Source organism: Candoia aspera, chromosome 1 (genome assembly GCF_035149785.1).
Source record: "Candoia aspera isolate rCanAsp1 chromosome 1, rCanAsp1.hap2, whole genome shotgun sequence".
NCBI classification, from domain to species: Eukaryota; Metazoa; Chordata; class Lepidosauria; order Squamata; family Boidae; genus Candoia; species Candoia aspera.
In genome coordinates, this window is record NC_086153.1 from 239,816,835 (window position 1) to 240,105,192 (window position 288,358).

Below are 288,358 nucleotides of genomic sequence, written 5' to 3' on the forward strand. Positions count from 1 at the left end.
ATGAATACCTTAAGTCTCCAGTGATCTCCTCCTTCAAGGAAGCCAAACCTAAGTAAGTGCTGTGCCTGGAACTTCTTATTGCTCAAGAAAATAGGACACTTTTCCAGCAAGAACACCTTGTGTTTGCTTGGAGATAAACTGCATGCTGGCAGCACAGAGCCAGAATATAGAAACTATCCTAACCCAAATGAATTTGATGCTTCAGCAGCTTGCAGTAAGAATGAAGGCCAAATCACAACAGCAAAGCCAAGAACAAACAGAGGCCTCAATAACTTAGTAAGAACTGTAAGATGAGCCTCAGCAATCTGGAGACGTCCCAAGTGCAGCTGATACAAATATGGGAGTCTCACTGCCAAAAGGTAAGCACTTTGCTTGTTCAACCAAGCCATGAAATCAAGCCTAGTTCAGAAGCCCTCTTTGTCTCACCCACTTGGATTAGCTAAGCAGTAGGTGACAGACATGGATGGTAATAATCTGTATTTAGCAGCAGCAGCAGAGAAATAAGATGCTTTGTCTAGCAGGAGCTGAGTAAGATACTGCACAGAAAGTCCCACAACAGGAAAAAGAATATGCAGGAACTGGAGCAGGAGAAGTACATAAGACTTCTCAGAAGGATTATACTGTATGTAGGGCAATGAATAAGCTGGTACAAATGCATGTGTGTAAATAAATTCAAACGTTACAAGACTTCTTCAGTCTCTGGTGATACATCCAAATCCAGGTAAGTGCTGCCTCTGGAACTTCTCCTTGCTTCCTCTTCACTAAAAGAGGGAAGTTGTGTGCCACCAGAGACATTTATGCAATCACAGAGCAGCAAGAAGTTCCAGGAGCAGCACTTAAGCAATTTACAATAACTTACCCCAACCTGGCAGCCTCCAGAGCAGTTTGGCTTAATGAAATTCGGAAAATATGAATACCCTGCAGGTTTCAGAGATCAGCAAATATTCACATTTCCCAGGATATTATAGTTGTGTGGATCAGCATGAAATAGGAACCTTTAAAAGATTCCTCAGCACTTCACTAAACTATCATCCTAGGATTATTTTTTGGGAGGGGAAGGGGTGTCCAGGCCACTAAAATAGTATAAAAGCAACATATATTTGCAGTATAGATAGCACCTGGATTCTCTAGACTTGGCTTAAATTCACCCCATTTGACTTTGACTGTAATTAGCAATGAGCAGCCTAATTAAACCCAAAATTGTTTAGTTTGTAAGGCTCAAGCATATTTAAACTGCACCAGAATCAGCCTACTTCAGGGCACCCAATAACTAATTGATACAACCTGACGTGTATTTACTTGGGAGTCGATTCCACTGAACAGTTAAGATTCTATAAGATTGGAATGCAAGCATTGCCCCTTGAATTAGCTTTAAGCATGATGATGATTTTGGTCATGTGCCATCAAGTCGTTTTCGACTCCTAGCAATCACATAGATAGATTTTCTCCATAGCTTTAAGCACAGAAAAATGGAAAAATAAAGAGGTCTTACTTACTTTCATTGCAGTCAGGTTTCCAGTACCAGTGTTGGTGTCTCTCCCTGCTTTAAAATTACCCATCTACACGCAGTACAAGAAACTTGATACCACAAAAGATATCCTTTATTGGAAACTCTGAAGCAGATTCCATATAAATTACATAGCCCCCACCCCAAAATAAATGTCCTGCCTACATCGTCCCCCTTCAGTTGATTGAAGATGAAATGGCAATGAAGAAAATAGCATTTCTTATTTTAAAGCAAATCATAGAAATAATCCAAGCCTTGGCCCAATTCCCAGATAGCGATTCCTGTGCCCAGTTGCTTTGCAAGTTCTAACCGCAGCTGAATGGACTGCAAAACACAAGAGAAACATTATGGATTATTAATTTTGCTGAATATACACTTAGGAATTGACTAATGCTTTTGGGGGGAAAGGTTCACAGAAACAAAAAAAATCAAATATTATAAACAGCTTTCATTTATTATCAGTACAAATCATTAAATGAGCTACAACGTCTATGAATTGCCAGTTAATAATCTGACAATTTATTCCTAGACAGAGAGAATGTAACTACTCTATTTCATTAATAAATGTACTGGCCTTGGAGCAAGAGTAAAACAGGTTCATGTTTTGAATAGAGATGCATATATCTGTCAATTTTGGCATCTCTCTGTTTCTTACTTTTCTGCTATTAAGTTTGTTCTGTTTCAGTTCCACATGAGCTGATTACACTTTTTTAAATGTTTCCATCCATACATATTTCTGTGTATATGTTTCCCTATCATATGCATTTTATGCCCGGAGAACTACATCACAAAATAGTGAGAAGTGTGAATATTCAGTTGAGAAGTGTATTGGATAAAATGTTATCAAAATGCAAACTGAATTCTCTCCAGTTCCTAGTTATGGTGCACCTCACTCCATTAAAATTAGATTAGTATACCTTCAAGGTTGGATAGAAGACTATATGCTTGTTTCCTTTGCTTCTGTGGAGGGCACAAGGAAAAAAAGAGAAAGAAAAGAAAATATCATCATATATATTGATACTCTTGTGACAAATACATCTGCTATTTTTTTCCCCTGCAGTGTATTCCCTTCCACAAAACCAGAGGGTGGAGTTGGGGTAGGAGAATAAGTATACAACTGAGAGAGGGAAAAACAACACAAGACACTGTTTGTAGTTTGAAAACATCTTATAATTAGTAAGATAATTAACAGTATCCTACAATTTGGAAAGTTAACAGTTGAATGCATAAGAAATTATTTTAATGCATGTATATGGTACTGGATCTCTTAGTTTTTCTTCACTTCGCATGGATTTCTTGGAAAATGCAGACAGATAAATTTTCCAGATGAGGTATTTCTCAAATAAAGTAGTTCACCCTTTCTGATGGGAAAAGGATTGAAGGTAGCCAAAACTTCCTCAGGCAAAATGGCAAACAAGAAAGGAACTCATTTGCTTTAAAAAACAAAAACAAGCCAACCTTTGGCTAAACCATTCAATTTGTTTAATACAGAATGGAAAATGAGAGGAAATCACAACTTGCAACCATCTGAGAAGAATGGGTATGGAATGGAAAGTTTTTCTGAAAAAGTCATTCCCCATATCCCAGAGCACTGTTCAACACTGACTTGTTGGCTCCTAGGTCTCTGATGTTATATACAGGGTCAGCCTATACTTTGTTCCCAAAATCCCACTCTGGGGCCAAACTGCAGCAGAGAAAAGAACGTGTTTCAGTAGGCAAATGGCATCAGATTTACTGTATTTATTTGGCCACCCATCTTAAACACAACTCTGGGCGGCTCACAACAATAAAGCCCTGTAACCATAAAATCATAAACAATAAAACCATAAAATCATAAAACAAAAACCAAAACCCAGTGCCTCAGTCATCCCTTTAGGACGTCCCACAACCAGCTCCAAATCTGGATCATTCTGGGTTGAGTTTTTTCCATGAAAAATACTCTAGGTATCAGTTTAGTTCTGTTTTCCCTTAAAAATAAAACCTTGAGAATAAAGGAATATAGTATATCATTTGAGCTTAAAAAGAAGTTTTAAACCTAGTTGTCAACAAAAGAGTTATTAAATGTGTTAGCATCCAGTTCTCACACACACATATGCACACATAATAATGGCTTTTGATTAATATGAACATATGCTAGTACCTTCATAAAAATAAGAACACTTATTGTTTTGTTATGTAATCAACACATAACATTATAATATTATGTAATATAGTAATAGTAAAGGTTCTGCTATTCATTCAATTACTTCAATTATACAATTTCTTTAAAATGTTTTTGTTTAATTTGAAAGTTTTAAAAGTAAACAAGATGTTTTATTTCTCTACCATGAATTTAGATAGTTTAGTAGCAGTTTTGCATTTATTGAATTTAATAAACAATAAATAATAGTAACTCACTTTTTATATTCCAAGTGGTGTTCAGCCATTTTTTCATTCCAAACTATTTTAGGCTTATGCTCTTTTAATATTTCAATATATCTAAAAAAGATTTTGTAAAAAAAAGGTATGAACATTTTGGAATTCAAAGATTTTCCTGCAAGAATTCGTATGCTGTTATTTAATACTGCATAAAATCTTCCAACACACCATATATAATGCATGCTGTTATATTGCACTAGCTCTACCACATGGCAGCACATTCCTATCAATTCAAGAATAATCTGCTCATTATGTTTTAAAGAATCTTACTCTGACTGTAAAAACAAAACAAAGCAAAACCCTGTAGCATGGGAAACATTTTGCTATTTATTTCTCCTTTCATTAGATACCCTCTATTTCTGCAAGTATTTAGTGTTTTTTCTTAAATATCCTTTTAATTTTTTTTTATAGTCCTTAGCTCTTTTATTGCTAAATGAAAAAGCATTGCAGTGTTTGAGCAATTTTCATAATCCTGTGGTTTTAGTTCAGTGCTGGGTAATATGTTTATCTAAGATCTTTACAAATTGCTATCTTATGTTCACACTCTATCCAGCTACAATAAAATCTAATGGATGACCTCATCCATGACGTTCTTCAGAGTGGATGGCCTTTATACTCTACCCTCTATAGTATTAAAAATGTCAGCAAATATTCTCTGAAGGTCAATAGCATTTGCTTATGTCAAAATTCATCATTATTAACTTTCACATTCTCCTTTGTTTGAACTGTCATAACTTTTTCCCCCTCTATCCTCCCTCTGAGAACCTCAAGCTATGCAATATTCTTGGTTCAAGAAACAATGCTTTGAGAAATTGTGGACTGTAATGCATGAATTAAAAAACTTATCCTAAGAATACATCTCTGTAAGGGGTTCTAGCAAAGCCAGGAAACTCCCAGAATTTTTGTTTTTAATCCGTTCAGTCATGTCCGATTCTCAGAGACTGCCTGGACAAGTCCTTGCAGTTTTCTTGGCAGGTTTTTCAGAAGTGATTTCCCCTTGCCTGCTTCCTAGGGCTGAGAGAGAGTGACTGGCCCAAGGTTACCCAGCTGGCTTTGTGCCTAAGGCAAGACTAGAATGCACAGTCTCCCAGTTTCTAGCCTGGTGCCTTTACCCACTACACCAAACTGGAGCTGTTAGTATCTGGGGCTACTTTAGTTGTCAGAGCATCCCTGGGAGTGAAATAAAACTCTAAGGATGATCCACTTCCTATTCTTCAAGCCCCAAAGCTGGGAGAAAAGTTAGAGCTGGTTGTCCAAAGCTCTGACACAAGCAATAACTTCTCCCTCTTGAGCTAAAGAATACTGAGGCTCATCATTCAGATGTCCACCTTCAAGGTGCTAGGAGTGTTCCAGATGTGTACAGGTAATGCAGCTTCTTTTCCAAATGGTTTTTTGCGTAGCAAACTCAACCCTTCTCTCCAGAGAAGGGCAAATTGGAGACAATCCCCCACCTAGTCTTTTTTGTTGTTGTTGTTGTTGTTAACTTTTTCTAACCTTTGAACTTCCAAGCTCAGAGTTTGTTTTCATGTACAATTTCAAGGTATCCCTACTCAAGCAAAACAAATTTCAGAGAAATGTAGTTTGTTTATTGGGGACCAAAAGTTCTGGTTATCGAGGCTGAGCAAAATCTGTGGATCTCTCCTTGTTTTACACAAGCTACTTCTTTTATTTTTCACTTCCTCTAAATCCATCTCTACAATCAACATAAGATTTAGCACAGCAGAAATTTTCTGCTGTAATTACATTCAGAGCAATCAACCGTAACTATATATTTTACTAAGAAACTTCTTTTTTACATTCTAAAGAGAGTAAACTGATTTCCATCAAACAATAATCAGCTTTGCTCATCCTGAAATTTCAATCAATACTATGAATATGTTTGCAGGAATGGAAAACTGCAGGTTATTTTCCTAAATTGCAGAAGCTTATTTTCCAAAAATGTAATTCTAAATAGAACCAAAGTTTTTATAGTGGGAGTCTGGAGGTGTATTTTATGGGCCCACAATGCTATCTACTGATACAACAAGTAAGGTCCTTTGCATGACTAACGTCAGTGTTGAAAGCAAAAGTGAAGGTGTAAAACAAGTATCAGCTCAGTAATATTGACAGTATTCTTCCCATACGACAGTGTCCTTTCCCCCCAACATGCACAAATATCCTTGTATTATCCACAAAGGAAAAGGATCAGTCATTGTTTGGAATTCATTCAAACCTGTGAACTCCGAGGAAGTGGACAGGGTTCTCTGGGAGATGAGTTCTACCTCCTGCAGGTTTGATCCCTACCCCACCTAGCTAATGTGACCTGCCGGAAAGAGGGTGGATGTATGCTGTGATGAATGTCTCTTCAGATGGTGGGTGATGATGGAGTCTCTCCACAAGAAGCCATTGTTCAGCCCAGGTATTCTTGAAAATCTTTGAGAAGGTTGTTGAGAAAGTGGTGGTGAGACTATTACAGAGAGCCCTGGAAGAAGCAGATTCCAGTGTGGTTTCAGGCCTAGGCATGGGATAGAAACTGTTCTGGTCACTCTTGCAGATAACCTGCACCAGGACCTTGATGGGGGGAAAGTAGCTCTCTTTGGCCTGCTTGATCAATCTGTGGCATTCAGTAACATTGTTTATGGTTCCAGAATAGTTCTGTATTTGGCTTTAAATAGGATGGCACTGAAAGAGCAAGTACACAATCTAGGAAGGGGGTTCTCCTGGATTTGTGGCTCTTACTGGAGCAGGTGAAAGCCATTCACAGCAGGGCTTTTACAGAGTTTCAGTTGGCACTCCAGTTCTGACCTTTTCTGGACCACAGCATTTTAGCACCAGTAACATTTAAGTTTATCACTTGCACTTGGATTACTGCAGTTAACTCTGCATGTGGCTGATCCTCAAGATGATTCAAAGCTACAATTGGGGCTAACTGGCGGAAGCTGGAAGAGCAAGGTAGCATCAATTTTGCATGAGTTTCATTGGCTAATGGTTCGCTTTTGGTGCAATTCAGGCTACTGGCTATCATGTATAGAGACTTTTGTAGTTGTGTAAGAGCTAAGAGCTTTCCAAAAGGAGATGAAAAGACTGGTGGCAATTAAAGAATTAATGAGTGAATGATCAGGAATGTTATTGCTTTAGTGGTATGTATTTATGTTCTGCTTTTATGGTAAGAATTCACTTCGTTTTAAGATGCCTAACGTTGTTTGGTGAGTCAGTAGCATATAAGCAAAGAAAACAAACAAAATGAAACAAAAAATGAGTTAATAACTGGAATTCTATAAGGGCAATATCACAGGTTTCCATAGAACACAAATGAAGCAATGTTTTGTACAACATGGTTAACTTTGCAGAATATATAACAAATTTATACGATGCTAATTGTGATAACCTTATCACAATTAGTATGCTATAAATCTTCCCTTTGTCTGCCTTCACTCCTTAATTAAAGAAATCTACCAGCACCTATTGGATTGAGATTACAGAAGGAAAGCCATCTTTTATTTTTCTCATGGAAGCTAGGCATGTTTCTGATATTATTCTTGAGACCAACTCCTTCTGCTGTTTCAAGGAAGAAACAAATTAAGAGATATATGCCTTATTGTGCCTCTGCTACCTCAGCCCATGGACAACTTCCTTAAACAGTGAAGATGAGTATCTTGTAGCATCTTCATTTTCTGCAGCTAGTAGAAGCTAGCTGCACAGATGCCTTTTTTGTTTGCTTATTTATTATTGCAATTGGTAAGCCATCTACTCCTCAAACTCCAGAGCATAGATTAACATCTTTAGGAAGGGAGGATTAATTGCACAAAAAACTGTTGCCCATCTTCACTCATATGTTAAGACACTGCCTGCAATGGAAGAGAGATAACAGCAAAGTTCACTGACAGCTTACCGTGATCTTGACAAGACTTGTCTGAATCTGGGCCAGTCATGCTAGATTTTCCAGAATCTGAATTTGAGATGACTCAGTTAACTAACACTATCTTGTCTTGCATAAGTATGTCTATTACCACTTAACTTGTAAGCTCAAAGTCCTGGGATAAAAGAGTAGTCCTGGGATAAAACCTAGACTACTTTGGGAACAGGCACTTCTCTTATTGCTATCACAGTACTGAGCCATTATTATTAGAGGACAGTCACAGAAAATTATGGCATGTGAAAGCCTTCACTGAGTATGCAGCAGCTCAGATAAGATGCATCTGCTGAGGAGAGAAGGTAGCTTTGGAGCTTCCATTACTTCTCCATAGAGACAGGAAATATGATGGGAGATGTAGGTAAAAGAAAAACAATCTAAGCAGGTAAAGAGGCTATTCCTTTTTATAGAGCTATATGATTCCCAGAGAGAATCTTATAAGCCTCTTTTAGCTCCTCAGTCTGGATCTGGTGCTATTGAACATCAAGTCATTAAAGAAACCTCTCCAGCACTATTTGATGTGTGTTTCTGAATCAGAGCTGGTTGGGGCATATGGGAATTTCCTCTTTCTATAGGAAGATTAAAGTAGAAGGTATTCTCTAATGTTTAGATAGAAATGCTTGAGAGCAGGCAGCTATATAATTTACTAGGAAGAGAAAGCTGTTTTAAATAAATTTATGCACGTGCACTTCTATGCATGCATGCTTTCTTATTATTTTACATGATTCTAATATTGCAGAGGCACTAATCTTTATAATGGACTTTAGGTGGTGGTCTTCTTCTCCTTCTCCTTCTTCTTCACAAGTGTTGTCTTGCTTTAGTTGCTTGCTTTCACATAGTTACACTGATTTATTTATATTGATTAGAGATGAAGACACAGGGTTAGCAAAAAGCGAACACTTCTCTTTAAATCTTTGACCCACAGAAAATTACTAATCCAGCCAGATCCATAAAACAGCACACACTCTAATGCATTTAGAATGAAAGACAGGGCCTATAAGATAAAAGATGTATTATTGTTGGATGGTGCTATCTATACAAGATACTTTTTTGCTGGATGTGAAAAATGCTCGAGTTCTACAACATTCCAGGAAGAAGTAATCTACAAAGTACACAGTAATTTAGTAACTATGCATGGTTTCAATTCTCAGCAATGAATTCAATGGAAAATATTTCAATATAATTTTATGGCCACCAAAGGTGAAGTATGCAGGCCTATATTTTCAGCTCTCACCAATTTTCTTCTTTTCTTCTAGCAATGTTTATATCTTCCTCCCAACTATTTTACAGCCCAGTAATGGGAAAAATAAAAATAAACATATAAAAAGGAAACTGATGGCACAGTGTTAATAAAGTGATGTCACATGGTCAGCTATGTTTTTTTCTCTCTCAAATAATCCTGGGATTGTTCTTTAACAAACATCCTTAGAATTCTCAGGGTTAATTTACACCTACTTTCAGGGCTGTCTGAAAGTGATTAAAAAAAAGTCAAGATGGTGGCCACAATGTAAAAATAGGGCGGGGCATCACACATAAAACGGGGCAGGGCTTCAACTATGTGGTCATGGCCATGATTGTGACTTTAAATCCCCCACAGATGTCCCTGCCTATTTTGTAGATCTTCAGCTGAAAAGCAACACACTCTGTTTTATTTACTTCTCAAATATCTACTTCAATACTAAAGCAGTTGACTTGTATGCTATACATCAGTGTTTCTCAACCGTGGCAACTTGTGTAGACTTCAATGCCCAGCATGCTGGCTGGGGAATTCTGTGAGATGAAGTCCACACATCTTCAGGTTGCCAAGGTTGAGAAACACTGCTATACCTACTACCCCTCACTGAGGATTAAAATGTGTTTCTTTCACTTTAGATGTATCCTTTACTGCAATGTATTCCTAAAAGCATGCAGTCTGGGAGGACAGTTGTGAAACTACTTTTTGTTAGAGATCTTCATTCATTCCTCACTGTACGGGGACACAGTGAGGTATGTTAATAAACGCTACAGTATATGGCATTTAAGTTATTGAGTGAACAGCTTGAAAATAACATCACTTGCCTTTTTAGCAAACTAACTCAATGATTCATAAGTCCTACCAAAGAACAAGAAAAGATTCAGCACCAATCTTAGAAAATTACAAATTTTATCTAAATAGTTAAGCAGCAGTAATTTTTTTAACCCAGTCAAAGACCATATAATTCTTGATTTTTATAACGAAAGATTTTAAAATATACATATAGAACTTGTGTATTATCAATATTCACACTTGAATTTCTTAGGACATTTCCACACAACCACCGTTTTCACTGACTGATCCTTGCAAAGCAGTTTGAAACCAACCTGCAGTTCTTCTCAGTGTTGCCAGTCTGGAAATGCAGGGAATGAGCCACCATGAACAACAGGTAGTCCTTGTTTAGCAACCACAATTGGGACCAGCAACTTGGTTGCTAAGTGAAACCACAACAGTGCTTATGATCTTACTTCAGCTTTCTTTTGCTTTACAGATCTGTGAGGATCAGTCATAAAGTTATTTTTTTCATCACCATAACTGCAAACGGTCATTAAATGAGGCAGTCACTAAACAAGGACTGCCTGTAATCAGTTCTCCCTCAAGCTGTACAAAAATGTTATTCAATCAGTGCCCCACCCTCTCAGCTGCTGCGGATCCCAGAGAAACAAACATTTCCTCTGTCCTACCATAAACAAAAAAGGAAACAAATGCATTACCAGCCTCCCCTTACATTTGTACTGTTAGTCTGGACAACTAGATAAGGATGGTGGTTTGAAAAGAAAAAATCCAGGCCACCTTGCCAATGTCACCATGTTGCATATAAAAACACAAAAGCTTAGCTATATCCTACCAACAGTCTGGCAGCCAAATGCTTTCCCCAGCCTCTCTAACCACAGTTATATTCAGAAGATCCAGGAATTACACTTTAAAACATAACTGGGCTTCCTCCAGGCTATTTTGTTTGTTTGCAGATTCTTGCAACTCTTCTCCCCACACATAGTAGCCCGGGCAAAGAGATGACAGAAATTCCAGAAATTCTACCTGTTTTCCCCTTTGGCAGGGGGCCAGTCGACTTACAAACAGCCAGATTTTATTTATTTATTTATTTATTTATTTATTTTATCCTGCCTTTATTATTTTTATAAATAACTCAAGGCAGCAAACATACCTAATACTCCTCCCTCCTCCTATTTTCCCCACAACAGCAACCCTGTGAGGCGAGTTGGGCTGAGAGAGAGACTGGCCCAAGGTCACCCAGTGGCTTTCATGCCTAAGGCAGGACTAGAACTCTCATAACACACCTGATTGGCTCTTGGGCTGAGAAAGAGGGACTGGCCCAAGGTCACCCAGCCGGCTTTCATGACTAAGGCGGGACTAGAACTCACAGACTCCTTCTATCCCAGCACCTTAACCGCTAGACCAAACTGGCTCTCTGATTGCTTGGGAGGTTTCAAGTGCCTGCCTTGGATCAGAACTGGCTCATCTGAGGTCAGGAGCTGGAAGCCAGGAGAGATAAAGGTTTCCACCAATAGGGGAATGGATGGCCCAAAAGCTCTAGTGTTGCATAAGAGCTCAGATTTTCTTCAGTTTGCAATAAATCAGTGCAGACCCAGAGAAAAGCTAACTCAGACCTTGAAACGCGCCAACTTCATCTACTTGGGTTCAATCTATTTTGAACTGGCAGAAATTCTTTGTGTGGAGATGATTTTGGGAGTATTATTTTTTCCTTATCCAAAATTCAGAGTTCCAGTTCCAGGGGTCTCTTCGTGATCTTCCAGGCAAATACTAACCAGATCTGACTCTGCTTAGAGTTCGAGATCAGTCGAGGTCAGCAATATGCTGCCTTCTGTTGAGACTCAAGCTTTTAAATTTACATATCTAAAGACACAGTGTGGTTTGGCATGGGAGCAGCATCAACAAAAACTGACCTTGTACCCACATGCTAATTTATACATATGTAGAGTTTCTCTTGGATGTGCTTTTGGGAAGTGATGACTTTCCAAAAACCAGAGATTCTAACTGAGCACCTGTGGTCAGGTATAAATTTAATTTAATTGTCCATATAAGCAAGGTAATATGTTGGACAACTTTTAATTTTTTAAAAGATTGTATGTATGTATGTATGTATGTTCATTATAACTTTTTATATAACATACAGAGTTTTGCCTGACATTACTAATGTGCATGGATTTTTATGCAGACACAGCCCATCTTTTTCACCCATATTCTTGCAGTCCTTCTTTTTGATGTGAATTTCTCAAATGCATGTTTTAGAAAGCTAAATTTCCGTGGGGCCAGTTGGTCTAGTGGTGAAGATGCTGGGCTAGAAACCAGGAGACTGAGAGTTCTAGTCCCAGCTTAGGCATGAAAGCCGGCTGGGTGACCTTCAGCCACTCTCTCTCAGCCCAACCCACCTCACAAGGTTGTTGTTGTGGGGAAAACAGGAGGAGGAAGGAGTATTAGGTATGTTCCTTGCCTTGAGTTATTTATAAAAATAATAAGGGCAGGATAAAAATTAAATAAATAAAATTTCCTACTGGATTGCTTTTTAATTAGCCTTCATATGTATTATACTGATCCCCCCCCCTTCATTTTGTATGTAACTGTCAGGAATAAACTATTTTTCGTAAACATTTTTATGCAAAGAGAAAGACAATGGTGGGCTCAGTTTGTGTTGCTGTGTCATAGTGCAGTTTGTTTTGACAGATACTGCATCTGACATCTATGCATTTGCTAAAGTTATATCCAGGCTTTCTTCCAAAAGCTAAGGAGGCAACACAGCGCAGCACAGCGAAGATGGACCTAATCTCCTTCCATAGTTTAAAGCAAATACAGGCAAAGCTGATGTTCTCCAAAAGCTTTGGACCAGCTATCATTCACTCCAGCCACCTTGGCTAATGGCAAGGGATTGGTGGTATCAGAGTCTAATAAAACATCTGGACAGCAGGAAGATGTCTCTTTAAGGTAAGAGTTGACAATTGTTTTAATGTGCAGTCATAATGGCATCAGAGCCAAACAATGGAAATCTAAAACTATTAGCACAACTGAAATCTTTTGATATCACTATATCTGATGAGATTTTGACAGTTTCACCCTCAAGCCCTTACCCAAGCAAAACTCACAAGATTGGGTAATATTGAAGCTTTCAGCCATTAAATATATGTGCATATATATCTAATGTTGGGATTGGGTGGGAACCATTGTAAAGTCATTGGGTTTAAATCAGAAATGTCCATGTTACCAGCCTCTAGTTTAAAGGATCCAGGGACAGGTAAATACAATAGTAGGACCAGGCCTGTTTTTATTGTAAAAAGCAATGGTCTTATGGATTCTTGCAAATCCCTTTTATCTGTTGAAAAAAACCTCCCTGCCCCCCAGATTAGCTGATTATCCAGGTCTGGAAAAGCATGTGTTCTAGATTTTTAATTTAAATTTTAATTCCTTCAGTGGTGGAAGTATAGCTCCCTCTAGTGCATAATTGCTGCAAGTAACTTTGAGAAATTTACAAACTGCTAAATTACTTCATAGATAAAAGGTTTATAGGAAAAGTTCAGTAGGAAATACACTTTTATAGTTCATCTCCTATGAAAGCAAACTTGGCCCGCTCCCATCATGTGCTGAGTGAGTGAAGGGAGAAGAGTTTCAGGGGGCAGGGGCCTGAGAGGATAAAGTTCAGTTTATAAACTGAATAAAGTTTATAAATTGTTTCCCTGCCATACAGATTATAGGAAAGTTTCAGGAGCAGCAGTACTACAGTCATGTATTAACCACACTACTCCCTTAGGCAAAGTTAGCTACAAAAAGTGGAAATCATCACATGGACCACTAATCATGTTTTATTAAGAATGCTTGTTTTGAACCTATAAATCCTTGGGTGAAGAATTTATTTCAGCAGATAGTAAAAAGAGGAATTGAGTTGTTTTGTATAACTTATATTTGCTGCAGAGGAAATCAGAAGCTTCTTCTATTTCTTTTTATCTTTTCTTTCTCCTTTCTTTATTCTGTATTAGTTTGTGTTAGTTTTTACACTGTCTTTAAAACTTTTAATAAAAATTTACAAACACACTTGTTTTGAGGATAAAAAGGAATAAAAGAGAAAATAACTAAATCCTAGTGGATAAATAGATACAAAATTCTAATTATACATCCAACCTAGAAGTAAACATCTGTTTGCAAAGTTCTCTTTTAAACAGTTTTGTGGAATCCTTAATTCACAAATGCAGACTAGTTTACAGTAAATGTTGTAGGGGTTCTTTTAATTAGAAAAGGAATCCCACAAACAGGAAGGGAAAGATGACACCACTTAACTGGATTTAGTTCCATTAAGGAGAAATATAACAGCTCTGGGCCAGTAAAGCTTTGTTTTGCCACCTCCAGATACTTCAAGGTGAATCTTATAAGCTTAGGAGTCCACCCTGCCAAAATGCCTTGCCACCATCTCTTGATACTGTGACATGCACTTGGGTGACCCCAAAAGTAAAGAAATAGCAATAGCAACAGCAGGGGTTTGAATGTTTAGCTTGCTTTTCTGTACTTGAAGAGAAGCTTCTTGCCATTATAATGTAAAGGAGTGGATGGGTTCAGCTCATAGGTCATGTTTGGTGGCATTAAAACTAATTTAGGAACAATCAGTGCTTTACTATCACAGTGCAGATAGTTGAATTTGTCCTTTTCAACACAAATTATAATTGCCTTTTACACAAACACATTAGTAACAGATTGGATTTTTAAAATATCCAAGAAAAGAAACAATATAATAATTTGAAAATGTAAGAAAGCCAGGATCCTATATCCCACAGTAATTTACCAGATAATCATGAAAAGTTAATCCATAAGCAAGGATATAGCTGAGTCTGTGAGACCCTGTTGATATTTCCATAAACTGATCAGGTTCCAGATATGGAGGCTGCAGTTAAGAGCTACCTTCCTGGTTAGCAGCTATTGAGCATTTATGAATTTGTGTTATTATTTTCCAAGCACATACTTTATCTACACATTTCTGAAATGCATCTAGCTATATCAAAAGATAAAATGGACTACAAAGGGAGCACAGGCACACACACAAGATGCCGCAGCAAGCCATTCTTGCTGTACCCTGATGTACACCAAATGCAGCTGCTTCTACTTTGCCATTTCTGCTAGAATAAAGGAAGTGCTTGTGTGTGTGTGTACATTCGTAGGTTTGAGTTTGTGTGAAAGCAGTTTTGTGTGTGGGAGAGAATGGAAGATGCAGTACAGATAGGGGATCAATTACTTTTACAAATGGGATATTTCATTTTACACGCAATTACTTCTAATTTGCAGTTATTTGTAATAATTACTAACATTATTTTTGTCCCGGTATGTGACTCCTGCTAGATATATATGCACACATATTCATGTGTGCCACAAACATATTGTGTGTGTGGGTGTGTGAAATCTCCACATTTGATTTCACTTGAAGTTGGCAATTCTAGGTTGACAAGATGGGAATCTAGGCATTATACTGGCCTTTTGCTTATGTTTATAATGTATTTCTCTTACTCCTTTTGGGGTAAATTTATCTGAAATTCAGGATTGTTTTCCTTTCTGGTAAATATAGTAAGTTCAGTTTCTCAATGTAGCTGGCTGGTTGTGGGGGTCAAGGGGAATAGGAGCTGTACCTTGATCATTATCTAAAATTACAGTGCCAAAAAATTTCATGGGTCTTTAATACTGGCTTAGTTATGGCTAGCCTTCATCACTACTGGATTATGCATGTTAATCTGCCTATCCCAGGTCCTTGGGAAGGACTCAATAGGTGGACAAAACTACCAAATCCAGTCTAAACATCTGGCTGATTATGCAATCAACCATAATAAGGCACAAGTGGTACATAAGATGGATTTATCCAAAGGCCCTTCTAACCATGGCTGTCACCTGCTCCTTGAGTGGGAGTTGTGAATCTAGGAGGATCTTTAGACTGTGTACCAGTTTGGAATGGGGCAGGGCAGCTGCTCTAGAACTAGAGATGAAAAAACTCCTGGATCTGGTGACTCCCAAGCCCACTTGGTCTTGCTAGGGCTGAGCCTGAGCCTGAGCCTGTTCCTCCTCATCCAACCACCCACAGCCTGCAGGCACTAAATTTTTCTCATTCTCATTTTTGCAGCATTGTTTTATATGCATTTTTCTTATCCACATCTTCATTGTTCCATCAAGCATCCTTTTTCATATTTCCAATTAGTATAATTCCACACATTTCTGTGGCAGTCTGTAATATAATTCTTTTCACTCTTCCAAACAGCTTCTGCATCCTCTTTTCTTACATCCTCTTCCAATTTATTCTTTGGGAAAATTGATAGACTTTCTAATGCATTGTCTTCATACTTTATCTTTCAGATGTTCTACTTTCCTTGCTTTCTTCTTTCCTTTTCTTCCATATGTATTTTTTTCCTGTGGTTTGTCCTACATTCAGAATGTCTTGCATCTTTTTATCCTTCACTGAATCTGTTGCTTTTTCATCACAAACCATTGTATCAACATTTATTTTAGATTTATATTCATTTGCCATGTGTATGAATGGCTAGATTTATGCTTAAACCACATATTCAAAAGAAACCATTTTTTTTTCTCATCAGTCACCATTCTTATTCATTCTTGATTCTTCATATGGTCCAATCGTTGTTTCTGTACTCACATCTCATTCCCACTCACCCATTCATGTCACCTAACAGAATGTTTTCCCTCTAGATTGTATTCATTCAGAACAATGCACAATTTTTCCCCAAACTGGTCTGGTTCTTCCACAATCATCATTCACTGGAGCATAACATGCAACTATCAGCAATCTATGAGTTTTCACTTTCATATGCATCAGTATCAACCTAGATGTTACCAATGCATATTGTGGCATATATTTTAACCCTTTCATTCATAATTAAACTCACACCTTTACTTTCATGCATGTATTCATCAACCCCACTCTACAAAATGAGATCTATCTAGATCTTTATTCAGAACTATTGCATCCTTCTACTTTTTCTTAATTTTCACAATAGATCTCTTTTCTTTCATTTCATTCAATAGTCCGTGCTCTTACCATTTACTCCTCTTTCATTCCAGGTTCCAATTTTACATATTCCAAAGTTGTTATTGTTGCTGTTGTTCATTAAATTTATATGCTGCCTGACTCCCAGAGATTCTGGGTGGTTGCTGGCAGAGACTTACCTCTACTATCCAATATTGACTTTGGTAAATTGAAACTTTCACAGAATGCTCCTTAGTAAGATAAGGAAGTATAGACTAGGTTATCAGGCTTAATTGCACTTGTGCAACATGCATTCCCTGCCAAGGCCAGTAGGAGCTCATTTTGTAACATTTTGGGCACTATGTCACAAGTACAATAAAAGCCCAATTTTACCCAAAGCATGTTCACACAAGATAAAATGCCTATACAAACTAGGATCTTTAAATTAGAAATCCTATGCAAGCTAGGATCTCTAATCCAGATGCTACCTTGCAAACCAACCTACTGCTTCCTGCATCCACCCCAGGAGATGTAAGTGGTTTAAGGACCAACATTCAGGCTACTTCATTTTCAGGTAACTTTGCAATTCAATGTTCTTTGTGCATTGATAAATTCAAATTCATCTATATCGCTTAAACTTATTGTGCAATGACAAAACCAGCTAGTTGCAGTTGTGCTCAATACAGCAAAGAAGTCTCAAGTGAAGTGGGTATCAAAGGCATAATCATCTTTCTGAGTCCTGAATACTTCTGGGATCCAAAGACATTCTACTCTAAGAAGATGATAGCTGCTATAGCCACTTAAATTTGATGTCTGTCCCCAGAATGCCAAACCCAAAAGTTGCAATTTTTTTTAATGTCAAGTTTGGTGTCAAGTTTGGTAAGTCCTCTAGGATCTTCTGCCTTTGGCATTTGCCCCATCATGTTGGGTGCTAAAGCCACTATAGTTTTGTCTTGAATTACACCTATTTCTTGAATCCAAATCCAATATTTACTACTTCCTTAAGCAAAAAAAAAATCTCTTTTTACTAATCTTGGCATTCTGATTAAAGAAAAAGGCTGTGCCAGGATCAAATCTGCATTTTTTCTTTTGAGATGCAACTTACAATTTTCTATTTTTTAATAGGGAGCATATTTGATAACTATGGCACAGGTTTCTTTTGATAGTCTGCTAGCAGCCAAAATATACTGCAATTATCTATCTTATTTTCAAATTAACTACCGTTAAGTACCGTACTACAAACCAATCCCTTAACACAACTGAAATTGGCTCCAGTCAGAACACTTCATGGATTCTCACATGCCACTAGAACATCATAACAGGAACGAGTTCCAAGTAATAAATATCTTGCCAGTTGTGTCTCTAATCATGGTAATTAAACACATTTTGGCAAGTAAATTTTGGAGTATGTTACCATCATCAGAAGTTCTTAACTGGGAAAGCAAGTATGGAAAAGACTTCACACATGCTAATTAATTAATCATGAGATTTTTTTTCTTTAAAAACCACACACTTCAGGCTCTATTTCTTCCATTCTATTTCTTTTTAAATGGGCTGCTTAATGCTGTAAGCTAATTCAGTCAAAAGTAGCCAAGGCCTGAAGGGAGAGGCAGTTCACAATCACCAGAGGAGATGCTCAGTTGAATTCTACCAAAGACTCTTAGGAAAAAATTCTACACTTCCTTTGCTTGATTTAAGGTGGTATCTATTGCATTGTTATTACCACTGCTTTTACTGCTTATAAACTACTGTGTAGGAGAATTGTTACCCTGAAAGGCAAGAAGAAATAATTGCTTTAAATAAATAATAAAAACAGAAGTCTTGGTTGCTAGAGGTAGCAAGAATGATCATCTCAGTGTTACCTTTAATTTGTGATTTGAGTAATTTTATGAATGTTCATAGTAACTGATTCAAAGAAGATGAAACAAGATGGAAGTAGCAAACTGAAATTCTGTACAGTAGGTATATCAACATCCAAGATACTTTAGAAGATAGTCCCTACTTACAAGAACCTCTAGTATTAGAAGATGAAGTTAGATCACTACTCTGGTGATAACCAAATTGGAGGGCTACAGGAACTGATGGAATATCTATAGAAATAAGGCAAGCAACAGATGAAGGATCAGTAAAGGTTCTAGCAAATCTCGAGAACAACACAGCAGCCAATAGATTGGAAGAGATCTGTCTACATTCCAATAACAAAAAGGAGACTTAACAATGTACAAACTGTTGCACAATATCCTTAATTTCACATGCTATTAAAGTAACGTTTGGGATCATCTAATGAAGATTAGAGCCCGATACTGAAAGGGAGATGTGAGATGTTCAAGCTGGCTTTAGAAAAGGCTGAGGACCAGAAGACATTATTGCTGATGCATGCTGGAAAATTGAGAAGAGACAGGTTGAGAACAGATCCTCCTGGAGAAAATTTATCTATGTCATTGCTAAGAGTTGACACCAATTTGATGGCATATAATCAATCAATCAATCAATCAATCAATCAATGTCTATAAACTAAAGAGGGTTTTGTTCAATAACTCACTATTCTGCTTCATCCACACATATACTATATATTGCTATGATTATGCCCACTGAAATAAATTTATTTATTTATAAATTTATTCACTGCCCATCTCCGCCTCATGGGGGACTCTGGGCAGTTTACAATAAAATGAAGTTAAGATTAAAAACCATCCCAATACAACAATACAATAAAATAAAAATATAATAAAATCTAAGTGGCAAAAGATTTTAATCAGTCTGTGAGTGTAACAGGCCCCTCAAAATCACTTAGGGCACTAGCCATCCCCAGGTATAACTATTCCTCCTCCCATTCCAAGCCTGCTGACAAAACCTGGTCTTTAATCTTTTGCGGAAGTCCAGGAGTGAGGGGGCTTGTCTCACCTCTGGGGGAAGGATGTTCCAAAGGGCGGGAGCTACAGCAGAGAAGGCTCGCTTCCGAGACCCCGCTAGATTGAATTCTTTTATAGATGGGGTCCATAACATGCCCTCCTGCATGACCGGGTGGGGTGGGTCGATGTACTAGGAATGAGACGGTACCTCAGATATCCTGGTCCCATGCCATGTAGGGCTTTAAAGGTGATAACTAACACCTTGAATTGGACCTGGAAGCAAACTGGGACCCAGTGCAGCTCACGCAACAAAGGTGTTACGTGTGCAAATCTTGGAACGTCCAAGATTGTTCGCGTGGCTGTGTTCTGGACCAGCTGAAGCTTCCGGATATTCTTCAAGGGTAGCCCCATGTAGAGCGCATTACAGTAGTCTATATGGGAGATGACCAGTGCATGAATTACCGTTCGAAGGGCCTCTCGGTCCAGGAAAGGGCGTAACTGGCGCACAACCCGAAATTGTGCAAAGGCCCTCCTGGCCACGACTGCCACTTGCTCTTCGAGCAGGAGTCATGAGTCCAAGAGGACCCCCAAGTTATGCACTGGGTCTGTCTGGGGCAGTGCAACCCCATCCAACACTAAAGATGACAAGTTGATACCTCATCCTGTGGTGACAGATGATCTTGCCCAGCCGTTTCATGTAGATGTTAAAAAGGAGAGGGGAGAGTACTGATCCCTGCGGCACCCCACAAAGGAGGGGCCAATGGGGCCAATCTCTCCACCCCTATCAACACCAATTGGGACCAGCCCTGGAGGAAGGAGGTGAACCAGCACAAAACTACGCCACCCACCCCCAACTCCCTGAACCAACCCAAAAGTCAATGGTCAATGGTATCACAAGCCGCTGAGAGGTCAAGAAGAGCCAGGATGGATGCACTCCCTCCATCCCTCTCCCGCCAGAGATCGATCATAAGTGCGACCAATGCCATTTCCGTCTCATAACCGGGCCTGAAACCTGACTGAAAGGGGTCTAGATAATCTGTTTCATCCAGGATCCTCTGGAACTGCAGCGCCACCATTTTCCCCAAAAAGGGGAGGTGGGAGACTGGGTGAAAGTTGTTCAGTATGCTAGGGTCCAGTGATGGTTTCTTGAGGAGGGGGCACACCACTGCCTCTTTGAAGGCTGCCGGGAATACCCCCTCTCTCAAGGAAGTATTTACCATTGCTTGGACCCAACCACACGTCCCCTCCCAAGCTGCCTTCACCAGCCAGGAGGGGCATGGATCTAAGTGATAGGTGGTGGCATTCACAATCTGGAGGATCCTGTCCACTTCCTCGGGCTCCACGGGCTCAAACCATTCCCAGATAATAGAGTAAGAATGTCCCCCGGGCATCTCCCAAGACACTGCCTCATGCTCAGAGTCCAACTTGGAATGGATCTGAGCGATTTTATCCTGCAGATGCCCAGAAAACTCCTCAGCTCAGCCCTGTAGATGGATCTCTGGATCCCCTTTCTCCAGAAGGGAATGGGTAATCTTAAACAGGGCCGCCGGGCAGCATTCTGTGGAAGCAATAAGAGCGGAGAAACACTGACGTTTCGCCGCTCTTACCGCCACAAGGTAGGCCTTAATAGCGGCTCTAGCTTGTGTTCGGTCAGGTTCGGTCTTTGTCTTCCTCCAGCGGCACTCTAGGCCTCTCTTAATCCACTTCAGAACCCTCAGCTCCTCCGTAAACCACGGGGAGTATTGGGTTCAATGGGATGAGAGAAGCTGCATAGGTACGATCTTGTCCAAGGCCCTAGCCGCTTCCTTATTCCAGACCGCCGCCAGGGCCTCCACTGGACCGTGCAGCAGATCCTCTGGTATAACCCCCAGCTCCCTCTGAAACCCTAACAGGTCCATTAGTTGCCAGGGGTGGACCAATCGAATAGGTTCTGCCTTCCTGCAGAGGGGAGCAGCATAAGAGAATCTCAGGCTCACCAGGGCGTGATCTGACCATGACAAAGGGGAGAGATGTACTTCTCCCCTCAGATCACATTGCCATTGCTCCAACAAGAAAACTAAGTCCGGGTGAGGCCACTGTCCCGAGTTGGGTCTCGGATAATCAATCAGGTCCATGGCTGCCATGGTGGTCATGAACTCCTGAGCTGCTTCCAAGGCCCGCCCCAGGGACGGCAGGTTGAAGTCTCCCAGAACCATAAGCCTGGGGAACTCCACCGCCAACCCTGAGATGGCCTCCAGCAGCCCAGGCAGGAAGGTTGCTACACAGCAGGGAGGCTGGTACACTAGCAATACCCCCAACTGTTCCCAAGAACCCAACTTGAAAAATGGTCTCACACCCAGTCACTTGTGGAGCATGGCCCCTGAAAGCCACAAGGGATTCCCGAATGACAACAGCCACCCCTCCTCCCCTGCCCTGAGGTCTCGGCTGATGCCATACTCGAAACCTGGTCGGGCACATCTCTGAAAGAGGAACATCTCCTTCCATGCCCAGCCAGGTTTCAGTAATGCACACCAGGTTGGCCCCCTCCTCCGTGATCAAGTCGCAGATGAGGGGAGCCTTGTTGTTAATGGACCTGGCATTGCAGAGCAGCAGCCGAAGCCCAGGCCTCCATGGGTCTGCTGACCAGGGTCTGGGTTTGAGCATGGAGGGCTGGAACATGCCACTGGTAATAAACACCGGGGGCATCTTCCCCGTAGATGTCCCGCCCTCCGGCTCCCATCATAACATCCCTGACCCGTCACTACCTCAATCCTCTAAATGGATCAAGTTGTTGTAACTAATAAGACCCACTGCTTAAAATGAAATTTGGACCAAGTTTCTGTGCATCCCTATAGGTTTATTAAGCTATGAATAAATGATGTGGCCACATGTTGCTCCCGAACCAACCCTTTGCATATTGCCTTCAAAATGGAATCAGATTTTTCTATACTGTTTGAATTAGGCAACTCTGGCTTAACGTAGGTTAAGAATCCAAGGTGCTTTGTGTTCTGATCCATCTGCACCTAACAGGTCACTCTGACAATGCAAGTCAGGATCTCCAAACAAAATTCAGCGTGGCTGGGACAGGGGAAGAGATGAGCAAAGGAAGAACATTTACCAAAACCTTTATGAACCATGGCTTATGAGGCTGTGTTCAAATATATAAACACATCCTTAAACATAGCTATCTGCAGTATTTCCATTTCTTTGAGAGCACTAACTTTCATGCTTAAGTGCCTTTTTAAAGAAAACTGAGATCACAAGAAAGCAAGACAGGCAAAGAATAGCCACATAAGAAAATGTTCTCCAATTTAAAGGGAAAAACTCATCTGATTTCAAGCTTATGGTTGTACAATTCATTTAGGGCTGAAACCAGGAAAAAAAAGGATATATTTACCAGCCCCTCATAGAGAAAACAGAGTAGCACGATATAGATTTCCATAAGAGGCAAGACATCGTTCATCAGCAGAAGCTTACTGAAAATAATTTAACTGTGGTACCTCTTGAACTTAACTAATTGGTTGCTCAAGTTGCTCTACTACCAAATACATTTTAATAAAATTATGCAATCACCATGTGTGATAAGCACTAATAACTCTTATGACTTATGCATCCCAGAGAAATTGCAGAGGCTAATGAACCTTGCTGTTGATTTATATCACATGGGCTAAGTCCAAAACTTAGTCACTAGGAATTGATTACTGCTTAATGAATGCAACACAGCACAAAGGTATTATTGGTGATGAAAATGTAGCAAATTGCATGTCACCTAGAATTTATGTTTTTTTCATTTACGCAAGATTCAGGAAAATTAAGCTTTGTACAAAACAAGCATGTAACTTATTATGAATCTATGCAGGCTTTTAATCACTTAACATCCTAAAAACCATTTCATAAACACTGTTTAATTAATGCTCTCTAAACACCCATTTTTTTGATGATAAAATAGGCCAAGGGGTTTAATTACTTGCTCAAGGTTACTAAGAGCTGCCATGCAATGGATCTCTCATAGGATTTTCATTATTTTAATCAAACAACAGGAGCGTTGTAACTGTTGTGCTTTCTGATCTTGAATTAATTCTCTTTTATAGTTTTGATTTCATAATATGAATTTAAGAACTGGGCTGACTCGAAGGTAAGAAATTATATTATTGAACACCGAGCTACCATATGCTAATTACAAATCAACTTATTTTTATATCATTAGTCGCATTTCTAGGCTGCCCAACTCCCAAAGGTTTGGGTAGTTTCACTAACTAAAAATGTAACAAAATACAAAACAAAACCCTTCTGCATAGCATAAAACACAACCGGTGAATGGAGGAAGGCCACAAAAAACACAGCATATCACAAGATCATCATAAAACGACTTACCTAAACAATCTAGCCCCAAGCCTGGGGAAACAACCAGGTTTTTAAAGATTGCCTGAAGGCAGGCAAGGTAGAAGCCAAGCAGATCTCCAGGAGGTACTGTTCTAAAGGGCGGGCTCTGTGTCCCAGGTCCCATGAGAGGGCATTGTTTGATTGAAAGGACTTGGAGCAGGCCAACCCTGTTGAAGTGGATGGGATGGGCAGATGCTATAGAATATAAGCGGTCCCTCAGATAGCTAGAACCTATCCTATATAGGCTTTATAACTGGCACCTTGAATTGCACCTGGAAGCCAATTGGCAACCAATGCATCTCACACAGCAGGGGTGTTACAAGGGATTAGTGAGGCTTGCCCATCACTGCTTATGTCGCTGCATTCTGCACCAGTTGGTTTTCAAGGTCCCCCCACGTAGACTTTATTGGAACAGTTCAACCACAAAGTGACCAAGGTATGAATGATTTATTTATTTATTTGATTTCTATGGCCGCCCATCTCAAACAAGTGACTCTGGGCAGCAGTAGAAAAATATTGTTCTGTCATGTTTGCTGTAAGGAAACTTGGGGTATAAATACGATCTGACGGATTGTATTCGATGTTAGAAGGCAACTCTCTGTGTATTTTACCTTTTAATATTTTAGCTGTTTTATGTTTTGTTGTTTGATGTTTTATATAGAATTATGGTCTAGGGTTCTAAATAAAATGTGAACATCATAGCAAAGGGGAGATGAGCTTGGCCCTTCGAGATAGGCAGAAGAGCGGTTGGCAGGGATCTTTCTTTGCCTCTCTCTGCCAGAAAGAGCTATTGCTTTCAAGTGATGATTTGCCTTGAAGCTATAGAGCTGAAGGGCATCACATTTTCATATCATCCATCAGAGATGGAACTAAAGACCTCTAGGGAACTGCAGTCCAACTCTGGAAAAATAAATGGCAACTGAAGAGACCAATCTGGCTTCATCCACTGGCCAGGGAAAGAGCTGCTGTTTTTCTCTATTCCTTTCTCCCTCTTGCACTGTAGGCCTATAAAGCCAGAAACTGCCTTAACACTAGTGGAGCAACTGAAAAAATGTTACATGTTTTTTAAGTCTTAACAAATTATATAAATTATAAACAAATTATAACCTGTTCTAGTAACCGTACTAGGAGGCAAAAAAAATGGAGATCTGAAAAAGGAGCAGAAACCAAAATAATGTACTGGACCTTAAACCATTTTTTATTTTCCACACTTTTGCAATCAAGCTGTACATCCAAAACCAATAGCAGAGATGTGTGTTAAAAAGAGAGAGAAATGCTCTGTTCTGGACAGAGGTGATGTTTGGGAAGTATCTAAAGCAGCTGGGTGAAACCTGCTTCCTCAGATATAAAGTTTATCATACTTAGCAATCTGTGTCGGCTGATGGATAGGTGATCATGTTGAGGTTATAACTGAAAAAAAAACCCACCCAAACTATATATATAATATGCTTGTACTCTGTCTCTCCTTCTATCAAATAAGATTGTTCAGTGCTTAAAATTAATATACAGTATCAAAATTTATAATCAATATCCTGAACTTTCTGTATTCCAAACTTATGTTCCAGTAGAAGTGTAATTATATTCCAGTTTCTGCTCAAGATTGGTTCCCATAATTAATCTTCCTATACAGTATCAACATTTCTTAAAATATTTGAAAGGCACAAAATACACTGAATCAAACTTTTTCCCACTTTTTCCATTATCATAATTTGTGGTTTTTATTGCATTACAATTACAAGAGAGAACTAGAACTCACCAAACTCTAGCCCAGCATTTTAGCCACTATACCAAATTGCACCCCACCCACCCCTGAGTGACTAGTCATTGTGCTATTATAGTTTCAGGGTCAACTTTGATCTTTTTTATTCTTGTTTCAAAGTATCAGTGTTTGAAGCAGTGTTTCTCAACCTTGGCTACTTTAAGATGTGTGGACTTCAACTCCCAGAATTCCTGAGCCAGCCATGCTGGGTGGGGAATTCTGAGAGTTGAAGTCCATACATCTTAAAGTTGCCAAGGTTGAGAAACACTGATATACAATATCATGAGGAGGAAAAGGAGCCAAGAATGGAATAAAAATTGACAGCAAGGGGTGCAAGGATGGGTGAGGAATAAATAGCCACTAGTTCTGCTTCCTAGTGCCTTAGAACACAGAAAATGGTACAATGGACCTTCCAGAAAGGGAGGTTCTGACTGGAGTGTCAGGAAAACCTCTGAACAATCATTAATAGGGTTACTGTTTTTCAGCCTGCTTACGGAGTGTGCAGGGCCTAGCACAGTGTGCAAAGTATATCATTACTCCTCAGCCAGAGTGCCACTCCGAATGGCTTATTATATCAGATATGGTTTCTCTGGTCACCTCCAAAGCTAACTGAGCCTGAAGCTGTATTTCAAAATAAATAATCTACCGCTTACAATCCATTGTTTGTTATGACATAGCCCATCTCTATAAATATATTAGATTGTAATGGATCTGTTAACTGACGGTACATCAACAACAACTTCCCCTAAGTACCTAGGTGATATTAAAATAAAATCTAAATTCTGAGGGCTGACAACAAATATTTCGTATTTTTTGCTCCTAAACCCAACCTCCCCAAAATGCTTTGAAATAATGAGAGCACAAGCTCATCAATTAAAGGCCTGAAGCCATTAATTAAAAATCAAATATTATTATGATTATTCTAATTGTAATTAGGATTTCCTAATCTTTCAATCTTTTCTCCTGATGTGCCTATTGGATACTTTCCTATAAACTGCATTTGCCTCAGCCATTGCTTGCCTCAAATTGTAATATACAAGAAGAATCCTTTTCAGTTACTCAACAGTTAAATTATTCCTGCCCTTTGTTCACTGGCAAAACTCACTCTATATTTACATCACGAACTAGAATAGCAAAGAACACTGCAACCTTTAACAGTTTCAAGCTACATTTAAACTACATTTAATGTTTTTTGAAATTCTTAAAATATTGAGTCCACTACTGGTAGGCTAATAAATTACTGATCATCACCACATTAACTGACTATGAATTTCTTTAGATTACTGCATATATCAGAACGTGTTGTGAAATAATACCCTTTTAGCCATCGAGCATTTGACACAAGATTACACATCATTTCATTTCAGCATCTGTCTCAAGTCAATCCACAGTAAAAGAAGTAGAAGAAACCTTTGAACATTCTTAGCTTTTCCCAATATTCTAACCATGTACTATACATACAATTTACTTGAGTGCTGAATTTCTCACACTTGCCATCAAGTCCCTCTGCGCTTTTGTTCCAGTTGGTTCTTTATTTTCAAGGACATGATGTTGTGACTCATGCACTCAATAAGGATGTGAACTGAGTTCAGGCTTTTCAACACTTCTCTAACACAGTTGTTTTTGCCTTTTAATTTCAGAGTACGTGACTGAAATATACTCATGAATGAACGTATAAGGCACAGGGGTACATCTTAGGGAATTCATACTTGAAAAATGCCTTAATCACAGTGGGCAGTTTGCCCTGCGACTGAAAGAATGACTTCATGGTCAGAAACAGCTTTGCAATGCTTGGAAATAAGGACAGCCATCAAGTCCTGTGGAGTAGATTTCTGTATCTGATAGCCACAAATTCACAACTCTCCTTCAGCTGCTCATTGTGGACAATGCAGATCTGAAAGAATGAATAAACCTTAAAAATAATGCTCTTAATATTGACATTCATTGTTTCAACTGCATGATGTTGTTCAATATGTGGATAACTCACATTGATTAATGTCCTCTTTTGAATCACTTGCTTAAATTTGCAAGCACATTAATTTTTTTCTTCATGCTAGGGTTCTCTGACACTGTACTGCATGTATACATTGCACCCATAAGATAATACAGTTATCAAACACACCCTTCTTTTCAAGAATTTCTGTACTGAGTAATCGTATCAGCAGCTCATTACATACAGTACATTCTGGACCTCAATTAATTTTGATGGCAAACCACTGTTTTTCCAGTCAAAATAGAGAATGATCACTGGAAATCATTTCACTGAACCTGATTACTTCTCTCTGTAGTCAATGATTTATTCAATTTTTGTGTCAAAAATTGGTTTTCAGCAGCATCACTAGACTATGGCACAAGTACAGAATGAACAATGGCTTCTGTCTTGGTTTGAGCACTTGAAAATGCTCAAGCAACCTAAGAATCAAAGAGAATCTTCTTTAACAAGATAGATGAGGAATCCATTAGCTGAAATTATTACTGTATGATGCTTAATCATATGAAATGCAAAAACATCCTCTGCTGTAGTAACAGTGTCTTTTGATTTATTGTCTGGTTTTATAAAATAATATAATAATGATCTTTACGAGTTCTCTCAAGTCTACATGAGACTGTAAATCAATAGCACAATTTCTGTCACACAGACATTTATTCCAGCTCTATACACCAACCATTTGGCTTCTTTTTGACACTTAAAAAATGTGGGAATTTCATCTTCAAGTCTATAGTGATTTTGCATTTCCTATTTGGCATCAAAAACAAAACTCTCTGCCACTTGGGAACCAACTTTTCTGATAGAAAATGGCAAGTTACCCGCCTCTTAAATCAGTATTCTATGAAATCCCAGTCCCTGTGAGCTAAGCTAGTATTGTGGTATGAATCTCTGTATGAGACTTCCCTATGCAAGGCTGTAGATACTGAAGCTGCAGGAGCTGTCCCTGCATTCAGAAACAGTAGAAACTTTACAGACTTCACACAGCTGCATAAGCTGCTTTTCTGCAGAAAACAAAGAAACTATATGTATGTAGATCTGCCTGGTGCTGAACACAAGAATCAGACCGTGAATATGTGTGTGTGTGTCAGTTCCAACCGTAGACCTTTCCTCCCACTTTTTCAAGTCAACAGACTTTTGGCCATTCTTTTCCTGACCCTGAGCATTGGAGATATCCATTGCATGATTACACAATGATTCTGTCTGGCCTCAGAATCACTGATTCCTGCCTCAGCAGCTCCAACTCTTATACTCTGCAACTTAAATCAGTCTTTGTGATAGAAATTACAGATATCTGCCACTTGTATTTTAAAGCAATAAAAGCAAGAGAGTCTCTGCTATTCCAACTAGTCTTTAGTCAATGTAATGCTCTTTTTCTTTGAAGTATCCAAGCCCCAGACCATGGCAAGTGATACCTCATCGCAAATAATACCCCTGTTTTATTTTTCCTGGTTACTCCCCCACTATTTTACACACTGATCAGGAGGCAGCAGGGCAGCCCTGGCACTGTTTCAGTCCCCGACATTTCAGAGTATTTTTCTTCCCAACCTGGATAAAATGAGGCTGGGATAAAAGGAGGATGTCTCTGGAAAAATTCAACACATACAATAATCCTAAAAGAAGAATATCAATAATGGAGTAATTTGCCCAGAAAGGATGTGGCTTCCGTTGCTGAACATGTTCAGGCAGAGACTAGACAGCTGTCTACCAAGACTGCTGCAATTTTGACTTCCACTTTGTGTAGCTGGTTGAATTTGGTGGTCCACATGGCCCCTTCCAACTCTGATTCTAATTATAGTCTTGCTTACTTTTTGCACACCATTTTCTGGAAATGCTCCTATGGCTTTCTGTTGTCCCTCTCAACTAGCACAGAGAAGTTTTATGATGGTTTTAATTAAAAATACACATTTTGTTCTTTGCTGAATCACAGCTGCTGGAACCCAAAGCATCACATTTGATGACAGATGTCTTTCAAAGAACCTGTTTTCTCCAGTCAAGTTTTCTCAAACATTAAAAGAATGTACTAATTCATCTAGAAAATGTTTCCTCTAGCAAGAAATGTTTACTGTCCTCCTCCTCTTTACACAGCTAACAATTTCAGTAAAATCCTTATGCTTATTGCTTATGAGCCAATCTCATATTTAAATTATTCCATCGTGTGTTCTATAATTAGCTAACGTTTATTACCTATCATAGATTATCAGTAAATACTATTTAATTGACTACTGCAGGCACTGCTGGTCTTCAGTCTTTAAATTCTTGCAGCACTCAGAAAGGATTCAATTCTTAAAAGCAAACCAGGTAATCTGCACTGTTAATACAAGTGATTTTTGCAGCAATTCCCACATATAGTACATTTCTTCCTCTGTCTGAAATTATGAATGCTGGCTAAACCTGCATCCATGATAGCTGGCCATGCCCCTATCAGGGAAACTGCTTGGTACGGCTCAAAATCACCCAACAGCTGTTCTCTCTATAGCTAAGAAACAGTCCAGTCTCTCTAGGGGTGTTCTGAATGGAAGAAACCTATCAGAGCTTGGATAACTGAGGCTGACATACGCTCTCTGTGTTGTGTATCAGAGCAAGAAACCTCTTCGGAGTCATAGCAAAAGGGAGCTTTGAACTTTTAAAAGGACATAGGAAAGTAATGGTCAGCCTCTCGGAAGGTACCATGCAGAACAGTAGCTTTGTTGCCTGCAAAAATCTTCTGCTGATTGGCCTCATTTATGCCTCTCACCAAACTCCCTGCAGTTTACAGTGAGAGAATAAGATTGTCCCAATACTCATGTACTCATGCTTTTTTTTGGCACTCATTTCTAATTTTGTGTGCCACGTAAGCTATAAACAAGGATTTGTTGAGACTTACTATATACTACCATAGGATTACAAAGCAGTCCACCCACCCACAGTTTGCATTCATCTTTCAGGTCACTCTTGGGCAGAGAAGGAATGTGCAGGCAGACATATAAGAGATGCAGCTTCCCCAATCATTTTATAGAAATGTTCTGATAAAATTGTATCTAACACATCTTCCTTCACAGCACTGAGTTCAATAAAGCAGCAGCAATGGCTGAGAAACACGCCCACTCAACCACACCCATAAAAGCCCTGCATTGCTCTTGCCAGGAGCCAAATCTAGCAAGAAAGGCAGGGAGCATGAGTGAAAAACACAGGTGGGGACTACAAGATGTTGAGGTGAGTTTGCAGATACAAACCAAATCCATCAAGCCCTGGAGATGGAGGAGAGATGGATAACGGAAATGGCCACTGGCGTGAAGCAGAGCAGCTAGACATTCTCTTGCCGTTCTGTTTTTTTATGACTGGAGGAACAGGCACCTGCTGGGGGCCCCTTTAAGAGATGGGAAGCAGCTGGCCAGGGCCCTGGTAAGGAGGCAGCAGAGTGAATCACACCAAAACCCTTGAAGGTGAGATTTACAGGAGCCATGTTGATGCTTCACTGTTTATGGGTTTATTTTTATGTTCACAAAAGAGTGTAGCTGAGAGAGTAGCTGAGATTACTCTGACATTTTTGCAAGGAAAACAAATGGATGCCAGGTTGCCTGCCAGGGGGATAGCAGAGAATTTTCAAATTGCCCTTTGTTCGCCGGCCATGAATCACTCCCTACCAAGTTTACGATGTTCTGGAGTTTACCCAGTTTTGCGTATGTATTGAGTTTCAGGGACCTGAGATGTATGATTTTTATTTTATTAGCAACTGGAAAGAAAACCATTGAGGAAAACAGTGGTGCAAAGCAAAAACTTCATTACATTATCTACAGGACCGTACTTCTGCAGCTTTCTAATGAACCAAAATGCTAGTGCCTGTCTATTTATCCATCCATCCTCTCTTCCCCTCCCTTTCTCTCTTTCTCAAACATATTCTCATAATTCTCCAGTAAAATGAAAAGCTTCCTTCAAGCCAGGCTTGACTCCTATTACATTCATGTCCATGCTTATGTACTTCCAGGATATTTTCTTAGAATATCCTATAACTCTGATATTTCTTAATCTTAGCCCATCCAAATATTTACCCAGCCAACCCTTCTTAGCTTTCAAGCCCAAACAAAGTCAGCCAGAAGCTGCCACTTGCTAATTCTTCAGTGATCGTCCTTAAATGGAAACCAAAGCTATCCAAGTACATAGCTCTGCCCACCAACCCACATATATTATGTGTGTGCATATGTATATGTATGCGTATAATAATATATTTATATTTATATTATGTTGAGAGCCAGTTTGATGTAGTGGTTAAGGCATCAGGCTAGAAACCGGGAGACCGTGAGTTCTAGTCCTGCCTTAGGCACAAAGCCAGCTGGGTGACCTTGGGCTAGTCACACTCTTTCAGCCCGAGGAAGCAGGCAATGGCAAACCACGTCTGAAATCTTGCCAAGAAAACTGCAGGGACTTGTCCAGTGAATCAGACATGATTGAATGGTTTAAAAAGAAGTGTTGTGTTGTGTTGTATTGTAGATAGCCTTCCCTCTCTGCTGTTTTGCCCCTCTGGTAATAAGGCAAGACTTAAAGAACTCAAGATTAATCTGCAATATCACATTATTAAAGTAGAGCCTCTCCATACATCATGCAGCATAAGCAGATATGGAAAAAGATAAAGAATGGTAAGAGGTAGAAAAGGGGGACTAAACCAATAGGGGAAGGGGAGGACAATAAAGGAATAAGAAAAAAAAAGTAGGAATGGAGAACAAACCTGTAATCACAATTACAGTACTTTGGCCTGCAATTATGGGCAAAGTTATCACTTATCTGTATTCATGACAATTTAGGCTTGTATATTTTCATCTAAATAGTTCCTGGTGATCAGGCTTCACAGACTGATAAACATAATTTCCATAATGAATCACAGCAAAGATAAAATCAAGCAGCACATGGTCACAAATAATTTCTTTTCCTCCTTTTCAAATGCTGAGAGGCTCCACGTTTGAGAGATTTCTCTGTAGAACACTAGAACAATTTGCACATCCAAGCACTATACATGATACAAATATGTAACTTTCCTAAATATCCAAGAAACATTTCAAAAACACTCAAGAGGTGTGATCAGAACTGACAGATTAACCAATTTAAAAATACCTTCAAGTATAATATAATAAAAGAGATAAAATTATATATGCACACAAGCTGGCTTCTTCCATGCCAATTGTATGCCAAAGTGTTTGTAACTCCATTTCTTTTAATAAATGCAGAGGCATGCAAGTGAGTGATGGAAGAAGGAAGGGGCTGCAGAAGAAGAGAAAAGAAAAATGACCTCATATGACCTGCCCAATTCTTTTCTCCTATAATTTCTGTTTAGAAGATGCACAACCATGACTGAATGACTAAATTACAGTGGAAGACAGCTTCAAATTACTTGCCTGATTTCTGAATATAAATCACAGAGAAAAGATACTGATAGACTATTGAGATTTACAGTATGATATGGCCATGACCCAATGTAGGGACAATAGAGAGAAAAGCTAAAATAGCAAAATGAACAATGTCAATAAAATCTCTAGGACAAACGTTCAAATAGTGCCTTCTGGCTATGTTGCAGAACAATCCAACCAACTCTCTGAGACCCCCATTAATCATGGCATTCCACTTTAATCTTTATATATGACATGGACTTAGAATGCAAAGTGTAAAAACAAAACAGTTCCATAATACAGGTAGTCCTCACTTACTGTCCTGTTCAGACTATGAGACGGCCAGGCAGAATTACAAAAGGAAGTTCTTTATTAACAACCAACTATTTACAACAGAAAAGAGTCCTTATTAATAGGCAATATAATTCAATCAAGTCCACCCAGGCAGTGGAGGAACACAGGGCATGGCTACCAGGTCAAGAGTAGGAGATTGTGGCAACACAGCAAGACAGAACTCAGCTAACTCTCTCAGTGAAGCAGCAAGACCAGGTGTGGCTAGGGCACGTGGCAAGGTGGTAGCTTGAAGTTTGATTGCAGAATGTGGCATGGAGGCGAGGCTAGGCTTGGTGACAGAGGCTAGGCAAGACTCTGCTGGAGTGACAAGACAGGGCTTGGGTCTGGAGACAAGGCTGAACTTGGCTAGAGTGACAAGACAAGGCTCAGAACTAGAGGCAAGGCTGGACTCAGTTGAATCAGGGTGCAAAGGAGGTAGGTCCGCGTCAGTAGAGGGAGCTGGCACTGATTCCATGTTGGCTACAGGCAAGGCTCCATTTCCTGGTGAGAATTCTCCTGTCAAAGCTGTTAGCGCAGTAAAACAGTTGTCTCTAGCAGTTTGCTCCTGGCACTGGTGGCTTTTTATGCAATCCTTTTTGCACCATTTCTCCTCTGTAGCCAATCAGGCTGCCTTTTGCTTTGCGCGCTTATCCGCTCTCCTCTCTTGTGCACTAATTGGAAGATTCGAACCTCCCTACGGATTCTGCCCAATCAGAGTCGCCGAATTCTCCTGCTCTGCTGAGTCACTGCTAGTTTCTATTTCCCCAGATCTTCCCCGATAAGTTTTGTTTTCCCCTTCTGGCTCAAGATAAGTTTTGTTTTCAGAGTCAAGGTCAGACTCAAACCTCACACTTACCAACCATTTGTTCAGTGACCATTTAAAGTTACAATGGTGCTGAAAAAATAACTTTACAGCCCATTTACAACCTTCGCAGTGTCCCTCAGTCACGTGATCACCATTACAGTCAGTACATGTTGTCCTGTACCTGACCAGTGTTTTTTTTTTAATTCTTTTCCCCTCTTGTAGAGCAGGGAGATTAGAGAGAAAGGGATTGCATGAGAGTAAGCTGTTTGCTCTTCTACACATCAAAAGCAATGTGATTGTGCTGACAGTAAGAAAGAGTCAGACAAAGGAGAGATTGCCTACAGAAATTGCTTGGTTTTTTGTCCCCCCACTTGCAGAATGGAGAAATTGGAGAGGAAGAGATTTCAAGGGAGTACTGTAAGCTGCTTATATAATGCACCCCTGGTTCCCAGCCCCAGGCTGCCAGCGCAATTGCATTGTTTTTGAGGCAAGAGCAAACAGCTTGCTCTCTTGAAATCCCTCTCCAATCTTTCTGTTCTATGTGAGGGTGGGGAGCAAGCAATTTCTGTAGGCAATCTCTTTGCCAGACCCTTTCCCGCTGCTGGCGCAATTGCATTGCGTTCAATGTGTGGAAGAGCAAATGGCTTGCTCTCTTGAAATACTTCTCCAGTCTCTCTGCTCTACGAGGGTGAGGGGAGGAAAAAAGCAAGCAATTTCTGTAGGCAATCTCTCCTTTGCCAGACCCTTCCCTTTCCCCTTGGAGAGTGGCGAGAAAGAGATTTCAAGAGAGTACGCTGTTTGAGTAGCGGGCCCATGGCTCCCAGCCCTGGGCTGTGGCGCAGCACATTGCTTTTGATGTGTAGAAGACAGTAAGCAGGCACTTAAGCATTCCAAAGGGCAGGGGAGTGGTTAGGAAGCAAACAAAAGCCAAAGGGGTGAAACTGACTAGTCTTATCACTTTCCAGCTGGAAAGCACAGTCATGGTCATGTGGTTTCCTACTCAGTGACCACTTCACTTAATGGCAGAGTTGCCAGTCCCAATTAGGGTCATTAAGCGAGGACCACCTATAGCATACTGTATATAGTATAAAATAAAGCATTTAGGTCACAAAGCTTTTGATTTTAAAGCACATAACACTGTTCAGTACAGAACAGAGAAGACATGCTTTGGGAATGTCAGACTGGCATAATAAAAAAAGAGCTAACTCCTTTTTTTATGGTTTTGTATTTCAGGGAGAATTTGCAGAGAATTTATAAAGTCAGCTGACTTGGCATCAAAGGTCACCTCCTCCGGTTAAGCCTACTTTTCCTGTCTGCTGGTATCATAATGAATAATGATTCCAAAGTAAGGTACCCTGGCACCACCACCTTCTTCTCTCCCTTCTCTTCTTCTGAAAACACCTTTTAGTTCCAAGAAGCTTTAGTCTTCTATTTCCCACCTACTCCATCCCCAGGGTTTCCTGGATTGCATCTAATATATATAGATATAATATGCTTTGCATAGTATATAATGACTTTGCACTTAATTGCAATGAATCCAGATCAACAGATTTCAAACGATATCCTAATTCCATCCTCAGACAATTAATTAACTCAGTATAATAAGCATGTAATTAAGGCCTTGGATTGGCTGTACTCTTGTCTTGGGAAACTCCTTGGTTTTCTGAGAAGCCCTGAAAGATGAAACACCAGAAGAGAAAGACGAACAGTGAATCTGATCAAGCATACGTAAGAGCAATATAAAACTGGCTATCATCAGTATATTTATGGTACTGCACCCTGAATTGCTGGATGGTCTTTCCCAGTAGCTTCATAGAAATGTTAAACAGCAAGGGGAGGAGAACTGATCCCTGTGGCATTCCACTAGGCCAACTGAATGAAATCATCCAGTGAGATAGGAACAGAACCACCATAAAACAGTGCTGCCAATCCCCAAGCCTTGCAGGTAATCTAGAAAGATATCCTGGTTGATGGCATCAAAAGCCACCAAGTGGTTTAAAAGGATACAGAGGGGTGAACTACCCCCCTCAAAGTCCTGACAAAGGTCATTCACTAGATTGACCAATGCTACCTCTGTCATATGCCCTGGCCTGAACCCTGATTGAAAAGGATCCAGATAATCTGCTTCCTATGAGGTACGAGATCCCCACCACACATTGAACAACCTTCCCCGAAAAGGGAAGGCCAGAAATTGCATAATAGTTGTGAAACACTGCTTGATCCAAGGAGACCCACTCAAAGAGGGGGTACACCATAGCTTCTGGATTGATCTGGGAATGGATCAAGCCTACAAGTGGCAGGGGTTATGCCAGTGAGTATCCTATCCACTTTCTAAGAGTCTACAAGCCCAAGGGAGTCCCAGACAACAAAATAAGGCTATGCCCCAATCATCACCTCAGACTCTGCCCAGGAGGAGACAACACTAACCCAGAGACTAGATCCAGGAACCTGAAAAGGGATCCCGCTGGGCAGTGGATGGCTGGTACATTAAGGGACAACCAGTTACAACTCCATTCATGCAGGCACCTGTCATCTCAATAGTGGTGTCCCTGGTAACAAATATATTGTCCTATAAGACCAATACCACCTCCTTCCTTGACCTTCAGCCTGAGATTCCTGGAGGACCACAAATCCAGGAGAGTATAACTCTGGGAGGGTGGTATCACTGCAATCATCCAATACACACCAGGTCCTTTGCTCAGACATAGATGCGCGTGGCCTTATTATGACTGGACAGTGCATTTACCAGCAGCAACTTAAGCCCAAGATTACTAAGATCTTGGGACAGGGGCTGCTGGGCTGGAAGTGGAGATTGTGACCAGATTGTTGATCTCTCTTCACCTATAATGGCCCTCTTGGTGCCTCCTACCATCTCTCTCTTGGCTTGTCATAACCAGGATCATGCTAACTATGCCCCCTGCTCAAATCCAAGAGAGCCAGACCTACTACTTGGAAAAGCCATTCAACCAAGTTAGTAACCACAATTAATTGGAAATAAATTTAAGAATAAATCATTTTTAAAAGGTTCATTCCAGACTTAAAGAAAAGCAAAACATATTCTTTTTTTTTAGGAGACTAATTATCTGTCCACGTCTCTACTTTGTTTCCAACTATTTCTGAGTTCACCCTCACATATTTAGGAAATGAGGTTGCTGGGGGGAGGAGGGAGGGGAGATGAAGAACACCTTTAAATTGCTAGGCCCTGCCCTTGTAACTTAGCAAAAAAATGTTGTAACAGTGGGTCAGCTTCCTTAGCTATCCTCATTACAGAAGGCTCTTTCTGCGCTTCCCAACAAGCCATTTTGTCAGGCTGAGAAAGCATTCAGTACAGTGTTTATTTGTAAAATTTATGTGTAACCTTATAGACTGGATTTTCAGGGAGAGTATGAGATATTTCAACCAGAAGCAACAATTGACAGGTTCCTGTGCTTATGCAGAAATGATTTAGGTATGCATATGAAGTTCTTGTGATCCCAGTGTTTATAATTAAGGCCAAATTTAACTTTCCCTAGACAAAATAGAAAAAAAATTCTTCAGCACTTTAAATTAGACATGCACAATTTGTGGCTCACCAACTTGAATACAACAGAACCAACCATCCACGTGGTGACTGCTAAATGCTTGAGAGCATCCTCATTTACATCTCTGGTCAGATTATAGAGCACTTGGCTTATCAAACCCTTGAGGCACTTTCATATGTGACTTGTTGGTTGCATTCAGTTTGGCAAACACACTGAACCCATTCAGAGCTTACTCCAGTTGCTGCGTGAGCTGAGAATATATTAAACACAAAACAGTCAGCCACTGTGATTGAAGGGAGCCTCCAGTTACTAATCTTGACATCTGATGGATGACACAGTGTTCCAGCTGAGAACAAACATACTTGGCAGATCAGAATGCATGGATCAGACATCTTAAAAGAAAGTGTGTCTGGGGCAGAAACATATATATTTACATTGAGTAAGAAAAAAATAATAAACTTGTTTTCATTTAAACTCTTTTTTGGCCACCTTTTAAGATCACCTCTTCCCACAATGACTTACTAAGTAAAGCAGTACCAGAAGAGGAATATATTCAAGATAAACAGTTTTTTAAAAATCAGTTCCAATAAAATATCATTTGAAAGTACACAGTAGCAGGAAGGTAATGTTCAAAATTTCCATTAAAAGTCAGGGAGAATGTTAACCCTGCACTCCTGAAAAGCTGCCAGAGATGAGGCCAACCATTTTCAAGAGGAAAGACCTTTCTTAACACCTGCCAGCTTCACTGATTTGGTGGTAGGACCACAGACAAGGACATATATTTCTTCAGGCTAAAGATAAGTTTTTCCTTAGACAATGACTTTCTCATCTAATGACAAGATCGCCACAGATCAAACTAGTCAGTGGAAATGTTTTGCTTTGGGATACAGTTAATACCCCTGGAATAGACTTTGCTGTGTAATGTGGGCCAACCCTTACTTTTATTTCCCCAATAGTCACATCTTCAGATTTGTGCATCTCATTATAATGCTGACACTGGCATTTGTGTGATTAGTGCTGAAATTACAGATTCATTCCAATTTAGCATGGTCTTTATTGCTCTTAATTAAGGAGCGAAACACGAAAACTGTGATGACATTTTAATTATCAGAATGCAATACTATTTGCATATTTTCTTTAAAAAAATTATACATCTGCTGGATTCATTCTCTGGATCCGTTACAAGCAACTGATTAATGCTGGATGCTAAGTTTCCTTGGCTTCAGCCCTGAAATCCATTACCTCTAGTTAACTATCAAATATAACAGTTAAAAGAAATGAATATTCTAGATGCAAGGTTATAGAATCTGTGAAAAATCTGGGCTATTTTTACTTTGCTATTTATAAACGATCATGATAGAAGTATATGCTTGCACAAAAGAGATAGCTTTTTCTGAAATTAATACACTTGATTTTTCAATGAGCAACTACTTTCAGGTGTTAAAATAGATTTTCTTAAGGCATGTGGACAATAGAAGTCATGGAATACATAACTACACCACCACTATTCAACAGCCTGTACTTGTGCATACAGCAAACCAATCAGACATGTCAAGACCTGTTAGAAATAGAGGCTGTACTGAACAGCCTTCCACACATACATTGTTAATAGAAAAAAAATCAGACACCTATGTATAATACTTTGTATATACCCACGCACATTGGCAGACACACATACCACATCTATTTATATATCTCAGGATCCTGGAAGAAATCAATTAGGTCAATGGAGAGAAAGGTATGCAAGAGTGTTAGAACGTTCTTTTTAAAGTGGGGGAGACAAACATATACCAATCTCCCTTAAGATTTTTAAAGCAAAAATAATCAGGGGTATGGCTCTCGAGCGTATGTTCATAAGTCACTCAGTCTAGAAAGCTAGATTTCTGAAAGCCATATTCCTGGTTCCTAAATATATTTCAAATATGTCACTGAAATTTCAAATACGTCACTGCCAAGGGATGGTCTTTTCAGAGGTACAGGCTCAGACAGGCAGACAATATGACTCTTTCTCACTCCTGGGCTTTTACCCACTTTGATTTTTCAATATCATTATATATTAGCCTAGGAGAAGGAAGCCGAATTTCTGGTGAGGATGGGAAAAAATAGGGCAAAAGCAGAAACTATATAGATTACCAAAAGAGTCAGGCCTAGACGTTGTAGGTTGAGGACCGAAGTCCTGGATGGGGAGGTAAATGACCGAACAAGTGCACAACAGAAGCTACATCTTTTTGATATGTGCACTGTCTCATTGCATACATGTACACAAGGGGTGGCATTTGTGTCACAACATTCATTTCATCATTCTGACAAAGACCATCAGATTCTGCAGAGGTTATGACTCAGTAGAATCTTTTCACTACCACAAGGAAGTTGTGGGATCTTATCTGCTGCACTGATCAGTTTTTGCCTTACCCTATTTTCCCTATTTAGCTTTTCATATATTTACCTGCAACACTTTTGGATGGGAAATATAGTAAAATCCACAAAGCTTCACAAATGTCACTAAACAGCAACGTATGTATTGTTGCATTGCCTCTTTCACTCTGATCCTTACACAGACTTCATACCTCCTTTTGTATGTAGATGTTTTCACAGGATAAAAGAGGGTTACATATTCCTCCTGCTCTCAGACCAGCACTCCAAGATCACCAAGAAGCCTGTAAGATTTTCTTCGGTCACCTCTGTGGTATATCATAAAATACTGGCAATGCTTTTGGTTGAGCAACAATAAAATGGTGCATTTATGGATAACGCTATACCCCAAGTTGCATTTCTAGTCATTTAGTGATCATTTTGCAATGTTTTAACTGTGTGGTAAGTTCTCTTCTGAAATTCTGATCACCGATAGAAAAAAATTGACTGACTCACATCTGTGCATATACTTTCAAACTGAGCCAACCAATTCAAAGTTGCTGATAGCCCTTGTAAATCTGAAACACACTCTGAATGTTGATTATGAATAGGCATGTCTAATATAGCAGCATTGATTTCAGCCTAGTGTTAAAGGACTCTAGTAGAGAATGTAGTTTGGGTACATATAAGAAATTCTATTCCATTGTCTTGAATAAATCTTTGTTTTATCGAACAGCTATTGGTTTGTCCATGATAGCCACGTATGCATTATTAAAAAGAGAAAACACTTTATCTAAATAGAAAACATGAGAAACATAGATTTGCATTTGCTTATTTAAGGATGAATGGAAATAGATGTAGAAATATTTGTCTTTGAAAGAGAAATACAAAACATCTCTCACAATAAGGGAAACTAAACAAGTTACCTGGTTGTCCAATCAGGTTGTGATTCAGATACTTAGTGTTGATGGGAATCTATAAGAATCCATGTTCTTCCTTCAAACAATTCCCTATCTTAAGAATGGACTAGAGAGGCTTTCAGATACAGTGCAACTTCAGACAGAAATTTATATTTGCAAAGTAGAATAAATGTGCAATTTATACTCTTGAAAAAGTGAGGAGTGTTAGGAACAGTTGACTTCTACATTCTCTCTCAAATTCTAGAAGCCCTTATATGATGCTAGCTCGGGGTCTAACCATAGATTACACTTGTGGAAACACACATGTGGGAAAGCTACTGCTATTCGAGTTACTGTATAATTTGTATGTAAGGGCATTCTCCAGGTCTGGGAGAGAAAAGAGAATTTTTCAAAATATGGAAGATGGGGATCAAATGGACATTTCAGCTTTATTTCTAAGGGAGGCATCAGTTCTTCTGTAGTGGAGTCTATGAGAAAGGAAGTTCAACAACTCCCATTTTAATGCATTCACCCATAAATAAGAGCTGGAGTAGACTTGTCTAGTTTACAAGATTTTGTACCCTAACCCTTTTTCCTGGCATTAAACTTGCTTAATGAGGCTCTGTATGAATCTGGCTCCTCGGTTGTGTGCTGCTGTCAGGGGCTTCACCTAGTACTTAAGCAGGAGGTCATTTAAAAAATTAACCCCCTCCCCTTGCCCTGAACCCTGTTTAACTTCTATCCACCAAGAGAAAAGAACAGTCTTTCTCGTACACACCACTATCTTCAGATGTGATCCAGAGACAGTTATCATTCTCTCAGTTCTTTATGTTTTTTTATAATTAAACAAATTGATACATAACATATAGTTTTTTTTAGGGTGTGTCTGTCCTCTTTCATGCATATTATACTGGTTTTCAATAAACATTGGAACTGCATGTTCTATCCAAGCTTTCACTTACCTGTCAGCAGGAATTTATTCAACATTTATCTAAGTGAACTATGTCATAATTTATAGCAAGAAGCATATAATGTTTCTTTAAAAAACAATTCAAAAGCCAATCAATTTTGGATAATCTTAAATGACTTTTGGTTACCTGGCTTCTTTCAGGTAAACTTGAAAGAACTCTAAAGATTCCTTCAAATTGAGCTCATCTCCTGGATGTGTAATGGACACATCCATGTAGTTTTCTTGGCAATAAGAAAGTTGTTTCCAGAAACTTTTTCTGGTACCTTCTTTCTTTCCTTCAAAATCTGTCTAGGATGGTATTTCCTGGTAGCTCCATCCAAGTACTAGGAGACTGAACCCTGTTCAGCCTTTGGAGATAGCTAAGGTAGGCTAGAAGCTGCTACCTAGTTGGGCTCCAGAACTATGATTTCTTTTAAAGCAATATCAATATGAAATGGGTTTATTTTGAAACTCAGCAGACCTACAGCAAACTTATTTGTTTACATGGCATAGACAACTCCCCACTTACTACCCTATTGTAAAAAGAACTGGCTTTATAATTAAAAACAACTGAAAAATACTGAACATAATAAAAATATAATCAGAATAGCTCTGGAAACAATAGATATGCTTTTAATCCAAACCACCAATTATTTTAACTACTGTATACATAAGTACAAATCAGCTGTCTAACCTCATCCATTTTATACTAATTTGCATGTAAGTTAAAACTTCTGCAGGAAATGAGTGAATTTGTGACACTGCTCCTTTCTCCAAAATGTATCGATTAAAGTAATCAAGAGTTAGACTTTATTGGTAGGCCAGTTAAGAGATGGGGGAAAAAAGGCATAAACTCTTCTAGAATGAATAAAGAGTACAGATGCTTTAACTTACTAGGGCATTGGCCCTGGCAAAGAGATACAACATTAATTGTTTCTCCACTTTCTATCAACCCAACACCAAATACGGGACTTAAAGGAATTTGTTATTTCCAGAACTTACAGTAATACAGTGTGTCACAAAAAAGAGTTTAATAGAGTAGTTAGGGGGAAAAGATACAAATCCTGCTTTATATATTTCACATCAGCTACACACACACAGAGAAAGAGAGTCAACATTGATTCCTAGTGACTTTGTAGACAAGTTCATGTGGTTTGCCACATGGCCTGCTATTTCCTGCTTGTCTCGTATCAAGATCTGACCTTGCTTGGCTTCCAAATTGAGACAAAGGCCAGCCAGATGCTACCAATATTTTCACTAAAACTCTCAATTTAAGATTTCACAAAACAAAGTATTTTTTTAAAAATAAAATGTGCTAAGATACCTGTAATCCAATGAGATCTCTTATGAACTAAAATGTGTTTGGCAAAAATCAAAATCAAAATGAAGATAGAGTTAACCTCGCTATCTCAGAGAAAAAGTATGACAAGAAATAACAATGATTCTCTCAACTAGACTGAAAACTCTAGTGCTAGTTCATATAGGTCCTTCATTCTCCTCATGCAATATATAGGCATCACTTGTCCTTGAAGGTATCTGAGTAGGGAAGAAAGGGATTTAACAGGCAGGCTGTCTAGATGAAAATGGCCACGGTGGGCAAGGAGAAAGCACCTGAAGTCTATGTCCAATTGCTGCATCAAGGTATTCTAAAGTCCAAAGAGGCAGAATAACTTTATTCTGTCTGTTGGAAGAGAGAGTGGCACAGAATTCCAAAACTACTGAAGAGGTAGAAGACTTGGAAGTAAGGAAGGAAGCCAGCAGCACAGATAGAACAGAAGGAAAAATTCAGCTGGCAGGTTGATGGGAGTAGTAGTATTACTGCTCTTTTTTCAGTCCAGTTCTCTCTGCATAGTACGTCCTCCTATAATTCATAGGTAATATAAGCCACATAGAGTTATTGTGATCTCTAGGCAGCAAACAAATTGGTAGATAAATGAAAGTATACAACATTTTATTTCAAGGCTTAGAATGGTATTACTAATCTAGTTTGAGTTGTGAAGTGCTGTTTCACTATCTAGAAAACTAAAAACTGGGGCACAGACTAAAAGATAAAGAGCATTTTCCCCATCACAACAGGGAACATACAAGTGTGACGATTCAAAGTCTTATTTGAATTTTGTGCTATTAATTATTTTTTAGAAAAAGTAGATCAATAAGACATGACAAAATTGTTCCTAGAAAGAAGAGAACACACTAAGGTGTAAACTGCTTTTTTTCCTTAACCTATTAGTAATATACATGCTGATTCCATCTCATATGCCAGTAATCTAGAAGTAATAAAGCACCTATATGCAGTACTCTTTAAAACATTTCATAATGGTGCTATTCATTAAGCTACACATAGAGATTTGCAAATAATGATAATCAGACGGTACCTGCATAAAGTATTGATTAATTTATTCCTCCTCCTTTTACCACATTGCCAAGTGGAGGTAAAATATAATTTCCATCAGTATTTAGTAGATTCCTAGCTTGTATTTTCATGTGATAAAAAAAAACCTAGCTACAAAAAAAAAATCAGAGTTTGAAATTAAATTTGAACAGCAACTAAGTTTATTTTAAATCACAGTTCCTGGTTAACAGACAACCAAGTTGTATAAGAAAGAAAAGCAGTATTTCATGTTACTGTCTGGTTTTCAGAAAAGTTTTTGTTTTTATAGACCCATCAAGAAAATCCAGCTTTTTAATCAGCAATAAAATAAAATAAAACACCCCTCTCAAACTTCACATGAAGTGATATACAGCCCCCCTCCATATAAACCAAGTCTCTGAAAGTCAGGAACTATTCAAGAGAACATCAGAAAACAAACAAAATAGGCAAGTGGAAAATGCCAGACATGTCAACCCAAGGTACAGTGTGCTTTATAAGTCCTATTTAATATTATGTTCATATCAGAAGGAGGAGACAAATACCATAAGATCCACAAGCGTAGCAAATTTTCAATTTGCTTTTGTTATTCCTCTACCATGAAAAAAAAAATCTGATTTCTATTGTTTTGATCATCTTGCAGCAAGTGAAATAGGTTTTGCTTTTACTGATACTACATGGCTAATTACTAGATCTATTGACTGGAAATAAAGATTGGAGAAGACACTGAATAACAAGAAAGAAAATCATTAAACCTTCATGTTCACTACATGGTATCTCTGCTGACTGTAACAAGCAATTATAAATGTTCTTCCTTGAAAATACAAAAAGATATGATATGAAAAGAAACAAGGTATTTATATATGATACCAAGATACAGAGTTACAATAAGATACCTCCTGGTTCCCCAGTGTGGCACCTGAGATAAATAATGTGGCAGCCAATGTATTCCTTGGCACCTAGGAACATCCCTGTCCTACACAATTCTATTGTTAATTTTACATTCTTTCTCTTCTGATATAGGGATGTTTTGTGATTGGCCTCCACCAACTATGACAACCATTCTGTGAGAGAACTCAACACATGCTTTTAGAATTTCAAGTATTCCCACTACTTAAAAAAGTTTAGGGAATCCTGGTCTAACCATTTCAAGCAAAACTGCAGAAATCATTTATAATCTCAAAGATTACATACTTCAGCATGATATCGACATGATTTAAAGTCAATTCCTTTAAGCACTCTTGGAAATTCCTACCCAATGGCTAGTCAGGGAGCTTATTAAAAGTAAAAGGTAAAGCTTCCTGTTTAGTCGTGTCCGACTCTAGGGGGCGGTGCTCATCTCCGTTTCATGGCCGAAGAGCCAGCGTTGTCCAAAGACACTTCCGCGGTCATGTGGCCGGCATGACTAAACAGAACGCCGTTACCTTCCCACCGAAGTGGTACCTATTTATCTACTCGCATTTGCATGCTTTCGAATTGCTAGATTGGCAAGACCTGGGACGAGTGCGGGAGCTCACTCTGTCACGCTGTGCTCAGGTCTTGAACCACTGAACTTGCAACCTTCCAGTCAACATCCCTGGCACCTTAACCACTGAGCTACCCCCCCCCCCCCGCCAAGCTTATTAGACCTCTGGAATTCAACTCTGAATTTCAAGAATTGCTGCATGATCAAAACAAAAGCTGAGACATTCAAATAAGTCATAAAGAAAATGGGCTTTAGAAGCTTATCTATTACAGTAGGTAAGGAAACAGAAATCTATTAGGATGTCAATATTGTGGATGTTTATCCCACACTCAGCCTACACATATGAGAAAATAACCTTTGTATCGCAGAAACTATACGGCTCTCAGATGATCTCCCCCAAAGGAAATTGAATCTGTAAACTTATTACCGTGTGGACGCAGCATATGTAATAGCATAGTATTAAACTGGAATTACAATTTAATGCATTCGCAGAGCTACCACCATTGCCTTCACATCCCATTAGATTTGAACGTTTCAGAGAGGCAGGATAATACCAAGTCAAATTCTATGGTTTAGAATTTTTCAGCCAAAAGTTTTGGTAAGCATATGTTAACAAGGGTGAAGGCAAGGAACATATTGAGGTATTGGTATTCTTGAATTCAGTTTTACTTTGTCCCCTCAGAAGTATAGCGCCTATCAGTGCCATACCAAGAGTTAATTTAAAAAGAACACCTATTTGGATTTGAACAAGGCTGGGTTTGTAGCAAAACAGAGAAAGGAGCTACTGTTGTCAGAAGAAATAGTCCTTTAAGCATACATGTAATATAAAGGAGTCTTGCTACTCTACAGTCACTAGATCTGAAGAGTAGCCGGATCCAAATGAATAAGCATTATACTGCCAAGACAATTAGTATTATGAATCATTCTGAATAAATTCCAATTATATCAAATTGTGAATGTGCTTAGTTATAAAGCCTCATGTATTTTTAAAATTACAATTATACCTGTTGATGTGGCAATTAAAATTGTCAGATTGAGGCACTGCTTATTATTAGAAATGATAGAAATTAAGGCACAGAAAGAAAATGGTGTAATCAAATCCAGAACAATCACACATACAAAAGCAGCAGCAGCTAAGGATATTCTGGTTGTAAACTGCCCAGAGTCCCCCCTTTGGGGGGAGATGGGCGGTGGCCAAATTTGGTAAATAAATAAATAAATGCTCTGAATTTCATGTTGAACATTTTTTTTTCTTTTAAAGGTAGGAGGAGCCTCGTGTGGCACACAGTGGTAGGCGGCAGCATTGCCACTGAAAACTCTCCCCATGACCCGAGTTCGTGTGGCAGAGCACTGGAAAGTGTTTGGCCCAAGAGATCAGAAAAAACACACAACAGGTGTTTCTATAAAAATAAATGTATTTACAGAAAGCATAAAAACATAAACAGTTTCATATCCAGATATCCTGGATAGGCTCAAAAGCTTCTTACATAAAAATATTTACAAGCTCATGCATTCACATGCGCAGAGCTATGACTGGAAGGAAGGCTGCAAAAAGGAAACTAAACAAGTCCAGGCAAGCTTCCTCTAGGCAATCAGCAGCTTTATCTTATATGGTCATTCTTTCCACACCCAAACCTGAGGATACTTAAGTTTGACCTGTTCACCCTGCCAAAGTGATTTGTTACCATAGTAACTTAGTGGCTTGCTTCTTGCAAACAACCAAATACCAACGGTTCGATCCCAGCAGAAGCTGGATTCTCGGGTAGCCAGCTCAGGTTGACTCAGCCTTCCATCCTTCTGAGGGTCCCCCCAAAGGGTCAGACATGACTCGGTGCTTGCACAGGGGACCTTTCACCTTCCACTTTTCAAAGGTGGTAGGAAAGATCACCATATGGAGGAAATAACAAAATAAAGATTTTTCAAAGGTCTTGCCTGACTAACATATATCCAGTTAGGGTAAACTTATTAACTGAACACTAAATGGCATGCAATTTGGATTCTTTAGTTTATAGTTAGTGCTCTCACATGTATATGCTGCCAAGAAACAGAAAAAAGAAAAAGGCAAAGCTATTGACAGAATTCCTTCGTGGATCTCAGTTAAAAGATAGTTTAATCTCAGAGGTAACCAAAGAATATAGCTTGTTGGCACATGCTGGGTTGCCCTTCAGAATTCTATTCAAAGCAATTTCCAGTCCTCATTGTTGCAAAGAAAAATAGGGAATCAATCACACTATTTAGCTTACATGTGGGAATAAGCGATTCTCATACATTTTTATAAATTCTACCATAACTTCAGTTTTTTTACTTATATTGCTACGGTTATATTTGGAGAAATTCAGTGATGTATGTGCAGGCATAAAGAGATTGAAAAATTACTCTACATTTTTGCTGATAGTTCTCATTGTCAAGTACAAAGTGAAGTGAAGTTACTATTGACACAAACATTGACAACCATAGGGTTTTCTTGTTTTAATTTATTTGTTTTCTAAATAAAGAGACAAGGAGGCCTAAGGGCACAATGTTTAGATATAAGCGATGGGCCTTAGGCCTCCTTGTCTCTTTATTTGTGCATGAAAAAGATGCAGAAATGCAAAACAGAAGGGCTCTAGCATGGGTCAAGTGGAAAAGCAGAAAACAGCTGCTAAGATCAGATTAGCACCTTTAGCTAGATGCTCCTCTTGCTTATCTATCTGCCTCCTTTCACTGCTAGGTGGAATACACTTTTGCTTCATGCCCCATACCTTCTTTTTCAAGAGCAAGCACTATAAATTAATGAGCCATTTTACAGAAGCAACTACTACATAACAATGAGCCTACTGATGCCTGGGTAATGGGTACTTCCTGCATCCCATTTAGGAAGTACCCATTTAAAAAAAGCAAAAAACCAAAAGCACATCCCCTCATACCTTCTAAGTGTAATTGTGTAAAACAAAACAAGCTTTACTTTATTTGACCCATTCCTTCCTGTTCAGCATGGCTTAGGCAGCAGACGGGGAGGGGGTGGATGATACAATTTCCCTGCTATTATCCACCATCTAGAGCTGTGTTTCTCAGCCTTGGCAACTTTAAGATGTGTGGACTTCAACTCCCAGAATTCCCCAGCCAGCAACACTAAGGTTGAGAAACACTGACCTAGATAGTCACTCACTGCCACTATGACTTCATCTTTTCAACTAGCTCTACCTGCTGCCTTCCTCTCACCCACAGAATGCTGGAAGAGGATGGTGGCCAACGGGATTCTGCCTCATGCTTCACTCTGAGGGGTTCTTATCAAGTCAAGTGATCTTGTGTCCATTCACACAACATTGCTGCAACAGTGGCAAATACCACTAAAATAAGTGTCAACCATGTTTGCTATATCATAGCAAAGCGACAGAGAAAGAGATCTCACACCCAATGATTTGGAATGAAGGAACTCTCAGGGCAAGGCATAGGATGGGCAGTTTCACGTTACTGAGATGGGACAAAGGAGGAGGCAAGCCTTCTCATGACAGAAGATGTAACTGCCGTGAGCCTGCTTAGCTGAAGAGCCAAGAACAATTCTATATCCGCTGATACTGCACAGAAAGTGCATAATCTTTTGATTTTTTTTCCTTTATAGTTTTCTATTTAAAGGTGGCGCTGTGAGTTTTTGTGCTACTGTGAATAAAATTCTCTACACTGCAGATTTTTTTTGCATTTCTATCCTGTTTATCAAAATTATCCTTGAATCAATGGTATCTCCCCAGAATCTCTACAACAGCAACTCGGTGGGTGCATGATTTTCTTTGTATGTCGGAAAATAAAGCAGTAATGCAAAGTAGGAGAATGCCACTCTGCTTAGTCAGCTACTCTACTAAATCACTTCTAACAACCCAATGCTATCCATATCTGTTTAAGGATCACATACACACATACACACACAGAGAGAGAGTTGAGTTTACTGCCAAAAAACCCTGAACACAGAATTACAACCCAACTCTGATGATTTCAACATAAAAAAAGCATGGTTAACAGATTATTGTAATATCTGATACATATTACATACTCTTTGAGACACATTTTGTGTTTCTGCCCAGATACTCATCATTTTTTCTTCACTGACTTACTCTTGCAAACAACCCACATTTAATAATGCTGTAAATGCATCTTGAGATGCTCTTATTGGAACAAAACAACCAGTAAATTGGCAGCTGTATTGAAGACAGCCTGTAAGATGTTTGACATTCTTTTCTTTTAGCACAGGGGCATTATTTGTACTTAGTTCAATGAAACTGAATGGGTTCACCCACACCTGTGCAAATCATTTTCAAATTCTGGTATTAGAGAAACAAAACTGAAATGAGAAGATAGCAATGCATTCCACTGAAGGCTGGATACAATCTTATTATCCAAAATATGCTAATTCCTAGTTTTAGCAGGATTCAAACTGGCACAGAATCTGTATGTGGTGACAGCACAGGGGACCACTCAAAGGATCAGATTCTTCAAAAATGGTTTCTGCTACTTGGTATCATACAAATTAAGTGCAGTTTAGATTAGTCAGCAGAAGTGGTATTTAGAAATTGCTAGTGATATTCAGAAATGGAAAAGGACCTTGCTTTGTAAAGTTTCACTGCAGAAGTCAAATGTACCTATTATTTAAGATGTCACCTTGATCTGCTTTGCAGAATTTTAATGCAAAGCCCCTTCAGTACAAAACTGAACAAAAGCATGTTCCTATCTGTGTGTTTCATGGGTACAGTAGAGAGAAGTACAATATGCAGAAACTGGGAGCAGGGAAGAAGTGTGCTAAGTTCCTCCTACCTGTATCTAACAAAAGACAGAGGATCAGGATCTATAACAAGGAAAAAAGGAAGGTTCCAAGCCCACAAGAAGTTTCAGTTCAATCCTGTCCTTCAATGAAAGACAGGACCAGATCGACTCTGAGGATCAGGCTTCCTCTTTCTTTGGTCCTGCCTTCTGTGGAAGAGGAAGTTTTCTTTTTCCAATCAGTTCCACTCTGTTACTAATTGAGATAAGAACTACTAAGGGTTCTCTGGAAGCTAAGAAACTATGGATTAATGTGCAAAAGAGAGAGGCAGATGCACAGTAATTGAAATGGGACATTGGGTGGTTAGGGGGAAATGGGGGACAGCAATTTAAACATAATCAGCAAAATTTATGGCCAAACTAAACAACATAGCAGTGGAAACCCTGTCGTTTCTACATGCCTGTTACCTTTACATAAGAAATAGAATATGTGGTCTAACCTACACAATTAAGGGAACAGAGAAGAGAAGAGAAGAGAAATGTAGTGACAGAAGAGAAATATAGCGTTGAACCCCAATGCTTGCTGAATCTAGTCTGGTGCTGGTCGATTGTTACTGTAGCCACTTTTTTCCCATTTCTGGTTCATTTCTGGTATTAGAGCCACAAAGTTAAAAATGACTACAGGACAGAAATGAAGGTGCAGGAGGAAAAGATTTATCCCTCTTTTCCTTTGCTTCAGATATCATGGTTAACTGTGCCTGGATTTCTAGAGATATATACATCCATATAAAAATAAAAATGCCACTTTGTAAGTACACATGATGTTTTCAGAAAACTCAGTCTGTAGAAACTTGCCTGTTGCCAATTATGGGGTCTCTTGCATTACTTGCATAATCCATGCCATAAAAATTCAGCCCCAGAAGAATTTTTTTTCTCCATTTGGATTCTGGGTCCAGCATCTCAACGCAAGCTTGCACCCAAGGCAGGGGGGCATTAGGGCCAGCCCTACAGAAACGGGAGAAAAACTGATGTTCAATTATAAGATTCCCAAAAGAAGCAGAACCATTTTTAACAAGACTCTGTTCTAAAACCGTATTTTCCAGAGAAAAACAGCGCTGTTTTTGAGTAGAAAAATACAGGCTCTTCTAAAACTTGTACCAAATAGCATGGCCCCATCCATCCTATTTAATTTATTTTCCACTATTTCTGTAACCGCTTTTTTGTTGTTGTTGTTAGTTTACTTTATCTTACAATATTATATACCAATCAGGGCATTTTCCCAAGAAAGGGAGGATATACAATTTAATGTAAAGAAAACTGCTCTGAAAAAAGACAGTAGTTTTATGAAAACAATCTTTAAAAATACTATCCACCATCTTCTCTCCCTCTACAATTCTAAAATATTAGATTCTCATATATGTAAATGTAGCTATAACATTCTTCTTCTGTAAAGGGTTTTTGAAATATTCATCTGTGCGTTGGATTTTTCCAGTGTAGATCCTTCAGGCATTTTGGATAAAATGCTTTCCGAAATGGCTGATGCTGCATATTTTACAATCTGCTTCTGCTGTTATATTTTCTTGTCTCCACCACTGGTCACCACTAGTGACGTCACCACTGGCTAGAGACAGCAGAAATGTTAGAAGTACATTCTATGTGATATGGAATTCTATTTGTATTTCCCTGGACCAGCTGCAGAATGATTTCTTTTATCCTGTGTGCATACTTAGCTGACAGCTGAGATAACAAGCTAAAAGTTTTAAGATACTGTTTGATAAAGTAGAAAGGAGATGTACAGTATCTATCAGAATTGCTTCAAAGCAGAGATGAAAGAAAACCTAAAAGCAGGGTTGCTTTCTTATTTGGCTTTCCACAAGCAGTATTGTATATGGACACATATTTTAGGGATCTCCTTACCAGAGGGAAAACAATAGTAAACAGTTAGATTTTTTTTAGCCAAAAGGAACTGCAGTACATTTTAGCCAAAAGGAATTGCAATACATTTATTATGCATTTTCAAATGACTGTTTGTATTGTTTTAACTGAGCTGAGGAGTTATGTGTATTTGAGTAGTTATATTTTCTATATTGTTACTGAGTATTATTATCTTTATCTTGCCTTCCTGATGCCAATCTTTGAGGCTGCTCAATCTATTAAGAAAATAAAGATGCATTCAAAGAAAAATCCAGTTATCATACTAATATACAGAACTACACAGCAATAGCAAACTTCATGAAGAAAACAACTGACAGATTAATACAATTTAAGCAGGTAAGACTGCAAACTCAGGCAAAGTTGCTGTATGTATCTGCATGGAACACAAATCTCCTCTCCTCTCCCCACCTCAACCCTAAATATGCATAATTGAGAATTCAGAAATAGAAGAAAACTCCCAAGCAAGCAAGGGGTGCAAAATGGCTGCATCAGAAGTCTGCATCATGTGGGGGCTGGAGGTGAGCCCACTGGCCTTGCCTTCCTTCTGTTGTTGCTTCACATGTAGAAGATGAACATCTGCAATGGACAGCCTCCAAGGATACAGAAGAGGGTCCTGGCATCATGACCTGGACAAACACAACTAGCTCTTTCCTTCTTTTGTTGCCTCCATGGAGGCTTTCCCTACTGATGAAGACTTTGGAAAATCAGGGACCTTAATTGGTGGAAGGTCTTCAAGGCAGACAGGTTCACCACTGAAGGTGCTTACTCACTATATATAGATGGGAACGAGAAGAAAGTGTAGCTAGCAGGTTAACTGGACTAAAGTCTTAAGTGTATTAGGAAGAAGAGCCACTGAACCAAACTGACCATAAAGCAAGCATGCTGGGGTTTATGCTTGCTTAGACCAGATTTCCACACTTGATGTGTTAATGTCTGCATTTGTATATATGTTCTTGCAACTAATCTGCAGGAAAGTAGTTTGGGAGAGAAAATGTGTATATTTACATGGAAATTAGGGGATCAAACAATTTTACAAACAAGGCAATTAATTTTAATTGTCAGTGATTAATTCAGTTCATATTGATTAAGCTTTTTGTCTCATCTCTGCCCTATTTTTGGAGGGGAGAGTTAAAAATATGTAAATATACACAATAATATATATGTACGAGCATGGTATGGTACATGCATGATACACTAGTATGAAGTGCTGTCTGTAAGAGCTTTAAAAAGTTTGATATACAAACATTTTAGGAGGATGTCATTAGATTTTCAGATTATATTCAATTAATTATGTTATTACTGTTAAAACACAGGATGAATGTGACCACCAGATGTATCTCTGCAGCTCAGTTCTAGGTGCTGTAGTATCCTGTGCATTTTGCCTTACCCCAGTTGTGCTGAATAATCATACGTCATGAGGCTGAAACTGTCCACTACTGGGGCCAGCTGATCAAATTCTTTCTTGGTAAACATTCCCAGGTGGTTGGTCCTTTCAAAGAAAAGAGGGAGGGGGAAAAAAACTGGAGGGGTTATTCATTCATAAATTAATACTTTACAAAAATCAGGTACAAGGCTCTATCCTAAAGAGCTTAAGTCTAAATACTGGTAAGTAAAAACAAGAGAGAGATGAATGGAATAAAGACAGAACTAATCAGGGGAATAACATGCAGTTACTTCAGTTGCATGGGCTTATGTGTAGGAAATGGTGCTAAAAGTGGATTTTCAGAAAGGATTTGAAGTGTTTGTTAAGCCCATTATGGCAGCTCACAGTCAAGAAACCGATTATATCACAGATTCAGAGAAGGCAGGTTTATTGCAGTGAGCAAAGGGTAAGGCTGCAGAATCTTGAATTCTGTGTATCTTGGTCCTCATTCATCAGTGACAATGTTAAGGTGGAACCTTCCGATTGTTTTTGAACTTTTCTCTTAGAAAATCATGGTTTAATCAAGAGGATGGCTATTTAATATTACAAAAATGCCAACCTGTGCTTGTACCACAATATTTTGGAAAGGTCTATTTTCAATCCCTGGGTCAGATAATTCCATTATAGGCTTTTTTTCCTTTAATTCTTCATATGGGCTTTGCGGAGCTTTAGAAGAAGAAGCCTCTTCCTGAGACTCTGACCCTAGAAAACATTTGACCTTTAATTCCTCAATTACCTGGCTTGATTAGGAAGGGCATATGAATTCTACTCAGGGGCAGGGGAGAAAAAATAGACTTCTGAATCAGTATTATATATTGCTATGTGAACTTTTCAAGGTTTCTTCTAAATAACCTAACTATGCAAACTTCTGGTAAGATAGCGATGAGGGAGGCTGTGTTTTTATTTTATTTTATTTTATTTTATTTTTATTTATTTATTTATTTATTTATCGTATGGCAGCACATCATACATATTACAAATATATTTTAAAAATTGGGAATATAAAAAGGTATATAGAAAATATACATTGGTCATAGGGCAATTATAACTAAAAACAAACACTAATCAAACATTAAGGTTACAAATATAGGGGACAACTGATAGACCACCTCCATGTGGTGTCCCCAGGGCTTCCTAAGACTTTTGGGAGTGGATAAATGGTCTATCATATGCGAGGCAGCCAGATAATCCTATGGATCTCCTGGCGAGAGCACATCCACTTTTGTTACCTTCACTATGTGCTTTTATTTTTTTATTTTTTTTATTTTTTTAACCAGTTCAATTGTGTCTGATTCTCAGAGACTGCCTGGACAACTCCCTGTAGTTTTCTTGGCAAGGTTTTTCAGAAGTGGTTTGTCACTGCCTTCTTCCTAGGGCTGAGACAGAGTGACCGGCCCAAGGTCACCCAGCCAGGTTCATGGCTAAGGTGGGACTAGAACTCACGGTCTCCTGGTTTTTAGCCTGATGGCTTAACCACTACACCAAACTGGCTCTGTGTTTTTATAGATAGATAAAATTGCCTTGCTTACTTTTGTTTTTGTTTTTCCCTAGATTTTAAGTACAGTTTGGCCTACAGCTTTGCTTTGCTTATTCTTTAGAAATATCACTCTTCTTGTTGTTTGTTTATTTATCATATTTTTATCACTGCCCATCTCCGCCACACGGGGGACCCTGGGCGGTTCACAATAAAAACAATTTAAAATTCAATAAAATTATAAACAATACCAATAATCAATAAATATAAAATACAATAAAATCCAAGTAAGGGCAGATCAAATTCAGCCCATAAAGGGGTAAGACCGGTCCCAGCAGGGCTAGGGAACTAACCAGCCCCAAGAATGGCTCTTCCTCTCCCCATTCCAAGCCAGGTTACACAACCAGGTCTTCAACTGTTTTCTGGAGTCCAGGAGAGAGGAGGCTAACCCCTTCCCCAAGAAGTGAGGTTAGCCTCCTCTTTGTTGTTGTTGTTCCTACTGATTTGCATTTTCTTTTCCGTCACAGCCACTTCAATGAGGCAAGTGGGAGTTACAGCGTAGAGAAAGTTGCCAAAAGCCAATCTGCAGTGAAGCCTTCAAAAGTAGTATCATTATGCAATCCCCACAAATGATTAATGAGGAGGGGAAGAAGTAGCAATAAGCTAGCAAAGAAGTATATGCTCCTTCTAATTCAACCCTTAAAGATAAGTAAGGATTGCCTCATTCCAACTTTGACTGCTTTTGAATGAAATATCTTCCTCTACATATAGGCCTTGCTGCTTCTGTTTGTTGCTTTTTCATTTCCAGCTTTCCATGTCTTTTCCTGAAGATCCTACAGAGTGGTCCTTACCAGAGGAGGTTGTGCTAGATTGTGTTTGGTGACAGTCCTTGAAGAAAGGATGTTCCTTTCAATTAAAATATTTGCAGGATAAATCAACTAAATATTAGACTTTTTCTCCCCACATGGCACTTCTCGAGTATCTGTTATTGAGGATAAGATTGCCTTAGAGTCAACCCCAAATGACTAATCAATAGGACTTTTTTACTCCAACACATAACGAAACAGAGAACAATCTGGCTGATGAGATTACACGAGCTGAAAAGGTAGTTATCCTGGCAGCCACTATAAATTTTCCCCCAGCTGCAAGATGAAGTAGCAAGTGGGGAACATGATGAGTCAGATGAACAAAGAGAACAAGTCTTTAGAATCTGTTACTGATCCTCATCCTGATGAACACCACAAAAAACACTTGTGCCTGTTGCTGACCTTTCATATATTATGGAGGCAACAGGCAAACATCAACAAACCTATTTCAGTATGGAATCTAGAAATCCCAGTGACAAAATCCTTTTGGGCAGAACGTAAAGGCTTGCTAACTATAACCAAAATGTCTACAAAAAGGCTCAGTTCATTGGCACATGACAGGCAAAAGTAGAGCAAGGATAGCAGCTGAAGGCAATAACCCTAACCTTACTATGAACTCCGAGAGCCAGTTTGGTGTAGTGGTTAAGGCATCAGGCTAGAAACCGGGAGACCATGACTTCTACTCCTGCCCTAGGAACAAAGGCAGCTGGGTGACCTTGGGCCAGTCCCTCTCTCTCAGCCCTAAGAAGGAGGCAAGGGTAAACCACTTCTGAAATCTTGCCAAGAAAACTGCAAGGACTGACTTGAAAGCACCAAACAAACTGCCAATTCCACCATTAAGTATAGAGCACCTGAATAGTGAGGGAGCTGACCAATCAAAAAGGACAAGGCACAGGAAAACCCACAAAGAAACTAATAGAAACATCCCAATATTAAAAAGAGCAAAAAACATTAAGAATTCACAAGTCAGAGGGGAAGAGAAGAAACTAACAAATATTCTTGACAGAGACAGTGAGCCTGAAATAAATAAGCACAATTCTCAGAATAAGGATGCCAGAAGGCCAACGATCAGTCATAAAGGTCAAGGCCTGATCCAGGGTTCCAAGATTGATTTAAGAGGTAGAGAGGTGGAATCTGTACTGCATTTGATTAACCACACCACTTTGAAAAAGCAGTCTTTAAACAGCAAGGAAAAAACAACAACTGAAAGATTCATCACAGAGCCCTGACCCGTCTCTTGCAAATTGCACTGCTTTCTGACCCTTCGGTACCCACAACTAATCATAAATAAGCTAGTGTTCTTTAATTACCCAAAACCAACCTACTATCTAATTCAACTCAACTCCAAGGCCCATTTCCTCCATCTTATCGTTTCTTCTCATTGTCTATCCACTTTAAGGACATCCTATCTAGCTTTTGAACATAATTTAAACTGAACAATAGTATTATTTTCTTCACCCAAAAATGCTAAGGAGATTTTTAGATTGAAAGCTTTATTTGCTCATTGAAATAATATCCAGTGTTTATTTTTTCCCCTCAAAACTCTGTTTACTCACACATCCTCCAAGCCTCATGTTTTGCCTAATGGAGAGTCAAAGCAAGTGAGGACACTGGACATTTTGCATAAGCAAAAGCAAGCCACACTTCTTGCAAGGTTGGGAATTTCTTTCTGTAACGGTCCTTCTGACAACCAACATCACCTTAGGTTCTGCCCATTCCATGAAAGAAACAGGATGGAATATAGATGTTTAGCCTCTCAAGAACCTGGCCTATCTCCCTCTTCCATTCATCTTACTTCTCATAGTATCTCTGTAGAAACTATTCTTGTTGCAAGTTCCCATAATGGTTGTGTGAAAGAGGGGAGGAATATTTTTTTTAGAAAATCAGATCCAAAATATCTATTAAGCAAGTGGATGTAATAAAAATCTGAAAAATTGACTCATGGAAGATGGCTGTGTAAGCTGAAGCCATTCATCTGCTTAATGGATTACTCAAATACAATTTTGCCATGTCAACTCATTGGTCTAAAAAGTATGTGCAATGATGCTGAACTATAAATATGTCTGAGTGACATTTTTCAGTGAGGTCAGTACATTCTATCCATGAAGAATAAGATGGCAACAAAAACGATTTCATTTAACATTCTTTGTTCACATGTTCTGAGAACCAGACATTTAAGCTGTAGTATTAAGAGACAGCCCAAAGTTCAACCATAAATTAAGAGCAATCTTCTGCTGAGGGATTCGCTTGCACCCATCAGTTCTCAAAATTGTTCTCTGGCATTTGTCACAATTTAAATTGCAAAAACTGTATCAGAAGAAGAGTGACTGTTATTCTACAGGCACCTAAATTCCTAGAAGTAAACCAGATTTATTTCTCCAACCTTAACAACATGTATCTGCTATAAATATATTGTTATTACTTTGGAGTGGAGGATGGAAAGAATATGCTTTCCATTAATCATGCTTTTCTGTATTATATTGTTTCACATAAATTAAAAGATGGTGGTATACTTGTAATGTTGTGATGCAACTCTCCTCAGCCAAGCAAAATATTTAGAAACTACGTAATTCTTCCTTACCTGCTCTATTATAAATTATGCTAACTAAAGTATAAACATAACTCCCACATTCTATTTTCTGTTGATTGAAGAGACAAGCTATTTTCAGCAATGCTCAACACATGAATTACAAGAATGAGCAACCTTTATGGTTGCCCTCTGGGTATGATTCAGTTTGGATCAATGTTGCCTCCAGGTGACCATTTAAACAGCAAATTGCTTCATGTGCTCTTTCTCTGACCTTAAACGTCTGGTATTCTTTTAAGTCAACAACAATAAAGAGTCTGTCTACTCAAGTTAAGGAACGTGATCTGGAAAGGGATTGACAAGGCGGTCTTTAATGTGATTTCTAAAGATTTGCTGGACACAGTACCATATATGGAGATGTATCACTACCTAAGACTATAGGGACAGCCACTGGGATGCTTGCAAGCAGGAGATGAAAACATACCCCTCTCCTGCCATTGTTTCTTGTAACTATATTGAAGGCATATTGAAGATAATATTGTGTCCCAGCAATAACACTTGATAGAACTGTCCTCCTTTTATTTATCCAAGTTTGCATTTTTATATTTATGTGTATTTATAGTTATATTGTATGGTTTTAATGATATTTTAATCTTTTATCTTTAATTGTTTGTAAACAACCAGAGTCATTGCAAGACGAGATGGGTGGTAAAGAAATATGATAAATAAAATAAATTTCCTTCTGGAGCCATTCAAGTTAGTGGCTATCAGCATGTGTTGTGGTAACAAACGGCACAGGTTATTTATGTACTCTGTGAAGAAATACTAATCTTCCAATTAGTTCATTAAACAACCTCACCACCCTGCCTCACTCCACTCCTAGAGTTTTGAGAGAATAAAATGCTTATCAATTTCCTTTATGCTGTGCACAATTTTATAGATTCCAATCGTGGCTCTCCTCATTTGCCTTTTTTCTAAGTTAGTGCTTTTTATCATCTTAGCCTAGTTCCCTAATTAATTAATCTCTGGTAACATCCTGTCTAGTCTACCATGGATTCTACAGATAGTGGTATTAGAATACTAAGTACCAGTTACACTGGATGCTTTTACAGCCCTTAATGATTTAGGACTACTTTATTTTAAGGTTCTCTTGTATCTTGCCAATGTTTTAACACTGTCTAGACCAGGGATCTCCAAACTCTTCAGCTCATCCACCCCTTCATGAAGGGGTCATGATTGTTCATTGACCCCCATATTATTTTAACTAATAGTACTATGAATTAATAATAATAATAATAATAATAATAATGACCTTAGATAGTCCCATTGACCCTTGGGGGTCAATATTGACCGTCTTGGGGGACCCTGGTCTAAATGCATGGTCTACAGGTCTACAATCAAGGTTTCTAAGATGGGGAAGGATAAGATTTATTCTAATAGTAGCCCTACATCTTAATTCTGTTAATTACAAGCTCTGACTTTAGATTTCCATCAAAAAGTTACATCGAAGTTTTATAATATTTTGCTCTACAAACTGAAGAAGCATATCCTGCATTCAAGGATACATTAACCACGTCTCTTAATCTGCTGACAAGGGCATGGGACAAGAAGCAGTCACTGGCCCTTATCTATGAACAATTCTATATCGTTGACAAAAAAATCCATATGACATGATAAGCATTTGCACAAGTAACTTTCTGATTATGATGATTATGTGCTATCAAATCATTTTTGACTCCTAGCAACCACATAGATTGTCTTCATGACAATCTGTCCCTACTTGGTCTTTCAGATCTTCCAACTGTGCACTCATTGCTGCTGTAACTGAGTCCATCCATCTTTGCTGCATCTACTACCATGGAATGGAAGATGAGCCTTAAAAGAGTCCCACTCCATGTTTGATCTATCCCAAGAACTCTTCCAACTGTAATCCAGGCTTTTATCTATCCACTTCATTTTTTTCAGCTCCCTGTTTTACCAAGATACTGATTGAACTCTGCTAAATCTGGTTGCTTTGGAATTATATGATGTTGTGGTTATATTATGATATTACGACCATGGTGAATTGTGTTGATTACTATTATTATTTAATATATGTCTTGGCACCTGGATACCTGCAGGACTGCCTTCTCCAACGTGTATCAGTCCAGCTAACTAGATCATTGAGGGAGGAACTCCTCATGATCCCACATTTGCAGGAGGTGAGAGGAACTGAAACTAAGAAGGCGCTGCTTCTCAGGAGCAGCATGTGGTGCTGTGGAATGGTCCCCCAGCAGAGATCAGGCTAGCCTCCCCTCCTGATGGCCTTCAGAAGCTTATTAAAAACTGAATGTTTCCATTAAGAGTTCAAGTACTGCTTACACCAGCTTGATCATGACCTGTGACTTACTGCTGGCTTCCCCATTGACTTTGCTTGTCAGAAGCTGGCTATGAAGGTCGCAAATGGCAATCACATGACCACCGGGACACTGTGATAGCCCTAAGTTTGAGGAGCAGTCTTAAATCTACTTTTTCAGCACCGTCATTAGTTTGAACAGTCACTGAATGTTGCAGTCATTAACTGAGGATTACCTGTACCAGATCAGACATGGGGCTGGGTAGCAGTTGGACCAGATCTATGGTCACCATGGTGGACATGAAATCCTCTATCTCTCTGGCATATTTTATAACACCAAACCGTAATTAATCAAACCAGCAAATAAATCCAGCAGTAGTTGCTAGTGAGCTTAACATCATTAAAATATGGCAGAATTTAAGACAGCTGAAGTCATGCTGCAGGCTTATCCATACTGCATAGTTCTGGCTTGAGTCTGCCAGTTTACTAACTACCTGCATGAAAAATGGAATAATTCAACTTGTTGCCACAGTAGTAGTAGTAAAGGGTTAATATTCTGATCTGAGGTGGGGCAAATGTATCTGTAATTTGCACAGCAAGAGGAACTCAATGAAATAATGGGAATAGTGGATGGCATGTAGTGGATGACAGAATTTAATGAATAATATTTGCACAATAACTTGTGAAACAAGTAAGTAGTTGGACATAAGATTTTGAGACAGGAATACGAAAGAAAAAGGGTGAGGTAAGTTTAGCAGGGGAGCCAAGCTTAAAACGTTTGAGAAAAATATATTCAGGACAGAAACAGTGGTTAACTAAATGAGAAGTAGAGGAGGGAGGGAAAAAAAACGAAAAAAACCCTACTCTGGTTTAAATTAATTGTTTTATAAAACCTTTTCAACACATGAACAAGCTGGGACAAATTTCCTTTGACCATCATATCAAAATGTTCAGATCAACTTTTGATATTTAAACCTAGAGAATAGTTTATTATTAAAGGGCGGGGTGTGCACATAGATGCTTTTTTCTCTCCAGGCTATTCACATAAATATCAAAAAACTTCTCCCATTAGATATAAAATGAAAAACCAGACAAATTCCTAGGTCAATTTTGTTTACATGTTATCTAGATGTTTGACCTTAGATGGCAAATTATATAAAATATACGTTGATAGACATTAACTTATTATCTCCATTGCAAATTTACTCTTTTGTCAAAACACTAACTTTTCTTTACATCTGACGTCAAAGCTTAAATGATGACTTGCATAGCCTCTTCCCACCTAATACTGACTGCTTGAATGAATACACTGCAAATTATTTTTAAAATGTAATTACAACCATGTTTTCTTTCATCTGAACATCATAACAGTTTAAAAAAAAATACTTTTTCCTTTTCAATAAGAGCTAGAAGATCAGTTACAATTATTTAATTTTAAAAACTGCGCAGTCATGTTTTGATAAGATGACCCAATGGATTCCCTGAACTAGACAGTGGTACAGGTAGTCTTCGCTTGACAACCATTTGTTTAGTGATGGTTCGGACTTATGACAGTGCTGGAAAAAATTACCTATGACCAGTCCTCACACTTATGACCATCACAGCATCCCCATGGTTACGTGATCACAATCTGGGCGCTTGGCAACCAGTTCGCATTTATGACTGTCACAGGGTCCCGCGGTCATGTGATTGCCATTTTTTACCTTCCTGGCCAGCTTCTGGCAAGCAAAATCAACAGGGAACCACATTATTCGCTTAACGACCACATGGTTTGCTCAACCCCATGGTGATTCACTTAATGACCACCACAAAAAGGTCATAAAATTGGGTCAGATTCACTTAATGACCATTTCACTTAGCAACTGAAATTCTGGTCTCAATTGTAGTCATTAAGTGAGGACTACCTGTAGATAGATTCTTGTTTCGGGAAAACAACTTAATGATTTGCAGCCAGCTGGCACTTAGCTGCAGTAATAAAATTAATTGCTTTATGGTGGTTCATAAGAGATGGCACGACACAACAGCTCCCTGAAACAGTGATGACCTGAAAGGGAACATTAAAAGCAGCCAACTGTTTAGTATTCATGACAGCATTGGATGTGGCTCATGGATGTATATGAGGACTCTGACATCATTCTGTTATAAAAATGAATATGAACTATTGGCATACTTCTGGGAAAAAACATGCTGTTATTCTTTACACGGTGGCCAGGTTACATTGATCTTTCATTGGTGTTCCCTGCAGCAGGAGAGTAAATTGCCAAGGACAGGTGCACATCTCAAAGCCCTTGGGGACACAAGCAGTGGTTACTACAGAAAACACTGCTGGAATACAAAAATGGGCTGATGTACAATGCCCTTGCTGTGATAGAGTGAAAAAAAAAATCCAAAATCCAAAAGCCATGTCCTTAAAATGTTATAGCATACTTCCTTTGAAGAAAAACTTCTTTTTGCATATATTTGAACAGGGAAAGCTATAGATGCTGAATATGGTAAGCCTGGGGTGTACACTTTTTCACTATGCATCATGGAGAATGAAATACTGTTTTCAACATTCCAGCAGACAGACAGACAGACAGACAGACAGACATGTAGCAAACACCCCTAGCACCAAACAGCATAAAAGGCAACAGGCAATAGAGAGGGCAACATTCCTGTTGATAGCAATATTCCTCAAAGCAGTGCAGCAGGCAATATGGGCAGCACAACACAGAGACGCACATATTAGGTACTAGGGCTGGAGCTAGTGCTCCCTGCACACCCACACAGAAACCTACAAAAGGTCCGAACCATGGTCTAAGCAGGGCAGGAGTCAATTCAGAATATCTAGCCCAAAACAAATGATAGCAAAATCCAAATCTGGGCAAGAACGGACATTCAAAGCAATCCTCCAAGATCGATTGATTGACAGATTGATTATGTGCCATCAAGCTGTTTTTGACTCCAAGCAACTGCACAGATAGATTTTCTCCATGATGATCTATCCCTCACCTCTTCTTTCAGGTCTCCCAATGGTGCACTCATTGCCACCGTAACTGAGCCCATCCACCTTGCTGGTGGTCGTCCTCTAAAACACTTTCATGCCAATCAAATGTTTTCCAACACCAATGAAAAGAACAAATCAATCCATCATAAGTGCAAATTCAGAAATGCAAAGGATATAATACCTTAAATCTCAGATTAAAAATCTTACAAAAAGCTACACAGAGGGTAAGGGGTACTGTTTTATCTATATTATACCTGTATCAGACCACAACCCAACTGATATTCAATGAATCCTGGAACAAATAGATACTAAAAGATTCTTGTTCTGCCTCCCCCCACAGTCCCAGCTAATTGAAAAATAAAAAATGGAACTCATCTTTACCCTTTTTTCAAACCTCAAGAACTAAACCTGATTCATAACTGCATGATGCAAACACTGAAGTGCAATCTTCAGAAGAAAATACCTATTCTCAATTCATGAAATATATTACTCACCTTGACTACCAAAATTAACCTGGCAACAAAAAGGAAGCTACACTCCAGAGTGGCATATATACGAAAGTCTAGACAAACAACTTGTAGGCCCTTCTCATAATGGCTATATTAAAATAACAGTATCAATAAAAAGCACTTTATGAGATTTTACATGCTAACATTTTAAAGAAGGCCATCTATGAATAATGGAGAAGTTGATACTTGATTCTTTATTAGATAAGCACCCTTAAGAGCTTGTATTAATCATGTAGTCCCTTCCTATGCTTGACTAAATCAATTAGCAACTGCTATCTTTTCGGTATACAGTATCGCTCTCTTGAGCCACTCTCCCTTTGTAATTCTCTGCATCAATTAATAGGGCTATAAGGTGCTTTGGGTTTGAAGAAAAAAAGGCATTGTGCGCACACACATAGGCACTAACTACCAGCAACAACTTAAAGCAACCACGGCTTTCTTCAGGTCACACAGCAGCTACATTATAGTTGGTCGCACAATCAGCCAGATGTTTAGACTGGATTTGGCATTTTTATCTGCCTATTGAATCCTTCCCAAGGACCTGGATAGACAGATGTTGCTGTTTAATAATACTAAAGGTATAGTCGCAGGATGTAAGCTGTTCCAAGGAAAGCTGCCTTTTGCAATTGACTGATGGTGGTTTTGTCAAACCTGGTGGTGTTCAAGTGGTGTTCCAGATGTTTTGGAATTGCACCCAAGGCGCCTATTACTACTGGTACTATCTTTGCTTCCTTTTGCCACAGTTGTTCTATTTGCAGTCTTTATCGTTTGTGATTTTCCCCTGTTCTTTCTCTTCTGCTGTCTCCAGGTGTTGCAATGTCCACTGGCCAGACTTTTTTGTCTTTCTTATCAACAACTGTTAAGTGGGGTGTTGTGTGGCAGATGCTTGTCTGTTTGAATTCTAAAGTCCCAGAGCACTTAAGCTTCTTCATTTTCTATTACTTCGCCTATTTTGTGGTCCCACCAGTTCTTGCTTGCAGGCAAGTGGTATTTCTCGCAGATACTCCAATGCACCATCCTTGCTACTTTGTCGTGCCATTGTTTGTAATCAGTCTGTGCGATCTTCTTGCAGCAGCTAACTAGCTGGTCCACTGTTTCTTCAGCTTCTTTGCAGAGACAGCATTTGCTGTCTTCTCAATTCTGGCTTTATATGCATTTGTTCTTAAGGCTTGATTTTGTGCAGCCAGAATTAGCCCTTCTGTCTTTTTCTTCAACTTTCCTGCTTGTAGCCATTGCCAGGTCTTGTTATCTGCTTTGCCTGCTATTTTTTTTTTTTTAATGTACTGGCCATGTAATACTTTGCCTTGCCATGTCTCTTTTCTATTCTTCATTTGGCCTTTCTTATAGGCCAGTACTAGCTTCAGTGTATCTTCTTCACTGTCCTTCAGATATTCTTCCAATGCCCTTTTTCCTTCTTCAACTGTCTGGTGTACTTGCAACGTTACATGCCCACCTATGCTGCTTGGTAAATAGAGTCTCAATGTCACTGTGTGGTTGAAGGGCATGATTCATTGTTATTATTTTTCTCGTCTTCCTATCCAGGGCTTCTAGTTTAGCTTGAGTCCAGTCCACTATTCCAGCTGTATATCTAATGACTGGAATTGCCCAGGTGTTAACTGCCTTGATGGGATTTCTGCCACTGAGTTTGGACTTGAAGATCTTCTTCACTCTTCTGATGTATTCACTACTAACCTTCTTCTTGACTTCAGTGTGCTTGATGTTGTCAGCCTGAAGATTGCCCAGGAATTTGTATAGATCTTCTTCATCCAGACTCTTGATGTTATTTCCTTAGGACATCTTCATTCCTTTAGTTTTCACTATTTTTTCCCTGCTGATGGTAAAGGTGGCACATTTGTCCAGTCCAAACTCCATTGCAATATCTTGGCTGTATATTCGGACAGTGTTGAGCAGTGATTCCATTTCAGATGGTGTTTTTCCATACGGCTTCAGATAGTCCATGTAAAGGAGGTAGGATAGCCTGGCAGATGTTTTCAATGTTTGATAGCCATGACCTGACTTGTTCAGTATTGTTGACAGAGGTATCAATGCAGTGACAAACAATAATGGTGATAGTGCGTCTCCTTGAAAGATTCCTCTCTTGATGTTAACCTCTCCCAGTCTCTCACCATTGACCAGCAACTGTGTCTTCCATTGATCTTTGCACAAAGCTTCTGAAGTTTCTATCGACTCCTGTTATTTCTAGGCACTTGATTATCCAATCATGTGGCAGGGAGTTGAATGCCTTCTTGTAATCAATCTAAGCTACATTCAAGTTGGTCTTCCTTCTCTTACAGTTTTCCAAAATCATCTTGTCAATTAGAAGCTGATATTTTGTCCCTCTCCTGCTTGGGCAGTTTCCTTTCTGCTCAGACGGAAGGAGCTTGTTTTCAACTAGATGCTGTTGGACTGCATCAGCTACCACACCAGTTAGCAATTTGAAAGTTGTTGGTAAGCAGGTAATTGGCCTGTAGTTGCCTATTGCTGCCCCTTTTGTTGGATCTTTCATTATCAGGTGGGTTTTGCCAGATGTTAACCAATCTTCAATTTCACCTCCTTGCAGTATGTTGTTAAACTGCTTGGCAATGAGTGGGAGCCAGCCAGTCAGATGTTTCAACCAAAAATCATGCAGTTCATTTTCACCTTGTGCTGACCAATTCTTGATCTTCCTTGCCCTTTTCTCCACCATTTCTGCTGTTATTACAACTTCTTTCATTTCAGCTTCTTCTTTTTTTCTTTCTCCACCTTCTTTATCCAAACTGCATTCTTGTTGTATTTCTTTGGGTTGTCCAATAGCTATGCCCAGAACTGCACTGTTTCTTCTTTGTCAGGTGTTGGCTGGTTCATGGCAGTCTCTCCACTGATGAATTGGTAGATATGTTTCTGATTCAGTTGAAATTGGAGATTTTGCCTGTAGGGTGCAATTTGATGATGATCCTCCTCCTCCTCCTCCTCCTCCTCTCTACAATTAGATTCACAAAGACTGGCAAAAACTTAATAATTCAAGTCCTAACCAAGACCTAAGAATTATTAAGGTAGAGTCTGAGGATATAAGCAGATCTAAGCAGGGTTGTTGTTTTTTTGTAAAATTAGGATGTTCAGGTCTGATAAATTCAAAATTTCAAAATATTGAGGGAAATTTTGGTATTGCTCCAAGAGCTCCAATCATGATTGCTATAACAGTGGATTTCTTTTTCCATAATAATACCATATTATTATTAATATTATTATTATTTCTCAAATTTATATGCTGTCTGACTCCCAGCAACTCTGGGCGGTTAACAATTGTTAAAAAATCTGTAAAAATAAAGAACAATACAAAAACAACAAAAACAGCACAAGACAAAAGAACAACAACGGCAAAGAAAACAAACCCGGAGGGGAACAAAAAGGAAGAAAGAGGCATCAGTTGTCTTCCCAAAAGTCCTGGGCAAAGAGCCATGTGTTTGGGGCCCTTCAAAACACCAGTAGGGTGGAAGCTGTTCAAATTTTGGAGGGGACCTCATTCCAGGGGGCAGGCACTGCTACAGAGAAGGCTTGCTTCCAGGGTCCAGACAGATGGCTTTGTTTAATCAATGGAAGTCAGAGATTGAACTGGCTGGGCAGAAGCTGGGCAAAAGCCTTCCTGGCCACAGCTGCCAACTGCTCATCACACAGGAGCTGTGAGTCCCCCCAAATTGTGCACCATCCTTGAATGGGGAGATGCAACCGCATCTAAGGTCAAAGTTGGAATATCCCCAGATCTGGGCAGTCCAAACATCCACAGCCACTTGGTCCTGGTAGGCCTGAGTCAGAGAAAATTCCTTCCCATCCAAACCTGCACAGTCTCCAGGCACAGAGACAGAACCTTGACAGCTTTACTTGGCTGGCCTGGAGTTGAAATATATAATTGGGTATCATCAGTGTACTGATGTACTGAAACCCAGTGGTTTCATGTAGATGTTGAAAAGGAGGGGGGAGAGTATAGAACCCTGAGGCACCCCATGAACAAAGAGCCTAGGAGATGATCTCTCTCTGCCAACCACCACCAACTGAAACTGGCTCCAGAGAAAGGAAAAGAACCACCGTAACAGAAACACAATCCCAGAAAAATATGTGGCTGTTTTAAGAAAGTGCTGATCAGTGCTGCATAAGCAGCCACATACACTCTGAAGCACCCTTGTCTTTTCAAGTGTTAAGCATTGCACAGCTCTGCCAGAAAGCATTTCCTAAACAAACAAAAAAATTACAAATAGACTCCTACTGACAGAAGGTGTTTAAGACTGCAAACCTACATATGCTTTCATATGAGTAAATTTCTCTTGATATATTTCAAGGAAACTTTTTGTGTAGGGATTTGGTATAAATGCAGTTTCAAAATAGCTTGTTCCATGTTTTATGACAGCAGGATCCTCATTCGGGAGAAAAGGAACAACACAAAAGAGTGACTATAGCCAAATGATATTGCACAATTATACATGAAGGGAAAATTCTTAAAATATTCAAAATAGGAGGTGAAAACATTACCATTTACTGACATAGCATGAAACAAGAAATATGCATTGCCTTATGATGCCTTAAAAACTACAGTCCAGTCTGATTCCCCAACTATGTATCGTGGTTCAATAGTGTGCTGCAAGAAGAAATAAGGAGCACCTTGAAATATTAAGCTATTAGTCCAGATATACCCACCTTGTGTAGTTACTGCAGGAAAAGAGACCTGAAACCAGTGCTACCTCCCTCCGCCACCACCCCAGTAATATTCAGGTAGCATCAGCTTCCTGAAGTTCTCCCAGTGATTTTGGAGACCAAGAGCACATTAGAATTGTCTCCTAACCCTCAGCTTTTATTTCTAATTTGTTACTGAAAATGGCCAGTCCCCAACATATAGGCATATTGAGTCCCTAGCATAAAAGCATTGGCCCTTAAAGGTCATTTCAAACCATTCTGAAATTCTCCTGATTGGGTCACCTAACTTCCTTCATTGTACAATTACAAATGGGAATCCCCCTTTACGAAATATAACTCTAATGACCATTACAGATAATCTTGACAAACAAGGTTTGAGTTTTCTTTTCAAATTTGTTTATTTTAAGCTATTCAAGTGATTCGTATGAACCTGTTCTGATAAAGATCTCTTCAGGAGCTGCCGGACATCAGAAACTGTGGCTCAGTTGTTGCCTAGCTAGAGAGTACTTACTGTACCTCAGAAGTAGGCCACCTTTTTGGGCCAGTAAGCACAGTTGAAATACTGAGAGCACATTGAGGGCACTTGCACAAAATGGGTATCATGGGAAGGCTTGCTTATTTAAGTAGTAACTGTCATGGCAAGTGCAACCGATAACAAAACACCCATTTACTAGAAAGCAAGGTAGATATGCTTGCAAAGAAAGTTGTGGGCTGCAGACACACACCGTTTTAATTTTAAATACAAAAATGACTAGGAGACCTAGGTTGCAGTATGCCAGCTGAATAATGGCACTAGTCAGCTGTGACTGTACTGGGCTAGCTGGGCCAATGATTTAACTGAAAGAGAATAGGGAGGAGGGAAGCACAGTTCACAACTGAAGGGAAGGATTTTCGTTTATCTGACTTCCAAAGCCAACCACAGACAAGAGTGCAGCATCTCATTAAGCTAACAAATCAGAACAATCTGATAAGGATTATTTGCTGAAACTGCAGAGTTTTAAAGTGCTTTCTTCAAAGTTGAGGTGTATAAACAGATAGCAGATAGTTGTCCCCTAAATTGTAACAGCACTTATCCTAGATGTAATTATATATATATATTTTCTTATCATGTGTCTTTCACATCTTTGGCTTATTACACCTTACTCCATTTCTGCGCTTTGCATAATATTGCTTACCCTAAAAGAGAACAACAAGGTAGATGGGCATGTACTGTATGTCTCACTTATCTTTTTATTTTAAAGAAAAACAAAAGAAAAGAAAAAGTGGACAGTTCTTCTCAATCAATAATCCCTCTAAAATGCTTTTCTATATTAAGGGTAAATTGTGAAGTTTGGCACACAAGTACACTTTCATGATTTCATGCTGACTCAATAACAGCCTTTGAAATGGAACAGTTTCTAAGCAATCTACAATGACAGCAACAAAACTGAGCTTAGGATTCTTTGGACAAACCATATGAAAAGGCTCCTTCTTCTTGACATAATTGCTTGTATGTGAGCACTACTGATGGCAGAACTTTGGGCTCAATAAACCTTCTGCCAATCGAGCAAGGCTCTAGATGCTCAGGCTAATTAAGGCATGCAAAATGGAAGGGCTACTATCTGAGTACTGTTCAAACGCAGCACAGTAAGAAACAGTAGGTTGCATGTGCCTAAAAAGGGGGAATGAAATGAGATATAATACATTACAAATCTTGATGAAAAACCTGATGACTTCTCCAAAGAAATTGCTGGCAGTAGCTTTTACCTACAGTTTTTTGAGGCTTTGGGTTAGAAGCTTGTTCTTCAGGATCCTTGCCCTTTTTGTAAGCTTTTCCCATAATTTCAACAAACCAAAGGAAGCTTTTATCACACGTATTTTCTGGTAGGCAAGGAACAGCAGCAGGTTCTGACATCACTTTTAATAATCCAGCAAATATTTGTGGATTACTACTTAGCTGTATGTAAATTATCTTTAATAAAAAATCTCTCTAAAAGGAAAACCAGAAACCTGTCTTCAGTTGGGATAATACTTACAGTATACATTAAACTGAGGACTTGTAATATCCTTATTTTTCAATAAACAAATCAACACAGGTTGAGCATCTGTATTCATGTTTCCTGAAATCACTGGGATTAGTTGTAAGCCATGATAGAAAGCTCCATTTCAGTACTCAAGCTCTTCCTCCACATAAAGTATTGCTGTGTTAGATACTCAGCATTTTCTCCAGGGTATTTACAGTATTTACTTACCTACAATGTAAAAGAATATATGTATTTAAATTATAGGGAACCCTTGGCTTAATAGACTAAAATGAGGAAAGGAATGCCCTTTAAAACCAAATGGGATTTTACACACGCATAACACCATTTTACATATGTGTTACACACCTGTAAAATGGCCAATGGGGTTTTATGCATACACAAAATGATTTAGTCCCTTGTATTCCAAAAACCATTAAACCAAGAACCAGTAAATTAAAGGTGTATGGTTCATGGAACAATTAAGAAAATACACTCTCTGAAGCAACGTTTATACCTACTCTTTAATTACTTTAACTAGAAACTGAAACAGAAGGCATTTTGAACAGGTTCAATATAAAGGTTTTTTATTGGATAATTGATCTCTACAGTTAGAACTTTACTGAAACACAAGCTTTTTACACACAGAATGCTTACACATTCAGCAAAGAGGTGTCAAGTGTTAAATCATCTTGAGATGTGCTAGCATCTATCAACCATTAGCTATCAAAAAGTGATGCTCTGGAATGAAGACCTCTGAACAATCCCCCTCCCCTTTCCATAGGCTGAGTATTTTCATTCTTGGGCATACAGTGAAGGAATTACACAATGTCATTAATCAGTAAAGTCAAAAGTATCTATGACTTCACTTTATCTTAACCAAATAGTAAAGTGTGTTTTGATTGAAAAGAATATATTCAGTAACAAAAGCTCAACAATAATTTCATTTCCAGCACATATTCTGTGGATGTCTACATCACAGCTGGAAGAACAAATCTGCTCTTAAAATCATGAATCCTTGAAATTGCAGACAGCATCCTGTTGAAGACAGGTCAAGGGTTGAAAGGATCTGACAGCCCTTAAGGCGAGATAAATTTGTTTCTCTCATACTGTGAATGAGATCTTGGGTAATAAAGTGACTCAGTACTAAGAGGAACAAATGTTTTTAGAAACATTGAAATAAAGTACAATCAGTTTCATTCTTATTTTCTATTAAGTCTATTCAAGCCCATTTCCATGTCAGATTGTCAATTTTGTTTTTAAAAAACTCAGAAAAGGGAATATAATTTAGAGATTGTACCTAGCTAGCCTTAAACTGGCTGGTGGGAGAGGGGGAAGAGAAGCCTCAAAGGGAAGCCTCTTTTTAAAACAGAAAAGGGGCTTTATCTAATGTGTGCATACATCTATATAGCAAGCACTGAGGTCAATACATACATACAAAACTCAAAGAAGCAAGCTGGCTTTATTTGGGAAAAGGGGTTTCTTGGAGGGGGGCAGAAAGTTCTTTCAAACTCAAAAGTCAACTGAATGGGAATCTAACTACTGCCCACTCACCAAACTGAAACAAAGTGAAACCCAAAACAACAATACAGTATTAAACTAAACTAAAATGGAAGTGGGGTAATGGAGATGGCCTCATGAATATTTCCCACCAGTCCCCACCACTCCAGCAAAAGCACCAGTCCAGCCCAGAGTCCAGTTATTCCTTAGAACAGTTCCTTTCTCTGCAGCAGCTTGTTTAGTCAGTCTTTCTCCCAACAGCAGGTCCAGAATGGCTCCCTCTGGGCTCTGTTCTCCTTCCATGTGTACTATGTCTCTTCAAAACTCCATCACCCTAAGCTAGTAGCAGAAGAGAGGTGACCAGTCCCCCCTACTAGAAAAGGCTCAGATAGCATTCAAATGTTAACATCCCAGTTGCAAGAAATGAGACAATCATGACAATTAAACAGACTGGAACATTCAAAATACTTTTACGTGAAACAACCATATGTGAATCCATGTTTGGAACAAACATCTGAAAGACGCTTTGATTCTTGCACAAACCACCAGGTTGTTGCAAGGAATGGTTTGCCCACAAACCATTTTGCACCTTTCTAATAAATGTACAGTATGTCCTCTCCAGTTTATCATAGGTGATCTGATAGCCACTCTAGATCCAAATATTCTGACTTTCTTAGTTTGCATTTGGTGGGGAGGCACTGAGTGCATTTTAAAAGGCACAATATACTTGCCTTAAACTTTAAGGCAGCAACTTTGCTACTAACAAAGCTCCCTAAAACACTCAGAATAATTCAGCTTACTCACTCCCGTGGCATCATGTCACTACCCAGACTCTGCAGTCTTCAAGCAATGCATGAAATTATTGTTTGGCCTCTGGATGAAAATGTTTCCCTACCCATGAAACTTAGGTTTAGAAAGTAGGAAGTAAACAACTCAAACAATACAGTAAAATTAAAAATTACCCATTTTGACACTCTTCTACAAATCAAGATTCTGTTTTCAGATATCTTTAGTAAGATGATATGAAATGGGAATAGGCTATTGCTGTATTAACAAATGCAGCCCATGTATGGCAATGGAAGAAATTAATCTTCAGTGATACTTCACAGTAGATAAGAAGAAAAAGTAAAGCAATCAGGAACAGCTAATTAAACCCAAGGAAGATTAAAGACAAGATAGTCTAGTTACTGATCACCAATGATTTCCTTGTTGGGTTGGGGATTGGCCTATGCAGATGAATCTGAAACTGGTTTGTGTCACAGACTATTCATTCCCTGACTGTACACCCTTAATTTAATGGTCCAGGATGGTGGTGGTGGTATCTATTAATTCTGTAGGTACTTCTGAGCATGCATAAAGAAGCCCATCTGCATTTATAAAAGTATGTTTCCCACTGACCATGCCACCCCATTTTCCCAGCGCCTTCCTACCACTGCTGCATATCTCCCTGATCCTTCCAGTGGTTTCCTCCCAGCCCCATACTTTGCAGTGCCTTCCTGCTGCTGCCATACACTCCCTGATCTTCCCAATACCTTCCTGCTGGCATGTGCACTTCCCCCAATCTTCTACCACCTTCCCACTGACCTGTACACCTCACTCAATATTCCAGACACCTATGCTCTCTGATCTTTCCAGTACCTTCCCCTCATTGTTACATACCTCTTACAAGCTTCCCAGTGTCTTTTATCAGCTCACACACCTCCCCTATTCTTCTTTAACCAACCCAGAAAGAGTAAAATTAAGTGACTTATTTGTTGTTTCAGGGAGATCCCTGGATTTAAATTTTGCCTGGTACATTCTAAGTCCATTAAATTGAAATTTGTTAAGTCAAAGGTTTCCTATATAAACTTACGATCAAAATGTTTTAAGATGGATGCTACTGGCCTCTGTGAGTTATATGCTCCTCGGTACCAGATTCCACTTTGACAAATTGCAAAATGTCACTTAAAAAGGAAACTGTGATTGTTTTTTTATATCCCTATTCCATTAGCCTGTTTAAACAGAATACTGAAATTCCATTCCTTAAAAATTTTATACTTTAAGAAAAAGACAAGGGATTTAGAGGGTAGTGAAAGTATAACACAGTTACTATACTCAGAAAGTCATATTTCAGCAAGCCCAGTAAAAGCAAATAATCGTTCTTTTAATACAAATCTAAGTAATGTAAGATTTTAAGAGCAGACTGCTGGACCATATCAAAAATCTATCTAGTTAGGTTTGGGTTCTTTTTGGGTTTTTTGTTTTTGTTTTTTTGCACATCGGCCATTTGGATACCAGCAGGACCGAGCAAGACATGAACACAACACCAATTTTCTGCATGGTGTTGCTGAGGCATGGTGTAAAGTTCTAAATTCATAATCCAGTAGAAACATTAAATCTGAGACAGTAGAGAGCTTAAATTTTGATTAAAACTATCTTATACCGTGCTTTCAGTGTCATTCCACAGCAATCCAAACTGTTGGAAAAGAATTTAAGGACTATGGAAGGTTACAGGAAGAAACCTTCCATAACAAAGAATGTTGCAAGAGAATCAAATCAAACCAAACTTTTATTGCGGCCAGAAGAAAATATCAATAGACATGTCTCCCAGGTTGTTTTTAGAAAACTGGCAGCCTGTAGTCGACAAAACAGACTAAGTCCTACACTGTTATTTGCAATCTATCCTAGTACAAAAATCAATTTGAGCTCCTATTGCTTTTTTATGTTTGATTTTCTACTTTGATAGCAAGCAGAAAAGAAAATCTGAATTAGTTTCTCTCCTTATACTTGAGGTCAGATATGGCTAGCTACTTTTTAAAAAAACGCTATCTTTTAAAAAATGCTTTATTTTTTATGCTCTTTTCTTTTTGTCCAAAATGTTATCCATTCTTTATCTGACTTGCATAAAAGAGCAGCACAGGTGGAAAAAGTAGGGTTTCTAAAATATGTAAAAGCTGCAAAGACCTGGCTTTCTCACAAACCTTGGGGTGATGTGAGGCTGGATCCCCATTTGTTTGAATATGTGGGTATATGATGTATTTGGCACTCCAGGAAGGTTGTGTTTGTCGGTTTTTATACTTTTACTTTTATTACTGTCTGTTAGTCACCCAGGATTATGTTCCATAAAATGGGTGGCTATACAAATCTTTAAAATAAAGAAATACTTACAAAATATACAATGGACTTGTCATTATGATAACAAAAAATTACCACTAGCACTGAGACTTGTCTTATTAATTTCTCTCTGGAAAAATCCATCCACGATGATGAATTTAAATGTCTATTCTGATTCTGTTTAGCCAAAATAACAACATGGCTAATGTCTATCATTGAGGTGTCACTCTAGATCACAGAATCTTATTTTTTTCATGCTTAAACTTTATTGAATCTTTCCCCCATAATTTAAATCAATAAATGGAAGAGAGCATTTGGGGACCTTAGCTTTTCACTTATGATCTATCTCCACTGATAAGTGTTAGTGTAACATATTTTAATTGTTGTCATTTTGATGTTTTCAACCTTTATTATTGTTGTACACTGCTTAGGGCCATTTTGGAGCAGAGTGGCATACAAGTACCACAAGCAAAGAAATACCGTAAAATAAAATAAAATAAAATAACCAACCCCTTGGAGGATTACACTGATGCAGTATATGTTTCTTCTTGTTGTTGTTTATTCGTTTAGTCACTTCCGACTCTTCATGACTTCATGGACCAGCCCACGCCAGAGCTTCCTGTTGGTCGTCAACAGCCCCAGCTGCCCCAGGGACGAGTCCGTCACCTCTAGAATATCATCCATCCACCTTGCCCTTGGTCGGCCCCTCTTCCTTTTGCCCTCCACTCTCCCTAGCATCAGCATCTCCTCCAGGGTGTCCTGTCTTCTCATTATGTGGCCAAAGTATTTCAGTTTTGCCTTGAATATAATTCCCTCAAGTGAGCAGTCTGGCTTTATTTCCTGGAGGATGGACTGGTTGGATCTTCTTGCAGTCCAAGGCACTCTCAGAATTTTCCTCCAACACCACAGTTCAAAAGCATCGATCTTCCTTCTCTCAGCCTTCCTTATGGTCCAGCTCTCGCAGCCATATGTTACTACAGGGAACACCATTGCTTTAGCTATGCGGACCTTTGTTGTCAGTGTGATGTCTCTGCTCTTAACTATTTTATCGAGATTTGTCATTGCTCTTCTCCCAAGGATTAAGCATCTTCTGATTTCCTGACTGCAGTCAGCATCTGCAGTAATCTTCACACCTAGAAATACAAAGCCTTTCACTGCTTCTACATTTTCTCCCTCTATTTGCCAGTTATCAATCAAGCTGGTTGCCATAATCTTGGTTTTTTTGAGGTTTAGCTGCAAGCCAGCTTTTGCACTTTCTTCTTTCACCTTCATCATAAGGCTCCTCAGTTCCTCTTCGCTTTCAGCCATCAAAGTGGTATCATCTGCATATCTGAGATCGTTAATGCTTCTTCCAGCAATTTTAACTCCAGCCTTGGATTCCTCAAGCCCAGCTTGTCGCATGATGTGTTCTGCGTACAAGTTGAATAGGTAGGGTGAGAGTATACAGCCCTGCCGTACTCCTTTCCCAATCTTAAACCAGTCCGTGGTTCCGTGGTCTGTTCTTACTGTTGCTACTTGGTTGTTATACAGATTCTTCAGGAGGCAGACAAGATGACTTGGTATCCCCATACCACTAAGAACCTGCCACAATTTGTTATGGTCCACACAGTCAAAGGCTTTAGAATAGTCAATAAAACAGAAATAGATGTTTTTCTGAAACTCCTTGGCTTTTTCCATTATCCAGCGGATATTGGCAATTTGGTCCCTAGTTCCTCTGCCTTTGCTAAACCCAGCTTGTACATCTGGCAATTCTCGCTCCATGAATTGCTGAAGTCTACCTTGCAGGATCTTGAGCATTACCTTACTGGCATGTGAAATGAGTGCCACTGTTCGATAGTTTGAACATTCTTTAGTGTTTCCCTTTTTTGGTATGGGGATATAAGTTGATTTTTTCCAATCTGATGGCCATTCTTGTGTTTTCCAAATTTGCTGGCATATAGCATGCATTACCTTGATAGCATCATCTTGCAAGATTTCGAACAGTTCAGCTGGGATGCCGTCATCTCCTGCTGCCTTGTTATAAGCAATGCTTCTTAAGGCCCATTCAACCTTCTTAAGGCCCATTCAATCTTCAGGATGTCTGGCTCTAGCTCACTGACCACATCGTCAAAGCTATCCCTGATATTGTTATCCTTCCTATACAGGCCTTCTGTGTATTCTTGCCACCTTTTCTTGATCTCTTCTTCTTCTGTTAGGTCCTTGCCATCTTTGTTTTTGATCATACCCATTTTGGCCTGGAATTTACCTCTGATGTTTCTAATTTTCTGGAAGAGGTCTCTTGTCCTTCCTATTCTATTGTCTTCTTCCACTTCTGCGCATTGCTTGTTTAAAAATAATTCCTTATCTCTTCTGGCTAACCTCTGGAATTTTGCATTTAATTGGGCATATCTCCCCCTATCACTGTTGCCTTTTGCTTTCCTTCTTTCTTGGGCTACTTCTAATGTCTCAGCAGACAGCCATTGTGCCTTCTTGGTTTTCTCTTTCTTTGGGATGTATTTTGTGGCCGCCTCCTGAACAATGTTGCGAATTTCTGTCCAGAGTTCTTCCGGGACCCTATCTACTAAGTCCAGTCCCTTAAATCTATTCTTCACCTCCACTGCATATTCCTTAGGAATATTAGTGAGCTCATATCTAGCTGATCTGTGGGTCTTCCCTAATCTCTTTAGTCTGATCCTAAATTGTGCAATAAGAAGTTCGTGGTCTGAACTTCAGTCAGCTCCAGGTTTACCGACTGTATAGATGTCCGCCACCTTTGGCTGCAAAGGATGTAGTCAATCTGATTTCGGTGTTGTCCATCTGGTGAAGTCCATGTATAAAGTCGTCTCTTAGGTTGTTGGAAGAGAGTGTTTGTTATGCAGAGTGAGTTGTCTTGGCAAAATTCTATCAGCCTATGTCCTGCTTCGTTTTGTTCTCCCAGGCCATGCTTACCTGTAATTCCAGGTGTCATTTGACTGCCCACCTTAGCATTCCAGTCTCCTGTGATAACGTCTCTTTTAGGCGTGTTGTCCAGTAGGTGCTGCAGGTCCTCATCCTCTACTTCAGCTTCTTCAGCATCTGTGGTTGGGGCGTATATTTGGATCACTGTGATGTTAGATGGCTTGCCCTGAATTCGAATTGAGATCATTCTATCATTTTTTGGATTGTATCCAAGCACTGCTTTAGCCACTTCTATTAATTATGAAGGCTACTCCATTTCTTCTGTGGTCCTCTTGTCCACAGTAGTAGATCTGGTGGTCATTTGATGTGAAGTGGCCCATTCCAGTCCATTTCAGTTCACTGACGCCCAAAATGTCTATCTTTAATCTTGACATCTCACCAATAACCACATCCAATTTGCCCTGGCTCATAGATCTCACATTCCAGGTTCCAATGGTGTGTTGATCCTTAGAACATCGGATTCACCGTTCACCACCAGCACCATCGGCTGCTTGCCGTCCTTTCGGCTTTGAGCTAGCTGCGTCATCACATCTGGGGCTGGTTGAACTCATCCTCTGTTCCTCCCCAGTAGCATTTTGACCATCTTCCAACCTGGGGGGTCTCATCTTCCGATGGTATACTGACATATCTCTGGTTGTACTGATCCATTTAGTTTTCACGGCAAGAATACTGGGGTGGGTTGCCATTACCTTCCCCAGGGATCGCATTTAGTCTGACCTCTCTGTCATGACCTTCCCGTCTTGGGTGGCCCTTCACGGTTTAGCTCATGGCATCATTGAGGTGCTCAAGCTCCAGCAACACGACAAGGTAACGATCCTTTGCTGAAGTATGTTTCTTACAGGCAATTCACTAATAGCTGTTCTGCTATCTACACTAACCCTATGTTCTATCCAAAAGTGATGAACTATGCCATCAGTTGCACTCAGGTCTAGCTTTTTGTATTTCATATCTATTGTTAAACTTCATAGGAATGATCCATGAGTGCCACTGAGATGCTATTCAAGGCTACATTGACAGATGAAAGTAGAACTGAGATGCTGACATTCACAGGTCTGTTTAGCTGTAACTAGTAGAATGCCTATGCACATCAATTTTCATTTTCAGAACGCCTGTAGCAAACTAAGTTGGGACTCTTGAAAACTACCCGTGGTAGGAAAACGCCCTGCACTGCTGCTGCAGCATAGCAAGAAGAACACAATCCCACCTTCTTTGATAATCTATAGCAGCAGCCATAGAACTAGGAATGTGACCTGGACTAGACCTTTTTACCGATCTACCTTGTTAGGGAGATCCTCCATACAAGGAATAGTATATTCTTTTTTTTTTCCCAAAGAAAATCTTTTCTTTTCTGAGTAAGTTCAATAACATTCCAGACCACAGTTCCGTAACTTTCCACTATAGCAACCAGTAAATGCTACCAATTTTGACAAGTGGAGGATAAAAGGACATTGTGAAGAAGGTAGTGACTTTTGGCATATACAACAGTTTCCCCAACTGGCATATATTAGATGTGTCTGTATACAATTCCCATGATCTCCAGGCAATATAGCTGTATTTGTGTGCATTTGGGTGTGATAGCAGGAATATCATAAATCTTCACTCAGTGCAATGTGCTGATTTTCTATGTATTGAGAAGCTAGATGGCAGTAAGTTGCCCAAGGCCATCCAATGAAGTCCTTTCTTTAAAATGAATTTGAATCTCTCACGTCCAGACCTAGCACCGTATCTAGTCTACTCTCTGTTGGTGCCTATAATTCGTGCTTACTACACTTTTAACATTCTGTGGGAAACTGCATGACTCCACATGTATGATGGAATTAATGCAACATTTTGCATTTTCTGGATAGCAATTGTATTCCTTAATTGTTCAGTATCTACAGTTCTTACGTTTCTCTTTTAAGATAGTGTTTTCCAACAATGTTATTGTAAACTGCCCAGAGTCCCCCATGAGGGGGAGATGGGTGGTGAATAAATTTATAAATAAAATAAATAAATAAAATTTGATCTTAAATGCTATTTAAAGGGGGTGTTGTCATATTAAGTATGCTCTTTCTTCAGCCTTAAATCAAAATAGAAAACAAAGGAAGCACTTTTAGCCACTGGGAATTAGATTATAAGAGCAGTATTTTTACACAATGGTTTAGATGCATCTTCTCAAGTTTTCACCAGACATAGAACTTAACTCATATTATTTTGCTCTTTGCCCTAACATTTTATATGCCTTTTGCTGAATAGTTGACTAAATCTCCTCCAAGTCCAACATATGAATATTATCTTCCATCATTTGTAAAGGTTAGACCTAAACTGACTCTTAAGTGATAATGAATAAAGATGACGTTCCATTAAATATGCCAATGAAAAGCAATTTTCAGCAGGAGCTTATTAATTCTATGAATCTAACCTATTATTTACTGTGAAACTGGAACTTTAAAAAAAATCAGAGAATGTTTGTATGGATTTCTTCTATATAGCAGTAGGTCGCGCCTTCATGTTAGCCAACTGAACTCTGGTTCAAGATGCTTGATGTAGAGTGTTTCTCTTGGATGAGCAGGAAATGCCTTGATTTTGTATCTATACGGACTACCAGTGTCAGAATGATAGACAGAACGTGAGCAAAAATCACAGGATTTGGTCCCAATGAGCTTATGATTGAGGGAGGGAGGTATAAGTTTGTATCTGCACATACCATATACTGTACACCCTGGGCAATCTTGTCTGGCCTCACAAGCTAGGAAGAGTCAGCCCGCATTTGATGGGAGACTGCCTGAAAATACTAGGGCTGTAGACTAAACTGGGAAGCTGGAAGAAGACAGCGACAAACCACTTCCATGTTATTAGTGAGAAAAATATATGGCCATGGCCATAAAATTACCCAGAGCCAAGCATCACTCCAAGGAGGTATAGACAGTTATAAATACGTTCACCACAGTTTCTTGTGGGCTTTTATTTGTTATTCTGCTTTACTTGGCACAATATTTGGTTACTTGGACACTCATTTTTTTTCTTTTAAGTACAGAGAACACAAACTCCTTTTTTAGCTCTAGCTGCCCAAAGCTAGTGCACTGATGTATTTTTCCCATTGGCGTACCATCAAAAAGCAATGATGCAAACTTATCTAAGTGAGAGAAAGATGGTGATTATTCTAAACTGAGCATTCTTCTAAAATCTTTCTCCATTGTGCTCTCCAGTACTAAAAGATTTAGCCCTGGAGCTCAGTACAGGTAGCAGTGATGGAGGGAGGGAGAAAAAGTTTATGCATTTGGATTTCCTTCTCCACACAAAACACATCAATTCTGTCTTTTTAGGAATTGTGATTTCTTATTATGACTTCAGGCAGTGTAAAACTGCACTAAAATGTATATTATTAAACAAACCAATATAAAGTAATAAAACCACCAGTATAGATAAGAACAGGCAAAGAAAAAAAATGACAATTCTTTTCATAAAATTGCAAGAAAACAAGTTTAAAAGCAGCACTTTGAATTGGGTCTAGAAATGTACGAATAGTCAGTTTCGATTGTGAAGCATAGAATGGCTGCTAACTGGGATTGACAGATATAGTCTATCTGTTCTATTTTTAGCTAACTAAAGTCTGAGATAATTTTCAAAGGCATTCCCACATATAACACATTGCAGTAATCCGACAGCAGCGGTAGGTCCTATGGAGTGGGATTAAGTTACAGTGTCATAGTGGTTTATATTGGTCTTCAGTGCTAAGGACCTTTTAGTTTGCAGCTTCCTCCCAACACACTCAAAAGACTTGGTCTTACACATACAAAATATGCTTGAGATGAAAAAGTTGCATATGGAATTCCAGAAGACACTAGCGTGCACATTGTAGCAACTCTGATTCTATAAATAGTTGGGAAATGTGAGAGGAGAGGGAGAAGAGAATAATTGATTCAAAAGATTGCCCATTTTCTATTTAACATTCAAAATATATGAATGCACTTTAAAGCATCTATTATTTGATGCAATTATCCTAGATCTTGAATGCATTAACTTTATGAGAAGTTTTATTGTAATAATGACTAATATCGTAGAAGCTGCAAATTATTTAAGAGGGCTCATTTGCCTTCTGGAGTAGGCTACGATTAACAAGCAGGGACAATCTGCTTTAAAACTAAGATAAACAGATGAATATCTCTGCTTGGTTTTCTCACATTATTATGCTATATTTCCCTACAGACTACATAGCAGCACAAAAGTAAATAAGCACTTAAAAAGTAAACAAGTATTTAAAAGGATATAAATCATAATACAGATAAGCACATCAAGATGACATCCATGTTTATGCAAAACATTCCAAGCACAAGTTCCCATTACAACACAAGTAATAATACATAAGCTCCTAATCCTATAATGTATTGGAAAAGACAAAAAGGCATCCAAGCGCTTAGGCAATGAAGTTACTCAAGTAGCACTGTAAAGTAGTTACCCATCCACAGAAGGTCAGCACAGCTGCACTGTCAAAGCCTACCCACAGAGCTCTGAAACAACCTTCAAAGACCAAAACATGAAACACGCATCATGATGCAAATCCCAGCCTTGTGTACACACATGCCCATTACCTCTGCAGACGCCTATGAGCTAATTCAAGTCAGGAGCAAATTGCAGGATGCAGATGATAAAGAAGGCAGGTGCTGAACAACTTACAATGCAGGTGGATCACTATATTGGCAGGCATAAAATTGGGTGGTAGATCTACACAGAGCTTGTGGTATTTATAAATGGCAACTGGCAACCAAGTTTGAGATATCAACACTAGAAGATGCTGACTAGAAATCCAAACCAGATGTTTTGCACATATGACATAATTCTCTTTGTTATGGAATGCAACTGAGCAGCAGTCGTGAAACTATGAATCTAGGCCGCACTTAAAATGAACTGATAGCCAAGCTATACCGAGGAAGAACACGTATATTTAATGCAAAGGTATGTGGTACAATGGACAGATTCAGATATTTGGTGTATTTCTCACTGAAGGCTCTCTTCAGAATCATTAAAATATTAGCAAGTGCAGCTCCCTTTCTCAATTGGTACAAAACAATACATTGTAAAGTGGTCATAAGCCACATTAAACATTTGGCATGTGCAAAAGAAAGTTTAATTAGATAACGTTTAATCTGCATGTTTAGTACACATATCTATACACAGAGACACATACATTATGTGTGTGCGTATGTGCGTGTGTATGTGTATGTGTATGTGTGTGTGTGTGTATATATATATATATTCCCCCTCACACTTACTTAATGTAGTTATAAGGAATGCTAGATGTATCATGGTTAGTGACACACGTCATTCTATTCTAAAAGCTCATGGTCTTCTTTTCCATTTAAAATTCCCATTGGTGTTGTCCTTTATTATTTTTCAATATACCTTTAACTTTAGAATTTTTTCACTGGCTGGTTGCCTGAAGGGGTTTCATCCTACCACAATCATCTTTCATTTGTTGTACTTCAGATTCAAGACTAGTCTCTTTTTTTCCCCAAGTTGCTGAGTCAAGCATTTTAAACCTGGAATGCAGTGAGAACATTTGTTTCACTACGCAGAAACTGGGCTTTCAGAAGCAATAAACTCTAACGCCTTGAATGAAACTGAAGACAGACACATCTGGGATTTCCTTGAAAGTAAGATACTCACCCTGGCACAACACCAGGAGGAATGACAAGCATTAGTTTAAGTTGTGCCTCATGGAAAGCTTCAGAGAAGTGAGTGAGCAAGTGAATCAGATCCCTGTAAAACAGGAAAAAAAAATCAGCTCTGTGAGTTAAAGAAAAAAAAATACCCTGCTTTTTCCATCTCTCAGTTTTAAACCTATATTTGAGTCAGAACACATTATCTTCCAAGACTAAATGTTTGGCCTTGCAGCATCCTTATTCCTTTACAAGCCGACTCAAAAGAAGACAGAAGACAGGAAAAGATTTTCCAGCTTTTTGGGGGTGTGGGTAAGTGTGTGTATATGTGTGTATGCATTCATTCTTCTTCCAATAGAAGAGAATGTCTGGAGCTCAGGGTTGAACTGTGGAGTCCTTGGTGCTCTCTGAGCTTGGTTGTTTCCTGCAGATGTGCACTGATGATGTTACCTAGTTGGGTAATGAAACATCTGCAAGCAAACAACCAAGCTCAGAGAGCACCAAGGACTCCATCATTCTTCTTCCTTGGAGAAGGGAACTTAGATGCCTTATACCCTGGAACCTTTCTTTCTTCTCTAACTCACTCAGAAAGTTAGTATGTTTTGGTTTTATCTTACGGTTCACTAGAATCATAGGATGTCCACAAGGAACAGAATAGGAAAAATCCTGCTAATACCTTCTTTCTCAAATTACAATTTTGTGCTGCAATGACAGGATTTTCTTTTTTAGCTGATCCTGTTTTGTCATTACTGTGATGAATTTACAGGTCACCATCACCAGTACAGATATTTAGTGCATTTTTTAGCACCTAAACTTGAAGCAGCCCCATTATATAATATTCTAGCATCATATATCAAAAAGCACAAATAATTATGCAGAGAAAATTGATGGGCAGGGAGAGGAAAGAGACCACTCTCAACAATGCATGGCGGTGGGGTTTAATGTGTATTTGGTTATCTACACAGGGGGCATTCTACAAACTCTTGCCATTAATTTGGAGGGAAAAAAACAGTCTATATCAAAAGACTCAGTAATCACCCAAACTGCTTCATAATTCATGAACCCAAAAACTATCCAAAAAGTCATGTGACATGATCTCTATATCATTAATAGTCAAAAAAACCTCATTAACTACATGAGCTCATATGCTACTGGCTTTCCTGATCTATTTATCTCTGTTTGCAACTTGAAAAGAGAGATCATATATTATGGTATATATTATGGTATTATTTAGCCTGTGTAAATACATTTTAATATAGCATAGTAAGACAGAAGAAATATGTAAGATCAGCAATTTGAAATTCACTACATTGTTTTTAGAGCATCATAAAATACGGTACTTATTTCCATACCAATACAGGAGCAAAGCTCTAGCCTGTACATGTATAATCCTACATGGCTTTGAGAATTATGCACCAATATAAATGATCTTTTTTGGAAAATGCAAATTGTCTTTTTGGAAAACATACAGACAGATGGATCTACTGATAGATCATTATCCTTGATTAACAGCAAAGATGATAGTGGTGGCAGTTTTTTGTTTTTAAGAAAAGTAGCCAGGAAGACTTAGATACTGGTAGACTAATTTGTCAAGCCACCTCTTTGTACGAAGGGTACTTCATGACAATTCAAGGAATTAAACCATAATGCTGAGATGTAATTATAGTTACTTTCATTTGTCATCCCAAAAAACTACGTAAGCCAAATGTGCATAGTGTTGATCCTCAAGCAACTATAATTGAATGCCCATTTGAAAGCTTTCTATGGGTTACGTCTCTGGTTCTCTCAAAGTAACTTTAGTATTTTAGGACTGTATTTTCCCACTTTACTATTCCCAACTCTGAAAGAAAAAGAACTAAAGACACTGTATCACATTTTTAAAAGAATAATGAGGTGGGAGCAGAACATCTAAATGTCAAAACATAGTTACAAATTGATTATGTCCCTTCCGTTGCCAGATATAACTTCAGAAATTCCTCTGTGACATATGCCACTTTGAGAATCTATCTTGATCCGATTAAGCTTTTTTGTAAAAAACGTTGTGGCTACAGTTCTCTTAGATGATGTCAGTTATCTGAACATACAGTGCTGTCATTCCACACCTTTGCCTCCTCACCACCCTCATACTGGGTCCTGGGGTTTGTTTGGTGGGTTGCTTGTTTTTAATCTTGTAAGCCACTCAGAATCACTTATGTGAGATGGGTGGCTATATAAAATAAACAAACAAACAAACAATTCACTCACTAAAATACAGACACTTCTGGCATCATGTAATTACTTGGTCTTAGCTGAAGCACTTAATGCTGCTCATCCTGGCAGAAAGTTTATCCCAATACGATATTTGTTGCGAATTCTTGGACTCCTAAATTAATTACAGACTCAAAATGGTTACCCTTTTGCCACATCATGAAGTATTTTACTGGAGTAATTTGAAAATAAAAAGGACAAAATAAAGTTGTCTTCATGGACAGTAAAAGTTAGCACCCACATTTTAAGAAACTTTATCACTTCAAGAATGAGTTAATATATGTTGTCCACTCACTGCCTAATGCAATACCAAGGAATGAAGCAAATTATAGTAAGCCTTTGATTAATAGGTTAAATTTCCAAGGCTCAGACTGAAGTAATGATGTGTCACATGAAGGTCCGATGCAGATGTTCCCGTAGTATATAGTGAAGACAGCAGTTTTCAATTCAGCTGTGCAGTGGCACCACCTACCGGCCTGAATAAAATTAGTATTTCTTTTATGCATGGAATCAGACTTATGCCTGAGTCAGAAATGATGGCTTCTTAGCATTTTTAGATATCTTCCATACCGTCACAATTTTCACTTCACTAAGCTTTCAAAAAAAATCCTTTTCAAATTAAGCTGTAATTGTCCTCAGTGAAGCCAGCCTTGAAACTCTGAGAATTTCATGAGCCAACCAATGGTTCTTCCAGCTGACCAATGAGAGAGCATAAAAAGCAGCACTCAATCAGCACCCCACTCACCTCCAGGTTGTTTTTTAATACTACACTAATATTTCATGCCACTCAATTCTCTGCTCATAATTTACAAGAGCTATGAACAGTGAAATGTAATGGTCTGCCAGTTCTGTTGAGAGACTGAGGGAGCACACCTAGAAGCCTCCCCCCATTTTATCCCCACAACAACTATTGGGTAAGGTAGGTTGGGCTGAGTGAATGAATGAATAGCAATTTGAACTTGGATCTTCCCAATCCAAGCTAGGTACCTTTTCTTTTAGGGAAACAATGATATTAAAGCTCCTTTTTCAGTGTCTAAATACATACATACATACACACATACATAAAAAAATTAGCAGCTTCATTCTTTTTCCTTTGCAATAGATGGAAAAATCAAGTCGTCTGTTCCGTCTGTTTCCCACCTACCAAAGAACTCCAGTATCAATAAAGAACAGTATGACACTTTTTTCCTTCAACTGGTGAAGGAAAAACGGCAACAGAATTGCTAATGTAATCCTCCCAAATAAAAAAGAAAATGATAAATGACTTAAAAAATTAAGAACAAAGTAAAAAAAATAAAATGGCTCCAACCACTTCTGGAACAAGTATTTTGCTATGCTGTGCAACTGTACAGCCGTCCCTTATAGCTGTCATCAAGGGAACTCACACTGTCATTAAATCCTGTATATTAAAATACAGGAATTTTACCCCCTGTGAAATCAGTGTTGACTCCTGGCGACTGCCTGAACAAGTCCCTGCTGTTTTTTGGGCAAGGTTTTTCAGAAGTGGTTTGCCATTGCCTTCTTCCTAGGGCTGAGAAAGAGTGACTGGCCCAAGGTCACCCAGCTGGATTTGTGCCTAGAACGCACAGTCTCCCAGTTTCTAGCCTGATGCCTTAACCACTACAACAAATGGTTCTCTTATGTATTCCTAGTAAGGTATTATCCTGAATCAACAAAACCTCTATGATACTAGAAAATAATCATGTTTTAGCTACATAAATCATCAAACCTAGTTAAAGTAGAGTTCTTCCTTTCAAATCATTTCAATCTGATGTTCTTAAACAGCACATAAAAGTCAGATACTGATATTGAGAAAGAAAGCAACAACACAGAGGTAGTGAGGCTTTCAGTGAAGTTGTAAAGTGCAAAAATATGATATTTTAAAGATTAGTGGATCACAAGAACTTTACTGCCACTGTGTGGATAAAGTCTGAACAACTTGACACATTTTGAGGAGCAGAAGAAATGTCATGAAGCTTTTGTTGGTGTGGAAAACAAGTATATAGCTTTCCACTGATCATAATTATGTCATGAACTCTCATTGCTACAATTAGGAAGAAATACTGCCATACAGCAATCTAAGTCTGTCAGCATTCACCAAGGTTCCAGGAGGAATACGTTCATTACAGTAAAAACAATGCAGCCTATGAAGTGTTTCAGAGCTACATTTACCAGAGCGTATGCACAGCTCTAGTCACAGCCAACTTCATCAGATGCAAGGACAATTCACAGACCCAGCAGCCACGATCCAGAGAGTAGTTGCTGGGACAATTAAAGGACTATAAGCTAAAAGTTATTATTTTTCCCTTCTGAAAAAATGAATTGCTGTAACACTTGTGTTCCAGGAACAGTTTTTTGTGAAGCTTGGGGGACCAAGAAAGATGCATTCAAAAGCCCCTGGTACAAGGAGACCAATGCATCCCAAGTGTTTTAGGGCTCCCCTCCCTTTTGCCAATTCTGTATCTATTACTTCTCTCTTCTCCTATGACTACTATGCGCTATGAAAATCTAAACTAGATTCTACAGCCAGTTACTGATCAAGAAAGGTTAACGCAGAGAGTAAGTACAGAGCTTTTTGGATGCCTGCAGGGATGCAGGGAAACATGAAGTGCAGTCTCACCACACTCAACCTGAATACCCCTGCAGCACAGAGAAGGTTGAAATAGTTCTGGCTTGCTCAGAATGGTGCCTTGCACACTGACTTGAATCCTTGGGAAATAATACTTCCCAGCAGTGGTTGATGTGTGGCTTCTAAGCTCTCTGGCAGGCAGCCCTCAGTATGAAAAAAGGGAACATAATACAGGTAAAACCTTGGAAACAGTGGTGAATCTTTGAAGATTCCTCTGAATTCCTCATTAAATACACTAAGTGGCTACAAGGGAGAGGGGCCTTCTCAGTTATACTACCCTATTTATGGAGTGTTCTCTGCAGAAAGTATGCCGGGAGCCCACAAAATATTTTTGGCACTATGCATTTTACAGCTAATTAAACACAGAAAAATCACAAATTAAAAAATAAATCATGGAAAAAATAAGCATGTTATCTACATATTTTCCCCTTCAATTGGTAATACCCACCCTTCTTTCAAAGAATGGTACTTTCTTAAATACAACTAATGTATTGTTCAGTTTCACCAAAAACAGCTATTGGAAATGTTATAGCTTTTTTAAAATTCTGCAGCCAGTTTAAAAGCCTCATTTAGGTAAAATAGTATTTACTTGAGATCTGTAATATTTAAGGATCAAGTAGCAGCAAGAAAACATTACACTTTGAAGTCCAGCAAGAGACATTTTGTAGCTTGAAACTGATGAACAACAACAATCAGGGGATCAATCCTAATCTCAGAGAAGATTTGATAGCAACACCAGCAGTCTCTTTGCTGATAACTCTGTTGTTAAAAGGCAGGAACTTTTGGAGCCAGATTCAACAAGAAAAGGAGTTAAGGAGTTAAGCAAGATCCCACCATGGTAGAAGACAGAACTGGATGTATTCCCTGTTTTAAAAAAAAACAACAACAACAAATATCCCACACTATTTTTTTGATGCTTCAGCTCAAGCATGCCTAAATCTGTTCCAATTCACATGAAAGCATCCCACCTTCAAATTCTAGGAGTCATGTTAGCATTACCTCCACTCTTATAACTACCTTTATGGGTTCCTACAAAGTTGCCCAGATTATCCTAAACTACCAGGGTAGCACACAGTGAAGGAGTTCCCACACTTAACCATAGCATCAGAAGAAGACCTGTTCTTTACAGGAAATTCTTGACTATGATTTTCTTACACTGTGCTTTCAAGCTTTTTTACCCTGGTATGATCACACTGGTTTCAATTAGATTTGCTTTAAAGTAAACATGTTTTTGATTGCAGCCCTAAATAGTTCAAATGCTTTTTTTCAAAAATGGTATGCATCTTAATAAGTCCTGAACTTACGTTTGTTTTTGATTTCCTAGCTGATTCCATACTTCAATCATAAAACCATCAAAGTTTTCACTCTAAAAGAATGGGAACATTAAGAAAAAATTTTTCCAACAAATATTGTGAAGGCTATCATTTACTTTTGAAAAGGTAAAAGATTTTAGGCATCCTGCAAAAATTCATTCAACTTGCTTTGGGGTTTTAATGCTTTTACCACAATCAGTATAATTGTTGTTGCAGTTTCTTTGATATTTAACTAGATTCTGTCTTTAGATTTTGTTATTTATTACTCCTGTACGAACACCATCAAGAATCCTTGAGAAATTGCTCTTGGTAACTTTAATAGCTATCAGGGAAACTTACACACAAGTATGTTGCTTGTATGTGTAAGGCATAATTATAATGATACCCATGGCATCAATATATATAAAAAGCATATAATAACCCCACTTGTATACATAAAGAAACCAAGTTCTAATGTATTACAATCTAGAGAATTCCATTTTTAATCTACTTGGTAGAACAGGGTGCATAATCTGGGGCCTCAGATTATGGCCCCTGAAAATCTTGGTGTAACTCCCAAAACTCCTCCAAAGGTTCATGTTGATTTTTAACAGGATAGAAGGAAGGAATAATTAAATACATTCAATTCTCTATTTTCCTGCAATTAAACCAAATTTTCAGGTGTGATGCTGCTTGCCAGGTATGGCCTTCAGCCTGAAAAGATCTGTGCACCTCTGCAAGGAATTGCTCTGAGTCCTAAAGATTCATTTTCAGTTTTATTTCAGCATCTAGAGGTCAGCTTCCATTTGTTCACTACTGAATGTGATTTTCAAAACAAGTTATTAACCCTAACAATGTGCCATTTTAATATAATTTTTCACTATTACTATCACATAAACACTTTTATTAGATTAGTTTCTTAGTTCTAATGGATAGTATTTTACCTTGGCTACTTGAATCATGGCATTAGAAAGCTCTTCTATCTCATCCTCACTGCCAAATACGTTCTCAAAATCATGATAAGACCAGTCTTCAAATAGAATCCGAGGGACTAAACATTAAAAAAAGGCACAAAACATAGAAACAATCATATTTTTTTCTACATTAAAAAACTGGTTTTTAGAAGTATGATGAAAACCTGCCCATTTACATTTAGTACATTTGTCTATAGTTGTTCATCTTGGGGGAGCTGCCTCTAGGCAACTCTTGAGAATCTGCACCACCTCCCAAATTCAGATGGAAAAAAGAGACTGAGTTGCATATCAACAGCACCCTCCAAATGACTGCCCACAGCAGTTGTTTCATGCAGATACGGAGCCCTACATGGCTCAGGACCTGTATATGCATGCAACTACCTACTTCCAATGGCCTCTACCCATCCATTAAGATCTGGAATGGAACACTCCCTCTGGGTCCCTATCGCAAGGTTTCTCAGCCATTGTTGGAACAGCACTCCCCCTGAGGTGCAAGTAGCCTCAATCCTGGCAGTATTTCAGAAAGCTGTTTAATCCTATTTTTTTCAGAAGGTCTTGGAGGATGATATACTGAGTTTCAATCCTCCTATAATGGGGATGTCTGCTTTAATTGGCTCTTGGATGTTCCTTGGCATTGAAACATTTCATATTGTCACTGTAGAGTGTTATATTATTTGTTGTAAGTTTGTTACCGAATATGTGAATGTGAGCTGCTCTGAGATGGATACAACTGGAGCAGCATATCAGCCTTAGAAACAAACAAACAAGCATCCAAAAATAAATTTTGAACAGCAAGGAAGAAAGAATAGAACCTTGTGGGACATCACATGTTTGCCATGGCACCAAACATAAATCCTGAACTGCCACGCTGTGGTTGTGGTCCTGCTAATAAAAGTGGAATTACTAAAATACTCTGCCCTCAACATCTAGCCCACTGAGTTATTCTTGAACTACCCCACAATCTATGGAGTCAAAAGCTCTTGAAAGACATATGGGAATTAGCATGGTGGCACTCAGTTTCAGTTACGTCCAGGCCCCAAAGCAGACTAAAATGGTTCAACACAATCAGCTTCTTCCCCATCTGCAGCTGACCTCTCTACCACAGTTTTTCCAAGTTTATGAATACACAAATCTAAATATGCAATCTCTTCTTCAGAAATATGGTGAATTTATGACAAACACCCCCTTCTATATAGGCCTCCCTCTGGCAGCTGCATATGGGCTGAGCTGTCAAATTAGATCTCATTTCTCATGGTTGAGGGAGAGGGAAGGGAATTAAGTATTCAGAAAGTAGGTCTCGTTTCCTTTTTGTTCATTATGGGAATGGACCTTTGATGAAGTAAACGTCTGTACCAGGACTCATAAGGTCACAAAGAAATATAATATGAATTGCCATTAAAAAATACATTATTTCACTTTTGTTACAAGAGCCTAATATATCTCCTCTAGATGACATGATAACAACATCATACTTTCCACTGAAGCTCCGCATGAATGGACTGTGACCTGTCACTTAAAAGAAACAGCTTCAGAAAAAGAGGAAAAGCATCAGCAATTTTTCTTTTTCCTACCTTACCCCCAACACCATCATCTCTGCAAGCACTCCTTATTCCAAATTAGTTAATAGTATGTCTAGTATGTATTCAGAATGTACTGTAGCATTTTGTTGTGGGTCCCCAGGTTTCATCTACATTTTGCAATAGTGAAACATCTAGGACATATCCAGAAGCCTATTCTATGGAATTCAATATATTGAACTGTTAGCCATTATAAAAATAATTTTGCTAGATAATTGATTATAGGAACTCAGAATCATTACAATAGCTCTTTAATTAACATACTTACTGTATATATTACCCTTTCTCAGATTTGTTCCAGAAAGATATACACAATTTTAACGTATAGGTAAACCTTCAATTCTCAATAGTTAGGAATACAAAGGCAGCCTTGCTAGACTGTACTAATCTAATTTAACATGCTACTTTCCCTAGAGGCCAACCAACAACAGCGGTCATCAAAAATATAACAGCAGTTAAGATTGGGAGGGAGGTAAATCCATTATATTGCAAGCTTCCTAGAATTTGAATGTGAAAACTTAATTCAAACTTTACCTATTTTGATGCTCTTGGCATTTCTCTTAACTTCTTTCATCCAACCTGTAAAAGATAACATACAAAGATTCAACTTGAATATAGCTAATCACAAAAGAACACATCAAATATAATTATTTATGACTTTTAAAATGCTTCTGCTTTGGGCACATAAAGGAAACAGCTAGACTAACCTTTCAGCTGTGGTCAAGTATAACTCTTTTAACCACAGCCAATACTTCTATTGGCCATGATGACTAATAATAACAGCATTCACAATTTAACACATCTGGAAGGCACCAGATTAGAAATGGTTCTGGTAGTAAGATTACACAAAAGCCAAAGAGTTTATAAATTGTCCCTCTTTCTCCCCGCCTCCCCCACTATAAAACTGTACAAATTGTTAGGGCAACACATAGGAGGATAAATTTCATTTTCTGTACCCATTTCTTTTGCTTTCGGCTTGCATATTGCAGCTTCAAAACTATTCAGAATAAAAAAGTATGCAAATATTGAATGCAATTAAGGCTACTTACATTTGCAAAAAAGACATGTCACAACTAGACACCAATAATAATTTTGTGCCTTCAAGTCAGTCTTGACTCCTGGCAATTGCCTGGACAAGTCCATGCAGTTTTCTTAGCAATATTTTTGGAAGCGGTTTGTCACTGCCTTCTTCCTAAGGTTAAGAGAGAGTGGCTGGCACAAAGTCACCCAGCTGGCATCATGCCTAATAAACCTAGAAGTCATAGTCTCCTGGTTTCTAGCCTTGTGCCTTTAACCACTACACCAAGGTGGCTCTCTACAATACATTGATACAACATACAATGATAGACAGACAGACAGATTACCTGCCACAAGATCAGTGTTTTGACTCTTAGCAACCACATAGATTGACCATCACCACTGGTCAATTCCATCCTCTTTGCTGCTGGTTTTCCTCTTTCTTCCATCTTTCCCTACTGATTTCTCCAGAAAATTAAATATTCCGATGCGTCCAAGATATGATAATTTGAGTCTGGTCATTTGTGCCTCAAGTGAGAACTCTGGATTGATTTGTTCTATAATCCATTTGTTTCTTTTCCTGGGTATCCATGGTATTTTCAGGAGTCTTTTCCAACACCAAAGTACAAACATGTTAATACTCTTTCCTCCTTCTTCAAAGTCTAATTTTCACCACCATAGACCATCACAGGGAGAACCATTGTCTGCATGATCCTGAACTTTATAGGTATAGACACATTGTGGCATCTGAATCTCTTTTCCATGCCTTTCTCTACTACCCTACCAAGTGTTACTCTGTGATGTATTTCTTAACTGCTGGTCCTTTTACTGTCGATAGCCAATCCTAAAAGGCAAATGCTATCCACTCCTTCAACACGTTCATTATCAGTATTAAGGCTGATTGCTGTTCCTTCTGTCTTTAGCTTGCTTTTCAACATACAAGTAGTCCTCGCTTAATGATGGTAATTGGGACTGGAATTTCCAACACTAGATTGATGTGGGCATAAAGCGTGACATTACGTGACTGCACTGCTTAGCAACGGCAGTTCTAGCAGTCCCTGGTTACCACTGTTAAGCAAGGACCGTATGGGTTGTTAAGCAAGGACCTCATGTGATTGCAACCTCCAACTTCCTGCCAGCTTTCCCACTGACTTTGCTTGTGGGAAGTTGGCAAGGAAGGTTGCAAATTGCAATCATGTGACCATGGGACGCTGCAACAGTCAGAACTTCAAGGACTGGTCATAACTACCACTCATTCAATGCTGTCACAAATTCAAATGGTCACTGAACGAGTGGTTGTTAAATGAGGACCACCTGTATTTAATTTTAGTCCTGTTTCTTCACTGTGCTTCTTAATTCTTGTGGAGTCCTTGGTGACGAGTTTGGTTGTTTGCTTGCAGACATTTCATTACCCAACTAGGTAACTTCATCAGTGTAAGTGTGGGGTTTGGTCCCTGTTTACAGTAGCTTGCCCAGCCAATTTTGATAGGGTTGTGGTTTTCTCCTTGGTTGTTCCTTGATTGGGGATTACTGTTTTCTGCTTGATTATTTGCCTGGTGTTAATCCCTGCTTATCTGGGTGTTGGCTGCTGGAGAGGATGTGTTCTAGTCTTTTTGTTTCCTTCTTAGCTTTTTTATTGTCTCTTTTGAATGATGTGTAAATGTGGTTTATTTCTATGTGCCTGTTGTCTTGTCTGAGTGCCAAGCTTCCAGGAATTCTCTGGCGTTTTTGGATTTGGCTTGATCTGGGATGCTCACAGTTTCCCAGTTGAAACTATGGTTGAGTCTGTCCATGTGTTGTGAGATTAAGGAGTTTTCATTGTGTCTTCTGACTCCTAGTTGGTGTTTGTGGATGCGCTCTGCTAGTCTTCTGCCTGTCTGTCCTACATAGTGGCTGTTACAGTCCTTGCACTGTATGTTGTAGATGACTCCTGTTTTTATTTCTTGGGCTATTGGGTCTTTTGGGTTACTTAAGTTGCTTTGGAGAGCTTTGGTTGGTTTGTGTGTTATGGTGATGGTGTGTAGTTGTAATAGTCTGTTGGTATTTTCTGAGGTGTTTTTGATGTATGGCAGTGTTATCCTTTTCATAGCTTGTGTTGGTTGTGCTGTAGTGGGTTGAGTGGTCAGGCACTTTCTGATAAAGTTGTGTGGGTATCCATTTTGTTGGAAGATGCTGTATAGGTGGTTTGTTTCCTTTTTCTGGTGTCCTGGGTTGCTGCAGTGTGTTTGTGCTTATCTGAATAATGTTCTTATGCAGCTCCTCTTGTGGGAGGTTGGGTTGTTATTTTGTTAATGGAGCACTTGGTTAGTGTGGGTTGTTTTTTGATAGATTTGCATTTATAATTTGCCATTTCCTCTGCTGATGAGGATATCCAGGAAGGGTAGTGTGTTGTTTTCTTCTTCCCTTGTGAATCTTATTCCTCTGAAGATGTTGTTTCATGTATCTTCTCTAGTTGGTTTTTTTAAGACAAAGATGTCATCTACATACTGGATCCACACTTTTGGTTGTATGTTGGGAGTGCCATAGTTTCTAGATCCTGTATTACAATCTCTGCTATGAGTCCTGAGAGTAGTGATCCCATGGGTGTTCCTCTGATTCATTGGTATGTTTGTCCATCAAACTGAAAGTAGGTAGTGAGGCAGAGGTTGATGAGGTCCATTATCCTGGGTATTTCAATCTTAGTTTATCTGGCTAGGTTGGGTGTGTTGTACAGTACTGCTACCATGGATTCTTTTGTTAGTTCTGGATCTATGGACATGATCGATAGATTCGGTGACATCGAATAAAACCATAATTTCATCTTTTTCTATTTTGAGGGCTTTAATTTTCTGGAGGCACTATAGTGGGAAGTTGATAGAATATTCCCTCCCCTCTGTGAGATGTCCAACCTTTTTTTGTAAGTTCTTGATTCTTTTGTAAGCTTTTTTGTAAATTCTTGATTTTTATTACTAGAGCTTACAGTCCATTTACATTTTCAGCTATCAGAGTAGTGTCATATGCACAGTGCAGTTTACTGATGCTTCTTCCTCTAATTTCATGTTCAAGTTCTTCCAATCCAGCCTCCCTCATTATATATTCTGTGTATGTGTGTGTGTATACATACATACATACATACATACATACATACATACATACATATTCAGAGCCAGTTTGGTCTAGTGGTTAAGGTGCTGGGCTAGAAACCAGGAGACCGGGAGTTCTAGTCCCACCTTAGGCCTGAAAGCCAGCTGGGCGACCTTGGGCCAGTCACTCTCTCTCAGCCCAGCTCACCTCACAGGGTTGTTGTTGTGGGGAAAATGGGAGGAGGAAGGAGTATTAGGTACATTCGCCACCTTGAGTTATTTATAAAAATAATAAAGGCGGGATAAAAATTAAAAATAATACACACACACAGAGTAGGTTGAATAAATAATGAGAGACTTGTCTCACTGTACCCATTCTTGCAACAGTTGCACCCTAAAAGGCCAGTGTGAAAACAGTGCTGCGGGCTTTGGAAGAACTTAGGGTAGCAACAATAACTATGTAGAAATGCTCTGAAAGTGAATGGGATTAACAAAATATACATATCAGAAGGAGGACAACATCCCAAATTGGCTGAATGGAACCTGAGCATAATTAGTGACCATTCACTGAATGCTGAATGTCAGTGGAAAAGAAAATGGAAAAATGGAGTAAGACAGAGTTAATGGGTCTACTTAGGCATCCCCTATGTACCATATCATGGGATAAGGCACTAGCAGCTAGCACTCTGAGCAAGAGCACTTTCATTAGAGAATCAAAATACACAGTAATATTTTGTGGCAGATGCCAGTTGTATTTGTGACTTGAACACTGGTCAAAGCCTCCACAGTTTGAAAACACATGCATCCATCACCTTCTTCTGTCTTTCAAGTACCTCATGGAGAATATGGCTAGAAAGGTTGACATAGAAGTGCCAGAAGATTCTCATTTTAAGATGATTTGGGTATGGATTTTATAACATTCTTGGCTGATAGAAATATGTGGGGTCATTACGTGGATAAAATGTATTTTGTGTTGCATAGAACATATCTCGGTCTCATCAAATTTCCTGCACTCCCTCCCTTCCAGCCATGAGAAAGACATCTTTCTACATAACTCAGCATGCAGGATTAACATTGGAAAGCCAGACAGCAAAAGCATTAGGTACAGATCACAGACAGAAGATAGGAAGCAAAGATTGGAACCTTGGTCAACGTCATGGAGCCCCGTGAACTGAAACTTCTCCTTTCCTCTTCTCTTCACCTGCAGCCAGACTGGCGAAATCGTTGTAAATTTGTTCCCAAAAGTTTTAGCAATATCATAGCCATGGCTATTCCACTAGAAAAAAGACAAAGAATATACTTCAGGAAAAGATTTGCTACAAACTACATTATTTACCATCTTCAAATGTAAGTTATGCAGAAGAGAGTAGGTTAATGACCTCAATTCCAGTTTAAGCTTTAACTTCTTTATTTGCAAAAAAAGAAAACATACCCAGCCCCTCACAAAGGAAACCACACAAACCATATTTACACACCATTCAAGAGAGACAATAAAAAAGCTAAGAAGGAAACAAAAAGACCAGAACACATCCTCTCCAGCAGCCAGTACCCTCACAAAGTATTTTTACAAGGGGTTGCACCTCAAGTCCACTCAATACTTACAGGTGTGATGTAGCCCAAAGTCTCTCCCTCAAAGGAGTGCTCACGTCCTTTTGTAGCACAACAGCTTTTGTGCTCCAAGACAATATCCTTCACCTTCGGATCAATAACTACCAGACCACGCTCCTGTACTGTTTGATTTGAATGGCGAGTCTGCCAAAAAAAAAAAAAGTTATTTTAGAATTGATTTAGAGAGATTGCTAGCACACAGTCCAAGGAAAGGTAGTAGTTTTAGGCAGCTTCAAAATTACAGGATCAAAATGCAGTAGTGAAGTGGTGGACTTAGAAATTTAAGATGGGGAAAAGCACAGGAGAAGCTCTTGCCTTCACATGCTACTTACATACTTTGCAAAAATGTCAAATTGGTTGCTACTGGAAGCAGGTGGGATTAGCTGCTAATCCAATAATCATAACCAAGATGACAGTTCCAAAAAAGACTCAAGGCAATGGTACATTCTCCACAAATAAGAAAGTATTGCAGAGAAATATGACAAAACTTAAACCTAGCTTATCCTTGACACCACTGGACTACATCCCAACTACACAGAAGCAGAGAGATCCAGTCGAGAGTGGACAGTGATTTAGTTGACTCTCCCTTTTCTTGCAGTCCCTACATTACCTCTCATGCTGACCTGGAGAGATCACAACCATCTGAAAGGTACAAGGAAGAATAGTGAAGATCTCCCCTCTCATCTCTTTCTAGCAATTTGAACTTCCCCACAGTAGATCTAACATTAGCTGCTAAAAAATCCCTTGGTCTTTGGATCATTATTTTCTAACATGCTTACAATAATCAACCATTATTCTGAGGAGTTACTAAGCAATCATAAGACATACATAGATCTGTGTCTTTATAATTCCTATTTTGAAAAAAAAGCACATCAGATGCTTTGTTGCTTGTGTATCCACAAGTAAAACTAATATTCAGGACCACTTCAGAAAATCGGAGGTCTCTTACAAGAAGCAAATTTCAAATACAAAGTTGTATGTATCCCATCTATTCCTAAATAATTATGAGTGGTGAAAATCTGTTTATATTGCTGCAGGAACGCACAGTTGGAAGCTGAAATTGATAGTGATTGCTGCCTCATGTAGAGAATTCAGACTGTAACACTATACTGTCTTATCTTTTTATTACTATTATTGATCGGTTCATACCACACCAAGTCTGTCACCTTCCAGGGGAACTGATCTATCTGATATGATGTCTGATGAATGATGAAACTGAGGAAAAACGTTTGTAGTAGCTCAGGGTGAGAATCACTGTGGATAGGTGGGAAAGGGCTTAACTTCCCCCATCTCCATTCTGTCCCTGTTTCATATCCCATACCCCTCTCTCCCCCAACACACACACACAGGGAAATGAAAAGAAAAAACATTATGTAGAAAAATCCCATTTTGCATGGCCACTCTCTTCTCTGTGCTAAAGGCTTTCTGGATTTAGATGACAAGGGAAGCCATGGGTTAGCTGAGTCACCTAAAGCAAGAGTACTGCTGAAGGGGCAGTCTACCTTGATTCTAATTCAGAAATGTCTGTGCCACCAGACCTGGATGCATGTTAGGTCTCTGACTGAACTGGTTAAATGTATTGCATGAATAAGGCCACTGGGTGTCTAGAGAGAACTAGAGCTGCACATGAGTATATAAAAGGAATACTAGTAGATTAATTGTAAACCTATGGCATTTAAATAACAGATTACCAGAAAAAAGAAGGAACCTTTTGAAATCTCTGATTTGGGTTATTCATTTGTAACACATATTTCCTGAGCAAGCATGCATACAAACTATATTGTCACGGTCCCTGTTCCAATATTCCTGGAAAACATTGTAACGTGTTCCCATGCCATGCTGGTGCTGACACGGGTTGCTGTATGGGAGGGGGCTGCTCCTGTTCCCTTGTATCAGGCTGCGATGCAAGGAGAGAAGAATGCATGTTTGGGTTATCTTGCCTGGTCAAGGACATTTCCTGAGGACCCGCAGGAACCATTAGGGGCACCTGCAGGGAATGGAATTGTACTGACTCTGGGGGGAGGGACTGGACACCGCCTGGGTTTTTACTGGGAGAAATCCTGCACTGTCACTATTCTGAGCTTTGTTTGTGATCCTGCATACTATTCATTATTAAATCAGATACCCATGAAAGCCTTGTGTGAGTCTGATAGTGATTTTGAATAGGCAATCATTACATAGATGCTGTAACAAATAAAACACAATATTTTGCAATTAAATGAAGATTTTATATTACCTAGGAGAGAGCTGCACCACAGAACTACCTGACTAGAAATCAAGGAGACTGTTGTGAAATTAATAGATTTCTGTCAAACACTCTCTCTGTACATTCAAAGAAAACACCGCTAGGTCAGAGTACAAGATCCCCACAGTATTTGATAAGAATTTTGGTAATCAGAGGTTAATGCCAGAAAATCAACCATGTTCTCCTACCTTTTCATCCAGTGTTTTTGAAGAAGCTTTTTTCAAATCTGTTTTTGACAAAGTAGCATCAACCAGCTGAGAAGCCAGGGCAAAAACAAGGCCAATGCAGATACATTTCATGGCAACTTTAGCTATTCAAGCCTAACTTCTATGGATAAAGAAGAAACAGAAGCCTTATACAATGGAGGACAATCTAGTTTAGATCATTTTTAGAAATTACTGATAAAAGGAGAAGGGAAAAAAATAGGGCCAGTATCAGCCCCCTCAAGAATCCCATTCTATCAGGACTTGCAGTGTTTCCCAGTGATCTAGCCTTTCCTCTGAGAGTAGTTCAGATTAAAAAATAATCATGCTTCATACAAAAAATGTGCATTAATTCTTTTTACTTGCTGCTTTCAGCATTGGTTTAGAATATACAACATTTCCTTGATTTACTACAGTACCTTCAGTGTTTTCAGGCTTACCTTTTTGCCCGCCTGCTTCTCCTAAATTCAATACTTTTTTTTCTGTAGAAATCAGCAGCTTATTGATACGTTTGTAACATTAAAAAAAAACTTTAAATTCAATGAACAAATGCATAATCATTTGAACAAAGTGTATTTTTCATTTGATATACAATGACCTCTGTATAGTGTCCCCAAATTAAGATTGTATGTGTTTCACTTTTTCAAAACTTCAGTTTTTCTCCTCCTATGCTTTAATATTTCTGGAAAGTTTACATGCATCCACATTCAATCCAAGATTTAAGAATTGCCATTTAATGCAGTCTCAGAATAGCCACTGTCTTGGATCCCTTTAACCACAGACATTGTGTACCTTAGCCTCATTGTTGATTATAGCAAGTCAAAAATCCAGGATAACATGTATTACGAGTTCACACAACTTTGGGTAAAGAATGGCATGTAGGAGTTTAAAGTGTGCCATATACACTCACTTTTCTTCAGCGTTGTCATGCAAACATAGCCACAGAATTCAGGGGAAGAACAATTTTCCAATCAAATATGTATTCTAGGTATTGTAGGTTTTATAATTGCATCACAGATACCAGAAAGACTTAATACTTGGCTTTTTGTACTGACACCCATTTTTACACACTAATGGGCTGCTGTTCAAGAACAGCTAAGATGTCTCAGAAGCTTTAGGATTCTTCATGTCTCATCTTCCATGGATAGACAGCGGACACAAGTCAAGATCCAATCTATACTTTCCATTCAGTGTAGAAGTTTCAATAGCAGCACTTCAGCAACTTTGAAACTCCTCCTCCTGTCCCATCCTCCAAAAGGAGGCATGCCTGGAGCTGCCCCATAAGCATACAAAAAAAGCCATGGATCCTCCTATTGATTTATAGTCCTCTCAGTCCCTGGATATGTAGGCAAATCAGCAGTAGAGCTATTCTGGTCCTGGAGCTGTCACAGATTAATTCTCACCCACAATTTAAAAACAAGCAACAAAAAAACCCAGCCAGGAATGGAAAATAAAATACTATATTTTCTCTTGTCCTGCTAGAGGTTACATTCTTTAGTGTCTTCAGCAATAGACTAACAAGGCTTGGCTCCATTTCAAGTGACATCAAGGAGGAAGTTTTAAGCATTATTTTTTTAAAAAAATATAAATATCTTCTGAAAAACACAATATATTTTGCAAGCCTCAGTAAACTAATTACTGTGGCATGAAGTTTTATAGCTCTAAATCCACAAAGACATATAGTATAATCAATCTGTTATCTTTTAAAATCCATTACAACTAATGCTTTTGCTCTGACAGATTTACTCAAGCCAATTGTCTGGAAATTATAGCTTCTGTTGTGGAAGTCAGACAGCACCCAATGAAGGGCTGCAAACTTTAGTTAATTGGATAAGGTTTTAGAAAACACTTTAATTTAAAAGGTGCCGTCAAAACAATGAGTTTTCAAGCATCATCTTAGATGAGGCATTCCTTCTTCTAAAATATGCACTGAGACACATTATTTGAAACCAACAGAACTATTTTACATGCAAAATCTGATGTGAAGCTATTAACTAAAACAAGTCACAGCAATCCTCGCTCCCAGATGTACAGTAGTGGGAAGCCAAGGTCATGCCCACAGAAAATTCTATTAGTGTGAATTTACTGTGCAACAATGGGCACAGCCCAGTTTCATTTCCCACCCAATTTACTGGCTAACAGTTCCAATCATATGGTTTACAGTATATTATTCCATTCCCCATTACAAAAATGCCAGATGGGCAATTTACATTTTTAGAACATTCCTCAAACTGATACCAACCAACCCATTCCTTAAAAGTTAAAGCCAGGGAAAGACCTGAAAATACCTCAGTGCAAAAATCCAAGAGGATTTTGTAGAAGAGTTATAAAGACCTGTTTGTCACTTGCTTTTGCATCTGCAAGGAAGATGGAAGGTGAGAGGAATCCATCTCATCAATTCCCTTATAAAATTTCACAGAATTTGGATTTGTGTACACTGGCACAACTCTTTTTAGATAATATTTCAGTGTTACCTTCCCCAAAAGCATTACCTTTAATCTACAAATACACCCACCCGCGCGCGCGCGCGCACAAAAGCTACTGAGCTCAATAGGGTTCACTTAGCTATTATAGGGTCTAGGATTACAGTCTAAAGCACCATTACTACACCCCTAGTGTAGTACATCATGTACTACACTACTACATGAAGCCACCAACAAGCAAACCAGATATGGCTGCGCCAATGTAGGATCCCGGCGGCAATCCTATGCATGCGCGACTTAATTCTACTGCTCTGCAAATGACGCGCCTAGGAGGAGACTGGCCACTTTAGCAAAGAGTCCCAACCAGAAACGGTGGCTGTCCCAGCCCTCTTTATTACCACACGGGAGGCACAGACCTGGATAGGCTACTAGTGTGTGGGAATCCCACCCGGGGAACAGGAGGAGAACTTTTTGAAGGGCTATGAATAGAGGACGACCCGTTGTGTGCAGCTCGACTCAACCCACGCAATTGCGACAGTGGCGAGTCAAAACTAATGGAAGGGCAGCCCTAATCCACCGCCGGGAATATGCAACTTTAGCCTCCTTCACTTCAAGGGCTGTGGGAAAAAAAACCTTAGGAAGACTAAGGTTTCTTTCCCGGCTTTTATCTCTATAGCCCAGCAACCAAATCACATCCTCAGGACCAAGGACTCATTCCGCTCTCAGTCGCTGAACACGGTGGCAGCGGCCGCCAAAGCTATTGCTCTTAGACACGGACGGGCGTTTGCTTGCCTTTTGAAATCCCCACCACCACCACCTTTTCAGGGACTCGTATTCGCGCCTTTGATTTCCTTCGGTAAACCGGATCTGCTTCGACTCGGAAGTGAAGCAAGGGCTTCAGAGGCAAGGGGCGCACGCCTTTTAAAGGAGCCGTTCCGTTGTCTTTTCCTGACAAACGAGTGTGTCTTCATAATACGTAAAGTGGCCCATAAAGAGGAGGATCGAGAGAGATCCCCCAGGTCATATGCTAGGACTGTAATCCTTACTGGAAAACCGCTTCCGAGACAGCAGGGTTATAACCGAGAAACACCTCAGGCTACTAAACAGGCTTAAGCACGCTAAACATAGCAGTGTAACGCAGTGGCAAAAAAAACCCCAACCTAAAAATAGCTACATTAGAGGGTGTGTGTGGTGATAACAACAATAGTAAGAATAAGAATAAGAATAAAAGACTGGGTAACAATCCCTAACTGGGAGATCACATTATTAGGGTAAAGGTAAAGGTTTCCCTTGACATTAAGTCCAGTCGTGTCCGACTCTAGTGCTCATCTCGGTGCTCATCTCGGTTTCAAAGCCGAAGAGCCGGCGTTTGTCCGTAGGACCTGTCAAAATGGCACAAAACTTTCATTAAAAAGTGATGAAGGAAGCTGGTGATGTAAAACTGAAATTAATTCCATTAGCTGAATTCAATTACTCCATCACAGTTAGACAAAGTTGATCAAAATTCGGGCTACCAGATCTGAGTTGCAAAAAGTTATATGACCACTAGTTGGCAACAAGAAGTTAGAGGTTTCTATGTCTGAAAAGAAACATTCAAAGTAGTTTTACTAATTCTCATCCAAGTCACTGCATAATTCTGCCAAAGATTGCAGGGTTGGTTACTATATTGCAAAGTTGTCTCTGTCCTTGGAAAGATGTGGAAATGTACAATCTGAGAGCCTAATTTGGAATTTCCTGCAAAGCTGTACCAAGTTGATTGGGGCTAATTTCCCAGTAAGGCTGAAATCTCATGCACTCTTGGCTAGAAATTCATGGAATTCAATATCTCTTACCTCTGAGGAGACACAAACTAGCATTTGGAAGAAATAAAGCTAATATAATATATCTGTTGCACTGAGTGTGGCTGGGTTTGTGTGCCCCCCTAGACTCTGGAGCTCATGAGTTGTCCTTGCACCAGTTGCTAACTGAACTATTTCACAGACTGACCTACTTCATACCATTTTGGTTGTGAGAATAAAATGAGGGGAGGGTTCCCCACCTCCATAGTTCCTTTAGAACTCAGGCTGTTATCACTCCTTCTGTCTTTTTTCTTTCCATAGAAAATAATGTGTACTACTGGGAACCATGTTGCAAGTTTCTTTAGACCAGTTCAACCATTGAATATAATCCTGTACCTTTAATAGATTTTTGTGTTGGCTTGCTGAGTTATAGTGCTGTAGTTTTGTTTTTAAAAAGAACCAGGACAAATAACTTTCATTCTATTTCTGGGAGGGGGGAAATCTGCTATTCCATTTCTTCTTGTGGCAATAAAAGTTTTCTTGGCAAGAGAAACAGAAGTGGTTTGCTATTGCTTCCTTGACCTGACCCTGCTTAGTTTCAGCTTCCAAGCCCAGCCTGTGCTGATTTCCTGTAGGATGGACTGACCTTTCTGAGCTCATGTGGGCACTGCTGTCTGAAGTAGAGAGAAACAGACCATTGGAACCGTGTGTTGATTCTGTTGGCTGAAAAACAGATGGCTGTCTTTCTGATTCACCCTGATGCTACCTGCCAAGAGGAGAGAGATGGCCAGAATGATTTCCTGTGGATACTGCCTACCTGAAGAAGAGGGACTGGCTATTGTGATCTGATGGAAAGTCTAATGATAAAAAGTGTGATGAAAGAGTGGCCATTGTAACCTCACACTGACTCAAAAGGGGATGTTGGAGTAAAAATCCTGGTCCAGACGTACACAACTTTTCCCTACTGCATGACTATATTCATCTTTGGATGGTGGAATCAGGACAAACTGGACTCTATAAGGCAGGGTTCCTCAACCTTGGCAACTCTAAGCTGGCTGGGGAATTCTGGGAGTTGAAGTCCACACAGCTTAGAGTTGCCAAGGTTGAGGAACCCCGGTATAAGGGGATTAAGAATGATCCATACCAATTTTGAGGTGGAAAATGTATGCAAACTATAGGTTGCTCAGTCCTAGAGTTGTCAAGGTCCTTTCCACTTAGATACTTGCAATATGAAATAGCACACTAGCTTCACTTGTATAGACTCTTTGCATCTACCATCAGTCAACAGACCAGTCTGTGATTTAGATCCACCCCTTTCCCACAAACAGCCATCTAACTATGTTATAGTGGAGAAGCTGGCACTTTAATTATGAGCCAGCACAGGACTTTTGTGCGCGTGTGTGTCAGAAGCACCTACCAAGGCACTTCTGTATTGAGAGGATTTGCCAGTGACGTCACTGTTGCCTGGGGGATGCCTGAGGGGGCTCCTCTCATGCCCCTGTTTTTTTTCCCACCATGCTTTCGAACTGCTAGGTTAGTAGGAGCTGAGACAAGTTGACGGGAGCTCACTCCATCATGTGGCTCACACTCTTGGGTTTCAAACTGCTGAGCTGCTGACTTTAATGGTCCTCTGACTCAGTGTCTTAACCAAGCCACTGCGGCCCCCAGCACAGGATTATCATATCATATCAATATTGCTTAACTAATACGCCTGTTAAACATGGTCCTTAACAGCAATGTATCTTGGAAATTAGGAAGGACATAGAAAGTTCTTCATACAGTATGTTTAACTGAAACATTTGGGTGGGAGTGTTGTTTATGGAATTTATAAATATTAATACTTATGGAAAAAACTGCTCTATTGTCCCAAATATGCAGATGTATAGAGAGAAACTGATGCTAGGGAGAGTGGAAGGCAAAAGGAGGAGGGGCTGTCCAAGGGCAAGATGGATAGATGATATTCTAGAGGTGATGGACTCGTCCCTGGGGGAGCTGGGGGTGTTGATGACTGACAGGAAGCTCTGGCGTGGGCTGGTCCATGAAGTCACGAAGAGTTGGAAGCAACTAAACGAATAAACAACAACATAGAGAGAAACAGAGGATTAAGGAAGTTTGCATGGCCAGAAGTCCTAAAATCCACGATTCACACCATAAAAATGTCTTCAGAAGAGCAGCATCTAATTCTAGGGTTTCCATGATATAGCACAAGAAGTAAGTTTTCTTATATATAGGGACTTGGAAGGTAAGTGAGGTGCTACATTACTACTGCTATTACTTTATTATATAGTCTATTTTGATTTACTTACAGTGAATCATATACATAATATTGCAATATTTGAATAAAAGAAAATGATACAGTTCTTGATTTAACATACTGATTTGAAGGCTGTTGAATTTCAAAAGTTGTAACCAAGTTTCCTATAGCCTGTTTGACTTCTCATCTCTCCCATCTGCTATAAACAAGCCACATTTCGGCTTTTGGGTTGTTTTTTGTTTTTTTTAAGCAATGGAACTAAACACTATAGTGTGCTCTTTGCAAAATTTAACAGGGCATACTATTGAACTGTGCAAGATTACGCTTTTATATCCTATATACCGACAAGGCAGTAATGGGTGCTTTTGGATGCTTATTCAGAAATATCCCATTGTGTCCAATATGCTAAACTCACTAGTATTGAAATGGCAAACTAAATCTAATTTTAACGCTCAGGCGGATTTATTTCTCAGTCGGGGCATGGCAGAGACGGCCTTCTGCGGTTGGTTTCCTCGCCCAGCCTAGGAAAGACCAACCCCTCTTCTCACTTCTGCAGCAGGATGCGCGCTGTCTTGGGAGAAGGCCCAGGGCGCTCAGCGGGGTTCACTCCTTGGGGCTGAGGGCCCTGCGGCTGCAGCTGGGGACGAGGTGCCGGTGAGGCCAAGGAGCGTCGCTCCGAGGCAGACTTTCTTGGCCCAATCCTCGTCGCCTCATCCCCTCCTCCGCACACGAGGTGGCGCCCCGAGGCGGCTCCGAGATAGGAAGGCGAAGACGGAAAGGCGTCGCGCTTGCGCTCAGGCGGGGCGGCAAGGCGGCTTCGGAGGCTAAAGGTCCTTCTCGCGGATCGCGGCAGCAGTCGTGGTGGTGGGAGTCTACTTCGGCGTCGAGATGCCGGCAGTGTCGAAGGGGGATGGGATGCGGGGCCTGGCCGTCTTCATCTCGGACATCAGGAACTGTAAGCGTGGCAGGGACGGCAAGGAAAACTTGCCTCCGGCTAGTTCGCGGTCATTTTCGGTCGGGGTTCGCGGTCATTTTCGGGCGGGGTTCCCTTCCCGCGGGACCTGGCTCGTCTCCCCGTCTCTGCTCGGCGGCGGGTTGGGCGGTGCCCGTTCCCTTCCACGAGACGGTTCCGGGTTGCCTTGGGAAAGGGACCTTCGCGGGGAACGTGGGGCTGGGGTTGCTTCAAGCGTAATGAGAACACTGCTGTCCTGGGAAGGCGCCGCTCCGCTCCCGCCACCGACGGCGATTTTGGCTGGAAATGAGCCACCTTCTGCTGCCGTTTTCTTTCACGCGCGTCGAAACCGCTTTGGGAAAGCTGGTGGTAACGATGCGAAACCCCGCGAGCTGTGCTGTAGATGGGGCCGGAGAAGTCCTTAGGTTGGGCGAAGGCAGCCTCTTCTTGGCGGGGTGGCGTTAAAGGTACGAAAGGTGCTTCGATGTCCGTTCCCCAAACCCGGAAAATGGGCCCTAATGAAACGAGGGTTAGCTCTGTCTTTGGGCGCGGGGAAACGGGAAGCACGGCGTGTAGGAAAAGATTGCCTTGTGTGTAGCGTGAGGAAGGAAAATGAGGAGGGGGTCTTTGCTGGGAAGCTGGCAGCTCAGCCTCAAAACTCTTCACTGCCCGAGGCAAGGCAGCAAATGAGGCCCCATCTCAAATCAAGATATGCTGGCTAGCCCCGAGACCGAAAATTCCACAAATTCCTCTTCCCTGGCTGTAGAAATGCAGTGAAATAAAGCATCCAAGTATTTACTCCACTATTAGGAGGGTAGTGCTCTAAGGGAAGCAAGTTGCAGCACAAATAAGTAGGACAAGGCTGCTCTGGCTTCCTTAGTTCAACTTCTGGTCGTTTTTGGAAAAATATATGTAACTGCCACCAGCATAAATCACTCTTGACAAAAATAATGTGCTGAAAATCTCATACTATATTGCCTGGTAAAATTGAATCCATTTTAGAAGAATGGCCTAGCTGTTGTTTGCCTGTGCCCCCCAGCAGACAAAGTAGCTGTTTTTATCTCTTCCCCAGGCACTTTTGCTTTCTGAACAACACATTCATGCAGGAACAATAATAATAGGAACCGCACCTGGATAATTATGTATATTTAGGCATATGTTAGTACAATGGTATGGCTTCTATGTCTAAATCAGCCTGCATTCTGAGGTTTAACGAATTCTGTGCTGAGTAGCTTAAAGAATACTTCTACTCTTCTTTTGGCAGTACGACTATCCTTCAGGAGACCTTTGAAAGCAAAGCTGGAAAAGTTGGCCAAAAGACCTCAGTGAACTGGCCAATATTCATCTTAAGAATTGTTTAAAGAACACTAATGGCTGTATTTATAGTTGTGCCAGCACACATACTCTTTAAGTACTTCTAATGAGTAAATTGAGAATGTCTAGCTTTAGATACCTTGGAAAAGCCTTCTGTGATTTGGTACCTTCCAAATGTGTAATCTTGGGACAATGTATGCAAAAATATATTTCAGTGTATCTGGAGGGTACCAAGTAGGGGGACAATTGTCCTAGAACTAGCTTTTAGTAAAATGGTTGAGAAGGCATTTGATTGCTTGATGTGTTTCCAAGAGCAGCAGCTTCTCCTTTAATACATGCCCCTGTTCCGGAAGCAAAATAGGAAGTATCTCAGAAGAGGAATCTTTTTTATTGTAGAAGCCTGGCTAGTTAAGTGCTATCATAAGTATATCACTTCTGTTGACCCTTAAATTCCAATCAGTTGGCTGTCTTTGAATGAAGATTGGCCTAGCCTTTAGCTTGGTCTGTGGTTATTGGATATACTGAAAAGTCTGTGTGTGTGTGCATTATAGGTTTTGTGGAAAAGAGCTATTGAGAAGTGACTTTACTGTCATTAAGCACCATGATGGTTGTTACGTTCAATATATAGAACATATCAGATAGCTGTTACTCCAGTACAAAAATGTAAAACCTTTTAAAATTGTTTCAAACCTTGTAAAACTGTTTTGCCATGCCTGATGTATAGTTATAGTGAGCTGTATCTCATTTACAATTGCATTTCCTGAAAGATTTGGGAAATAGTGATTATTTTACATGAATAATTATTTGGGGGTGCATCTTAGATTTTTATTAAGTGGAGGATGCTTGGATTTCTGTAATTTTTTTAAAACTGCAGTATATAATCTGTATGATATTTAGCAAGAATGTGGTACTACTCTTGCCTGGAGAGCAACACCTGGCTTTTTGTAATATATCAACAGTTGCACTCCAAAAGTAGACCATGTCAGGAACTCAAAAAGCCCTGAAAATTGTTTGCTTCCTTGCCTTTCTGGTAAATATGTCCACTATGTTTAAACCAACTAATTTCAAAGAATTCTTGTTTGCATTCTTGGAAGCCCTCCTGTGTAGGGAATGAACTTTGGAATCTTGTAGTAGACATAGCAGAATTACTATGACAGTTGTCAAAGGGGTTAGATCCATGGCTGAGGCAACTATCCACTTTATAGCAACCTCCCCTAACTTGTTGTCTTTCTGATTTAATGAGAGTACAAGTCTCAGGATTCTATGGACAATGTTGTCTGGGGCTTCTTGGTTACAGCCACTATGCAAAGCTGTGTTATGGGCTATTCCCAAAGGCTATACATCATATGCTGTGTTCACCCAAAAGCAAATTAAACAAGGTTATATATTAGTTTGGGCCAGCTTGTGTAGTGGATAAGGCACCAGGCTAGAAACTGGAAGACCGTGAGTTCTAGTCCCACTTCAGGCATGAAGCCAGCTGGGTGACCATGGGCCATCTCTCTCTCTTTCTCAGCTCTAGAAAGGAGGCAGTGGCAAACCACCTCTGAAATCTTGCTGAGAAAACTGCAGGAATTTGTCCAGGTGGTCGCCAGGAGTCAAAACTGACTTGAAGTGACAAAATAATAATAGCTCTACTTTTGTTGAACTTCTATATAAATGGTTGCTTTGTTACTTAAATAAACTTGACTTTTCATCCTCCCAAGTTGATAGAGAAATTTATATCCATTATGTTATATGCAGATAATGCAGTCATTCTGTTTGGCTCCCCCACAGGTCTGAGAAGAATCGTGGGAGTCCTGCAGAGAGGATTATTGGGAATTATATTATAAAATAAGTAAATTGATGAGTTTTGCAAGGAGACTATACATATATACACATTCATTCATTCCTGGCACAAAAATGGGCATCCAATAGGTCTCCTGCTTTATTTTTTTTGGAAATGGTTTCTCATAGCTTTGAGTGTGGGAAAGCACATGGCTCCTATGATGCTCAGAATGCTCAGAGGCAATCCTAATTATTTTAAAATAAAAAAGTTTGGTTATAGACCAGCAACCTTCAGACTGTCAGAGCAAATATGCTGGTGCAGCTTGTCTATGATAGTCAACTAGGTGCTTTTCCTAATTTTGCACGTACCTTTCCCAAGCTTGTCTACTCTAAATTTTTAAGAAGACTATTTCAGGTCCCCAGTTATGTTTCAAATGTCCCCTGCATTTCAAGACAGGTAGAGGCTAGAATTTATTTCTGCTTTGCTTCTGGCAAAAAGATTACCTTTTCCCAACTAGTCTTTTAATGCTGGAGGATGAGTTCCAATGCTCATAGAAATGATCATCCTCCGCAAAATTAGGATTATTACAGTTCTTTCCTTCCCAGCTTGTTGTTTATGTCTTTGTTGTTCTACCATAAAACAATGTAACGTTTTGAACAGCAGCTTGTAAAATTCATTTGGAACTGACCACCTGGAGGAGATCTGTCAAAACCCTTGTTTACGTAATTGCATAGTTCTATTTCTGTTATCTTTGCTTCTAGTCTCTTGGTTGAACTGTCTTGCTGTTATCTATTTATAGGATATTTTACTACTTTTATTACCTTCACTTATAATATTCCTTTTATAGGTAGCATAGAATAATTTATCATACTATTCCTTTTTGGTATATAGTTATTCTATGTTTTAATCTTAATATATTATCACATATAATTTTAATGTTAATATTTTGATCATAATTTACTTGATAGTTTTTTGTAGATTTTTTTCTATATGAATTTTAGAATTTAGTGTTTTAGTTATATTGCTCACAGTACACATGGATTATTATGTTTGGAAGAATTCATAAACTCCTGGTTTTGAATGTTATTTTTGGTTAGTCTTGAACAAAGTTAAATAAATTGACTTATGGGCTTCTGTACACCAGAATTACCTGCTTTGACTGATACAGAACTCCAGGGAACTAATTACCATGTCATTGTTTTTCTGCCTTAGGCCAGTAAATATTCATAGAAATTACGTAAACTGGCTGTCCAAACTTTAGGAAGCTTCCTTGCCTTTACATTAAGGCTGTTGCTGCAGTAGAGGATAGTCAGGCTGCCAATGGAATGCTATTTTCTTCCAAAGAATTCTAAACTACATTCAGGATACATGTATCTCCACCACTGTTGTAATTCCCTAGTGACTTCTATATAAAGTACCCATAATGTGTTGATAGATTCTAACTTACTCGGGGAACTGTTTCAGTAGAATAATAAATTCAGAAAAACTTCATTCCATATTCTTTTTTCCTAATTACATATCTTGTAATTAACAGGAGAAGATATCCTGAAAAGATTCTGTTGATTAGCTTTGATTAAACTGTTTGGAAGCAATGACCTAGGTGGGTAGGTAGGTACCTCCTACAGTTAAGTAACAAGAATCTGTGCTCGGGCTGAATGAACATAATATACACCTCCACTCAGGTGACCATTAGTGAAATAGTGAAATTTGTTTGTGCTGACTTTATTCTTAACCATTGTTTCCTTTTCCTCTTCCTTACTGTCCACTGTTGATGTGCAAGGTGTGGTTTTAGTTTTGTTTTCAGTTATTTCTGCCTTCTATACTAGATATTCAAGAAAAACTACAAATCATCAGTAAAAGTAACACTTGAGTCACCCTTATAAAATAAATTATATAATGGATCTTGATGGGTCTATTACTTTGCTCACTGTACTTCTGTCTAGGTTAGTCTTGGAACAAAGAAGAGAGTAAAATATTTTAACATCGTTAATTTGTGACCCATACAAACAAATGAATAGTAAGAGACTTGGATAAGGATTTGTCTGTTAAAGCTGCTATCGTTATCTGAAGAAAATACAGTTTGGCTATTGGAAGAAAATTATTTATAGTTAGCTTTACTTTTTGGAACTTGTATTGAGGATTTAGTGAATTTTCCCTTGAGATGTTGGTTGAGTGAAGGAGCTACCCAAAGTGCTGATTGTTTTAATGAATCACCCGATACTTCTCTGGTTTGCTGAAACATAATTGATACCATTTTTACATACTGAAAAAAAAAAAGAAACCATTTATCATGGAATGTCACAGTTTTGCTGTCATTCCTTATAACAGACAGATTTTCCCTCAAATGGATGCCTAGGACATCCATATATACCACAATGAGTTCCATAAAGGATATATGGAACTTTTGGGGGAGATGGGTGGTGGCTAAATTTGAGCAATCAGTCAATCAATGATATGAATAGAAATAAAATACGAAGGAATAAAAGATAGTATAATAAGGAGTATAATAAAGAATTTCATACAGTTTAAGGAAAGGTACAAAAGCATGGTAAATAGAAATATTACTCTGCTAACATGAAATACACATGACTAGTGTAATTTGTATAAAACTGAATGTTCTTATCAAATAATGGTTAATAAAGCTTTTTTGGGGGGGGGAGTTATAAAGCCCTGCTTTTGATTTGAAAGCTCATTTGAACTAAATATTGCATGACAGAAAGCTGATTCTAACTGAACACACATTGTGGTTTTTCTTTGATCTTAGTTGATCGGGCCTATCCTTGACCTGATGGAGAGAACAGCAAAGGCAAACATTGCTTATTGGAAACATTCCATTGCTTTTCTCTTCTAGTAGGTTGACTTGCTACATCTGCTGGAATGGCCATAAACTCCCCTCTTTTTAGACTTTTTCTAGGTTCAGTCATTCTGCTGCAGTTCAGACTGTGAGTTGAGAGACACTGAAGAGTTTGTACTGCTTTGTCATCAGCACTTGCTTTTTTGTGGCTAGATTGATCTACGCCAATTAAAATATGTAGTTGCAATTCTTTACAGTGACTGAAACTTACAAATGAGTGTAGAAGAAGCTTGTTTGTAGAACCAGGTTAAGCAGATTCACCAAAGTTCTGAACTTCCATTGTACTTTCTTAATCTGAAGTTGAACTGAGTACCATTGAGGTGGTGGTGGTTCTTGTTGTTCTTGTATTACCCAGAAAGGCAGTGTATTTAAAAACTGCTTTCTCTCCTGTTCCCAAAAGTGAGATGGGCAGACCAGTGGTGTGAACTTGGTAGCTTTTCTGCAGAAGCCTATTTCATGTCAGCTTGAAAACTGATTTTATAGCTGAACTAAGCAGTCATGGATTTCTTTACACTTCGTAGTTTGCTATTGACAAGGGATTGGCCATCTGTACTGCATCATAGAGCTTCCTCTGTTTTTCAATCTATAGGGAACACATCAGCAAAATTTGTTCTCTGCTGCTGAGAGCAAATTATGCAAAATAAACCACAAAGGCGCAAGGGAATGGCTTGTTTTTCAGACTTCTAAGGACTGTAGCTTCTAGAAGTAATAAATTAGGGCTGAATAACAGTTATTGTGCACTTGTGCACTTTTAAAAAATACATTTAAAGAGAGCTGGCGTAATTAACAGCTGTAATCAGCCATGCCTCTGTTAGGGTGATTTACAATGACTAAATTATGATGCAAGATGTATCAGTGGCAATTCCGGAGAACGTAGCTCAGAACTGAATTGTTGTGCTCTTTGTGTTCTCTGAGCTTGCTTTTTTCTTGTAGACATTTTGTTTCTAGGCTGGGAACTGATGATGTTGTCTTGTCTGGTAATGAAACATCAGCAAGAAGAAAAGCAACCTTGGAGAACACTAAGAACCCAATAACATTTTAATGAGTTAAGTCTTAAAATAGAATTGAATTCATGGCAAGAAGTATTTTTTACAAACTAATCATTTCCCATTAACATAGTTCATAAAACTAGGGTGTAAGTCCTTGTTTAATGCAACTGCAGATTGGGCATTTTCTATGAGTCTGGGTCATAGCTATACAACATTGAACAACATAGTCTTACTGGCTTCTGTCAAGTAATAATAATAAACATGGCCTGTGCTGCTACACAATTATATCCTTCACTTTTGGAGCTACCTGTTATAGTCTCCAACCAGTTCTTTTGCTAAAAATAGGACTTTTCTATGAACAAATTAACAGAGTTGGCTTAGAGCGTTTAAAATTGGTGTCCAGGCACATGCAGTTCTTTATGCCATTTCAACATGTACCACATTAGGTATGCATGAAGGAAAAACAATTTCTTGCCTGGAGTTCAGAGAAATTGGAGTTTGTCCTTATTTTGCATGCTGCAAGTTCCCCAGTTTGTAAACGTACAGATATAGATACCAACTTTGCTTTCATGTTTGGGTGCATTATATGCTGAAGTTGTTCTGAGAGGAATATGCCATGGAATGCAAGGAATTACTTTCTGTCTTTCCTTTTTTGTTCAGACGTTGTATGAAAATGAAAGGCATTGTTTTCTTTTTTACAGCATGCCTCGTTTCAGTAGTTCTTGTAACATTGTAGAAAGAGCGTCACTGAACTTTACTATCTGTTTAAATGACCTTTCAAAGGAAGTGCATAAGCCTTCTGTTAATCAGAAGTATTCAAGGTTTGAAGGTCTGTGTTCCAGCCTGCAGTGGAAAAGAACTGTTTTTGTTATAAGTATGTTGATTCCCTTTTCCTGGTAATGTAGAGAAATCTGGGCAAAATGACTAAATATTTTGGGGGAAAATGTATTAATTGCATTTGGTGTTTATACAATAAGTATCGAGTCAGCATCAACACATGTAGGAAGTTTAGTTGCTTTGTGAGAGAACTTTGCTGCATAAAGCTTGACTATATTTCAAATGTTTTACATGTTGTCTTTCAGCAGAATGCCTAGGTGGCTTACAAAAACAATAGAAAACACTGAGAGAAAAATGCATTAAAAAACCTTAGGGAATAAAATAAAAGGGCAATAATGATGGCATAGAGCCAGTTTGGTATAGTGGTTAAGGCACCAGGCTAGAAACTGGGAGACCGTGAGTTCTAGTTCTGCCTTAGGCACAAAGCCAGCTGGGTGACCTTGTGCCAGTCACTCTGTCTCAGCCCTAGGAAGCAGGCAAGGGCAAACCACTTCTGAAATCTTGCCAAGAAAACTTCAGGGCCTAGTCCAGGCAGTTGCCAGGAGTCAAGACTGACTTGAAGGAACGAAAAAAAATGGCATTAGATAGGTGTCTCCAGAAAGGGGACTCCCATATATTCATGGCAGGTTGGCATAGTGCTAAGCTGTCAGGTAAGTGGTAGTTTGGAAGCAGCTTAGAACCAAGTCTTCATAGTACAGACATCAGCCTATATGCAATTTTCAAAAAAATCACCAAACTCTTGTGTATCTGCAATGTTATCCAAGCATGGATAATTATAGCTGGGTTTATATCATTACTGCTTTTCAGTAAAGTGAAGTGATTCTATCTGATATGGCTTTATCAGTTCTCCATGGAATGGAAGACAGTGTGATTTTTGCCTTTCTACCTTAAACATGGTGTTGGCCAAAGTTTTTTTTTTTTTTGACATTGGTCAGCATAACATGTGTTACATCCAGCAAGCTCTGCAAATGTCATCTGTCTGGTGGGAAGTTTAGCAGTCACACATATTACCCATTGTAAGTGGGTTGGCTCCCATTATTTTTGTTATATTTTGTTGTATGCTGTCACTGTCTTGTTTATAAAAGGTCCTGATGAAATGCTGTGCAACATTTTCTGTCTCTTAGTATAATTGCTTTTCTTTTCTTCATCTTCTTCTGTTACACTAGTCTCCAAATTTTTATCAAGGGTTACTATGGGCAGAGCCTGGGTTCAAGACAGGATCATTTTGTGAAGAAAGGACAGAGGGGCAGCATAGCAGGAACATCAAGGGAGTTGAAATCAGTCTGTTGCACAAGGATGAGAAAAAGAACTTTAGGATTTAAACCAGTGTTTTTCAAGCGTGGCAACTTTAAGATGGGTGGACTTCAACTCCCAGAATTCCTCAGGCAGCGTGCTGGCTAAGGAATTCTGGGAGTCGAAGTCCACCCATCTTAAAGTTGCCAGGTTTGAAAAACACTGAATTAAACCCTCCAGATTATTGTGATATTAGGAGCTGTTCTTTGTCTTACTGACTGTACTCTGAACTGAGGCGGTTTATTTTCTCTGTATTTTCAGGTAAAAGCAAAGAAGCTGAGATTAAAAGAATAAACAAAGAACTGGCAAATATTCGATCCAAATTTAAAGGTAAGAAAGCAATGCATTGTTTCGCTGATTTCACTATGGAAAAGGGGAATCCATTTGTACGAATAAAATGACACTAAAACTTTTACCATCAGAGATGTGGCTCTGGGAAACAGTATTCATCCCATTTTGGCTTTCTGTAAAGGTCTCCATTTTGATATCCTTGTAGGTGAGGCTGGCAGAACACTTGGCCTTCCCTAATTCTATTGCCACTAACTATCGAAGATAGTTTTTTTCCTTTTTTTTACAGGTTAAAAAAATTAAAATCAGGACATATTAAGCAGCCACTCATCACAAAAGTATTTGGGATACCAAACAAAATGTAGGGCGAAGAAGAACTAGATCCAATTTGCCATGTCATCTGGTGTTTTACAAATGGATATTGTCTAGCACTCCACAGCACCTTACCCCACTCACCCAAGCCCTTCCCTGGGCTCCCCTGTGCTTGCACACACACACATGCACCAGCAGCACCCTGTCCCCCAACTCATGCCTCCTACACCTTCCTGCAGCATCCCCACGCTCCTTACCTGGATTGCCATCACTAAGCAATGTGATCACGTGACGTTGCACCTTATGACCACATCACTTAGTCATGGCAATCCCAGTCCCAAGTGCCATAACTCGAGGACTACCTGTATATCCATTAATCTGAGCAACAGAACCAAAACTTTATTTCACTTATGAAAGTCAGGGTCTTTCTTTCTTTGAGCTGATTCTTTTAAAACATAAGGTGCATATTATGGAGTTAATTTAAGGATCTATAACCTTCATTTGGTCATACTTTTAAGTATGTGCTGAATGCTTATTTCGCTTTCACGTGTGTAAAAATAAGTGGACTCCTCCTTTACTACCATCATTCTGTTTATTTCTTAAATGATATGAGCAAGGGGAGAAATAGACATGTGGGGTCATGAATGAGAGAACTAATTGCGCTATTTATTACTACTTGAGAAAAAGTTTCAGGACAATATCAAAACTCTGTTAAACTCTGGACAATATAATCACTAAGTACTTCTTTCTGAAGGAATATTCTCATTTGAAATCTAAAACTGAATTCCCTTCTTTCCTGGATCTATGGACAGCATATTTTATAGATGTGTTGTGTGTACAGCTAAGGTATTTCAGCTCTTAAACTGAGATCACTATCAGGAGGGAAGATGTATCTAGCTGTACTCAATTTTCACCTCTATAGTTATGTCATATCACTGTGGTGTCAATAGAAGGGAATATACTAACCCTCTCGGACAAAATTTTCTATCTCACTCTAGCCAGATACTTGAACTGGAAATGAGGTACAGGTTGGGGTTTGGTGGCTGTAAAGGTTATCAGTATTTTTGAAGATTCAGGAAAATACTATTTAACATTAAGCAAATTAAGAAATAAATATTTTAAGATTAGGTTTTAAAGGTAGACATTCTTTTGTTAGGAGGAATGTACAGCTACCTGTATGTTGCAGACTTAGAAGATTATGCCCAATCATTTTAGAGTAGCCTAAATTGTTTTTTTCTGGTACTTGAATGTGTTTATATGGTGATGTATAAGTGAAATCTAATAGGCTTATGATGTCAGACATTTTGGTGGGCACTGTATGATGCTGTTACTTCTCCTTTAGTTGTTAATGAGCTTGACTGGAATGTTTCAGTAGTTTAAAATGCCCTGGTACCTTCATTAAATACAGCAAATTCGTTTTTCTTAAAGTAGGAAATTATTACTTGATTTCTGCTGAGATCACAGTTTGGTTTCTGTTTAGCAACTCATGTGTTTCCTTTTCTGAAATTAAGATAAATTTTTAAATCTTATCAGGAAGAAAAATAAATATTAACTCTCTTTCTGTTTAACTGCTAGTTCCTGCAGAATAAATTTGTCACAATTGGATGACTAATGTAAAGCAAGAACAGTGTCTGGCTATAGAACTGAGGCTTTTAAAAAGTTTTTTGTATCTTTCTTTCAATTAGCAGGGCTTGGAGATGCTTCTTGCATCTTTATTTTGATCCTGCCTTTTTACAGCTAAAAGCTGTCTAAAGTGGCTCACAACTTTTTTTTTTTATTGTAAACCGCCCAGAGTCCCTCCTTGGGAGGGAGATGGGTGGTGATAAAGTTTGATAAAACAAATAAATAAATAGCTAGCTAGCTAGCTAGCCAACAGTTTTTTAAAAAAATAAGTTTAACAGCGCAGAAGTTATGCAACCTAGTATTGCTTTTGCTTTTTGTAAACTATAGGGAACTGAGGATGGTGCGGCATATTGGCTCTGATAAGAGAACATTCTCCATAACTGCCTAGAGAGATAGTGGGTTGTCTCTTGCTGCAGATAGCATGATCAACTGAATGTGGCATGGCCCTTCTTAGAAAAGAAGGCCGAACAAGCTGTTAATGATGAACAAGCTGTTTCAAGGCAGTCTGAGTTAAACAAGTACATTTGTGAGTCTCATATATCCCTGGAACTCTTCACTGAATCTGTAGAATAGTGCTCCTGGCTCTTATATTGCAAGCTGTACAGACTTTAATTACATGTTCATACAAATCATTCACAGATCAAAGAAGAAACTTCTTGACCCAGGCAGATCAGTAGTTGAGCCTTCAATTACCTTGGCAAGAAATTACAGTGAATGGAGATAAAAAAATACCAAGGCTGGGGGCATGATGGCTTATGGGTTTGCAAATCATATGAATGCTACTGATTGTGATTTATTCAGAAAAAACATGTTTAAACAAGCCATGGGTTAATGAGATTTGTGTAGCCAGCCTAAATAATTTAGAGGACACTAACATATTTCATATTTTGGTATTATTAACCCTATTAATGGAACATGGTATAATCATTGTTCAAAAATAAATATAGCTTATCTATTGGCTGTGGCTTAAAATCTGCTGATTTATGCAAGTAAAAGAAACTGAAATACGTGAATACTTTGCGGTTGGCTATTGAACAAAGTTCTCTAATCTGAGTGGTATGATATCAGCTGAACTTTAAAAATTAAGCTTGCATGTCAGATGGCTCAGGGTGGGATGGGAACAAGTTACTTGTTAAGGCTTCCATGTATGTGTGTGCCTGCAGTCTTCTTGGCAAGATTTCAGAAGTGGTTTGCTACTGCCTCCTTTGTAGGGCTGAGAGAGAGTGACTGGCCCAAGGTCACTGAGCTGGCTTTGTGTCTAAGGCAGGACTAGAACTCATGGTCTCCTGGTTTCTAGCCTGGTACCTTAACCACGACACCAAACTGGCTTTTCCACATTCTTCCACAATAAATGTAATGAAGAGTAGTAAGTTGATAATGGAAATCATTAGCTGAATTCTACCTTTAAGGAAACATTGTATACAGCTCTATACTTTAAAAGTGGAAAGAACAATGCACATCTGAGTGAAGCAGTGTGACAGTATTAGAAAACATTGATGTCTGAGCTGAGTTTGAGACTTCTGAAGCAAGACATGAAATCAGTTCATTTTTTTCTTTAAAATATTACACAAAAAGGAAGGGGGGAAAATATAAGATACAAATATGTGATATCTTACCGGTTTTTTCCTTTCTCCTTTTTAATATTATACAATTTTAATCTCCCCGAACAAAAACAAAGCAATCCTCCAGAGGAACAGAACACACTAATATAAATGTATGTGTTTGGTTCTTATGCACATGAAGATACGTCTCCTGTATCCCCAAAAATCAGCCTTGTCAATTGAATGCACTGAAGTGAATTATGGCCAGTTGTACTAGTCAGTGGCCCTGGAGACTTGTAGTCTTTGGGATTATCATCAGCAATGTAAATTAATTAGATCCTGGAATCTACTGTCACTTTAATGTGGTTAATTGAATTTCTTCCATTGTGTTATTTAGTTTATGCTTACTTCCTAGTATATAACATCCGGTATGTCATAAATATAAGTAGACCGAAGTGCTGCATGTCAAGATACTACCATGAAGATAGAAACAGTCCCTTAAATGCTCCTGAATTTGTCCCCTAAAATCTTCCTAGAAAGGAGAGAGGAAAACTTTCTTACTAGTTTAGATGGTGGCAGACATCTTTCTCATAATATTTGCCAACTTACTGATTGCACTTAAAGGTTTGTAGAAATTACAAATTCAAGAAGTTACTTCATTTCTCAGTTCTTGCCAAGATAGTTAAGTGTTCTCATATCTGTATGGTAGAAACTGCCAAAATGTTTGGCAGTCTCCGCTTAATCCTGGTGGCCCAGTTTAAGAGAGTAAATTTTGGGAAAGCGACAGACTCATGTTGCTGTTTGGTGAGAAGATATTCCAGAGTTCCAACAGGAAAGACTCTGCATCTCTTGAAGATCAATTGGAGTTGGGCTGCCAGAACAAATGTGAATTAATTAATTATAAAAAATCCAGCACGCATTACTTTCGGCAGAGCTGGAGATACAGATCTTCTACAGGAAGATTTCGTATTTGAAAGAGTTGTCCTAGAGATAATAGGGTTTCTGATAGGGTTTTTTTAGGTAAAAAAAATCAGCATTTTGAACTGAACTCAGATATCTGGCTATCCAACTGAAGGTAAAGGAATATGGATTTTTGCTGGCCCCTTTACATCTTTTCTGGTTCTTAAAATTCTCTTCTTCCTTACCACTTCTATATCAGATTCATTAATAGGCTACAATTGGTTTGGTTTACATATTAAACTCAACACTTGGTTTATCACAAGTATACTTCATGGAATGCATATACCAATATAATGCATGTTGTGCTTCTGTGCATGTTTATCACATACTTTCCACTGGATTCTTTTAAAAACAAAAAAGCCTATTACAAAGGAAAAATGGTGAACTGAAGAACTTGCATTATAACATACCATCTGTCTAGAGATACAGTATCTCAATATAATTTTTTTATGCTAATGTGGTTGGCTTCATGATTTATAGTTCAGTTTTGATTATGTATACTTTAATTTCAATCTTCAAAGCACCTTGTTAGTTCTTGAAATCCCACTATAGATCAATATGCATATCTTTAATTTTATAACATGCATGTTCTTCCTCTGAATCCTTAATGGAAAATATTTCTAAATATATTTTAGGACGTAGCTTTAGATAAGTCATTTTTGAAGGAAATATATCTAGGTTTTTGTCTTTTAATTGTGCAAGAGCAATGCTAATTAAATCAGCTCAACAAAAGCCTTTCCAGGGAAAGGAAATCTCCTTTTTGACCCACTCATTGTGCTTGAAAAACGCTGACTTGTATTCTGACTTCCTGTTTCTTCTGCATTGATTTTAATGTGAGGTTCAGAACTGTAGGAATAGAGAAGGAAGAGTTGATAGTCATAGTTTCCCATAAGTAAACTACAGCTTTAGCAACTATGGTTACTTGAAATATATAATTGGTATGACATAGACATTAAGCAGCCTCCTCAGCCCCTAAAGACCCAGACTATTTCACTAATAAAATTGTTTTCAGGTAAATAATAGTTTCTTAAAAGCACTCTACCTCAATCCAAGGACTCTTTATACATATATGTATCCATCACAGTATTTCCTTTTGGTGAAGCAACATTATACAAACCACAGACTAGGAATATGTAAATAATCAAGAATCATAATCATAATGGCATGAGATAAGAAAACATAGCTAAAAGTATATGAACAGTATTCACTATTCATCTCCATATCTTTCTATTCTTACACCACCCTGCTTGGTTTTGAATTCTCCATTAACTATTCCATTCATTATACATGCTTTACGCTTAATCACATTCAGCAACAAGCCTTCAACTCCACATTCATGCAAAACATTCCATAATTCAAGCCTATTCACTTTATCATGCACTTACTCTAAATCAACAAATGTACCATAACCCTATTTTTGACATTCATATATTTTTCATGCAGAAGAACAACTCTGGTTTGCACACCCCCTGCCTGTCATACAGCTGCATTGCACAGCAGCTTCCCAAATGTTCAGAATTTTACAAAACACCTTGTTGGGCATATTTGTCCAAGTAATCCTCCTGTGGGTTTTGCATTCATTCTTACTGCCTTTCCCTTTATATAGGAGAACAATAAGAACATTCTTCTGGTTTTCAGGAACAAATGCTGTCTTCATACAGCTGCATTAAGCAAGTAATCTAGTCATTCTATAAGCAAATTACATTCGGATTTCAACTTTTCTCCATTCACACCATCTATAAATGCAGCAACTGTCTTTTTCCCTCTGTGTGCATGATACCCAATCTTTCTCTCATTTGCTCTCTCTCTCTCTCCTTTTTTTGCAACATTTTCCTGTATGCATTTTTCTCATTCACAGCCTTTCTTGCTTCATAATTCCAGCAAGCTTCTTTTTTTATACTTCCCTGTGAATGTCCCAAAAACTTTTTCTGTACTCTCTCATCTTATTCCCATTCATCTATTCATGTCAGATGAGAGCCAGTTTGGTCTAGTGGTTAAGGCATCAGGCTAGAAACAGGAGGCCATAAGTTCTAGTCCCGCCTTAGGCACAAAGCCAGCTGGGTGACCTTGGGCCAGTCACTTTCTCTCAGCCCTGGGAAGGAGGCAATGGCAAACCGCTTCTGAAAAACCTTGCCAAGAAAACTGCACAGACTTGTTCAGGCAGTCGCCAAGAATGGGACATGATTGAATGGATTAAAAAAAAAAGATAACAGAATAATTTCCCCCCCTCAGTTGCTTTTGTTCAGAACATTACACAGTGTTTCCCAAAGCTCATCTGCGGTCATGCTTCTGGCAACAGAAAACAAGATCCTCACAGTTTTCTTTAATCAGAAGTATTGAAAAGGAAGAGAGATTATGCCTGAGAAATATTGGCAACTTGTTACTTTCACTTCAGCATCCAATTTATCTCTTTAAGTTTGATAGGGCGGGAACTAATTAATTCCCTTGCTATCAGTTGTTTGATGGACAGATGAAGTGGCTAACCATTTTCATGAAGGAATGTGCAGATATTCCAAGCAAGTAATGTTTCGCAAAATATTATCCACTGTGAGAAGCCCAAAACACCTGTTGTTCTGTTATTACCACCTACTGGAATATAACATTCAACTATCACCAACCAATGAATTCCTACTTTCCTATACACCTACAACAATCTAGTTGACATCAGTTCATACTCTCTGTCATACATTTTAGCCTTTTAATATGGCATTAAACCTATCCCTTGACATCACTGCATATATTTATCAATTCCATTCCATAGGATCAGATCACCTGCATTCAGATCTGTTACATCCTTTCCTTTTTCTTAATTTTACAGGCACATAACATATACTTTTCTTTCTTTCATTACATTCATAAATTCATTCCATTCATTCATTTACCATTCACTGCTTCTACATTCCAAGTCACAATCTTCTGTGTAGTGTGGAGTATATATGAAAGCCAGTATGGTGTAGTGGGTAAGGTTTAGACTGTCATTGGGAAGACTCAGTTCCTACTCCACTCTTAGCCATGGAAGTTCATTGGGTAACATTGGGCTAGTCATTCACTAACCTACCTTAGTGTTATTGTTGGGGGAAAATAGGAGGAGGGATTACCATATCTGCTGCCTTGAGCTTCAGTACGAAAGTAGCATATAAATCTGTCAAAAACAAAACAAAACACCAAATATGTTATTTTCACCAGATGGACCCATAGATACTGACTTTTGCCTCTCATTGTGGCTTTGGTCAATCAAGACTTGCACAGAATTCTTAGAAAAAACATAGGGTAGATTACCAATTTCGGTATTACCTGGTTAGTTATGGCAAATCTTGGCTTGTATACCACAGTTATAGCCAAAGGCCAGTTTTACCTAAATATGTTCACACTATTCTGTGCAAACTAGGATGTCTAATTTAGAGACTTCTCGCAAGCCAACCTGCTGTTGTCCACATCCGAGCAATTAGCAGATACATGTGGTATGCTGACACACTCAGAATGCCCAAGGATACCTGCCTCTCAGAATTACTGTAGTATGCAAATGAAAGCTTAAGAGTTCATTTGTGTATTTTTTCTGCCTGCAGAGCCCCATTGTTAATTCTCCATTTTATCATCCTTGGCTTCTTAAGGATGTAATCTCAATTCTGATGTTTCAGAGTAAAGACTGTGATGTAACAATTAGCTTCAAGAGGAAAGATACAGACATGCTTATTAGTCATAATACAATGTCAGTCCTACAAGGCAGACCAGACTAAAAAACCAATGCCATGTAGATCAGCATTATTTTTATTGTTACAGCTGTATTAACAGAATCTTGCAAATCTGAATGTGCTTCCCCCTCCCTCCCTCCATCTTCCTGTGAACTAGGGAGTGGCTTGTCTGAGATGTTTTCTCAAGTTACTTTCTTGGCCCAGGCTCAGGCCCTTCTTATCTGACCATTGTCTTGGCAGTGGTTCTTCCACCTGTCCTTCAAGGCCATTCCTTCTGCCTTCTACATACATTTTAGCCCTAGCTCCTAACATCATGTGTGCTTGGACCAGAGCTGTAGTAATAAAAAGGCTATAAAAGAGGAGAAAAATCACATAGTACTGTTAATCTAGGATTCTAGCTGAAGTCTGTTGCAGCCCCTCAAGTCTTCCCTGCTAAAGCAAAGGTGTTAGAATGTACATTTCTAGAATGTTTTATTCCCAAGAGGGTTTCTCCTTTTACCACCCATCATCATCCACTGGGATCAGTCACTGAAGAAGGAGGAAAATCGCTGAAGAATAGTGCCTCCTATTCCCAAGCTTCACAACAAGTCCAGACTATGCTGGTTGATGGTATCAAAGGCTTCCAAGCGGTCCAGCAGGACCAGGATAGTGGCACTCCATCCATCCCAGTCCTACTAAAGGTAAAAAAAAAAGTGTTGTTTTGCTCTCACATCCAGTCCTAAATCTTGACTGAAAAGGTCCCAATAATCTGTTTCATCCAAGGTTCTCTGTAACTGTAGTCCAACCACTTTAACACCACCACCTTGGTGGAAGGGAAGCTAAAGAATAGTTATCTAAAACAGTGGGTTGAGTAATGGTTTGTGCCATGATGACAGACTGAGCAGTGAATAAGACCTTACTTTAGTTGTTTTTTGTTTTCTATCAGTACAGGCCAATTTCTGATTTCTTGGCTTGATAGTAGTAGCCATGTTGTAACCTAGAGACTGGCAGTTGCCAAGGAGAATGAATATTTTTAGGCCTTGTCTATACTGTCTTACCAGTTGCTTTCCACATCTCCAGATGCTTGTTCTGTGCAAACAGCCAAATGTGATTTAGAATCCATTATGTCTCTTCAAGGAGAATAATGCCAAGAGGCAAACTTGTTCCCATTTGTCTGTAACTGAATTACTAACAAAGTCTTTTTTGTATATATAGAACAGCCATTTTTGAAACTGTGACTGAAATATATGTGTGATATGGAGAAATCTAAGATGGCTAGTTGTGCTGTTGATCTGCATTCATTAGACTGAACCATACTTTTCCCCCCCAGATTAATACATTAAAGCACTTTCAGGTCAGCTTCTTCTAGTCTGCATGATGCTCTTTAACAATTACAGGTAGTCCTTGCTTACTGACTGCCCTTTTTAGCAACTGTTCAAAGTTACAACAATGCTGAAAAAGTAAACTTAGCGTTCCTGCAGTCACGTGGTTGACATTTGGGTGCTTCGCAACCAGTGGACATTTACAACTGTTGCAGTGTCCTGGGGTCACATGATTGACATTTGCGCACTTCATAGCTGGCTTCTGACAAGCAGAATCAGTGGAGAAGCCGGTAGAGTAAATGCAACTTGCAGTCACATGATATCTCACTTAATGACCACAGGTGATTCACTTAATGACTGCAGTGGGGGTGACTTCATAAATCCGGCATGATCAGGTGATTTTCTTCTTAACGACCATGCCACTTAGCAAAGGAGTTTCTGGTCCCAATTGTGGTTTTTAAGTGAGGAATACCTGTATTGTTTATTTCAGGTCTTGGGTAACACACATGCAACTGAGTTTCCATATTCATCTTAATGGGGATACACACACAGACAGACACACACAGCCATGCTTCCTTGATGAGTGCTCTACACTTTTACAACCTTAGTGTATAAGTGAGATTAACAGCACATTAATGTGGCTCTGAGTAATGTAAAATTGTAATGTCTGACTTCTGATTGATCCAGTATATAAACTGAAATGATGTGTTAATATGTAACACAAGGAAAAATGCTATCAGAATGCATTTCTCAAATATGCTTTTTTCTGAGGATGGGAAGTCCTGTAATACATATGAATCCAGTATTTTTCTTAATAGTGGTTCCATGAAAGCCTGTTACCTGTAAAATATACAAGATGGATTTTGAGTTTGATATAAGCGCTAGTTAAAGGAAGTATTGTACTTATGGATATGTAAGTACCACTTAATTTTTAACCAAATTCAAATTTCAATCACTTTTATGGAACACTTTGTTTTAAGTTAGCTTTGGTTCCCTGTTGATTAGGTTTTTTTCCCTATCTAGCTAATCTCAAGTGAATACAAATAAACAATCCCGGAGTGTTTTTTCCCACTCAGGGTTATCATTTACTTATACAGTAATCTATAAATTATGATCTGTTGTTACTATTGAAATTACAGTTTGCCCTCTATCAGGAATACAACAGGCTTATCAGGAAGTAGCTGCAATTTTCACAGGGTCTACATTGGAGACATGGTTCAATATTATCTGGTATTGGGAAGAGGTGATGGGGTCTAGAAATGTTAGGGCAAAAATTCAAGAAGGCAGCAAACCTGCAAGTTTGAAGGAACTTGAAAATAGTTTGTGGTGTTAGGGAAAACAATAGAGAATAGTTGAGCTCCTCTTGCCTAGCAAGCTATAATCATTTAAGTAAACCTTATATTTTTCCATGATCATTCTCCAAGTAACATAAATAGGATTTCTAAGTTGTATTTCAGTTGGGTACCACTGAAGGACAAGATTGCTTATATCCAGCAAACTGTGTGTTTCATGTAAGATCATGCTCTGGAATTCATTCCAGGTTGAAATTTGGGAAGAAAGTTGCAAGTGCCCTGCAGTTGTGATCTGGTTTAATACAATAAGCAAGGCAATGGCAAGCTGCATTTGTGTTTTGGTTTAAGTGTTTATGACTTTTATTTTAATTACTCATTAGGTGATAAAGCCCTTGATGGTTACAGTAAGAAGAAGTACGTCTGCAAGCTGCTTTTCATTTTTCTCCTGGGGCATGATATTGATTTCGGCCACATGGAGGCTGTGAATCTCCTGAGTTCAAACAAATATACAGAGAAACAAATTGTAAGTAATGTCTCATCCCTGCACAGTAAAATCATATTTACCTGCTGGGCTTCAATTGGGGGACAGTATTTGCCAATCTGGCATGCTCAAACTTTTTAAATTTTATTTTTAGGGCTGCAACTCCAGAATACCCAACCAGTATAGCATCCACCCTTCATATGGTTGGGAAATTCTGGGAGTTGTTGTCCAGTACATCTGAAATAGTCCTCGTTGTAGCATGTTATATTAATAGATTCTTGTTTTACCAAATGTTGTTCATATGAGAGTTTTCATGACCACATTGGGGGGAAAAAAAAGATTTGCAAAGGTGAAGAAAATGAGAAAGCTGGAAGATAGGCTGATACTGAATGGGTGGCTAATGAAGCACCAAGTAAGAGAACATTTATGAGCAAAATGGGTTAAGCCAATTTTCTATGCATTAGATCCAGTGCTGCTGTAAGAAGGTTTAGAAGTACTAGACTGACAAGTAGATTGGTCAGGGAGCTACTTAATAAGTAGCTGTCAACACTGTAAGACTAGATGCATTTCAGAATATAACAGCTTATGCTTGCCTGCAGTAGTAATTTGACTGCTGACTTAACAGTTTAGGTTCATAAACCAATTAATTTAATGAAAGCTTTCTTCTGAGAATCTGTTTATTATGAACTTTAAACAAAAATGCCTGGTTTTTTTTTTAAATCATAGAACTATATATAAACACAATTTTTTATAACATGCAAATGTCTTAGAAAAATATGTGTTCTTTTCATATTAGAACACTGTAGAATCATTATTGGCTCAGCATATTGAGTCATCCTGCCGTCTAAAATTTGTACTGAAGCATACAATTTTCTTTTTTTCTAATAATGTTCATAATCCCTCAGGCATAATCTGCAGGGAGCCACATGCTTGGTGGGGCTGAAGCAAACAGTGGATGAGGCCTGAACTAACAGCTAGATGGGTTTCAAGTTTATTATTGTGGTCAAAGACCCAAAGTATACAAACAAAAAAATTTGGTAAAATTGCTAAAACTGTGAGACACATGTTTAATTATTTAATTAATTCTATTAGTTTAATTCTAAGCAGTCATCTCAATATGGATTCTACAAGCAGCATAACAATGTTTAGAAATATTTAATGCAATTACATCTTTATCTTACAATAGTAGATATTGGAGAGAGAATAAAACTGAATGCCCTGGAAACTTAGCTAATAATAGATTGTACCAAAAGTTAGGCCCCATAGACAATTCATCATATAAATGACATTAAGTTTGAATTGGTTGCCGATCTTTTCTGAACATTTCCTTACTCATTTGCCATATAACTTTCAAACATTCCTAAATACAATAACATTTTTTCTGGGCCGGGGGAAAGTAATAAAATCAATAAAACATATTGTGATTGGCCTACGGGGCCTGACTTTGATACGCTCTGTATATATTTTTATAAGATCTTCTATCCTGCATGGACAAACCCAATCTTACAATGGGAATTTCCCATATCTCCCTTCATGTACAGCTGTTGGTAGCACATTAAAATGTGCTGATGACATACTGTAGTTCTCCTGTATTTTGAAATTTCAGTTTCAAATATCTAGCTGCACTGAAGCTATGAGGTAGGGGCAGTTATTCTCTGACACTGATTTTGATTCCTCAAATTGTATAAGTTAAGGCTACTGTACAAAGGTTTATGTACTTAATTATGTGCATGCATACATGAGGTCCTTTTCTCCTAATGACCTTCTGAAGGTGCTTTTCAAGATGCTTCAGAAAAGCTGTTCTTCTGTGTTGAGTGATCTTTTTGAGGAATGTCAGGGAGCAAATTGACAACAATCCTGCAGTTTTTTTCTGGTTATACAGCTGTTTGCCAGCATGACCCTTTGAAAGAATCAAAACTGAATTAATTCAGTCTAGTTCAGTATCCCCAGTTGTCTAGTTCATTGGAAATTTGCATTGATTTGTAACTACAGTGAAAAATTGCTGCAGTGTAACACATCTTGCTTCAGGCCAGGATTTAAAAATGATTCTTGAGCAATCTGTATAATCTACATGCAGGAACCACTTTACAAAAAAGCCATAGGGCATGTTAAACATTCCCCAGTTGACCCACCACTAATTATTTTCTTAATTCCAGGGTTATTTGTTTATCTCCGTACTTGTGAATTCAAACAGTGAGTTGATACGCCTGATAAACAATGCAATCAAGAATGATTTAGCCAGCCGGAACCCTACTTTCATGGGACTAGCTTTGCACTGCATTGCCAATGTGGGTAGCAGAGAGATGGCTGAAGCATTTGCGGGAGAAATTCCAAAAATACTGGTCGCTGGGTAAGTAATATCTAAAGTTTAATTGTGTAGGCAATTAGTTTATTCTGTTAGATGTAACCAAGTGTCATATTGTATTTAAACACTCTTTCTTTTCCCATTGGTGGTGTTCATGCTTAGAAGTCAACCTCTTTGATGTTGACATTGGAAACAGGGAAGATCTGTTTGCTCCTAAAAGGTATATCTGTGAGCCCTGCATGTTTGCTTTATTATGAATAAGGGCTTCTTCCAGTGGTTGAGTGTTGATTAAGTTTTTATGATGTCGTGTTTACATTTTTTTAAAAAATTGCTTTAATATTGGCTTTATTAGATTGCTAAGATCTGTAACTCTGATCAATATAAACTTGCTTACATTCTGGTTTAAATGCAGCACTAGATTCCTATGGATATCCATTTGTATTTCTGTGTTGTTTTGCAGAAGTTCATATGACACAAAAATCTCTTGTGATGCACTTGCATGTTATGGTGAACATATATTATCTTTATGACAGTAAGAGGCAGCCTTCTAAAGAAAATCTAAACTTTGAAATGCGATTTATTAAAACTAGCTGTTTAATTGCAGTGGAAATAAATAGACCTTTGCTCTTCTGTTTTACTGAGCTAATATAACATGGGGATGTGTGGCCTTGTACGCTAAAGAAAATGTTCCCAGAGGCAAGTGACCTTGTCCTACACAAGAAAGTTGATAAGTTGAAGTAGTGTATGAATTGTAAAGTGATGTGTATTGGCTACATTAATTTCCCAATTGTGATGGTACCTTTAGGAACTTTGCAGTTACATGTATATTTCTGGTGGTGAACATGGTTTTTTTCCATCCAAATTTAGATGGGTATGCCAGCAGATTAACTGCATCTATGAAACTATCCCACTGTCTTCTAGAAAATACCTTTATAGAAATTGATGTAACTAGAAATGTTATATGCTACTTCAGTAACAAATTGATATGAAACCTAGAATTATTCTCCATCTCCATTTCTCATTGTGATACAAAACATTCAAGTTTATAGAATCCATTGCTCAGCTAGGCAATTACTTTCCCATTACTTCTGTACAAGGCCAGGTTTTCTTCCTAGTATATAACTGGGCCGAACAAAATCTGTTCCAGAGAGCTTGGAGAGATGCTTTCAATTATTGACAAGATTTTGTCTTGCAGAGACACCATGGATAGTGTGAAGCAAAGTGCAGCCCTGTGCTTGCTACGATTATATAGAACATCTCCTGATCTGGTGCCAATGGGAGACTGGACATCAAGAGTTGTGCACCTTCTCAATGACCAGCATCTGGTAAGCACAGCTGAACATGTTTCCTAGTTGGAGGTTTTCTCATAATATTGTAAATAATAACTGTGAACGTTCAGAATTAAATAACATAGTTCCATGCTAGCCAGTGTTTTGGAAATATTCCACAGATCGTAAGTGTGAGGTGTTCTAGCCACATAATGTCTCGAGGGAACAACATGGATTGTCCAAGTCCTGCCTAACTTGAGCCTTTATTTTTAGCATGTTTTGCCCCACAGGAATTGTGGCTCCGTTACTTCTTCCAGAATTATGGAGGATAAACGTTTTTCTTATCCTATGAATCCAGTGATAATTGAGAATTAAAGAGCTCTCTCAGACTGCAAACCTACTCATTCATGGAGAATGCATGCCAATCCAAACTAGGCAGAACCTTTGTCCCAGTGTCCAGTTTTATATTTAACAATAGCACCTCTGTCTTGTCTGGATTTAATTTCTGCTTGCTCTCCCTCATCCAACCCATTACTGAACATAGGTAATGCTCAACAATATCTATTGCTTATTTGGAGGTGGATGGCAAAACACAATAGAATGAATTGTTATTAGATGACACCCCACTTCAAAATTCCAGATGACTTAGATGTTTAACAACATAGGGTAATAAGAGGAAAATTAGAGGTTAAACAATGGTCCTTCAGCACCACCTTCTGGACATGGATTGAGAAGAAGATCTGGAACAACTTAAAACAGGTGCTCCTGACGGCCAATCCACAGCTGGCCCAGAAGGTAACATGGGGGAAGAATTGGATCAAATATTGCTGGCAACTAGATTTTGCTCTGCAGTATCCCTTTTTCCTGATAAGGTAATTTAAAAAGCCCTGTTAACTCTTTGGTGAAGGGTGAAAGGTCCCCTGTGCAAGCACCGAGTCATGTCTGACCCTTTGGGGGGACGCCACTTTCGCGATGTTTTCTTGGCAGACTATAGAGTGAGGTAGTTTGCCATTGCCTTCCCCAGTCGTCACCTTCCCCAGCAAGCCAGGTACTCATTTTACCAACCTCGGAAGGATGGAAGGCTGAGTCGACCTGAGCCGGCTACCCGAGAATCCAGCTTCCCCTGGGACTGAACTCTGGTCATGGGGAGAGTTTTGGTTGCAATGCTGCCACCTACCACTCTGCGCCACACGAGGCTTGTTAACTCTTTAGTGACCCTCAAATACCTTTAGAAAATATCTAGTTGATGAATGTTGAGCTATGCTATGAAAAGTTCTTACTCATTAATATTCCTTATAGTTAAGGATTTTTAAAAAAATTATCTCACTTGAAGTAGTAGACTTTTAAGTAGCTCTACTTTTTTTGAATAGAATTCCGAGATTCACCACCTGAAGTCCCATGTGAAAAACGTATGTCAAATTAAAGAACATAATGATCTCATGAGCAGCTGTGAAGCTGAGGATCTTGTTTTAACAGCCAGGCTCGCAATCCTGTAACACACCTATCTATTTCCAGTTACCCCAAGCCTTCTGCATTTTAGGAATATTAGGGTGAGAGTTTGTTGCCATGACATTATTCTGAACACACCTTGACTGTGAACTGTAAATCAGTATCATTACAAGATGAAATTCCTATCCACCCAAGCTTAAAATATGGTATGTGAAACTAACTGTATTCTTTCTGTGTAATAAAGATATTGAGTACTTAGGATGGATTTCAGCCTGAAATTTTAAGGGAACTGTAATCTTGCTTTCTTTCAGGGTGTGGTTACAGCTGCTACCAGTTTGATCACTACTCTGGCCCAAAAGAATCCAGATGAATTTAAAACCTCAATATCTTTGGCTGTTTCCAGGCTCAGTAGGGTAAGCAGCTTGTTGGCTAGACATAAATGCTGGAACAAAATGAGTCTAGAATGTAAAACAGGATAATTGATTAGGTTAATCATTTCAAGTTTTCACCTGCAAAACTGAAGTATGGTTGATGCTAAGGCCAGTGTGACTAACTGTGTAAGTTAACTACAAATTTCACTGTTGGGCTTACTTACAATGACCCGCTTGGCCCTTTGTTAATGGATTTTGATAACTTATCTATGAAGCCCACATTTGTTTATGGCTAGAATATATTTTCAACCCACGCTGTTATTAGTATTAGATTTTTATGTCATATGTATATATGTATATGTTTTGCTTAACGCAAGTGGGCAAACATACTTAATACTCCTGCCTCCTATTTTCCCCCAAACCACCCAATAAAATATACCTCTTCAGTATAGCTATAAACAGTCCTAAGTATACTTATGGAGAGCCCCTTTGGTGTAGTGATTAAGACACCAGGCTAGAAACCAGGAGACTGAGTTCTGGTCCCACCTTAGGCGCAAAGCCAGCTGGGTGGCCTTGGGCCAGTCACTCACTCTCAGCCCTAGGAAGGAGGCAAGGGCAACCACTTCTGAAATCTTGCCAAGAAAATGGCAGGAACTTGTCCAGGCAGTCGTCACCAAGAGTCAAGACTGCCTGGAAGACATCCCTCCCTCCCTCTCCAATTCTATGGGTTTACCAACTGAGATGAGGCCTTTAGAACAAAGCCATTAGCTTCTTAATTATAGCATCTAGGAAATTCATCTATTTTAGTCATCGGAGCAGGAAAAACTAATACAAGCTGAATGGCACCTGTAGATTCTATTCTAATGTGTGTTGTTATTTTTTATTCCATGTGCATGGTTCATTTGGCTCACCCTTTTCCTAGTTTTATTAGTGTCTTGAAAATTGCCCTCTATTCAGCAATACACTATTGAACAATATACTATTCCCCTGATTTAGCTTCAGAAATCTCCTGCTGGTTTTTCTCTTTGGATTATTCTTTTATATAAATAGAATGACTTCTGCCAGCATAATTTCCTCTTCCTTGTCACAGGGAGATTGAGCAAGATATAGTATATTTTTATTAAATACTTAAATGTATTACACTGCAATCATAGATAGTGAACAGCATCTGAGATGATGGCATCTTTTGCCTCTGCTGGAAACAATACTTAATTCTTAAAGGAAATGCAAGTCCTTTTCCAGCCTGTGAGCCGTAACTTCTTTTTGTAGAAGCATTCTCCTTAATTCCAGCCAAGTGAAATCTAGCAGTGCCTGTAATGTGGGACAACAAGAGATGGTCAGACCAGGACCAATACCAAACAAATACCATGACACCAAGGGACCATGAGGCATCTGGGACATCTAAAAAGATTGCTGCTATTACTCTACTTGCCATTTAACATTCACTAATGGTGGGGCTAAGTCTACATTCCTTGACTCACATTCCTTTACAAACTCTTGACTTAGGGCTTTGTTTTTGCAAAATTGTATAATTATCTTTCTACTTTCTTATGAACTACTTAAACTGATTTTTAAGCCTGAATAGAGTACAGAAGCATATCTATAAGGAACAAAGCATTATACCCAAGTCCCATTACTAAGATGCCCAGCTTCTCTATGATAATGTGGTCTGTGAGGGCTTTTTATATTTGTTGGAATTTGCTGGTAAGAGTTCTCATATTGAAGAGAATCCTTTGCTAATCATGAGTATAAATGAATATACAAAATGCTGCAGGCTGTGTGCATATGCATATTTGTGTCCCAAGATGTTAAGTGCAGGTCTAGCCCATCCAATTCTGCACCCGTTACATGTGATGCTCTTATATCTTGTTCAGACATAACAGCAAAATGTCTGATGATGGTTCAGCAGATGGTGTTCTCTTTGTTTTCTTTCTGATATCAAAGCCTCTTCAGCATCCCAGCCTGCTTTTCCTTTTTCTCTCATCAAAATTTGTTTAAAATGAACACTTTCTATCCATGGTTATTCTGTTCTTTTTTTCCTAACAAATCTCAAGGACAATATTTTCTCCCACCCATCTGTTAAAAAAAAATTATATAATTGTGAATTCAGTAAGCAGTATTAAAGGCACATTCAGATACTATATTCTGGTTTGATACAACTAAGTACACATAGGCTTCTTGTTTAAACCTTTTCCATCCCGTATTATTTTTTGCAGCTCTTCAAAACTGTGCACAGCTCTGTCTGCCCCTGTCAAGTTTCCTGTCCTCTATCCTTTCACAATGCTCCCATCCTGACTGGTGCATTTTCATATTCATAAGGGGAAAAAAAAACTTTTAAAGTTACTCCAGCAAACCTGTCTCCCCCAGATGCCATTTTAGGTGTCTTTTGAGTGGTGATGAGAAGTTTCCCTTCCTGCTTTGGGTGATTGGTTCATCCTCAGTTTTGACACAAGCAGTTGCTGAATATCTGTCTTCCATTAGCTGGACAGTTTCCTTTCTAGAAAAATTATTGGACTTCAAAGGAAAAGGCAAAAGCATACACTTTTAGAGCCAGTTTGGTGTAGAGGTGAAGGTGCTGGCCTAGAAACCAGGAGATGGCGAGTTCTAGTCCTCTTTTAGGCATGAAATTTTCTCTTAGCTCAAGCCACCTCACACTACCTTGAACTGTACAAACTTGAGTTGTACAAAATAAAGGTAGTATATAACAACAAAAACAACAGTAAGAATAAGAATATATCAAATATCAATTGTGCATTTGTTTGCATCTTCCAGTCTTTTGTTCCTGGTACATGTATTGGGTAAACTAGTAGTGACTTACGTTAAAAATATTTATTATTCTACATCTGTAGCTTATTTTTGCCTCATGTTTGCTCTAAGAAGCTGCTTGAATGTTTATGAACTTCTGACACATCTTCCACTTCATCAGTGCTCAAGCTTCTGTGTTTTATCTTCTTGATTTTTCTTCCCTTGTTCTTAGACTTCATTAAAATTCAGAATCTGCATTGTGCATTTCCTAGGTTTGACAAAATGTCATCAGAAAGTAACAAATATTTTACTTTCAGATTGTGACATCAGCATCCACTGATCTCCAGGATTATACTTACTATTTTGTCCCTGCTCCATGGCTGTCTGTAAAGCTTCTGAGATTGTTACAGTGCTATCCTCCACCAGGTAAAGTAATGAAAAATATCCTAGTTTCACATTTCCTTTCATTAGCAAAGAACAGCTAATAGTGTTAGAATCATAGAGTATGTATTTGATCATAGAGACTGCAGTGTATTGGAAATTAGAATAGCTACGTGCATGCTCACATGTGCTCAAAACCAACTTTTCCCCTTTGAATCCAAAGTGCTGCACAGTGATGGATTTTTTTTTTTTGGAATAAATACAACTGGCTGAACAAGCATACCTGGTTCTCATTATTTTGGAACAAATACAGCTGGCTGAACAAACATTCCTGGATCCAATTCCTTTAATAGAATGCTGCTGGGCTCTTTCCTTGGTCTAGTGCCATTTGGCTATTTTAAATAAATGATTTAAATGATGGCATAGATGAAATCCTTACAGATTTACAGGCAACAGAAAGCTGAGAGAGATACTGTAGCTGACAACATAAAAGGCAGAATAAGGATTAAAAGCAAGTTAGGATTCTGGGCCAAAGCTGTGAGAGGCAATTCAACATCCATAAATTCAGAATATTCAGCAAATATTCAGAATACAGGTAATCCTCACTTAACCACCATTCATTTAATGATGGTTCAAACTTACAATGGTGTTGGAAAAACCTACTTACGACCAGTCCTCACACTTATGACCGTTGCAGCGTCCCCATGGTCACGTAATCATGATTTGGGCACAGTTTGCATTTATGACCTTTTCAGCATCCTGTGGTCACGTAATCGCCATTTGCAACCTTCTTGGCTGGCTTCTGGCAAGCAAAATAAATGGGGAGTTGCGTGATTTGCTTAACAACCACATGGTTCACTTAATGCCTATAGTGATTCACTTAACAACCACAAAAGGTTGTAAAATTGAGTTGGATTCACTTAATGACAGCTTCACTTAGCAACTGAAATTTTAGTCCCCTTTGTGGTCGTTAAGCGAGGACTACCTGTGTTCAGCAAACAAGTACAGATTGGAAGAGATCTGGCATGATAGCAGTATATGTGGAAAAGATGTCCTGGTTAATCTTAAGTGATGTGCGAGCTGCCTATGTGATACCACTACTAAAATGCAGTCGTAAGATGTGTTATCAGAAACACAGTGTCCAGAACTTGAAACAAAAGTTACATTATTTCTGTGCTCATCTGGCTGTTTCTGGAATATCGTTCTGGACATTGTCTTTAAAGATTGTTTACAAATTGGAGAAATGCGAAAGGACAGACTGATATGGTGAGAAATTTGTTGAACTGTCCAGTGAGAAGCATCTGGATATATTTAACTTGGAGATCCTAAGTTGAACGAGAGATGCAGTTAGAGTTTTCAGATAATTAAAAGTTTGTCATTCAGAAGAAGAAGCAGATGCACGGAAGATAATGTTAGGTTAGAGATTGCAGGAAAACAGGTATCAGTTAAACTTCAGGAAAAAAAAAATCTTGTGAAACCAGTATAAGCTGTCTTGGATGGTAATGGAATATTCTTGGCAATGCTTATGTAGAGACTGGATGGCTGTATATGATAGGTGCTGTATTTGCTGCTTGTGTTGAAGAGGCCTCTTCCAGATAACATCTGCAATAGCATCTCCTGCGAGTATAACATTCCTGAGTTCTATATGCGCATCTTGCTCATGTGGGACGTAAGGCCAAGACCATTACAATACTTTGAAAATGAATGTCCTCTCATTGCATCAAAACACGATTGTCTGGGAATTGTTCCCCTGCATTAAATTCAACTTGGCTTACTTGTCTCCAATATTATCATAGCCATAAGCCACTTAGCTATAATATAGACAAAAATGATGACTGTTGGATTATCTTATAAGGATGGATTTCTCAGCATTCCAGAATCCTCACTCAATATTTGCCTGATCCTAGAAAGCACACTGGAGAGAATCAATCTCTGTTCCATTCCATTTTGAGAAGCCTCCCAGCTCTGAGGAGCATTGCGCCATAGGAAGATGTTCTGTGGAATTTTTGGTTTAGTTCAATACTGTCACAAACATGAGTATTGCATGAAAGCTGCTATTGTTTTTCCCTTCTAAAATGTAACTTTCCCCATTTTTCACATACTTATGATTGGAATGTGTTTGATGCTGTGTATTGTATTGAAGCTAACCGCTGCCTAGATCTGAAATCATTAGGTACTCCATGGAAATTGCGCTAAGTTTTTCAGCGAGACAATTAAAAGGAACATAGTAGTAGTACAATCTTACATTGTTCAGCGAATTTGCCTAATGATTTTCTTTCTCCCAGAAGACCCTTCTGTACGAGGTCGTCTCACAGAGTGTCTGGAAACTATCCTCAACAAAGCTCAAGAACCTCCAAAATCAAAGAAAGTACAGCATTCAAATGCAAAGAACGCCGTACTGTTTGAGGCGATCAGTTTAATTATCCACCATGACAGGTAAGCTCTGGGGGGAGAATGTGCTTTGAAAACTGGCACACCATTTTAAGACAGCCCTGAAATGTGTAATTGCGTGTCACTTAAAAGACATGATCAGTGGCAGTTTCCAACTTGAGTCTTACCAAATTTGAAGAATTCAGAGCTGTTCAAACAACAGTTTAAGTTATTCTAAGTTTAAGCCCCCAGGATCATGCTGGAAGACACTGGAACCTGCAACAAGCCACAGCTAGCTGGTCTTTCTCCCACTCTGTTGCCAGTACCTGGGTTTGCGTTTTGTCTTTTTTAAAAAACCAAAAAACAAATGAAGCAAACATGTAGAGTGTGGAGAGGTCACTCTTTCCCTGAGCCCTTTGTTTTACTTTTAAAATGAGCTGTCTGCATGCCTGAGAGAAGGAATGGCTGGCATATAGGAGAGGCTTTGTTTGCAGCTGTACCTGCAGTACAGTTTGCTTTCTGGAGGACTTACTGGTTGCTCAGTCGTGGGGCCACTGTGCCAGCTCAGTTACCTTATGGTGCCAGATGGTCCCTGCCTTAACCAGAATCTGGAATTTCCTTGGTTCACACATAATGCTAAGCTGAAACACAGTTCGTTTAGTATGTTGTGTGAATCAGGTGCAGCCTGTGTGGGGAGATAGGAAAGAGATGTTTTAAGCAGACTTTTTTTCCTTTTGAGATTATCTTCCGTTTCAGAACTCTACTTAAAAGAATGATTTGAAAACGATTCTCAGTCACAGATGACTGCACCCATACTGCATCTCAGTCCTAGCTTTGCTCTGTGCCCTATAATGACTACAGGTAGTCCTTGACTTACGATGATTGTTTAGCGACCATTCAAAGTTACGATGGCACTGAAAAAAATGACTTACAACCAGTTTTGATACTTACGACAGTTGCAGTGGCCCTGCGGTCATGTGATCAAAATTCAGGCACTTGGCAACCGGCTCACATTTAAACGGTTGCAGTGTTCTGGGGTCACATGATCACCATTTGCAACCTTCCCAGCTGGCTTCCCCCCAAGCAAAGTCAATGGGGGAAGTTGGATTTGCTTAACAACTGCAGTGATTTGCTTAATGACCACAGTGATTCGCTTAACAGCCACAGCAAAAAAGGTCGTAAAATTGGGTGTGACTCACTTAACAACCACCTCACTTAGCAATGGAAGTTCCAGTCCCAATTGTGGACATCGGTCGAGGAGTACCTGTAATGACAATCTTGACCTCAAATGCTTTCCCTTGAGAGGACATACATTTTTGAACTTGGCCAATAATTGTCCCTTTTATTTATTTATTTTATTTTATTTATTTAATTTGTCACCACCCATCTCCTCCCATCGGGGGACTGTGGGTGGTTTAAAATAAAATAATCGATTAAAACAACAATTGTTTTGATTACCTCATTTATTATTAATGCATTTGCATGGATAAAAACAGTCCCCAAATAGGGGATACTTTGGCATTGCTGGAATAGAGTAATAAGAACAAATGCAATCTTATGAAAAATCACAAGAATCTGTTAAATTGCTTTTCTTGGATAAAATCAGTGCAAGGCAATGCGAGTAGCTCTTGCCCATAGTTTCATGATCCATGGTTTCACGTTTCTATGGTTGCTAAGTAGAGACCATAACTGGTAAAGATTTTTGCTAGCTACAGGTTTTAATTTGCTTTTTGTGTTACTTTATGGATATGCAAAATGGCAGATGGGCATGTGTAAGTTACATTTTTAAAGACCCTTTTATTCAAGGTCTTGGTATCCATAGTTGTAGGATGGAACTGAATCTTGATGAAGAGCAGGGGCCATCTGTATATACCTGCTTGGCAATTGCAGGATATTATTTTGTCTTGGTTCTTACATTGTTGAGGTTGCTGTTCACCTGTGGTTAATTCCTATGTGTTTGTAGTATTATGTGATCATGTGGGAATGTCAGATGTTACTTCCTGAATCCAAGAATGATCCCTCTGGAAGTAGGATAACACCCCTCCTATGCCAATAACCATACTGATGAGCAAATCTGTAGCACCAAAACTTTTTATTTCATTGAAACAGCATTGAAAGTAAATATGCCATCACTAGAACATCAGCGAACATACCTCATTCGCTGTATTACCGCAACATGCAGTCTGCTACCCCTTATGAAATGCTCTGTTAAAATGGTATAGATAAAGCTTCCTGCTTTTAAAATGGAATTGTAATTATTGTATCTCTGCTGTTACTAACTTCCAGAAGATATTAGCTGCACTTTTAATGGTAGTGAAGGTACCTTATAATTTTTCTGTTTGTTTGTTTATCCGTTCAATGGAGTCCAATTCTCGGAAACTGCCTGGACAAATCCCTGCAGTTTTCTTGGCAAGGTTTTTCAGAAGTGCTTTGCCATTGCCTCCTTCCTACGGCTGAGAGAGAGTGACTGGCTCAAGGTTACCCAGCTGGCTTTGTGCCTAAGGCGGGACTAGAACTCACAGTCTCCCTGTTTCTAGCCGGATGCCTTAACCACTGCACCAAACTGGCTCCCACCTTATAATACTCACTCTCATTAATGCTCTCTAGTACACTTGTGCTACTGATTGTTATGGTTTGTTATCTTTTTACACTCTCTCTTCTGCCTAGTGAGCCAAATCTGCTTGTGCGTGCCTGTAATCAGCTAGGCCAATTTTTGCAGCACCGGGAAACTAATCTTCGTTACTTAGCACTGGAAAGCATGTGCACGCTTGCCAGCTCTGAATTTTCACACGAGGCTGTGAAAACACACATAGAAACAGTTATCAATGCATTGAAGGTAACGTTTGGTTCTGTATATTTTCTAAAACCTTGATTCTTCTGCTTAATGGATTTTTATTTGTTGTTTCTCCCTAGTCATCCCCAAGTTTTTATTCAAAAATAAAAGGCTATGAAATTGTCTTTTCCTTGGCACCTCTTTAAAACATTTCATAACCCACAATAAGGTTCAGGTTTTTCCAGTCAGGTTGTGCTTGAACTGTAGCCTCTGTCATGCCCTACTGTATCAAAATTTAGCAAGTAGAACAATGCTGCACTGGGAGTCCTAAGAGCAGCACTCTTTATCTATGGTGATGCAGAAGAGAGGGATGCAGAAATGCTAAGACAGCAACTCCTTAGGAAGAAAGGGGAGGGAGGTTTATAGTGTGAGAGTTCCCCACTTTCTCAAAATGTGTGACTCCTGCATGAGTAAAGCTAGGGCTGAACTTAACCACAGATAGACCACAATTTTGGAAGAAGGCATTCACTCCACTGGGAATGAAATTGAGAATGGTTTGTACTTTCCATTCTTTCATCGCCTATTTTCTGCTGTGTCTTGATCCCTGTCCCTTCCTTGTCTTCTCCTTCCATAGTGCTGGCCTGGTCTGGCCTTTGGTGTTCTGTTGCTTGAGGCAAATGATGGCCCATTTTGGATCTGTCTTCAAAACTGAAGATGGAATATTGTCCTCTGTTGCACCTGAAAATATCAATTAGCTTGGGGGGTGCTGGGCAGGCTGCAAGACGTACAGTTTCCTCTTCTTTGCTGTTGCTACTGTCTGAGCTACTACAACATGTAGAGCTGGCCCTATTACTATGTTGGCATAGTCCATCTAATCGTGGATACTTTCTAGCCAGCTCAAGAAGGATAAGGAAAGATATTGGCCATTATTCTTTCTTTCATCCCTGCTTTATTTTCTCTTTTTGTGCAGTATATACATATTTTTAATTAACTGAATGTACAAGGATGGAACTTTAACTCCACTGGCAATAAAACTGCTATTTCAGACACTACAGTAATAGTTTTTTGATGCTAAGTACTACAGTATTTAGACTTCTCGATGTCATGACAAAGTTGCCCATTATTGATTCTGATCCAATTCTCAATATCTCAGTATTCTCAAAGTGTTATAGTACACTTGCACATTTGAAGACTACTTTCATATCTTTTCCCAAAACGTTTGTGTTATAACTGTGATGCTACTTATAGACAGAGAGAGATGTAAGTGTACGACAGAGAGCGGTGGATCTCCTGTATGCCATGTGTGACCGAAGCAACGCCCAGCAAATTGTAGCTGAAATGTTGAATTATCTGGAAACAGCTGATTATTCTATTAGAGAAGAAATTGTAAGTTTTTAAAAACGTATCTGAGCTTTCATTGCATGCTGCGCATGTGATATCATAGGGTTTTATTTTGTTTTGGTGTGCTACACGTCAAGCTTAAGAATCTTAAACGATTCTCCAGAAATGCATAGTTTTCACTTCTACAATGATATCGATGGCAACTGAATTTATTTTCAATAAGAAAATATAACAATGAAGTTAGAAATGGTTTTGGGGGCAGGAATCATTGTGACCAGCTGGAGGTTTGAAATATGGTGGTCTGGCTCTTACACTGTTCAAAGGAATAATTAGCTAGCGTGTCGGCAGTTTGGGAATGGTCATAAATGGACTTTAGTGTTATGGCAAGCATTCCTTCCTATTAAAATGGGCAGCACTACTACATTTTTCTTCTGAACAAAAAAGCTGGTGCCAACATTGTTCAGTGCACTAAACTGTGTATACAAACTGATCATAGTCATATATATATATATATATATATGCATTTGATTAGAATATTTGTAGAACTATGCTGTATCAGGGCCCTGTTATTAGCTCAGGGATAACTATTAACTTGTATTGTACTAAATGGTTATTTGCTTTTAGTAACTGGTAAAATAAGATGCTTTAAAAACTGTCCTTTTCATATTTTTCTGGATAGCGGGCATGCACTGTAGGTTGTTATTGTATGGATGAGAATGCCCATATTCCTTTTTTTTTTTTTTGCCCAGGTACTCAAAGTTGCAATTCTGGCTGAGAAATATGCAGTAGACTACACCTGGTATGTGGATACCATACTGAATTTGATTCGAATTGCTGGGGACTACGTCAGTGAAGAAGTGTGGTACAGAGTAATTCAAATAGTAATTAACAGAGATGATGTGCAAGGATATGCTGCAAAGACAGTGTTTGAGGTAAGACAAGGTTATTGTTTGACTGTCTTTTCTACTGGCATCTCACTGTAATCTATAATAAAAACTATCTAGTTGTGTAATGCATGAATAAAAGCTAAGTAGTTGTCCTAACAACCAGGAAACACACTGAGACAATGAACTGGTCTCTAATATATATTACTAGTACTTAACAGGAATCCTAACAAACTGAAGAAGCGTGGGAAAAACCCAGACATATAAACCCCAAAGGTTAAGGCGGTCCCGATCTGTGTCTCTTTGAATGGGTGACCAATTCCTCAATGCTACGCATGCGCTTAACAGTCTGGATGGGAGCCCCCTGCTCGCCATCCTTACTCATGACAGTAGTTGTTGAAAAAAAACTATTTTAAATGGATCTTTTAACTTTATATTAACTTACTGTATTTCTTCCTCGCATTGTTCTATCAGTTGATTTTTAAAAAAATTACCTTGTGCTAATACTTGTTTGTAATTTTAGTGTCTTCAGTATTGTATTCAGTAATAATTTTAGTATTGTATGTAATTTTAGTATCTACCTATGAAAAATTAATAGGTAGTCTATAAGTAGTATTTCTTGATGCATGGGACAAGAGTTTTCTAGAAAAAAGAGGAGTGGATTTGGTAGCTGATGGTTTATTGGTTAACAAAAGATCTGCAGTGTGATGACTTTTGTTTTTTGAAAATGTAATGTGCCTTTATGAATGTGTAGCATTACCAAACTATACCAGACCAAAAGGAGAGACAGGGTGATATTAGAAATTCATCCTGTCAAGAATCTTCTATCATCTGGGCATATAGCATCCGTATTGGCCCATTATCATTTTAAAACACTTATTTGGCACCAGAAACCTTAAAGAGAAGCTATATGGCTTATTTATCCTGGGCTCCAGTGTTAGGAACAAAATTCTTCTGGCTTGACAACTGGTCATATAGATCTCAGCTTCATTATCCCTGTCAAAAGCCAGATGGCAGTTGTCAAAGTCAGCTAGTAATTATGAGTCCCATACTTAGAACTGAGCCTTGCCCTGCAGGTGAGTGACAAGACCTTGTTTGGAGAGAGTTTTCAAGAAAGTTGTATGCTATTCTTAACACAGTGAAACTATTTTTATTGCAGGTAGCAAGTAATCTTTCATCTGTCTAACCCCTAAGTGATCATCCATTTTGCTATCAAAAGCTATATTATCCCAAGGATCATATTTTGTTAGCAATGTGTAGGGCCAAGGTCATTGGAGGGAATAGTCAGAATCAAAAGCAGGCAGGCAACTCAATTTTCTATTTCTATCCTTTTTTTTCCCCCCTCTGTTCTTCCCAATTCAGTACATTGTTAGGGAAGGGACAGGGCATACCCACTAGCAGCTTGAACTGACTGCCTGCAAAGGGTTTTTGATTCTAATCTAATCGTAAAGGTGCAGAAAAAAGGATATATTTAAGAATGGAATTTATTTATTGAAAATAAATAACTTTCTCTCTACTAAAGATAAGTGAGCATGATAATGGGTTTTACTAACTGAAGTTGCTGTCCTGTGATGTAAATTATTTTGTAAGTTATTTTGAAAGTTTTGGCTGAAGAATAGCTAATAAAGATTTAAAAACTGTGTGTAATCAATTGGGGGAGGGAGTGTCTTTCCCTACTTTGCAGTTTCTTTCCTTGAACAGACTTCTCTTGTTGATTTTGGCCAGAATCTTGCCCTATGGATTAACTGCTTTTTAAAATTATCGTTTCTTTTTGTGGGCCCTAATCTAAAGGCAGAATATGGATCTAAATATAAATCAGAACACCTCTACAGATTTGACTGGGGAAAAAACCCACCAGGTTACCCATAAATGTTTTTTCCCAATTCTGTAATGTTTCTGTTCCTTGTACATTTGGAGCCTAAGAGCAGTTTATGCACATAATAGGTTATATTTGTCCTTTCAAACTGGCAAAACGTAGTACAAATCTCCCTCCGCACTAGGTGTTTATGTACATACCTTCTGAATTGGTAATATTTTGATGGTTCCCAAATATCTCTTTCAACAGGCTCTCCAAGCACCAGCATGCCATGAAAACTTGGTCAAAGTGGGTGGCTATATCTTGGGAGAATTTGGAAACTTAATTGCTGGGGATCCAAGATCCAGGTAAAAACACTACAATATTATCTCTAGCATAATCACACTGAGAGCCAACTCAGGCTTCATATGACTAAGAATGGATTTGGATCTAGGTATCTCGGTTCCCCTAACCTCCTATCCACTACAGCATTGTTCTCTCTTAAGGACTGGGATAATGATATCTCCAGCACGATAGCTGCGTAGCCAGATTTTGTTCAGATTATTCCTCTCTTTAAGGCAGAGGCAGGCAATCTATTTGGGGTAGTAGGGACATCTGTTTTAGTAGGCCATTTTTAGAGATTTGATTTGCAGCACGCCAGCATCCTATTCTTAAAAACAAAAAGAATCTTTAAGAAATAAATTTAGGATAAGAAAAAGTGTGAGTATCAAAGGAAATGTCCACAGACACATTTGTATTCCCAGAGATCAGTTTGCCTGCCCCTGGTTTGTATATTAGAACAGTATAAACCATTAGAACTGAATAGTAGAACAGCATTAATTAGAAATCTAAAATACATAGCAGCAAAAAGTTCATTATTTCAAAATGTAATATCAGGATTTTAATGCTGAACTCCTTCCCACTCCCTTCCCCATCAAACAAATGATTGTGAGTTGATGGATAACTTTGACTCTGTTTTCTTTCTCCTCTCCAAGTCCTCTCATCCAGTTCAACCTGTTACACTCAAAGTTCCATCTGTGCAGTGTCCCAACTAGAGCACTGCTTCTATCTACTTACATCAAGTTTGTAAATTTATTTCCTGAGATAAAAACTACTGTTCAGGATGTATTGCGCAGTGACAGCCAGCTAAAGAATGCTGATGTTGAGCTACAGCAGAGAGCCGTGGAGTACTTGAGGCTCAGTACAATTGCTAGTACTGATATTTTGGTATGTATCTATGGCTAAATATGTTCATAGTTCTGAACCTTACCTCCAAAAATAGAGTTCAGTTTGATTTCTTAATGGCTGTGCACTTGAGTGGCAGTTTCGAAGGCAGTTGCATATCTGTCTTCAACAGATCACAGCGATGTCACCAGGGCTGAACGTGGGGATGTAGATTTTAGGGTTCCATAATCCAAGAACACCCTTAAGAGATTTGGCATCAGGGCATGGTATAGGTAGTGCTGCACTGGCCAGCTAGTTAAAAGCTGCATGAGCAGTCCGCTGTTCTTAAGCCCACGAGACAATACTTTGTAGGTGCTCAGCTAGTGAAGGTATTCAAGCACTGTCATGAGGTAAGCAATTGTATGAAGTGCTCTTAAGGTAAGGGCAGCATCTGATTCCTTCAGTTACCTGCTGCTTATATTTCAAATACCTTTTTCTTTTAGCATGGTACATGGCTTCCATAGCTGCTGACCAGTTCAGCAGAGGAAATATGGGTGGAAACAATGGTAATAGAGGAAGTAGAGGTAATGAAGAGGAGGAGCTATGGATGTTGATCCTCCCACTAGCTTAAAACCAACTGCAACGGACTGAGCCCAGGGCTCCTTCAAATGTTATGGGGCCACTGAATAATGATTTACTTATTTAGCCCATGTAAGGGCAACCTGCACCTTCTTTCCCTCTTCAAGGTTTTTGGTGCAGATGACTGCAAGAGTACACATCTCTACACCTTCTGGTTGGCAATTTGTGATTGTTCCCACTCGTAGGAACAATCCAGCCAGTTTCTACCTTTTCTCTACTTGTTGCTGTTGAACTATCTGTCCTCATCCATTTTCTTGCAAAGATTACCATAGAGACTCCTAAGTGGAGAAACCAGCTTGACTGACATTCTGGTTTCCACACTTGACAGACGTGGTCTCTGTGCTTGGTGTGAAAAGAGCCTTTCAGGAAATCACTGGGGAGGGAGAAGTTAGTGAATTTCTCCCCTCCCTCCCAGCAAACATAATGCAGCCCAGGGGGCTGAAAGAAGTTAATATGGCCAGCATTCAGCTGGCCTTCAGGACTTAGAAAGAGATCGTCTCCTGTCTTAGATAAAGCTGTTGTTATACGTTACGAAGTCAAAGCATATTTCCTATGATTCCAAAATGTGGCTTGATTCCTTTCTAAGGCAACAGTGCTAGAAGAAATGCCTCCATTTCCAGAGAGGGAGTCTTCCATTCTAGCCAAGCTGAAGAAGAAAAAGGGTCCCAATACAGTTACCGATTTAGAAGAGACCAAAAAGGAAAGAAACTCTGATATCAATGGTAGCACTGATGCCACCCTTGTAAATGCAAGTACAGCGGTAGGTTTACAGTACCTGTTTTTCAGTCTTGCTGTTTTACAAGGGGAGGAAATATGCACCCTTGTGTAGACATCAATGGCTAAGCAATTCCAAACGTTTACTACCACATTGCCAATAATTTGATTATTATTTGTTTTGGCCTTTACATGCCTTTTAATTTTATGTATTTTATTACTGCAACTTTATTTTAACATTTTTGTAAATATTTTCTGAGAGCTTATTTATAGCCTCCTTCCGCCCAAGAAAGCGCCCTTGATTTGCTTTTATCGTGTTTAATTTACATAAATTAGGAATTTAGATGCCTATAGATAAGTCATGTTTTGCTTAATTAATATCAACGTGTCTGTGGAGCAGGGTTCTGTTTGTGTCTGCACAGTCACACATTCAGTTAATTTTTTTTTCAGTTTTTTTAATCCCATCTTTATTATTTTTATAAATAACTCAAGGCGGCGAACATGCCTAATACTCCTTCCTCCTCCTATTTTCCCCACAACAGCAATGCTGTGAGGTGAGCTGGGCTGAGAGAGAGGGACTGGCCCAAGGTCACCCAGCCGGCTTTCAGGCCTCAGGCGGGACTAGAACTCCCGGTCTCCTGGTTTCTAGCCTGGTGCCTTAACCACTAGACCAAACTGGCAAATATTAATCACAGGCCCACAAATAGAAGGATAAATATATACTGACATCCCAGGAATGCCTTATGAGTAGATACAATGATACACGCTTTTCCCATATTTCCTGTATTCTCAGCAGCTACTGTCCTCAAACTGACACCTGTAATAACTTTGAGTTCCATATGAGTGTTTGCGTTCATTTTGTGTGTCACAAGTTGTGCCTGTGGGCTCTTTCCTTTACATCCCCACCATCATGGAGTCTTGAATCTGCTGCTCAGGTTCAACATCAGTGGACACAAAGCCCTGCTTGATCAGAGTCTGCAGCTGGAGAGCTACTCATGCTCAAGTGATCCCAGAGAGAAGCTCAGCATGGATCCTTCCAGTCAAATCCCCAGGGTCTAAACATGGGAGGCTAAAATAGGACATATGGGGATAGAAATTGTCCATAGCTGCCCACAGCTCTTCCACACTGAGTCTGCACATTTTCAGAGAAACATGAAAAGAGATCTTCATTTTTATTGTGACCATTCACTTTGAACAAGTTGAAAGCAGGGTTGTAATAATGGCATTTATCAGAGTTCTCCTCAGATACATCTAACTGTGAAACAGGAACATTTGAGTATATTCTAATGGAGGCAGATTAGTTTCTTTTGTCTAATTTTCTTTGAGGGTGTGTGTGCGTATTAAGGATTTTTGTTTAACTTTAGTACCGTATTTACTTTAAAGTTTACATGGTAAAGCAGTGTTTTTCAAACTTGGCAACTTTAAGATGTGTGGATTTCAGAATTCTCCAGCCAGCAAGTTGAAGTTGCTGAGTTGAAGGCTACACATCTTAAAGTTGCCAAGTTTGAAAAACAGTGTAAAGCACTTGATTTTTCTTAAGCAGAATGAGAAAAAAATATTAGGAGGTGTCTTGGCTTTGTATCTTATTAGCAATAATATTTAATACTCCTGTTGTTTCTTGCAGTCTACTCCATCTCCTTCAGCAGACCTTTTAGGTCTTGGTGCAGCTGCAGTCACAAATTCTGTTCCTGCAACATCGAGTGGTAGCTTGTTGGTGGATGTGTTTTCAGACACTTCTGCGGCTCCTGCATCACTTGCTCCTGGTTCTGAAGACAACTTTGCAAGGCACGCAAAAAGTCAATGCTTCCATTTCTTTTCTTCTTTCTCCTTCCAGCCTTTACCAGATGTAGTTCTGTGTTTCCATGAGATTACAAAACCGTTGGCCTGTCATTTTAAGTGTCATTTACTTGCTTGTTCCATAGAATAGGTTTGGCCCATTTCTATAGCCTCTTCTCCAGATGGTAGGCTGGGTTTTTGCCATAGAGAAAGGACCAGCTCTGTAGTAAACGTGGCACCTTCTATCAGTACAGAGCTCCTGATTAAGACAAATGTTAATTCAGCCCTATATTTCATGGATGTGCACGTTTCTAAATATGTTACTAGCAAGCTTAAACATTTTAATCAGATAACCTACCCTGCTTAGAATAATTTCCCTATAAATAGAAAACTTCTTTCCCCTCTAGTTTTGGGTGAAATTGTGTTAATCTTTTTGCCATACTTTGATTTTGATTTTAAAATTTGGCAGGGCACAAATAGCTAAAATTTCATGGCGGATTAAATCTGCCTACAAGCCACTTATCTGGCTTCCTTGCCTTTGAGGAACTCCATATATGGAAATAACAACTGAAATCTTCAACAGATAGCTTACAAAGTTATAAATATTTTGGCTTAATAATAGCAACATTTTCCCCATAGTACAGTATCTTAAGTTCTGTAAGTTAAGTGCTTTGTAGGCTTCAGTTTACCTGCATACAGTGTATAATTGATGTTCAGATGTCCAGATATGTGAAATATCCTGCCTGTTGGATTGGTCAAACATTCCAGTTTATGTACATGATTATGGAAAGATTCTGTTTAACTCTTCATCCCTTTTAAATCCACTAATTGCATCTTTTTTCTATGATAATAGAAGTTGGTGAATTACAACTCCTGGTAGCCCTTGCCAGCAATCTGATGGTGACAGTCCCTGCAATTTGTGGTTTAGAAATACTAAAGGAGGAAACTACTAATTTGTACTTTAGAAATACTAAAGGAGAAGAGAAAATGGACTATTTGATATAAATTAATAATACTATTGAGGCAACGTGGAGTTAGAGGAAGCAGATGTGTTATGACTGCCCCCTAAACTGCTTTGAACTCAACAGTTTTGGAGCGTAGTGTGTCAGCAGGAGAAGTACAATTGAATCCAGCATATACAGTATTTTAAATTACATTCTTAAAATCCTGAATTTAAAGGAGTTATGGAAGAATATTTTTTAACATTTCTCCTACCACTCCCTCCTCCCTCCCTCCATTCTTCTCTGTTGCTTCCTTTCTTCTGTTTGTTGCTTCAATTTTGTCCTGGCCTTGCTTCAAGAGAGCAAGTAGTTTCTGAGGAACCAGTTGTTACTGTGCATGTTGCCAATGAGCTTTTCCACTAGTAAGGCATGCTAGTACCTTTCGGGATTGGGCTGCTGCAGCAACTTCTTTTCAGAATAATGTGCATTTCTAGGAGCAGAATAAGCAGCCACAGCCTCAAAGCAGACGTGATTGAATATAGGCCATTTTATAAAGCCAGCTCTGAGGCTATGTAATGGTATGTGGGAACGAACTTGGGAGACGGGGAAGAGCCACAGCCAGGGGAACAGTCAGATGAGAGGCAGCTTAGCTCCCAGCAGGTGTGTGGGAATGGCCAACAGCTCAGAAGGGACCCTCCCTAGTTTCTTGAGCTGTAAAGGCAACAAGGGAGAAATGTACTTTCAGACTTGCAAAGTTGTGTTAATATAACCTTAGAATAAAGTAGAATTAGGTCATCTGGGTATCTTCCTGTCTGGACTACTTTGCAGGGGTGACAGGCTGCTGCTGCATACTTTTATTTTCAGGAAGGGCAAACTTTATTTTTCATCTTTAGTTCTTTAATCTAGACCAGGAAAGACATGGAATATGATTAATCTTCAGTGTTTTCACATTGTGCATAATTAACCTCAGTACTAGGAAACTTACTGACAGCCGTGAGCTTGTACCTCTTCCAGAAGGGATTAGAGAAAATCATGGAAGATAAGGCTGTTGCTACTTACTAGCCATGATGGCTGTATTTTACCTCTTTCATTGGCCTTTCAGTATGAGTTGCTAAAGAATATGAATGGCAGGATGCTCTTCTGTTCATGTTTTGCTTATAACCGTTCCATAATCATATGGCTGAGTACTGTAGGAGCGGAATGGTGACCTGTCATCTTCTCAAATGGGTTGATAGGTATTAGTTTAAACTAGAGTCATTAGTTTTCTCCTGGGCTGTAAAATAAATCCAATTCCAATCTGGCATTCCTGCTGGAATGACAGTACATCATGTCAAACACATGCCATTTAATAAAAGTGGTATAGGAAACTGCTCCTTTGTCTGCTGAATGGTGCATTGGTCTTCTGGTCAGCCAGGATTCTTTTTTACTTGTATTTCTATATATTATTCTCTTTTATTTGTAAGCTGCCCAGTGTAACTACAGAGTTCAGTGGTCTGTTGGTGTGGATAAATAAATAGAAGTTAAGTTGTTTTACCGTATCATATACTTAGTTAAACAGTGGTTCTTTTGTAATCTGCTTTGAAGACCAGATGATTTGTCCAGTCCTCAGAATATATGTGTAAGCTTTGTGGTGTGGTTTCCTAAAGATTTTCCCTCATCTTTAGATGCTTATGACAGCTTTAAAAGGGTAAATTAAAAGAACCTCTGGCAAAGACTACCTGGCCTACAGCTAAATTTTAGTTTTGATTCAGTCTGTAATCTATCTTGATTTTTATTTCTTTCTATTACTTACGAGTACATCTCTCTACATTCCCTCTACCAAGACAGACCTGAAGAATGTGTAGCAGTATGTAATTATTTAAATATAATTTCACTAATGCAGCTATTCCTTTATTTCCAGGTTTGTTTGCAAAAACAATGGAGTCTTGTTTGAGAATCAGTTGCTACAGATTGGTCTGAAATCTGAATTTCGACAGAACTTAGGTAAGTTTATACATTATAATGAGCTGAAGTTGTGATAATTGTTGTCTTAGATCGGTTTCAAAGAGTTATAATGGTTTTCAGTCTATCTTCAAGTATTTCTGATACTAAAAGATAATTTCTTTGATTCCTAAAGAGATCCCCACAAATGATCTTTCCCTTGGAAAGTGAAGGTTTTCAGAGAAGCCAATTGTGTCCCATCAACTGATGAGTAGGAAATTTCTGTAACTTTAAGAGCCACATATAGGTAGCCCTCATTTAACTACGGTATTTGGGACCCGAATTGCTGTCACTAAGTAATGTGTCATAAAGCACAATGTCATGTGACCGCATCACCTAGTAACAGCAATCCTGGCAGTTCCCATTGCCATTGTTAAGCACGGGTCATTAAGCGGGGACCTCACATGACCACAACATGGGAAGAGGTGGGTATTCAGAAGCTCTTGCTTATGCTGTTGAGACTGCATCCCAGTCAAGCAGGCCAGCGGGCAAGAGCTACAGGAGGTGGGTCGGCACCATGGAGTACAGGCAGATGGTGCGAGCGGGCACCATGGAGTATGGGCAGGCAGCCACTACGGAGTACAAGATCCCCTGGAGAAAAAGTGGTGGGAGCAGGAGTGACTTGTGGAAGTGACTTGCGACCTTCTGCTGGCTTCCCCATTGACTTTGTTTGTGGGAAGCTGGCAGGGAAAGTCACGAATGGCGATCATGTGACCTCAGGATGCCACAACTGTCATAATTGCAAGTTGGTTGCCAAGTGCCCGAATTGCAATCATGTGACCACAGGGATGCTGCAACGGCTCCAACTTTGAGGACCACTCTTGTTCAGCGCAGTCGTAATTTTGAATGGTTGCTGAACAAATGGGCGTAACTACTTGTATTTTAAAACTACCTGTAGTGGTTTCCATGTTTCCCAAATATACATCTAGCACATAGCATTTGTATTGAAAACAGAGATAAGTATTCTTTTTCTGCTGAAAACTTTCTTTACAAATACATATGGCATTTTGAAACAGCCTAAACATGGTATAAATGCATTTCTTATGAGTATTTTTTTAAGATTCTCAGTGGACTCTATCAATAATGTGGATCATACAGTCAAAATATTGCTGCTTTCTTCTAGGTCGGATGTTCATATTTTATGGCAATAAAACTTCAACACCATTTTTAAATTTTGTTCCAACGTTAATCTGTTCAGATGATCTTCAGTCAAATATCCTTTGTCGCTTATATAAATGCTTATATAAATGAGATATATTCTTGAGTATAAGAATAACATTCTATGTTACACTACATGCATTCCTTGGTAGCATAGTACAATATGCTCACTGCTTTGTATGTGTAGCATACGGCTTTAAAGAGCAGAAAAAATGTATGAAGAGAAAAACTTCCAAGTTAGGAATATAACTTTTACAAGAAACTAGTCTTGAGACTGTGCTTTTGTAAAAGAAAATAAATACCATTTTTATTTAGGAAATAACATGGTGCAAGGAGAGATTAAGCTGCTTAAAACTGTCAACATCTAGGGGTGTGTAGTACGCTCTCCTCCATTAAGGAGAGAGAGGGAGTGAAGATGAGAACCTGAATTGCACAGTCAGAAGAGAAAGAGAGCTGAACAGAAAGAAAGTAAATTATGGAAATACTGAGAATATCAATCTAACCCATAGGAGAGTCATGCAAAATATGTATTTTAGACAAGGAAAGGAGGTAAACGTGCAGAGTCCCTCTCCTAACCTTCTCTGCATATATTGGTGAGTAGCCTATGAGCAGAAAGCTGGTGGATGCCTTCTGATATGCATTACTAAGCTAAAGACCATAGACTAAGAGTGAGGTGACAAAAGACAATTGCACTAGGAAGGTAGATAGATCTCTTGTCTCCTCCATAACTAATCCTATGCAAACTTTGGCATACACTCTGTTTTTGTATTAGATGATCTGATTCCTAGTGATTTCATGAACAAATGTTCACTAACTTGACCTGTCTCTGGCAATAATTTTTAAGCCTTCTAATAACATTCTAGCAACCTCTTTGATCCCAAACATACACTTAAACTATTTACTTCCCTTCTACTTTTCTCAACCTTGCCAAACATATCTTTTTCTGTACAATAATTCATTCATTTCACATGATCAAAGTACAGGAATTTCTGGTTGCTGATTATTGCTTAAAAGAAGACATCAGCCTTTATTTAGTTAAGAACTGTTCAGTTGCTTTTTTGCAGTTTATCATACACTTCATAATTATCTCCAGTTCCATAATTTGAAAATATCTTTTTCCCCTCATTGTTGCTTAATGTCCAGCTCTCAGGGCTGGACATTCCCAGTGGAAAGACCATTGCTCTACTTGTTTCTGACATGACTTATTTGCCCTCATCAACAATAAATTTACTAAGTAGGCAGGATGACATTACTTTTCTTCATATTTTACATGAATCCAGATTTTTCACGTGCCAGTTTTACTTTCATAATGAGCTCTTCTAAGTTGTCTTCACTTTGGGCTGAGGAACATATTTTCTACTGAGTCATGTCATCTACATGTCTCCAATTGCTACTGATTAAAACTACAAGAACCTTGATTATAAATACTACCTTTTGACATAGTCTTATTATAGTTAAGCTAGCGTTTTGTGCACCCAAATTGAGAAATAATGTTTATAAATGTATATGAAACTTACTATTATTACAGTAGTCATAATGAATTCCTTAAATATTTTACCATTCCTGGGTTGTGAAAGTACTTTGAAGATTGTTAAGATGCAAATATGCCTGCAGCTTAGATTCTTTCCAAATCTAAATATACTAATTGGAGACAAGCCTTAAGGATGCATGTCTTTTGTTCCACAAATATAGCTAGAAGGTAGCTAAGCAGTATCAGGACTGACAAGACTAGAAAGGAAATGCCTCATGGATGTAGAGGGTACAGGGAATGGTCTTGGAGGACTGTAGGCTGTTCCAATAGAAGTAGTTTTAGATCTACATGGCATTGGTTTTTTGGTTTGGTCTACCTTATAGGGCTGACAATGATCCTGATACAAGTGGTCCCTCTGTGCTCAAAACTGCTATTTGTTTCAAGTGGAAGGCTTCTATATCTGCCAATGGAGATTTCTCTCCCAGGGAACATATTTTGCCTAATATTTTGGGTCTTGCAGCATCTCTCCCCATTCTTTTTGGCACAACTTGTGTGGACTTTAGTCACTTCCTGAAGTTAGCTACGTGACCAGACTCAATCTTTGCAAGGTTCAGCAAAAGAATAACAACAGAAAACAAACCTATTTCCTTAACCAATCACGCCTGAATCTGCAGACTAAACCTGTTGATCCCACTGTGGAAGGGGGTGCTCAAGTGCAACAGATTGTAAATATTGAGTGTGTATCAGACTTCATGGAAGCGCCAGCCCTAAACATTCAATTCAGGTACAGGTCTTTAACTTTGCAATTAAGTGAATTTCCAGAGAAATATCTGCATTAATCTATTTCCATGAACACAAGAAAAGTGTGTTTTGCGACCTTAAGGACTAACTTATTGATGATGGCATAAGTTCTGTGGGCTGAAGTCCCTCCGATGTATGAAGTATTATCCTGGTTTGGAGGGTGAGCTAAAATTTTAAAAAAGAAATGGAAGAGGAACAAAGAGAGATAAATTAACTTAGCAGCAGCTATTCACAAAACAGCCTTGTGCGGTGCGGAGTGGTAGGCGGCAGTATTGCAACTGAAACTCTCCCCATGGCCCGAGTTCGATCCCAGTGGAAGCTGGATTCTTGGGTAGCCGGCTCAGGTCGACTCAGCCTTCCATCCTTCCGAGGTCGGTAAAATGAGTACCCAGCTTGCTGGGGAAGGCAATGGCAAACCACCCTGCTATAGTCTGCCAAGAAAATGTCGCGAAAGTGGCGTCCCTCCAAAGGGTCAGACATGACTCGGTGCTTGCACAGGGGACCTTTCACCTTCCTTTTTTCATTGACAAAACAGGTGGTGGACCTGCCACAGGAATTATTTGAAGGGATTAATATTGTTATCCTTTATTTCTGCTTCATACATGGGCAATCAAATTGAACTTTTTGATGACTTCTAGTTGAGCTACTGTATTTCATGAGGAAACGGGCTGAATTATTTTGTACAAGAATAGTACTGAGGGCAGGTGCAAAGCTCCTGTGAAGTGTTCTCCACATTCCCCTCCTGAGTGTTATTTTATCACGCTGAGTATTTAGATTAAGTAGGTATCGCTGTCTACATCTGCTGCCTTTCATTTCCCTCTTACTTTATTATCCCCTGTGCCCGTCCACCACAGGAATATGCTCTTAACTTTGAATTCTCCTTCCTCTGTTGGCATATACCCTATAAAACCTTCTGCCATCTTTGCTCTTTGTAAGCAAGTGAAAAGCATCCTTTTCCAGTGTGCCTTCAGCTAAGATGATTGGGATCAGCAAAGTAATTTGCTTACTGTACTGACTTCAAATTTCATACTATATGTCACTCAGAGTTCTTTGGGAATGGAGTAGCCCAGAAATAAACAAATAGCTTTCAAAGTCCTACAGGCTTCTTTGCTTTTAAATAACTTTACTAGTTGGAACAGCGGTTTTTAAACTGGGAGTGATTTGGACGTATTCTGTAATTGCTTGTTGTGAGTTGAAGATCCAGCTTGGGACTGCTGCTGCTGAGATACTTGTTTAGAACAATAGTCTGTGGGACTTTTGGGGGGCTTGGGGGGAGGTAATGACATTATTAGAAAAGGTGTAATTGGGTCATACAGTTTAAGAGCCATGGTTTATGAAAAGAGAAAAGTACATTTGGATGAATTCTGATGCAGTCATTATCTTGTGTGCAACTAGATCGTTTAGATTTTCTTTAAAGGTTTGTCACTGCCATTTCCAGATATGGAGGAACTTTACAAAATATCTCCGTGAAGCTACCTATCACACTGAACAAATTTTTCCAGCCTACAGAAATGGCTGCTCATGACTTCTTCCAGAGATGGAAACAACTGAGCAAGTAAAATGATTTTGATCTTGCACGTCCTTAATTACTGTATACTATATTACTTTTTCCAGGTTGATGCTTGCATTTTAGTGAACACTGGCACCCAAATCAAATGAAAAGGCAACCTCTTGTAGAAGTAAATTCATGATTTTTCTTATAGGAACCAGATTTGAGGTTCCACTTCCTCTTTGTTTCTGTAAAGCAGTGTTTTTCAACCTTGCCAACTTCAAGCTGTGTGGACTTCAACTCCCAGAACTTGAAGTTGCCAAGGTTGAGAAACACTGCTGTAAAGCAATTTAGCCCTGCCTTTGAGTCTGCTATGAATCTTTTTTGACAATTTCTTCTTAGTTCCCATTAATGTGGGAAATTATTTGATATGTTATCTCTAAAAAGAGCTACCATTTTGTCTGGGTAGCCACCTGTGTTGCCTTTTCCCACTCAGAGGTCCAGCAGGCCACTGGTGGCATACCACTCTCCAATTTCCTTCTATCTCATTATTCTCCCTGGAAACTGAGCCATAAAACCATGGTACTCGTTTATAATACAGGGATAGGTCAGACAGAAAGAAGCCTGCTACATTCCAGTGAAACATTCCAGGATACAGACTCTGCCTGGGTTAACAGAGTATATAAAACTGTGGTTTACTTTAATTTGATTGGATATGTCACAATGATTCGCAATAAGTTCACACAACATGCTAAACACAACCAATCAAACTACATTAAGGTTTAGCATCATATGTGAATCCAGTGAATACCTCTTGGATTTATAGGGCTCCAGCCTATGAGAAATGCTGTCTGATGTCACTCATGTGTTGAATCAATGTAAGAAAAGGGGTGAAGAGATTTAAACATGCTAAATTCAGAAATGTCAATATCAGGACTTATATATTTAATCTCTGGTTAGGGAACCGTCATACATTGTCAGAAATAGAATGATCCAGTTTATTGTTCCAAGTTGTTTAGTGTAACATGGACTATTTTTGGTCTCATCTTCACTTTTAAAGGGGCTGAAATTAAATATAGAATTGTTTAATAAATTGCAAGTATTGATATAGCACAAGCTAAACCAATTATTCATTCAGTGTGTGCAGTTAGATTGATTTTAATGCCAGCTGAATTCCTGGAAAGTATTTGACACTTCTTCCATCTCTCTGTCTGTATAGTTAAAGATACCTGTTTTTGGTTCATTGGTTAACCTGTTGCTGTCTGAAATTCTGCAAGGGGAAACTAACTTCATTGTTTAGGGGAAGAGTGCCATAAACATGCATGTAACACATTGCTACTTCTATGTAAAATGTCTACATTCTCTCATAAATGTTGTCTTGTAGAAATATAATAAATATGATCTGCTAATGTCAACTCTTGATATTCTACACAGCCCTCAACAAGAAGTACAGAATATCTTTAAAGCAAACCATCCAATGGATACTGAAATTACAAAGGCAAAGGTTGGAATCATGATTTATGTTTCCTCTTACCTGGATGTTTATATCCTGCCTTCCAGCACAATTGCTTCTATGACATCAGAAACTTTACAATAATAAAAATAAAGCAGTTGCAATTAATTAAAAAAAACCTGAAAATAATATTAAAGTTAAAGTAAGGCCAGAACTTTTCAGTCATATGTAGGGATGGGCCTGGAGAAGGGATGTGCAACACTTTGGATGCAAAGCTGAAAAGGTGCTTCAGAATGAGGGTGGGTGCCCACGTTGTACGTTAGTACCTCCTTAAAAAAAGTCATGTCTTTTCATGGGCTTTGGAAAGGATCCTCTAGAAGAAATTTCTCCAGAGAGTTCTTTAATAATGGGGATTGGACACACTCTTAATTGAAACACAAATTATTTATTACACTGCTAGTCCCCATTCCTGTGGTCAAGTTGCCACAGAATGCAAACCTGGAGGAAACATCTCTTGATACTTAAACATACCTGGCACACAGTTAGGGATCAACAAAGTGGAGAGGTGTCCCTCTGCTGGTGGCCACCAGCCAACACAAAGGGAGAGGGGACCGCAACTTTACCAATCTGTCCCCAGTTGAAGAGTGCCAGGTACTTACTGCAGAAGTGCTGCATCACCTCAGTGTTCCTGCCATCCTGCTGCTACCAAACTGGAGGAGAAATTCCTCCACCGAATTCTTTAACAATAGAGATCAGACACAATCTTTCATTGAAGCACAATTCTTTATTATGGTACCAGAGGCGGCAAGGGCTGACCTAAACAGGAGCAGAGCTACAACTCCATTATATAGATTTATGCTAATTACTACATGTGTATGTTCAGTACAGCAGGACAATTGATTGGCTATAGCAGTATAATGTGTGTCGAAAGGATAATGGTCATGAGGTAATGGGACACTGACAGCAGCCTCCTCCAGTAAGACAAAGGCTGTGTTCTTTGAATAAATTTGTGTTACTGGTTCTAGGTGTTATCTCTCAGGGCACTGCTTCCCAGGGCTGTTCTTGTCTCTTAGTGCCCAAATCATCATTCTTTAGGTCTGAAGAGCTGATCTTGGTAGTTTATTTTAGCATTGGTTTGGGTAATTGATTTTGCCATAATAACCCCACGTTTCTTCAGCCCAAACTGCTGCATCTCCCTACCGTGGAAGCTATATGAGTCGATCAGATGTGTGTTTAGCATTCTGGTCAATCTACCATATACTTATTCTAAGTCCTCCTCCTCCTTCCTTTCTCTATCTGCTTTTTGTCCAGTGGCCTCCAGTTCAATTTTACATATCCTCTTCTACAGATCATTGGCTTTGGCACAGCTCTTCTAGAAGAAGTGGATCCGAACCCTGCTAACTTTGTAGGTGCTGGTATAATATACACAAAATCAATACAGATTGGATGTTTGATGCGTCTTGAACCCAACCTTCAGGCAGAGGTAATCCATGTTTATTTGCTTGCCAAACTCAGAGTGTATCCAGTATAAAAGACACTTAATTTTTCCCATGTGTATTTTCACAGAAATCCCTGATAAAGTAGAGTGGAATTTCTAGTTGTGTTTTTTTTATTGTGTTAGTGGTATAAATATTCCTCCTTTTATTGACCTAAGTGCTTCATTGAAGATTGTGCTATCACAATATATGTGCTAGCTGAGCGTGCCAAGTGAGGCAGTGCATACTTTTCGTAGCTCTCCCAATACGAGCTTTGTCTTGTATTCTTTGTGCAGCCTCTTCGTAGAATTGAGCGTCTGCAAAATTACAATCAGAGCATTGTATGGTGGTAATCAGGAAGTTCACTTGCATTGGGGTGGGGAGGAGCACCGTTCTACTCAGGTTTGGTTTGGTTTTTTGTTCTGAAAATTCTGCAGGTGAAACTCGTACCACTTGAACTTTTATTTTCTTATTGCAGAGTGTTTGTTTTTCTTTTTCGTTTTATGACAGCTTAATTGAAGTTGCTTTCCATCCCGTATCTCTTGCTTGTGTGTGCCAGGGGGTAAACTTTATTTTCCATCCCCAAATGGTATGCAATTACAAATATTGTGGTACATGATTGTACAACAACATGTAGCACTACCACTTGTGATATGTAAATTTTAGGTGGCGTAAGTAATTAAGATGGTGTAAGAAGTATTGTATAACAGCCAGATTTGGGGGTGGGTCAGGGAAAGGGAGATTACTGATTGAGGAAGAGGGATGGGCTATGGGATTCTCTTCCAAAGCAGGGATATGAACTTCTTTAAGCCAGTGAGCGTATTTGGAATTTTGGAAGCAAGTTATGGATACTTTCACAGAAGGACAAAGGGTGAGGTTCCTTTTCACTCTAAGTGCTCTGTACTACCCATTTTATTTTTTATGGGCACACAACTATCAGTTGCTTCTATTTTCTAAGAATGCCTAGAAGATCTTAGATAAGATCTAAGGTAAGGGAAGAGAAAGCTTGTCAGCGATGCTTGCTTAATTAATTAATCAATCAATCAATTTTTAAAATTAAATTATTTATTACATTTAATTAATTAAAACAATCACTTAAAATAATTAAATAAATAATGCGGCTCGATCCTTTTTCTTTTATCCATGAAAACTAAACTACGTGGGCATCCCACTGACTCCTACTCTAAGACGCTGAACTCTTTCGTAGAAAAAATAGCCTCTTTTAAGCTAATTGAAATTTTCTTCAGAGGTTGAGAGTAGATCGGTTCCCCTCCACTGGATTTCTTTTTCTTTTCTTTTTTTATCTTAAACATCAATCCATTTAATGATTCTAAGATATCTAAGGTTGTTACAGAAAACATTATAAGCAGGGTAGGAATCTGGAAATAAATATTTTGATATTACACTGGTACTGTTCTTTCATATGTACACCTTAAATCAGTGTTTCTCAACCTTGGCAACTTTAAGGAGTGTGGACTTCAACTCTCAGAATTCCCCAGCCAGCAATGCTGGCTGGGGAATTCTGGGAGTTGAAGTCCACACTCCTTAATGTCGCCAAGGTTGAGAAACACTGCCTTAAAAGCTGCTGCTACCCCCACTGAAACTGAGCAGTTTTTACAGCAGTTCTTCAAAAGAGTTATTTTTTGTTCTTTTTCAGATGTATCGATTAACACTGCGAACAAGTAAAGAAACAGTCTCACGGAGATTATGCGAATTGTTGTCAGAACAGTTCTGAATCTTAACACAAGACCAGCTTTGATTCTTCATTTTTGCCCGTATTCTTGTCCTGCTCCAGAAATGTCTTGTGCACCAGTGTCTGCATAAATAACTGCCATCTCATTCACATTCCTGCCTTAAAGGACTTGTCCCTCTTGTGTGAATAAAAGATATGTATAATGTAAAGTTACCTAAATGTGGAAAAAAAATGGCTGTTAGATTTCTGGGGCTAGGAGGCAAGGAGGCATTGTGTGTGTCAACTCATCTCTTTCAGGCATTTTGTCAGAAGCTGGTTTTATGATGACTTACTTTGAATGCGATTAACAATGATCTAAATGAAAGTTTTTTTCTGGAAATCCCAGTATAAATTGCTAGTAACGTTGTGGTCTCTTTTCCTATCACTGTATTGCCCCAGCAGTGCTCAGTAAGGTTCTGCTTGATGAGACAGCAGTAATCTTTGTCAGGCTTAGATGGATCAACTTTTGAGAATGTCCAAAATTCATCAACTGGGTGTGTAGGGAAGCCGGTGCTGTTGTAATGAATCTCACTGGTGTTCCTTTTTCTGTTGGCTTCGGCCCTGAGTACAGTATGTAGAGGCATAAGGGTATTATTTCACTCTAACCTCAAGCAGTTTGTTTCAAACAGCTTTAATTCACCCTTCCATTTCCTCCAAATTATGAATTACCAAACAGTAAATATCAAATGCTGAAATATAGTTTGAGAATTCTTAGGTTCACCATTTCTACAGCACTCTAGTTAATTCATTGTTCACTTGGACTGTAAATTAAAAAAAAAAAAATCACATGGAGCTACACTAAAATTTTCCTATAGAATCTATGTTTCTATATCCCCAGCTGTTGTTGCTGATAGGCAATTTCAGTTTAATATTTTCATTAGCATATGGATGGATCATATAAATACAGAGGTCTAGTATATTCAGGTCCTAAATAAATCATTAGCTTTTGAAAGTATGATGTCCTGATAATTGCTCTTTTGACACCAAAACACTTTCAGAAGTTGGGTGCACTATTTTCAAAAAGTCTAGCAATGATATGATCTACTTGGCATGAGAAAAGTGTTTGTAATATATTATAGAAGTTCAGCCTGACATCCTTTTTAACAAGTAGAAAAAAGCAGGTTTCAATCCTACTTCTCTGAAGGGATTCTTAAATGGTTATTGCAGTCATTCAGTAAAGCAAGAAAAAAAAAAAGCAATAGTGTCTCTGCACATAAATACCCTTGGGTGTTTGATCAGGTTTAAAAAAAAAACCTTATTACAGAACTTTCATCCAGATTCCTCTGATTTGGGTGCTGAATTACTGTTTTTTGCAAATTTCTCCAGCCAAATTTGGTGGGCTCCACTGAACTAGCACATCTTAATAAATGAAATGGCATGTAATTTGCTGATGTAATAAAACTAGGATAACTTTCAGTATTCCCCTATCACTGGAGAAATTCTAAGAGGTATCATTATAACAGACAGATTAATGTGTCATCATTTTTCACATGGAACTGGAAACAACCAAAAGGAGATAATTGGAACTTGTCATGTAACTTATTAAGAAGATCTGCTATTTAATTTTTAAAAGTGCAGATTTGAAGGCATTGGGGTTGCACTTATTTGATGCTGTGTCAAAGCACTGGTGGTGTTCACTGTACAACTGTACTGAGGAAATGTGATTTATCCATAAAAAGATGAAGATTCCAAATAGATGGCCGATCAGCTGTTCATATGAATTGTGTTTCCCTGATAGGGAACAGAAAATTGAAGTACAGGTATATACAGTTTATCTTTATTGGGATAAATTACTTGATTAGCAAAGTTATATATCAAGCAGAAATAGTACTTTTTATGGCTAAAACAGTATTAGTAATCCAAGTGCAGTATTTGTTATCAACATGTGAAAGATTCCTCAACTGGAAGATGAAATGCTGTAAACTTAGGCCTACACTCCAGTATCTATGTTTAACCATTTCACTATAAAAAAATTAATTGCAAGCTTATGTGGTCAACTTCCATTATAAGTGTATAAAATTGAAAATACATACATCTAATCATGTTATCTTTAGCAGAAAAAATAAATGGCTAGAAGAGTAAAACTCATGTTTCTGCATTCTCACTTTTAAGAATTTTCAATGCATCTTAGAAAAAAACTTATTATTATTATTATTATTATTGCATTTGTACCACTTCTCTGGGACCTTAAGCAGCATACTAGGATATTTTAATGCGTCTGTTCAAGACCAGTAATACTAAATGTATAATATGATTTAAAATTTGAAAGCTTACTTAAATATTAAGCCAACTTCCTAATTTGTTTATTTTCTGCATATTTTTTATCATTTAAACATTAAAATATTACTTAAGGGACACTTAAAAATATATAGATACAATATGTTATTTCTTGCAGAGAGATTATGATACAAATTTTCAGTGGAAAACCAGTGAAATCCAATCTGTATGATAGTTCCCATACCATATTACATTGTGTAATAACTTTACATAGAGCAACAGACTTAATAGACAGAGTATAATTAGAAATTCCATGCAATTTAAGTAGAAAACCAATTGCTGTTGAGAAGTGAGCACAGAATACACAGGACTTTGGTAACCAAATTTATCTTAAAGGAAGATGCCCCAAATTTAAAATGGTATCCTCCCCATTTCTACCACCTCAAAGAAAAATTAGACGTTTAGTTCCTCCTCTACCTCTGCTTATCTAAGACACCCTTTCCATTTTAAAACTAAATTAATTGGAGAAAACCTAGTCTCTCTGTCAGGTAAATACAGTGTTTGCATTTAACAAGATGATAGGGAACAAGTTCCCCATAGTTGACTTGTTCACAACAGCAGACAACAGACAAGTTGTTGCTCCCAATTTCAAGTCAACTGAGCAGAGACAACTGATTTGCTGGTACCACTGGGACCGGAAAGACCTCTCTCTACTTTCCATGTGATCCAAAATGGCATGTAAGGTGAAGATGTGGAAGGCACAATGATTTTAATTGTTCTGTTTAGGTCCAGGAGACTGTGGTTCACCACCCAAGAGTGAATGAGTAAGGAGCCCTCATGGCATCTCCTGAAGTGCCCAGGCATCCCATCTCAAGGCCTGATCTGGCCTAGAGCAGCCACAACTTGGCACCTGGAAATTAAACAGGAACATCTGCATTCCAGCCTTCCAGGCCTTGTAGTAAAAATTCATGATTCATCTAGGCACCTAGCTGCCACCAAGATCTATTAACTCCTTGGAGTGTCAACAGTGATACAAAAGACAGTTTCATGACATCAGAAGCAAGGTTCCAGATCTATTGGAATTCCTACTATCAGGACTGGAGAGCCGGCTATCAGGTAATATAGGATGCTGCCCTGGACTTGGTGTTTGTAGATAGGTGAGAGATATCTCTGACTATCCACATATATACCTCTTCCTTGGACATGCAAATGTCCTCTCACCCTGCAGCCATTCACTGTTTCTGTTCATGGGACTTTCCTTCATCGGTCTATAGGGCTGTAATGATTGCTCCCTTCAAATCTATCAGATCTCCACTGACACCCTGGCATGAAAAATGGCTTTTTGGTAGCTCTAATGTTTCACAGGGAGGCTCAGGGATCTAGTGTGTCTCTCTGTGACAGGGGACATTTGTGTATTCCATCATGACAAGGTGGTGATAAGACCAGATCCCTGCTTCATGTACAGGATCAGTTCCAATTTCCACTGAGCCAAGAGATTGTACTTTCATTTTCTGCCCAGACATTTTTCACCTAAAGCAGGGTTTCTCAATCTTGGCAGCTTTAAGATGTGTGGACTTCAACTCCAAGAATTCCCCAGCCAGCATGCAAGGTGCCAGGAAAACACTTCAGAACTATACTAGAGGGCTGGAGAGCCAAAAACGTACTTATCTCCTATGAAACAAGAAGCTTGGGAGATAGGTTACATGACCCACTATCAGGAGGTAAGGGAGGAAATCCATTAGTCTTGTGTGCTCAGCCAGCAAGAAACAGTTCCTCTTGTGCATCAGAGTTCATGTGGTCGGGGAACTGGCTACATCTAGATTGTTAGCAGCAGGTCTCACTAATAAACATTTTTTTGGCAGCTACTTAGGCAGAACCTTATGCATTCATTAAACTTTATAATATTTTATTTGTTTTATTTTACTTTGTTTTATTTTACTTTACTTTACTTTTGTGGAAGCAGGCTTTAGGTTTGTAGTGCTTCAGAGTATTTTAACCACTACTGGCTCTGCTTAGGAATACTGTATTGCTAGTGTATCCCTTTTCTGTTGTTCCCACCTTAAGTGATTGAGAATAGTAGTGGGATATACCACAAAGAACCATTCTGGTCACTGAAAAATGGACCTGACAGTCCACCCTACAGCTTGGGGTCAGATTCAAAGACAGTTTAAGTGACTGAGGATAAAATAGCTACTTTATTGTGTTTGTTGATTGTTACACACACTTATTTCATTTTCCTGTGTGTCTGTGCTGGAGGCAACCCTTTTTGTGATTTTGGTGAATTAAGCACTGAAGAAGTTGAGCTACCCTCAGCTGAAGTTGAGGAGTTTCTTCCATGGGGTAGGAGGAAGTCTTAAGGCCCATCTTCAGCAAAGAAGAGGTAGAGTTAAACTTTCACCATTGGGTCCACCACACAGTGACCAGAAAGTTACTTTATGGCAAGCCTAACTGCTGTTTATTTTGTACTGTTCTGCTTTTTCTTTCTCCCTTCTCAAACTGTGGGACAGTTACCTGTGTTTCTATAGGCTGTTTATATTTGAGCCTTGTTTATCTTCAGCTCAATTAGGTGTTTCACGTATCTCTAGCCCTTCTAGATTCTTAGTATCTTCCACTCCTAAAACTCTTCCATAATGCTTGCACTTTCTGTCATCGTTTATTACCCATTTTATTTCTCTAGAGCAGCCTTTCTCAACCTTTTGACCCTGGAAGAATCCTTGAAATATTTTTCAGGACTCTGGGAACCCCTGCACATTCAGGCTCAAATATAGGCCAGACATTACAAAACTATTATATTCATTTCATGGGAAGGCCTGTATATATGCATTAACAGTGTTCTTAAACTGAAAATAAAGAATGAAACTTACCTCTTTAATTTGAAGTTGCCAGAATTTGAAACAAATTTTTAAATAAATTGTTATCTCCCAGGGGACTCCTAGTGACCTCTCGCGGAACCCTAGGATTCCATGGAACCCTGGCTGAGAAATCCTGCTCTGGAGTTAGTAAAATACCTTCAACCTGAATGCAGTTCATGTACTTTTCCCCTATTTTTATTAAGATGGGAAGACAGGTTGGTTATGTAGATGGAGGCTACATGTGAAACAGATTATATGTATTTTACCAATTAACAATTGCAATGTGTTAAAAACCCATTGTGTTTCTTGAGACCTTCTGAAGTTGCCTGAAACTCTTTCCCCCTGCTTCATCCCAATTCCAATCCTACGTGAGTTTAGCCACTTTACGGATTTGATGAAGTGAGCTGCAGCTCATGAAAGCTTATGCCTTTTAATAAAATTTGTTAGCTGGAAAAGATGCTACCAGGCTGTTTCTGATTTTTTGCCACCGAAGACTAACGTGGCTCTCCTTTCACAATGCCTCTACCACAAGGACTTGGACATTCTTTCTAGGCTGAGGGGTTACACTGCAGCGTTTTGTGGCTAGCTCTTTTTGGATAGCCTCAGCAGTAGCCACGATGCCCACCTGCAATAACCTGCACCCAAATGTCTTGGTCTCACCCAACATTTTGCTTCACATTTCACCTTATTTTTTTTTAAATCTGCTAATTATAAAATCATTATGGCAGGCAGGCATACTACCAAGCCAAGCAGTCTCTGATATTACTTCCAATAACATCTTCAGCCCTACATAAGTCCCAGAAACATTCTTGGTAAATAAACATAGTGTGGTAGCACCCCAGTATTTTCTTTGGAAGTATGTTTTTCTGCTCAGAAAAAAAAATATGGTAAATGGCAATGGAAGAGAGCATTTTGTGAGTGATGGGGAGAAACATGGTAAAAATCAATCAACAGGTCTGTCTGTCTGGTCTGTCTGTCTATCATACCATCCCCAATTCTTCTGATGACTTATAACTACATCAAATAAAAAGAATCCTTTAAAATACAAACACGAAAAGAATGGTATTAAAAGACTGGGACAATACAAATAAATAAGTTTTGAGGCCTTTCCTAAAACTGTTATTGGGAATATTTTGAGATTGGAATAATATGGAAAAAAATGATTTTGTAACTGGTCATAGGTCTTCATTTATTTGCACTCTGCTTGTGTTAAGTAGGACAAACATCAAGTTCTGTATTCTGACATGCCTAGTCTCTAGAGAGGTAAGGGGGGGGGCTAATCCATATGGGTCTTTGTGTTACTTGAATTCATATAGGAGGTTGTGCACACTTCTTTTGTGGGGTTTGGTATTAGAAAAAGGGTAGCAGATATTGGAGTTGTATGAAAGAAAATTTAAGTTGATATGTTTCAAGTGCTCTCAAGCTATGCTGTTTAGGGCTGTTTGAGGATTATAATAGAATATAGATGGTGACAACATGATAACACTACCAAAAAGTAAAGTCTCCATATCTGCATGGATTGGAATGGTTTGTTCAAAACATCACTTGCCCTTCAGCAGTGTTTGAGCATGCTGGCTGGGGAATTCTGGGAGTTGAAGTCCACACATCTTAAAGTTGCTGAGGTTGAGAAACACTGCCCTAGAAGTAGCCCTGGTTTTGTGTAACATGCTTCTTTCATTTTAAAGACAATAGCAGGTGTACTTTCAAACATCCAGGACATCCTGCCTACCTACTAATCTTCTCACAGCAGTAAATTCATCCATTTACTCTTTATTCAACTCAGGTTTAGTCTTTCATTTTTGTTGTTATTTTTATTTCCAGATATGTTCACATGTCAAAATTGGACAATCTGTGGCCCTTACCGTGATATCATTTGGTCTTAGTCTAATTTAAAAAGCCCTCAGCAAATAATAATTTATACCTCTGGTAGTAACTATCTTTTAAGTCTGAAGGAAGACATTTTAAAAACCTGCTAAAGGCCCTATGCTTCTGTCAATATGCTTGCATTGTTGTTGTTCAGTCGTTGTGTCCGACGCTTTGTGACGCCATGGACCGTAGCACGCCAGGCCTTTCTGTTCTCCACTGTCTCCTGGAGTTTATTCAAATTCATGTTCATTGCATCGGTGATGCTATCTAACCATCTCATCCTCTGCCGTCCCCTTCTCCTTTTGCCTTCAGTCTTTCCTAGCATCAGGGTCTTTTCCAGTGAGTCTTCTCTTCTCATTAGGTGGCCAAAGTATTTGAGCTTGCATAGAAATGCATTGAAATCCATCTGCATTGAAATCCATATGCATAGAAATCCATATGCATATGCATATGAATATGCATATAGAAATCCATATGCATATGCATATGCCTAGAAATCTATATGCATAGAAATCCTCTCTTAGGCCAAAATGAGAGAAACACATACGCAGTGGGGCTTAGGAAGAGAGGGTGACTATATATGGTAAAAAAAAATACTGATAAGAAACATTCCAAAGAAACATTCCAAAAAAAGAGAGCTGGTAGTGCCCATGTGTATGCGAACGTGTATAAAAGGTCACCAAACTCTGGCACATATTCCTATTTGTGAACTGTGCTCATGCAACTGACCACAATACAGGTAGTTCTTATTTACTGATCCCAATTGAGACTGGCAACTCAGTTGAGCGAAGTGGTCACTAAGTGAAACCACAACTGTTCTTATGATCTTACTTTTGCTTTCCTTTGCTTTACAGACCTGCAAAGCTTGTAAATGTCAAAAAGGATTGGTCAAAAAGTTACCTTTTCATCACTGCTGTAACTGCGAACGATTGCTAAACAAAGACTACTGTTAACTCTTCTTGGAAACTGATCCTGACTTGGAATTCATTTCTCAGAGAAATTCCATCCAAGTTTCTCAGAGAAATTCCATCCAACAAGTTTTATTAAATTTTTAATCTCCTCAAATTGTCCTCTTCAGCAGCTCACCAGGTAGGGAGAAAGAAGAAAAAAACTTGTCGCTCCCATCTCCTTATTCTCTGGCTTTACCTATCATTAACTTCAGTCTCATCCAGGGGCCAAGATCCATTTTTTAAAATCCGTTCAATCATGTTTGATTCTCAGAGACTGCCTGGATAAGTCCTTGCAGTTTTCTTGGCAAGGATTTTCCAGAAGTGGTTTGCCCTTGCCTCTTTGCTAGGGCTGAGAGAAAGTGACTGGCCCAAGGTCACCCAGCTGACTTTGTGCCTAAGGCGGGAGTAGAACTCATGGTCTCCCAGTTTCTAACCTGATGCCTTAACCACTACACCAGCCCAGATGCATTGCTTTTCTACAAATTATCTTGATATAATACTGGTCTTGGTCAACCTTGAAGAAAATAAAGTGGGAATTTAGGCTTTGTTTAGCCCTGTTAGTAGGCTGACCATACATCCCGTTTTGAATGGGACAGTCCCATTTTTTTAACATTTCCAGACTGTCCCGTCATTTTAATATAAATGTCCATTTTGTCCCATTTTCTTAAAAACCTTACTTAAAAATTTGAAAGTTCCCATGAACCTGTCAGAATGCAGTCTGACTTTGAGTGGAAGGAGGGGGAGCTCAGCAGAAATGGCAGGAAAAAAGCAGCAGAGCTCAACCCGGCGGGAAACCTGAAAAAAAAAACAGGATCAGCTGATAGGCAGTGATCAAAGGGCAAGCCGATTGGCTCCTGCCTTGAAACGGGAAGAAAAAAATGTAAAAGCACAGCCAGAGGAGGAACAGCTTGTTGGGGACAGCCATTCACTAGACTAATTGAAGCGAATATTTGTAGCTCAGGGTTGAACTGTGGAGTGCTTGGTGCTCTCTGACCCTTGTTTTCTTGCAGACGTTTTATTGCCAGACTAGGCAACATCTTCAGTCCCTAGTGAAGTTGTTGCCTAGTCTGGCAATGAAACATCTGCAAGAAAACAACAAGGCTCAAAGAGCACCAAGGACTCCACCATTCACTAGACTCTCCAGCCCAGCCTTGCCTCTCACAAACGAAGGAATCTGAAGATTCCCAGCCCGAAAAAAATGAAGAAGTTCCTGCCTGCTGATCCAGCCTGTCACCCAGCCCTGTCCCGTTTTGGCATCCCAATGTCCCATTTTTAACTTCATCCCGTTTTGCCATCCCAATGTCCCATTTTTGTCTCAAGGAAATATGGTCAGCCTACCTGTTAGGAAAATGCTCAGAAATTGATTGCTTTTAACTGATTAACGTGAACATAATTTGGGAGTATTATTGCTTTTATAGGAAGAACATGGCTTATGCCTTCATCTCATTTTCCTGGTTTAGATTGGCTAATGAAAGAAAAACAAGCTATAGTGGCATAGAAAAGATATGGTCTTCCTATTCTGAGGCATACTATTTATATTAAAAATGTATTAAACAGTTTAAATAATTTCTTGATGTGACTAAAAGCCATATGAAATATACATTTTCTGGTAAAGCCAAAAACATTATGCATACCTCCATTTAATCCAGTCCACCTGGCATCCTCTTTAAATCTGAGGCAAACATAGCTTAATTGTTCACCCATTGTGGCAAGGTACTAGCCACATCTTCCATTTGATTAATGATATTGTTTCAATATGTTCCCATCCAATTGGTTATGCCTTCCACAGTATATCCCTGTAGAATGGTTTTGTATATAACCTTCCATAATCAAGCTTAATTCTTAGAATTTCAGCCAGGAATTCCTGCCATGAATTTTTCAAAAATAATCCATTCAGTTCCATTCTATTCCATTCCACTTTTTGTCCTCTCCAAAGGTTAATATTCAGTTCCCACTGAGGATACTCAACCCAATTGCACTAGCTGGATATCCTCCATAATTATTTTAACATGTGTTTTCTGGGGAAGGGGGGAGTTGTTCTACTTCTATAAATCTGACCTGTTGATACTATGCTCTGAATCATGAAAGATTCCATTTTGACAACATAAAAATGGGCATTTGATGAATGAATTTGCCATTAGATTATAGGATTATGAAGGTATAACAGATCTCTCAGTTATTCACCATTAGAAACTACAAAGCCAGCTAATGTCTTTATTAAAACAGTTGATTATTTTACATAGGTAGGTAGACATTAATTTGATGAAAGCCTTCTAAATAAGGCAAAAGTTTATTTCATTTTCCTATCCCCCAAATAATGAACAAATTAACATAATTTGTTATCAGCACTACTCTTCTGGGAGTAGCTGCCTTCTCAATGTTTGGACTTATTGATATAAACAAAGGGGTTCTAACTCCAGACTTTAGGCATAATGTAAATAGCAACTAATGGTTTATTTTAAATATTGCTTCCCTGGTGAGTTTGGCTAGCGTATACATCCATCCAAGTTGCATATACATTCACCAAATATAATGATATCTGTAAAAAGTGGCTTATGTGGGTTATCTGGATCTGGGCAAGGCATCTCTATTTCCTTCTTGTAGAATGTTTGTGGCATGCAGCACACACAGTGTGTTTCTACTATCATCTTTGCAACATTCAGCCTGTGAATAAGAACAGTCTTATTTTAGATAAGTTATGCATGTGTCTACCAAGTTAATTATTTTTTTAAAAAAAATAGACATTATTTCCTTGAATATCTTAAATGTAAGAAATGGTAAATAATTAACATTAATACTATTGACTAAGTAGCTCAACAGGTAAATACTTTGATGTAAAGCAAATTGTACAACTTTCTGGACATAAAGATACCCTAAACGTAGGAAATGTATCATGTCAGTGAGAATTCTTTACATATTTTTTAAAAATTCATATAGAAGAGGTAGAGTCCTTTGAAAATCTTTTAAAAAATGACTCTAAAGGTTTTAATCAAGTGTTGTGAAATGGAAACATGTACTTTCTACATTTTTCTGAATAATATGTGGAATATCACACACACTTACATCACATTCATACAACTTAATTCCAGTGGTCCAGCCAGCTTTTTAAACCTAGCTAAACTATACTACACTACACTAAACTACACTACAAGTGGTCCTTGCTTAACAACCACTCATTCAGTGACTGTTTGGACTTACGACGGTGCTGAAAGAGTAGTACTTAAGACGGTCCTTGTACTTACATCGGTCACAGCATCCCTGTGGTCACGTGATTGCGACCTAGGTGATCAGTGCTCGGCTTACAATTTTGACTTTGCAGTGTCCTGGGGTCATGTGATCCACCATTTGCAACCATCATGCTGGCTTCTGACAAGCAAAGTCAACGGGGAAGCCAGTAGGAGGTTGCAAATGGTGACCATGTGGCATCACACCTAACTATGTCGCACAACTCACTTAATGACAGCAATGGGAAATGCTGGAAATGCCATTGCTAAGTGGCATGGTCAGATGATGTTGTGCTTTACAACTGCATTGCTTAGTGATGGAAATTCTGGTCCCAATTACTGTCATTAACTGAGGACTACCTATACATTAAATTACTAAACTACAGGAATGATCAGATTATAGCTAGGGATTTATTTTCCTGTATTGAGCTTTCTTTATAGATAAGTAAAAATAATCTGCTAGTGATAAATAAGCTATAAATGGAAAAATAAGTTGAAGTATTTAACTAATATGGCTTTTAATTAACTAATAGGCCTCATGGTTGCTGGAAAATCTGCAATATCATCTTATTTACCTTGCTGATGTTGGACACATTCCTTCACAACGGGTTAAAGTAACATTTGTAACACAACCCTTATAGATCACTTGCTCTTCGTATTCAATAGCTCTACAGGGCACTGTAAAACATTAAAAAACAGTAATCAATGTAAATATAAGAACTCTACTTCCTTCTGCAGTTATGGTTGGGACCTTCCCAATTATTATGGGAAGTTAGGCACTGGAAGTGGGTGATATCAATTCTACACAGGGATGGATACCATTGAATACAGTCCTATGAAAGTGATTATTTATTTGTTCAATTTGTTACTTACTCTTTCTATAGAGTAGGGTGTTTCAAAGATAAAAAATGAAGAAGCACTCCTAAGAACAGAAACTGTCCAACTATACATTTAATATTTGGGTACTGATATAAAAGTTGTGGGGGGGAAAGTGTCTTGGCTTAGATTGAGACTTGCACATAGTGCTATGCTTCTCAGGTGTTCCGTGTCTAAAGGAGAAGAATGGAGAATTAAGCCCAGGAGGCATCTGCAGGCTCACAATTTCCAAATAAAGAAGAAAGTAGACCAAGAATTTACATAGAAGACACAGAAGATTAATTGCTTGGGTGGTCCCCACCCCTCTTGGATCCCAAAAGTGGTGGAGCATGCAGCCTATTAAATGAGAGCCAGCTGAATCACATGGCTGGGACATCTGTGCTAGAATTGGGAATAACTCTATTTCCATGTTTAAGTTCTCAGTTAACATCTCTCAAGAGCTGCTAACAACTGAAGCCTTGGCTGTGATATTCAGCCCGTCCTTGTCATGACCTGAATGATTTCTCTATTAAATTATTCTACATTTAACATGATAATATTTTGTAAGCTGCAGCCTAACAACTTTTCTAATTAAAAAAAAACAGACAGAAGTCAGTTCATTCTATAAAAAAGAGAAAACATGATTCCTTAAATAACACAAGTACTGATTATTACAAAAAAATTGTAATGTGCAAAATCAACAGTTATTTCAACTTCTCCATTGGTGAAGAAATACTTACGTGTAGTACTTCCTGAAGTAGTGTGAGCAGCAGTTGTGGAATAAAAAGTAGTAGAAGTAAGAGTGACAGTAGGTGGTTCGATAGTCAAAGTGGTCCTGGTGGGTGTGGTTACTGGAGTGCTGGAGAAAGTAGAAGTTGTACTTGTTGGCACAATGGAAGCAAAAGAGGTGCTTAGACTTGTTTTCCAAGTACTGCTGGTACTAGATGAACTGGAGATATTAAGTGGTCTTGTAGTGGTAAGGGAGGATGTGCTAAGTGAAGTTGATGCAGTGGAAGTAGATGTTGAAAAGACTGAACTTGAGAGATGAGAAGTGGAGAAAGCTGTCCTAGAGGGTGTTGAGAGAGGGTGTTGAGAGATCTTCCATCCTGTGGAAAGGAAAGAGCTAAGCTCGAGTTACTTGTCAGACTGGGAGAATGAACTATTGCAAATATGGTAACAATAAAAAAGAGACCAAGAAGGGAAAAAGGAGGCATTGCAAAACAGAAAAAAAAAATAAAAATATGGCTGACAAAAATGTGAATTACTGCATTTTGGGATTCACAACATCTATACCTCTTAGGCACATAATGAAAAAGGACCCCTGGAGAAACAGTGGAGAGGACAATGAAATGGGGGAGGGGGAGTGAATTTCTTCATCTCAAAGCAAATGAAATGTAAACTGTAAAACAAATATACCATAAACTATTTCCTTTTGAATCCCAAGTGTAAGACAAATACAAAACAGAATCAAATGAGCAATATTTTTTTGACTTTTTGAGAAAAAATAGGAATGGAGAAAGAAAGAATTGTTCTGAAACTCAGAGTGAAAAAGAAAGCATGTGGTCAATGAAATAAGAACCACAGGAAAATGGCACAGAGGAAAATAATTTGGGATGAGGAAAGCTGCGAGAAAGAACAGTAGACACAGCATTGGTGGTGAGAAAAACTCTGACGGAGGAATACAGAGAGCCACTGAAGCCAGATATCAAACTCACCACTGGTGCTCTTGAATGCAGTTGTGCTAGGCAGTGAGGGCGATGGGGTCTTGGTGGTTAAGGTGGTGGCAGAGGGGGTGACTGGAGGGGTGCTGCTGGGCAATAAGGTGGTGGGAGTAGATACTGGGCTGCTGGTGGAAGCGGAGGTTGCGGTGGGAGGCACGCTTGGAGTAACGGGTAGAGATGTGCTCGCCCTGGAGGTGGTGAACGTGGTGGGTGTCGTGGAGGTCTGGATGGGGGTTGTGGTTGTTGGGGTTAGCGGGCTGCTTGGTGTGGATTCGGTGGGTGTGGTTTTGGGGACGGTAAGGGTAGAGATGTGTGTTGTGGTTTTGGGCGTGGTAGTGGTGGCGCTGTGCGTTGTTGGCGTGGTGCTTGAGGTAGAAGAGGGAGACGTGGCCGTTGTTGTTTTCGGGGTGCTGCTGGTGGGGGCCGTGGTCGGTGGCGTGGAAGCTGCAAGGGAGAGGCAAACCAGGCAGTAGCGGTGAGGCGGCAGGGATGGGGTAGGCCGAGGGAAGGGTAACCCGGGAGAGGTTTCTTCCGGCCGTAGCCTGGAGGTGCTTACCTGTAACGGTGGGCGTGGAAGGTGCCGGGGTGCTTTCTGGAGTTGCTGTGATAGGGAAGAGCAGAGAGAAGGCGGTTTGGAAGGGAGAAGAGAGGAGCAGAAAAATCTATTCAGGGTCAGAACAGCCCTGGGGAGAGGTATGAGGTTCAGCAGGAGCCGAGCAGCCTGGCTGAGGACAACAGGGCTACCCTCATGAGCAGGGTTGCCGCGAAAAGATGCCAGAAAGGGGAGGCAAAGGGAATCGAAGCCTCCGCTATGCCAAGGCCCCTGGGGCAGGTGCAGGGTACAGAGATGTGCTTGAGTCAACAGCCCGACTTACCACTGGTGCTCTTGATTGTTGTCGTGGTCGGTGTCGAAGGGGCAGGGGTCTTGGTGGTTAAGGTGGTGGTAGAGGGGGTGACTGGAGGGGTGCTGCTGGGCAATAAGGTGGTGGGAGTAGATACTGGGCTGCTGGTGGAAGCGGAGGTTGCGGTGGGAGGCACGCTTGGAGTAACGGGTAGAGATGTGCTCGCCCTGGAGGTGGTGAACGTGGTGGGTGTCGTGGAGGTCTGGATGGGGGTTGTGGTTGTCGGGGTTAGCGGGCTGCTTGGTGTGGATTCGGTGGGTGTGGTTTTGGGGACGGTAAGGGTAGAGATGTGTGTTGTGGTTTTGGGCGTGGTAGTGGTGGCGCTGTGCGTTGTTGGCGTGGTGCTTGAGGTAGAAGAGGGAGACGTGGCCGTTGTTGTTTTCGGGGTGCTGCTGGTGGGGGCCGTGGTCGGTGGCGTGGAAGCTGCAAGGGAGAGGCAAACCAGGCAGTAGCGGTGAGGCGGCAGGGATGGGGTAGGCCGAGGGAAGGGTAACCCGGGAGAGGTTTCTTCCGGCCGTAGCCTGGAGGTGCTTACCTGTAACGGTGGGCGTGGAAGGTGCCGGGGTGCTTTCTGGAGTTGCTGTGATAGGGAAGAGCAGAGAGAAGGCGGTTTGGAAGGGAGAAGAGAGGAGCAGAAAAATCTATTCAGGGTCAGAACAGCCCTGGGGAGAGGTATGAGGTTCAGCAGGAGCCGAGCAGCCTGGCTGAGGACAACAGGGCTACCCTCATGAGCGGGGTTGCCGCGAAAAGATGCCAGAAAGGGGAGGCAAAGGGAATCGAAGCCTCCGCTATGCCAAGGCCCCTGGGGCAGGTGCAGGGTACAGAGATGTGCTTGAGTCAACAGCCCGACTTACCACTGGTGCTCTTGATTGTTGTCGTGGTCGGTGTCGAAGGGGCAGGGGTCTTGGTGGTTAAGGTGGTGGTAGAGGGGGTGACTGGAGGGGTGCTGCTGGGCAATAAGGTGGTGGGAGTAGATACTGGGCTGCTGATGGAAGCGGAGGTTGCGGTGGGAGGCACGCTTGGAGTAACGGGTAGAGATGTGCTCGCCCTGGAGGTGGTGAACGTGGTGGGTGTCGTGGAGGTCTGGATGGGGGTTGTGGTTGTCGGGGTTAGCGGGCTGCTTGGTGTGGATTCGGTGGGTGTGGTTTTGGGGACGGTAAGGGTAGAGATGTGTGTTGTGGTTTTGGGCGTGGTAGTGGTGGCGCTGTGCGTTGTTGGCGTGGTGCTTGAGGTAGAAGAGGGAGACGTGGCCGTTGTTTTCGGGGTGCTGCTGGTGGGGGCCGTGGTCGGTGGCGTGGAAGCTGCAAGGGAGAGGCAAACCAGGCAGTAGCGGTGAGGCGGCAGGGATGGGGTAGGCCGAGGGAAGGGTAACCCGGGAGAGGTTTCTTCCGGCCGTAGCCTGGAGGTGCTTACCTGTAACGGTGGGCGTGGAAGGTGCCGGGGTGCTTTCTGGAGTTGCTGTGATAGGGAAGAGCAGAGAGAAGGCGGTTTGGAAGGGAGAAGAGAGGAGCAGAAAAATCTATTCAGGGTCAGAACAGCCCTGGGGAGAGGTATGAGGTTCAGCAGGAGCCGAGCAGCCTGGCTGAGGACAACAGGGCTACCCTCATGAGCAGGGTTGCCGCGAAAAGATGCCAGAAAGGGGAGGCAAAGGGAATCGAAGCCTCCGCTATGCCAAGGCCCCTGGGGCAGGTGCAGGGTACAGAGATGTGCTTGAGTCAACAGCCCGACTTACCACTGGTGCTCTTGATTGTTGTCGTGGTCGGTGTCGAAGGGGCAGGGGTCTTGGTGGTTAAGGTGGTGGTAGAGGGGGTGACTGGAGGGGTGCTGCTGGGCAATAAGGTGGTGGGAGTAGATACTGGGCTGCTGGTGGAAGCGGAGGTTGCGGTGGGAGGCACGCTTGGAGTAACGGGTAGAGATGTGCTCGTCCTGGAGGTGGTGAACGTGGTGGGTGTCGTGGAGGTCTGGATGGGGGTTGTGGTTGTCGGGGTTAGCGGGCTGCTTGGTGTGGATTCGGTGGGTGTGGTTTTGGGGACGGTAAGGGTAGAGATGTGTGTTGTGGTTTTGGGCGTGGTAGTGGTGGCGCTGTGCGTTGTTGGCGTGGTGCTTGAGGTAGAAGAGGGAGACGTGGCCGTTGTTGTTTTCGGGGTGCTGCTGGTGGGGGCCGTGGTCGGTGGCGTGGAAGCTGCAAGGGAGAGGCAAACCAGGCAGTAGCGGTGAGGCGGCAGGGATGGGGTAGGCCGAGGGAAGGGTAACCCGGGAGAGGTTTCTTCCGGCCGTAGCCTGGAGGTGCTTACCTGTAACGGTGGGCGTGGAAGGTGCCGGGGTGCTTTCTGGAGTTGCTGTGATAGGGAAGAGCAGAGAGAAGGCGGTTTGGAAGGGAGAAGAGAGGAGCAGAAAAATCTATTCAGGGTCAGAACAGCCCTGGGGAGAGGTATGAGGTTCAGCAGGAGCCGAGCAGCCTGGCTGAGGACAACAGGGCTACCCTCATGAGCGGGGTTGCCGCGAAAAGATGCCAGAAAGGGGAGGCAAAGGGAATCGAAGCCTCCGCTATGCCAAGGCCCCTGGGGCAGGTGCAGGGTACAGAGATGTACTTGAGTCAACAGCCCGACTTACCACTGGTGCTCTTGATTGTTGTCGTGGTCGGTGTCGAAGGGGCAGGGGTCTTGGTGGTTAAGGTGGTGGTAGAGGGGGTGACTGGAGGGGTGCTGCTGGGCAATAAGGTGGTGGGAGTAGATACTGGGCTGCTGGTGGAAGCGGAGGTTGCGGTGGGAGGCACGCTTGGAGTAACGGGTAGAGATGTGCTCGCCCTGGAGGTGGTGAACGTGGTGGGTGTCGTGGAGGTCTGGATGGGGGTTGTGGTTGTCGGGGTTAGCGGGCTGCTTGGTGTGGATTCGGTGGGTGTGGTTTTGGGGACGGTAAGGGTAGAGATGTGTGTTGTGGTTTTGGGCGTGGTAGTGGTGGCGCTGTGCGTTGTTGGCGTGGTGCTTGAGGTAGAAGAGGGAGACGTGGCCGTTGTTGTTTTCGGGGTGCTGCTGGTGGGGGCCGTGGTCGGTGGCGTGGAAGCTGCAAGGGAGAGGCAAACCAGGCAGTAGCGGTGAGGCGGCAGGGATGGGGTAGGCCGAGGGAAGGGTAACCCGGGAGAGGTTTCTTCCGGCCGTAGCCTGGAGGTGCTTACCTGTAACGGTGGGCGTGGAAGGTGCCGGGGTGCTTTCTGGAGTTGCTGTGATAGGGAAGAGCAGAGAGAAGGCGGTTTGGAAGGGAGAAGAGAGGAGCAGAAAAATCTATTCAGGGTCAGAACAGCCCTGGGGAGAGGTATGAGGTTCAGCAGGAGCTGAGCAGCCTGGCTGAGGACAACAGGGCTACCCTCATGAGCAGGGTTGCCGCGAAAAGATGCCAGAAAGGGGAGGCAAAGGGAATCGAAGCCTCCGCTATGCCAAGGCCCCTGGGGCAGGTGCAGGGTACAGAGATGTGCTTGAGTCAACAGCCCGACTTACCACTGGTGCTCTTGATTGTTGTCGTGGTTGGTGTCGAAGGGGCAGGGGTCTTGGTGGTTAAGGTGGTGGTAGAGGGGGTGACTGGAGGGGTGCTGCTGGGCAATAAGGTGGTGGGAGTAGATACTGGGCTGCTGGTGGAAGCGGAGGTTGCGGTGGGAGGCACGCTTGGAGTAACGGGTAGAGATGTGCTCGTCCTGGAGGTGGTGAACGTGGTGGGTGTCGTGGAGGTCTGGATGGGGGTTGTGGTTGTCGGGGTTAGCGGGCTGCTTGGTGTGGATTCGGTGGGTGTGGTTTTGGGGACGGTAAGGGTAGAGATGTGTGTTGTGGTTTTGGGCGTGGTAGTGGTGGCGCTGTGCGTTGTTGGCGTGGTGCTTGAGGTAGAAGAGGGAGACGTGGCCGTTGTTGTTTTCGGGGTGCTGCTGGTGGGGGCCGTGGTCGGTGGCGTGGAAGCTGCAAGGGAGAGGCAAACCAGGCAGTAGCGGTGAGGCGGCAGGGATGGGGTAGGCCGAGGGAAGGGTAACCCGGGAGAGGTTTCTTCCGGCCGTAGCCTGGAGGTGCTTACCTGTAACGGTGGGCGTGGAAGGTGCCGGGGTGCTTTCTGGAGTTGCTGTGATAGGGAAGAGCAGAGAGAAGGCGGTTTGGAAGGGAGAAGAGAGGAGCAGAAAAATCTATTCAGGGTCAGAACAGCCCTGGGGAGAGGTATGAGGTTCAGCAGGAGCCGAGCAGCCTGGCTGAGGACAACAGGGCTACCCTCATGAGCGGGGTTGCCGCGAAAAGATGCCAGAAAGGGGAGGCAAAGGGAATCGAAGCCTCCGCTATGCCAAGGCCCCTGGGGCAGGTGCAGGGTACAGAGATGTGCTTGAGTCAACAGCCCGACTTACCACTGGTGCTCTTGATTGTTGCCGTGGTCGGTGTCGAAGGGGCAGGGGTCTTGGTGGTTAAGGTGGTGGTAGAGGGGGTGACTGGAGGGGTGCTGCTGGGCAATAAGGTGGTGGGAGTAGATACTGGGCTGCTGGTGGAAGCGGAGGTTGCGGTGGGAGGCACGCTTGGAGTAACGGGTAGAGATGTGCTCGCCCTGGAGGTGGTGAACGTGGTGGGTGTCGTGGAGGTCTGGATGGGGGTTGTGGTTGTCGGGGTTAGCGGGCTGCTTGGTGTGGATTCGGTGGGTGTGGTTTTGGGGACGGTAAGGGTAGAGATGTGTGTTGTGGTTTTGGGCGTGGTAGTGGTGGCGCTGTGCGTTGTTGGCGTGGTGCTTGAGGTAGAAGAGGGAGACGTGGCCGTTGTTGTTTTCGGGGTGCTGCTGGTGGGGGCCGTGGTCGGTGGCGTGGAAGCTGCAAGGGAGAGGCAAACCAGGCAGTAGCGGTGAGGCGGCAGGGATGGGGTAGGCCGAGGGAAGGGTAACCCGGGAGAGGTTTCTTCCGGCCGTAGCCTGGAGGTGCTTACCTGTAACGGTGGGCGTGGAAGGTGCCGGGGTGCTTTCTGGAGTTGCTGTGATAGGGAAGAGCAGAGAGAAGGCGGTTTGGAAGGGAGAAGAGAGGAGCAGAAAAATCTATTCAGGGTCAGAACAGCCCTGGGGAGAGGTATGAGGTTCAGCAGGAGCCGAGCAGCCTGGCTGAGGACAACAGGGCTACCCTCATGAGCAGGGTTGCCGCGAAAAGATGCCAGAAAGGGGAGGCAAAGGGAATCGAAGCCTCCGCTATGCCAAGGCCCCTGGGGCAGGTGCAGGGTACAGAGATGTGCTTGAGTCAACAGCCCGACTTACCACTGGTGCTCTTGATTGTTGTCGTGGTCGGTGTCGAAGGGGCAGGGGTCTTGGTGGTTAAGGTGGTGGTAGAGGGGGTGACTGGAGGGGTGCTGCTGGGCAATAAGGTGGTGGGAGTAGATACTGGGCTGCTGGTGGAAGCGGAGGTTGCGGTGGGAGGCACGCTTGGAGTAACGGGTAGAGATGTGCTCGCCCTGGAGGTGGTGAACGTGGTGGGTGTCGTGGAGGTCTGGATGGGGGTTGTGGTTGTCGGGGTTAGCGGGCTGCTTGGTGTGGATTCGGTGGGTGTGGTTTTGGGGACGGTAAGGGTAGAGATGTGTGTTGTGGTTTTGGGCGTGGTAGTGGTGGCGCTGTGCGTTGTTGGCGTGGTGCTTGAGGTAGAAGAGGGAGATGTGGCCGTTGTTGTTTTCGGGGTGCTGCTGGTGGGGGCCGTGGTCGGTGGCGTGGAAGCTGCAAGGGAGAGGCAAACCAGGCAGTAGCGGTGAGGCGGCAGGGATGGGGTAGGCCGAGGGAAGGGTAACCCGGGAGAGGTTTCTTCCGGCCGTAGCCTGGAGGTGCTTACCTGTAACGGTGGGCGTGGAAGGTGCCGGGGTGCTTTCTGGAGTTGCTGTGATAGGGAAGAGCAGAGAGAAGGCGGTTTGGAAGGGAGAAGAGAGGAGCAGAAAAATCTATTCAGGGTCAGAACAGCCCTGGGGAGAGGTATGAGGTTCAGCAGGAGCCGAGCAGCCTGGCTGAGGACAACAGGGCTACCCTCATGAGCAGGGTTGCCGCGAAAAGATGCCAGAAAGGGGAGGCAAAGGGAATCGAAGCCTCCGCTATGCCAAGGCCCCTGGGGCAGGTGCAGGGTACAGAGATGTGCTTGAGTCAACAGCCCGACTTACCACTGGTGCTCTTGATTGTTGTCGTGGTCGGTGTAGAAGGGGCAGGGGTCTTGGTGGTTAAGGTGGTGGTAGAGGGGGTGACTGGAGGGGTGCTGCTGGGCAATAAGGTGGTGGGAGTAGATACTGGGCTGCTGGTGGAAGCGGAGGTTGCGGTGGGAGGCACGCTTGGAGTAACGGGTAGAGATGTGCTCGCCCTGGAGGTGGTGAACGTGGTGGGTGTCGTGGAGGTCTGGATGGGGGTTGTGGTTGTCGGGGTTAGCGGGCTGCTTGGTGTGGATTCGGTGGGTGTGGTTTTGGGGACGGTAAGGGTAGAGATGTGTGTTGTGGTTTTGGGCGTGGTAGTGGTGGCGCTGTGCGTTGTTGGCGTGGTGCTTGAGGTAGAAGAGGGAGACGTGGCCGTTGTTGTTTTCGGGGTGCTGCTGGTGGGGGCCGTGGTCGGTGGCGTGGAAGCTGCAAGGGAGAGGCAAACCAGGCAGTAGCGGTGAGGCGGCAGGGATGGGGTAGGCCGAGGGAAGGGCAACCCGGGAGAGGTTTCTTCCGGCCGTAGCCTGGAGGTGCTTACCTGTAACGGTGGGCGTGGAAGGTGCCGGGGTGCTTTCTGGAGTTGCTGTGATAGGGAAGAGCAGAGAGAAGGCGGTTTGGAAGGGAGAAGAGAGGAGCAGAAAAATCTATTCAGGGTCAGAACAGCCCTGGGGAGAGGTATGAGGTTCAGCAGGAGCCGAGCAGCCTGGCTGAGGACAACAGGGCTACCCTCATGAGCAGGGTTGCCGCGAAAAGATGCCAGAAAGGGGAGGCAAAGGGAATCGAAGCCTCCGCTATGCCAAGGCCCCTGGGGCAGGTGCAGGGTACAGAGATGTGCTTGAGTCAACAGCCCGACTTACCACTGGTGCTCTTGATTGTTGTCGTGGTCGGTGTCGAAGGGGCAGGGGTCTTGGTGGTTAAGGTGGTGGTAGAGGGGGTGACTGGAGGGGTGCTGCTGGGCAATAAGGTGGTGGGAGTAGATACTGGGCTGCTGGTGGAAGCGGAGGTTGCGGTGGGAGGCACGCTTGGAGTAACGGGTAGAGATGTGCTCGCCCTGGAGGTGGTGAACGTGGTGGGTGTCGTGGAGGTCTGGATGGGGGTTGTGGTTGTCGGGGTTAGCGGGCTGCTTGGTGTGGATTCGGTGGGTGTGGTTTTGGGGACGGTAAGGGTAGAGATGTGTGTTGTGGTTTTGGGCATGGTAGTGGTGGCGCTGTGCGTTGTTGGCGTGGTGCTTGAGGTAGAAGAGGGAGACGTGGCCGTTGTTGTTTTCGGGGTGCTGCTGGTGGGGGCCGTGGTCGGTGGCGTGGAAGCTGCAAGGGAGAGGCAAACCAGGCAGTAGCGGTGAGGCGGCAGGGATGGGGTAGGCCGAGGGAAGGGTAACCCGGGAGAGGTTTCTTCCGGCCGTAGCCTGGAGGTGCTTACCTGTAACGGTGGGCGTGGAAGGTGCCGGGGTGCTTTCTGGAGTTGCTGTGATAGGGAAGAGCAGAGAGAAGGCGGTTTGGAAGGGAGAAGAGAGGAGCAGAAAAATCTATTCAGGGTCAGAACAGCCCTGGGGAGAGGTATGAGGTTCAGCAGGAGCCGAGCAGCCTGGCTGAGGACAACAGGGCTACCCTCATGAGCAGGGTTGCCGCGAAAAGATGCCAGAAAGGGGAGGCAAAGGGAATCGAAGCCTCCGCTATGCCAAGGCCCCTGGGGCAGGTGCAGGGTACAGAGATGTGCTTGAGTCAACAGCCCGACTTACCACTGGTGCTCTTGATTGTTGTCGTGGTCGGTGTCGAAGGGGCAGGGGTCTTGGTGGTTAAGGTGGTGGTAGAGGGGGTGACTGGAGGGGTGCTGCTGGGCAATAAGGTGGTGGGAGTAGATACTGGGCTGCTGGTGGAAGCGGAGGTTGCGGTGGGAGGCACGCTTGGAGTAACGGGTAGAGATGTGCTCGCCCTGGAGGTGGTGAACGTGGTGGGTGTCGTGGAGGTCTGGATGGGGGTTGTGGTTGTCGGGGTTAGCGGGCTGCTTGGTGTGGATTCGGTGGGTGTGGTTTTGGGGACGGTAAGGGTAGAGATGTGTGTTGTGGTTTTGGGCGTGGTAGTGGTGGCGCTGTGCGTTGTTGGCGTGGTGCTTGAGGTAGAAGAGGGAGACGTGGCCGTTGTTGTTTTCGGGGTGCTGCTGGTGGGGGCCGTGGTCGGTGGCGTGGAAGCTGCAAGGGAGAGGCAAACCAGGCAGTAGCGGTGAGGCGGCAGGGATGGGGTAGGCCGAGGGAAGGGTAACCCGGGAGAGGTTTCTTCCGGCCGTAGCCTGGAGGTGCTTACCTGTAACGGTGGGCGTGGAAGGTGCCGGGGTGCTTTCTGGAGTTGCTGTGATAGGGAAGAGCAGAGAGAAGGCGGTTTGGAAGGGAGAAGAGAGGAGCAGAAAAATCTATTCAGGGTCAGAACAGCCCTGGGGAGAGGTATGAGGTTCAGCAGGAGCCGAGCAGCCTGGCTGAGGACAACAGGGCTACCCTCATGAGCGGGGTTGCCGCGAAAAGATGCCAGAAAGGGGAGGCAAAGGGAATCGAAGCCTCCGCTATGCCAAGGCCCCTGGGGCAGGTGCAGGGTACAGAGATGTGCTTGAGTCAACAGCCCGACTTACCACTGGTGCTCTTGATTGTTGTCGTGGTCGGTGTCGAAGGGGCAGGGGTCTTGGTGGTTAAGGTGGTGGTAGAGGGGGTGACTGGAGGGGTGCTGCTGGGCAATAAGGTGGTGGGAGTAGATACTGGGCTGCTGGTGGAAGCGGAGGTTGCGGTGGGAGGCACGCTTGGAGTAACGGGTAGAGATGTGCTCGCCCTGGAGGTGGTGAACGTGGTGGGTGTCGTGGAGGTCTGGATGGGGGTTGTGGTTGTCGGGGTTAGCGGGCTGCTTGGTGTGGATTCGGTGGGTGTGGTTTTGGGGACGGTAAGGGTAGAGATGTGTGTTGTGGTTTTGGGCGTGGTAGTGGTGGCGCTGTGCGTTGTTGGCGTGGTGCTTGAGGTAGAAGAGGGAGACGTGGCCGTTGTTGTTTTCGGGGTGCTGCTGGTGGGGGCCGTGGTCGGTGGCGTGGAAGCTGCAAGGGAGAGGCAAACCAGGCAGTAGCGGTGAGGCGGCAGGGATGGGGTAGGCCGAGGGAAGGGTAACCCGGGAGAGGTTTCTTCCGGCCGTAGCCTGGAGGTGCTTACCTGTAACGGTGGGCGTGGAAGGTGCCGGGGTGCTTTCTGGAGTTGCTGTGATAGGGAAGAGCAGAGATAAGGCGGTTTGGAAGGGAGAAGAGAGGAGCAGAAAAATCTATTCAGGGTCAGAACAGCCCTGGGGAGAGGTATGAGGTTCAGCAGGAGCCGAGCAGCCTGGCTGAGGACAACAGGGCTACCCTCATGAGCGGGGTTGCCGCGAAAAGATGCCAGAAAGGGGAGGCAAAGGGAATCGAAGCCTCCGCTATGCCAAGGCCCCTGGGGCAGGTGCAGGGTACAGAGATGTCCTTGAGTCAACAGCCCGACTTACCACTGGTGCTCTTGATTGTTGTCGTGGTCGGTGTCGAAGGGGCAGGGGTCTTGGTGGTTAAGGTGGTGGTAGAGGGGGTGACTGGAGGGGTGCTGCTGGGAAATAAGGTGGTGGGAGTAGATACTGGGCTGCTGGTGGAAGCGGAGGTTGCGGTGGGAGGCACGCTTGGAGTAACGGGTAGAGATGTGCTCGCCCTGGAGGTGGTGAACGTGGTGGGTGTCGTGGAGGTCTGGATGGGGGTTGTGGTTGTCGGGGTTAGCGGGCTGCTTGGTGTGGATTCGGTGGGTGTGGTTTTGGGGATGGTAAGGGTAGAGATGTGTGTTGTGGTTTTGGGCGTGGTAGTGGTGGCGCTGTGCGTTGTTGGCGTGGTGCTTGAGGTAGAAGAGGGAGACGTGGCCGTTGTTGTTTTCGGGGTGCTGCTGGTGGGGGCCGTGGTCGGTGGCGTGGAAGCTGCAAGGGAGAGGCAAACCAGGCAGTAGCGGTGAGGCGGCAGGGATGGGGTAGGCCGAGGGAAGGGTAACCCGGGAGAGGTTTCTTCCGGCCGTAGCCTGGAGGTGCTTACCTGTAACGGTGGGCGTGGAAGGTGCCGGGGTGCTTTCTGGAGTTGCTGTGATAGGGAAGAGCAGAGAGAAGGCGGTTTGGAAGGGAGAAGAGAGGAGCAGAAAAATCTATTCAGGGTCAGAACAGCCCTGGGGAGAGGTATGAGGTTCAGCAGGAGCCGAGCAGCCTGGCTGAGGACAACAGGGCTACCCTCATGAGCAGGGTTGCCGCGAAAAGATGCCAGAAAGGGGAGGCAAAGGGAATCGAAGCCTCCGCTATGCCAAGGCCCCTGGGGCAGGTGCAGGGTACAGAGATGTGCTTGAGTCAACAGCCCGACTTACCACTGGTGCTCTTGATTGTTGTCGTGGTCGGTGTCGAAGGGGCAGGGGTCTTGGTGGTTAAGGTGGTGGTAGAGGGGGTGACTGGAGGGGTGCTGCTGGGCAATAAGGTGGTGGGAGTAGATACTGGGCTGCTGGTGGAAGCGGAGGTTGCGGTGGGAGGCACGCTTGGAGTAACGGGTAGAGATGTGCTCGCCCTGGAGGTGGTGAACGTGGTGGGTGTCGTGGAGGTCTGGATGGGGGTTGTGGTTGTCGGGGTTAGCGGGCTGCTTGGTGTGGATTCGGTGGGTGTGGTTTTGGGGACGGTAAGGGTAGAGATGTGTGTTGTGGTTTTGGGCGTGGTAGTGGTTGCGCTGTGCGTTGTTGGCGTGGTGCTTGAGGTAGAAGATGGAGACGTGGCCGTTGTTGTTTTCGGGGTGCTGCTGGTGGGGGCCGTGGTCGGTGGCGTGGAAGCTGCAAGGGAGAGGCAAACCAGGCAGTAGCGGTGAGGCGGCAGGGATGGGGTAGGCCGAGGGAAGGGTAACCCGGGAGAGGTTTCTTCCGGCCGTAGCCTGGAGGTGCTTACCTGTAACGGTGGGCGTGGAAGGTGCCGGGGTGCTTTCTGGAGTTGCTGTGATAGGGAAGAGCAGAGAGAAGGCGGTTTGGAAGGGAGAAGAGAGGAGCAGAAAAATCTATTCAGGGTCAGAACAGCCCTGGGGAGAGGTATGAGGTTCAGCAGGAGCCGAGCAGCCTGGCTGAGGACAACAGGGCTACCCTCATGAGCGGGGTTGCCGCGAAAAGATGCCAGAAAGGGGAGGCAAAGGGAATCGAAGCCTCCGCTATGCCAAGGCCCCTGGGGCAGGTGCAGGGTACAGAGATGTGCTTGAGTCAACAGCCCGACTTACCACTGGTGCTCTTGATTGTTGTCGTGGTCGGTGTCGAAGGGGCAGGGGTCTTGGTGGTTAAGGTGGTGGTAGAGGGGGTGACTGGAGGGGTGCTGCTGGGCAATAAGGTGGTGGGAGTAGATACTGGGCTGCTGGTGGAAGCGGAGGTTGCGGTGGGAGGCACGCTTGGAGTAACGGGTAGAGATGTGCTCGCCCTGGAGGTGGTGAACGTGGTGGGTGTCGTGGAGGTCTGGATGGGGGTTGTGGTTGTCGGGGTTAGCGGGCTGCTTGGTGTGGATTCGGTGGGTGTGGTTTTGGGGATGGTAAGGGTAGAGATGTGTGTTGTGGTTTTGGGCGTGGTAGTGGTGGCGCTGTGCGTTGTTGGCGTGGTGCTTGAGGTAGAAGAGGGAGACGTGGCCGTTGTTGTTTTCGGGGTGCTGCTGGTGGGGGCCGTGGTCGGTGGCGTGGAAGCTGCAAGGGAGAGGCAAACCAGGCAGTAGCGGTGAGGCGGCAGGGATGGGGTAGGCCGAGGGAAGGGTAACCCGGGAGAGGTTTCTTCCGGCCGTAGCCTGGAGGTGCTTACCTGTAACGGTGGGCGTGGAAGGTGCCGGGGTGCTTTCTGGAGTTGCTGTGATAGGGAAGAGCAGAGAGAAGGCGGTTTGGAAGGGAGAAGAGAGGAGCAGAAAAATCTATTCAGGGTCATAACAGCCCTGGGGAGAGGTATGAGGTTCAGCAGGAGCCGAGCAGCCTGGCTGAGGACAACAGGGCTACCCTCATGAGCAGGGTTGCCGCGAAAAGATGCCAGAAAGGGGAGGCAAAGGGAATCGAAGCCTCCGCTATGCCAAGGCCCCTGGGGCAGGTGCAGGGTACAGAGATGTGCTTGAGTCAACAGCCCGACTTACCACTGGTGCTCTTGATTGTTGTCGTGGTCGGTGTCGAAGGGGCAGGGGTCTTGGTGGTTAAGGTGGTGGTAGAGGGGGTGACTGGAGGGGTGCTGCTGGGCAATAAGGTGGTGGGAGTAGATACTGGGCTGCTGGTGGAAGCGGAGGTTGCGGTGGGAGGCACGCTTGGAGTAACGGGTAGAGATGTGCTCGCCCTGGAGGTGGTGAACGTGGTGGGTGTCGTGGAGGTCTGGATGGGGGTTGTGGTTGTCGGGGTTAGCGGGCTGCTTGGTGTGGATTCGGTGGGTGTGGTTTTGGGGACGGTAAGGGTAGAGATGTGTGTTGTGGTTTTGGGCGTGGTAGTGGTGGCGCTGTGCGTTGTTGGCGTGGTGCTTGAGGTAGAAGAGGGAGACGTGGCCGTTGTTGTTTTCGGGGTGCTGCTGGTGGGGGCCGTGGTCGGTGGCGTGGAAGCTGCAAGGGAGAGGCAAACCAGGCAGTAGCGGTGAGGCGGCAGGGATGGGGTAGGCCGAGGGAAGGGTAACCCGGGAGAGGTTTCTTCCGGCCGTAGCCTGGAGGTGCTTACCTGTAACGGTGGGCGTGGAAGGTGCCGGGGTGCTTTCTGGAGTTGCTGTGATAGGGAAGAGCAGAGAGAAGGCGGTTTGGAAGGGAGAAGAGAGGAGCAGAAAAATCTATTCAGGGTCAGAACAGCCCTGGGGAGAGGTATGAGGTTCAGCAGGAGCCGAGCAGCCTGGCTGAGGACAACAGGGCTACCCTCATGAGCAGGGTTGCCGCGAAAAGATGCCAGAAAGGGGAGGCAAAGGGAATCGAAGCCTCCGCTATGCCAAGGCCCCTGGGGCAGGTGCAGGGTACAGAGATGTGCTTGAGTCAACAGCCCGACTTACCACTGGTGCTCTTGATTGTTGTCGTGGTCGGTGTCGAAGGGGCAGGGGTCTTGGTGGTTAAGGTGGTGGTAGAGGGGGTGACTGGAGGGGTGCTGCTGGGCAATAAGGTGGTGGGAGTAGATACTGGGCTGCTGGTGGAAGCGGAGGTTGCGGTGGGAGGCACGCTTGGAGTAACGGGTAGAGATGTGCTCGCCCTGGAGGTGGTGAACGTGGTGGGTGTCGTGGAGGTCTGGATGGGGGTTGTGGTTGTCGGGGTTAGCGGGCTGCTTGGTGTGGATTCGGTGGGTGTGGTTTTGGGGACGGTAAGGGTAGAGATGTGTGTTGTGGTTTTGGGCGTGGTAGTGGTTGCGCTGTGCGTTGTTGGCGTGGTGCTTGAGGTAGAAGATGGAGACGTGGCCGTTGTTGTTTTCGGGGTGCTGCTGGTGGGGGCCGTGGTCGGTGGCGTGGAAGCTGCAAGGGAGAGGCAAACCAGGCAGTAGCGGTGAGGCGGCAGGGATGGGGTAGGCCGAGGGAAGGGTAACCCGGGAGAGGTTTCTTCCGGCCGTAGCCTGGAGGTGCTTACCTGTAACGGTGGGCGTGGAAGGTGCCGGGGTGCTTTCTGGAGTTGCTGTGATAGGGAAGAGCAGAGAGAAGGCGGTTTGGAAGGGAGAAGAGAGGAGCAGAAAAATCTATTCAGGGTCAGAACAGCCCTGGGGAGAGGTATGAGGTTCAGCAGGAGCCGAGCAGCCTGGCTGAGGACAACAGGGCTACCCTCATGAGCGGGGTTGCCGCGAAAAGATGCCAGAAAGGGGAGGCAAAGGGAATCGAAGCCTCCGCTATGCCAAGGCCCCTGGGGCAGGTGCAGGGTACAGAGATGTGCTTGAGTCAACAGCCCGACTTACCACTGGTGCTCTTGATTGTTGTCGTGGTCGGTGTCGAAGGGGCAGGGGTCTTGGTGGTTAAGGTGGTGGTAGAGGGGGTGACTGGAGGGGTGCTGCTGGGCAATAAGGTGGTGGGAGTAGATACTGGGCTGCTGGTGGAAGCGGAGGTTGCGGTGGGAGGCACGCTTGGAGTAACGGGTAGAGATGTGCTCGCCCTGGAGGTGGTGAACGTGGTGGGTGTCGTGGAGGTCTGGATGGGGGTTGTGGTTGTCGGGGTTAGCGGGCTGCTTGGTGTGGATTCGGTGGGTGTGGTTTTGGGGATGGTAAGGGTAGAGATGTGTGTTGTGGTTTTGGGCGTGGTAGTGGTGGCGCTGTGCGTTGTTGGCGTGGTGCTTGAGGTAGAAGAGGGAGACGTGGCCGTTGTTGTTTTCGGGGTGCTGCTGGTGGGGGCCGTGGTCGGTGGCGTGGAAGCTGCAAGGGAGAGGCAAACCAGGCAGTAGCGGTGAGGCGGCAGGGATGGGGTAGGCCGAGGGAAGGGTAACCCGGGAGAGGTTTCTTCCGGCCGTAGCCTGGAGGTGCTTACCTGTAACGGTGGGCGTGGAAGGTGCCGGGGTGCTTTCTGGAGTTGCTGTGATAGGGAAGAGCAGAGAGAAGGCGGTTTGGAAGGGAGAAGAGAGGAGCAGAAAAATCTATTCAGGGTCAGAACAGCCCTGGGGAGAGGTATGAGGTTCAGCAGGAGCCGAGCAGCCTGGCTGAGGACAACAGGGCTACCCTCATGAGCAGGGTTGCCGCGAAAAGATGCCAGAAAGGGGAGGCAAAGGGAATCGAAGCCTCCGCTATGCCAAGGCCCCTGGGGCAGGTGCAGGGTACAGAGATGTGCTTGAGTCAACAGCCCGACTTACCACTGGTGCTCTTGATTGTTGTCGTGGTCGGTGTCGAAGGGGCAGGGGTCTTGGTGGTTAAGGTGGTGGTAGAGGGGGTGACTGGAGGGGTGCTGCTGGGCAATAAGGTGGTGGGAGTAGATACTGGGCTGCTGGTGGAAGCGGAGGTTGCGGTGGGAGGCACGCTTGGAGTAACGGGTAGAGATGTGCTCGCCCTGGAGGTGGTGAACGTGGTGGGTGTCGTGGAGGTCTGGATGGGGGTTGTGGTTGTCGGGGTTAGCGGGCTGCTTGGTGTGGATTCGGTGGGTGTGGTTTTGGGGACGGTAAGGGTAGAGATGTGTGTTGTGGTTTTGGGCGTGGTAGTGGTGGCGCTGTGCGTTGTTGGCGTGGTGCTTGAGGTAGAAGAGGGAGACGTGGCCGTTGTTGTTTTCGGGGTGCTGCTGGTGGGGGCCGTGGTCGGTGGCGTGGAAGCTGCAAGGGAGAGGCAAACCAGGCAGTAGCGGTGAGGCGGCAGGGATGGGGTAGGCCGAGGGAAGGGTAACCCGGGAGAGGTTTCTTCCGGCCGTAGCCTGGAGGTGCTTACCTGTAACGGTGGGCGTGGAAGGTGCCGGGGTGCTTTCTGGAGTTGCTGTGATAGGGAAGAGCAGAGAGAAGGCGGTTTGGAAGGGAGAAGAGAGGAGCAGAAAAATCTATTCAGGGTCAGAACAGCCCTGGGGAGAGGTATGAGGTTCAGCAGGAGCCGAGCAGCCTGGCTGAGGACAACAGGGCTACCCTCATGAGCAGGGTTGCCGCGAAAAGATGCCAGAAAGGGGAGGCAAAGGGAATCGAAGCCTCCGCTATGCCAAGGCCCCTGGGGCAGGTGCAGGGTACAGAGATGTGCTTGAGTCAACAGCCCGACTTACCACTGGTGCTCTTGATTGTTGTCGTGGTCGGTGTCGAAGGGGCAGGGGTCTTGGTGGTTAAGGTGGTGGTAGAGGGGGTGACTGGAGGGGTGCTGCTGGGCAATAAGGTGGTGGGAGTAGATACTGGGCTGCTGGTGGAAGCGGAGGTTGCGGTGGGAGGCACGCTTGGAGTAACGGGTAGAGATGTGCTCGCCCTGGAGGTGGTGAACGTGGTGGGTGTCGTGGAGGTCTGGATGGGGGTTGTGGTTGTCGGGGTTAGCGGGCTGCTTGGTGTGGATTCGGTGGGTGTGGTTTTGGGGACGGTAAGGGTAGAGATGTGTGTTGTGGTTTTGGGCGTGGTAGTGGTGGCGCTGTGCGTTGTTGGCGTGGTGCTTGAGGTAGAAGAGGGAGACGTGGCCGTTGTTGTTTTCGGGGTGCTGCTGGTGGGGGCCGTGGTCGGTGGCGTGGAAGCTGCAAGGGAGAGGCAAACCAGGCAGTAGCGGTGAGGCGGCAGGGATGGGGTAGGCCGAGGGAAGGGTAACCCGGGAGAGGTTTCTTCCGGCCGTAGCCTGGAGGTGCTTACCTGTAACGGTGGGCGTGGAAGGTGCCGGGGTGCTTTCTGGAGTTGCTGTGATAGGGAAGAGCAGAGAGAAGGCGGTTTGGAAGGGAGAAGAGAGGAGCAGAAAAATCTATTCAGGGTCAGAACAGCCCTGGGGAGAGGTATGAGGTTCAGCAGGAGCCGAGCAGCCTGGCTGAGGACAACAGGGCTACCCTCATGAGCGGGGTTGCCGCGAAAAGATGCCAGAAAGGGGAGGCAAAGGGAATCGAAGCCTCCGCTATGCCAAGGCCCCTGGGGCAGGTGCAGGGTACAGAGATGTGCTTGAGTCAACAGCCCGACTTACCACTGGTGCTCTTGATTGTTGCCGTGGTCGGTGTCGAAGGGGCAGGGGTCTTGGTGGTTAAGGTGGTGGTAGAGGGGGTGACTGGAGGGGTGCTGCTGGGCAATAAGGTGGTGGGAGTAGATACTGGGCTGCTGGTGGAAGCGGAGGTTGCGGTGGGAGGCACGCTTGGAGTAACGGGTAGAGATGTGCTCGCCCTGGAGGTGGTGAACGTGGTGGGTGTCGTGGAGGTCTGGATGGGGGTTGTGGTTGTCGGGGTTAGCGGGCTGCTTGGTGTGGATTCGGTGGGTGTGGTTTTGGGGACGGTAAGGGTAGAGATGTGTGTTGTGGTTTTGGGCGTGGTAGTGGTGGCGCTGTGCGTTGTTGGCGTGGTGCTTGAGGTAGAAGAGGGAGACGTGGCCGTTGTTGTTTTCGGGGTGCTGCTGGTGGGGGCCGTGGTCGGTGGCGTGGAAGCTGCAAGGGAGAGGCAAACCAGGCAGTAGCGGTGAGGCGGCAGGGATGGGGTAGGCCGAGGGAAGGGTAACCCGGGAGAGGTTTCTTCCGGCCGTAGCCTGGAGGTGCTTACCTGTAACGGTGGGCGTGGAAGGTGCCGGGGTGCTTTCTGGAGTTGCTGTGATAGGGAAGAGCAGAGAGAAGGCGGTTTGGAAGGGAGAAGAGAGGAGCAGAAAAATCTATTCAGGGTCAGAACAGCCCTGGGGAGAGGTATGAGGTTCAGCAGGAGCCGAGCAGCCTGGCTGAGGACAACAGGGCTACCCTCATGAGCAGGGTTGCCGCGAAAAGATGCCAGAAAGGGGAGGCAAAGGGAATCGAAGCCTCCGCTATGCCAAGGCCCCTGGGGCAGGTGCAGGGTACAGAGATGTGCTTGAGTCAACAGCCCGACTTACCACTGGTGCTCTTGATTGTTGTCGTGGTCGGTGTCGAAGGGGCAGGGGTCTTGGTGGTTAAGGTGGTGGTAGAGGGGGTGACTGGAGGGGTGCTGCTGGGCAATAAGGTGGTGGGAGTAGATACTGGGCTGCTGGTGGAAGCGGAGGTTGCGGTGGGAGGCACGCTTGGAGTAACGGGTAGAGATGTGCTCGCCCTGGAGGTGGTGAACGTGGTGGGTGTCGTGGAGGTCTGGATGGGGGTTGTGGTTGTTGGGGTTAGCGGGCTGCTTGGTGTGGATTCGGTGGGTGTGGTTTTGGGGACGGTAAGGGTAGAGATGTGTGTTGTGGTTTTGGGCGTGGTAGTGGTGGCGCTGTGCGTTGTTGGCGTGGTGCTTGAGGTAGAAGAGGGAGACGTGGCCGTTGTTGTTTTCGGGGTGCTGCTGGTGGGGGCCGTGGTCGGTGGCGTGGAAGCTGCAAGGGAGAGGCAAACCAGGCAGTAGCGGTGAGGCGGCAGGGATGGGGTAGGCCGAGGGAAGTGTAACCCGGGAGAGGTTTCTTCCGGCCGTAGCCTGGAGGTGCTTACCTGTAACGGTGGGCGTGGAAGGTGCCGGGGTGCTTTCTGGAGTTGCTGTGATAGGGAAGAGCAGAGAGAAGGCGGTTTGGAAGGGAGAAGAGAGGAGCAGAAAAATCTATTCAGGGTCAGAACAGCCCTGGGGAGAGGTATGAGGTTCAGCAGGAGCCGAGCAGCCTGGCTGAGGACAACAGGGCTACCCTCATGAGCAGGGTTGCCGCGAAAAGATGCCAGAAAGGGGAGGCAAAGGGAATCGAAGCCTCCGCTATGCCAAGGCCCCTGGGGCAGGTGCAGGGTACAGAGATGTGCTTGAGTCAACAGCCCGACTTACCACTGGTGCTCTTGATTGTTGTCGTGGTCGGTGTCGAAGGGGCAGGGGTCTTGGTGGTTAAGGTGGTGGTAGAGGGGGTGACTGGAGGGGTGCTGCTGGGCAATAAGGTGGTGGGAGTAGATACTGGGCTGCTGGTGGAAGCGGAGGTTGCGGTGGGAGGCACGCTTGGAGTAACGGGTAGAGATGTGCTCGCCCTGGAGGTGGTGAACGTGGTGGGTGTCATGGAGGTCTGGATGGGGGTTGTGGTTGTCGGGGTTAGCGGGCTGCTTGGTGTGGATTCGGTGGGTGTGGTTTTGGGGACGGTAAGGGTAGAGATGTGTGTTGTGGTTTTGGGCGTGGTAGTGGTGGCGCTGTGCGTTGTTGGCGTGGTGCTTGAGGTAGAAGAGGGAGACGTGGCCGTTGTTGTTTTCGGGGTGCTGCTGGTGGGGGCCGTGGTCGGTGGCGTGGAAGCTGCAAGGGAGAGGCAAACCAGGCAGTAGCGGTGAGGCGGCAGGGATGGGGTAGGCCGAGGGAAGGGTAACCCGGGAGAGGTTTCTTCCGGCCGTAGCCTGGAGGTGCTTACCTGTAACGGTGGGCGTGGAAGGTGCCGGGGTGCTTTCTGGAGTTGCTGTGATAGGGAAGAGCAGAGAGAAGGCGGTTTGGAAGGGAGAAGAGAGGAGCAGAAAAATCTATTCAGGGTCAGAACAGCCCTGGGGAGAGGTATGAGGTTCAGCAGGAGCCGAGCAGCCTGGCTGAGGACAACAGGGCTACCCTCATGAGCAGGGTTGCCGCGAAAAGATGCCAGAAAGGGGAGGCAAAGGGAATCGAAGCCTCCGCTATGCCAAGGCCCCTGGGGCAGGTGCAGGGTACAGAGATGTGCTTGAGTCAACAGCCCGACTTACCACTGGTGCTCTTGATTGTTGTCGTGGTCGGTGTCGAAGGGGCAGGGGTCTTGGTGGTTAAGGTGGTGGTAGAGGGGGTGACTGGAGGGGTGCTGCTGGGCAATAAGGTGGTGGGAGTAGATACTGGGCTGCTGGTGGAAGCGGAGGTTGCGGTGGGAGGCACGCTTGGAGTAACGGGTAGAGATGTGCTCGCCCTGGAGGTGGTGAACGTGGTGGGTGTCGTGGAGGTCTGGATGGGGGTTGTGGTTGTCGGGGTTAGCGGGCTGCTTGGTGTGGATTCGGTGGGTGTGGTTTTGGGGACGGTAAGGGTAGAGATGTGTGTTGTGGTTTTGGGCGTGGTAGTGGTGGCGCTGTGCGTTGTTGGCGTGGTGCTTGAGGTAGAAGAGGGAGATGTGGCCGTTGTTGTTTTCGGGGTGCTGCTGGTGGGGGCCGTGGTCGGTGGCGTGGAAGCTGCAAGGGAGAGGCAAACCAGGCAGTAGCGGTGAGGCGGCAGGGATGGGGTAGGCCGAGGGAAGGGTAACCCGGGAGAGGTTTCTTCCGGCCGTAGCCTGGAGGTGCTTACCTGTAACGGTGGGCGTGGAAGGTGCCGGGGTGCTTTCTGGAGTTGCTGTGATAGGGAAGAGCAGAGAGAAGGCGGTTTGGAAGGGAGAAGAGAGGAGCAGAAAAATCTATTCAGGGTCAGAACAGCCCTGGGGAGAGGTATGAGGTTCAGCAGGAGCCGAGCAGCCTGGCTGAGGACAACAGGGCTACCCTCATGAGCAGGGTTGCCGCGAAAAGATGCCAGAAAGGGGAGGCAAAGGGAATCGAAGCCTCCGCTATGCCAAGGCCCCTGGGGCAGGTGCAGGGTACAGAGATGTGCTTGAGTCAACAGCCCGACTTACCACTGGTGCTCTTGATTGTTGTCGTGGTCGGTGTCGAAGGGGCAGGGGTCTTGGTGGTTAAGGTGGTGGTAGAGGGGGTGACTGGAGGGGTGCTGCTGGGCAATAAGGTGGTGGGAGTAGATACTGGGCTGCTGGTGGAAGCGGAGGTTGCGGTGGGAGGCACGCTTGGAGTAACGGGTAGAGATGTGCTCGCCCTGGAGGTGGTGAACGTGGTGGGTGTCGTGGAGGTCTGGATGGGGGTTGTGGTTGTCGGGGTTAGCGGGCTGCTTGGTGTGGATTCGGTGGGTGTGGTTTTGGGGACGGTAAGGGTAGAGATGTGTGTTGTGGTTTTGGGCGTGGTAGTGGTGGCGCTGTGCGTTGTTGGCGTGGTGCTTGAGGTGGAAGAGGGAGACGTGGCCGTTGTTGTTTTCGGGGTGCTGCTGGTGGGGGCCGTGGTCGGTGGCGTGGAAGCTGCAAGGGAGAGGCAAACCAGGCAGTAGCGGTGAGGCGACAGGGATGGGGTAGGCCGAGGGAAGGGTAACCCGGGAGAGGTTTCTTCCGGCCGTAGCCTGGAGGTGCTTACCTGTAACGGTGGGCGTGGAAGGTGCCGGGGTGCTTTCTGGAGTTGCTGTGATAGGGAAGAGCAGAGAGAAGGCGGTTTGGAAGGGAGAAGAGAGGAGCAGAAAAATCTATTCAGGGTCAGAACAGCCCTGGGGAGAGGTATGAGGTTCAGCAGGAGCCGAGCAGCCTGGCTGAGGACAACAGGGCTACCCTCATGAGCAGGGTTGCCGCGAAAAGATGCCAGAAAGGGGAGGCAAAGGGAATCGAAGCCTCCGCTATGCCAAGGCCCCTGGGGCAGGTGCAGGGTACAGAGATGTGCTTGAGTCAACAGCCCGACTTACCACTGGTGCTCTTGATTGTTGTCGTGGTCGGTGTCGAAGGGGCAGGGGTCTTGGTGGTTAAGGTGGTGGTAGAGGGGGTGACTGGAGGGGTGCTGCTGGGCAATAAGGTGGTGGGAGTAGATACTGGGCTGCTGGTGGAAGCGGAGGTTGCGGTGGGAGGCACGCTTGGAGTAACGGGTAGAGATGTGCTCGCCCTGGAGGTGGTGAACGTGGTGGGTGTCGTGGAGGTCTGGATGGGGGTTGTGGTTGTTGGGGTTAGCGGGCTGCTTGGTGTGGATTCGGTGGGTGTGGTTTTGGGGACGGTAAGGGTAGAGATGTGTGTTGTGGTTTTGGGCGTGGTAGTGGTGGCGCTGTGCGTTGTTGGCGTGGTGCTTGAGGTAGAAGAGGGAGACGTGGCCGTTGTTGTTTTCGGGGTGCTGCTGGTGGGGGCCGTGGTCGGTGGCGTGGAAGCTGCAAGGGAGAGGCAAACCAGGCAGTAGCGGTGAGGCGGCAGGGATGGGGTAGGCCGAGGGAAGGGTAACCCGGGAGAGGTTTCTTCCGGCCGTAGCCTGGAGGTGCTTACCTGTAACGGTGGGCGTGGAAGGTGCCGGGGTGCTTTCTGGAGTTGCTGTGATAGGGAAGAGCAGAGAGAAGGCGGTTTGGAAGGGAGAAGAGAGGAGCAGAAAAATCTATTCAGGGTCAGAACAGCCCTGGGGAGAGGTATGAGGTTCAGCAGGAGCCGAGCAGCCTGGCTGAGGACAACAGGGCTACCCTCATGAGCAGGGTTGCTGCGAAAAGATGCCAGAAAGGGGAGGCAAAGGGAATCGAAGCCTCCGCTATGCCAAGGCCCCTGGGGCAGGTGCAGGGTACAGAGATGTGCTTGAGTCAACAGCCCGACTTACCACTGGTGCTCTTGATTGTTGCCGTGGTCGGTGTCGAAGGGGCAGGGGTCTTGGTGGTTAAGGTGGTGGTAGAGGGGGTGACTGGAGGGGTGCTGCTGGGCAATAAGGTGGTGGGAGTAGATACTGGGCTGCTGGTGGAAGCGGAGGTTGCGGTGGGAGGCACGCTTGGAGTAACGGGTAGAGATGTGCTCGCCCTGGAGGTGGTGAACGTGGTGGGTGTCGTGGAGGTCTGGATGGGGGTTGTGGTTGTCGGGGTTAGCGGGCTGCTTGGTGTGGATTCGGTGGGTGTGGTTTTGGGGACGGTAAGGGTAGAGATGTGTGTTGTGGTTTTGGGCGTGGTAGTGGTGGCGCTGTGCGTTGTTGGCGTGGTGCTTGAGGTAGAAGAGGGAGACGTGGCCGTTGTTGTTTTCGGGGTGCTGCTGGTGGGGGCCGTGGTCGGTGGCGTGGAAGCTGCAAGGGAGAGGCAAACCAGGCAGTAGCGGTGAGGCGGCAGGGATGGGGTAGGCCGAGGGAAGGGTAACCCGGGAGAGGTTTCTTCCGGCCGTAGCCTGGAGGTGCTTACCTGTAACGGTGGGCGTGGAAGGTGCCGGGGTGCTTTCTGGAGTTGCTGTGATAGGGAAGAGCAGAGAGAAGGCGGTTTGGAAGGGAGAAGAGAGGAGCAGAAAAATCTATTCAGGGTCAGAACAGCCCTGGGGAGAGGTATGAGGTTCAGCAGGAGCCGAGCAGCCTGGCTGAGGACAACAGGGCTACCCTCATGAGCAGGGTTGCCGCGAAAAGATGCCAGAAAGGGGAGGCAAAGGGAATCGAAGCCTCCGCTATGCCAAGGCCCCTGGGGCAGGTGCAGGGTACAGAGATGTGCTTGAGTCAACAGCCCGACTTACCACTGGTGCTCTTGATTGTTGTCGTGGTCGGTGTCGAAGGGGCAGGGGTCTTGGTGGTTAAGGTGGTGGTAGAGGGGGTGACTGGAGGGGTGCTGCTGGGCAATAAGGTGGTGGGAGTAGATACTGGGCTGCTGGTGGAAGCGGAGGTTGCGGTGGGAGGCACGCTTGGAGTAACGGGTAGAGATGTGCTCGCCCTGGAGGTGGTGAACGTGGTGGGTGTCGTGGAGGTCTGGATGGGGGTTGTGGTTGTCGGGGTTAGCGGGCTGCTTGGTGTGGATTCGGTGGGTGTGGTTTTGGGGACGGTAAGGGTAGAGATGTGTGTTGTGGTTTTGGGCGTGGTAGTGGTGGCGCTGTGCGTTGTTGGCGTGGTGCTTGAGGTAGAAGAGGGAGACGTGGCCGTTGTTGTTTTCGGGGTGCTGCTGGTGGGGGCCGTGGTCGGTGGCGTGGAAGCTGCAAGGGAGAGGCAAACCAGGCAGTAGCGGTGAGGCGGCAGGGATGGGGTAGGCCGAGGGAAGGGTAACCCGGGAGAGGTTTCTTCCGGCCGTAGCCTGGAGGTGCTTACCTGTAACGGTGGGCGTGGAAGGTGCCGGGGTGCTTTCTGGAGTTGCTGTGATAGGGAAGAGCAGAGAGAAGGCGGTTTGGAAGGGAGAAGAGAGGAGCAGAAAAATCTATTCAGGGTCAGAACAGCCCTGGGGAGAGGTATGAGGTTCAGCAGGAGCCGAGCAGCCTGGCTGAGGACAACAGGGCTACCCTCATGAGCAGGGTTGCCGCGAAAAGATGCCAGAAAGGGGAGGCAAAGGGAATCGAAGCCTCCGCTATGCCAAGGCCCCTGGGGCAGGTGCAGGGTACAGAGATGTGCTTGAGTCAACAGCCCGACTTACCACTGGTGCTCTTGATTGTTGTCGTGGTCGGTGTCGAAGGGGCAGGGGTCTTGGTGGTTAAGGTGGTGGTAGAGGGGGTGACTGGAGGGGTGCTGCTGGGCAATAAGGTGGTGGGAGTAGATACTGGGCTGCTGGTGGAAGCGGAGGTTGCGGTGGGAGGCACGCTTGGAGTAACGGGTAGAGATGTGCTCGCCCTGGAGGTGGTGAACGTGGTGGGTGTCGTGGAGGTCTGGATGGGGGTTGTGGTTGTCGGGGTTAGCGGGCTGCTTGGTGTGGATTCGGTGGGTGTGGTTTTGGGGACGGTAAGGGTAGAGATGTGTGTTGTGGTTTTGGGCGTGGTAGTGGTGGCGCTGTGCGTTGTTGGCGTGGTGCTTGAGGTAGAAGAGGGAGACGTGGCCGTTGTTGTTTTCGGGGTGCTGCTGGTGGGGGCCGTGGTCGGTGGCGTGGAAGCTGCAAGGGAGAGGCAAACCAGGCAGTAGCGGTGAGGCGGCAGGGATGGGGTAGGCCGAGGGAAGGGTAACCCGGGAGAGGTTTCTTCCGGCCGTAGCCTGGAGGTGCTTACCTGTAACGGTGGGCGTGGAAGGTGCCGGGGTGCTTTCTGGAGTTGCTGTGATAGGGAAGAGCAGAGAGAAGGCGGTTTGGAAGGGAGAAGAGAGGAGCAGAAAAATCTATTCAGGGTCAGAACAGCCCTGGGGAGAGGTATGAGGTTCAGCAGGAGCCGAGCAGCCTGGCTGAGGACAACAGGGCTACCCTCATGAGCAGGGTTGCCGCGAAAAGATGCCAGAAAGGGGAGGCAAAGGGAATCGAAGCCTCCGCTATGCCAAGGCCCCTGGGGCAGGTGCAGGGTACAGAGATGTGCTTGAGTCAACAGCCCGACTTACCACTGGTGCTCTTGATTGTTGTCGTGGTCGGTGTCGAAGGGGCAGGGGTCTTGGTGGTTAAGGTGGTGGTAGAGGGGGTGACTGGAGGGGTGCTGCTGGGCAATAAGGTGGTGGGAGTAGATACTGGGCTGCTGGTGGAAGCGGAGGTTGCGGTGGGAGGCACGCTTGGAGTAACGGGTAGAGATGTGCTCGCCCTGGAGGTGGTGAACGTGGTGGGTGTCGTGGAGGTCTGGATGGGGGTTGTGGTTGTCGGGGTTAGCGGGCTGCTTGGTGTGGATTCGGTGGGTGTGGTTTTGGGGACGGTAAGGGTAGAGATGTGTGTTGTGGTTTTGGGCGTGGTAGTGGTGGCGCTGTGCGTTGTTGGCGTGGTGCTTGAGGTAGAAGAGGGAGACGTGGCCGTTGTTGTTTTCGGGGTGCTGCTGGTGGGGGCCGTGGTCGGTGGCGTGGAAGCTGCAAGGGAGAGGCAAACCAGGCAGTAGCGGTGAGGCGGCAGGGATGGGGTAGGCCGAGGGAAGGGTAACCCGGGAGAGGTTTCTTCCGGCCGTAGCCTGGAGGTGCTTACCTGTAACGGTGGGCGTGGAAGGTGCCGGGGTGCTTTCTGGAGTTGCTGTGATAGGGAAGAGCAGAGAGAAGGCGGTTTGGAAGGGAGAAGAGAGGAGCAGAAAAATCTATTCAGGGTCAGAACAGCCCTGGGGAGAGGTATGAGGTTCAGCAGGAGCCGAGCAGCCTGGCTGAGGACAACAGGGCTACCCTCATGAGCAGGGTTGCCGCGAAAAGATGCCAGAAAGGGGAGGCAAAGGGAATCGAAGCCTCCGCTATGCCAAGGCCCCTGGGGCAGGTGCAGGGTACAGAGATGTGCTTGAGTCAACAGCCCGACTTACCACTGGTGCTCTTGATTGTTGTCGTGGTCGGTGTCGAAGGGGCAGGGGTCTTGGTGGTTAAGGTGGTGGTAGAGGGGGTGACTGGAGGGGTGCTGCTGGGCAATAAGGTGGTGGGAGTAGATACTGGGCTGCTGGTGGAAGCGGAGGTTGCGGTGGGAGGCACGCTTGGAGTAACGGGTAGAGATGTGCTCGCCCTGGAGGTGGTGAACGTGGTGGGTGTCGTGGAGGTCTGGATGGGGGTTGTGGTTGTCGGGGTTAGCGGGCTGCTTGGTGTGGATTCGGTGGGTGTGGTTTTGGGGACGGTAAGGGTAGAGATGTGTGTTGTGGTTTTGGGCGTGGTAGTGGTGGCGCTGTGCGTTGTTGGCGTGGTGCTTGAGGTAGAAGAGGGAGACGTGGCCGTTGTTGTTTTCGGGGTGCTGCTGGTGGGGGCCGTGGTCGGTGGCGTGGAAGCTGCAAGGGAGAGGCAAACCAGGCAGTAGCGGTGAGGCGGCAGGGATGGGGTAGGCCGAGGGAAGGGTAACCCGGGAGAGGTTTCTTCCGGCCGTAGCCTGGAGGTGCTTACCTGTAACGGTGGGCGTGGAAGGTGCCGGGGTGCTTTCTGGAGTTGCTGTGATAGGGAAGAGCAGAGAGAAGGCGGTTTGGAAGGGAGAAGAGAGGAGCAGAAAAATCTATTCAGGGTCAGAACAGCCCTGGGGAGAGGTATGAGGTTCAGCAGGAGCCGAGCAGCCTGGCTGAGGACAACAGGGCTACCCTCATGAGCAGGGTTGCCGCGAAAAGATGCCAGAAAGGGGAGGCAAAGGGAATCGAAGCCTCCGCTATGCCAAGGCCCCTGGGGCAGGTGCAGGGTACAGAGATGTGCTTGAGTCAACAGCCCGACTTACCACTGGTGCTCTTGATTGTTGTCGTGGTCGGTGTCGAAGGGGCAGGGGTCTTGGTGGTTAAGGTGGTGGTAGAGGGGGTGACTGGAGGGGTGCTGCTGGGCAATAAGGTGGTGGGAGTAGATACTGGGCTGCTGGTGGAAGCGGAGGTTGCGGTGGGAGGCACGCTTGGAGTAACGGGTAGAGATGTGCTCGCCCTGGAGGTGGTGAACGTGGTGGGTGTCGTGGAGGTCTGGATGGGGGTTGTGGTTGTCGGGGTTAGCGGGCTGCTTGGTGTGGATTCGGTGGGTGTGGTTTTGGGAATGGTAAGGGTAGAGATCTGTGTTGTGGTTTTCGGTGTGGGGGTCATTGTGCTGTGCGTTGATGGCGTGGTGCTTGAGGTAGAAGAGGGAGACGTGGCCGTTGTTGTTTTTGGGGTCCTGCTGATGGGGGCTGTTGTCAGAGGTGTGGAAGCTACATTGGGAGGAAAACTTAAAGTTTAATTTACTTGGGTTCTTTATATAATTCTTAATTATGTTTTTCATGGATAGAAGTTGTTCTTACATTTCAAATGTGATGGTTCAGTTCTGGTCGTTGTTTGACTTCTCGTTTCGTGTTCTGTGTGGACAGTCGTGAGTTTCATTGTCAATTGTGGTTTTGTGGTTGTTATTCTTGTTTCATATGTGATGTGTTTTGTTGATGCTGTCAATTGACTTGTTCTCGTTGTTACTGACAATGAAGTTGTTATTGTTGTTTTTGGTGTGCTACTTCTTGCTGTGGAAGCTGTTGTAGTGAGAACAAAATTGTAGCAAGGTATAATTGTCCATGGTCATGGATTGGTCATCTCAATCATTATGGTAATCACTGAATCTTCTGTTATCATTTTAAGTCTCTTCTTACCTGTTGATGTTGGTGCTGTGGTTGTTAATGTTGTCCCTGAGGTTTCTATGGAGAGAATTGGGAAGAGGAATACTTGGGTACTTGTGAGAAGTTAGAAAGTGTATTTATCTGTCAAAGTATTAAATGTGTATGAGTTGTATTGTTCAGTGTTTCTCAACTTTGACAAGTTTAGCATGTGTGGGCTTCAACTCCCAGAATTCCCTAGCTAGCATGTTGGCTGGGGAATTCTGGTTGGTGATGTCCACAAAACTTTAATTTTCTAAGCTTGAGAAACACTGTACTAAGTTATGATCTTGTAGAGTTGTATTTAATTGAATAGTGGAAAGACCCTAAGACTTTTGAAAAATAAATAATGTTCTCTTTATTACTGCTATGACTTTAATAAGATCAGCATTATACTTTCCATTTTTTTATGCCAATTCAGAGTGCAGGCCCTTTTTGTGTGTTTCAATATTGTTTAATAAACAAATCATTAAAATGAGAAACGTACCATTTTTTTCTTATAACTGCGTTCGCATGAGTTGCTTTGTTCACAGTAGATATATTTGGGGTGATGGTTTTATATGCCTTTGGCACGAGCGTGTTTGAAGGGAAGTAATTGTAATCACATGAGTAAACGTTGCAAAAGTTGAGATAGGGAAGATTAATATTGGCTTGAAATTTATGGAAATAACAGGGATGGTAGAGCCTGTTTGGAGATATGTGCTGGTTGTAGCATATTTCTTTAAAGGTGCAGTTAAGGCCATGTTGTATGGCTTTGGGGAATGACATACCAGTAAAATGTGTAGACACCATGGTGCTGGTTTGGGGCATCATGGTAGAGGAAGTGGTCTTCAAAGTGCTTGATATTGTGGATTCTGTGGAGTGAGTGGTTTTTGACACTGTAGAAGGAGATGAACTTGCTGTAGTTTCCAGTGTACCTGTAGTATGCGGTGGGGTTGTAGTGGCTGCAAAAAATTAGGGCATAAAAAAATAGGGTTAGGCTTACATCAATTCTGAAATGAAAAGGAAGAAAAGGGAAGTTAGTCAGCCTACTTAGTCAAGCCGTCTTGTGTAGCTCAGGATCAGGCAACCTTTCCCATAGGTTGCCATAGGGGAGCAGAAGATTCGGTCCTCTCTCTTTATTTGGAGGCAGTCTGTGTTTATTGTACATTTTTTTAAAAAAGTTGAGACTGTTGGATACTTAACAAACATTACTATGTACCACTTGTTTTGCAGACCAGACCAGACCAGACCAGACCAGACCAGACCAAACCACCATATTGTTTAACAGTTTTCAGTTGAAATTCAGCATTGAAATTTCAGGGGGTTTCAGGGGTTGTAAATTGAGTAGCACTTGTATCTTCTGAAAACCTTTTATTGTCAGCCCCACCAGGTTGGCCAGACCTGGAAATCAATTCCATAGGAAGACTATAACTACCTTTATTGAGATTGGCTATAACAACAGGATCTTCCAAGTCTGATAGTGCTGTACCACCACCCACTCCTTCTTATACCCCAGTATATTAGGGAGGTGTCTTCCTGAGACACTCCTGAATGGTTCTGGACTTAAAAAAAAGTTTCAATCATTTTTGCCTAGGTAATGGGTCCCACATATTTCTGTCAAGGTCATAGGGAGGGGAAACCAGAAAAAAATTGACTTCCTTCCTTCCTTCTTTGATCTGCTGCTGGACCAGAATCTTGTATGGAGAAAAAAAGCCGTTCCATTGTGGAAGGCTGCAGTCAAGTTCAACTCTGTATGTTACAATCAGTGTCCCATATATTTAAACAGATATTTTAAAATTTGTATTTACCTGTTACAGTTGTTGGAGGGGTTGTAGGTGGCTGTTCTGTGAAAAGAGAACATAAGCATAATATAAATTCTAAAATGTTTTGTATAGTCAAAGGAATTTAGAGATCTGGGGGCACTAATATATTTCATTTTGATGTCCTATCAGCATACAGCTTTAATAGTATGCAATCATGTAAATATATAACATATAGTAAATGCACATATCTTGTGAATACAGGTAGTCCTCACTTAACAACCACTCATTTAGAGTCTGTTCAAAATTACAATGGTGCTGAATGAGTGGTACTTACGACTGGTCCTTGTACTTATGACCTGTGCACATCCCCGCAGTCACATGAGTGCATTTCGGGTGCTCAGTAACCGGCCCACGCTTCCGACCATCCCAGCGTCCTGTGGTCATGTGATTGCAATTTGTGCCCTTTCCTGCTAGCTTCCCATAAACAAAGTCAATAGGAAAGCTGGCAGGAAGTCAGAAGTCGCAATCACGTGAAGTCCTCACTTAATGACCTGCTCAGTCCTTGCTTAATGGTGGCAGCTGAAAGTGCTGGAAATGCTATTGTAAAGTGGCATGGTCACATGATGTCATGATCATTGATGCACCGCTTAATAATGGAGTTTCTGGTACCAATTACCATTGCTAAGTGAGGTTTACCTGTACCATGATGATCAAGTATCTGGGCTTATATAACTGTGATTTTGCCACATGAAGTTACAGTGCATTCATTGGACCAACCATTAAGCATGGAGCAAATGTAATTTGTTGACAGTGTTCTGATGACAAGCCATTGTTGAGTAAAATAACTATCAGCGGTATACTTTTAAAAAAAACCCTTAGTAAGATTTCAAGATAAAAAGATGAAAGCTAACCAGAAATGAAAAAGTTAAAGGAAGAAAACAAAATAGAAAAGAGAGCAAGGTCAAAAATGCAGAAAAAGAAAAGAAAAGAAAAAGAAAAAGCTGTATACTTTCCATAGTACTATGTTCTTTTCCATGGTAAAGCTACATTCTAGGGTGTATATAATTGCAGAAATGCTCAGCATTAACATCAGGGTAACTTTTCTTCCCATTCAAGAAAAATCTTTTTATATTAAAAATGATTTTCCAGTCACCACAACATACACAGTATATTTCCTAAATTATCAGGTATCATAGTAAGTGGGTAGATCAACAAAGAGTCAGTGTTTAGAAACTGATCACAAAAGAAGGCCTGTTCCTTAAAACATGTTCGAACTAATGAAATCAGTAGAGTTGGATAGACCTGAAGAACATCTCTGAACACAGGGTTGTTATTAAAAACTGGAGCTCTTTTCTTACCACAGGGTATACAGGCTTTCTGCTTTGAATCATAGTACTCTTCACGTGAACAGTTGTAACAGCCTAAAAGAAAGAGTAAAATAGATCTTGATCATGATGCATTCTTTTAACTAAACACTGGTCTTGAGATAAGAGTTAAGAAATTCTTACTATTTGTAAATGAGTCTTGTGCAATTAACTATAATACATTTCCATACTTGATCAAGCGGGCCCGTAATTTTTCACACAACATGCTAAAAATATTTTTAAAAATACACCTTTCTTAGTTTCTGCTAGCTTTCTTTAGTTTGTTACATGAGACACTAGACAATTTAACTGTTGCAAAATTAATGTTTTCCTTAAAATATTGCAGCTATATAATGTTTTTAACTATGAATTAATCATTTAATATTGATGATAGGATATCAAAAGTGAAACTGAATAGTTATGTTTCTGCAATCTGGGAAAGACAGAGGCCAATAATATAAAATTGGAATCCACCTCAGTAGATTTTGAGGACAAATGTCTTTGATGAAGCCAGCATTCTCTGCAATGCTCTACTGATTAGCTGGTCCTTGTAACTGTTGATTAATTAGGCCTTGTAATTGTTAATATTAACAATTCCAGATCTCTCTTTTGATGTAAGCCTCATAAACTACAACTTCAGTTGTTAGATGAATTCATTGTTCAAAACTGGGACAAACTGAGCATTACAAAATAGTAAGGAAATTAGAGATTAAACTAATCAATATTTTTTATAGCACAGTCATGAAATCAGTGCCATAAGGTGAATTTAAGGAGGCTGCTCTAAATATTTGGACAAGTGTCTGGAGGTATATCTGGTGGTATGATTTACTGGCAAATATCAAGAAAAAGTAGTGGTAAAAAGACTTCATGGGCAATCTTTTGTGGGAGACAACTGCTACATCCTTTTGTGGGAGACAACTGCTACATTCAAAGTTTCTACTTTGAAAATGCAAACAATATTACTTTACCTTCAACATTGACTTCTGTTACTGGTAACATCTTTTGACATTTACAGGGGCGATAATGCCAGGTACAATTTACTTCACTGACATAACTATAATGCATGCCAATCTTCTTATGGACGTTGAAGTAGTCACAGTATACAGCTAAAAGTAAATAGAGAAAATTATTGTTCAAAAGATCACAAAATCACCTTTTCACAAGATCACCTAGGCAGACAATGAACTATAACAGCGATGCCAATGTTCTGTTCTTCCTTAAGTCGAGAAAATTAAGTTGACCATTGTGCTTTGACTTCTGGTACATAGAAATCTGTATATAATTATGTTTAAACTATGAACCAGCAGTGGATTTAAAACTCATTCTAAATCAGTCAAGGAAATGTTTGCCAATGGCTCCAAAATCTGAGATAACGTTTTAACGTACAGTCTTTAGCATTTGTCAAAATGCGCCTTGGAGCTGAAGAATGTTAGCATGCTGGTTAGTCTCCTTTGCTTGCAAAGTTTCTTGTGGCTGCACTTTGTAAAGGCTGATACAAAAGACATGTAGTCTAGGCTGGAAATTGTCTAATCTTCTCGTTAGAAAGCCTTAGTTAGCCTCTGAGGAGGATAGCCATGTGTTCTAGTGATACCAAACAATTCTTTATTTTAATAACTGCCCATTTCAAGTCAGATATAGAACCAATGGAAGAGAGGGCAAAGGCCTTGAAGTTGCCCTCCAGTAAACTTAGAAAGAATTTCAGCGTGTTTGAAGAAACTTACGGCAGAAGTCAGGGGTTCTCCAGTCAATGCAGACACCGGCATCTAAGCAAGCTTTTGCATAAACTGCAATGGCATCACATGTACATTCACAATCTCCTCCACTGTCACATCCACATGAGTCTCGGACACAAGATTCATAGTAAGGTATCCGGTATATCTGTAGCGGAGAACAAAAAGTTAGTCTGAAAAGCGTTGTTTTAGAAAAGATACTTCTTATGTGTTCAGCAGGGGCCAGTAAGTGATAACCACTAATTAAATAAAATAGACTTTTTGCAACTGAGTCTGCTGTGATTCTCCTTGACTCAATTTGAATTAAGAACTGAGATCTCAAACTGAGATCTTTTCTCACAATGTAAAAATAGCTAATTAAAAAGAATTGAACTTTGAGTTGCACTTTTGGGGGTTGGTTGGGTCTCAATGTTTCCTTGAGTACTTCTACTCCTTTCTATTCCTACTTAATGATGGCTGCAGCAGTTAAGTTTCTTAGCCGCTCTTTCAACCCTCCCTCTTTCTTTCCTGCCATGAAGGTTGCAATAGCACCCACAATATGTTCATTGTTGAGGATCTCTGATAGTTAGGATGCTGATATTATCTTAGTGAAAGTATTAAGGATGGATTAATATCCAGGTGGTTGTTTCAATTTGAGCTGAGTAAGACTGTTCTGGGAAAATGATGACTGCAGCAGAACTGAGAACTTGTCTGGTGCAGTCATGTGACATTTCACTTAAGGACTGCATCATTTAGCGATGGAGTTGCTGGTCCCAATTGTGGTTGGTAAGTGAGGACTACCTGTAATGATCTGATGTTTAAATAGATTTTCTATTCTATTCTATTTTCTCAAATAGTTAGAACTGCCTAAATTAATGGATTCAGAAAGACAGAGAGACAAAAAGGCAGACCATCTGGATTACCTTAATCTTCTCTAAGTTAAATACATCTACTTCTTTGGCACTATCCCACAGAATGATCATCAGACCATCTTCACCACTATCCTCTGGTTTTGTTCAGATTACTGCTGTCTTTCTGAATCTGCCACTCTGCTTAATTGTGCTTTTCAGAAACACAACACATCCATTATATTCTTTAGAAATGGAATATAATATACTGTAACAATGTGCAGTGTGAATGCAGCAAACAAATGTGGAAACACTTGCAATATCTCCATGTATAGCATTATTATCAAATGTTGATAATATTTTAATAATATCATATAAAAATCAAGATTTTCACATATTATATAATACTAATTATATAATATGTGAAAATCTTGATTTTAATATGAATGAATGTGCTTTTCTACATTTATTTGCCTTGAGCCTTCATAATGATGCAACCCAGAAAACAATTTTTTAAAAATATGCTCCTTAGATTATTTAAGAAAAATAATTAGGAGAACTGCCAAATACCAGTAAAAATGGTATTGATTGCTTTTACACTCTGTCCTTTCCCAAATATCTTTAAATCTCACGGAGCTGATGGATTTCTATCTCATCCATCAATTGATTTCAGATAGAATAAGAGTATTTAATTTTAATACCTTCATGAAATCAGTGTTTGTCCCCCCTGTCCCTTGAATTCCCTTATTTATCCAGATAGTTTTATTAATAAAACAGAGGTTGGATTGATTTTGTACTACTTCTATATTCTGAAATGATTCAGTGAATTTCATTTGTTTTATGTATCTGTATGATTTTTGAAGACAATTTTCTTATGTTATTTGTTCTATTATAGAATAACAGTCAGGTTGCCTACTATTCTTGTCTTTGCTGCCTTTAATAACCAGTTACTTTCTTATTTGAGAATTAATCTCATCAACAATATATAATATTTTTATAAATAACAGTTAACTATTGAAGTGAGAAAGTATTCAGGAAAAAAAATATACATTTCCCTTTACAGGTTTATATATAAAGTAAACATTTTAATTCTGAAAATATTGATGATTTTAATGCTGAGGGCTGAGCAATATCTTAAGGAGTCATATACTAACAGAATGTTATTAACCAAATTTTAAAAGCTTGCTAATTTTAAATTAGTGTTGGAAGTATTTGTTGTAATTCAAAGTAATGAACGTGGAAGCAGGATTCTGAAAGCCTTTGTAAGAAAAATTGATGCTAATGACATTAATATTGTACTGAAGCACAGGAGATATTAAAGAGGTGTCCATTCAGGCATTTACCTTACTGTGACAGGGGGCAAATACTTGACTGTTGATAACAGAGCATTGTTTCTCAGCCCATGCTTTGCGATAGGGGTTTTTGCTACATGGGTCAGCTACAAAGAACACATCTCCACAGAGGGGATTCTCTTTCCAGGAATTCACAAACTCAAATTCGTTGGATGCTATGTATCTGCTCCGTGTTTCAAACTCATCTTTTATGTTCCCATTGTAATTGCCGCATAAACCACAAAGATGATCCTAGATTAAAATAGAACACAATCAGTTGTGGAAACTGCATTGACCCATAAAAAGCATGTCTTTTCTTACATGCAAAAGAGACACCAGTAATTTCAGGTTGTGTAGATAATAGCCAGTGGCAGCAGCAGAGAAGACAAGGGAAACTGGCCAACCTCCCTTTAAGTTACCCATTTATTTGTTTAAAATGGTCTCAGTGGCTTCCCTTCGTAGAGAAAAGATTAATGGGAAATTAATGGTAGAACTCAAGGTTCTACCACATTTCAGTATGCTGTGGATTTGTTAAGTGCAAACCAAGCCATAGTAGCATTGATCATAATTCTAAGCCAAAAACTATGATTTGAAAACCACCAGATAGATTCACACATTATGCTAGGCCAAAAGAAAGAAAGAAAACTGGTATGTGACACCGGCAATTGCATCTGCCTGATTTCTGCTTTCAGCTTATGATATCTAGAAGATCGTATCATGGTGCTGTGATTACTTACTCAGTTTGATACATATGCCACCAGGAGTTCATTTTCAGAGAGAGTTGAAGAAGAATGCCAAGCTTCAGGCATTGATGAGATATATCATGAAAGGACATCCAACTGTTATTTAATGTTTTATTGTTGCTTTTTACTGCCAAGCAGGTAAGAACATGTACCTCCGATGTTCAAATGACAAGGTTTGGTTTTGATGCATGAAGTTGGGGAATATCTGTTACTCTCCCTCAGAAAGTAAGCCTGAAAAACCTATGAGAAATCTACTTCCCATTACCTTTGTTTCTCTGAAAAGCTTGATGAATACATTCATGTGCCTGTTCCAGATCAGGGTCATATTATATTTGCCAGGGATTATGATATGAATAATCAAGTGGAGTGTATTCTCTTCTATGAAGAAATTTGTCAGAGGATTGCTACCATAAACAGTAAATGTTTTATCTGCCAAGATGATCGTCAGATTCTGCAAAGAAATTACATGGAAGTGAAAAAACAGTCTCAGGTCTAATTCTAAGATACAGAGCACAATAAAATAATAAAGCAGCATAACTGACAGCAATGGCAGGAAACTGGGAGTAAACAGAAACCAGATTCACAGGCTTCCAATATTTGAATCACTATAACTGAGAAGGATAGGCTTTCTGAAGTAGGAAGTTGCAAAACCTATGTCTTACTGGCGAAATGTCAAGTGGTGGTGGTGGAATAAAGCAGAACCAAATCCTTCAGTGGGTGGGCACAATCATGAGCTTCTACGGATGGTCAAGAATACTTAAAGCTTACAGCAGCACTTTGAAGAGGTCTCAGAATCATATCAGATATAAAGCACAAAGTGGAATGGTATGATTTCTCTGGGTTAAAACTTAAAAGTCCCTTTGTACTGTACAAAACATTGAAACACTTCTCAACATCCCTAGCCCAAAAGAGAATACCCTGCAATAAACCAAGATGTATAAGCCTGAGCATAAGGAAAGGGATCACAGCTCAATCACAGAGTACAATAAAATCAGATTCAATCTCAGGGACCTTCAGTAAAAAAGAATTAAATAGGAGGTGGAAAGAAAAGGTTGCTGCCATAGAGTAGACTGTATTAGGGTAGATGGAAAAATAATGTGACTTGCTGTAAGGCAGCTCTTTCTACACTCCTCATATATCACAGTGGACAGATCTGATTTGTCTAGAAAAAAGGGGCACCTGGCACACCAACCTAAGATTTGAAAAAGTACATCTGGTCATTCAGGGACAATTGGGATCCAAGACACTGGCACTTGTAGATTGATTCTTTCAAGTAGAGTGCAACCTCATTTAAAATACACTGCTGATTAATCCTTTATCAGCTGACCTCCTAACAAATAGTTCTCTCTTACCTTTCTTAAGTCTCAGCTGTTCACCCATCATGACAAAACTCTTGCTTGTGCATAATCACAAGTACAGAATGTTCTTACCCCAATATAGGCCTTGATTGCTCTGGAACATGTGACCCCAGTATTTCCACAGACAACATTTTCAGTCACTATTTTAAAAGTATGGGGGGATTTAGCCATGTCACAACCATCCTAGGAAGGAATGTACAGCCAGATAATAATTAGATTATTCAGGGTAGCAAAATATATGCAATGAATTAGCATACAAATAGAGCCTCTTAGGGTTTTGGAATCTTCAACCCAAGCAGACTGAAGGATATTTGATGTAGCCATGATATTAATCAAGCTTTGCACTGGGGCTTTCTTTATATAAGGTTCAGGTTAGGTATCCACATCTCCTACTATACGTCTCTGCCTACAGGGCTGTCAGAGGATGCTCCTGCTTTTGAAGGCATTCTCTGTTTGAAGGGTTGATTCATTCAGTTCCAGCTTAAAGATAATGAAGTATGAGAAAATACTGGAACACTGAAGTTGCCTTATTATCAAGCCCGCCTGGGCAAAATGTTTTCTGCTACAGTAAGATCCACTTTTATTTAAGTAAATGATAGTAATCATGTCTGAATACATGGAAAGATATCAATTATCACTCTGGACAGATCTCAGTCCTCATTCATACCCCTTTTTTTGTGGAGATATTTCTTTAATGATGTATAAGGTCACCTCCTTAATGCTCAACATAATTTCAGTCTCCTTTCTTTTTCTTCCTATATGTAAAAAATATCGGAATCTGACGTGTGGACCAATGGAAGGGGAATTAGAGTGGAAAGGAGATATTGGCAGAGTGTTCTTTGAATTTCGTTACAACACCTGTCTACATCATTTTTAATGTAGGAATGACACTTAACAATAAAAACGGAATGTATCTTGTGCAGTGAGAGCTATACAAAAAATGTTAGGGGATGAAGGGGTTGCTTCCATAAGCTAGCTTTTCTGTAAAAATGCATATACTTTGATGTTATTTTTGTATTGGTAGGAAAAGCTCTTGTTGCCAAATCCAGAGTGGAAATCAGATAATTAATTATATTATTAATATATTAATAATATATTATTATATATTATTAAGTTGGGGTACATAACTTTTTTTAAGGGTGAAGGTCTGCACTAAAAAATTGCTTAAGATCAGGACATACTGTATGTTGGATTAAGGATCAAAACAAAATGTGATTTCATTAAATTCTATTTTATTTTGAATTAATTAGATGTAGCTAGATTCCTCACCATGTTTTTCCCATCAGTCATGTGAACAGTTACAATTCTGTCACAGTTACAGTAGAATAAAGGCTCCCTCTAACCCTACTTTAAAAGGATGGGCATAAATATTTCAGAATGTTTTTTCCCCTCACTACTCACTCCAGACCACAGGCCTTGATTTAAAATGTTTTATTAATTTGAGCATGCTTAATTACCATATTTTAAGGACATTATCCCCAGATATACAAGGTCCAATTCAAGGTGTTGGTTATGACCTTTAAAGCCCTACATGGCATGGGGCCAGGTTACCTGAGGGACTGTCTCACCCCCTTAACATCGACCCGTCCTACCCAGTCATGCAGAGAGGGCATGCTGCGAATCCTGCCAGTTAGGGAATTCCATCTGGCGGGGTCCAGGAGGTGAGCCTTCTCTGCAGTGGCACCCACCCTGTGCAATATTCGGCCCCTGGAGGAAAGCAGACCCCTGTGCTCCCGGCCTGAAAACCTGGTTCTGCCGGCTCACTTGGGGTGGGAGAGGTACCATAGATCTTTCCCGCGGAATAAGAACGTTGTCCCTTGGGTTTGGTATTTATCTTATTTTTATTTATTGGTGTATTTATTGTGACTTATATTTTATGATTTTAATCTTGGTTTTATTGTAAACCGCCCAGAGTCCCCCTTTCTTGCGGGAGATGGGTGGTAATAGAAGTTTGAAGAATGAATGAATGAATGAATAAATAAATAAATAAATAAATAAATAATGAAAATGAAAATACCATAGCTAATATGTATTCACAGTTGCCATCGAAGGCGAAGTGCTGTCCATCAAAAGAGGTGATATGACCTTCCCCATATAGACTACACGTTGAAGAGCACCTGGAATTCTCAATGCACTTCCATTTTCCTCTTGTGCAGGTACTGATAAGACATAAAGCGCTTGTTAGAAAGATTTCAAATGGATAAAAACTTTGCATGCTGCTTTGTGAAAACAGTTTCCTTGGTGCCTTCCTACGATATTAATTTTATTTTCTAAGATCCCATATTCAATTAGCGATGCTTCACTAGCTAGAGTGTAATGAACAGTATAGAAGTTGAGATGTGACATTTTCTAGGCATATGAACTGTTAATTGAACTCTTGCGGAATTTTGCCAGGGATGCAAATGAATGGAATGAGAAAGTCTTACCATATATTGCATTCAGTGTTAATTTCTTCTCCTTTAGCATATGAAATGCCACCATATTCACAAGGACACTCCTCAGGTGGCACACATGTGCCATCTAGCTTCTCATATAGTCCCGGTGCACAAACACATCCTGATTCACACTCGGTAGGGATCTGGAAAAGATCAGGCATATAGACTCTCTCATGTACTAAGAACAGCATATGGAAAACTGAGGGTACCTATAGCAGGGATTTACTGAACTATTGACTTTTTATATATATATACTAAGTACGTTCAGCTTCTTCATGACTCTTTAAGCTATTATATGACAACTGTAAATAGCATTATTATAAACGAGTGGTGAGTGGGTGAACTTTCAGAAAATACAATAACAAGATTGATGCTAGATTTTATGAAATTAAAAAGTAAGCAGTTTTCCAAATGTTGCTTTAATTAAGATTTTTATAAGGACTTGATCCTATTTTTACAGTCTTTCCCAATATAAATTTAAATTTTAAATTCAAAGCTGTGGATCAAGTCAACAGTCCTCATAAACTTTGTCAGATGCAAAGATTGCTTGATACTATGGTGTCACTGGGGCAATTGATTATCAGTAAAAATTAGTGATATTCTTTATACATTACCCTACCTGCATAAGAGATGGTGATTTATGAAAACCATCCATGTGTCAGGGAGAATATACATGATACTATACAGTAGATGAACATCTGATCCCACTTCTCCTCATCTTTCTCATAGAGAAGTCCAGGTCCAGAAAGATATACATGGCAATTCCTTGACAATGGCTCTTTCATACCATTGGGCTATTGGGCCATCCTTCTTTATCAATCTTTTGTTCCACATCATTGTGATAACATATAAAGAGCATCTGTGTCCATATGCTTTGATCAGTTTGCTACTTATTCTTTGGTTATTCCTTAGATTTCTATTCTGCCTTTTGCAAGAGCTCAAGGGAATGCACATAGTGCTCCCTCTTCCCATCTTCTCCCTCTACAAGCCCATGAGGTAGGTGGGCCCAAGAGGGAATGAGCTTCTGTGGCTGAGGGTCAACTTGAACCTGGGTATCCCCAGTACCAGCTCAACATTTTAACCATTGTACCAGACTGTTGCTTTGGAATTGTGAAGATTAATATATTTCAAACACACGTTTAAAAGAAGGGTGCATATTGAGACTGGAGGAATGAGCTATACAGTGCATTCCTGCTTAGTTGTGTGACCCACTGAATTTAGTGGGCCTTGCTCCCAGCAAAAGGGGTCTAGAATTGTAGCTCCCAAATTCACATGAGCTGTACAGAGGCTATAGTGGCCTTTGTGCTGTAGGTTTGCTCTTTTTATTTTGCTGCACTGTGTGGCTAATAGGATGGGAAATGGGCAGAGCACCCTTCATTCCCTTTGCTTGTGAGGGCAGAGTTATAGTCTCCCAAAGTGAAACAGCTCCCAGTTCCCCCAGTTCCCTTGATGTTAATCAACTGCAGGAAGGTTTTGGTCTCTCTCATTTAGGGAAACATCCGTATCATATCACCCACAAGGAACCAACTGGACTGGAGGTTCAACTTCGGTCCCAAAGCAGTGGTAGCTAGAAGTAATGTTCCTTCTCTCTCCCATGATTATTTAGGGTACTTGGGAAAGGTTGCTGCTATTATTTTGTACTTATGACCATTTTGTTTTGTACAGTGGAACATAGTGTGAACTTCAGAAGTTAGTTATCAACATTCCAAGAATATGCATTTCATTTTATGGGCCGAGCTTTGGTCTAGCCTGTAAAGAGGTAACATTTCATGAGGACATTTCATCATAGAACTACTGCAATCTCTCACATGCTTTTGATAGCCCTGAAGAATTACAGATGTATTGACTCACACATTTGGTTCCAGTGGCCAGCATTTGACATGTTGGTGCACAAGCAGCCCCATATTGTTTTCCTGAGAGGGCTGAACATGAAATGTACTTTTTGGGAGGCAGGCAGATTTCTGCAAAGGGAAATAAGACAAGCATAATGTCATATTTCTATAATACAGGGCAGTGTTTCTCAACCTTGGCAACTTTCAGATGTGTGGACTTCAACTCCCAGAATTCCCCAGCCAGCCATGCTGGCTGGGGAATTCTGGGAGTTGAAGTCCTCACATCTGAAAGTTGTCAAGGTTGAGAAACACTGATGTAAGGGAAAAGGATAGTCTGGAAAATAAAGTTTAATGAAATGCATACCTAAGAGGTTCATTGGTCTGCCGAAACAAGTCATATTTCCATTACTGCAGTAGCTAGAAAAGAAAAGGTATATTAAAATACTCTTACATGTCCATCCCCACCGCTAGTGTTTAGATTCAAGAATTCTTACTCGAAGTCTGAGCCTGAATCATTTATGAGAAGCTATATAATTTCCTTCTTGAACTAGTTTAGTGTTCAACAACCATATTTCAACTGCTATGGAAAAATGTTAATGGAAAGATGTCAACAGAGGCTTACCAGGTAGCTCCACCAATTATGGTTGATTGATCTGCCTGAATGACCTTTCTGCCTTTCAGGTAGCAAGGACACTGAGATTTCTGGACACACTCATTTTTGTGGTTCAGATAGGTTCCCTTTGGACAATTGCAGCCATCAATGGGAATATCAGTGGGGTGACATTCAAGTTGTCTGCTGGAGAGGGACAGGCATGTCCGGTCACAAGCTTCTGTGTTGTAGCTGAAGGTCTGATTTCCAGTACAAGAAATGGCTGCAGGTATAAACAGTATAATTAGCTTTGGACGTTCAGAAACTTTCAATGACTCCATTTCTCTCTCACCTAAGACATCAGTAATAATGCAGCTGGAAATTCAGTGACACAAAGTTCTCCATTTTACACCATGCTCAGATGGTTGTTTAATTGCATCTTACTAAATAAGCCCCATTTGTCTGGGTTTGCACAACCTGTGAAACCAAGCACCTAATGTCTTTGCACGCCATGTGTACAAGCTCATTCCTGAAGTGAACCTAGCCAGACTCCTACTGTTCTTTCCCAAGGGAACTACTGACCATGCAGGATCTGGAAGAAGAGCTGGAGCATCTCAGAGGACTTCTGAAGCCTGGCAATAATTTTCTCAAGTAACTGCTCATGTGAGCATGATAATATGAGAACAACAGATATGAATCTTGATTATATGAGAAGAATTGCAAGATCCACCACTATTTAGACTACCTAGGCTAGTTCAACTATATTTAGTACTCTGTATTGAAGCCATATTAGTGAAGTAGGGAATTCTCGTAGTTTAAAATAATCTGGAGCCTACTTACTGCAATTGTCGACTGTACTGCGCCAATTCCCAAGAAATAATCCCTTTGAAGCACATTCACGGGCATAGGAACCCAGAGCAGAACAAATATAGGGGAAGGTCTCCTCATAGTTACAAGCTTGATATCTACATCTCTGAAAACAAGTTGCATTTAGTCAGTAACGGATCAGAAATCGCATTTCGGTAATGTGAACTGGCAGTTTTTTCCACAATCATATTCTGAAAATAGACAACTATTCAGAAGTTAAAAATGTTATTTTCTACCAAATTTCTCAGACCCAGTTTCCAAAAGGGCTGAACACTTAATTATAAACATCCAGCAATGTATACCCACAGTTTAAAAAATTGGCAGAATTGATAAAAGCAATAAAGTGTATTTGGGGAGCCTGTCTGACTACTGCATCAAGAATATGAAAGCCTGGTTTCCTAGCATTAGGTGGGACCTCTGACAAAATGCTGCAGGTAAGACAAATTGCCTACTCTGAACTGTATTTTTATTGGAATTTTACTCGTATAAGTCATATAGACACAATAAATGTCAAGTAGTTTCAGAGAGAAATCATATATCAGTTCAGATTATTTATCTTTAGCAAAAACTCATCATCCTGTGGTGCAAATTGGAGTAAGAAATACTGCATTGTTTCCTGAAGTGGTCTAGCAAAACTTGGCAATTCTCTAGCCCAGACTACAAATTTGCCTTATTATCCTGATAAATTATTCCACAGCTCAGAATATGACAATCCAGACATGAAATGAATACGTCTTTAATGCTTTAATCCCAAACCCATTTATCTGGGAACAAGCTAGCAGTCAGTGGGATTCTCTTCTGACTAAACATACACAGATAATTAATTGACCTGGGGGTGGGGGTGGACATTTTTTCTTTTGGACCAAGTCCCAGAGACAGAAGATTGCTCAAAGGTCACCAAACAACCCCTCCACAGAGGATTGTTAAAACTGCAGGGAAATGTGTGGAAGCTCAGGGAAGCTGTGGATCCTTGAACTCTGTATGCACATTTGAGAGAGGGAGGTAGACTGTGTTTTTTTTTTCAGTAAGCTTTGGGAAGTGCCCTAAAACAAGAACTATTATATTGTATAATTTAAGTTACTTTCCTCCTGTCTCTCTGTTTTCTTAATTAGCTTATGATGAGACAAAGTCCCATCAGTTGGCATGCTCACACGCATGAGAAATGTTTTGTTAACCCAATTTGCAATCAATATTATATATTAATTTAGCATATTTACAGAAAAGGATGGTCTTGCAAAAAAAATCCTCTAATGATATTGATAATTGCTGACCTGGATATGAAAAGAACTGAGCTGAAGTTGCTGATTGCTACATTTTTTTTAAGAAGGGGAAAAGAGAAAAGATAAGAAATATTGCTTGGTTAAGTTGACTGTCTTAAAAAACTACAACTACCTTGGCCTTTAGAAAAAAAGAGGCCATTTATCACTAAAATGGTTTTGAATTTTACAGAAGCCATAAATCAGTTTAAAGATGCTTATAGTGAACATCCAGTGGAATAGAGGGGTCTGTTCCATCTCCTGATGCTTGATGCTATTATGGATTGGACTACCCAGTGTGTTTAATTTCTCCTTTCGATGTCCTGTCTCTGCCTAATATTTGGGACTCTGGGTAACCTCAAGAACCTCAGCAAAAAGTTTGTATCATAGCATGCAGCAGAAGAAGTAGGTCTGCATGGGCTTGATGCAACTGGATTTCTTCCCGTACATTTCCTGAGACTTCTTTGATGGAACGGGATAGCTTCTGCATGCTTCAGTATAAAAGTTATTGTTCCTGCTATTCCCCTGCTGTGCTATCTTGTCTAATTCACCAGCTCATAAAACAATGGGTGTTGAAATGGTGAAGATTATTTAAAATAAATGTGAAAAAATATCAAATCCCAAATGACAGTTGCTACTAAACCCTGTCATGCATTTCATAATCTAACATCTAACAGCCCTCTCCTGAGAACAGCAAAACTCCCTACCTTGATAAACGGCTCAGGATTCACCACAGAATGACATTTCTGAAATAGTGTATTCCTTTTTAAAACAGAGCAGTGGGTCTCTGCACATATTTCTAGGGGAAAAAAAATAGGTATGAAGCAAATTCAATGATACCAGAGTTAATCTTAAAATGAAAATTTAAAACAACTTTGGAAACAATAGTCAAGCTAGATCTGTAGCTATGTTCCTGGATGAATTTCTCACCACATATGACAGTGAAGGTTACACTTTTGTTATGTCTTTCTTAAATATCCTAGAAGTCTAGTCAATTTTAATCTATTTTTAATTTGAATATAAAATATCAATTCCCCTAGCTAATTCGTGCAATCTTACATTAAGGCAAGAGTAGGAGAGCTGGATCTAGATTTTTGGATCTTTTAAGCAGAGCCATGGGTTATAGCTGTTTCTCATGAGGAAGAGATGATTTAGATCAGGAAAGGACACAAGAGGAAAGGATACTACGCTGCTTCTCAAGCACCATTTTTCTGATCTTTTAAGCAGAGCCATGAGATAACCATAACAGAACAAACAAATAAATAACCATTAGGTGGTGTTAATCCTAGAAGTCCCACCCATAAGCGTTTCTTCTCTTCCCCACAAGTGAAAACTGTTTTTCAGGATACTGCTAAGTCCTTCCCTGTGTGTATATATCATAATTCTCATCCTCCCCCCAAAAGGGTCAAAGGATTTACTTACTGTTCAGCTGGCTCATAGAACAAGGATCTGTATCTCGTTCAATGGCAGGAGGACAGTTCCCTGATCTCCAAGAATCCACAAAAAGTGGTGCAGTTCCTTCAATAATATCCATGCTGGTCATGAAATCATCTGTTGTTTCTCCATTGTAGTTACCACATAATCCTGGTGAAATGAGAAGATGATTGAAAAAAAGGAAGGATTTTTTCGCTATCAATGATGAAAAACATCTTACTGATTCTCATGACACGTGTACACACTTTGTTCCTCTCCTAAAAAAAAAAAGTTTGTTTTGTTTTGTTTGGGCATTGGTATGTGTAACTTCTTGTTTGCACCAAATTCTGAATTGAACTGTAAAAGCCAAAATGTGTTTCATAGGGTACTTTAGTTGCTAAAATAGTTCTGCTCAAGAGCAGATATGTGTTGCCATGTATTTCCAAGCCTTACTAGTACAGGAAAAACCTGCATAATAGGTTGAGGATACCTTTGATCATTGCCTATGCTTATAACAGTTGGAAGATGTCCTCAAAGCACATTAACTTTCATCCCTCAGTCTTTTTTTAAAAAAATTAGATTTAAAATATATCCAAGAATTTAGTTCACTTTATCAAACCTAAGCTGAACCTTTGTTGAGAAGAAGAGAATTTAGCAATATGCATATGCAGAGAAAGGTGCTTCTATCAAACAGAATTAATCATCATATAATACAGATTTGTTGTTTATTCGTTTAGTCACTTCCGACTGTTCGTGACTTCATGGACCAGCCCATGCCAGAGCTTCCTGTCGGTCATCAACACCCCCAGCTCCCCCAGGGACGAGTCCGTCACCTCTAGAATATCATCCATCCACCTTGCCCTTGGTCGGCGCCTCTTCCTTTTGCCCTCCACTCTCCCTAGCATCAGCATCTTCTCCAGGGTGTCCTGTCTTCTCATTATGTGGCCAAAGTATTTCAATTTTGTCTTTAATATCATTCCCTCAAGTGAGCAGTCTGGCTTTATTTCCTGGAGGATGGTTTGATCTTCTTGCAGTCCAAGGCACTCTCAGAGTTCAAAAGCATCGATCCACAGTTCAAAAGCATCGATCACAGTTCAACACCACAGTTCAAAAGCATCGATCTTCCTTCTCTCAGCCTTCCTTATGGTCCAGCTCTCGCAGCCGTATGTTACTACGGGGAACACCATTGCTTTAACTATGCGGACCTTTGTTGTCAGTGTGATGTCTCTGCTCTTAACTATTTTATCGAGATTTGTCATTGCTCTTCTCCCAAGGATTAAGCGTCTTCTGATTTCCTGACTGCAGTCAGCATCTGCAGTAATCTTTGCACCTAGAAGTACAGAGTCTGTCACTGCCTCTACATTTTCTCCCTCTATTTGCCAGTTATCAATCAAGCGGGTTGCCATAATCTTGGTTTTTTTGAGGTTTAGCTGCAAGCCAGCTTTTGCACTTTCTTCTTTCACCTTCATCATAAGGCTCCTCAGTTCCTCTTCGCTTTCAGCCATCAAAGTGGTATCATCTGCATATCTGAGATTGTTAATGTTTCTTCCAGCGATTTTAACTCCAGCCTTGGATTCCTCAAGCCCAGCTTGTCGCATGATGTGTTCTGCATACAAGTTGAATAGGTAGGGTGAGAGTATACAGCCCTGCCGTACTCCTTTCCCAATCTTAAACCAGTCCGTTGTTCCATGGTCTGTTCTTACTGTTGCTACTTGGTCGTTATACAGATTCTTCAGGAGGCAGACAAGATGACTTGGTATCCCCATACCACTAAGAACTTGCCGCAATTTGTTATGGTCCACACAGTCAAAGGCTTTAGAATAGTCAATAAAACAGAAATAGATGTTTTTCTGAACCCCCCTGGCTTTTTCCATTATCCATCGGATATTGGCAATTTGGTCCCTAGTTCCTCTGCCTTTTCTGAACCCAGCTTGTACATCTGGCAATTCTCGCTCCATGAGTTGCTGAAGTCTACCTTACTCATGACATAGCTCATGGCATCACTGAGGTGCTCAAGCTCCAGCACCACGACAAGGTAACGATCCTTTGCTGAAGGTAATACAGATAGATGTAACTAAACTCCTGTTTCAACTGAGCACTTCATCCTTAGGGCAGATCCTGAGCTAGCTACGTACCCAGAACAACCCATGTACTTTTCTTATTTGCACTCACACAGTGCGATGTAGATAGCAATCATATTCAGTAGCTTAGTTCTGTTTGAGAACTTTTCTTCACGGGCTTTGTATAACATCTTTGGAACAAGCAAACCCAGTTTTGCCTCCAGTGCTGATAACACTGGTCTGGTCTTTACACAGGTTACGATTTATACAGCTTTATGCTTTTGTTTTCTGTATTACAAAATGTGTGTGTGTGTTTGTGTGTGAGTGATTCTGCTTTGTTCTATTGAGTGTGTGTGTGTGATTGTTTTTGATTGTTGGTAATATATACTGCCCAGAATAATAAAGTATGAGTTGGGTGGCCTAATAAATTCCTTAAATAAAGATAAACAATCAAATCAATAAAATGTCAGTCTCAAAGCAAGAAGATGGTGAAGAGAATCAGAATAACTCACCATTACAGTATATTGGCAATGCTTTCAACAATCTAGATTCCCCTCAAGTTTGGCACAGAAAATCCACACGTGCATTCACCTCAGTTTTGTGTGGCTTCTGAATTTAGTAAAGAAATCCCTGCATGGAAGGCTTCATCCACATATGTTCCCCATTCCCTGAACAAATTATGGGGACTGATTTGAAAGAACGTAGTGGTGTTAACAATAACGATACCTACGTCCGAATCCCAAAGAAAAATCTGAATGGAAAGGTTCATCTAAATTCTATTCCGTCTGCAATAGAAGAAAATAAAGCTCTGGAAATCCTTTTCCAAGCATGATTATTCTTTGACAAAGGCTTCCAGCTTTCAGACAGAGAAGCCACCAATAAAGGAAACTGTTTACCTCGGGTCTTGCCTCTGAAATGGCGTTCAACTTTAATATAAGTTTGAAACACCGGACGAATTTGAATGATCAACTCCAGCCCAAAGGTAGAGTACATCTGAATGTGAGTTGATGAGTGTCTGAAGATGGTGATGTCCCCTAAAATAAAACGGATGAGATAAACAAATTATATTGAATGTAGTTTATCTATTTAAGTCATGATTTAAATTGAACAGAAAACTTTTTACAAACTTTGCTTTTAGGAAAAAGAGTTGGCTGTGTATTTATTTAAATTTGTATCCCTTCTAGCAGGAATACAATACATCTTAATACAGTTAACACAGAGAATATGTACAGAGTAGATGCACAGTGTTGGCAAAACTATCAAGTTATTGAATGTATATTCTATATTCTCTCTTCTCTTACCCGCTTTATAAGGTAACCACTGAAATTCATTCTCATCGCTTAATGCTTCATGCTTGGAAATCACAATTTTCTCCTGCGTAGAAAACAAAATACAGAATCATAATTGGGGGCCAGGGTCGGTTATACGATCAGCAAAATATCGAAATTTTCTATAGCTAGATTTAGAATACATCTACATAGAATAGCCTTCTCCAAACTGAATCCATCAAATTCACATGTTTTTAGTATTTGCACCTAAAACATTTGTGATTTTGTGAAAGAATTCCACATCTAATGATATTTCAAAGAAGAATGCCAAAATCTTGTGAGATTTGGTGCCCACACCAGGGACCCCCTCTAGCACCTCCACAGACCAACGATGGGAACTAGCCAATTGTTATTTATAGAATAAAACCACGGTTAAACAAAACATAGCTTTGTATAATGTGCAAACCAGATCAATGCTTCTCAGAAGAATTTTTCGTATTATTTTTGCATCCAGGTACAGATATTTCTTTCACCTTCCGCTCTGTTCTGCACTCTGTAGAGTATTTGTACCTGAAAACGTTATCCACCACTATTTAGCTCCAATGTAAATGGGGCTTAAGTGCAGATAACCGTCCTATGTTACAATGGTTCTATTTGATTATATTTGTATGTTCTCATGTGCAATATATCAGTGGGTTGGATACTTACTTTTTCTGAGTCATAAATTATGGCTGCCAAGGATGTCTCTGAATTGGAAAGGCCAGACTTTTCATATACAGCCATTAGAGTTCCATTGTGGGGTAACATGGGGCTCTAGAAGGGAAAGGAATGCAATGTTTGTAGAAGGATGAAAAAAAAACCCTTTCACTTCTTTTCTATCATTATTGTACCATGTTTATATGTTGTACTAAATGTTTGCATGTCATAAAAATATGCATCATTTTGCAGAGGCAATTCATATATTAATGCTCAAGGTGGAGCTACAGGAAATCCTGGCTCCCTGACTAGTTATATTTTTATGTGTATGAATTTGTGAATACATTTGTTGCATTCACATTTTACTTTTTTTTTTTTTGCTATACATCCAAATGAAGAAAAAGATATTCCAAAGTAAGCCTTAATTTAACTTCTTTTGGATCAGTCTTCTCCAATAAGAGGGTATGTGTCCTACCAAACAACTGTGAAGAGGAGAATGATGCCCTCTGAGCTTGGTTGTTTGCTTGCAGACATTTCTTTACCTGACTAGGTCACATCATTAATTGAGGTATACACATGGAGCCAGACAATCATATATTTAGGATGGTTTAATTTGAATTGCTGCATTGAGAAATGGACAGCCACTTCCAAATCTAGGATTATGTAATATGGACTTTAGGAATGTGCAGTGCTTTAAACTCAAAAGGGAAAGGTGGTTCAGCATGTAGCAATTCCTTACATCAACATGTCTTTTCTCAGGATTATGGTACAGTTGCATTGACCAGCTATATAATCCCCGAAAAAAGGTGCCATGTGAGCACCCCCACACACTTTGGAGACCTTTTCCCCTTTGAACCCAAAGTACTACATAGATGTAACAAACTGATTTTGAATAGGCAAACGTTACACATACTATTTACATTCTGGCCCAGTTAAACCCTCAGAACCAGTGCATCAGTTACATAGATATAGAAAGGCCACAGAAAACAACTTAGTTCTTGTAAGTAAACCTTTACCTGGACATAACATTTTAATTGTTTATCATGAACTATGAAGTCATAAATCTTAATACTTCATAGTAGACAGTGCACTACATGGAAGCCCCAGTTTCGGAGACATTTTTGCATCTTTTATCTTGAAGTTATATGGCTCAATCTTCAGCTCTAGGTAGTTTTTAAAAAAGGTGTATTGGCAGATCTTAATAAAAGTGTTCAGTCATTTAATAGCCATACTGCAATGTGAATAGAGTTTGGTTTAGTGGTTAAGGCACCAAGCTAGAAACTGGGAGGCTGTGACTTTTAGTTCCGCCTTAGGCACAAAGCCAGCTGGGTGACCTTGGGCCAGTCAATCTCTCTCAGCATTAAGAAGGAGGCAAGGGCAAACCACTTCTGAAAAACCTTGCCGAGAAGACTGCAGGGGTTCTTCCAGGCAGTTGCCAGGAGTCAACACTGACTTGAAGGCGCGCACATACACACACGCACATGGACACATACACTAAATGAGAATAATATAATAGAAATGACTAACTCCCTTGCAGAGTTTTTGCTTTGCTATGGAGTGAGATTTGCAAATTGGTTATATAACTAAAACCAATAGTTACTAAAAGCCTTATCTCTAATTATATGTGTACATAGAGTTTGATGGCCCCATAACCAGTTGATATGGCAATGTTATTCTGAGAGAGTAAACTAAGATTCCAGTTTGCATCCTAAACTTACTGACCTTGAAATAAACCCCAGAGAGTTAGTAAGCATACTGTATATCTGAATAGTTATGAACGAAGTAGTACCCTTAGTCTTTAGAAAGGATAAAACAAGAGCTAGAAGGCAACAAAGAACACAGTAGCTATCCAACAAGGGTATAGAAATATGCTATAGAAATAGCTAAGGAAAGGAGACTGGAAAAAGCCAGAGGAAACCATGGGAAAACTAGAAAATTTCCAGTGACAGGTGAGAAGTGATAAAGAGGTTTATCTGAACTCAGAAAATATAGAAGAAAATAACAGTGAGAAGAACAAGGGATTCAAGAATATCAGAGAAATCATGGGAAGATTCCAACCTCTTATAAATGTTATAAAGAATATGCTTGGAAAGGAGCTAATGATAGTGAAATTAATGTGGAAAAAAAAGATGGAATATATGGAAAGCCTGTTCAAGAAGGCCAAGCCAGATGACTTTGTCTTTTGAGAGAGAGAGAGAGAGAGAGAGAGAGAGAGGAGGAGGAGGAGGGGGACCAATGGTGGTTGAGAAGGACATCAGATAGGCTATACAACAACTGGCAAATAAGAAAGCTCAGGATTGGATGAAATCCCCATAGAGGTCTTAAAGGAGGCTGGCATGGAAACAATAAAGAGCATGCCAGAAATATGGAAAAAAGCACCACGGCCCAAAGACTGAAAAATGTCTGTCTATATCCCTAAAAAGAGAATCTTAAAGGTATGTCCTAATTAAAGGACAATAAACCTAATACTACATGCCAGCAAGATACTTTTGAAAATTTTGCCGATGAAGTTAAAGAGAAGTAGCAATTGAACAAAATCTTTAATATGTAAAATACCTTCAAAAGAATATAGGTGCAGACACCATGGAATCTGTATGGTCTAGAGTCGAAAGTGGTGACAAAGGAGCCTCCTTCCAAAGAACATCTGCCAGGGCATGGTAGTTCTGTACAGCTCCATTGGCCCATTGTACATTTACTGGTGGAAAGAAAAATACAGGTCGGCTACTAACCAAGTAGTTCTGATTGTATCATAACTCTCACTTTCTGCAACAATATTTTGAAATCAATGGATCTTCTTATGAATCTATTTTAGGTATCTAAAGACAAGAATAATCTATGTCATATTTTGATCTATGTGTATATCTACTAGGCCTTATTCAGACATTTTAAAACAAAGTGAATATGTAAGCAAAACTTTTTGTGTGTGACATCAAAGTACCCTTGACTTTACCTGTCCAGCATTACCATCTGTAGATTGAGATCCCTTTAAAGAAGTTTACATTCTATGCACAAATTCCTGGGAGAGAACATTATAAATGCTGGGGATGGGTGGAGCACGTAAAGCTCATAATGTACAGTGTTTAATAATGTACAAATGGAGTTCAGTCTACCAAGCTACCTTCTGGATTTCCCAAAGTGTTATCCATGGTCATCACTGTGCCTACATCTACCTTCCTTTGTGCCTCCCAGATTCTCTGCTTCAACTGATATTTTAATTTAAATATTTTAATTTTATTTTAAAAATAAATGGGCTGGCAAGCTGCAGAAATAAAAGGACCAACTTGCAAAGTTAAGACGATCACACTGGAGACTATATTAGTTATTTCTTCCAAATATTCACCCTTTTCTTCTCTTGTAACCCTTCTGATCTCCCCTGAAATACATGTGTCACCAAGTAGCATGGAATGCCTTCTCAATCTTACGTCAAGAATTCTCACATATTTTCAGAACATAGGTATTATTGCATCATTTGGATATTAATTAGTCTTACACTAACAGAATAACTCCAGTTCATAGGCAAGACTATAAGCCATTTCTATTTCAGGACCCCTAAAAGTGCTCTAGATAATCCCTCAGCGCAGGTTTTCAGAGGGCATGGACAAACAACAGGAATAAGGGCATCACTGAAATTGACCTTGGTCTTTTATATTGGTGGAAATACCCCAATACTAAAAATTTGTTTAGAGTATATTCACATCAGTCAGATCTAGCTCTCTGGAGAAGGCTCTAATGCTGGGAAATGTGGATGGAAAGAGAAGAGGACGACCAGTAGAAGACAGATTGACTTGGTTACAGTGGTAATGGGAATATCATTAGAAGACCTGAAGGACCATATTAGACAGACCATCGTGGAGAAAATCTATCTATGTGGTCGCTAGGAGTCTACAATGACTTGATGGCACGTAATCAATCAATCACAGCAGTGGGAGAAGACTTGGCATCTAGTATCATTTATTAACTGGAAATTTGTTTGGTAAACAATATTAATTGTGTTAATTATTAATGTTAATATTAAACATTGTAAATAGGAGATGGAGTTGTTTATCAGCTGTGAAAAGTAAATTGCCCATGGATACTTATATATCATTTGTAAAATATTCATACTTACAGATTGATCACACAATACTTGAAATGAATTAATTCTTTTCTTATAACAAAATACTAGCCTCACTTTATATAACATAAATACCATTATCAAAATATCAATTATAGGTCTTGCAATAGACTTTCAGTTCTCACCAGGTTCTACAAGTTGCTTGTATAATATCATCAGGAGCATATATCTGCCCATTCAATGTGCATGGACACTCTTCAATAGGAATACATGTTTGGTTTCTTGAAATGTCATCAAGAACAGTGCCTGATAAGAAAGGAAAACAGGAGAGCAAATTAAAGAGAAACACTATTGATTGATTGATTGCATTTTTCCACCGCCCATCTCAGAAACTACTCTGGGCCGTTTACAAGCGAATTAAAACAGTAAAAATTAAATATCAATTAAAAAGATACATTATAAATATAAATATACAAATACCCTAAAAGCTCTAAGATATAAAATATTAATCTTGACTGCACAAAGCTTGAAGTCTGAAAATAAAATTACTTCTCTAGAGTAAATTCAGGGGTGGATCAATTCACTTAACTATCAATATCATAGCCAAGATCCAGCTTTTCTATCCGTTTTGAATCCTGATGTAGTAAAGTGCCAGCCTAGATATGCATCTCTGTCATTAAACACCAAGAAAGCCTTTTGCATAGGAAACCATGAAGTAAAGTATTTCTGTCTCAAAGTACATAAGGCATCTGGTATTCTGCTTAGGATTTTGCGAAAAAGTCACTTAATTAACTCTATTTGCCCTAAGGGAAAATGACAAATGCTACTGCTACCATTTGCTGCTGTACTAATCCTGAGCATCAATATCCAAATCTGATTCCAGAGAAGTATTCTTCATATCACACTGGGGTCACTTCACCTTATGAGCTGCTTCTGTTCTGTAATAGCTTATTGGCCATGGAGTTGATTCCAAGTACTGAACCCCAGATGCTTTTGCCATATAAGATTGCTACCGTTCTAATGAGATATTGCAGAGGTACTATTAAAATATCAATTACAAGAAAATTCAGATAACATACTACCTCTTGAAAGGGAGAGAGACCTATTGCTATAAACGTTGCATACTGAAACATCACATACAAATATACCCCATAAAAAAGCCTCTGCTACAGTAGTATATGCCTCAAACAATTAGCAGCTTAAATATATTCATGCAAAGATGATTTTACATGTTATCTTTATTTACCCTCTGGACAGAAGCAGCCATATGTACAGTAGCTGGAACAGCTGTATTCAGGATTGGAACATGTCCTGAGACATGGAGAACCACATTCTTTATACTTTTGATTACCTGGACATGTTCCTAGAGCTGCAAAATAAAATAATTCAAAATATTTCCTGCTTTGAACATATAAAACACTAGAATTACGATGCAGTTTTGAGATTAGTCCACCTCACCCTTAAAATATCAACTGAGCACATCCAATAATAAACAATTTTTTCCTGTACTCACTGAAAACTAACAATTCTCCTTCTCTAGCCAGTTATGTCTCCTGATGGTCTCCCAGTTCCCAGTCTCTTAAATTTATCAGCACCTGTCATTTCTTCTTAGTAAACCCCATGACTGCCTTCACTTCATTCATCACTTCCATCTAAGCTATTCAATGTCTCCTAACATGTTCACCTTCAATGCATCCTTAAGTTTCAGTTTTTTGTTTTTCATTTCCATTTTTTAAGGCATGGCTATTAAATCTGGTAATATTTTTGAGAGATTCAGGCTGCATTTCAACAAACTTCTTTTCTGTAAAGGTTTGTATGATACATGCAATAACAAGATTTCGATTTACTTCTGAACAGAAACTTTCCTATTCTCAACTGAAATTCCTGCAATGCATTGCAGAATGCTATTATTTAGAACATAGTAATAACATGCTGCTACATATGCTTAGTCTCCTTTTGCGATTTTTCTAATCTTGATCTTAATTTTCAAATGCACCCCACTGAATTCAATAGTTTTTAATATCCTCTAATGTAGTGCCATTCTAATATTTTCTAACACAGTATTTCACTTTAGCCTAGAACTCTGGTGGCCTCCCATATAAATATAAACTAGGTCCAATCTGCTTTAGCCAAGGTTGGTTTGGTGTTGCCATCTAACTAGTGATCTATTATTAATTATTGTTGGAATAGCTATTAATGCTCAGGTAGGCCTTTTTTTGGTAAAACTGTGAGACTGCAATGCCAATTGTCATTTTTACAATGACGGTGATTTAATTTTGTGATGCTATAAATAGATATTCCAGGCACAATTTTGTTCACAATAGGGGCTTTTTTTGGGAGGGGGGAGAAGGGATGTCAAAATATCATGAAAATTAAATCTCTATAAAATGAGTTGCAACACATGTCTACTTTGATTTGATTACATTGTTTTTATATGAACAATGAACTTCCCACTCAGTTTATTACTGGGATCTTCACATGCTAATCTACTCTTGTTTTCCCACAAAATCTTGCACCTTGATTCCTAGGCTTAGACAGAAATGAAATCTACAGATTTCAAGCCTAGTAAGATTTCGATTGCATCAAAATAATACTATTTCTGTGGGACGTTATTCTTCATCTCATAGTCTGAACCAGTGTTTCTCAACCTTGGCCACTTTTCCTGCCTTGGCAGGGGGCTGGACTAGAAGACCCCCAAAGTCCCTTCCAGCCCTATGATTCTTTGATTCTGTGAAGATGTCTGGACTTCAGCATGCTGGCTGGGGAAATCTGGGAGTTGAAGTCCACACACCTTAAAGTGGTCAAGGTTGAGAAACACTGCTCTGTACCGTATGGGCTATTCTACTCCAATAACCATGCAATCATTTTTTTTTTTGCATTATTTAGTGACATGCCTGTATTTTGTCCATAAAATGGTTACACTAGTAAGGAAAGGCTACAGCATTATAATATTAGTACAAAAAATGACACCGTGGTCTGTGAAATGTGAGGTGATTGCCTTTTAACTTCTGCCTATCAGTGCTGGAACCTCTCCTAATTAATTAATGGGAGCTACCTGCCATCCTCTGTGGATAACTACCAATATGAATTTATAATAGACAGCAATGAGAAACTAAAGTATATTAAAAATGACGGCTCTATTAAAAAAAAGAAGTCAACAACGGAACTGTCCTAATATATTAGCTTCTGCACTGAAGTAGAAAATATAGTGGCACGAAGTTAACAATTCTTTTAATCCATCTTCCCCAAGCTGATATTTCTAAATGTATTGGATTATAAATCCTATCATCCTTAATCACATTCCATTATTCCTTCCTAGCAGGGTCATTAAAATAAGTAGTATGCTCATTGGGGTTTTTTAGAATTTACTATTATTTAAGGTTATTTAAGGTTCAGTACAAAATGTTTTAGCATTCATTCCAGGAAACTGCTTTTTTTTTCTTTGATGCTTTTAGGCCATTTTTTCTCTAGTCAGTAACTGCATCTGCTTAGTTGTCTTTGTCTTTAACAAGGCAAGGAAAGCAGGCAGAGCATGGCTTCTGGAATACTTTCCAATCCCTTTCCCAGCAGTAGCCATAGGAGGCATCTGGATTTTCTTCTGTGTAACAAGATAATGCAATCCCCCCCCCGCCCCGGTGGAGGGATATGTATGCATATCTTTTTCTGTCCTCTCTTGTGGCATCTCTGTTTGCTCATGTGTACACTGGGAAGCACAGGGAGGGCTCTGCTTTGGGTCACGTGCCACAGGGAGAAGAGCGTAGAATGGAACAGCCAGATATATTCAAGGTTCTGCTGCCTATAGCTCACCTCTCCCATAGGATTGGGGGGGATATTTTTTCTCTTTAACCCTGAGCTGGATCCAACACCATTTTCTAGCCTGATCTTTCTTTTGCTGGCTTCTGTCTTCTGATCAAATTTGGTCCTATTCTGTTCAGTTTCCAGAGAGTTATCTTACTGGTAGAGTCCCAACCCTCCTTATATAATTTATTTCCATCATTCCATTGGGTTGAGGAAAAAATGGCCTGTTCTGTTCTTTACTTATATTAGGAGGGGCCAACTGGCAACCCACAGACTTAATACAGCACCAGAATCATTCCAACTAACTCATAATGAGTTTATTAATGTTTAAATGTGTTAGTTAAAAGTTGACCACTGTTTCACTGATAAGGGAAAAATGTTTCCACATAATGACACAGGAGATTCTACTCTCTGACTGCCACATCTCTGGGAAAAATCCTAAAATTCTAGTTTTGATTAAATCACATATACGCTTGTGAGTTTGTATATGTGTGAACAAGGTTATCTAATAATAGTAATCAATATGTAAAATATATTGAATTCTTGAAAGCAATACATTTCCTTATTAAGTTGTGCAACTTGGAAGAGGCGCTTTGAATGCATAGAAGTGCTAATGCTGCACCAGTCTGCAGCTTATAAAGTAACTGTATCAGTTTCCAGAATGACACAACTGCCCCAGCTCATTCCAGCTCTTCTAAATCAAACCCAAAGGATTGCATAGTCTTAATATATAATATTTTGCCTTGATGTGTCTGTTTTGTAAATGAACAGTTCTCACTGCTGCAGTTGGATTATGAATCAGACTGTATGGCAATCTGTCTTTCTGGTCCCTAGTCTATTTTAGGGAGAATATAAAAATTGGCTAGCTTTGATTTACATCTATACTTCGGTAGTAAATTCAGGCAATAAGCAGGAGTGGAATTTGATACAGCTGTCAAGATACGCTGATGCGAGTGGGCATGGATGAAAAGAAATACAGTAAAGAGGTAAGAAGCAATCAAAGACAGAACCAACTGAAAATAACTACCAAGAGAGTGTGCAACAGTAAGGAACAGCAGCAGCAGGAGAATCATTACCAGGGGAACTTGCTTGGCTCCTCTCTTCACTGATGTTTCTTTTCTTAATACACATAATCATTAGAGTGTTATTTGCAAACAAAGCACAATTTCAGAACGTTGATGCTAAAACCTATTACCCAGCCCGTATAATTATGATGTAGACAATTGAACATACAACAGAGATCATTGGTCCTCCAATCGGTCACCTCTTGATGAGACATGGAACACTGTCTGGAGTATTCTGAAAGGGTAGCGCAAATACAATTTCTGTGTCCGGGATTGCGGCAGAGTTGCATATCCAGTTGGCAGCGGATAACAAACCCCTTCTTTGAAATATTGCAAGATGGTGACACAAGGCTTAAAAGTTGGAAGCAAACTCTGACCTAAGAGGCAAAATGGACAAACATAGCTTCAGTCAAGATGATGAACATTGCCGACTTCTATTCTAAACTATACCACATACCCCATCAAGCTACAAGTATTCAGTAGAACAGATCCTATGGTTCAGGGTAGACAACCTGTCACTCTTGGGTCACAACTTGTCCCTGGTCTTGTCCTCCTGACTTCTACGGACAGAAAATGGGAAACAAGTCTTTCCCTTTCATGTCAGCAAGAGGGCTCAAAATCATAGCATTCATTCAAAGCAAGAATATTTGTTTCCGATTTCCTGTGCTGGGAGAAAAAAGGAAACCTCCTGCTTAAACTAGAGTTGGGGAACTGAGAGAGGATGCAGCTCCATTACAGATGGAAAGCAAAATTCCTCCACTATTGAAAGATCCTTTAATGGAAAACTGGTAAGTTTACAAAGGATGTGCTTTTCCCCAAATCCTTTTCAGGTAGATGGTGCAGGCTATTCTTGTTTCTTCAGATTGGTAATATTTCTCTGTCACACTCTTTCCCCAGAGGAATATAAATATAGCAGAATAGTGACATTGTGCTTACGTATTTCTTATGAGGAGTATTAGGAGCCATCATCTCTTCAAAAGGACAGATCTCTGCAGGATCATCAATTTTCTGTAAAGCTGCAAATTTATACGGGTCCAGAAGCTTACCTGTTAATTGAGATATATATGTAACTGAACTTGAGATATATATGTAACTGAAATGAGTCTGTTTACAGGGATATTGGCCTTTTGGAATATCTGAGAAGCTTGGGGAAAGAATGGTCATTTCAGTCCTTCCCATCCCAATTTTCTCATTGCATTCTGTAATTTTTCTCTATTGAAATTTTCTATGGAAAATCCAAATCGTTTACTATTAACTCATTAATTTTATAGTCCAAAATGAAAAGTATCAATCCAGTTGAGCATTTCAAATCCTGAATCATACTTAGGATGTGACTCTTTCTATTGCCCACCTTCCTACAAAAGGCCCTGAGCAGGACCTATAAATTAAAAAAAAGTCTAGAAATGGAGTACTGAGAATGTAGGAGCCTCTGGGAGTAATTGTGTGCCTTATTCTTCATACAAGACAACTATGCACATATGCATAAATATCATATGATAAGGTTAAATCTTAAATGTTATAAAACAATGTTTTTACATTTTCTTCTAAGATACTTTGTCACATTTTTAACCACCCTAATCATATGTCTCTGTAGTATATAGGGATGGAAGATCAGTACCTGAGACATTGCTGTTATGGATGAGCAAAAGCTGCCCAAATATAGTTAAAACACAAGAATGATCATTATTCTGTTATAAGGTTTTATCAATTTTAAGAATCAAAAGACCTTAGAACAGCATTTCTCAACCTCAGTGACTTTAAGTCATGTAGGCTTCAACTCCCAGAATTCCCCAGCCAGCATGGCTGTCTGGGGAATTCTGGGAGTTGAAGCCTACATGACTTAAAGTCACTGAAGTTGAGAAACTCTCCCTTAGAATATTACTATTATTGTTGTCATGATTTTTAGTACCACTAACTTAATAAATATTTTTCTCCGAATAAGAAGCTCAGTAGTAGTTTCCTGTCTTGTGCAGAAATATTTTTCTAAAATGTATCATGTAGATGGAATGCTCATGTAACAGTTCTGCTCTGCGAGCTGCACCGGCTGCCAATTTGCTTCCAGGTGCAATTCAAGGTGCTGGTTGTCACCTATAAAGCCCAATATGGCATGAGGCCTGGTTACTTGAGGGACCTCCCATAGAACCTGCCCAGGTCTGATCTGGCAGGGTTGGAACGCTTTGGGTTGCTTCAATTAAGCAATGCCAACTATTAGGCCCCTGGAAGCATACCTGCCCTTTAGAATGAGGTTCCCCCCAAGATCTGGACATCCCCCACCCTGCTGGTGTTTCGAAGGGGACTGAAGACCTGGCTCTTCCCCCAGGTCTTTGGTGAAGATGATTAAAGCATCCTTTTAACCTAGGTTGTGTTTTTTTTTGTTCCCCCCTGCTTTGTTATCTTGCCATCTCTACCTTTCTTGTTGTTTTTATTGTGTTTTTCATGTTTTAAATCATCTGTAAACTGCCCAGAGTCATTTGGAGCTGGGTGGCATATTAAATAAACAAATAAATACATAATAATACCTTCATTCAGAAACTCATTTAACTCTTGCCCATCAAAATTTCCACACAGTCCACATGTCTTTGCCATATATTTTTGCTCAATTAAAACCTAAAAAAGGGAAAAGAAAATCAATTAGAAAACAGCCATGCATGCCCTCTTGGTAATATACCATGTTGTATGTTCTCCTCTCAGCTCTTTATAAAATTTATAGGGTGGTGCCATTGTGATTGGTGGAATGCACCTCTGAGCCAATCCCAACCACAATTAATACAGCAGCACGCCTATTATCAAGTTTGTGAACTACACCATGGGCTGCAATCCAGGTCAGCCTGACCTATGCTGCCAGATTAATAGTGAGGCACTCCACAATTAGAAAAGAAATCTAAGAAGCCGTCCTGCTGTGACACCCTAAAAGATTAACAGATTTATGCCACAATAAATCTGCTGGTCTACAAGGTGTCACATATGACTCCCTTTTGTTCTTGCTTTGACCAACTAGTTCAGCTCCTCCTTTGGAATCTGTCATCAAATGTTCTTTCCCAACCACTTTTTTTTTTCAAGAGGAAACAGATGGTCACTTGCCTTGCATTATTGCCTTGCATTATTACTTGAACATGTTCCATCTGGCAGCACTGATCAGAATTAGATGTTGTCATTTGGGACATGGTCCATAGTGGACTATCAGACAGGACATTTTTAAACAGCAACTAATCCCCTCTCTTCATCTCCTAATCTTTTTCATTACCAGGTTATAATAAAGAGCAATCAGATGAGTCTTACTTCTGGTAATTTATTTTCAGAAAGTATATTTTACTATTCCCAAAGACGGTTCATAGCAGCTCATGAAATCCAGAATATGATGCTTCTCAGGCTGCAAGTCCTAGTATGTTTCTCCCACCGTTGAATATAGGGTTTTTCTTTTGTTATGACTGCCAACTACTATTGGATATACCCAAAGTTTTTTAAATGATATCTTTAAAACAATGACTGAAATTTAATATTTCACATAAATGTTTACAGTAGAGTTCCAGTAATTGTTGCTTTAAAGAAAATAAAAAATGAGCCACTTGGAATGGAGGTCTTTGTAGGTGTGTATGTTTGCATAGATACGTGCATGAAAAGAAAAACATGTTTTAGCCTTCCTTTTCTGCTATTTTTCACTTGCAGCTTTTCTTGCAAGGTTTACCCAGAGAGGTATTCAGACTGGAAGGATCACAGCCAGAAATTCCAAGGACACTGCTCTGGTGAGATATATTTATTGTAGGTATTAGAAAAGTCCTTAATAATGATGGAAAAGCAGCTATTGCAAACTCTACGCTTCAAGCCCTTTCTGCTGCAGTCCCAAGGCTCAAATCCCCCATCTCTTTCTCTTGTCCTGACGTTGTAAGGGATGAAGAGCCATCCATTTCTCTCCATGGGAAGTAGTTGATACTTGCACATGATTATTGCAATGGACCAGACTGGCCTCAAGCCCTTTGTTTTTGGCTTTGCCAGCTGTTGTCCTCACATACACATTAATTGGAAGGTTATTGAGAAAGAGGGGATGGGAGGTGGAGGCAAGGCAGGGGAATGTTACAAATCTCTTCCCCTCTGCTTTTCCACTTAAAACCATCCCCTGCCCAAGCTGCTTTTCTCTCAAATGGCAAGGTGGGGGAGAAAAAGAGAAGAGAAAGATAGACAAGTGAGAGAAATGGGAAAAAGTGGAATAGAAAGATCTGAATGAATGTGTATGGGTGACTAGTATGGTGGGTGAGTTGTTAAATTATTCTACCTGTTTTAGTTTATTAACTTATTCTACCTGTTTTAGTTTATCTGTACTAATATTTTGAACGAGGATGTTTTGTATATCACTTTGCCCAACTGGTGCTACATATAAATGTAGTATATAAAACAAATTATAAAGAGATGCTGTGTCTGTTCTGCCCACTTTTAATGCCAGTCCTTTGAGACAGCCTGACATCCCTTGAAGCAGCTGAAGGCACCGTGGCAGAAGCTGCTTATGGGGATATTGTGGATTGGTGGTCAGCTGAATGTGGTTGGTTGGCTGGTTGTTGTGGAGATGATTATATTAAATAGCTCCCAAGACTTGGGAAAGGGATTGCAGGGTTGGCAGGAGAAGGAAACTGATGGAGGAAATAGGGCAGGCAGTAACATCTGGGCAGTATGGGCAGAGGGAGATTTGGTGGGAAATTGGAGTGGGTTACACACAGGGAAGGCAGAATTCATATTTGATACCAATTCTGCTATCTGGCCCCCATAATTCAGCTGTGATGCCAGGTCACTGGATCCTCAGTGTCCTGGTCTCCAGTTGATGCTGTTGAATGCCAGGTTGGTACATTACAAGGTTTCCCTCATCCATGACCTTTTGTAGACCTTTTGCTGACTTGGTATGTAGGGAGACAGGCAGACAGGCAGAAGACTAGCAGAGCGCATCCACGAACACCAACTAGCAGTCAGAAGACATGATGAGAACTCCTTAATCTCACAACACATGGACAGATGCAACCATAGTTTCAACTGGGAAACTGTGAGCATCCTAAACCAAGCCAAATCCAAAAACGCCAGAGAATTCCTGGAAGCCTGGCACTCAGACAAAGCAGCCATCAACAGACACATAGAGGTAAACAACATTTACATACCATTCAAAAGAGACAATAGTAAAGCCAAAAGACCAGTACACTCCTTTGCCAGCAATCAACATCCAGATATGCAAAAATCAACACTAGGATTAACAGCAGATGAACCATCAAACAGCACAATACACCCTAATCAAGGAACTATTAAATCAGGCAATCAACCAAGCAGCAAACAACAGCCCAATCAAAGAACTCCCAAGGAGAGAACAACACCCCTACCAACACAAGCAGGGCAAGCCACAGTATACAAACTGAGAGCAAGGCCCACTCCCTCTTCGCACTGAAGATGTTGCCTAGTCTGGCAATGAAATGTCTGCAAGAAAACAACAAGGCTCAGAAAGCCCCAAGGACTCCACAGTTCAACCCTGAGCTAGAAATATTTGCTTCGATTGGTATGTAGGGAGAGTTGGGAGTTGGGATTGGTCAGAGGGTTGTGCTTCCCTCTGAGATATCCTATCAGGGTTTTGAGTTTGGCACCAGTCATGACCTCAGAGCCAGGGGGGTGGAGTGGTAGTTGTTATTCAGGAAGCCCTAACGTCTTTTAGAGCCTCTGTGTTACAGATAACTGGATGTGAGATGCTGTGGTTGAAGCTGGGTTCCTGGGGCAATTGGGCTTGTTGCTGTTGTACTACTGTGGAATGACTTCCTTGTCTGAGTTGTTTGACTCTGCCACAGAGTTGGCAGTGGAGTCTCCGAGACATATAGTTTGGGGAGACTTTATAGAAGTGTTACACTCATGTAACACCTCTGCTATGTAAGCTGCACTGATTACCAGTGTGGTTCTGGGTATAATTTAAGCTGCTGGTTATCACCTATAAAGCCCTTCATGGCATAGAGCTTGGCTATCGGAGGGATGGCCTCTCTGCCTGCCATTATTTCTGCCTGACCCATAAGATCTGAGAGGGTGAGTGTGTTTTGTGCCGCATCTATTAAACAATGCCAACTGGTGGACCCTTCCTGTGTCTTTCCTGATGTGGCATTTGCCAGTTCAAATTGCTCCCACTCTGCAATCCTTTAAACGAGCCTTAAAAACTTGTCTCTCCCCCAACCCAGCCCTGCCAAGGTCTGGGATCAATCACAGTGTGTCTACTGAAATATATTGTCTATTTCAGTTACAGTGTATGCTTATTTTCCTTTACATTTATCCTCTTTTGCTTGGTTGTAAGCATTGAGCTTGTTTTTTAAGCTTTTTAAGCTTTTAACACTTGGAATCAGTGTTGAGTTGGGCAGCCTTAAAAATCTAGATTTAAAGAAATAATGAATAATATAGCTGCAGAGATCATCAGGATATGCTGAAATTTGCAAAAAAGCTTTTGAGAAGAATCTTTACGGTAGGCAGAGCTCAAATGAACTGATTACTCCTGTGAGCAATTTTTCTTGAAATACCTTGCTTCCTTGCCATCTTGCAGGCTATTTTTAGAACTTCAAATATAGTTTTTTTTTTCTACTGCCATGCTAAGACTGGCAGCATTGCATTGCATAAACTGTACATGTAAAGTGCATTGAACCACCTAATTAAAACAATGGTTGTTAAAATAATTAACTTTTTACTTTACCATTTTCCATCTAAAGTATTTTAAGCAAAACCAAAGCATGCATGAAAAATAATTCCCTTAGCATATGCCTGGAATTTTTATAATTCCTAATCATAACCAGCATAAAAAATAAAATAAAATAAAATAAAAATACTCACCATGAGGTAGTCATCATTGTTCCAGAAAACATCAAGTTCAATTTCCTTCAGCTTGGCTGATAAATGACTAAGGTTCCCAAATGGTGTAATCTGAATTCCATTTCTAGTATATGGCAATTTGACTGGACTAGGGAGAAACACATACATTTAGACATTTTGAGGAATTTATAAGGTTCATCTTCAAAATCAAATGATGTGTACTTCATCAGCATACAGATTCAAATTTCACTACATTTTTATCCTCGGATGAGATAAAATGGACAGTGGGCCTTCAATATAAACCCCTGAACCCCTGGCAGCTCTAGTCAACCCAGCCAAGGTGAGGGATGCTGGGAGCTGTAATTCTAAAACTTCTGAAACATTCACAAACCCTAATGTAGAAATGTAGAATGTCTCTATTGTTTTGTTGAGTGTATAAAATGTCAGGAGATAACCCCAAGGTATGGCTTTCCTTCTGTCCATTCACTTATTCAAAGAATTATTAAGCTCTTCTTTAATAAGAACTTATAAACTCTAAGAGAAAGCTTATGGACCACAAAAACTATACACTTCAGTAGCTGGAATCAATAGTGTGCTCAAGTTCAAAATGACAGTGAAAGTGCTGAACATGGCTATGCTTAAGGATTAAAAATAAGCCTAGGTTGGGTTTAGAAAATAATATTTGGACAAGAATCTGCAACTCTAAGTTTACAAAGGGAATTGAATATACTGTACTTTACCATATAGGAAAGGAACAAAAATTTAACCCATCCACAGCAAATGACTTTTTAAACATTATTAATGGAAACACCTGACAATTATGAGAATCAGGTTTGAGTTTCAATAAACTAAAGACTTGGGTGGATTGGTTTCATTTTGTTTGTCATCATGCTCTATACATGTCAATTTTTAAATTAAAAATCTGAGATTTGTCCTTTAACTCCTTCAAGTCATCCATTTTTTTTTCCTATTGTCCCAATTATTTCCATTAAATGTAATAAATTAATCTGCTGACCATCATCCTGATTATCTTAGTTGTGAAAAGTATTCAGTTACCAATACAAGTTTTAACAATATAAACTGTGGACATGGTCAGATAAAATAACAGGTCAACTTAAACATGAATACGCAACTTTATAAAAATGCAAAGTGGAAGACAGAACTAACATATGCCTTAAATAGACTGATGTACTCTTTTCAATGGCACACCACAAAAAAAAAAGTCACAAGAAACTCACAGTCAGCATCAAGTTATGGATTTAGGGAGGAAAAATTAAGTGATTTAAGCTCTGAGAAGCAAAATGTTAAGCAATTATCAGTAATAATGCACAAGGTTCTTTGTTGGTTTTGCTGCCACATATACTGTAGGTAGTCCATGCTTACTGATCATTTGTTCAGTGACCGTTTGAAGTTACAACAGCACCGAACAAGGGGGACTTAGGACTCGTCCTCAGTGTTGTGGCCGTTGTAGCATCCCTGCGGTCATGTGATCAAGACTCAGGCGCTTGGCAACTGGTGCACATTTATGACAGTCACAGTGTCCTGTAGTCATGTGATTGATATTTGAAAGCTTCTCAGCTGGCTTCTGACGAACAGAGTCAATAGGGAAGCCAGCAGGAAGTCACAAGTTGTGATCAAGTGACATCATGCTTAACAACCCAGGGTGATTCGCCTAACGACTGCAGCCAGAACTGATGAACTGCTGTTGTAAGTCAGGCATGGTCACATGAGATTTTTCACTTTATGACCACATCGCTTAGTGATGGAGTTGCCAGTCCCAATTGTAGCTGGTAAATGAGGACTACCTGTACTACAATTAAAAGGCTATCCAATTGGACAATGGTAAAGTTATGGCTTGCAGGCCACTTGCAGCTCACAACCACATGTTTATTTCCTAGAGGCCTCAGAATGGCACTGTGTGATATTGGGAGCAAAGTGTCAAGAAAAAAATATTATGGTTTGTGGCCTTTTGAGGGTCCAAAAAGAAAAGCTGGTATTGTTTAACTATAAAGCTTATGTATGCAATGCTGTCTCCTTGGGTGACAAACAGATCAGTCTGATGAAAGCAGAGTCATGCCATGGCAATGCAAGCCCTGCCCCATCATGATATGCATCATGATGTTTTGCATGTGTCCAGGGCAGGCAGAGATTGTGGTGTGATGATAAGATGCTGCTTTCATCAGGAGGAACAGCAGGAGCCTGTGGATGCCCATGTACATATATCTCTTTTACAAATTTCAGAAAATCAGCTCTATAGAGAAGACAAGATCTACTTGGACCATTACTTTCAAGAGAAGTATAGTTCTTTGTGGTGCTGTATTGGCAGTTTCATTACCCCCTGGCAAAACATAACACAAACATTCACTTTAATAGCATTCTTGTCACTCATAGTTAGCCAGAACTGAGACATAAAGACAAATGGGATGCATGTTCCATTGAAAGTGTACACAGCATGGATGCCCTTCTCAGCATCAGTTGCAGCTTCCCAGCATTTTAATGATAAATCATGTCAAGCATATTGGCTAATAGCTGAAACCCAAGGGTACAAATTCATGTAAGATGGTTGCCATATTCCTTCGACTTTATGGAAGAAGCTTTAGCTTGCAGTAAAGCTAAACCATTTTTCTATTGGATGCTTACCCATAATCCTTGACTGATATGACACTATTTTTAATGGTAATAGTATTGGGTCCCACTGCAATGATAATTCTTGCAATTTTTTTCTTCTGGTCACGACGGAACTGTATGTTGAAGTCCGGAGGGGCATCACCACAGACAGTGGCAAAGATATAATTGCAAGTCCCCGAGAAATCATACAGGTAATTGTCAAAGGTTGAGAAATGGCCCATGCTCCAGGTGGAACAAGAGCCCTTGTGCAGAGCTTAAAGAAAGAAAACAATAACGTAATGAGATCCTATGGGCTTTAGATATCCAGCTGGCTATTTTAGATACTGTTTTCTCTTTACTTCCATTTACAACTGCTTTTTTAATCTCTTTTGTTTGTTTCTCATCTCAGATTCAAGTCCATGATCCAGAAACCTGCCCAGGCACTGTGTGCAAAGGCAGAGCCCAGGCACTGTGTCCAAGCAAAATTTTACTGAGATTTTCCATTTGAAGTACAAAGCCCCCTCAAAGATTTTTTAAAATACTCCAAGTGAAATCATCAGAAAATTTGGAGGGCTGAACACCTTGGCATTGAAGAAACAGGCAGGTAAAGTTTGAATATCATAGATAAGGGTGGTGGTGAAGGAAACAAGAACAGAAAGGTCAGGAGAGGCTGAGCTTTGAAGGGACAGGCAAAAAGCCCTCTGCTGAACTATGGAGAAATGGAGATGACAACGTTGTAGGAACTGAGGAAAGTGTAGTTGAACAATACAGGAGTTAGAATTCAGTGCACGAATAGAGCAACAGGTTAACAAAGGCTGGATAAAGGAATGGTTAAAGAACAAAATTGCAGTCTTTTTTTTTTCAATAATCAAAATTAATTTTAACAACAACAAAAAAAAACAAATAATGAAAAATGAAGAATTGCTTCCTGGAATGGGGGGAGACTATTCATGCTGCATTTGATCTTAACTGTTATTCAAAATGATTGAACGTTTAAACAATTTTCTGTACACCATGGGGAGATGTACCTTACAGGTAGTCCTCACTTAACAATCACAGTTGAGACCAGAATTTTGGTTGCTAAGCGAAGCGGTCATTAAGCAAACCCAACCCAATTTTACAACCTTTTTTTGGCAGTCATTAAGTGAATCACTACAGTCATTAAGCAAACCATGTGATCATTAAGCAAATCATGCAGTTCCCCATTGATTTGGCTTGCCAGAAGCCAGCTAGGAAGGTTGAAAATGGTGATCACATGATCACAGGATGCTGCACCCAAATTGTGATCACATGACTGCAGGGACACTGTGACAGTCATAAGTGTGCGCACTAGTTGTAAGTCATTTTTTTCAGCACCGTTGTTAACTCTGAACTGTCACTAAATGAATGGTCATTAAGTGAAGACTACCTGTACTTTCATTGATAGGGAAATCAGATGTATATTATAGGACTCCATGGAAACAGCAGCAGAGATAATAGGCTAGAATGCAGAATTCAACTTGTGAAGCAGTCCAGTTTTTCTTTTTAAATTTCTAGCCCTCGTTTTTGGACCAGTAAGCTGGATGAGTCCTATTTTAGCTGCTTCTAGATTTTCAGTGCCCAGGATATAGTACAAAGGTTGGAATAAACATTGCAGAGCATAAGAAATCAAACAAATGTGCTTCATCTGCACCTATTATATACATCAGTTATGCAAGTCACGGAAACCAGCTTTTCTTGGTACAGGTTGCTTGTTTGAGTGATTTTAGCAAAAAAAAAATCCTATGTATATACCTGCTGTTTGAAATACTGGTCTTATAGAAATAGAGACAGAAATACCTGAATGATGATCATATAGACTTCTCAGCTCTTCAGAATAGGTCTCTGAAAAACAGCAGGAGAAGCATGGATCATGTTTCTACATGTCGGTATGAAATTCCTACATTTCATGTCATAAAATAAGGAAAATAGGAAAATAAATGCCACCTTCTTCCATTTGGGGCTCTCCAGATGCACCAGGAAATTTTGGGACTTGTCACCCCAATGCATTTGGAACAGGGCTGTGTTGGAGAAGACTTGGGACACAAAGCAACTGAATTTTCATTATGACCACATGATCTCTAACTATCTTTGCCTCAGTTTAATTCCCTGAAATATCCCAGAAGTTTTGGGATTTATCTAAGAAAGAAAATTGGCAGCATAGAGAGACTGACTAGTATGGATGCTAGCAATGATCCTAATATAAACTGGGATCTAATAATAATACAGGAAAAGGACTCCCAAGTTCCATTGTGACCCTGTTTGCTTACATCATTATACCACGTCATGACTCATGGTCACCAAGATAAATACACAGTTAGTAAAAACCCACCATAAGATTGTGGTGTGGGAAACAGTAACTGTGCATAATTAAATTCTACACCACATTCATTTCGGCATATAACTGCACTGGATGGACTGATATGTGGAAAATTACATCATCTTATCATTCAGGGACTAGGAAGATATAATTTCCCTGTTGCCCCATTCAAATATTGTAAGAGACACAAGAATGGAGCAACAGAGAAATAGCATGCACGTATTTTCCTCATCATGGTGTTCCAGGAGAAGCAGCAGCATCTGCTAAAGTTTCCATCTTATGAAAGACACATCCTTTATTATTCTATAAATGCATTAAGATCCTGCAACCCCAGGTCTGGATCTGTTTATTTTCTAAAATATTTGCCCATTAAGGTGGATTAGCCATGGATATATTTAGAATATGCCAGTTGTTTCCCTGTGCTACAGGGCATAACTTGATATTTTGTCCTGGTTACCAGTTCTTGTATATAAGTGTTTGGGGAAGGTATTTCAGTTTTCATGTACTTCCCTATGGTTAAGTCAGGTACTAAATCACAATAAGTATTGCAACATACTTTATAAATTACATATACAACTTCCCTGAGAATGGAAATAATGAGCATTTTATATTTGAGTCCTGGGATTTTCACTTATGAAGCTCTTCTGAAAGTGATTTAAAGTCTAATAATGCAATTTTATTTTGAACCATGTTGACTTTGAAACATGGTATTGTTTCAAGAACAAGTGTGACCTGGCCTGACCTGGCCTGGCCTGGCTTTTGAAGAATTTCAACCCTTAGAAAGTAATACAGCTTATTAGACAGAAAGGCCATCTGAGACCATCGTATAATAAGACCTTTTCAGATAACCTAGTTCTGTATGCTATTCTCTGACTTTTTAAGTCTTGATTAGCAAGTTTGGGCCTATAGCTCCAGTCTCATCCTATTGATCAGTGTTTCTCAACCTTAGCAACTTTAAGATGTGTGGACTTCAACTCCCATGATTCCCCAGCCAGCATGGAGAATTCTGGGAGTTGAAGTCCAAGCATCTTAAAGTTGCTGTAGTTAAGAAACACTGCTATAGATTAAAGTGAATGTCCCTTAATTTTCAGCCATATTGGTTAAAAAAATCTGCCCTGCTTTCAGAATGAGAAATTCTGGGAAGGACAGAAAAAGTCTGTAATAAATTTGAGGTAGTGTGGGATAAAAGTAGAGAGTTAGGAGCTGGGTTAGAGTAGAAGCATCCAAAAGAGTTTGAAGTACATTCAGTGAATTGTTGTTGTTGTTGTCGTAAGTAAACTACCACACAGTAAATCTCAGGCAGCTTAAGAAATAAATGTGAAAATGTGGATCAAGGTCTATATTTTCTTCTTGAACCTAATCTGTGACAATAAGCAACCCCTGCTGGCCAACTGTCATGCAAACAAATGAAGCAAGACCTACGACATACAAAGAGAAATCCTTTTATAATGAATCCATGCTGTATCTTAATATGCACATACTCTCCTGTTCTGGAAGATTCGTCATCCTTTCCCTTCATTTACAGAGCAAGTTGCTGAAGACTCTTTGTTAGAAGTCGCTGGTCTGAACTGAATCGCAAACTATGCTTTATGAGACCCAGGTTCAGCACTGCTGTTCCTGCCCACCTATCTTCTCTCTCAGCTGGTAACCCCTCCTGTCCAAACATTGTCTCCTGCCCATTTCCCTTTTGTCTTCCTTCTGCCATTGTCAGTTCCACTCCATCAGCTAGATGCCATTTATTTATTTACTCTTCCTTTGTCTCGTCTCACCATTCTCACAGGAGCCACTGTAAGTTAAACTCATGTTATGTAGGAACCTTGATTTCTATCTCTCCTCACTCCTGTTGCTATTGGTCTTTTTTCTCATCCCCTTCTGTGGTAGATTTCTGAAATGGGTACCTTTTGAGCTTTGATTTTGCCAGTGTTCCTGGGTCCCTCTTTCCTCTTCTGGAGGTAAACTGTAATCTGCTGTTCATTGCAAACTGATCTTTTTTTATTTGCCCACTACTACATTGTTCAAGGGACGCGGTGGTGCTGCGGGTTAAACCGCTGAGCTGTCGATCGGAAGGTCGGCGGTTCGAAACCGCGCGGCGGGGTGAGCTCCCGTTGCTCATCCCAGCTTCTGCACACCAAGCAGTTCGAAAACATGCAAATGTGAGTAGATTAATTGGTACCGCTTCGGCGGGAAGGTAACGGCGTTCCGTGAGTCATGCTGGCCACATGACCCGGAAGTGTCCTATGGACAACGCCGGCTCCAAGGCTTTGAAACGGAGATGAGCACCGCCCCCTAGAGTCGGACACGACTGGACTTTACGTCAAGGGAAACCTTTACCTTTTTACTACATTGTTCACATATGGGAATCCATTTCATTAAATGAAGCTACAGTATATATGTCCATTCAATGCAGCTGGACTGGTACATCCCTATATTCATTCCTATAGCCACTGGGCCTGTACAGTCCTACAGCTTCAAGCAACCATTCTTATCTCATTCCAGATCAGGTGTCTTCCTGTCAAATACTTTGTGATCTCAAGCTGAGGCTGCTGTGGTAAAATGTGACTATTCAGTGAATAGGAGAGAAGGAGACAATACTGTATAGCATAAAGAAACACCAACCCCAACCCCCTGGAAAAACTGAAGCAAGAGAAAGTTACTAGGATTGACAACAATCCATATATTTTAGTTATTGTAGATAAACTCAGTTATTGTTGCTTCACTGGAAGCCTTTCCAGTCCTGCAGTTTGAAGGTCTAGCATGGCAAAAGTTTTCTCAGCAGAGGACATTGATTTTACTAGGTTTGCTGTATAACATAATTACAAGCAGGGGTGTCCCAGGTACAGAATTGTTTTCAAACTAAACACAGATGAAGAAACCTCAGTATATGTCCCCATGAATGCTATGAGGCCATAGATAGTACACGTGTTTAAATCCTTCACCTTACTGTTGCCACTCCAGATGAGGATAAACGTTTTTTTTTATATTATGAAATTTATATTGATAGATAAATATAAATATTGATTTATATTGATTTATATTTCCACACAATTTTCAACAAGAGCAATCTGATGTATGAGTGGGCCTGCTTTCAACAAAGGACTCAGGAGCCTAAGAAATCTATTCAGCTCTATGTTAAGTGGTTGCCTAAGAAAGCAAGTGACAGTTGAAGACAGAAGAATGAAACTTTAGGGACAGACTGATTATAGGCATTTCAGACAAGGCTTCATTTCAAATATGTAAACAATTTTATCTTTAAGAGGAGCTCAGCAGATGTTGAGAAACTCAGAACTGTCCAGGTCTAGGAAGAAGGAATCTTAATAAAGCTGTAGAACAGGCCTGCACAAATGGTAAATTAAAAATAATCTCAGAGCAATAGCTGGCTTTGCCTCGTGATTGCAGCAGTCACCAATATTCCTGAAGACCTCTGGTGTAGTTTCATGGGAAAGATAACTTCAGAGGGCCTAATGTCCTGCTATGTCGTGTTCATCGTTCCAATGTTCTGAATACATCGTAACGTTTCGCATGTCACTTTCCTGATCCGTGTTTGCTGGGTGGAGATTTCCAGCCGTGCCAGGCTGTAATCTCATTACTGTAACTGTGGAATGTATGTTTGGGTTATGGAATGTCTTCAAGGTTACTTTCTCAGGCCGATGTGGGCAACCGTTGCTAACACCGGGGAGGGGGTGGTTGCTAAGCGGGAGCGGGGGCGGAACTGGGTTTGAAGCGAGGGTTTTTAGTTTGTATTTGGCGCGCTTTTGCTCATTCTCAGCTTTCTTTGTATTTGCACACTATTCTTTCAATAAATCAGTTTTCATTAAGAACCTGCTTGTGAGGCTGAGTATGTCAGAATAGGCAATCATTACATGCTAAGACAGTTGAATGACTCAAATATAAAACAAGAGGCAATTCTGCAGCAGTCTCCTGTATTTGACTAGTGATAGCCACATCATTTCTTTGTGGGGACAATTCTGTGCCATGACGACTCTGCCAAATCTTGGAAAGCCTCTTTACAAATCAATGTATGTGTTTTAAAGCTGATCTCAAAGCTGATACAAATGTGATTTCAGAATCTATCTACAGAAATTTTCAGAGCCTGCCTTGTCTTTAGCTGAATACTGCAACTGACTCCTGACCCTTTGCTAGCTTTAGCAGAAAGATTTGACACGGCCCAAGATGCTAAACAGCCAATATCCCAGTACAGAGGCAGAAAATATGAGCCTATATATACACCCTAGTCAGTCAAACAGTTTAATAGCAGAGAAGTCCCAACTCTAAAGGAAATTGAAACTATTTTAAGGAATCACCACTGTAGCTGAATTACAGATATTTGAGGGCATTATGCAGTAGGGCTGTGCAGTTCTTTTGATTCAGTTCCCATACAGTGCTTGCAGAGTACAGGGCCATGAATGTAGCAGTTGTTTGCAACTCTTTAAAGCAGCTGTATCTTTTCCTGGGGTTGTATGGCTGCCATGCTGAGTCAAAAGCTTAATCTATTTAGGGAATTTGTGGTTTTAGCCAGAAGAGATATCCTCTATGAAAAGAACTAGTCAAATCAATGTCAGGGAGACTGTGGAAGAGAACTGAAGCTGACTTGCATATAAATCATGCATCATGACATCACAAGAGATGTTTTACTACTTGACCCCCGCCCCATTTCTTCCTCCTGCAGATGCTTGTGATAGTGATGCTCATTCCTAAAGGTTTGTCTGGAAAGGCCAGATAAATTTCAGGTAAAATATATTTTATCAGATGTGAATGATACAGTAACATTAAACATTGCCAACTGTTGTCTGCAAAAAGTGATTTTTGTAGCTGGGGCATTGGTAATCATGAGAATGGGCTACTAAATTTATTGAAATCGCTAGATTAAATGTATCTGGTCTGTTTTTATGAATACATACATATGTTTTAAAATAACTTGTTTTTCTCCAGAGAAAGAAGTACACTCTTTTTTGTAGAGAAGGGTAACCTTACTCATATTACTAACTGACCCCACTGTTTACAAGCCAAAGAGGAAGCAGAAAACATAGTTTTTAAGTGTAGTCTTAGCTTTCTTAAGTTATAGAGTAACTCCCATCCATTCTCCTATATATAGCCCAGTACAACTCATAATAGATCAGTAGTTATGAACCCAAGTTCTGATCTTGGAAACAAACTTTCATAGGCTGATTTTAAGGAAGTTTATGTCTCAGATGCTAAAACAGGAGCTGCCTACAAATTCCACTTCAATAACCATCATGGAGTGTGTATGCTTTGCCAGATTTGCTGACCAGAACAGATTATCAGAACTGATAACTGTACAGATACTGTGTCAGATACCTTGATCCTTTATTGCCAAGACTGACCATAAGGCACATGCAGCTAGTTCCAGAGAAGCAGCAGTTTTCACATTCATAGGAACACCCAGGCAGGGTAAGCTGGCTAAGAAACCAAAACTGCAATCATGCAACCAATGGTTTGCAAATTCCAATGAATATTGTCAGGTGTAATTTGAAGTGATTGAGGGAAAGAAAAGGAAAAGTATTATCTTCTTCCTGTTGATAGCAGACTATATACACAAGAGAGCCAGTTTGGTCTAGTGGTTAAGGTGCTGGGCTAGAAACCAGGAGACAGAGAGTTCTAGTCCTGCCTTAGGCATGAAAGCCAGCTGGGTGACTTGGGCCAGTCACTCTCCCTCAGCCCAACTCACCTCACAGGGTTGTTGTTGTGGGGAAAATAGGAGGAGGAAGGAGTAATATGTTTATTAGCTGCCTTGAGTTATTTATAAAAATAATAAAGGTGGGAGAGAAAGTAAATAAATAAAAATAGATAATAATAATATAAAGCATTCTAACTTGGATGAATGTTAAGCAGCCTTCTAGAATTTTAAAGCTAGAAATGCAGGATGGTGCAAACCTACAATTTATGATAAACTATTAATATCCACTGAGGTGCGAAGAAGAAATCATTAGATAATAGGGAAGATGCATTTAAAAATACATACAGACATAGATGCTACCCATGTGACAGCACTTAGTGTATGCAAATTAATTGCTCCCACAGAAAAAGAACTACTGGTAAGAAAGAAATCATGCAGCATTCTAGAAAGTATGACCTATCAGGAGACAATATATGGGACATACTTTGGGAGCTAGAGTTTTTTAGGGTAGGAATGTCAATTATGTCAATAACCAACTGCTATCTAGCAACAAGCCTGAAGACCAGGTGGACAATAAACCATCAGAAAAATGGTAGAAAGAAGCAGTGGATTTAAACCACAGTGGCTATAAGAACAGACTATATGTTTACATTGAGAAAAAGGCAATCAAATGTTTTAAGCGGCTTCATTCAAGTATGCAATCAAAATTCTTATCTAGCCAAGTCATGTTTAATGTCTGGGTGGCTTCTGAGGAATTCGTGCCAAGAAAACTGATTGCTTGATTGCCTTCTCATGCGGGAGGGGATGGGGGGGAAGAACCATTGCAGGCTTATTCAAGAGTCTTGATGGCTTCTGACACCCAAGGGATTCTGCTGACCATTGACCAGACAGTCAATGCTTTGCTGCAGTATTGATTCAGGTGGCCATCTAGATGAACTGTCTAGCCCAGACAGTGAAAAGGTGAACCCAGAGGGCAGGAAAAAACCACCACCACACAAGAACCCACCATCAGCCCTAGCATATCCTGCCACAATTGCAGTAACAGCAGTGGTAGCAGTTTGGCATCAGGTGCCTCCTACCTTGCCAGATAGCTATTCAAGCAGGTTTACTGGCTTCCTCACTCAAAGTGAACTATGTATGTCTCTGAGACCAGAGCACCTTCTCACTGATTGAACAAGTGTGGATTTCTGCAATACCTATCAGTTCTTGGGCTGCACCAATTGTTACCATAAATTCATTTCTGATTTTGCAGCTATGCCATTGACTTGGCTTATCATAGATTTACCTTTTCAGTCAAATTCCAAATCTCAACAAAGCTTTGATCAAATCAAACACACCTTCACTTCTTTGTCATCCCACATGGCCCTTTGGTGTACAGACTGATGTGCCTGATTTCAGTTTGGGAGCTGTGCTACTCCAATCTGCTCCCAAGTTTCTAGACAGCATACCATCCCTCTGCATACCTTGCCAGACAGGTGCTGCTAGCTGAACAATACTATGATAGAGTTAGCTTTCAGCCATCAAGAACTTCTTTCAGATAAGGCATCATTTGCTGGAGGAGGTGTGCTGTCCTGTAGAAATGATTGACTACAAGAACATGAACCATGTTTAGACTTCTCACAAGCTTATTCAGTGTCCAGTCACAATTCTTTGACTGTATCTTCCAAGGCAATATTACATATAATACACAGAGCTTACTACCAATCTATGGAACTTTTAAATAAACATATACTCTAAATAAACATAAGCATCATTATAGATTAGCCTGTGAAGTTTAAATCAATGCTTTATTGCACATATTTCTTCATAGAGCATTTTGATAGGTACATCTTGCAGCAATTATGTGGTATTGTCAAATGGATCATTAGATGTTGTAAACCGTGCAAAATAAATAAATGTAGAATTTTCAGAGTGAATTAAATTAGTGATGAAAACAACCAAATCTATATGCTTGAAATGCTTTTGACAGCCTTAGAACTAATTGTAACTGCACTGGGAGGAAGAACAAAAAAGAACAAACATCGAGAAATCACAACCAAGAATGGATTGCTTAACCTTTTTGTCCCAAGAACCATATCTGCTACCAAATTAAGAACCATTGATGATCACTGGTTTATAATGGTTAAGGATAACCATGGGTCTTGATAAATCCCTGGGCTGTAAAAGTATGGCCAAGGCCATGTGAAGTCCAGGGACCAGGGACCCATAAACAATACTAAAAGGAATTCCAAGAGACAGTGGGAGGTAATGAAACTCTACAGCCTGGCAATTCAGAAGAATAATTTACATTCCATAAGCTCACCTGGTGAAGGATCCAAATGGTTCTGATCTGAGAAATAAGGAAAACAAAAGATGTATGAAACAGTTGCCATATAATGCAACCTTGAAGGCACGATATGAAACATGTTTTATAGTAGCTAATACAGATCTTCATGGAATATCAGTAACTATTAGCCAAACAGATTTATAGAACTCCCTTTTCAAAGACAATATACCTGGATTTCAGGAGACAAAGAAAGTCTTCAAAAGGAATGCCTACTCACTCTTGGAATGAGCAATATGGCCCTTTGAACTGATTGTTGAGGACAGTGATTTGCCCACAAAAACTTCACAAAACAAATTTAATTGACAAATCTGGATTGAAGATTTCATAGTCATACCAGAAGCATATCTTAAATAAAATGTTCAACATCAGAAGAAGATTAAATTATTGTAATGATTGCCTATTCCAATAAAAGGAGTCTCATCAGTAATTACTAGAGAAAACTAATTTATTGAATGAATAGTATGCAAAGTACGAAGAAAGCTGAGAATGAGCAAAAGCGCGCCAATTACAAACTTGTCTGTCTGTCTTAGCTCTCAGGCATGAACATGGGTTTTATCCCAGGTTTTATATATTAGGAAGGTTACTACCTGGACCTCAGTAGCATGAAAAGCATAAAATGGTTCCCCAAAAATGCAAAGTGCAAAAGGTTAGGACATTAAAATTCAAGTATTCAGCGTTGCCTCAATAGATTTGCACAGACTAGCATTTTCTCATATAGCATTGACTGACTGACTGACTTGGGTTCACTAGTCCACCCTGAAAGTGTCAAAGGAAAATGTTCTTTGGGCCAATCTGTGACCTTACCATTACAATAATTTAATGGAACTGTGTCACATTCCCTCCTATACCTGAACATTGTGACAGAATGATGTCTTCTAATGTTAAAAACAGGACAGCTCAAAATGAATCTCTTGCATCGCTCTATGGGATAGCTGCTGCTTTTTGGCTTACCTGAGCTGTGCACGATGCTGCAGAGGAGAATCAGAAATACCCAAAGCATGGTGGTGAGTCGTTTCCCCCTCCCTACCCCTATCTGCTCAAAATGGGCAGTGCTGCTGCTGCCACTTTCTAGCTTCGGATTTTCAAGCTTGGATGTTTTATATGTAGCAATGCAAGTCCCTCCCTTCTTCCCGTGCTCCTTCTGAGAGGGCCACAGCTGGGCAAAGTGGGGTGGCCGCCAAACAGGATCTTCTCTTTTTATCAGGCTCTGCACACTGAAATGCCATTTAGAAAAAGAGGAAAAACTGCACCTCCTTCACTTTATTATCTTATTTACTGTATTACCTGGGTGGACAGATCTGACTTATAACAGTTTACTCAAACCCATTTAATTGTATTTACTATAAAAGTATAGAATTGAGTCCAGAAGAAATGTAGATCTATTTATTAATTAAAGCTGATAGCAACTGATAAAGCTGGGCCATTCTATATCCTTTCCACAGTAGCTTGCCATATTTCATTTCTTTGTCTATTTTTTTCCTTTTTCCACATCAGTCTTAGTATTTCCTTAAAGAACGGCACAAGAATTTGCAGGAGAAGGTACAGTATGTTTTCACAAAGTATGCTTTTTGGCATGTACTTTGCCCTAAATTACTCATTTGTATATGCATTTTCGTACCTTGTGCACTGAAAATTGTGTCATAGAGCTTGGAGTAGAACAAGAATCAAAGGATAATTGCATTGCCAGCAGCATAATCCAAGAAATGTGAATCAGATAATTTCACTTAAGAATGCAAACTACAAGAAATCCTTGAACATCCATGCTATTGGCTGAAGGTAGAATAATGCTTTTCTGTCTCTTTTTTTGGCAATCCTAACAGCATGAGCAGGAAATAAGGACAGGGAGAAAGACAGAATGGAGGAAAGGAAAAAAAAAAAGCAAGATGTCTTCTTTCCATTGAACTATACCTTATCTCCTTTAAAATCTCATCCTTTCTCTCAGGGTTTATATTTGTACCCTTAGTGGGAAGGAACATTTTTCAACTCTGAGAAATGGTATTTGTTTACAGGATGAGATTTGTCAAAGAAAAATTACAGGGAACATACTTCAATTCATAATGGTGTAAAAAAACTCAGTTTGATTAAGTGCAATTCCATTACATAAACCACCATAAAATAGCTCTGTCCAAGTCCCATGCAAATGAATGGGAGGTATGTTCTTGGGCAGCTCCTATTCATTTCAGTGAAGTTTATGAAGCAGAACTTGATAAAAATTTACATTTCTTTTTCCTAGAATATTCAAGCCTTCTCTTTTGCTTGCAGTCAGTCAAAAGAGATAGATAGCCATTCTTCCAGGCCTATTTTTGTGGGACTTGAAGCCAGTGAAGATCACAATGCCAGATGGCACGTCTGCAGGGGGTGGTGAAAAAAGTCAGGCTGGTAGCTGCATGTTAAAAGCCCCTGCTACACATTAAAAGGTGGTAGGGCTTTGATCATATAGTTGCAGCCATCATCCTAACTTTTTTTACTACCCTTGCAGGTGCCCCTACCGCCAGAATTCAACGGGTATATGATTTTTGACTAAGTAGTAGATGTTTTGGTAGTTATTAAAATGGCAATGGAAATCAATACATCACTACTTTCCTGTAAAAGTGCACCCAGAACTCAGCAAAACACCACCAAGTTAGGATGAGTATAGCCTTATCCATTCTGGTAACATCACCTGTGCCTTTAGAGAACAGTTAAATAAATGAAGTGCTAAATGTTAACCACTTCTGGTCTACAAATATAGCATGGTATGGTTCTTACATGAAATAAGAATACTGAAAGAATTCTGAACTGGTACAATGTACTGCATTCTACGGCATGTTCAGCTCTTCCTTGGGCCAATTTATAATTGGTCAAGGTGTAAATATACTTTGCAGTGACATTCTATGAGCTGAATAAGCTACTTAAAGCAGCATTACTGATATGGGCCTGATGAAAAATATGCAGCCTTCTTCATCCCCTCTAAAATTGCTCCATAGAATTGAAAGATTCTCCTGAACATGGGTTGTCAGACTGGGGGAGTACAAATGAAAGGAAGGTGCACTGACATTTCTGTTGCACTAGCTGACTTTTTATTCATTCAACATCACTGGTTATGAAACTGTAATTTCTAGCGTGACTGGATTGGGAAATTATTAAATTTCATTTAGTTTAAGTCTTGCCCCTGGCAGCTTCTCAAATCCAGCCATTGGTACTCCACTCAAGGGCCAAGTGTACTTCTTAGTGCTGCAAAAGTTCCGTATCTCTATTTAGATGACTCAAAGCAACTGCTTAGATGGCTGGTTCTTGGGTCAGAGTAAATATATTCACTAGTAGCTACCTAAGATGTAAAGAAGAATGGCAAAATCTTTAAGAGAACTATCTGCCACAAGCATGACTAGTGCCCTTGAAAGCAACCATTGGTAATTTCAAAGTGTTGTATTCAAACATATCTTCCAAATAGTTTGGACATATTTTATATTTTCATTTCATTTTCATAATCTTCATGCTGAGTTCTGTTAACTGCAGTGTATGTTTGTATTTATTAGTTAGTTGGCCATACCTTTCCCTTAGGAAGGTAATGGCAAAACTTCTGTATTGTTGCCAAGAAAGCTGCATAGACGTGTTCATGAAGTCTCTATAACTTGAACTTGACTCAAAGAAATCTTTTTTGTCAGTCTTTATAAGAACCTTTCTTTACCTGGAAATCCTAGAGATTTCTGAATCCCCTCCCAGATTTCCCAACAGTGGCACTGCTGGCAAGAAATTCTGGAGAGAATACTCAGGCTGGGGAAGACAGCCTTTTCCTTTGGAAGAAAGTTTAATATTGTAACTTTGGAGAGTGATTCCTACAGCCTAGTAATTAAGGGGAGAAGCTCCTTCTTAAAGGAAGATTTTGGGGGCCTTATCTTGACAAACAGCACAAAGTCAGGGGTCTGAGACCAAGTAGAGTTAGCAAGAGAAAACAGGCCAGTGATGGAGATTATCTGGGGGTGACTAAACTGATTTAAAAAATCAGATTGGGACTGTTTTGGTGTTAGTTGAAAAGACACACACAAAAAGCATGCCTTTTCAGTCGCAGCACCTGTTCTGAAAAACAGTTTACCACATGAGGTCACATTGGCTTTGAGCCTTCCAGAAAGCACTGAAGACTTGGCTGTTTACCCAGAAGTGGGGATTTGAAAGTTGGTGAAGCTCAAGTGGTTGGATTATATTCTGTGTTTTTTTTTCTATTTTTGGCTGCTGTTTCTTTTTTGTATTGTACTGTATGTTGTATGTTTTAATGGTTATTTATATTGTGATTTTTATTTCTAAACTTTATTATCTAACTTGAATTAGATCTGCCGTGGTTTGGACTATATTGCATTTTATACTGATTGATTATTTGTAGTATTTATGATTTTATCGAAATTTTAAATTGTTTTTATTGTGAACCGCCCAGGGTCCCCCATGTGGGGGAGATGGGTGTTGATAAAAATCTGATAAATAAATAAATAAAATAAATAAACTTTGTTTGCTGCCAGAGTTGCCTTGGTGAGAGGGGTGGTCATAGAAATAGAAATACATAAATACATAAATAGGACTTTCTTTGATCAGTTAAGCAATGTCAGGGTCTTCTGATTACATTAGGAGGACTTGCCCACCCAAATGATCCATAACCCAAGCTTATGGACTATAATGCTTTCTTTTCCATTGAAGCTTTTTAAAAAAATATAAATTATATTAAAAGTTTTAAACAGAAGATAAAAACTAACAAAAACTAATACAAAGTAAAGAAAGAGAAGAAAGGAAAAGACAAAAGTGCAAAAAGAAAATATAAAAAGAAATAGAAGATAATTGTTAATGAGATTTAATAAAGCCATGTAGGATACAAACATACAAACAAACAAATCTTTATTACAGTCAAAGACCAGCATAAGTGAGATACGAAAAGGAACAAGACAAGGTTGCCCATTTTCCCCGCTTTTGTTTATTTTATTTCTGGAAATATTTATTTATTTATTTATTTATTCAATTTATATTGAATAGAGACATAAGACAAGGTGAGAGGATTGTGGGCATAAAGAGTAAAAAAGAGACAAGTTAAGAGCCTTTGCAGATGATTTAGTGCTGGTTCTGGAAGATCCTTTGAAGGGAATGGAATTATTAATGGGTAAATTAAAAGAATTTGGTGCATTAGCAGGTTTTAAGATGAATGAACAGAAGACAAAGATGTTGACAAAAATATGAAAATACAAGATTGAATGGAATTAATGAATAAAACGGGTTTTAAGATTGTGAAGAAGGTTAAATATTTGGGTATCACTATGACAAACATAAACTGTAAGTTATTTCAGAATAATTATGTTAAGACATGGAATGAAGTTAAAAGAGATTTGCTAAGATGGGATAAAGTACAATTGTCACTGCTGGAGAGAATTGCCATGATTAAACTGAATGTTTTACTTAGAATGTTATTTCTACAATACCTATTTTGCACCATTTAAACAATGGCAGAAGGATATATGTATATAAATTTATATGGCAGGGAAAAAACCATGAGTTAAATATAAGGTAATAGAAGATGCAAAGGAAAGAGGAGGATTGGATCTACCTGATTTGAAGTTATATTTTGCTGCTTGTTGTTTACTTTGGATGAAGGCGTGGATGTTGCTGAGAAACAGAAGGCTATTGGAGTTAGAAGGACATGATTTGAGATTTGGGGGGCATGGATATTTGTGGTACGATAAAGCTAAGGTTGATGTAGATTTTAAAAATCATTATTTAGATGTGCCATTCTGAAAATATGGAATAAATACAAATCTAACACAGTTGTGTCTGAAAACACCTTTATGGCTCTCAGCATAAGAAGCATTTTATAGATGAGAAATAATAGGTAAACATATGTGGTTAACTCATCATGATATACTAGAATTTTTTCAAGGGGAATGTAAGATAAAATCAAGAGAAGATCTGGTAACACAAGGACATATTTGCCAATGGTTTTCTTATATACAACTATCAGAAAGGTTTAAAGTAGATAAAAGATTTTCTGGTTTTGAACAGTGTAAGATTGAATTTGAAATAGAATTGTGTACAAAGGATGAACATGTAATTGCTAAAATGTGTAAACTTTTGTTGAAATTTGAGACAGAAGAACAAGTGAAAGAATGTATGATAAAATGGGCTAAAATTTTTGGTTATAATATACAAATGGAACAATGGGAAAATATGTGGTTGAATGGTTTGAAATTTACATTATGCTCTAGTTTTAAAAAGAATTTTTATAAAATAATGTACCATTGATATATGTCATCAGAGAAATGGTGTAGAATGTATAAAGGTACTTCAAATTTATGCTGCAAATGTGAACAACACAAAGGGACATTTTATCATGTTTGGTGGACATTTAAAAAGCCAGAAAATTTTAGATACAAATACATACGCTAATTCAGAAGATTCAAAAGACGAAAGTATAGTTGAAACCAGAGGCTTTTCTTTGGGGACTAATGGATAGACAGCTGGAAAAAAGTCATGGAACTTTGTTTTTATATATGACAACTGCAGCAAAAATATTATATGCTCAAAAGTGGAAAGGTTTGGCACTACCCACAATGGAGGAATGGTTGGTGAAGATGATGGAATTTGCAGAGATGGCTAAACTGATCTCTTTGATTAGAGAAAAGACAGCATCTACATTTATTGCTGACGGAAAACTCCTTATTGACTTTTTGCATGAAACAAAAAAAATGAACTTTGATTTGTGGTTTTGATGATTAGAAAATATTAGTAGAAAAAAGAGAGCTTTTTTTGTAACTATAGAGAAAGAGATAATTTTGTAATCATGCTTGTATTTGCTGCAAAAAAATATTGGAGGCTTCTTCTTTTCCATAGATGCTGATGAGTACAGAGCCAGCCCTTAATTGCCAGCCCATGCCTGTTATTGGGAATAGACAACATGGAGATCCAGAAATGCTGCCATCTTCTAGTGCACCTTGTTATCCTACTTCCCTTTAGCAGCAGTAGCAGCATTTATTGGCACCACAGCTTCTTCCTCTTTCTCATCAGTCTTGCTTGCCAATCAGAAGATACCATAACACTGGGTTCACACATCACATTAAGTTATAATAAAGACACTTTTGTTTTGTTGTCACTTAGTGTGTTGTATGAAGCAACCCATCATGGCTTGTAAATCATGGGTTACAGTTTAGCACATGCAAACCTAGCCAACTGTAAATTGTCCAATAAACCAAAGTTAAGCTAAACATACCTGTAGGTTGACATACTCTGTGTGAACACAGACTAAAAGGGCTTTGCTGGTTGACTAGTCAGAGCTTCACAAATTTCTCTTTGTATTAACAAGAACATAGCATCAGAACATGGGAAGACTTTGTTGCCCTGGTCAGACTTCATCTGGAGTACTGTGTCAGTTCTGGGCACCACTATTCAAGGACAGTGACAAATTCAGAGGAGGGCTACTAGGACAATGAAGGGTCTGAAAATCAAATCCTATGAGGAACAGTTAAAGGATAAGGTATGGTTACCTTATACAAAAAATTACTGAGGAGAGATATGATAGCAGTCTTCAAAAAGCTGAAGGGCTGTTACACAGAATAGGGGGTAGACTTATTCTGTATTGCCCCAGATGGCAGTGCCTGCACTAATGGGTTAAAACCACATAGAAGGGAGTTCAGGTAGCCATCATGAAAAATGTCTTGACTGTATGAGCTATTAGCCAGTGGAACAGGCTGCCATAAAACATGATGTTCTGCTTTTCTGGAGATCTTCAAACAGTAGTTGGATGGTCATCTCAGAGAGATTGAACTAGATGACCTTTCTTGACATTCCAACTCTATCATATTATGATTCTACACATTAGAGAACTTTTCAAGTATGAGTGGTAACTGTCTGAACCAATTAGATGTTGTATTTGATGGTGTGGCTAATGAAGGTACCCAAACTGTTGGGTGTTATCCAACCCTGGAAGTGCCCAGGAAAAGAAAATTGGGGGACATGGGAACAAAAATAGCTGTTAATTTTTGGATAGCACCTTCTTCAGTCCCTGCTTGAATACTCCAAGTACAAAACATGAAAGCTGTGTTATACTCCTCTTAGTTTTAAGGGGCTAAGGTGGACTATTTTAACAAAAGTTTGAGCACTCTGGATTAGCTATCAGATACCCAATCTTGTTATTTTACAGCAATTTATACTATAGGTTCTTTGGCTGTATAAGGCTCTACCCTTCATGGGAATTGGAATAATGATTATTTTGAAAACAATTCTTTGAGACAATGGCCTTGTGCATGACTATGTTGGCTCTGTGCCTCTAATATCTTAGTTTTCATAGGTCTGAGATTGCTGAAGTGGGAACTTTATGTGTTAGACACACCTTGTGTTCTCCCACACTCTAAGTTAAGGATATTTGTAGAAGCTGAAATTCCACGGATGGAATGAATAAGGGTCACAGGGGTAGAGAGTATTATACACCAAAGCACTTTTAGAAGACAATTGATGAAATACTTCCTTCAGCCTTAGGAAGAACACTGATAAACAGTTTGTATATTTTGTCCCTTTCCTCTAAGTTTCAGTCTCTACTAATGCTCTTGTTTTTAAAATACTCTTGAACTCTTGGACCACTGATTCATCTGTTATACTGTATGCTGGTAAGGCATTTTATCTGTGCTTTCCAAACTTCTATCAACTGGCATATAGTAGATGGGGAAAAATAAAGGTTTTAAAGCCAGAACTGTACTTTACAATAACTGTCAGCTGGAGAAAATGAAAACTATGGATTTGCTACAGAGTAATGTGTTGTGTGGCTTTTAAAAAATCATTGGGACCCTTGGTTTAATGAGATATAGCCACTTAATTACTCCTCTTGATGGAATGGCCTCTGTTAGTAGAATAGGGTGAAGGCTGATTTCTCATCTGTAATCTTTCTCCATCCTTATCATCTGTTCTGGAAAGCTAAGAGATTGAAGAAGAGGGAAAATTCTGCTGCAGATGCTGAATTTTGCCCAGTGATTTACACTAAACATGAGAAAGACTGGATTCACCTCCATGGTTTTAATTTCTCCAACTCATCTTGCAACATTTTGAATGCTTTTATACTATCATAACCTTATATTCTCCTTTGTCATTTCATATCATTGATTTTTTCTGCTGGTAGAAATAAGTATGGCAGTCAGTCACAGTGATTTGCCATTGCCTACTTCCTAGGGCTGAGAGGGAGTGACTGGCCCAAAGTCACCCAGCTGACTTTGTGCCTAAGGCAGGAGTAGAACTCATGGTCTCCTGGTTTCTAGCCTGGTACCTTAACCACTACCCCAAACTGGCTCCTACAGTACTAAATTAGTTATATAAAAACTTTAAGAGTAGGTGTGGTGAATGAAATACAATTTATGAATGCTTTGATTCAATATTCCTCCTCTTCCTCCTGGAGGTGCCAAGACTTGCTCATAAAAGTACAGTAAAGCCATCTTACATAAAACCATCAATGGTAAAATAAGAATCCTTAAAAATAACAGTATAGTATAAAACTTAAAACAAGGTTTACTTTAAAAAAAAGAAAAGTAATCTGAAAGGCGGTCTAAAAATAAGACTAATGCTGAAGTAGCTGTCATCTTACAAATGCCTGGGTAAACCGGTATGTCTTCACTTGTCTAGAAGAAGACTGCATGGGAGCTACTGGTTGTCCCTTAGGAGAGAGTTCTGACAAGTAGGAACACCGCACTGTGTGGCCACCACCCTGAGCCAAACCAGCCGGTCGGATCACAAGCAGGGCCCTCCCAGATGCTCTGCATTTTTGCCTTGTATTTTTGTATGTTCTAAAATACTTCCAGATTGCTTTGGAATGAAGATGTATGTGAATGAAATGCAAATCTTAAACCAAATTCAAACAGTGATACTTGAAAACTACATATGAATTGTAGTAAATCTGTCCAACTATTCCCAGACACATAGCCGAATGACAAAAGGCTTTTTGGAACTTCATGGTGAACAGAAAAAAAGATGTTTTGAGCACATCCTGTTACCCTGCAAACACCACAAAATAACAGCCCTACTTCCCTTGAGTCAGGAACCAACATAGTTTTTATTATAGATCTTGAAACCACAGAAAGGAAGCTTGGGCATAATGGTCCTTCTTGACATACTCAGGAAATTGGCTACATAGGGTTTAAAAGATTAAAATTAGCACAAAGTGTAATGGTATGTGGGAATGGCCTTGGGAGACATGTGGAAGAGCCACAGACCAGACAAGGATCAGACAAGTGGCAGCTGAACCTACAGAAGCAATGGGGGCATGGCAAATAAACAAACAAAAAGGGATCCTCCCTAGTTTGGACTGTAAAAGTAAGGTGGGGGGGAGGAACAGATGTACTTTCAGACTTGCAAGATTGATGTCAACCTTGCAAAGTAGTCCAGATAAAAAGCACACCCAGAAGTACTAGTTCTATCTTTATTATAAGGTTACATTGACAGAATCTTGCAAGTCTGAAAATACATCTCAGCCCCACCCCCACCTTTACAGTCCAAGAAACTAGGGAGGGTTCCTTCTTAGACATTTACTGTGCCCCCATTGCTTCTGCAGGCTCAGCTGCCTAGTCTGTGACTAGCCATTCTAATACCTTTGAAGCTGCTATGGAAAGCATGTATCGTGTTTGTGTCCACACACAATGCTAATCAATCACCTTGCACTTGACCTATAAAAGCAGAGATCAACACCCCCCCCCCCCGCTTGACATGGAATCCATTTTGCAAAACCCACACGGCTAAAAAGAAGGCTTGGGAGAAAGGGAAGAACAGCACAGGGAAGTAAGTTTTTCCATATAATACTCACAGATGCAGTGAAGTTGATACCAGCAGTTAAATGACCAGCCTTATACAGATCAGCACTCAAGTCATAGTTAAAAAGGTATATTGTATATAAACATCCTTTTTTTAAAAATCAAGCTACGCGTAAGCATCACTGTGTATAACACAATTATGTTTAAAAGCTTAAGTGTACACTACAGAAATGCACAATACTGCCCCTAAGACTGGCGATGGTAGACCCACAGGAAGTGGTGGAATTCAGCCTCAGTAATTCTTTTACAAGTAACTGAAGTACATTTGACCTCAAGGGGAAATGGGAAAGGGTGGCTTTTCTGATGTCCAAAGAGAAAGAGCTCCAGTGAGGGCGGGCAGCAACAGCACGATGACTAGTTTTGCTTTCCAAGTAAATGCAGTGATAGGAGGAGGAGGAGGAGGGCTCAGATACTTCATACATATATTTTCCTCATCAGAGTGCTCATTTGCATCATCCATGGTCAACAGTCACGCCAGCTCTGTTCTACTATTGCAGAAACTCATTTTTCGTATTCCCACTTATTCTCTTGGTATAGTTGAGCTGCCTGGCTGTTTGCTGGGCTGTTTGGGTTGGGCTTATCCAGTAAAGACTGTATGGATGTTAAGATGGATGATACATCGTAGGTACGGCTCCAATGATTCTGAAGAATATCCAGACATATACTACCATCTGCATAGATATTCAGATGAAACATTTTAGACACAAATCTAACGGTAGGTGGCTTGTCTGGATATTCTTCCATGAATTCTATGGTAAGCTTGTATATTCCATCCTCAAATGGGGTTCCCTCTGGCCCGAAGATGACCGCATTCCACACCATGATGTTGTTCTCCAAGGGGGCTCTGCTGAACTCCGGCTGAGGGATCCTCCTGCAGCCTCTTGAAGTGCCGCATGAGGTGCGCCCAGGCGGGGCTCGCGGTTATAAACCACTCATATACCAGCGGGGTGAAGGAAGCGAGAGAAAGCAGGGAGGGGGACAGAAGGCGGCGGTGGCGGGAGCGGGTTCTGAGTGGAGGCAGCCTCTTCCACTTGTGCCTCAACAATGGGGGGAGATGAGGAAGGGGGCGAGGCGGACGTGTCCCTTAATTACGTGGTGGTAGTGGCAGGCAAGGCTGCTGGGCAATTGCCTAGTCTGTGATTCTTCCACCTGTCTCCCAAGGTCATTCCCACATACCATTACAAATAGTTGCCTTGGCAGCAGTCATACATTTAATATAATTGTGTATATAATAGAACATATGCAATATAATATATTTTGAATGTCTAAGTGCATGAACTACCATATCTCAGGAGGCAGGCTATTGTAGATACTGCACTTTGATAAATCCCCCTAGACCAGGGTTCTCCAAAATGGTCAGTATCAACTCCCAAGGGTCCATGGGACTATCCATTGTTGTTATTGTTGCTGTTGTTATTGATAGTACTATTAGTTAAAGTAGTATTTTTAAAATTATTTTCATATAATAAATGTTTGGAAGTCAATGAACAATCTGAAACTTCATGAAGGGGTCAATGAGCTGAAGAGTTTGGGGATCCCCGCCCTAGACTAATACTTCTTTGGTCTCCATACTGCTCAGGAACTACAATTCTGCTGCCATTTGATTTTTCCCACAAGAAACCGAAGGTATTGCAAGCAAACCAAATGGTGGCCAGCAGAAGAAGAGGAAGAAGAGACCACTGCTTTTCCAGGTAGAAGGTAAGCTCCCCTCACTTTTGGGAATTAAGAGGGTTAGCCCTAGATGAAGAGAGCCACCAAGGGCTATTTGCCAAGTGTCCTGTCAAATGTGAGATCAGCCTTGTTCAGAGGAGCCTATTCTATCTACTTTTCTGTATGTGTCACTAATCCAGGCAGACCAACCAGAATACACAGCAAACAGTAGAAGCTAAGATTCTGCAAGGAAATAACACGGATGTTTACACAATACCTGGAAGCAAGAAAAACTGCTGATTAAGTATCTACAGTATACTTCCATTTGGAGGATTAAAAACAAAACAAAAGAAAAGAAACACCATCCAACTTATGCACAGCATTTCTTCTACTATGGCACTGAAAATAATCTGTGGTGATATAAAGGGCATTAGCCTATGTATATCTAAGGAAAGTACACACACTCTCACACCTATTTCTGTGTCCATGGAGTGGGCCTACCTACAGAGACAACTGGTTCTGTGATCCCTCCAGGAGCCTCTGAGGTTCAGAACGTGAAGTCAGAGGCTTGGGAAGAGTCTAAAATGAGGTTCAAGAAGTCTGGCAACATCCATTTCAGAACCAATGTAAATGTCACCTAACGTTTTTTAAAAATGCAAAAGAGAAGCATGACATGAAAAAAATGCCCCTCCCTTGCTTTTCTGGTAACTGGTCCCAAACCAAATTCTTTTCACCTGTTTGGTTAGCAACCCTACCAGTGGATTTAAATGCCTGTTAGCAGTTGAAGATCTTGAAAGAATTACTAAGAATCTGAGGGAACACAGTGAAATTGTGAATATTATGGTTAAGGTGTTAGATGGACTGGGGAGATCCCTCTCAATGGTGCAGCTCCCAGAGTTACACTGTCTTGGGTCAACCCACCTCACAGACTTTTGTTGTGGGTCAAAAAATCAGACTCCCCTAAAAGCTGTCTTTAGCACTCAGAGAAAAGATGGGCTATATTCAACACCCTTCCTCTAAGGAGACATAGGAGAGAGAGGAGAGGATTTCTTGCTCTACGGAGTCATGTACATCTGGGGAACATTGAAATAAGATAATTTCAATTTTACATCCCGCTAATGTTACATCCAGCTCAATTAGCATGCGCTTCTGGACAGCATAGTTGGACAGGCAGATGCTATATGAGTCAGACAGTTTGGAACATAACAGAGACCCAAATAAAACATATAGAAACCATATATGTTTTATTTATCCTTGTTTTAACAGCCTCACTTTACCAATTTTATGTAATTAAGGAGGTGTTCTCTCTAACACTGATTTTAAAGTTCTCTGGAATCCAGGATTTTAAGTAATACTAGACAACCTGTGACCCATTGGGTCATGATTTCAGAGATATTTCCTTACCTAAACAGGGAAACAGGATGACCAAGGGCACGAAAGCAGTGGGAGTGACTTCCAACTTGCTGCCTCCTCTCTCCCTGCCCATCTCCCTTCCCTCCCTCCCTTCCCACACGTAATATAGGTTTGCAGCATTTGCCATCCCCTCATGACCCTCAGGACAGTCCTGGTGAAGCCTCTTCCCCGTCCTCCTCGACTGAAACTGCTTGCCACTTTGCTGGAGGGAGGTGGAGCAAAAGGAGTTGAATATCTCCTTACCAGATTCCTCAATGCCTTCAACAATGGCAGTGCTTCTAAAGTACTGGAAAAGTTCTTAAAAATTCAGGGAGACGTTCAAGACATGTATCTGCCTTGGAAGTAGCCCATGTTGAACTGTATTGCACTGTCAAACATCAGGAGTTGACTACAGGAAATGTTTTGTGACATTTTGTATTGTGTCATAAAATGTTTTATGATGATTTTTATGTCATAAAATGTTTTATAAAATTTGCCAAATTTCTATTCCACAGGAGTCATGGGTCCTGGATTTTGGATGCATTCTGTAAGTTAGCCCATTTGAGGTAACTTGGTTGAACGTGTTTTGCCCGAAATGTACCATTTGCCCCGTTAAAGATTACAGATAGGAGAGTTTTAGTAGTATACTAGATGGCTTTACAAGAAGGAATGCATGACACTGTTTACTCTTAGACTGAGTTTCCAGGAACTACATTTGTTAACGCCAGAAGTAGTTTTTTTTTTAATTACTTCTGGCAAACAACTCTCCTATATTTATTTAAGTCATTTTGATATCAATATCAGAATCACTACAATAGCTAATTGCTGATACAACGTCAAAGGAAGTTTGTTGTACTCATTGCTCCAAGGGAAACTTTTACTCTGGATTTTGTATTGTAGCTGCTGATCAGTTCTCCCTCAACACCTTTCTTTGGGTCATTTAATCACTAATGATTTATACCTTCTTCTGCTGATATAAAATAATGAATTCAGACTTTATATTTCCTGAACAGTGGCTCGGTGATGCTACGAAGATGTAAGTCCCTAGTGAGGAAGAGCACTTGGCCTAATTGTTTATATCTTCATTTCACTTTGTTGTTGTTTTTTGAGCGGGGGGAATCTTTGGATGCCTTAATTACATAATTGTATTTTTCACAGATGAAAGTAAACTGTAAACGTGTGCTCAGGAGCCTATAGCCAAATGCAAATAGGATTGTACAATGTGGTCCTGAACTATGCAGCCTTGGAATGACCTTTCAATCCTACCTCCTCTTCACCAGGACCTAAGGGTGGGTTTACTAGTTGCATGAAGTCATTGTGTGGTTTGATTTAGCATGCTGTATGAACCTAGTCACTGTGGTTTGTAAACCATGATTCAGCCACAAAGTACAGGGCTGAAGAGAATCTGCTGGACAAGTCCAGGCTTGTTTCTTACTCCCTGGCTTGTGAGTTGGAGTTTGCAGGCCATACAAACTCCCCTTTTATCTGGTCAGACATCTGGGATCTGGGGATTGGGATGTCTACATACAATGCGGTCTTGGGTGAATGGCTGTGTAAATGTCAGAGAGGGAAAGGCTTCCATGCCTTGCTGGGGTGAAGGTGGGTTTGCCCATTCACTACACCATAAATGCCTTTGAATCCCACAAATCTCCCACAGTCATTCCAAGAAACCGAAAATGGTGGGTGGCTGCAACCTAGTTTTTGTTTGGAAATATGCCAAGCTGTACAAAAAACAAAACAAAAAACAGATAAAGCTGATGTGGCAGAGAACATCCTGGGAAGAGATGATTAATCAGAAGCAACTTTCAATTTGCCTCCAGGTGCTGATTAGCCATGCCTGCTATGACATCATTTTGTGAATATGCAAATCCATCTATAACAGCCATCTTGTGAAAGTACCTACAACGTGCTTTCAACATGCCAAATGTGCCTAGTGGCACCCCCAGATTGCATGTCCTGGTTGTTGTGATACTGTGCTGGTATTTGGGAACTGACTCTCACCCAGAGTGCTGCCCTGGGCCAAAGGTTTTGTCATTTCACTTGGGGCAATGTCCTAAATTTGCACAGCTAAATAAACATATTTTAAACTAATCTAAAAAACTGAATTGAGGAGTTTACTACGATCAATAAGGAAAAATATATACAGGATTCACCTAAGTATTTCTATTTGAAGCATACATTTGTTCAATTACTATGAATTTTATTTTCCGACCAAGGACAAGATGGATAGATTATATTCTAGAGGTGACGGACCCGTCCCTGGGGGAGCTGGGGGTGTTGATGACCGACAGAAAGCTCTGGCGTGGGCTGGCCCATGAAGTCACAAAGAGTCGGAAGCGACTGGACAAATAAACAACAAAACCATTCCTATACCAAAGTAAGTCCCACTGAACTCCAGGTATGTCCATACAGAATTACACCAGAAGCACAAACTTACTAAAAATATTTACTTGCTTTTTGGTCTAGAATAAAATGTGATTTGACATTAGCAAGTGTTATTTTTCCTTTTCGTCTTTCTTTATTTTGCTTCATTATTCACAGGGGATGGACTTCCCAAATTCATCTAAACATGTTTTATGTTTGATCTGATTGCTTGCATTTGAGAAGCAAGTTAATGATATTTTATTCATATTGGTTCCTGCCTTATTTAAACATTTATAAAAAAAAAAGCTACATGAAGCAATCCAGTTGTATTTTATGAGACACTAGCTTCTCAATGCATATGTCATGAGTAAGGATGGCGAGCAGGGGGCTCCCATCCAGACTGTCAAGCGCATGCGTAGCACTGATGAATTGTTCAGCCATTCAAAGAGACACAGATCGGGACCGCCTTAACCCTTGGGGGTTATATGTCTGGGTTTTCCCCACGCTTCTTCAGTTTGTTAGGATTCCTGTTAAGTACTAGCAATAAATATTAGAGACCAGTTCCTTGTCTCAGTGTGTTTCCTGGTTGTTAGGACAGCATAGGCTTGTATGCCATGTACACAGTTGTTGCACATGAGAAGAGTGATAGAATGTGAACAGGAACAATGACATACTGAATGGCTCAATAACATGAATACAGTGCCCATTGCCTGCTGTGAATGGTACCCTATTGCTGAACAATTGCAGAATCTGAACCTTAATCTAAGCCCTAGCTCCCTGCAATGTGGGGTGCCTCAGGGCTTCAGTCTCCCATTGCTCCATTTAACACCTACATGAAACCACTGGATGAGATCATTTGATGGCACAGGGTGCAATATCATCAGTACGTTGATGATACCCAGTTATACATCTCCACCCTGGCTGGGCAGGTGATGCTGTTGTAGTGCTGACCGAGTGTCTGGGGGTCTGGTGATCTGTCGTCTGACTCTGGATGGCATGGTACTTCCCTGGACTGACTGGTGTGCAATTTGGGGGTCCTCCTGAACTCACAGCTCTTGCTCAAGGAGCCGGTGGCAGCCATGAGCCAGGGAGGGCTTTGCACAGATTCATCTTATCTGCACCAATTGTGCCCTTTTCTGGATTTAGAGGCCCTGCTCATGGTCACTCATGCCTTGGTCACTTCCCATCTGGACTAGTGCAATGCGCTGTACATGGGGCTGCCCTTGAAGACCACCCAGAAGCTACAACTAGTCCAGAATGCAGCAGCACACACATTGTTGGGCACCCTTAGGTTTGCTCATGTTACGTCCCTGTTGTGCGAGCTGCACTGGCTCCTCGTTTCCTTCTGGGTACAATTCAAGGTGCTGGTTATTACCTACATGATATGGAACCAGGTTATTTGTGGGACCACTCTCCCTGAGAATAGCTGCCCATCCCACCAGATTGGATAGGTAGGAATGCTCCAGGTTCCTTCCCTGAAATATTGTCAGGGAACTTGGAAGTGTGCCTTTTCCGTAACTGCCTCTTCCTTGTGGAATACTATCCCCCTGATGATCCAGCAAGACCCACCCATCAAGACCAGGTTCTTTTTCCAGGCACTGGGGTAGAGCAATGGGAGCCTATGGATCACTGTTGGGGCATCCTAGGAGATGACCGAGGCATCGGATTTTTTAGTTCTTGGTTTTAGTTTCATTTTATGATTTTATGGTTTTATGGTTGGTAGTTTTATTACTGTTGTGAGCCACCCAGAGTTGTATTTTAAGATGGGCAGCCATACAAGTCTTATAAATAAATGGATACATAACATGTTGAACTCTATGGGTCTAGCTTATCTTCTGGAGAACCTGCCATCTATTGAAGCCTCTTACATTTATGCACATGCAGAAACATAGCTGCTATTGTTGTTGTTTTTTCCTGATGCCTTAAAAATGCTGAGCTAGAGAAACAATCATCCAAACGAGACATTCTGCAAAGGGAATTACTCAAATCAGACATTACATATATGCAAAAACACATATGGGCACATAGCATCCAGCACATAGTAATTCCTGAACCCTACTGTGGTGGAATTGTAAACATCAGTTGGTATGACACTCTGTTTCTTTATCTTACCAAGGGCAGTGTTTCTCAAGAAGCTCCTCCTCAGTATGAGACCGGAAATCCGTTTCATCCCATGGCGAATCCGTGTCCCTTGGCAGATCTTTACTTTAAACATGATTGCCCACCTAGAACTCCCCATTGTAATCTTTGAGGAAACCTGTCTACTTCTGTTTCAACATGGCTGTTAGTAATTGTTTAATATGGCTTAATTTATTAAAGCACCATTGACATAGGTGACATTTCTATGGCTTTATTTGAATTAGATCAGAGGTATGGTAGAGCACATAATGGAGGCTGAATTTTATGGTAATATTGCTGCAGAGGTGTATATCAACATGGTGTGTAGTGCTGCATTTATCTTGGCAGCATATTATCCTTTTATGCAATTTCAAATCAATTATATAGTTAAGGGAATAAACTCCTTCAACATTTCCAAATGACTGGAAATACATTGTGGGGAGAATGGTATCAATCAAATGAAAATCTGGGAGCCTATTGTTCTAGAATACTTTTTCAAGCTTGTAATATCATAGGTAAAAATAGTAATTATTTGTGGATAAATGCTTATGTGTTTTCACATGAGATATTTGCTTTTAATACTAGTTCTTAAGTGTTTCAGTTCTTAATATGAAGTGCATAGTAGGTTTGAGAATCTTTTATAAACATCTTGGTAGACTCTGTAATCCATAGAGCTGCCTTGATGAAATTTCTGGATGTGTATGGCAGCTTCCTCCAAATGCTTATGCTGAGAACTCATCTTTCATTGCAGTCCCCTGAGCACCTTGAAAAAGGCGATCTTTTACAATAAAACCATCTGAAAGAGCTACTGACAGACAGACTCTTTCTGACAGTTCAGAATATATGCAAAAATACTTGAGTATGCTGATGGAGTTTTTCAGATTCTTAGCTATATTTCTATTTACTGGGTGACCTTGGGCCAGTCACTCCCTCTCAGCCCAGCTCACTTCACAGGGTTGTTGTTGTGGGGAAAATAGGAGGAGGAAGGAGCATTAGGTAGTTTTTTGTAAAAATAATAAAGGCGGGATAATAAATAAATAAATAAATAGATAGATAAATAAATACTTCAGCTTAAACCCCCTGGAGAAAAGTATCTAAAAACTATCTAGTACTTATGAAGGAAGTAATATGGCTGATCCAGAAATACTCAGTTTTATGTCCATCATTCTCCTCGTACAGAAGTTCTAGCCTACTTTTCTTTTTAGGGCATAACAACGCAGACTCCTTCTCCATTTCATCAGTATAAATAAATTTCCCACCTTCACCTCATCCTAATGTCCACCCAGGACTTCCAGATGATTTCTCCCAAATATTGCTCCTCCAGATTACTGCCCTGCCATGTCACTGGCAGAGGTCAGGTACTGTCCTTTGGGAAAGTCTTGGATATAATCTCCACAATTTGGATCTGCTGAATGATAAGAACCTTCTGAACAGCGTATCTCTGATTCTGTTCTCTTTCAGACTCTTCAGCATTAATGAATAGATGTATAATTCCCCCCCCCCCCATTTTCTTCTTGCTAATTACACTGGGCTTGAAACTCTTGATTTGCTCCTACTCATAACTCTTTGGGAGTCATGTTTTTCAGAATATAATATACCATTCTGTCGGAATGGTCTATAGAGCTGTTTTCTTAGATATGTTCCTGTTTTGGACTTCTTTTACAAGCTTGTGAAACAATTACAACATCCTGTTACTTACTTCCGACTGTTTATGTCTCCAGCTTCAAATTTCAGTACTTTTTGTGGACTTTGTTAAGAACAATATAAGTAAATAATGAATCTAACACACAAATAAACGAACTTGTATTTCTAGACATACATTCAGTGTTACATGCCAGCAAAAATAAATAGGATTGGGTTTGCTTTCTGTCACTGTTCTCCTTGCAGCATTCCAGAAAAAAAGTTTTCATTAGGGGATCAAAATACATTATAAAAATTTGGAATGTAGAAATGCCAGAGAGTTCTGAAAACAATTGCAGCTCTTAGTAAGAGTTCTGGCATGGACTTTGAGCAAAGTTCAAATATCTTTTTGGTTGCCTTTAGCCTTCAGTTTTCAGTTATTGGGAAATTTAATGCTTCATTAAAGAAACTGCAAACTGCATTAAGAATGTCAACAAATTGTTCTGTATGGATTTAACATTAAGGATATGCCTAATGCTTCATATTTGTAATTTCTTTTCATCATTTCAGTATCTCCTTAAGAGCAACAACCTTTAAAAAGTGATTATCTGACTGTAATTGGACCTTTTTGCCCCCACATTCTATACTCATGCATTATATATTTTGCACGGTATCATGGTCCCACTTGATATGATTGTTGCTTTTTCCTGGTTTATGAGCAAACAAGAAAGAGGCATGGGTGGGAGACTGATTTAATCCCAATATGTGGAAATAATGATTTGACTCTGGCAACAGGTTGACTAAAATAGAAAAAAGAGAATGAGAATGAGTTGCAAAGATAATGATTGCAGTCCTGCCTGACTGCTCATCTGTCAATCGACTTAGGTCAATTGGAAAACTATCATTAGATTTCTGCAGGCCTCAAGTATGGCAGAATTACTGTTCCTGTTACAAAAAAGTGAAAAGATATAGACTAGAATCTCAGCCTTTATTGACTCCATTCCCTGCAAGTAAATTACTGAAATTACTGACCCAGGTACTGTATGCAGGAGATCCAGTCAGTATCTCATTGTCTCCAATAAGCATCCTATCTCCATCTCTCTCCCTCCCTCTCCCTCTCCCTCTTATCTATTTATGCAATTTTTAACACATCTGTCAACCCAAATCAGATTATGAGCCATTCTTCCTAGAAAGTGTACTCAGGTCCTGTCTTTGCACCTCATCTTTGGGTAAGTACCAACACTTACAGCTCTGATAGGATCTACTATTGATCCCTGCCCTGAACTATCCATCCATTTTATTTTTGGGCCCAGGATGCTAAGCAGTTCCTGCTGGCTGGCTCTGTCATGGTTTTGGGACATCGTGAGAAATGAAACATGTAGCTCAGCACAGCTGCCCAATGGTGCATGGGGCATTGTAGCTACAGCTGGTTAATCTTTTCAAGAATCTGACAAATGAATCAACTCATCATTGGCCTCTTTGCCCAGGATTCCAGAGCAAGGCAATACATGATTGTTCCATCTATTGCTCTGAAAAATGTAATTTGGCTGATTGGACAGCTGTGGACAGTATTTTGTGAGCATACTTTTTGCCTCTCTCTTTTCTTTCTCCCCATTTATTTAACAAATTTATAAGGCCGCCCAACTCACATATGGTGACTCTGGGTGGCTTACAGAATTAAATGTTTCTAACTTTGGTTTCTCAGACCATAGCCTCAGAGCCAGGAACTCAGGATACAAAAATATATCCCTCTTTTGTTGGGAACCTATTTATACAACTTTTATGCCCTAAATCTAAATACAAGAATTATAAAGTGGTTGATAAATAATGTTATTTTGAATGAATACACTTTGCTTGCGTAATCTCTGTTTTTCCCTTTTAATTAGTAAGCTTGCTATGTCTTTTTCCAGATCTTCTCCTATCTTGTTGAGAGCAGGGCAAACATGTTTGAACTTGATTTTTTAATTTTAAAGGGGTTGGGGCAGCATCATGGATGGATAAAAGTACTTAGTCAGTTCAGGAAAAGAAGAGAGAATGAACAAAGTAGCATCACCTGCCTTTCATGTTGTTTCCTTAGGAGGAAGACACCTTGGCCAGGCATCCTTCAATCCTATGCAGTCACTCTACCATGCCCTGATTAGGTTCTCCCACAGCTACTTCACACAGTGTCATAAGACAAGATACTTTCCACTACATCTGCTGTTAGGAACACTATCTGGGCCCTGTAGTGTATTGTTGCTTAAGAATATGTTAAATGTGGCACCTCATTCTATTTCTCTCCTTGTCAGATGTATGCTCCAGGGGCTACATTTTTATTGTTCAGCCTGTAGTAGCTAATCAAATTATTCTCTATGTCCTCTATTTGTTTAAGAATTGAATAGTGCAATTCATTGCAGTAGAAAATTTTGATTAGCATCTCGTGTAAAAAAACTAGTAATGCAGCAGTGATAGGCAGTCTGGTGTCTTCCCATTTTTATTTTCAGAGACAAGGCATAGAAATCCTTACCATACACCATGATGGTTGGGTTGATGGGACCTTTTGTTTAAAAATATGGACAACAGCAGGTTACCTATCCTTGATATGTAGTGAAACCATTCACTGTACTATAGCAATCCCATCTAGAGGTGTACGAAGGAATATTAACCCCATGTCTGGAAATTCTAGGAATTGCAGTTGTAATATATCTGGAGGGTGCTAGATTGGCAAGGAGTGTTCCAACTCTGTGGAGTTCCCTTGCACTGGCTGCCAAGGATGTGCAGAACTGTCGGAGAGATTATGCAATCCACTTGGAAAGCAGCTTTCTAGTTGTTAATGCTCCAAGCAGAGGACTCCATGTGGTGGCAACTGGGATTTTTAGGATCTTAGATGTAGCTTGCAGAACCAACAGAAGCAATTAACCATTTTTCCTTATACATTTAAGGAAGTGGGTAGAGGATTACATGTTTAGATGTGACTCTCCTCCTCACAAATATCACCTTCCTTCAGAAAGAATGTTGTGTCAAGCAGAATATGCTATAAATATCTTGTCAGTCATATTGTCAGTCAGTGTATTCATCATGTAAGTAGGATTCTTATCCCACCAAAATCAGGATAGCATTGTATTGTAGGGTGAAAACACCCAAAGAGTGTGGGTGGAGAGAGGAAGAGGGAGAAAGGGGGGTAGGAGAGAGAGAAAAAAGAGGAGGAAGGAAGGAAGGAAGGAAGGAAGGAAGGAAGGAAGGAAGGAAGGAAGGAAGGAAGGAAGGAAGGAAGGAAGGAGTAAAGGGCATAGGCCTCAAAGGACAGGTGAAAGAGCCACTACCAAAGCAACAGTCAGATAATGGGAGGAAGGGGGGAAGCACATTCAGACTTGCAGGATTCTGTTACTATAACTTTACAATAAAAGTTGTACTGACCTACGTGGCATTGGTTTCCTAGTCTGGTCTACCTTGAAGGGCTGATGAAAGAGAAGAAAGGAAGAAAGAAAGAAAGAAAGAAAGGAAGGAAGGAAGGAAGGCAGGCAGGCAGGCAGGCAGGCAGGAAGGAAGGAAGGAAGGAAGGAAGGAAGGAAGGAAGGAAGGAAGGAAGAGGGAGGGAGGGAGGGAGGGAGGGAGGGACAGTACTGAAAACACTTCTACATAATCTACAGTACCTTACCATTTTAAGATTTGCAGTTACAGGAAACAGCAAGGAGAACAGATTAAAAATAAAAAATTGCTAGTAATCGATAGACTAGAAAACAGATGCAAAAGAAAAAAAAACAGGAAAGGAAATGAAGAAATGATGACATGAAGAAGGCAGCATGAATGCTCAAATCTAACTATGAACTGGAAAACCTGGCTACTGATCTCAGATATATAAAGGCTGTGTCCAGTCATGGTGTCAGAATAAACTCTGGTGAAGCTGTACAAAGCTGGGGCCTTTGAAACACTAGGTCCAGGCTCTAATTTAGCTTGGCTATACATGGTTAAGAGTCCAGAATCTGGACCATAATAAAAACTTCTACACAATAGAAGTTTTAATTTAAGCAAGAAGGGTTCTCATACATACAATGTATCACACAGCATGGCAAATACAATCATCTATGGTTTGGCTTTTAAGGGGGCCTAAATGTTTATAAACATTGCAGACTAGCAGATGTATAAGAAGGGGGGTGTTAGAAACTCAACAGCTTCCTTTCTCTCTCTCGGCCTTTTTTTCTTTTTTAGTATCTCAATTTTGTTAAATTTGTTCATCTATTTTTTTTCCCTTTCATTAACACATGTGGAGATTTCAATATCAAGTAATTTAGCTTATGGCCGAAACCTTTATTATATAACAAATATATTAATGTATGCTCTTCCTTTATCTCTTCATTTCCAATATTATATTTAATTTTGAATGAAAAAGCCAAATAATCATAATGCTTGTACCATTAATGTCCTAAACTGTGACTAATATTGATAGAATATCCATTTTTTCTTTCCTCTTCTCTATGTTCAATACTCTAAGCTACCTTAATAATTGAATGTTAAGAATTAAGTATATTATATAAATATCATTGTATTGAAATAACGTATTAAGATTTATACTAACACAATAAAAAGGGGGAAAATCCTTGGATTAACACTGTATATGTCACTGAAATCAGATGTTTCCACTTCATTTCCCTTGTATCTCAATCACTTCAGGTGAGCCCTCAGACGTGATTTTCAGAAGCCTGCCCCCTACAAGGGTCTGGGTGTGACAGGCTTGCTGGCCATGACCACGAAATTGAACAATGCCAAACTGGTTAATAAATTACAGTGACTGCAGACTAGTTTATTGTACGTGACCCAGTTCAAGGTGCACAGTTTACAATGCAGTGGTTTGTTCTGTCTTTATTCTGAATACTCTCTTTGAACTACTTTGGGATGCATAAAGAGGTCATAAGCCAGAAACTCTTGGGCAGGATATCAAGAAAGTAACACCAGAGTTTCAGAAGTCACAGAGAACTTGAGCTGGTGTACCCCACATCATGTGAGAAGCAGCAATGCTTACAATTTGATTTAAGGTTGCCTAGATGGGATTGGCATTTCTAAGAGCAGCCATTTCCCTCTCTCCACACATCATCCACTGTTTCTGTTTCCTTGCTCCATCCTAAAGGATGGCTTTCACCACAGTATGAAAAATGTCACTCCTCTGATGCTGAAAGGAATTCTGGTTCTTCTTTTCTGCTTTGTTCAGCAACAGTGTTTCATGGGCTCCACTATGAAAGGATCTTGACTATCCTCTCTATCTGAAGACCCACCATGACAAAATCTGAAGCACCCAAATCATGCTTACTGTGTAATACTGAAATGATGTATTTACTGATCCAGGTGTCTAGGAAGAACGAAGCAGAGTATTGCATCTCTCCTACTTTATCTTTTTTTTTTTTAATCTATTCAATCGTGTCCAATTCTCAGAGATGGCCTGGATAAGTCCCTGCAGTTTTCTTGGCAACATGATCTATGCAGAGAAATAAATTCCTTGCCCTCTCAATTAGTTGCCTGCTAAAATAATTTTGTTCTCAATAACCAGGCAGACTCAAACTTCTTTTACTTATTATGTTGTAGCAAAATCAATGTCATTTGTGTATCCTTAAGTTTCTTGGTGTATGTGTGTGTGTTGATGTCATTTTTGTTATCGTTGTTATGATTGGGTTGATTGATTTTAACTTCACTAAGGATATTTTAACTGTTATATATAGAGCCTATAAGCTGCCAAGAGTCATTGGATTGGGGCAGAATAGCAGTATAACAAACGAAGAAACAAATAAAATCAATGTTAAATAGCAATTTTACAAAAAAACCTCTGTAAAATTTGGCTTCAGTGAATAAAAGGGTGAGCATGATATTTGATATTTGTAAACAAGTATTCCAGAAGGCTTTCAGAGATATGGGGTCATGTCTTGTTAAACTATGGGATAATTTGAATTGTATTATATGCTGTAATGCTGTCCCTAGCAAGATGACTTGTATCTAATAGGCATGGAAATGTCTGCTACCTTTGCTGCTCTACAACTGGTACTCCAGTGGATGCAAGGCCAGGGAGAAAGTACTTCCTGCTGCAAGATTTTAAAGCATATTAGATCAAACAATGATCATATGGCACCCCCCCCCCAAAATGCAGTAATGACGTGAAATGAGTCCAGAGCAAAAGACAATATGACAGCTAAATATATGGAAGCAAGTTCCAAGCTCTATTTTTTTTAAAAGTTACTTTGCAAAGATGAGATTTTGAAAAGAGGAATGATGGTAAGAGACAGAGAGAGTAATTCTTCTCTTAGCAGCCATACTTCAGTTATAATTTCCTTCAGAAGCTCTTTCCTGCCGCATGAGATGGATACATATTTATTGCAGGCATTAATCTAAATTTTGAAGTGGAAGGCAGAAGCAACTAAGGGGCAATTTTAGAAAGAGGAAAATAAGAATAAAGACATTCCTTTTGCCTGTTGCTGTTTGCTTCCTCTTCCAACTGCTTTTTTCCCAGTGGAAAAAAAAAAGAGCATTGGATTTTCCTCATATATCCTGCAGAGAATATGTACTGTAGTCTGTTGCAATAAACAAACATTATTTATGCTTTTATTATATATTGGTGTGTTAGACATGAACTTCAGTAGGGTAGGTAAGGTCATACTTCAGGTATGTAGGTCTGCTTTCCTTTCATTTTTGAACCCTATTCGCATCTAATCAGTTCTAGACAGAAAACTCTTCAAATTAAAACTTCTGGGACCAGCAATTTGTTCTGAAGAGCAGAACTGAGAAATCCAGCCATTTCAATATACCCCAAGCTTTCTTAATTTCTGTAGTATTATGTAAGATGATGGGATAGATGAGGGGTTTTTTTGCTATTCTTCAATGACTGGGAATCAGAACTCCTTGCCAACTGCTTTCAGATCATCTAGACATCTACCAGTGGAACTAGATCGACTTTCATCCCTGCTATACATGATGTTCTCAGCTTCTTAATGTACAGCCTGTGCTGATGTAGTGGCTGCTTCCCATTAATAAATGATTACTCTTGTCTTGTTCATGTAATACAGCATTACATTGTCATTGCTCATATAAATATCAAACCTTTCCTGTGATATACTGCCCTGCAATGATCTTTGAGAAATGAAGGTAAAGATTTTTGACTAATGCCCATTATTAAGAAAGAAATTCTGGCTGCATAGCAATCCTGCTTAGTGTCCAGGAGATGGCGACATCTGCCCAGAGGTCTTCTATTAATTCACTGCTGTTACAAAATTGAAAGATTTTTACAATTAAAAAGAGAGCTAGAGAGGGAGAGAACAATGTAGTCCTGCTTTTTTCCTTTTGAGTGAATAACTACAAATAGTATACTATTGTAAATTCCGGTTGAATCTATGCATAATTATCACTTCATTTAGAAAATAAGCACTTCCTATAGATGAAATAATATTGTTATTATAAGTTTAAAGCAGGCATGACAAACTGTTAACTTTCCACATGTTGCTGAACTATAATTACAATCAGCCCTGGTTATAATGGTTGAGATAAAGAGATCTGCATTCTAATTACATCTGAAGAACTACTTATTCCCCTAAATCAGGAGTCTGGTAGCACCTTTTCAGACAAATGTATTTTATTAAAAGGTACAAGCTTTTGTGAGCTGTAGTTCACTAATTTAGATGTATTACCAAAACTTGGTTTTAAAAAAAGTAACCATTTTTTTAAAAAAAATCATTTTTTTGTAATGTAGTACTGAATTTATTTAAGAGAAGACTTTGATTCCTTAGAAGATATTCCCTACTTACAAGAACCTCTAGTTTTAGAAGAAGTTATGTCAGAAGTCCAGTTGTTATCAAGTTGGAAGGCTACAGGAACTGATGGAATACCCACAGAAATATGGCAAGCAACAAAGGAAGAATCAGTAAAGATTCTAAGCAAGCTATGCAGCAAATCTGGATCATGACCCAGTGGCCAACAGATTGGAAAAGTCAATCTACATTCTAATCTCCCACCACCCTGCCACCCAAGGAGACTTAACAGAGTGTGCAAACTATCCTGACAATGAAAGTATTGAAGTGGTAGATAAGAGTCTGCCTTTTAGGATCAGCCATCTACAATAAAGGAACAAATAGTCAAGAACTATGCCACTGCTTAGTACTGGGTAGCTATGAAGGCCTTTTATTCAAATTCTGTGGTGTATCTATACCTACAAAGATCAGAATAGTGTGGTCAGTAGTATTCTACTTGACACTGTATGGAAATGAAAGTTGGATTTTGAAGAAGCAGACTAGAAACAGTATTGATGCTTTTGAACTTTGTCATTGAAGAAGAAACTTGAGAATGACATGGATAGCTAAGAAAACCAACAAATGGATCATCAAATAAATCAACCTGGAGTTCTTACTCAAGGCCCAGGCTCAAACTATCTTACTTCAGATACATTCTGCAAATACCTAGTTCTCTAGACAAGGCTCTAATTCTGGGAAAGGTAGAAGGAAAGAGAAGAAGAGGACAACCAGCGGCAAGCTGGATAGACTCAGTTACAGTGGTGATGGGTGCACCATTGGAAGATTTGAAAGACCAGGTTAGGGACAGATCATCATAGATAAAATCTATGTAGTTGCTAAGAATCAACTCCAACTTGATGGCACATAATTAAACAATCAAACAGTTTGAACCATGAATCTTCTATACTCCATCTTAAATTTCTTCCTTCTCGTGCACTGGAAGATCCTGTACATATGTAAGTAAAGAAATGTAAATATTTGAAACAATCTCTTCCTTATATCACCTAATCATAAAAGTCCCTAGTTCTGTACATTTACCTTTCTAATACACCATGCACACATGAATGGCATGTGTGTGTATTGTATTTACTGCTTTAATTGGAAAAGATCCAATTCAAACTGGCTATAAGAAGTCAGAAAGTGGAACACTTCTGCCTGCATTCTTGGCTCTGATTCCAATTGATTAGATGAATGGCCAAAGTTGTCTGAAACAGCCACCAGTTCAAGATCATGGAGTAAGATTGCCTCAAAGTGAATTGCAGAACTTTGGATGTAGTAGTGATTGCACAGCCATCGGTCAGTGAATGCCATCTAGATCAGAGACTGCAGTGCACGCACCTTGAAGAAAATGGGTGAATTGGTCAAAGTTCATTTCACTTCCTCATTTTTCCAAATTTTTCCAAACTTTCTATCCATTAAAAAAGAATACTGCAGAAAAATGCACTTGGGCATGCATTTCTTGAGAGCATCTTTCCTCACATATGTCTGGAAGTTGTTTTTTTCTAATATAATATGTTTCCGATGCTCTAATAGATACTCTTGAACACTTTCTTTTTAGTTGTCTATCATATAATAAAATTTGGAAAACTGTAGATATCATCATATAGCTCCATTCTGAATACTAATCTGTTTAGGTGTGGGGAGACTAATTGAGATAAGTTCACAATAAAATTTAAACTAGCAACTTTCTCATATATCCCTTTGAGAGGGTCTTATAAAGGAATGCCTGAGCTGAGTGATATTAGCATAATATTAGGAATATGGAAGGGTGAAGGGCTGTTTCATACTATTAAAATTTATTTGAAACAATGTATGTAATTATTTATATATATTTTTGCTTTTTTATTTATGCTCAGCAGCTTCCATGCATTTGCCTCAGTACTATATCTATAGGGTCTCTGTGCTCTCAGTTTGGACCACATGAAAGTAGCTGTCAGGCCCTTTGGCAGTTGCCTGAATGAAAAATGATAATTGTCAGCATAATTTTCAGGTCGTTCTCTTTAGAAAGATTTATTGATATGAAATGGGTAGGGGCACATGTATGCCAGCAAATGAACAAATTTCAGTTTAGAATATGTATGTATTATGTATAAAATTATCTCAGACAGCACTGAGACACTGATCATAGCAGCACAAGAACAGGCACTAAGCACCAGATCCATAGAAGCAGGGGTCTATCACACTAGACAGGACCTGAGGTACAGACTGTGCAGAGAGGCCTCCAACACATAGTGGCAGGGTGTAAGATGCAGGCATGAACAGCATTCACTGAACAGTACAACCAAGTAGCTGGCATTGTGTACAGGAACATCTGCACAGTGTATGGGCTAGACCCTCCCAAGTCCAGATGGGAGATTCCACAGAAGAAAATAACAGAGTTAAGATCCTGTGGGACTTCCAGATCCAGATGGACAGGCAGGTACTGGCCAATCAACCAGACATCATGGTAGTAGACAAGGACAGAAGACAGCAGTGGTGATAGATGTAGTGGTCCCAAGTGACAGCAACATCAGGAAGAAGGAGTATGAGAAGATGGAGAAGTACCAGGCCTGAAGGGGGAAGAAGAGGGGTTGTGGAAAGTGAAGGCCAAAGCAGTCCCAGTGGTGGAAGGACCACTCAGGGCTGTGACTTCCAAGCTGGGAGAGTGGCTCCAACATATCCCAGGAACAACATCAGAGCTCTCTGTCCAGAAGAGTGCAGTGCTAGGAACAGCTAAGATACTGCGCAGAACCCTCAAACTCCCAGGCCTCTGGTAGAGGACCCAAGGTTGAGGAAGACACATGCCACCCATAAGGGTGAGAAGGGAATTTTTTTTCTCAAGGACCATTAGAAAGCCCTTTCTACAGAGGAATTGGTTCTTACACTCCTACCAGAAAGGAGATGACTTTCTAGGGAGAGGTCTGGAGAGTCTGAAGTTGATGGTTTAGATAAGAGTTGCTTGGATATATATCAGTGTAAGAACCAACTCCTAGCCCTGATCCACATATCCACCTTGCTCCAGTGCCAGGGTGACCTGCTGTTTGTGGAGGACGTCCTCGCAGTGGAGTCTCCAAGTGCCAGCCAGCCACTGAGGCAGGCTAAAGCCAGATCAAAGTGATCCAGCTGAATAGTGGTGTTTTCCACTGGAAAATGCAAAGCCATTTCCTGTGAGAGCCTGTTTCACCTGGAGAAGGAGCCTGAGGGATGTTGCTGACCTTCAAGGTGGGAGGAAAGCATATAATCTGGAGTAAAGCTTTTACATTCACAGAAGGTGGTGTATTTCCAGAAGCTTTGGTTTTTTATTCTTTCTAACCCAACATGATATTGGAAAGAAGTTATGCAAAGGGGCTTGGGCCTCTTTCTAGCTGTCAGCAGGATAACTCTCAAAACACTAACAGAATAAGGCTGAATTTGAAATGATGTGTGAAGCCAGAAAAAGAAACATTGCATTTGAAAGTGGGGCAGATCTGGCTGATTGCTGCAGACAAAAGAAATCCAGAAAAATAGTCACTGCTGTTGGGAGAGGCAGTTGGGCAGTGTCTCAGAATGTTGTTGACTGTTCCATTCTAGGCCCCCCTCCCTCCTGATCATGTGACCCAGAGCAGAACATGCACAGCAAGGTCATCCATTATACAAACAGCAAATTATAATTATGAATTTGGGACCTTACATAGATACAGTGGAATCTTTCATGTAGAAGAGGGATATACCAGCCACTTTGAAAGAATGCAAAGATTTTCAGAAGTACCAAAAAAGAAAAAGAAAAAAAGGAAACATCATGAAAAGATACACTTAAGGAGCTGATGGTATGTGAGAAATTCCTTCAGAGTACCACAAAATAGAGAGCTGGAAATAAAAAAGAACTTTCTCTGTTTCTGCAGCAAAATGGATCTGTTTTATGAAAGCGATAAAAAGACATTTGGTGATAGCTTATTTTTGCAGTGGCTACATGACACAGAGATCAATATACAGTAATGTTCATAACTCTATTGCTTGTGTTCCTATCTTTGACTGTTTCTTCAGAATTTTGAATCTTAAGAAACTAATACTACAATTGGACGAAAGAGCATTCAATATTTGTGAAGTGACTAGATGTTTGGAGGAGAGGCCAACTGTCTCCCAATAGGCAGCATAGGAAAATGCTGATTGTTGTGGAGGAAGTCCTGCAGTAGTAACGCTTGAATTTGAATGTTGATGTCTCCTCAGTAGTAGAAACCTTGGCCTCAGTCCATCTCCCAGTTCCTCACTTTTTCCACCTCCTTTCTGAAGTTCAGGTACAGTGACATCACGCCATCATGTCTTCACCCATTTTAAAATTATCTAAGGGGCAGCTTTCACGTGTCTCCTCAGAGTTAGTGGCTGGGTTTTGCTCAAACCACTGAGAAACTAAGCAAGCAATGCACTACCTGTGTGGATGGGGGTGGGGGTACTGCCTTGAGGCCAAACTTGTGCTCCCCTACTCATCACCTGGATGGAGCACTTGTTAGTTCAACCATGGATCCCTCAATAATGGCACCACTGGGTATTCTCTTTCTGTGTTTCTGAGTGTGTGTGCCTTTGACTCTGTGTTGACTCCTGGTGACTGCCTAGACTAGGCCCTGCACTTTTCTTGGCCAGATTTTTGGAAGTGGTTTGCTACTGCCTCCTTCCTAGGGATGAGAGAGAATGACTGGCCCAAGGTCACCCAGCTGGCTTCGTGCCAAAGGTGGGATTAGAACTCATAATTTCCTGTTTTCTAGCCTGGTGCCTTAACCACTGCACCAAGCTGGCTCTTAGGTATGCTCATAGGTTGCTGTAATTTGATTTGTGAGGGTTTGAGAGGGATAGAATTAATGACTGTGGGAGTGCACTGAGAATTATGCCTATGTCCAATTCTTTTAGCTCTAGCCATTCAGTCTTATTCCATTGTCCTGGTTTTCATCAGCAGAAAGTATAACACAATCTCTGGACCCAGCTTCTAGGCATGCA

General features: G+C 40.8%; 3 protein-coding genes across 5 annotated transcripts; 1 reads left to right on the forward strand and 2 right to left on the reverse strand.

Annotated features, from left to right (window-relative positions):
• Positions 1-1,588: 1,588 nt before the first annotated feature.
• CHID1 (chitinase domain containing 1) lies at positions 1,589-104,616 on the reverse strand. The gene is made up of 13 exons (XM_063289306.1): positions 104,540-104,616; positions 101,285-101,423; positions 98,846-98,995; positions 98,387-98,519; positions 93,699-93,743; positions 91,558-91,664; positions 90,626-90,687; positions 84,453-84,545; positions 53,879-53,980; positions 51,412-51,561; positions 3,905-3,985; positions 2,425-2,467; positions 1,589-1,831 (listed from the first exon to the last, which is right to left on the reverse strand). The coding sequence occupies exons 2-13, from the start codon at positions 101,393-101,395 to the stop codon at positions 1,733-1,735; spliced, it is 1,176 nt and encodes a 391-aa protein (XP_063145376.1). The 5' UTR covers positions 101,396-101,423; positions 104,540-104,616; the 3' UTR covers positions 1,589-1,732.
• A 3,933-nt stretch (positions 104,617-108,549) lies between these two features.
• Positions 108,550-166,029, forward strand: AP2A2 (adaptor related protein complex 2 subunit alpha 2). Of its 3 annotated transcripts, none has more exons than XM_063289307.1 (22): positions 108,550-108,709; positions 118,020-118,088; positions 129,148-129,290; positions 131,405-131,598; positions 132,749-132,878; positions 134,582-134,683; positions 137,704-137,812; positions 140,053-140,203; positions 142,805-142,973; positions 144,159-144,296; positions 145,001-145,183; positions 147,201-147,298; positions 147,926-148,157; positions 149,320-149,493; positions 151,072-151,232; positions 154,065-154,147; positions 155,268-155,357; positions 157,434-157,557; positions 159,013-159,129; positions 160,498-160,567; positions 161,865-161,999; positions 163,649-166,029. In XM_063289307.1, exons 1-22 carry the CDS (start codon positions 108,643-108,645, stop codon positions 163,724-163,726), a joined length of 2,817 nt encoding a protein of 938 aa, XP_063145377.1. In that variant the 5' UTR covers positions 108,550-108,642; the 3' UTR covers positions 163,727-166,029. The 3 variants fall into 3 exon arrangements, with proteins under 3 accessions (XP_063145377.1, XP_063145378.1, XP_063145379.1); XM_063289308.1 differs by having other exon boundaries at positions 140,056-140,203; XM_063289309.1 differs by lacking the exon at positions 108,550-108,709 and adding an exon at positions 109,076-109,173.
• A 100,760-nt stretch (positions 166,030-266,789) lies between these two features.
• Positions 266,790-267,432, reverse strand: LOC134490069 (ubiquitin-conjugating enzyme E2 A-like). Its single transcript, XM_063292956.1, has one exon. The coding sequence runs from the start codon at positions 267,345-267,347 to the stop codon at positions 267,027-267,029; it is 321 nt and encodes a 106-aa protein (XP_063149026.1). The 5' UTR covers positions 267,348-267,432; the 3' UTR covers positions 266,790-267,026.
• Positions 267,433-288,358: the final 20,926 nt, after the last annotated feature.

What these genes read in the sequence shown, in the direction of transcription:
- CHID1 (XM_063289306.1), bottom strand. Translation starts at nt 101,395, where the DNA reads ATGAAATGTATCTGCATTGGCCTTGTTTTTGCCCTGGCTTCTCAGCTG. An exon ending in CAAAAACACTGGATGAAAAG is followed by an intron (nt 98,996 to 101,284) that starts GTAGGAGAACAT and finishes TTTTTTTGGCAG; the next exon opens with ACTCGCCATTCAAATCAAAC. An exon ending in GCTCCATGACGTTGACCAAG is followed by an intron (nt 93,744 to 98,386) that starts GTTCCAATCTTT and finishes TATCTTTTACAG; the next exon opens with GTTGGATGAAAGAAGTTAAG.
- AP2A2 (XM_063289307.1), top strand. Translation starts at nt 108,643, where the DNA reads ATGCCGGCAGTGTCGAAGGGGGATGGGATGCGGGGCCTGGCCGTCTTC. An exon ending in AATATACAGAGAAACAAATT is followed by an intron (nt 129,291 to 131,404) that starts GTAAGTAATGTC and finishes TCTTAATTCCAG; the next exon opens with GGTTATTTGTTTATCTCCGT. An exon ending in CTGAAATTACAAAGGCAAAG is followed by an intron (nt 160,568 to 161,864) that starts GTTGGAATCATG and finishes CCTCTTCTACAG; the next exon opens with ATCATTGGCTTTGGCACAGC.
- LOC134490069 (XM_063292956.1), bottom strand. Translation starts at nt 267,347, where the DNA reads ATGGTGTGGAATGCGGTCATCTTCGGGCCAGAGGGAACCCCATTTGAG.